The 260,831-nt window shown below is 47.4% G+C and overlaps 2 protein-coding genes and 1 long non-coding RNA gene across 11 annotated transcripts; 2 read left to right on the top strand and 1 right to left on the bottom strand.

Moving 5' to 3' along the window:
* Positions 1 to 87,696: 87,696 nt before the first annotated feature.
* LOC140731917 (uncharacterized) lies at positions 87,697 to 111,871 on the bottom strand. Its single transcript, XR_012099938.1, has 3 exons — positions 111,733 to 111,871; positions 88,607 to 88,781; positions 87,697 to 88,366 (listed from the first exon to the last, which is right to left on the bottom strand). It is a non-coding gene; the product is annotated as an uncharacterized lncRNA (long non-coding RNA).
* Positions 91,946 to 189,178, top strand: LOC140731887 (scavenger receptor cysteine-rich type 1 protein M130-like). 8 transcript variants are annotated; one of them, XM_073053834.1, is made up of 26 exons: positions 91,952 to 92,278; positions 107,217 to 107,537; positions 114,036 to 114,097; positions 116,247 to 116,321; positions 119,718 to 120,029; positions 120,717 to 120,800; positions 121,344 to 121,667; positions 127,090 to 127,107; positions 128,023 to 128,145; positions 129,423 to 129,524; positions 131,076 to 131,144; positions 131,879 to 131,902; positions 134,014 to 134,085; positions 134,208 to 134,267; positions 135,264 to 135,323; positions 156,413 to 156,490; positions 174,169 to 174,246; positions 174,660 to 174,758; positions 175,782 to 175,883; positions 176,242 to 176,340; positions 177,143 to 177,244; positions 177,603 to 177,701; positions 178,405 to 178,506; positions 178,950 to 179,027; positions 181,253 to 181,357; positions 188,425 to 189,178. In XM_073053834.1, the coding sequence occupies exons 2-26, from the start codon at positions 107,461 to 107,463 to the stop codon at positions 188,442 to 188,444; spliced, it is 2,424 nt and encodes an 807-aa protein (XP_072909935.1). In that variant the 5' UTR covers positions 91,952 to 92,278; positions 107,217 to 107,460; the 3' UTR covers positions 188,445 to 189,178. The 8 variants fall into 8 exon arrangements, with proteins under 8 accessions (XP_072909994.1, XP_072909985.1, XP_072909954.1 ...); XM_073053853.1 differs by lacking the exon at positions 174,660 to 174,758 and having other exon boundaries at positions 91,951 to 92,278; XM_073053843.1 differs by lacking the exon at positions 131,879 to 131,902 and having other exon boundaries at positions 91,954 to 92,278.
* Positions 189,179 to 198,566: 9,388 nt separating this feature from the next.
* On the top strand, positions 198,567 to 241,299 carry LOC140731875 (von Willebrand factor A domain-containing protein 7-like). Of its 2 annotated transcripts, XM_073053813.1 has the most exons (18): positions 198,625 to 198,656; positions 199,410 to 199,485; positions 206,327 to 206,540; positions 207,403 to 207,678; positions 209,267 to 209,360; positions 212,535 to 212,666; positions 213,393 to 213,573; positions 214,495 to 214,664; positions 215,299 to 215,411; positions 220,011 to 220,127; positions 220,608 to 220,784; positions 224,909 to 225,044; positions 225,377 to 225,529; positions 226,239 to 226,331; positions 231,196 to 231,464; positions 232,974 to 233,107; positions 236,170 to 236,323; positions 239,340 to 241,299. In XM_073053813.1, the coding sequence occupies exons 2-18, from the start codon at positions 199,433 to 199,435 to the stop codon at positions 239,730 to 239,732; spliced, it is 2,859 nt and encodes a 952-aa protein (XP_072909914.1). In that variant the 5' UTR covers positions 198,625 to 198,656; positions 199,410 to 199,432; the 3' UTR covers positions 239,733 to 241,299. The 2 variants fall into 2 exon arrangements, with proteins under 2 accessions (XP_072909923.1, XP_072909914.1); XM_073053822.1 differs by lacking the exon at positions 199,410 to 199,485 and having other exon boundaries at positions 198,567 to 198,656.
* Positions 241,300 to 260,831: the final 19,532 nt, after the last annotated feature.

Below are 260,831 nucleotides of genomic sequence, written 5' to 3'. Positions count from 1 at the left end.
ATGGAGACTGCAATTTGTGAAACCTACCGGTGCAATCTGAACACAAGAAATTCTGCAGATGCTGGAAATCCAAAGCAACACACACACAATTCTGAAGGAACTCTGCAGGTCAGGCAACATCTGGAAGTGAACGAACAGTCAACATTTCGGGCCGAGACCCTTGTTCAGGACTGAGAAGGAAGGGGAAGATGACAGACTTAAAAGATGCCGGGGGGTGGGTGGTGGAGAAGGAGGATTGCTGGAGAACGCTACGATTTCTGATTGCCACAATTTGAAAACTACTGGCACCATTTCTGAAAGTTACAATTAATGAAAGATTGATGTATGATTTCTGGAGTCTACACATTGGGGAAGGTACACGTATAATCACAGACTGTGACAATTTATGAAGGCTGCCTGTTATAACCTCTTGATATAACTGTCACTCACTAGGTGTAGTTTTGCTTTTCACACATTTCTCTCTAAACTCCAGAGACTTCTGCATGAAAATCCAGGATACCAGCAGTTTGAGATACTCAAACCACCCTGTCTGGCACCAACAATAGACTAGATTCAGTTAGATCACATTCCCTCCCTATTCTGACGTTTGGTCTGAACAACTGAACGTCTTTCTTCTTCTGACTTTTAACTGCAAAGTCAAAGGTGCATTAACACCACCGACAGAACTGAAGTGTGGTGTAGAGAGTTACAACTTTGCAAGGAAAAATTTCTTCCATCCATTGTAAGTCCAAAATGATGGCAACCAGTTCTGCTGTACATACTGATAAATGGTTAGTAAGACATTTCTTTATGGCTACCTGTAATTCAAGCACAAAAAATAACCACGCAAACAGTCCCAGCTTAATTAGATTTTTATCCATCAGTAAAAGTAATTAACATATCACAATAATTTCCCTTAATATACTGATTAACCAACAGACTCTCAGACATACAAGGATCCTTGGACTTCATTAAAACAAGCAACCTAATATCAACTGAAGTGATTGGGGAAAAAACCAGACAAAGAAAACCAAAACCAAAGAAGCGACAGTGGGACATATTGCAAAATCCAGCAAACCCATATTCCTAGTGAGATGAGATCCCAGCCACCCAAAAGTGAAAACACTCTTCTTGTGATGTTCCCAACAGTCTTCCAACACACTTTTAACTGGGTGATCATTCCTCTGCCCCCCCAAGTTAACCCAGTATGATAACACTAACTGCAACCTCCACAACTGTAAGGGTTATGGTCCCATTTCAACCAGTGAAGCTGAAACAGGAGATGACCTCACTGCACCACAACACAGTCTTAAAGCCTGAGCTTGTAGCACACCAAACATTTTAAATTGCGTGCTGGTCTATTCATCCTCTTAGTAAAACATACAATTTGTGGTTTATCTACAGAAAGCTTAAAACCCTATCTTCTCTCTCTCCCTCTCCCTCTCTCTCTCTCTCTCTCTATCTCTCTCTCTCTCTCTCTCTCTCTCTCTCTCTCTCTCTCTCTCTCTCTCTCTCTCTCTCTCTCTCCTCTCTCTCTCTCTCTCTCCCTCTTTCTCTCTCTCTCTCTCTCTCTCTCTCTCTCTCTCTCTCTGAGGGAAATGAGGGAAGTGCAAGACAGGTATAGTCCAAATAAGAAGAAATTTTTGAATGGAAGAAGGACACTACCGTTGCTGACAAGTGAAGTCAGAGCCAAAGTAGAAGCAAAAGAGAGGGCATTCAAGGAAGCCAGAGCTAGTGGGAAGATAGAGGACTGGAGAGCTTTTAAAAACTTGCAGAAAGAAACTAAGAAGGTCATTTGGAAGGAAAATATGAATTATGAGAAGAAGCTGGCCATGATTATTCATTTCCATAATCAGGAAGCTTAATGGTCTGAGGGTGGGTAAATCTCCTAGACCTGATGGAGTGCACCCTCTGGTCATGAAGGAATTAGCTGGAGACTGTGGAGGTGTTAACAATGATCTTTCAAGAATTGATAGATTCTGGCCTTGTGCCGGATGACTGGAAAATTCCAGATGTTACTCTGCTTTTTAAGAAGGGTGGGAAGCAGCAGAAAGGAAACTATAGACCCTTTAGCCTGTCATCAGTGGTTGGGAAATTATTGGAAACGATTGTTAGGCTTGAGATGATGGCACATGACAAGATAGGCCAAAGCCAGCATGGTTTTTTTTGGAAGAAAGATCCTGCTTGATAAACCTACTGAAATTACAAGCAGGATAGACAAAGGAGATGCAGTAGACGTGGTGTGCTTGGATCTTCAGAAGGCCTTTGTCAAGGTGCCACACATGCAGCTGCTTAACAAGATAAGAGCCCATGGAATTACAGGGAAGTTACTAGCAGGGGTGGAGCATTGGTTGGTCGGCCAAAAACAGAGAGTGGGAATAAAGGGATCCTATTCTGGCCGGCTGCCGGTTACCAGTGCTACAGGGGTCAGTGTTGGGACCACTGCTTTTTACAATGTACGTCAAAGATTTAGACTATGGTATTAATGGATTTGTGGCTAAATTTGCCGATGATAGAAAGATAGGTGGAGGAGTGATAATGTTGAGGAAACAGAAAGCTTGCAGAGAGACTTGGATAGTTGAGGGGAATGGGCAAAGACGTGGCAAATGAAATACAATGTTGGAAAGTGTACGGTCATGCACTTTGATGGAAGAAATAAACGGGCAGACTATTAATTAGATGAGGAGAGAATTCAAAATGCAGAGATGAAAAGAGATTTGGAAGTCCCTGTGCAAGATACCCTAAAGATTAACCTGCAAGTTGAGTTGGTTGTGAAGAAGGCGAATGCCATTCATTTCTAGAGGTATGGAATATAAGAGCTGGGATGTGATGTTGAGGTTCTATAAGGCACTCGTGAGACCACACGGAGTATTGTGTGCAGTTTTGGGCTCCTTATTTTAGAAAAGATATACTGACATTGGAGAGTGTTCAGAGAAGATTCACGAGAATGATTTCAGGAATGAAAGGGTTACTGCATGAGGAACGTCTGGCAGGTCTTGGGCTGTATTCCCTGGAGTTCATGAGGATGAGGGGGGATCTTATAGAAATATTCCAAATGTTAAAAGGCCTGAACAAATTAGATATCGGGAAGTTATTTCCCTTGGTAGGGTATTCTAGGCCAAGAGGGCACGACTTCAGGATTGAAGGACGTCCTTTTAGAACTGAGATGTGGAGAGATTACTTTAGTCAGAGGGTGGTAAATCTGTCGAATTTGTTTGCCACGAGCGGCTGTGGAGGCCATGTCATTGGGTGTATTCAAGGCAGAGCTGGATAGGTTCTCGATTAGCCAGGGCATCAATGGAGAAGGGCTGAAAGCAGGGGAGTGGAGATGACAGGATGAAGTGGATCAGCCCATGATTAAATGGTGGAGCAGACTCGATGGGCTGAATAGCCTACTTCTGCTCCTATATCTATGGTCTTATGGTCTAACACAGTTTTAAAGCCCGAGCTGGTATCACATCCAATCATTTTTAATTTGAAGATGAAGCTGAGCCATAAGTCACACAGCCATAATCAAGTACCAATTTAAACAGATATAAATGATCCACAGAGATTTTTGTGTAGCACCCCAAGAGTTACCACATAGACCCAAGGATATTTAATGCCCCTTTACAGTTATCAGTTATTTTACTGATATGGTGCTTCCATGTTAGGCTATTCTCCAGCCACATTCCAAATAATCTGATCACTGACACATCCAGAGTTTGACAAATTTCAAACCAAGTGCAGGTCCCAATATTGATCCTCTGTAAAACACATAACTTGTGTTTTAGCTACCAAAACCTTCACAGCCCATCTATTTGCACACTGTTCGACCTTATTAATCACTAACTGCATTCCATATACTGTTACATTTAAACTTCTACCTCTAATCCACATAGCTCCATCATCTGCAAAAAGTGATTTAGCCACCCCTGTACCCATCTCAGAGAAAATATCATTCATCATGTTATGAAACAGTAAAGGGCCACACTAGAGAGGATATAGCTGCACTATGTTCCCCTCTGCAATTATAACAATTAACATTACACGTTCACAATCTTCATATTTATCTTCCCCGCCACACTTACTACATCTTAGTTTCCCATGACGTACTGCCGCAACATTCCCAAGCCTGTGACATTTGCAACATTTAAGAGGAGGTGGGACACGCTCGTACATTATAACTAACATACCCCAAACTAACTTTATCAGGGAGCTTCACCTCATCAAAATAAATCAGTACAGATAAACTACCCATCCTTTCCCCATTTCGGACAACTTGCAATCTCTTTGCCTCCCGAGAAATGAGATTTAACCTCTTCTGTCGAAATCTCCACCAGAACTCCTGGATAACACTCCTAATGTCTCTATTTTCATTATGCAACCTTTTGCAAGTAATGTCTTCAAACGGAATGCCTTCTCACTACAAATGATTAACACATCACTTCCTCCTAAAGCACAAGCATAATCTATATTCTCTATGGGCGATTTTAACTCGGTAGTTGATTGAAGAAGGCCATTCCGGGTCAAGTTTTAAACAATATTTTGAAGCTTTCTTCCCGTATTTTTTCAAAATACCCTGCCTTTGCTCTCAATCGCTTCAAATTTATTCAAATATTATGTTTCTTTTTTCATTTTCCAGATTAGATTCAACTTCATTCCAACCTCCTTCAACCAACCCACGTTCACTTGAATCCTCATTTGCAGTTCCTGTCCAGATCCTCGCCTCGACCTGAACCCACACTATCTCCCAGCACCACCAGCCGCCACACCTCCCAGCCAACCAGCCGCCACACCTCCCAGCCAAGCCTCGAACCCCCAACTGAACCTCTTCCTCTTCTTCCGATTTTAATGGCGGTTGGCAGCCCAACCTAAAGGTGCATTACCACCACCAACTGGACTGGAGTGTGTTGTAGAGAGTTGGGAAATAAATACCTGCTCATTTTATCAGATGAAGACTAAATTACCCCCAAAAGCCCTGTAGATGGTAAGAAATGTAAGACAACATTGTGAATGAAATTAAAGCCACTTCCATAATTTGGTAAAGTTTTTAAATGAAAACCATCACCTCCCAAAGCTAGTAGTGCAGCCTGCATTTGCTTTCTTTCAACCTTACATGGCTTACGTTGTAAAAGAATGCGTTCAAATGTTTCATCATGATGACAACAGAGTGATGTTTTTAAGAAGGTATAAGGAATAATTAAGCATAGTATGCCCATTCTGAGTCAATATAATTCCTTCACATCTTCCCCCCTTCCCCCATCAATCCAACAGTTTTATGTCTTCTGTGAAGCAGTCTCCCTTACGGTCACTATCCCTCAAGTCTTACCATAATCCTACATCCCACCACCCCTTCAGCTTCTGATTTGCAAAGAGGAGGGTCTGTACTCAAAGATGAACTTTTAGCAGCTATTTTGGCCAGACAAGCAACCCGGGCATTCCCCTCAACACCTCTGTGTGCAGGGACCCATAAGAAGTAGACATTATAGAGCAATACTTTGAATATGAAGTGAAGTTTGAGGAGCTTCCTGCAATAAATCTGACCTACTGCTAGAATGACCTTTTTTAAGACTAGTCAAAGCCGAAAAATAATCTGAACAAATTACAACTTTACAAGGACAAATTTCTTTCACCAATTAGACTTGGCTGAATGGGAGAAGCCAGAGGGTTATAGTGGAGGATTGATTCTCTGAGTGGAGGCCTGTGACTAGTGGTGTGCAAAAGGGATCAGTGCTGGGTCCATTGTTATTTGTCATCTATATCAATGATCTGGATGACAATGTGGCAAATTGGATCAGTAAATTTGCTGATGATACAAAGATTGGAGGTGTAGTGGACAGTGAGGAAGGTTTTCAAAGCTTGCAGAGGGATCTGGACCAGTTGAAGGAATGGGCTGAAAAATGGCAGATGGAGTTTAATGTGGACAAGTGTGAGGTATTGCACTTCGGAAGGTCAAACCAAGGTAGAACATACAAGGTAAATGGTAGGGCACTGAGGAGTGCAGTAGAACAGAGGGATCTGGGAATACAGATACAAAATTCCCTAACAGTGGCGTCACAGGTGGATAGGGTCGGAAAGAGAGCTTTTGGTACATTGGCCTTTATAAATCAAGGTATTGAGTATAAGAGTTGGAATGTTATGGTGAGGTTGTATAAGGCATTGGTGAGGCCGAATTTGTAGTATTGTGTGCAGTTTTGGTCACCGAATTACAGGAAGGATATTAATAAGGTTGAAAGAGTGCAGAGAAGGTTTACAAGGATGTTGCCAGGACTTGAGGAACTGAGTTACAGAGAAAGGTTGAATAGGTTAGGACTTTATTCCCTGGAGTGTAGAAGAATGAGGGGAGATTTGATAGAGGTATATAAAATTATGATGGCATAGATAGAGTGAATGCAAGCAGATTTTTCCATTGAGACTAGGGGAGAAAAAAAAACCAGAGGACATGGGTTAAGGGTGAAGGGGGTTAAGTTAAAGGGAACATTGGGGGGGCTTCTTCACACAGAGAGTGGTGGGAGTGTGGAATGAGCTGCCAGATTAAGTGGTAAATGCAGGCTCACTTTTAACATTTAAGAAAGACTTGGACAGGTACATGGATGAAAGGGATTTGGAGGGATATGGTCCAGGTGCAGGTCAGTGGGGCTAGGCAAATAAAAAGGTTCAGCACAGCCAAGAAGGGCCAAAAGGCCTGTTTCTGTACTGTAATGTTCTATGGTTCTATGGTTCTAACTGTAAACCCAAAATGATGGCAACTAATTCTGCTGTATACACTGATAAATGATCAGTGAGATGTTTGTGTATTGTTCCTGTAATCCAGACATTCCAGTTAATCTATTTTTGGACCCATCAGTACAAATGGTTAACATATCACAATAATTTTCCTTAACATTTTGATGAACCAAATGTCTTTTGGGCATATCAGGATCCTTGGACCATTAAATCTTGCAACCGAAAATCAACTATAGGCCATTGGGAAAAAACATGGTGGGGTTACCAAAAAGTTACTGCATAGATAGATAGATAGATAGATAGATAGATAGATACTTTATTCATCCCCATGGGGAAATTCAACATTTTTTCCAATGTCCCATACACTTGTTTTAGCAAAACTAATTACATATACCAGCATGATGAGAATCCAGACGCTCAAAACTAAAAATACTCTTCATGTTCCCAACAGTCTTCCAACACAATTTTAACAAGATTATTATTTCTCTGCCCTCTCAATTTAACCCAGTGTGATAACAATAACTTCAAACTCCGCAACTGTAAGGGTAATTGTCCCATTTCAACCAGTGAAGCTGAAACAGGAGATGACCTCACTGCACCACAACACAGTCTTAAAGCCTGAGCTTGTAGCACACCAAACATTTTAAATTGCGTGCTGGTCTATTCATCTTCTTAGTAAAACATACAATTTGTGGTTTATCTACAGAAAGCTTAAAACCCTATCTTCTCTCTCTCTCTCTCCCTCTCCCTCTCCCTCTCCCTCTCCCTCCCTCCCTCCCCCCCTCTCTCTCTCTCTCTCTCTCTCTCTCTCTCTCTCTCTCTCTCTCTCTCTCTCTCTCTCTCTCTCTCTCTCTCCTCTCTCTCTCTCTCTCTCTCTCTCTCTCTCTCTCTCTCTCTCTCTCTCTCTCTCTCTCTCTCTCTCTCTCCCTCCCTCCCTCCCTCCCTCCCTCCCTCCCTCCCTCCCTCCCGCAAGAGTGGGTGATACTGTAACAGGTTTTCTGAAACCTAGCAACTGAAAGAGAATCAGCAGCCAGAACGGAAACTGAGGAAACCCGGAAAACCTGGAATAAGGAACCTGGACCGGACCGTGAACCTGAATGCGGATTTCACGGACCGGACCATGACAGTAACCCCCGCTCTATGGGAGCCTCCTGGCGAACCAAAAGGCTTCCCCAATCTCCCCTCATTGTCCTCTGCAGCAGAGAACGAAGCCCTAAACTGTTCAGCCTTTCCCTATAACTCAGCTCGTCCAACGCTGGCAACATATACACTGTATACATTGTATACACTGGAATTTAGAAGGATGAGAGGGGATCTGATTGAAACATATAAGATTATTAAGGGATTGAACACGCTGGAGGCAGGAAGCATGTTCCCGCTGATGGGTGAGTCCAGAACTAGAGACCACAGTTTAAGAATAAGGGGTAGGCCATTTAGAACAGGAGATGCGGAAAAACTTTTTCACCCAGAGAGTGGTGGATATGTGGAATGCTCTGCCCCAGAAGGCAGTGGAGGCCAAGTCTCTGGATGCATTCAAGAGAGAGTTAGATAGAGCTGTTATAGATAGCGGGGTCAAAGGGTATGGGGAGAGGGCAGGAACAGGGTACTGATTGTGTATGATCAGCCATGATCACAGTGAATGGCGCTGCTGGCTAGAAGGGCCGAATGGCCTGCTCCTGCACGTACTGCAGGAGCACCTACTCTATTATCAAACTGAGTGCAGGTCTTTGATGCTCTTTGTAAAACATATAACTTGTGTTTTAGCTACTGAAAGCTTCAAAGCCCATCTGTTTGCCCACTGTTCAACCTTATTATTTGCTAATTTCAACCTATATACAGTTAAATTGACTTTTCCCCTCTGATCCATAAAGCTCCATCACCTGCAAAAAGTGATTTCCTCACCCTGCTGCCCATCTCAGAGAAACTCATAATATTAAACAATAAAGGGCAGCAAATACTGTGTTGTGGGGTCCCATTCTCTATCTCGTAGAAGCCCGAATATACCAACTGAACCTCTTGACCATTCTTACACGCTTTTATGCATTAATTTGCTGTCGCATGATTGGCTCATTAGATATTTCCATTAACAAGGTGTACAGGTGTATCCAAAAAAATGTTCTTTGTATTAATGCGTACCGTAGGTTACTCATAAAGAAACATATTCTGGAAGAATGTAACTAGAACTTCTCGATCATTCTGGATCTTTCTCTCATTTCTGCTGATGGTCAGAGCTCTGTCCAATCATGTTCTGACACGTGTATCACCATATCTTCCTTTCCTTAAAAAGAACAACAATTAGCAACATTAATCAGAACAAATGCATAATTTAACATGTCTCTATCAGTCTCTCTGGGGGTTTACGAACACGAGTAGACCTAAGTGGTTCACACAGTTCTTGTGTTTCGTTGTTATTTCCATGTTTCATCCGGTCTGCATCAGTTAACTGAAACTCTGAAGTTGGCTCTTTCTTGAGGTCTTTGTGATTTCTTTTCAACGCCGCTCCTTCTTCTGTTTGGACTCTGTATGATCCGGGTTGTACTTCTTCAGTACGGTAGCTCTCTTAATTCCTTCCACTTCCATTCGTAATGAAAGACCAATCTTCTTTCCTTCATCTAATCCTTTCATTAACTTTGGAATCTCTTTTATACATCGTGAAATCTAGAATTTGTAAACATTCGAAGAATAATTTGTGATGCTTACAGCTTTTGAAAGCTAATGTATAATGTCTGAACACTACAGTTTGCAAAAACTACATATATAATTTGTGAAAAGCAATGTTTAACTTATAAACACCGTAATTTGTAAAATTTATTTGTATAATTTGTAGAAATTAGAAATTGTGAACCCTGTGTGTATAATTCGCGAACTTTACAATCTCTGAAATCGACGTGTAATATTTTTGAACGGTACATTTTGAAAGCTACAGGTATAATTTGCGAACGTTACTGTTTATGAAAGTTACCTGTACTCTTTGTGAAGGCTACGAACGCTGAAGGGCACACGTGTGCCACAATTGGTGAAATCTTCCTTTCTAAGCCATTCATTGTACAATTTGTAGATAATACACGTGTCATTTCTGAACGCTACAAATTGTGAAAGGCACAAGTATCATTTGACCGATGAGCACGTTGCAAGTTTAATTTGCGAACCCCACTATTTTCACAAGCGACATGTGTATAACGTGAATGCCACAACTGGTACAAGATACCTGTAGAATTTGTGGCCGGTACAATTTTGTGTGCGCAATCGGTATAATTTGTAAATATTTAAACATTGACTGGCTGTGAGCGTGCTGAAGGCAGACAATGCGGGCAATAGGAATTCATGAAATTCCGAATAATCTAGCTGTGTGCGCGTCCCAGGTCTGGCCGCCTGCCCGTGAAGGCAGGGCTAACGGACGAAGGCTCTTCCGTTGCTTCAGTCCAATTGTAGCCGAAGGATTTATGTGTGTTGACGGGGCGCAAACACAGCAGGTCCCGCTCCGAACCACGTTTCCCGTTGTCTCCGTTGGACTCATGATGTGAGGCCGAGCACTAAATCGTCCCAGCATGGTGTGAACTCAGGTACGGGTCCCGGGACTTACGATGCCCCGCCGCTGAGAGGGAGGGGAACCGATAACCGAACGGTTCAGTGGTTGGCGGGATTTGGAGGTTGTCGAGGCCGGTGCTATGAGGCGTGTTGGCGAGAGAGGAGGTGCACGATGAGGAGGGGGCAGTGGGAGGGACCAGAGGGCACAGCCACAGAATAGAACAGAGATGAGGAATCTGTGGGATTAATTTCTTTCACAACGTCTGGCAGATCTTGAGCTGTATTCGCTGGAGGGGGGAATCTCATAGAAGCAGTCCGAATGTTAAAAGGGCTGAAAAGATTAGATATGGCAAAGTTACTTCTTATGGTGGGGGAATTATAGGACAAGAGGGCACGACTTCAGGATTGAAGGCGGTTCATTTACAACAGAGGTGCAGAGAAATTGCTTTAGTCAGAGGGTGGCAAACATAGTAGATTAATTTGAGATTGTAATCGGTTCTGTGACTAGGCCAGGGCTAAGTAGGCACATTCCCAGGCGGCGCTACTCCTGAGCAAGAAGGGCGTTTAAAAAATTGTGTCTGCGTCTCCACAAATCCTTGGCAACGAATAACTCGCACCCATCACACTCTGCGTAAGATTCGTACCTCTGTTAAATTCCCCGCCCAAACATCTGTTTGTACAGTTTGTAGAAGCGACGTATATATTTTGTGAGCAATTTGTGAAAACAACGTTTTGTGGAAGTCTCAGGTATATCGTTTGAAGGCTACAGTTTTTGAAAGCTGCGTGTATAGTTCGAGGAATCTGTAAAAATTACGAAACTATTTTGTGAAATGTAGCATTTTTGAAAACTACAGGAATGATTTGTGGATGTCAGAATGTAAGGATTCTACACGTATAATTCGTGAACATTAGGATCACTGAAAGCTGTCTGTATAAGTTGCCAATGCGATAGGTTTTGAAATCCAGATGTAGATTTTGCGAGAGCCTCAATTTATAAAAGTAAAATGTGAGCAAACTTCATCTATAAACTCCTCAATACGACAATTTATGAACGCCGGTGAATTTGTGAGGGCTACAGTTTGTGAAGGAAATATTAGTTGAACGCTACAATTTCTGAACGCAACAGGGATAATTTGTAAGAGTTAGAACTGATGAAATTTACCTGCTTAATTTGTTAACGCTACCCTCTGTGAAAGCCTCATATAGAAATTGTGAAGGTTACCCTTTGTGAAAACTGCATGGAGCATTTGTGAGCGCTGCAATTTCTGAATGTTACTATTTATGAAATTCACACCAATAGTTCACATTGTGGAAGATACAGGTATTATTTGCGAGTGCTACACTTTCTGAAGCCTGCGTGCATAATTTGTTAATACGACAATTTGTGAAAGGTAGATGTATAAAATTTAGAAGTTACCATTTGTGAAATCTGTGTGTATAATTTCTGAACGCTACTTAAATAATTTCTAAAGACTATAGTTTTTGAAGCTATATCTATAATTTATGAAACGTTTAATTTTGATCACCATTTTTCTAAGCTACTGGTATCATTTGTGAAAGTTTCCGTTAATGAAAGTTGCATGTACAATTAGTGAATATTACAATTTGTGTAAGATAATAATATGTTAATATTGAAGTTTAAGATTTGTTAAAGCTACACGTATCGTTTCTAAATATTACCATTTTTGAATGCTACATGTACAATTCACGAACATTATAATTTGTTAAATTTAGATGTATAATTTATCAGTGACAATAATTTGTGGTTTACATGTACAATTTATAAATGCTACAATTTCTGATCATAATTTTTGAAAACTACTGGTATCATTTGTGAAGTTAATTTATGAAAATTAAATGTATAGGTACTAAATATTACAATTTCTGAATGGTTTATATATGTATATAAATTTTGAATGATAGAATTTTTACGTGTTAAGTTTGTGAAAACTACTGGTATAATTTGTGAACTGTAGAATTTGTGAAAACTTCACGCATAATTTGTGAATGCTACAATATCTCATTATCAGATTTTATGAAGGTTACAATTTATGCAAATTACACATGTAATTTAAAATGTGTGGAGACTGCAATACGTGATCAGTACATGCATACGTTGCAGAAACTAAAATTGGTAAAAGCTAATATATAATTTGTGAGTGTTACATTTTTGAAAGGTTCATGTAAAACTTTGAAAGCTACAATTTTTGAAGGATATAGTTGGTAAAAATTACATATATAATTGACCTGTACGGTTTTTCAAAGCTATGGGTATAACTTGTGAATGATACAATATGGGAACACAACAGATTTGAAAACTAAAGGTATGCTCAAGCCTGTATGCATTTATGTTCGAGCCTGTTAGAATTGATGAAACTAAACTATATAATTTGTGAACGCTGTAATATGTGACGGCTCGTTATATGATTTACAAATACTGCTATTTTTAAGTGTAACATTATAAATTGTGAAGGTTACAATCTATGTAAATAACATATAAATTTTAAATGCTAACATTTAGGCGCAGTGCAGTTTGTGAAAGGTACATGTATACTTTGTTAATTCTACAATTTGTGAAACATGATGTATAACTGAACGATCAGATTTTGAAAGCTACAGTATAATTATGAAAGTTACATGTTTAATCCGTGAATGACACATTTTCTGTTCTCTACTCGTTGTGAAATGTAGATGTGTACTTGGTGAATGCTGAAATGTGGGAAACTACATGTACAATTTGTGATGGCTACGTTTTTAAATGTACACATATAAATTGTGAAGGTTACAATTTGTGAAAAGTACGTATAAGATTGTAAAAGTTACCATTTATCGAACCTACGTGTACAATTTGTGAACGCTACAATTAGAGAAGGCTACAATTTATGAAAATTACATATATATTCCATGTGTTAAAATCATGAACACTACAACTACTTATCGCAATTTTTGACAGGTGTATTTGTGAACGTTAACAGTTTATGAAAAACATCATATATATGTAGTGAATATTACAATTTTTCAATCGTTTGTATATATATATATAAATTTTGAATGTTAGAATTTGCAAAAGCTTCGTTATCCTTTCTAAACATTATAGTTTGTGAAAGCTACAGGTAGAATTTGTGAACTGTAGAATCTGTGAAAAGTTCACGTATGATTAGTGAATACTACAACTTCTCATCGTCACAATTTGTGAAAGCTACAATTTATAGAATTACATATATAACTTCTAAATTCTAAAGTGTGCATACTGCAATATGCGAAAAGTACATGTATACTTTGTGAATGCTTTTATTGGTGAAATCTAATATGCAATTTGTCAGTGCTATATTTTTTTGAAAGCTTCATGTTTAACTTCTAAATGCTACAATTTTTGAAACCTACACATATAATTTCTGAAGTTTGTAAAAATTAAACAGTAAATTACATATATAATTTGTAAACTGCATAATTTTTGAAAGCAGCATGAATAAATTATGTATGTTACAATTTCTGAACGTAACAGGTTTTGAAAACTACAGTATAATTTACGAATTTTCGAATATTCGTATTTATGTTCTCTACAGTTTGTGAAATGTAGATGTGCACTTGGTGATCTGCCATTTTGCAGTTCATGGAGTAAGTCTCAATTTACAGCGGCTCCACTTTTCTTTTTACTTTATATCCCACTGACAGATTCCTTTTACGTTTGATGATTTATTACTTCTACTGAAGGGTTTACGATTTAATTACGGTGGCCGAAAGAAGTCGATCTGGTATTGAACTGGGAAGCGGCAAGACTTTTCCTGAAACGGAGCAAACTGAATAAATAAAGAAAGCGGAGGAACCTGTTACTTTAGCAGGAATATTTTCTTCAATACAAGACATGATGTCAGAATTCGGATCGCTTAACACTGATTGATAAGCTGACGGACACCAACGGGAAGCTTGAAAAATCTATCTTTAGTGTGCCAGATTCTCTGAAGAATTTGGACTTTCAACTTCAGACGCTTAAGCAGACTACAAATCGAATCTAGAACGAACATGATCAATTCAGGCAAACTATTAAAGAACAAGGAGTGAAGATGTCTTCGATGGAAAAGAAAATCAATGAAATTACCTCGGAACTATCTAAAACGACGAAAAGAATGGTTGATTTAGATAGTAGAGGGCGTCGGAGGAATCTGCGTATTCTGGGACTGCCTGAAAATACTGAAGCTGGTGATTTGTTAAAATTCTTCTCAGATATGTTGAACACACTTTTTAGTGAGACCCTGGAAGCTAGCCCTTTAATTAACAGAGTCCATAGAATTCTATTTTCTCGGTGTTTACATCCTCGAACAATTGTACTTAGTCTGCATTATTATACAACCAAAAAAGCCATACTTTGAGAAGCCAGAAAAAAGTGAAAGATAATCTTTAAATTGACAGAAATTCGTATAGTCAAAGATTATCCCCCTGAGATCTTTGCTGAAAGAAGGAAATACCGAGAAGTCATGAGTGAAATGTATAAATTAAATTTACACCCCTCTCTTCGGTACCCAGCACGGCTGATAGTTTTTCCTGCAGGGTCTCAGTCACTGAGAATCTACTCTCACCAGGAGGGATGGGAGTACATAAATGTCAGAAACGTCCTGCCCCTGAATAATGGCAAAGGACAAATTCAAGGAAACAAAGTTTATTAGAACAGGTCTGCAGAGCTGGGTGCCTTTAAAAAAGGACCCCGAGCCTTACACAGTTCCAACTTTTATATGTCTCTCTCAACTCCTCCCCTACCAGCTCAGAAGAGCCAGGAAGTGCACATTCTTGAGCTTAGTACTTTTCCATTCCATATTTGGAGTTGTCTTTCTTTTACAACCTACAGTCCACCTATACATCCTCCATGTTATTATCAGTAGCTTATTTCACAGTCTCCATGGTTACACATTTGCAGCTTTAGCGACTACCCCCCTCCCCTCTTAGTCATCCTTGCGTTAGCAGTTTAGCAGAAGCTCAATATTTAACTCCTTCGGGTCACTGCACATCTTAATAACGTAATTACCTCTCACAATAAAAAATCTTAAAGTTAAGCCGATTACTGAATAGGTAATTCTGATGTATGAGATCTTTATAGATATCCTGAGTTAAGTTAATTCTATGCTTTTTAAGTCTTTGGTATGGGACGTGGCTGATTAAACTTTTTTTTGCCTATTAATAATTAGTAGATACATAACGGAACCCTTATAGTATTATACTCTAATGGTCCGCACAGGACCTGCTGTGTATTAATCTTTTTATTTCTTTTGTTTGTCGCAATACTAATATAGTTTTAGGTTTGTTTTTTATATATACTCATTTTTTTTTCTTTCTTTTCTTGAGAGAAAGTACTCTATTTGCTTGGATTTATTTTTCTTTGAATATGTGATTAATATACTTTAGACGAATTTACGGTGACAGTCGCTAATTATGTTTTTACTATTGTTGGACATAACATTGTAATATTTGAAATCTGTTCCTTTTATTATGGCTATTTTGGGTGGGATTAATATTTTAAATTTAATATACGTAGCTGCAAAATGGAGGATAGGGTCAAGGGTTATTAGTTTAACATGTGGCCAGTCTATTGGTTGCTGTCTTTCTTACTTTGCGGGGGCTATTAGAACAGGTTTTTTTCTCGATTGGGCGGTTCTTTTGATGGATTCTTTTCCGCAAATACGTCACTCTTTCTAGTTTTCTCTCTCTTTTAATCTTTTTATTAGTATTAAAAATATTATGAACAAAATACAATTAAAATATTAATAATGGATTACAAACATATAAACTCCCATTACACATGAAGGAATACATAAGGAATGAATACAGTATAAGTAAGCTTTCCCAAAACATAAACCATATAGTGTATATATGAACAAGGTAAGTCTAGATATTCCATAATATATAATATAAAAAAGAGGAAAAAATAGTAAATCTATATATGAAAGTTAACTAATCTACTAATCTAATATCTAAGAAAAAAAAGGAAGAAAAAACTAAAAATAACTAAAAAAAAGAGAAGAATAAAAAGGGCTGTTGATAGTATCTCACAAGCATACATAAACATCAATGTCGTCAACTCTGATCCTCTCAACATACATACGATTAAAGCTGAAAAAACCAATAAGCCTGGCACAGGGCCATTACATCATATGAAAATATTGAATAAATGGTCTCCATATCTTTTCAAATTTAATAGAAGTATCAAATACAGCACTTCTAATTTTTTCTAAATTTAGACATAACATAGTTTGAGAAAGCCAATGAAATACCGTGGGAGGATTAATTTCCTTCCAATTCAACAAAATAGATCGTCTAGCCATCAAAGTGAGAAAAGCAATCATTCGACAGGTGGAAGGAGATAAGTGAAGTGAGCCCATCATCGGTAAACCAAAAATTGCGGTAATAGGATGGGGTTGTAAATCAATGTTCAGTACCGCTGAAATAATATCAAAAATATCTTTCCAATATTTTTCCAAAATCGGACATGACCAAAACATATGAGTTAAAGACGCGATTTCTGATTGACATCTGTCACAAATAGGGTTTATATGAGAATAAAAATGAGCTAATTTATCCTTGGACATATGGGACAGTTGTCCAAAAATAAGTCAGAAAATCTTAATAATCCCTTAGTTTTCCAAGCCAAAAAAGCTTGATCTATAATTGAGGGGTGGAAAAAACAATTAGATACAATAGGACTATTTAACACGAATTGAGTCAACCCGAAAAATTTCCAAAATTGAAACCATATACATAAGGTATATTTAACTATCGGGTTGTCGATTCGATTCGGCAATTTAGAAAGAGCAAAAGGGAGAGATGTCCCTAAAATAGAACCCAGAGCATAAGCAGATACCGATTTAGTTTCCAAACTCACCCAATGAGGGCCAAAAGGACCATCCCATTCTTTCAACCAACATATCAAACATCTAATATTAACTGCCCAATAGTAAAATCTGAAATTGGGTAATGCCAACCCACCATCCTTCCTTGTCTTCTGTAAGTATATTTTACCTAACCTGGGATTTTTATTCTGCCATATATATGAGGAAATTTTTGAATCAACATTAGTAAAAAAGGATTTCGGAATAAAAATTGGTACCGCTTGAAAAATATATAAAAATTTAGGTAAAATAACCATCTTAATAGCATTAATCCTACCTATTAGAGACAAAGATAATGGTGACCACTTAGTAAACAAGCCTTTAATCTGATCAATTAAGGGTAGAAAATTAAACCTAAATAATTCTTTATGGTTTTTTGTAATTTTAATCCCTAAGTAAGTAAAAGAGTCTTTAACTAATTTAAACGGTAAAATACCATAGTTTGGGACCTGTCTATTCAAAGGAAACAATTCACTCTTATTAATATTTAACTTATACCCAGAAAACTCACTAAATTGAGCCAACAATGATAAGACTGCTGGAATAGATTTCTCAGGGTTAGAGATGAATAATAATAAATCATCTGCGTATAAAGATACCTTATGAATATCTGTTCCACGATTAATACCCAAAATATCCTGTGATTCTCTGATGGCAATTGCCAAAGGTTCTAAAGTGATGTTAAATAGTAATGGACTAAGAGGACAACCTTGTCTAGTGCCCCGAAATAAACGAAAAAATGGAGATCTTTGATTATTAGTAAACACTGAGGGTACTGGAGTTTGATATATCAGTTTAATCCAAGAAATAAAGGTCGGACTGAAATTAAACTTCTCCAGCACATAAAATAAGTAAGGCCATTCAACTCTATCAAATGCTTTCTCCGCATCTAATGAAATAACACATTCTGAAGTATTGTGTGAAGGAGTATAAACAATATTCAATAAACTCCTAACATTGAAAAAAGAATAGCGATTTTTAATAAAACCGGTTTGGTCTTCCGAAATAATTTGGGGTAGTACCTTCTCCAGCCTGGAAGCCAGTAACTTGGAAAAAATCTTAGAATCCACATTCAATAAAGATATTGGTCTATAAGATGCACAATCAGTAGGGTCTTTATCTTTCTTCAGTATTAAGGAAATGGAAGCTCTATAAAAAGATTGAGGCAAATTCCCCAATCTAATTGCTTCTTCAAAAACCTTGCATAGCCAAGGAGATAGAGTAGCAGAAAAACATTTAAAAAATTCTACTGTGTACCCATCTGGACCTGGTGCTTTCCCAGAATTCATTGAGGAAATGACCCCTTTAATTTCCGCATCCGTAAACGGAGTATCTATTACTGAAAGATCATCAGATGATAGTTTTGGAAAATTCAATTTCCCAAGAAAATCACACATGGTATTATGATCCTGAGGGAATTCAGATTGATACAGGGAGGTATAAAAGTCTTGAAAAGACTTATTTATCTCATCATGGTTAACTGTCAAATCCCCATTCTGCTGACGAACCATAGTGATTTGACGTTTAACTGAAACATTCTTCAGCTGACTAGCTAACAGTTTTCCCGATTTATCACTATGTATATAAAAATCAGATCTGGTTTTCATTAATTGATTTTCAATCAGAGATGTGAGTAATAAACTATGTTCCATTTGAAGTTCAACCCTTTGTTTGTAAAGCTCCTTGCTAGGAGTAGTCGAATATTTCTTGTCAATCTCTTTAATTTTATCAACCAATAAAAGAGTTTCCTTCTTAATGTGTTTTCTCAGACCAGCAGAATAAGAGATAATCTGTCCACGTATATACGCTTTAAAAGTGTCCCAAAGTATTCCGCAAGAGATATCCTCCGTGGAATTAGTTGAAAAGAAGAAATCGATCTGTTCCTTCATAAATTTAATAAAGTCCGGCTCTTGCAATAAGGTAGAGTCAAATCGCCATTGTCTAGCACTTAAAGCTGTATCCGTAAAATTAATAGAAAGTTTTAATGGAACATGGTCGGAAATAGCTATAATATCATAATTACAACCAATTACCGATGGAATAAAACAAGAGTCAATAAAAAAATAATCAATTCTCGAATAGGAGTGATAAACATGTGAGAAAAAAGAAAACTCTTTGTCATTAGGATGACGAAATCTCCAAATATCAAAAACTCCATTATCAGTCAAAAAGGAGTTAATACAAGTGGCCGACTTATTGGGTAGAGTCTGAATAGGTGTAGATTTGTCCATCAAAGGAATTAGACAACAATTAAAGTCACCACCCATTATTAACTTATATTCATTTAAATTAGGTAAAGAAGTAAATAAGGACTTAAAGAAATCAGGACAATCCACATTCGGGGCATAAACATTAACCATAGCAACCTTTTTATTACCGAGTAAACCCGTAATTAACAAAAATCTACCATTCGGATCCGAAAGGATATCATGTTGAACAAATGCAATAGAGGAGTCAATAAAAATTGAAACTCCCTTAACTTTGGCATTCGAATTTGAATGATACTGTTGACCCCGCCAAGACCTAAAAAAGCGATATTTGTCCTCCTTCCTCACATGAGTTTCTTGTACAAAAATAATATGAGCATTAAGTCTTTGGAATACTTTGAAAATCTTCTTTCGTTTAATCGGATGGTTTAATCCATTAGTATTCCAAGACACAAAGTTAATGGTTTGAGCCATGTTTCTAAAGTCATCCCTTTGGTATATAAAGGGTTAACCATGTTATAAACTCATGCACCCGGAAGAGGAACAAAAATAAAGAGCGGACCCGGAAGTGACGACATCGTAGACATATTTGTAGTTCAAGAACAGCCCAAGTAAAAAAACTAAAACAAATTGATAAGAGAAAAATTAAAAAGGAAAACAGACCAACCCCCACCCCCACATGAAAAAGAAAAAAAGCCAAAATATGGCTAGTAAAAAGAAAAAATGAGACTAACTCTACCCCCATATCAGCGGCAGACCACTCCGTGTTTAAAGGATATATAAAAAAAACCACCCGAACTTTAAGAATTATGATCGCAGTACTAAAAACTACGCTTCTTAATATGCTGAGTTGTAAAGAAAAAGGGAGTATAATCACTAAAAGTTTATAAATCGGGTTATAACCCAAACAAATCAAGAAGTATTTAAACTATGATAAGCGATGCATTATAGGAAGAAGACGAAAAAAAGAAACAATAACGCCATCTTAAACAAAACCAATACTTTGCAAAAAACCATTATCTTGATATTAAACAAAAATTTCACTTTGAAAGGTTAAAAATATACCTTCAAGGGAACAGAAATAATAGACAAAAATATAGTATAGTAGTTAAAGTGTATAAGACAAAGCGATTAGTATAACGAAAACACACTTTAACTTAAATATGAAGTATAGGATAAACCTACACCAATAACCAGAGACTAACCCTGGTTTAAGGAATCGAAAACCATCTTTCACGATCAGAATCACTCATTTAATGGAGAGTAGTAACTGTATCAGTAGGGAAGTTCTCCTCCAAATACCTTTTCGCTTCGAAGGTAGACATAAATACTTTACGCGGAGCATTCGGGGGGGAGATCCTGAGCTTCGCCGGGTATAAGAGCGCAGGTTTTAGATTTTTCTCATAACATTCAGACATCAGAGGTTTAAAAAGCAGCCTTTTCTTCATAACTTCTGGGCTAAAATCTTCCACCAAACGAAAACAATAATCATGAAATTTAATCATCCCAGCCCTTCGAGCTTCACGAATGAGTTGTTCTTTGTCGTGTACGTAATGAAATCGGACGATTACCACCGGGGACTTATCTGAAACCGTCGGTGATCGACTCCAAATTCTATGTGCTCGGTCAAGTAGCGGAGGGTTTACTGGAAAAACCGACGGAAACGCATCTTTTAGAAATTGAGCAAAGTACTTCGAAGGATCGCCTTTTTCTATGCCGTCTGGGAGACCAAGTATGCGTAGGTTCTGTCTTCTGGACCGATTCTCCAAATCGACACTCTTGGCTTTAAGTGTCTCCACCAGTTTAATGGTCGAAATTAAATCCTGTTGCAATTTTTCAATTGTCAGATCTCGTTTCCGCGCTTCATGTTGCAGAGACGCGATAAGCGCTTGCTGCTGGTTAATTACTGAATCCGTCTTAACCATATAATCTTGAAAAGCCTTTATATCTCGTTGAAAAGCCTGATGTTGTTCCTCAAATTTTTTATCCAAAACCTCCATAAGCAGTTCATAAGTTAACTCAGTGCGTTGCGGTTGAGCTTGCTTCTTTCCATTACCGTTCGGGTTTCGCCCCGGTTCTCGTCCTTTGGATCTAAGAGCCATTTCTGTTTGCATATCTTCCAAAATTCACAATAAAATCTTAACGATAAGCCCGAGAAATAGCAAAAATCTTTTGTTGTAGGTAACAATAAGTTGATCAAAGGTTAGAAAAAGTAAAGGTTATGGAGCGGATCTGAAACAGTACTCACTCCATGAGCGTCTCCCGCTGACTCCCTCTTTCTAGTTTTACCCGTGCTTTTTGGATCAATCTGTGCTTGTGTAGTAGTTTCTTTTATAAATCTGAACGGAGTGAACCATCCTATTAAGCGTAAAAATATTTTTAAGAAATTAAAAACACTTAACGTAGATACTAATTTTGCGCAGGAAAATCATATACGGAAACAGGATGAGGACAGGTTTTTCAAATTTTGGGAAAAACCTTTATTTCATTCGTTGTCGACTAATAAAAGTAGAGGTGTATCTATCTTTGCTAACTCCAAAATCCCTTTTGTACACTTTAATACTACTACTGATTCGATCGGAAGATATTTAATTGTTACTGGTTTATGATGGTAGTTCTGGTGTGTGTATACGCACCTAAGGTAGATAATTCCGATTTTTTTAAGATGCTTTTTTTCTGAGCTGCCGACGTTGAATGAATATAAATTGATCATGGGCGGTGACTTTAATTGTTGTTTGAACCCGGCGATTGACAGGTCATTAACCAATCCGTCGCTTCCTAATAAAGAGGCGGCGTGTATTTATTCTTTTTTACTAGAATATGGCCTGGTCGATATCTGGAGATATAAACACCCTAACGACAAAGATTTTTTTCTTTTTATAAGTATTCTAGAATTGATTCTAGAATTGGGATTTATTTCCTGGATTAAATTGATTTATCATGCCCCGGTGGCTGCGGTTATAACTAATAATCGAAAATCTCCTTATTTTAGATTATAGAGAGGAACCCGTCAGGGTTGTTCTTTTAGTCCTGTATTATTTAATTTGGTTTTGGAACCACTTGCTTTCGCTCTTAAGGATTCTAATTCTGTGCAGGGTATTAAAAGAGGGGATAAATTACATAAGGTTTCGTTATTTGTGGATGATTTATTAGTTTACATTTCAGACCCTAGGAAATCTATTCCTTCTATGTTGTCTATGTTTACGGAATTTAGTATTTTCTCTGGATATAAACTTAAGTTACATAAATGTGAACTACTTCCTATTAATAACTATTCTGATTATTATGATCAAATACCTTTTAATGCTAAAAACTATTTCACTTATCTTGGTATTAAAATCACTAAAAATTTTAAAGACCTATATAAGTATAATTTTCCCCCTCTAATTGAATATATTCAGCAAGCGCTTTCTAAATGGTCGCCTATGTCGATGTCATTGATTGGTCGAATAAATGCTATAAAAATGGTTATTTTACCGAAATTTTTATATACATTTCAAGCAATTTCTTCCTTTGTTCCGAAAATAATTTTTGATAAAATAGATTCTATGATTTTGTCTTACATTTGGAATAATAAAAGCTTTCGAGTGAATGAACTTTTATTGTAAAAATCGAAAAAAGATGGCGGACTGGTCTTACTAAACTTTAGATTTTATTATTGGGCAATTAATATTCGTTATATTATTTTTTGGATTTATGATATAGATAACCAGGATCGCCCTCCATGGTTACATTTGGAGGAAAATTCAGTAACGGGGTTTTCTTTAGCTTCTTTATTAGGAGCTCCCCTTCCTTTTTCATTCTCCATTATAGGTAGACAAGGTTTCAATCCTATCGTTACAACGTACTTTAAAAGTCTGGTTTCAGTTTCGTAGATTTTTTGAATCAAATAATTTTCTACTCTAATAATTTATTCTCTAGTAATATCTATTCTAATTTTTTTAAACCATCAACTCTGGATAAGGCTTTTTTAACATGGAAAACTAAGGGAATAAAAACTTTTTTAGATTTTTTTGTACAGGATTGTTTAATGTCTTTTTCGCAGTTAATGGATAAATATGATACACATTTTTAAGATATTTACAAATTAGGAATTTTTAACGTGATTTTTTAAAATCATATTACCCCTTGGCTTAGCCATTAAATTTGGTTTATGCTATTTTTCAGCTCAAACCCATTTCAAAAACGATTAATTGCTATCATTTATAAACCGTTATTGAATGCTCGCATGTCGCTTAATGATAAGGTTAAACGCACCTGGGAAATAGAACTTCAACATTCACTTTCAGATGATCAATGGAGTAAAATTTATTATCTAGTTAATGTTACGTACCCGTGACACGTGACAGTGGTACCCTTGTCCCGTGACTGGGGTTGAAGCTATACTAGACTTGAGGTAATGGTCTTGTGATGGTGGAGTGACGTCATTTTCCCGCCAGTAGAGATCATGTGACAGTTGTTTTTACAGGGTATAAAAGGAGGACTCCTCCCTGTGAGGAGGGGCAGTTCGTGGCTGGATTTGCCATGTTGACCATGCCACTGCGTGATTTAATGTGATGACACAGTTTAGTTGAAAGATGAAGTTTTATCTAATGCCTAAAGTTTAAAAGGTCATTGCCAGCAGTTTCTTTACAATACTGCTAGTTGAGAATCAGTGGAGAGTGAAGATCGGAGTTCGAGAGTTAAAGATCGAGGAGAATCGTTTTCGACGGTGAAACGGGTTCGACCTTGTTTGATCCTTATTTGGAAGGGTTTCGTTGACTATTCTCGTGTTAACCCCTGGGATGACCAGAAAGGATTTAGAATGGTGATAAAGGAAAGGTCAGTGCCTTTAAGCCCTTACGTTTCATAAAATTCTTCGTGGGAAGAGTTCGACTTTGGAAACTGAAGAAAAACAACGTGAAAGAGAATTTAAATCGTCTTAAAAAGTCTCTCCTTTTAAATGGACTGTGAGCATTTTGAACTTTTGGCAATACCACTTTAAAGAACTGTTTTTTGCAACATCGCTTTAAGAACTGTTCAAGCTGCCGCACAGCAGCCGAGTTCCGGTTACGTTAGTGTTTGTTTACTTTTGGGAGGTTTGTTTTCAGTGTTTAATAAATGTATTATTTGTTATGAAAACCCTTGCCTAACTCACATATATTTATTGTTGCCTGAATCCGTAACATTAATAATTCATCTATTGGTGCACGTCATTCTTTAATTCAGATTAAGATAGTATACAGGGCCCATATGTCAAAAGATAAATTGGCGCATATTTTTTCTAATATAAGCCCTATTTGTGACAGATGCAACGCTGACGTGGCTACTCTAACTCATATGTTTTGGTCCGGTATAAACTTAAATAATTTTTGGAGGAATGTGTTTAGAATATTATCAAAAGTTTTAGGTTTGGATTTACAACCCAATTCACTTACGACAATCTTTGGGATTATTCCAGAGGAAACAGGTAGAGTTCCTGCTTCCGGTCATCATGTGATAGCCTTTTCAACTTTACTGGCTAGGAGAGCTATCTCCTTACACTGGAAAGATTCTAATCCACCTGCTGTTTTTAACTGGCTCTCCTCTATTATGTCATGTTTAAGTTTGGAGAAAATTACAAGCCGGACGTTTGATACATCTTTTAATTTTGAGCAAGTCTGACGACCCTTTATTCAATATTTTCATATGATTTATCTATTTATTTATTTATTTGTTTGTTTGTTTATTATAAGGAAAAAAAATTCCATATCCGCGAAGATTCGGAGGTGAATGGAAGGATGTTTTCTTCTAATTTTATCCTAAAATCTTTCTTTTTTTTTGTTTTAGTTTAGTTTAGCTTTTTTTTTTTCTTCTTATACAATAAAATTTCCAATCTTTTTTTTTACGATTTGTCAAGAGAACAATATATACGTTTTTTTTGCTGTTTCTACGTCTTTTGTATTATCTGTTTGTTAAAACTTCTCTGATTTGTAATTTTTTCTTCACTGGGAAATCAACAAAAAAAGATTGAAAATGAAAATGAGATGTGCACCTGGTGAATGCTAAAATATGCGAAACTACGTGTACAATTTGTGATGGCTACAATTTGTAAAGTCTATGTATATATTTTGTGAATAGTACAAATTTTAAATGTATCCATATAAATTGTGAAGGTAACAGTTTGTGAAAGCCTCATGCTTAATTTGTGAAACCGACAGTTTGTGAAAGCCACACATATATTTCGTGAACTTTACAATTTGGAAAAGATACATGTAGAATTTTGAACTCTACAATTTGTGAAAACAACATTTTGCGGAAGTTTCTTCTGTATCTTTTGAAGGCTTCGGTTTTCGAAAGTGACCTATTCATTTGGGATGGCTACAGTTTGAATAAGTTACAGTTGTATTTTCTGAAATGTAAATGTGAAACGCTGCGATTTCTAATCACAAGTGGTACTACTGGTATCATTTGTGAAGTTGCAGTTTACGAAAATTACGTGTGTAAGTACTCAATCGTACAATTTCTGAATGGTTTAATTGTAAACATATTGAAGATTGAATTTGTGAAAGTTTCATTATAATTTCTACATGAACTGTAGAATTTGTGAACGCTGCGATTTCTTATCATCACAATTAATGAAAGTTTCAATTTATGTAAATTACATGGATAGCTTTAAAATTCTAAAAATTATGCATAATGCAATATGTGAAAACTGCAGGTTTTCTTTGTGACGGGTATATTTTGTGAAATCTAATATATAGTTTTGAACGCAACAGTATGTGGAGGCTGCATGTGTAATTTGTGAATACTACTTTCTTAACATGTACACATAAATTCTGAAGGTTAACATTTGTGAAAGTTGCATTCATGTAAATTACTTAATTTTAAATGTTAAAATGTGCGATGACCGCCGTTTGTGAAACGTATCTTTATACTTCATGAATGCTAAAATTTGTGAAATATAACGTTTTTACTTCTGATTTCGTAGTTTTTGAAAGCCACGTGTATAATTTGTGAATGCTATGGTTTATAAAGTTACATATATAAATTTTGAAAGCTACGTGTACAACTTAACAATACTACAAATTCGGAGCGCAACGATCTTTGAAAGCTAAAGGTATACTTCGCGAAAGTTGCTGTTTATGAAAGTTACATGAATTCTTTGTGAAGGCCACAAGCGCTGAAAGGTTTAATTGTGAAAGGTACACGGATGCTAATTTGTAAAATCTTCCTTTATATGCTATTAATTGTAATACACGTATATACACGTACAGATAATACGTATTATTTCTGAACGCCACAACTTGTGAAAGGTACAGATATCATTTGACCGATGTACAATGTGAGTATATCGCATGTTTAATTTGCGAACCCCACTATTTTTACAAGCGACATGTGTATAATTTAGAATTTGTGAACGGTACATTTTGTGAGCGCAACATGTATAATTTGTAAATATTTAAACATTGACTGGCTGTGCGCGTGCCTGCCTTTGACTTTGTTCAGAAAAGAAAACGCGGGCAAAAGCAATTCGTGAAATCCCGAATAATCTCAAGTGCGCGTGTCCCGACTTTTGCCGCCCGCCCGTGAACGGTAACAGGCTGCACACTCCCGTTGCTTCTGTCCAATCGGAGCCCAAGGATACACGAAATCACGCCCATAGTGTGTGCGCGGAGGCAGGGCGAAGGAAAACATCACACCCTGTCCAAGGATACAGGAAATCATACCCATAAGCAGCGGTGTGCGCGGAGGCAGGGTGAAGTAAAACACCGTCCGTTGCGCTCCAAGCCCATTGTCTGTTCGATTCAAGATGAGGAACCGAGTTGTTCTAGCCTGGTATGTACTCGGGTGCGGGTCCCGGGACTTACGAAGCCCCGCCGCTGAGAGGGAGGGGAACCGATAACCGAACGGTTCGGTGAAGTTAGCGGGATTTGGAGTTGTAGACGAGGTCGGTGCTATGAATCGTGTTGACGAGGGTGGAGGGGTAGAAAGAAGAGGCGGCAGTGGGGGAGTTTACGGCTAGAGAACACAGCCACCGAATAGAACAGAAACGAGGTATTTCTGTAGACAGGGTAGGGAATCTGTGGAATTCATTGCTACCGCTAACTTTGGAACATTTTGGGGACACATTTAAAGCGGGGGTTCTTGGGTATTTAATTAGTAATCGCGTTAATGGTTACGGGGAGAAAGCGGGTAATGGGAGTTGAGGTGGACAGTAAAGCAGCCATCATGGAATGGCGGACCAGACTCGATTGGGCAAATGGCCCGATTCTGCTCCTATGTCCATCGACTCATGGATGCGATTGTGCCCCGAAAGCGCTCCCGAAGCGGGAGCCAGGTTTGGGGTGTCGAGTCTGCAGGAGCGGAGCGTTGGTCGGGGGTTATAACCCAGAGGGAGATGGTCACCGCTGAACGCAGCGAAACGTGGGGGTGGGGGTGGAACACTAAGGAGACGACAGGTCGGGCCATCGAAAACCGGGAGGTGTTGCGTTGCGGAACGGTAGTAGGTAAAACACAGAACAGCCCGGTACAAGAAGAAGTTTAGCGCGAATGTTGTACCGAACGAATTAAGTGTCAAATTAAATTTCAATCCTTCTGCGTCCATATCCCTCCGCTCGCCGCGCATTGATAGAATATACAACGCGGAACATTACAGACGTTTCGGCCATCAATGATGATTTTAACCCACTCCAAAATCAATCTAACCCCTTCCTTCAATTTCTAACATTCGCGTGCCTTGGTCACGGACCAGGTAGCGTGGCGGTTAGCGCGACGCCATTACAGTTCGAGTCGATCCCGGCGCCGGCTGTAAGTAGTGTGTGCGGCTTAGTTTCTTCCGGAGGCTCCGGTGTCCTCCCACAGTCCAAAGACCTACCGGTTAATAGATTAATTTCTCATTGTAATCAGTTCTGTGATCAGGCTAGGGCTAAGTAGGCACATTCCCAGGCGGCGCTACTCCTGAGCAAGAAGAGCGTTTAAAAAATTGTGACTGCGGCTCCCATTATTCCTTGGCAACGAATAACTCGCACCCACCGCACTCTGATATATTCCCCACCCGAACATTCCTCCAATTATCTTAAAATTGTGCCCGTTTCCACCCAGGGAAAAAGTCTCTATCTATGGTATATCATCTCGTACTCCTCTATCAAGTCACCTGTCAATTCTCATCTCATCCCCCAAAGCGAAAATCCGGAGTTCGCTCATAAGACGCGCTCCGCATTCCAGGTAGCAGCCTGGTAAACCACCTCTGCGCCCACTCTAAAGCTTCCTCATCCTCCAATGAGGACGTCTGCCTAACGCTTGCACACCTCTACCGTATCTGCCTCCATCACGATCCCTGGCAGCACATCGCAGGCACCCAGCACTCTCAGCTAAACTTAACACGGGCTCCACCTCGTGGCGAGCAGAACTAAGTGCAACACAGAGTACTGCAGAGCCCCCAGACTGGCTTGATCAATCTGCAACGTAACTCGCTGACCCTTGAACTCGGTGTTTATGTTTAGGTCAGTATGTTGCAAAAAGAGTTTTGCAACAGCAGTACAGTGCAAGACAAAAATGAGTGTAGGTTATACACAATTAAACAATGCAAATGGACTAATCCATCATTGGTAATAAGCACATGCATGCCCTACACCACCTTTACCATCTTATCAATTTGTGCAGCCACTTTCATGGAGATCTAGACAAGGACCCAAAGATTCACCTGCACAACACTGTTAATGGTCCTGTCTTTAAATGCGGCCTGTCCCTTTAAGCCTGACCTCCTAAAAAGAGCAACACCTCACCCTTGTCCCAATTAACCCTCAGCTGCCATTTCTCTGCCCATCTCTGTAACTGATCTGTATCTCACTGTATCTGTTGTAATCTACACTATCCACGATGCCACCAATCCTTGTGCCTTTGGTGAATGTAATCACCCATCCTTGTTTTCATCCAGAGTATTTACATATTCTTTAGCCAGTGGGTGGTGAATCTGTGGAATTCCTTGCCACAGGCAGCTGTGGAGGCCAAGTCTTTATGTATATTTAAGGCAGAGGTCGATCAGTTCTTGACTGGTCAGGGCATGAAGGGATACGGGGAGAAGGCAGGATTTTGCAGCTGAGAGGAGAATTGGACCAGCCATGGTGAAATGGTGAATCAGACTTGATGGGCCAAATGGCCTTCTTCTATATCTTATGATCTTGTACATGATGGTGAACAGAGGTCACAGTTTGCTCGACACAACGCCAGATTGACTGTTTCTACTGAGGTCATTGTTTTCAAAGTGCCCATAAATCATATCCCATAGAAATATTGAAAAGCAGGTGGAACATTGGGAGAGAACATACAGAAACATTGGGGGAGAATGTACAGCTAGTTGCACAGTTCCAGCTGTCAGATTCTGTCGAGTTAACTCTTCAAATTAACCTTTCTTCCTCCTCAGGTGCATCACAGTCTGTATGTCCATGGTCAGATCTGCTCCTGGTAAGTACATCCGGGGTATAGAGGGAGCTTCACACAATGTCTGATCCTGTGTGTGTGTGATGGCACAGTGTGGAAAATGATTGACTCTGTCTCTGACCCTGGAAGTATGTATTGAGATGTGGAGGGAACCTGACTCATGTCTGTCCCCAGGAGTTGATGATAGAATGGAGTGGAGGGAGCTTCAATCTGTGTCTGACCCCGGGAGTGTGTGATGGGTCGGTGTGGAGGGAGCTTCACTCTGTGTCTGACCCCAGGAGTGTGAGTTGGGACGGTGTGGAGGGAGCTTCACTCTGTGTCTGACCCCGGGAGTGTGTGATGGGACGGTGTGGAGGGAGCTTCACTCTGTGTCTGACCCCGGGAGTGTGTGATGGGACAGTGTGGAGGGAGCTTCACTCTGTGTCTGACCCCGGGAGTGTGTGATGGGACGGTGTGGAGGGAGATTCACTCTGTGTCTGACCCCGGGAGTGTGTGATGGGATGGTGTGGAGGGAGCTTCATTCTGTGTCTGACCCCGGGAGTGTGTGATGGGACGGTGTGGAGGGAGCTTCACTCTGTGTCTGACCCCGGGAGTGTGTGATGGGACGGTGTGGAGGGAGCTTCACTCTGTGTCTGATGCTGGGAACGTGTCTTGGGAAGGTGGGGAAGTGAGGGTGATGACCCCCCCCCCCCCCGATCCCATTAACCAGGAACACGGTTCTCCCTACAGGTCAGCATTACTCCTGCCTTTTCAAAAACAGCTCCTACAGGTGCCCCTGCTCCCTGACTGCTAACCAGTTCGTGCGCTTTCACAACCTTGAGAACTCCCGAGGGTCCTTCAAGGATTGGTGCATCAGGGGCGAGGGAGATGAAGTTTGCTGTGTAAACAACAGCCAGGCCTGGATGGTTGATGGCCACAGCTTCCTGAAGAATTTCTCACATATACCTGGCACTCTGATCTGTGAGATGGTCCCACGTAAGTTCTGGGGAGAGGCATGTACCATGAGGGTTTGATATTCCAGAATCCCACTTTATCCCATGGTTTGCTGTCTGGGCAATATTCCCCCTCACACCTCCCCCTTCCCCTACACACCCTTTGTTAGGGGCACATGGTTTCCTGTGTTCTGATCTAAATATAACATGAACCAGTACAGCACAAGAACAGGCTTTTCGGCCCAATATGCAGTACTAAACTTATTAAATATGTTCATATGTGTAAAGCCCCTTCTCCCTACGTCACATGAACATCCCTCCATTGTCTGAACAGTCATGTTTCTGTCTAAGAGCCTGTCAAATGACTGTTGCACCTGTCTCCACCAGCACCCTGGCAAGTCAGTCCAGCCACTCATGGGTCAATAATCTAATTCATTTGCCGTGTCCTGTTCCATGTATTGGAAATTTGCTCCGGTGCGTTCCTGTAAAGAGAACTGGCTCAGCACACGTCCTTTGAACTTGACCTCTCTCAACTTAAATGCACACCCTTTCTACATTTCAACCCCAGGAACAAAAAGATGCTAGCATTTGTAATTTCATTACAAGTCTCTATGAATTAAACTTCTTGTAGAACCAAATCTCCATAAGATCATAAGATATTGGAGCAGAAATAGGCCATTCAGCCCGTCGAGCCTGCTCCGCCATTCAATCATGGTCTGATCCAATTCTTTCAGTCATCCCCACTCCCCTGCTTTCTCCCCATACCCTTTGATGCCCTGGCTAATCAAGAACCTATCTATCTCTGCCTTAGATACACATAATGACTTGGCCTCCACAGCCTCCCGTGGCAACAAATTCCACAGATTTACCACCCTCTGACTAAAGTAATTTCTCCACATCTCTGTTCTAAAAGGACGTCCTTCAATCCTAATCTATTCAGGCCTTTTAACATTCAGAATGTTTCTATGAAATTCCCCCCCCCCCCCCCCCCAAATTCTCCTGAACTCCAGGGAATTCAGCCCAAGAGCTGCCAGACGTTCCTCACACGGTAACCCTTTCATTCCTGGAATCATTCTCGTGAATCTTCTCTGAACCACGTCCAATGTCAGTTTATCCTTTCTAAAATAAGGAGCCCAAATCTGCACACAATACTCCAAGTGTGGTCTCACGAGTGACTTATAGAGCCTCAACATCACATCCCTACTCCTATATTCTATACCTCTAGAAATGAATGCCAACATTGCAATTGCCTTCTTCACCGCCGACTCAACCTGGAGGTTAACCTTTAGGGTATCCTGTACAAGGACTCCCAGGTCTCTTTGCATCTCTGCATTTTGAATTCTTTCCCCATCTAAATAATAGTCTGCTCATTTATTTCTTCCACCAAAGTGCAGGACCATACACTTTCCAACATTGTCTTTCATTTACCGCTTCTTTGCCCATTCCCCTAAACTATCTAAGTCTTTCTGTAGGCTCACTGTTTCTTCAACACTACCTGCTCCTCCACCTATCTTTCTATCATCGGCAAATTTAGCCACAAATCCATTAATACCATAGTCTAAATCTTTGACGTACATTGTAAAAAGCAGTGGTCCCAACACTGACCCCTGTAGAACTCCACTGGTAATCAGCAGCCAGCCAGAATAGGATCCCTTTATTTCCACTCTCTGTTTTTGGCCGACCAACCAATGCTCCACCCCTGCTAGTAACTTCCCTGTAATTCCATGGGCTCTTATCTTGCTAAGCAGCCTCACGTGCGGCACCTTGTCAAAGGCCTTCTGAAAGTGCAAGTACACCACGTCTACTGCATCTCCTTTGTCTACCCTGCTTGTAATTTCCTCAAAGAATTGCCGTAGGTTTGTCAGGCAGGATTTTCCTTTCAGGAAACCATGCTGGCTTTGGCTTATCTTGTCATGTGGCTCCAGGTATTCCATAATCTCATCCCTAACAATCAATTGGAACAACTTCCCAACCACTGATGTCAAGCTAACAGATCTATAGTTTCCTTTCTGCTGCCTCCCACCCTTCTTAAATAGCCGAGTAACATTTGCAATTTTCCGGTCACCCGGTACAATGCCAGAATCTATCGATTCTGGAAAGATCACTGCAAGAGAGCTTCCGCAATTTCTGCAGCTACTTCCTTCTGAACCCGAGGGTGCATTCCATCAGGTCCAGGAGATTTATCCACCCTCAGACCATTAAGCTTCCTGAGCACCTTCTCAGTTGTAATTTTCACTGCACAAACTTCCAATATGTCTGGTATACTGTAGACCTCTTCCAATGTGAAGACTGATGCAAAATATGCATTCAGTTCCTCTGCCATCTCTGTGTCTCTCATCACAATATCTCCAGAGTCATTTTGTAATGGTGCTATATCGACCCTTGACTCTTTTACTCTTTATATGCTTAAAAAAGCTTTTAAGTCCGTAAGCTTTTTAAAACCTCATTGTAAAGTCTCTGGGAAAAAGATTCCGACTGCATTTCTGTAAATTGTTTTACTGGAAAATGTTTTCTAGTACTTCGTAACAATCAAGCTAAATAAGAGTTGAGAGTTTAAACTGGAATAACATCCGGAAGTCTGGAAGATTAGTTCATCTTCCAGCTGAGGGGTATGGCAGGTTATTGGATACTTAATGGACAACCCTGTGGTGTAATGATTACTGTAGGGCTGTCATCATTTCAATGGAGAGGAGAGAGTTACAGGAACGAGGTCAGTCATTTCTACTAGAAGATGATACCGTCACTACGCTGCCCCAGAGAATGTGAAGGGTGAGGGAAAGGGATAAATGTCAGGAAGATTGTGTGGAGGGGGTTTGGAGTAAGGATTGAGACCGATGGGCAATTGGGGCATGAGCCTTGCACAAAGCATTGGACTATTGTGTTCAGTTTTGATCACCTTGCTGTAGGAAACATGTCATCAAGATGGAAAAACATGAAGTGCCCCAGACATAACACACAAGTGACGACTCTGGAGCCAGTGCCTGCCTGGACAAATGGATCGGACGGAGGAGATGCATCAGGTACAACTAAGAGTGTGGCTGGGTGGACTGTAGGTGAGGTTTCTCATCCTGAAACTGGGACTTGAAATGAGTGGCTGGAGGGTGTCTGGTTCAGAAGGGGTTAAATGCACCCAACAGTAAGTGGCCTCTCCCCTCCTCCCTCACTGGATTGCAGCCCCTCTTCCACTCTATTCCCCTATTGCTCTCTTGTGGGGGCAGTTTTAAACCAGAAGACACATCTCTGCCTTCAGTACGCTTTCCCAGTAAATATGTCCAGAGGCAATGAATTCCACAGTTCTGAGCCCCTCATAATCTTCTTCACCTCCAGAAGGTCATTCCTCAGCCTCCTACACTCCAGAGAATAAAGACCCAACCTCACTCCGTAACTTAGTCCCTCGAGCCTCGGCAACATCTCAGATCCAACCTGCACTCTTTCCAAATTCATGGGAACTTTCCCCATATGAAGTTGACCAAAGCTGAGCACAATATTCCAAGTTTGGGCTCACTAACAACCCGTACAACTGCAACATGACTGCCCAAGTCCTGGCCTCAGTACCCCGAATGACGAAGCCTCATGTGCCAAACACCTTCACCATCCTGTCCACCTGTATCACCACTCTCAGGGAACAATTTATTGGGATTTAAGAAGGGGATGGATAGACTTGTTAATACAAAAGACTGGTGATGGAGAGTGAGTGGGACTGTAGTATTGATGAAGGTATATCTGGGATGGGTGTGGATGGTGGAGCAGGCACCTGGGGTAACGGACATCCCACGTCTATGTTGTACGTTTCTGGTTGACTCACTCTAATTATATCATTTCTCTTCAGGAGTGACTGAGGTAGTCGTTGTTCTTGTTGCTGTGGTATTGTCTTTCTCATTTGTTGGTAAGTGACCTCATTCCTTCCTGGGGAACTCAACTTTCAATTGTCCCAGAACCTCAACTGTGGCTTCCCCTACACCCCTCCCATCTGAGTTCTTCTGATCCCTACACCCCATCAACACATCTCTGTGACCCCCCCCCCCCACCTCTGGCCCCTAGATTCCTCCCATTTCTGTAACCCCCTCCAGCCCCTAGACCCATCTCTGTGATCCAATATCTCCCCGAACCCTTCCCTGTCTCTGACTCTCCCCTCCATTCCCTACACCCTCTCTTTGACCACCTCCAACCCCTTGCCACTCCCTGCCTCTGTGACCTTCCTTTCTGCTTTACTTCCTGAAGTGACATCACAGTGAGAGACTGGTGAGAATGTTGTCCTGGATTGATCCCCAGGGAATGTCTACACACAGTTAGAACTGACTAACAGCATGGACCATCTGAAAGGAGTTAGAATAGCAGTCCACTGGAATATACTTTCATATTTGATCAAATAAAATAACTGGAGGTGGAGCTAAGTGGAAGATGGCACCCAACGGCGACTCCTTTGCTTGCATCTTTGGAAACAGTCCTATTTCCATCTTTAATATCTCTGTTTTTCCCTTTCAGGCTTTGTCTAAAGAACCGAACTACAGGGAATGGGACCTGCTCTCGGGGTGCCATGATCTGGGCTTACTTTCGGGGTTCTAACATTTAACTGCCATTCATTCTTTGGGGCACTGCTCTGTTTTCATGGATGGTTGCAAAGAAACAGTATTTCAGGATGTATATTATTTACATTTTTCTGACATTAAATTCTACTTTTGAATATTTGTGGTAATGTTATTTTGTGTTATGTGTGTACACCCTGGTCTGGAGGAATGTTGTTTCATTTGGTGGTATACATCGGTACAGTTGAATGCCATTAAACCTTAACTTGAATTTTAACTCGCCTCCCACCCATCGGGCAGATGTTAACTTCTCACCAGCTGACACGAGTCTGATTTAGAGTGAAGATCAGACAAACTGGCTGTGGTCTTGCACCTTGTTGTCCACCTGCACTGCACTTTCTAACTAACGCTTTATTCCGATTTGTATCCTTGTTTTATCTCGAAGCTACCTCACCATACTGACGTGTGCAACGATCTGTATTGATGAAACATAAAGCAAAGCTTTTCACTGTATCTCGGTACGTCTGTGAAAGTAGTAAACCGGGACTGGGCAGCAGACCACAGGTACCTATCAAACGGCTCTGTGTGTGGGGGCGTCTCTGATGGGGAAAAAGCACTGTGCCCATGTGGGGTAGGTGCAGACGGTATGTTGACTAGAGAACATATGTCACAAGCACCCCACATGCTCAGAGCCCCACGCACCAACAAGCTCCCACAACGCTGTTAAATTCAGAAGACTACTTTTCATTTCAGCATACAGAAACTGCTGAAAGAAGGTGTAGTTGGTCGGTCGGACGCCTTCAAAAGTGAACGTCTGAGAGTCCAATCACAAACAAGAGAAAACCTGCAGATGCTGGAAATCCAAGCAACACACAAAGTGCTGGAGGAACTCAGCAGGCCTTTTCCCCTCTCACCTTATCTCCTTGCCCACCCATCACCTCCCCTGTTGCTCCCCCCCCCTTTTCTTTCTACCATGGCATTCTGTTCTCTTCTGTCAGACTCCCACCTTCCCCAGCCCTGTGTCTCTTTCACCAATCAAATTCCCAGCTCTTAACTTCATCCCTCCCCCTTCAGGTTTCACCTCTCACCTTGTGTTTCTCGCTCCCCTCCGCCCACCTTTCAAACCTAGTCCTCAGTTCTTTTTTTCTCCCGTCCTGCTGAAGGGTCTCGGCCTGACATGTTGATTGTACCTTTTTTCCATAGAGGCTGCCTGGCCTGCTGAGTTCCTCCAGCATTTTGTGTGTGTTGTTTGAGAGTACAAAGCTTGATGTGCCCGTCAGAATAAAAGGCAAAGATGATAGGTTTAGGACACCCTGTCTTTCAAGAGAGGTTGAGGGTTGGTTAAGAAAAAAGAGGTGTCTAGCAGGTATGGGCAGGTAGGAACAGATGGGGTACTTGAGGAGTAGATGAAATTCACCTGGAGAAATCAGGAGGGCTAAAAGAAGGCATGAGGCTTCTCTAGCAGACAAGGTGATGGAGACCCCTAAGAGCTTCAACGGATACGTTAAGAGCAAAATGATGAAATTGGTCCTCTGGAAGGTCAGATTGGAAATCCTCTGCCTGGAGTTAAGTGTTGGGGGAGATCCTAAATGACATTTTTTCATCTGTATTTACTCAGGAGATGTCACGAGGTCTACAGAATTGAGGCAAAGTGGCAGTGAGGTCATCAACCCTACACAGGTGACAGGGGAGGAGGTGTTTGCAGTTTTGGGACAAATCCGCAGGGCCTGACAAAGTGTTCCCTCAGACCCCATGGAAAGGACAGTGGCATAGGGTTGGCACAATGCTTCACAGCACCAGTGATCCAGGTTCAATTTCTGCTGCTGTCTGTAAGAAATTTGTACTTTTCCCCCGGGACCACGTGGGTTTCGTCCGGGTGCTCAAATTTCCTCCCACAGTTCGAAGGTGTATCAGTAGGTTAATGGTCACCGTAAATTTTCCTGTGATTAGGCTAGGATTAAATCGGGGGTTACCGGTCAGAGTGGCAGGAAAGGCCGAAGGGCCGATCCCAATAAATAATGAAATAGTAGGGTCCTTAGCGGACGGGTGAGATACCTGGAGGATAGCTAATGATGTTCTGCTGTTTCAGAAAGGCTCTACGAATAAACCAGGAAATTATAGGCTGATGAGCGTCAGTGATGGAAAAGTTATTGGAAGGTATCCTAAGAGACTGGATTAATGTGTATTTGGATTGATTAGGAGTAGTCAGCATGGCTTTGTGCACAGCAGGTTACATCCAACTCATCTGAAAGAGGGTTTCAGGAAGTTACCATGAAAGTTGATGACGGCAAGGCAGTGGCTGTTGTCCAGATGGACAAAGCATTTGACAAGGTTCCACATGGAAGATTGGTCAAGCAGGTTCAGTTGCTTGGCCCTCAAGGTGAGGTAGTAAGTTAAATTAGGAACTGACTTTGTGGGAGAAGCCAAAGGATTGTAGCAGTCGTTTGCCTCTCTGACTGGAGGCCTGTGACTACTGGAGTGCCACCAGGGTCAGTGCTGGGTCCGCTGTTGTTCTTCATCGATATCAACGATCTGGATGATAATGTGCTTAACTAGTTCAGCAAATTTGCAGATGATACCAAGATTGGGGGCGTGCTGGACAGTGAGGATGACTACCAAATCTTGCAGTGGGGTCTGGACCAACTGGAAAGATGGCAGATGCAATTTAATGCAGAAAAGTGCTGCATTGCTCTTTGGGAGGACAAACCAGTGAACAAAGGGATGTTGGAATACAGGTCCATCATTCATTGAAAGTGGTGGCACGGGGAGATAGTGTCATTAAGAAAACTTTTGGCACATTGGTCTTCAAAGACCAAAGTACTGAGCACAGGAGTCGTGATGTTATGTTGAAGTCGTACAAGGGGTTGGCCAGGATTGATTTGGAGTATTTTGTGCACTTTTGGTCACCTAGCTGCAGTAAAGATGTAAATAAGAATGAAAATTTACAAGGATTTGCTGGGACTGGACTACCTGAGTTATAAGGAATAGGTTTGAAGTTTATTCCCTGGAACATAATAGATTGAAGGGAGATCTGAAAGAATTTAAATTATGAGGGGTACAGTTAGGGTAAATGCAAGCAGGCTTTTTCCACTGAGGTTGGGTGGGACGGCAACCAGAGGTCATGGGTTAAGGATGAAAGGTGAAATATTTAAGGGGAACATGAGGAGAAACTCCTTCACCTGGAGGGTGGTGGGAGTGGGTACGAGCCGCCAGCACAAGTGGTGCAAGTGATTTTGGTTTTAATTTGAAAGGAATTTGGACAGGATTACGGCTGGGAGGGGTATGGAGAGCGATGGTTGGGTGCAGGTTGATCAGAGTCGGCATGGAGTGGATGGCCGAAGGGTCTGTTCCTATGCTGTAGTTTTATCTGACTCTAACTCAGCAGGTCAGGCAGCGCCCATGGAAATGAACAGACAGTCGACATTTTGGGCCGAGACCCTTTTACTGGATTGCAAAAGAAGGAGGGAGACACCAGAATAAAAAGTTGGGGCAGGGGAAGGGAGATAGGCGGACGGTGTTAGGTGAACCCTGGTGGGTGGGAAATGTAAAGGGCTGGAGATGGAGGAATCTGATAGGAGTGGAGGGTGGGCCATTGCAGAAAGAGGAGGAGGAATACAAGGGAGGTGATAGGCAGGTGGGAAGAGGTAAGAGGCTTGAATGGGGAACAGAAGATGAGGGGAGGCGGAATCTCGCGAGACTGGTGTGCAGTGTGTGTGTAATGTGTCAGTTTCAGCAGCAGTGCTCCCCCGAGCAAACAATTGTTATTTACCTGTCTTCACTGGGAAGCGGAGAAACGCAATCCAGGTGTGGCAGAGAACAAAATGGAGGTAATAACACAAAGTAATTTCCTCCGCTTACGTTCAGGTAAAACGCGGATACTACAGAAACTAACTGTTAGACCAGGTGCCATGTATGGTGCATATGTAAATCTGGCTTAGACAGAAGGAACGAGACAAAATCTGCAGATGCTGGAAATACAAGTTACACACACACATAAAATGCGGAGGAACTCAGCAGGCCAGGCAGATTCTGATGAAGGGTCTCGGCCCGAAACGTCGACTAGACTCTCTTCCAGAGATGCTGCCTGGCCTGCTGAGCTCCTCCAGCATTTCGTGTCACTTACATAGGAAGGAGCGTTTTCGCTCTGTCTGCCGCAACAGTCAGCATCTCCCGCCGGCCACCCATTCCAATTGCTCTCCCTATTCTCTCGCTGATTTCTCTGTCTACGGCCCCTCCAATGCCTCAATATGAGCACAAATTATGTCCAGTCTGACGGCATTAACACTGAATTATCTAACTTCTGGTAGCCAATCCCCTTAGTTCCCCTCTCCCACATTTGGCTTTCCCCTCATTCTATCCACCCTCTCACCTTTGGATTCCTCTCCCCACCCCCTCCATCTTGTTCCCTTCCTCCTTCCTTTTCTTCCATGGCTCACTACCGTCCCCTTTGGTATTCCTTATTCTTCAGATCTTTACCTGTTACAGATTTCACTCATTATTCCCACCACTCCACCTGCTACCTCTGTTCCCCTCCTCACCGGGTCTCACCTGTCCGCTGCGAGCGGTACTACCCTCCCCCCCCCCGCCCCCACTGTCTTATTCTGGGTTCCTCCCCTTCCTTTCGAGTCCTAATACAGGGTTTTGGTCCAATACGCCGACAGACTCTGCCTGATTTTTGTCTCCTGTCCTGTATTCCACTATCTCTGCGATGTCTCGGTGGGTGACCTGCAGGGGTGGTTGCGGGGCGGCGGGTCCGTCCCCCGCGGAGAGAGGAGGGTCACTTGAGGAAGTAACACACACACACACACAATGCTGGAGGAACTCAGCAGGCCAGGCAACACCTATGGGTAAAAAACACTTGAGGAAGTGTCTGAGACCACCTCCGTCGCAGGGTGGAGTGAAGGAGACCTTAAAGGCGGGGGCATCCTTGAAGGTGAAGCAATTACGGGCAAAGGCTTGCCCGAACAACACAATCAAAAATCAAATGTATTACTTACCTGTTTTCACTGGAGAGGCCGAGAGGAAAACAGTTCCTGCGTGGCGAGGAATGCGGTAGTAACACAGAGTTCCTGTTCATTACTTTCGAAATAAAATACCTTGTAAACTACCAGCTGACAATCTCACTGCGAACCGTGTCTTATCCACGGGACGTGTAACAATAAATGGAAACGCCCAAACACAAGGAAATTAAATGGATTATCTCTTGTGATTAATTCAAACTCTCGAGAGTCTCCACAAAGTTTTCCACAAACAGGGCTGACAAGTAAACAGCGAGTCGCGGCCGCTGTCAGCGAGCAGATGTCAGTCAGGTGCCCCGGGCGCAGTGGGAGTGCAGGTTCGCGGCCAAGGATGCGCTCCAGGTCGGAATCAGGATTATTATCACCGGCGTGTGTCGTGAAATTTCTTAACTTAGCAGCAGTAGTAAATGCAATCAATGACAATATAGAATTCTTTTAAAAAGTAAGTCAATGACAGTATGTGTATGTATATTGAATGGATTAAAGATAGTGCAAGATCATATATATTTAAAAACGGAGGTAGTGTTCCTCGGTTAAATGTCCATTTATGAATTGTATAGCAGATGGGGAGAATCTGTTCCTGAATCGCTGAGTGTCTGCCTTCAGGCTTCTGTACCTCCTTCCTGATGGAACAGGGCATTTCCTGGGTGAGGGGGGCATTAAGATAGATGCCACCTTTCTGAGCCACCGCTCCTTGAAGATGTCTTGCAAACTGCGGAGGCCAGTACCCAAAGTGGAGCTGACTAATCTTATTGCAGCTTCTTTCGGTCCCTTACTGAAGAGTGATACAGCCTGTCAGAATGCTCTCCACCGTACATCTGTAGAAGTTTTCCAGTGTTTTAATTGTCAAAGCTCTTCAAACTCCGAATGAAATATAGCTGCTGTCTTGCCTTCTTAATAGCTGCATCAACATGTTGGGCCCAGGTTAGATCCTCAGGGATCTTGACGCCCATATGCTTGAAACTGCTCACTCTGCCCACTTCTGATCCCTCTGTGAGGATTGGTTCGTGACCCCTTGTCTACCCTTCCGAAGTCCACAATCAGCTCTTCCATGTCACTGACATTGAGTGCAAGGCTGTTGCTGCAGAACCACTCCACTGGCTGGTATATCGCACTCCTGTACACCCTCTCATCTCAATCTGAGATTCTACCAACAATGCTTGGGTTATCAGCAAATTCATAGATGGTCTATGAGCTGTGCCTAGCCACACAGTCATGGGTATAGAGAGAGTAGAGCAGTGGGCTGAGCACACACCCCTGAGATGACCATGTGGCCTGTCATGTTTCTGACAATTAAAAAGTATGTCTGGCTCTTCACCCATCTGGTACAAAATACAAAACATGACACATTATACTTTTGGTTAATGAACTTCTATTTTCCATAATAAAAACTCACCAGTAGGTTGAAACCTCCTAGTTTCAAGGATGTTCTGACAACTTATCTCAGTGTGTTGTGGGCGGGAAGGAGACAGGCTCTGGCATTTTTGTGGGAATTGATAAGACACACAGGGCTGACTTTGCTTAACTTTGTTGTAATTGACTTTGTGTGATTGTACAGTATAAAAAAGGCTGTGACTATATTTTTTGGAAGACTTGACGAGCCATTCTTCCCTGATTCATAAATAAAGGTATTCTCTAGTCACTTCGAAATCTGTGTCCAATTTAGTGGCTAGCAACTTCAATTGAATTTACTTAGCAAATTCACTTCCCTAACAATTTGGCGATGAGGATGGGATCCCTTTTATACTGGGTTCAACAAACCATTAAACTGCGAGTTACGCTTGGGAAGCATTCGTGGGGACCGTTTGACCATGAGCCGCTGTGAGTCTCCGGGGCAGAAAAGACCAGTAGGGCAAGACTGGTGCAGATGAAGGGCTCGCCCGGCCAGTGACCATCCCTGAGTTCCCGGAGAGGAGCAAGACAGTAGATGAAAAACAGGGTCCGAGACCCACGGGGTCACTGAATAAACAAATTAAAGGACAACAGGGACTTTAAAGATTGAGAAAAATTCTGTCCAGAAAAGGGTAGGGGAGTTGTACTGTGACAGACAACTAACTAAATGTGATTACAGGTTGACTGAAAACTAACAGGAAATGGATAGTAATGAGAGCAAATTCACCAAAGCCAACGGGTTTATTATAAATCAGGTTTATTATAAATAATTATAAATATATATATATATATACATTATGGAATTTGTCATTTTGAAGCAGCAGTACAGAAGTCTGATGGTGGAATGGAAGAAGTCAATCCGAAAATGTTGAGTGTGCATCCTCAGGCTCCTGTATCTTCTCCATGATGGCAGGAACGAGAAGAGGATGCGATGAGCAAGAGGACTTGCTGGCGGTTTTACCTCAAGTGCACCTAAAGGAGACACATTTGCAAACTGGTTGTTAATAGTGATTGCGTTATAATGTAATGAAACAGAAGCTAATAGAAAAAAGTTGTGGTCGAGCAGACCGGCTGTTCGGAAGTGGCCATTGTAGGAGTGGGGAGCTGAAGTTTCGGGTCTGGAGGCTTTGCCGTGAAGAAGCTGAGTAAGTGGCCCAGCTGTGGGGAGTGAGAGCAGTGAGAAGGTGCGGGTATGAACAGTTTTATGTTTTATTTTATTGATGAGCGTTAGATGATGTTTCAGTACAGGCACATGGTAGTGCTGGGTCAGAGTGAAACATTGTTCTTTTTCCTGTAGTTTGACGTTCCTGCACTTGCTTATAATGTTTACTGCATATAATTACCTGTATGAGTAATTGTTCATTGAATTTTCAGCAACTGTAGTACAGCTGTTTCTATACTTTGCTAAAATTTTTGTTATGGACATCTAATCAACTGCTACAGTCACGAGAAGGTCCAGAGGTTCACGAAAATGATCCTGGAAATAAAAGTTAAGGTGTGAGGAGCGTTTGATGGCTCTGAAACTGTACTCACTGGAGTTTAAAATGAAGGAGGAATCTGATTGAATATTGAAAGGTTTGCATAGAGTGGGTGTGGAGAGGATGTTTCCAATAGTGGGACAGTAACAAGTTATGTTTAAAAGCAAAGGTTGACAGGTTTTTGATTAGTCAATGGTTACGGGGATAAGGCAGGAAAGCGGAGTTGAGTGGGATAATAAATCAGCCTTGATGGAATGGTAGGGAAGACTCGATGGGCTGAGTGGTCCAATTCTGCTCTCATGTTCACTGGCCTTGTGGCCTCATTCTTGACATTTGAAGAGCCTCTGGGTCACAATATGACTGGATCCAACCAGAATGCAGACCGTCCTGTGAGATGTAGAAAGTCAGGGAACCTCACGGCCAGGTGTAGCTCTTGATGGTCGGGGCAAGGAACCAGTTTCCTCCCACATTCCAGAGCCCAATGAGCTGGTGTCCGTGAGGAGTCGGCAGGCTGTGTTGGTGCCAGAAGCACGGTGGCAGTTACGGGCTGTCCTCAGCACGTCCTTGGGCTATGTTGGTCGTTTTATGCAAACGAAGCATTTCACTGCTTGTTTGGATGTACCCAAGACAAATAAAGGTAATCTTTAACCTTTATGTTAATCTGAAGGGCAAAGTGAGACAGGGATAGGAGACCCAATAGTTACTGGGGACGGACGGGAGATTCTGTGGCTGAGAAAGGGACAGTGGGATGGTGTTGCCGCCCAGGTGCCAGGGTCGAGGATGTCTCAGAGTGGCTGCAGAATATTCCCGAGGAGCAGGGGAAACTGCACAATGATCTCGGGAGAAAGAGGGAAAGAGGATCCGCACAGTGAGCTTAGGGAGTTTGGAAAGAGGCTGAAAACCAGGACCTGGAAGGTAGCGATCTCTGTATTACTGCACGCCAGGCCAGGAACAGAAATATAGAACAGATGAATGTAACTCCAGCATGGACGATCCCTAACCCAGGTACAAAAGAGACAGACGGACATACTTTATTGATCTCGAGGGAAATTGGGTTTCGTTACAGATGCACCAACCAAGAATAGTGTAGAAATATAGCAATATAAAACCATAAATAATTAAATAATGCCAAGTGGAAATAAGTCCAGGACCAGCCTATTGGCTCAGGGTGTCTGACACTCCGAGGGAGGAGTTGTAAAGTTTGATGGCCACAGGCAGGAATGACTTCCTATGACACTCAATGTTGCATCTTGGTGGAATGAGTCTCTGGCTGAATGTACTCCTGTGCCTAACCAGTACATTATGGAGTGGATGGGAGTCATTGTCCAAGATGGCATGCAACTTGGACAGCATCCTCTTTTCAGACACCACCGTCAGAGAGTCCAGTTCCACCCCCACAACATCACTGGCCTTAAGAATGAGTTTGTTGATTTTGTTGGTGTCTGCTACACCCCCATGGAGGGGAGGGTTGGATATGGGGTTAGCAACCTATGTGCTTGTTAGTCTAACCAATAAAGTTAATTGTGAGGAAATCCATGTTTCTCTGTACCCAACTCGTCATCATTATTATTATTATTAATTAGGGTTAATTCTTATAACAGAGCATTTCCTATCACACCCTCCCCCTAATTTGCCTGAGATTTTATGAGGTGCAGGAACTAGGATAAGAAGGCCACGAAGTCTGTGACTTGTGGTTAACCACAGGATACTTCATGCATGATGTAATAATAATTGATGTGATGTGTGAGGTGAATGTGGGAGGAATGATTGTGACTAACCCAAGTAGGTGTTTACCAACTTGTGTTAAGGCAGGGGTTCTCAACTTTATTTTATGCAGTGGACCAATACCATTAACCAAGGGTCCGTGGACCCAAGGGGAGATTCACCAGGACTTTGTCTGGGTGGGGTGTTAGTCCTGGGGAGAGATTGCACAGACTGGGGTGGATTCCTCTGGAGTCTTGGGGGTGCTGCCAGAGCAGGCAGTAACACTGCTGATAGTGGGATCTGACTGTGCATCTCCATCCAGGCCAATATTTGAGTTTTCTAACGTCCAAACCACAAGCACCTGGGAAGAATGGAGGGGAAGGGCACTCATAGTCTGAGCACTGTGGGGAGACAGGGAGGGGTGTATGGTCTGGAAGGGGTCACGGAGAGGGGGAAGACGTATAGGGTCACATAAATGGGAAGTGGTGCAGAGACTATACAAGTTTACAGAGATGGAGAATGTCACGAAGATGGGGAGGGGTGTGGACAAGCCACTGTTGAGAAGCTGGGAGAGCAGACACTAGGCATCCCCAGGAAGAGACGAGGTCACTTACCACAGAAAAAAGACCAGAACGATAGGAACACCAACTGCCACCATTACTGGAGAACGGAAATGTCATAATTAGAGACATTCAGTACAATATAGCCTGTGTGTTAATCATCCCTCCCCCTGCTGCCTGATCCACCGTCCACAGCTGGACAGGATGGTGAAGGTGGTTGACACTGGCCTTTATCGACTGGGTCACTGAGATAGAAACTGGGCCATTGCATTGTATTTGTAAAAAGGCACTGGTGAGGCTGCATTTGGAGTTTGGCAGTGCGTGACTCCAGGATTTTGCGTGTGCTTGCTATACTGTGTGAGTTTTGGTCAGTGTGTTTCTAGTTCCTTCGTAAGGAAGGGTGCCATTAGGGAGGATGGAGTTCAGGAGGATGGTGGAAAGTGGTTGGATCTCATTGAAACCTGCTGGATAGTGCCTGGGTAGAGTGGGAATGTCTCCAGCCTCTCCTGCAGGAGTCCAGGAGCTGACAGCACACCCTCAGGGTAAAGGGAACTCACTATGGAACTGAGACAAGTAGGAAGTTCTTCAGCCAGGGTGTGGCAAAGCTGAATTTATTGCCTGAGGAGGCCAAGACATTTAAATATTTAAGCAGAGATTGACAGGGGTTTGTGAGGATGTTAAGGATTACTGGAGGAAGGCGGGAGAATGGGGTTGAGGGAAAAGCAGCCATGACTGAATAGAGCAGCAGATCTGATGGGCTAATCAGTGACCCAGTCGATAAAACTGCCCCCTACAGTACAGCTATAGGAGAATGGGGTGGGAGAAGGGCTGAGATCCAGGGGTGGAAGATGTGAGACTGCTGAGGGCCATTCAACCCCTCCCCACCAACTCTGAAATGGACTCCAGCAACTCAACTTCAATCCCCTTGCACAGAAAGTGAAGCCTCACCTTGAGTTACTGTCTGCCCAGCCGCATTCGTGGAGTTCAGCATCTTCCTTCCATCCCATCCCTCCATTCTGGTGGATACTGGCTTCCTAGAATTCACCAGTGGCGAGTTCGACATCTGGGTTACCATGGTCCCCTGCCCAGAACACACTACATCTGTAAAACAAAGTTCAAAGTAAATTTATTATCAGAGTACATACAAGTGGAACCGTCGGGTGTGGCAGACGGCGTTATTCTAGGGGAAGACTCTCTCCGGCCCACCAAACTTGTGAAATCTCGTTTGTGTGGATGCTGCATGATGTTACAAATCAGTACCATGAAATTACAAACAGTGCACCATATGCAATTAGAGCTTTATAATTCGTGATTTGACTTTAGGGTCAGTAAAGAGAACAAAAAGGAAAAGGGTCCATTTTAATGAAATATTCTAATGCGCACGTTGGAGCTCATGATTTTCCCGTCCATTTTCCATCGATTTCCCCTGGACATCGTCAACTCCCGATCCCATTTCAAAGGCCCCGTTATCTCTCATCATAACTGAAACACTGCTGTTACAGAGAAACCATTTCACCGGACTCAGCATGAGCAACGTTGGGAGTCTCTTCCTCAATCAGTGGGGAGTTAGCAAAAGGCAGCATATAGCACACCCCCAGTCCCTCATCCTCTGAATCAGTATCCCACTCAGGGGTGGGGGCTTGCCTAATCTCTCCTGCAGTCGGTCCTGTAGTCACTCCGCGTTGCCTCAGAGTCCTCTTACTAGCTGTAGGCTCCAGGTTGGGCTCTGGGTCAACCTGAACCTCTTGTCCCCCAGGTGGTTCTGATGGAGAATGTTGACAGGCCTATTCCCATCCTCTGGTTTCACCCAGAAAACTGGTACGCTTGGCATCTGTCTCTCCACCCCACAGGGCGTCGCTGTCCAGTGGTTGGCCAACTTATGCTTTCCAGGTAGCTCCAAATTCCTTACAAGGACTCGGTCTCCTGGCATGAGTTTGGAGAACCTCACCTTTTGATCATACCTCCTCTTATTTTTTGATTCTGCTTGGCAGCAGTGACATCAGCTCCCTTCTCATATCAGACACATACTTCAGATAAGTCTTTGGTGGTAGGTCACCTTTGTCAGTCACAAAACAAAGGTCAATGGGCAACCTCGCAACCAAACATCAGATAATATGGTGAGTACCCGGTAGCTTCATTTTGGGTACAGTTGTAGCAGTGGACCAGATCAAGTCAAGTCACTTTTATTGTCATTTCGACCATAACTGCTGGTACAGTACAAAGTAAAAATAAGACGCTTTTCAGGACCATGGTGTTACATGACAGTACAAAAACTAGACTGAACTACGTAAAAAACACAGAAAGCTACACTAGACTACAGACCTACACAGGACTACATAACTTGCACAAAAACAGTGCAGGCATTGCAATAAATAATAAACAGGACAGTAGGGCAAGGTGTCAGTCCAGGCTCTGGGTATTGAGGAGTCTGATAGCTTGGGGGAAGAAACTGTTACATAGTCTGGCCGTAAGAGCCCGAATGCTTCAGAGCCTTTTCCCAGTCGGCAGGAGGGAGAAGAGTTTGTATGAGGGGTGCGTGGGGTCCTTCATAATGCTGTTTGCTTTGCGGATGCAGCGTGTAGTGTAAATGTCCGTGATGGCGGGAAGAGAGACCGTGATGATCTTCTCAGCTGACCTCACTATCCGCTGCAGGGTCTCGCGAACCGAGATGGTGCACTTTCCGAACCAGGCAGTGATGCAGCTGCTCAGGATGCTCTCAATACAACCCCTGTAGAATGTGATGAGGATGGGGGGTGGGAGATGGACTTTCCTCAGCCTTCACAGAAAGTAGAGATGCTGATGGGCTTTCTTTGCTGTGGAGCTGGTGTTGAGGGACCAGGTGAACACCAAGAAATTTGGTGCTCTTTACGATCTCTACTGAGGAGCCGTTGATGTTCAGCGGGGAGTGGTCGCTCTGTGCCTTCCTGAAGTTAACTACCATCTCTTTTGATGTCCAAAATGTTGACTCCACTTGTGCTTCCTGCTGATCTCCAAAGTTCCGAGCATGTCTAACAGGGTCTCACTGAACCGCTTGGGTTGGGGATCACCTGGTATAGTCCTCAACCTCTCAACTCCAAGCATGGCTAGTAACTCATGTATGAGCCCACTTTTGAAATCTCGTCCCTGATCACTATGTATTCGCCAGGGGACTATAGTAACTGAAATACTTCTCCCATAACACTTTGGCCACCGTGGATAACCTCTGCTCCTTGGTCGGGAAAGCTTTCGCATATCTAGTGCAGTTATCCCTGATGACTAAGACTTTTGCCACATTGCTGACATCTGACTCTATTGGCAGGAAATCCATACACACCAGGTCCAGGGGCCCCACACTCTGCAAGTGGGACAAGGGGGCTGCCCGTGTAGGCCGCGTCTTCCTCCGTATGCATCGAATGCACGACTTGCCGAATTCTTCGACGTCCAACTTCATTCGGGGCCAGCAGAACTGGTCTCTGAACAATCCATTGGTCTTTTCAACCCCCAAATGTCCAGAATCATCATGAAGTGAGTGTAATACAACCCTCCCATACTTCTCAGGCAGAACCAGTGCTGGGAATGCTGAGGTTGGTCTGGAGGTGACGTGACCCAGGATACTGAGTGATCTGGTTCCTCAACTCCAACCAAGGCCATTCTCTCAGTAATGGAGGAACCACAGAATGTTTCCTCTTCTCTGCTTGAGCCATGTTTCCCTCTTCAACTGCTTGCCAAATGGCACTGACACCCAGGACATCTTGCTGAGCAGCAGCCGCTTCCCCAGAAATCAATTCTGGCAGATGATTTTTCTTCAGAGCAGTCAGGTCACAGTAAACCTGGGGAATGGCGTCATCAGAAGCTCCCAGTGGATGCACCGCTCGATCCTGCCCTTGCTTTTCATCCGCATTCACTGCGATAGCAAACTGGCACATGGCTTTCACTCCCGGGGCAGGAACACTCTCCCACTCTCCGTCCCTGCCCAGCCTTTCTTGTGCGCAACGGGTCAAAGCGTCAGCATCAATGTTCGGGCTTCCCGGTCGGTACTTCAGACAGACAATGCCGCCAACCACCGACGGCCTACGGCATCCAGTTTCGCCGAGGTCAGGATACAAGTTAGGGGATTGATGTCCGTCCTCACCTCAAACTTGTTACCGTTGAGGTAGTCACTCAGCTTATCCGCCACCGCCCACTTCAACGCCAGAAACTCCAACTTATTCATGGAATAGTTTTTCTCAGAGGGCGACAGACTCCAACTGGCAAATGCAACAGGTCTCAACCAGGTGCCCTGGTCCTGATACAGGACACCCCCTCAGCCCTCTTGGCTAACATCCATTGTAGTACATACCGCAATCAGGGGTCTGTAAAAGCCAGAACAGGGGCCTGGATCGGCATCTCCTTCAAAGACTGAAAGGCCTCCTCACATTTCACATCCCACCTCAGTCCAAAAGGCTCTGATGGGCCAAGATACACTTTACACTCTTCTCCTTGTGTCCTCCCCCCTTTCTTCCCCAAAGGAGGGTAACCACACAGAAGCTAATTCAACAGGTGATTCACTTTCATGTAGCCCTTCACAAACCACAGAACCCGAGGAACGAGTGCAGAGCGCTCGCGGTCCGGTGCCACGGCCAGGTGGTCACCACCTCTACCTTAGCCAGATCTGTAGCTACTCCATCCCATGACAGCACATGTTCAACATAGCTAACATGCATCTTTCAGAACTGGCACTTGTCCAGGGTAAGTTTTAACTCTTCAGCTTTCAGATGGCCCAGCACCCTCAGTACTCAGTCCAGATCGGATGCTTTTCTTGGATGCACTCTCTCGATGGTAGCCTGTACGTCATCTTCAGATACTGAGAGCAAAGGGTCATCGGGAGACATGGGGGTGCACAATGGTTCCTCCTTGCTCTCGTGGAGAAAGCGAATATAGAAGGCATTGAGCTCATCTGGAAGCGAAGCTCTGCGGTCCTGTATGTTGCAAGATTTAACTTTGTAGGAGGTTACAGTATTCAAACCTTGCCACACCTGTTAAGCGTCCTTCGTTGATTCCAGTCTACTCTGGAATCTCCATTTCGCCTAAGAGATGGCTTTCCGGAGATGACACCTGCACTTGTAGTAGCATCCTTGATCTCCGGACATGAATACACCTGACCTGTCTCTCAGCAGGTTCCCGATTTCTGTCCCAGTGCTGAGCTGCTCTCTGCTGTGCTGTCCAGCTGTTTATTCCTCACTGCTGGGAAGACAACTGAGGACATTTAGTCTATCTATGTCCCTCACAATTTGAAACACTTGCAAAGCAAAACCAAGCAACATGTGTGACATGGTTTCATGAGATCAATGGCTCTAATGGTCACTTTGACTGAAGAAAGACATGGAAGTTCCCAATGTCCTCATTAATTTGTAAAGACCAGTGTGTGTAAAAATCATATGCTGTACAATCTTTTTTGCCCAGTGACAACAATTTGTGGATACTGAATAATTTCTTCAATAAAAACAGTATAAATAAGGCAGCTGTAAAATCTGCAGGCAAATCACTGCAAACTCCACACTGTCAACACTGTCCGCTTCAGAAACCAGAAAAGGAAATATGATTGTGGACAATGGTGAAACATACTTAACATGCTAATGTGGTAGAGGGTGACAACCTTTTGTGCACAGTTTAAATTCCTGTGCGCTAGTAGCAAATGATGCGTGCGCGTGCACACCTCAGAGGGAACATCGGAGGCACTTTCACATACCCCCAAAACACCGACCACCCTGTGATTTCAGTGGAGGCCGACTCCCGAGGATTTCACCGTCCACTGCAAGGACAGGACAATGGAGTCTCCAAAAGGAAGAGGAGTCAGATTGTGTTATTTCCTGATTAAATCATTGTGCTGCACAGACATGACAGTTCTGTCTCAGTCCTGCTCACACAAGCTGGAACATGAAACAGTCAAGTGACGTCCATTTTATCTGCTTACAGAGTTTTCCACCATCATCCTGGTGATGAACATTTCACTGCTGGCCATTGTCAGGCGGGCATTGAAAGAACTGTGTACTGTGATCAGAAGACATGAAAGAGTGCCCCCTAATGCCTTCTTGCCATAGTTTGTTATCTACTTGATCTGCCTTATGAGAAACTTGTACGAAGATCACGGCAGTTAGAACTGAACACGGAACAACAGACTGTTTCAAGACAGGGAAAGGATACGACAAGGCTGCATACTGTCACCCCACTTATTTAATCTACCTGCGGAACACATCACGAGGAATGCTGGTCTGAACTCACGTCTGCATATCTCGATTCTGTTTTATCCCCCTTGGTTCAGTCTCTTCCTACCTACATCTGTAACGCTTCACACAGTTTCCATCTTTACAATGACTTTAAGATCTCTCGTCCTGATCGTCTCATTTCCTCTGTGGATATCTGGTCCCTAAACACTTCTGTCCTCCCAATCAGAAGGGCCTTAAAGCTCTCCATTTCTTCTTGGACACCAGACCCAAGCAGATCCCCACCACCACCACTCCTCAATCAGGCGGAACTGGTCCTCACCCTCAACTTCTCCTTCGGCTCCTTCCTTCAAACCCACAGTGTAGCCGGGGCACTCACACGGGTCCCAGCCATAACTGACTTTTTGTCGGCTATGTGGTACAATTCATGTTCCGTGCAGACATCACTCCCCAACTCTTCTTACTGCACTGACAACGGCATCGGTACGGCTTCCTGCACCCACGCTGAGTTCATCAATTTGACCAACTTTGTCTCCAACTTCCACTCTGCCCTCAATTTTACTTGGTTCATTTCTGACACCTCCCTCCCTGTTCCCGATCGCTGGAGACAGTGTATCTACTGCTATCTTTTATAAACCCACTGACTCTCACGCTATTGGAACTATACTTCTTCCCAACCTGTCACTTGAAAAAAATGCCTTCCACTTTTCCCAGTTTCTCTGACTCCGCCATATCTGCTCTCAGGATGAGGCTTTTTCATTCCAAAACAGTGAGATGTCCTCCTCCTTCAAAGAAAGGGTCTTCCATTCATAACATCAACACTGCCCTCCCCAAAATCTCTTCCACATTGCACACATCTGCCCTCCCTCCACCACACCAGGGTTAGGGTTTCTCGTCCCCATCAACCACAAGGGTCTGTATCCAGCACAGACTCCAATATCCGCCATCTCCAACAGGATAGCACCACCAAGCGCATTTTCCCTCCAGTGAAATGTGACTCCCTTGTCCACTTGTCTTCTGAATAATTTCAATAAAAACAGTACAAATAAGCCAGCTCTTAAAATCTGCAGTAAAATCATCGTAAACTCCACGTCATCAACGCCGTCCGCAACAGAAACCAGAAAAGGAAATGTAATTGTGTAGATCTGTGAGAAACCAGAAAAGGAAATGTAATTGTGTAGATCTGTGAAACATAATTAACTTGCCAGTGAGGTTGAGAGTGACAACCTCTTGTGTGCAGTTTAGATTCCTTTGTGCACTAGTGGCATAAATGTGTGCACCCACACATGGGTAAACATTAGAGGGAACGTTCCCTGCGAGTCTATCCAGTGCTCCTGGTGTGGCCTTCTGTACACCGGGAGAAATGTCCACTGTTCATGCTTTTCCATAGACGCTGCCTGGCCAGCTGAGTTCCTTCGGCATTTTGTGCAAATTGCCCAGTATTATTTACTCATCGTATTTCTTTCCTACTTGCAGTTTGTCTTTTGTATATTGGTTGTTTTATCAGTATCTGTGTATAGTTTCTCAGTGATTCTACTGTATTTTTGTTAATGCCTGCAAGAAAATAAGTTCAAAGTGGTATCTGGTGGTACACGTGTACCTTGGTAATAAATTCCCACTGAACTTTGCAAGGTCAAGCCTGAGCGCCCTACACACCAAGGAAACGAGTCTCAACCTGCTGGGGGGGGGGGGGGGGGGGCGTGGGGGAGGAAGAATGGATAAACTTGGATTGTTTTCTCTGGAACAACTGAGATGGAGGACACTGATGAGTTTATGAGGATCAGAGGTGAATTGTCTCTTCCACCGTATCTAAATGTCCAACACTTGTATGCACACGTTTATCCAAGACTGGCAAGTGCTGTGTGCCTGCAATGAGCTGCCAGGGTTGTGGTGGAGATGGACATGATAGAACCAATTGAGAAGTTCTTAGGTAGACACATTAACGTACTGAGAAAGGACTGATATGGACATTGTGCAGACAGAAAGGATTGGGTGGTTGGGTGTTTAGATAGATAGATAGATACTTTATTCATCCCCATGGGGAAATTCAACTTTTTTTCCAATGTCCCATACACTTGTTGTAGCAAAACTAATTACATACAATACTTAACTCAGTAAAAAAAATATGATATGCATCTAAATCACTATCTCAAACAGCATTAATAATAGATTTTAAAAAGTTCTTAAGTTCTGGCGGTAGAATTGTAAAGCCTAATGGCATTGGGGAGTATTGACCTCTTCATCCTGTCTGAGGAGCATTGCATCGATAGTAACCTGTCGCTGAAACTGCTTCTCTGTCTCTGGATGGTGCTATGTAGAGGATGTTCAGAGTTTTCCATAATTGACCGTAGCCTACTCAGCGCCCTTCGCTCAGCTACTGATGTTAAACTCTCCAGTACTTTGCCCACGACAGAGCCCGCCTTCCTTACCAGCTTATTAAGACGTGAGGCGTCCCTCTTCTTAATGCTTCCTCCCCAACACGCCACCACAAAGAAGAGGGCGCTCTCCACAACTGACCTATAGAACATCTTCAGCATCTCACTACAGACATTGAATGACGCCAACCTTCTAAGGAAGTACAGTCGACTCTGTACTTCCAACGAACAGTTCCAAATCAGAGTGCAGCACGGGAAACTACAGGCTCTCGTGATGTGGTGGGAGGCAAAAGAAACATTTCCAGATGAAAAATCCTCAGAATAGTGGGATCCTAGAGTACTGGGTTCTCACTGTACACAACTCACCTCTCCCTGCCACTTACCTGACAAGCCGAAGCCGATCTCACAGTAGACAGGGTGGTGGATAATCCAGCTGTAGATCAGTTTAACACGGCCGGCATCTACCCAGGCCTGGCTGCTGTTCCGACAGCACAGTCTGTCTCCGTTGCCCTTGATGCAGATGTCCCAGACAGGTCCTCGGAGGCTGCGAAGGTGCAGGCTTTGCCCAGTATTCGGGAGGCAGGAGCAGCTGAGAGAGCTGGTAACCCGAGTGAAACGGCAGATGCCACGCTGACCTGTCGGTAGAAGAGCGTCCCTGGTTACTGGGGTTGGGGGGAGTCATCCTCACTTCCCCACCTTCACCTCCGTACCATCCCCTCACACACCCCCAGGCTCAGACACAGAGTGAATCTCCATCGACACTGTTCCATCGCACACTCCCACGGTTAGACATAGTTCCCTCTACAGCATCCCATCATGTACCCCTGGGGTTAGACAGAGTGAAGCTCCCCCCACACACTCCCAGGGTCAGACACAAGAGTGAATCTCCCTCTGCAGTGTCCCATCACACACTCCCAGGGTTAGATACAGTGTGACGCTCCCTCCACACACCCCCGGGGTCAGACACAGAGTGAATCTCCCTCCACACCGTCCCATCACACACTCCCGGGGTCAGACACAGAGTGAATCTCCCTCCACACCGTCCCATCACACACTCCCACGGTTAGACATAGAGTGAAGTTCCCTCTACAGCATCCCATCCTGTACCCCTGGGGTTAGATACAGAGTGAAGCTCCCTCTACCCTGGGAGTGTGTGATGGGACAGTGAACGGACACATAGTAAAGTTCTCTCCACCCTGGACAAAAGGAGAATCTCCCTCTACACAGTGTGACCCTACCCTACTTACCAGCAGCAATTCCGACCATGACCAACCACACACAGACTGCGATGGACCTGAGGTGGAAGAAAGGTTGAGGTGAGGAGTGAACTTTGATAATCTGATCCCACCTCAAGACAGGAACTGTCAACAGCACCCAGAGTTTGAGTTCGGAACCAGTCTAACCAGTTTTCTATTCCCTCCCAATGCTCACACTGATCTGAAATGTTTCTGTGTAACCGTGGCCCAATTAGGGACAGTCAGCCTGGTACTGTGTCGGGGAAATTGAGTCTCACTGAGGTTACTGCATTTTTGAAGGAGGCGATAAAGATGATTGACAAAGTTGGAGCGTGTAAGATCTCTACCTGGATTTCAGTAAGCCATTTGGCAAACCCCTCGTGGGAGGGTCATCCAGAAGATTAGGATGCAAGAATTTACCATTTGGATTCAGAATGGTGTTGCCCCACAGAAGAGAGCAGGAGTGGTTGATTGAATGTATTGTCACCGGAGGTCTTCTGCAGGGATTAATACTGGGACCTCTAAATGACCTGGATTACAAGGTGGATGGGTGGATCAGTGTTTTAGATAGTGTGGGGGGAGAGCCCTGTCAGCAGCCGATGGAGTAACACCACTCTAGATTGCTCCTAGTACTTTATTGTCTCCTGCCAGTTTTTTTTTGAAAACTTATAATACTTTAATACTGCTCTACTATGGTTGGGAAAAGAACAAAAGCCTTTGCAAAAGAATGAGAAACAGAAGATGAATCTCCAGTTATTTTGGATTCAATCAGTGACTTCCTTAAACAGCAAAAATCGGAATTTTCTGAGGAGTTTCAACGACTTAATTGGAAATTGGACACAATCCAACAAACTTTAACTGAGAATGAGAACCGAATTCAGGAAAATACTGCAAAGCTGGTGACACTTGAAGAGGATGTTGAAGATACAATTAAACTCTACAAAGAGTTATCCTTATCCAATGAAAAAATGATGAAAAGGATTATTAATCTAGAAAATAGAAACAGGAGAAATAATTCATGAATTCTGGGTCTTGAAGAATCAATGGAAGGTGCTGACCCTACAAAGTTCTTCGCAAACTTTCTGAAACAGGTGTTCTCTGTTTTATTCACTTCTGAGCCGAAGCTCGGTCGAGCATATCGCTCGCCGACTTCGAAGCCATTGTCGTCTGTAGCGAGACCCAGGTCAGTCATTCTAAGCTTTCATGAATTTCATATTAAGCACCTTTTAATTCGTCATACCCGTCGACTAGGAATGATCGATTTCCATGGTTACAAGGTCAGATTTGAGGAAGACTATTTGTCTGAAAATATGGCTGGTTGTATGAAATTTAAAGATGTCGGAACCTTACAATAAAGGATTTAAACCATCCCTTTGGTTTCCCGCCTGTCTGAGTATTGTTTTGAAGAATGGATTGCAAAGAAGAATAAAGTCGGTTGAAGATGCAAGAGAGTTTCTGAAGGCTGAAATCTAAAACTTATATTTCATACTTGATCAATTTTTTCTTCTGTTAATATGAATTTGAATTAAGGTTTCAATAAGCTTTAGTTTTGGCTGTTCATATATTGTCTTTTATTTTGTTTTGATATCATGGAGAATTCAATGGATTCTCTGGAGAGTTTTATAAGGCTTCTTCCTCCTTACTTATGTTCTACCGTTACAGATTCCTTCAAGGTAGGAAGATTACCAGTCTTTTTACAAAGCTTCCATTTCGCTTATTCTCAAAAAGAATAAGAATCCTACTGAATGCTCTTCATATAGACCTATCTCTTTACTCAATTTTGATATTAAAATTTTAAAGTTTTGGCTCACAGACTTGAAAATATTATATCTTCTATAGTTTCAGATGATCAGATAGGATTTATTAAAAATCAATATTCCCATTTTAATATACAGTTTGTTAAATGTTATGCATTCTCCATCTAAGGAAATATCGGAATGTGTGATTATCTTTGGATGCAGAGAAGGCCTTTGACATAGTTGAATGGAATTATCTTTTTACATCCTTAGAAAAATTTAATATTGGACCTAATTTTACTCATTGGATTAAATTACTTTATTTATTTCCCTCCGCTCGGGTTCTTACTAATCTTCAGAATTCTAAACCCTTTAAACTCCAATGTGGAACTAGACAAGGCTGTCCTTTGAGCCCTCTGCTTTTTGATTTAGCATTAGAACCCTTAGCAATTGCTTTTCCAGAGTCTAAAGAGATTATTGGGATTTTAAGGACAGTTACTATCCATAAAGTGTCGCTCTATGCTGATGACTTATTGCTTTTTGTATCTAATGTTACAACCTCTTTACCATCTTAGCTTCATCCCACCCCCTCCGGTCCTCTCCTATCACTTCGCATTTCCCCCTCCCCCCCACTACTTTCAAATCTCTTACTATCTTTCCTTTCGGTTAGTCCTGACGAAGGGTCTCGGCCCGAAACGTCGACAGCGCTTCTCCCTATAGATGCTGCCTGGCCTGCTGTGTTCCACCAGCATTTTGTGTGTGTTGTTAAAGATTTGATTATAGTTTAGAAACATTTTGGTTTATTGAGATACTCCCTCTTGAGTCCCACCTTTTCTAATTGTTTTTTTAAACCATCTTTAATTGACCTACCTCTTAAAGAATGGGATAGATTGGGTATTAAACAATTTCAGGATTTGTTTGATGGAGGGAATCTCCTCTTTTGTGCAACTTTCAATGAAATTTAACCTTTCCAATACTCACTTTTTTTCAATACTTACGGATGAGAGATTTTTTAAGATCCCAACTACCGTAGATTCCGGACTACAGAGCGCACCTGATTTTAAGCCGCTGGCACTAATTTTAGAAATAAAATCATTTTTTTAAATGTAAAGGCCGCACCGGATTTTAGGCCGCACCGGATTTTCGGCCGCAGGTGTCCCACGTTGTAATATGAGATATTTACACAGAAAGATATTACACGTGAGGATTTTTTTAACTTTTAATTAAATCCATATGGTAACAAAAACAAATACATATTGCAAATGCTTTTTTTCGAACCGTGCCCGTACGCGGCTACTTTTAAATATACGTTGCGTATACTTCTTTACTGAACAACATTCCAATATCTCCTAACGACTGGTAAAAAATATATATACTGCAGCCTACCAGGAAAAGTTATTGATACCTTTAACTTAAAAGCAGATTTCGCTCGGATCCAAAGCCGCTCGCGTAATCCGCTCCCCCCCTCCTTTCCGTTTCATCGCAAACGGCATTTTCCCACAAGACGCCGCGAAACCGGGTGTGACGTCATAGCATCCCGCGATGTAGTACAGAAAACAAATATAGTTTAAACTAAGTAGGGTAGGTAGCACAATGCTTCGAGTGTTTTCCATGTTGATGAGGGTGAGTACAAATGACTGATTTACAATAATTTAATTGTGAAAGTGCGCTTGATTTATCGTACAATTTCATTGGACCTCTGTGAACTACTCATCAATTTTATTGGTCTACTGTTACGAGGCAAAATGTTTACGAGGCGGCATGAAAAAAATAATGTATTAGCCGCTCTGGATTATTGGCCGCAAAGTTCAAAGCTGTTCAAAATGTGGGAAAAAAGTAGCGGCTTAAAATCCGGAATCTACGGTACATACATTTCCTACAAGTCCAGATAAGAATAGATACAATTTTTAATCTGAAACCCTTTGACAACAGTTCAATATCTCACATTTGTGGTCTGCTGTTGGGACTGAAAAAGGCCTCTAGATAAAATTAAAGGAGACTGGGAAAAGGATTTACAGATTTTCATATCTGAAGAGAGCTGGAAGATTATTTTAAAATTGATTAATTCTTCATTACGTGCTCGTCATTCTTTATTACAATTCAAAGTGGTACATAGAGTTCATACGTCTAAAGACAAGCTCTCTCGTTTCTATGCAGATATCTCCCCCTACTGTGATAGATGTACTAATGCATCTAATAAATTAATAATACAATTAATAAATCAGAAAAGGTCAAATTACATTCGATGAAAGTATTGAATAAATGGCCTCCAAGTTTCTTCAAATTTAACCGAGGGATCAAAGGTACCACTTCTAATTTTTTCTAAGTTTAAACAGGTTATGGTTTGGGAAAACCATTGAGATGTAGTTGGGGGATTTATCTCTTTCCAATCCAATAAAATAGATCTCCTAGCCATTAAAGTATCAAATGCAATCGTCCGCTGAGCTGAAGAGGGCAGATCAATCATTGGTAAACCAAAAATTGCAGTGATAGGGTGAGGTTGTAAATCAATGTGCAAAACTCTTTCCTATACTTTTCCAAAAGAGGGCAAGACCAAATCATATGAGTCAGAGAGGCTACCTCAGAATGACATCTATCACAGATCGGATTTATATGAGTGAAAACGAGCTAATTGATCTTTGGACACATGAGCCCAACGCACCACTTTAAATTGAACCAACGTATGTTTCGCACAAATAGAAGTTAACCAATTGAAAAATTTTCTCCCATTTCTCTATAGGTAAAGAAAGTTTAACTTCCTTCTCCCATTCATTTTTAATTTTATCGGCTATATCTGACTATTTTATTATCATATCATAAATGATTGCTATTAAACCCTTTTGATAAGGGTTTAAGCATAAAACTTTTTCTGTGATATCTGTTGGATATGAAATCGGAGAAGTAGGTAACATTATATTCAAAAAATCTCTGATCTGTAAGTATCTTAAAAAATGGGATCTCAGCGAATCATATTTATTAGACAACTGTTCAAAAGATATGAAACAGTTACCCAAAAATAAATCATGAAAACATATTATACCCTTCATTTTCCATACCAAAAAGGCTTGATCCATGACAGAGGGTTGAAAGAAAAAATTAGATATAATAGATGATAAAATAAATTTAATCAAGCCAAAAAATTTACAAAACTGAGACCATATTCATATATATGTTTAATAATTGGATTAACCATTTGCTGGCCAGGGCAGGAGGGGAAGCCGTGGGCCGCCCGGTCTGGGCTGGGCTGCGGGGGGAAGCCGTGGGCCGCCCGGTCTGGGCTGGGAGGGGAAGCCGTGGGTTGGCCGCGGTGGAAGGGAAGGTGCCGGGGTGAAAGTGACTGGTTATCGCCGCCACCAACACATGCCGGTCCCAGACCCCACATACCTTCCCTTGGCAGTGACGGACTCCATCTGATCGGAAACTCTGCGTGAGCACTTTCAGCGAAGGGCTGATGCTGTGGACTCGCTTCCACCCGGACCGGAGCCACTACCGCTGCAAACCCGCCCGGCCGGCCTGAGCTGCCTCAGCGTTGTGGGTGGATCAGGGGATGTCCCCGCCCCTCCTCTTCTCCCTCCGAACACCACTCACAGCCGCCATTGCCACCTGGCTCGGACTGCTCTGCCTGAAGGCCGCAGCCTCCGCCGTCGGCCTGATTTTCAGCCCGGCGTCTCTCCGCAGCCACCGCTCGTCGGCGGCGGGGTTTCTCTGGCGCCGCGCTCAGTTTCTCCGTGAGAGACATGGACGCGGAGATGCAAAAAACACCGTCCGCACGTACATCCAGCTGCTCGGTTCCTCGGTCTGATGCGACCGGAAATGCGAAGCTGCCAGGCGGACCAATCACAGCAGCAGCGTTCTGTCACGTTGACTCTGGTTGACCAATCACAGCAGCAGCGTTCTGTCACGTTGACAGAGCACCAGAGGGAGATAGAGAACAGGGAAGGAGTGATGGGAGAAAGAGGAAAGAAAAGGAAGGGAAGGAAAATAAATAAATCAGGGATGGGGTAAGGAGGGGCATTAACGGAAGTTAGAGAAATCAATGTTCATGCCATCAGGTTGCAGGCTACCCAGACGGAATATAAGGTGTAGTTCCTCCAACCTGAGTGTGGCCACAACTCTGAGGGGCCGAAAGGGTGCAAAGTAGCCCCCTCCTTTTTGAGAATCGCAAGATCGCTATTAATTCGGGTCTGGGACCCAGGAAATGAGAGAGAGAGACGTCCCGAATACACAGTTTTTGGAATGTGACCTGGCCTCCGAAAGTCGGAACCATTGATAACGGCTATTGTCTCTTGGAGATGGAATTGTGTATTGAGTACTGTACTATTCATTGAAGCCCTCAGGGAATGACCAGAGTGGGCTGGTTGAGGGATGGCATCATCCCAACCTGATTGACATCTGAGACCCCGTGAGTAAGGATAAAAGAGGGTCTGGGGAACAACCCCTTTAGACGCACCAGGAGAGACGCTAGAAATCCCGTGACAGTGTTTAATAGCGACAGCCGGTGGGGGGCTCGCGTGCGTCCTTTCCCTTTGCCGGGATTGGGGCCTTACCACGGAAGAACGGCTTTAGCTAAAAGGAGAAACCAACACCAACAGAACTCTGGAAGGATCGACATCATAAAAAGGAAAAGCTGGCAAGTTTCAAAAAAACTCTCTCTTGACTCCAACCAAAGGTTGCAGCCTGCATGAACTGAGTGACTTTTATATTTCCATCGGACAATACATTATCCCCTAGACAACGATAGAGCTATTGCTTATTGATTATTATTATACCCGCACTTTTAGATTTAGTATTGACAACGTATATTATCTGTATGTTTGTATTGATATTATTTTTGTGTATTTTTACCAATAAATACTGTTAAAGATAGTACCATCAGACTTCAACGGACCTCTATCTTTGCTGGTAAGTGACCCAGTTATGGGGTTCGCAACAACTGATAGTATCTCCTTTTCCACAGTGGAATAATTTTTCTGGTGTACATTAAATTTCTTGGAGAAGTAAGCCACTGGGTGTGCAATGTCATCAGCACCCTTTTGCAGTAATACTGCCCCGGCAGCCTCGTCACTAGCGTCAGTGGCTATCGAGAATGGTTCTGAAAAATAGGTGCTTTGAGCACAGGGTTGTAGCACAATATAGTTTTCAGTCGTTCAAACGCCTCCTGGCAAAGGTCAGTCCATACAAATGTCTCACTCTTCCCCAGGAGTTTTGTAAGGGGAGAGCGATAATACCCCACCATTCCTAAAGACCTTCAAAACAGCTTTCTTGCCAGTCAGAACGGGAACCTCAGCAATAGCCTGTACCTTGGCTTGTACAGGAGCCAGTTGCCCCTGACCTACCACATACCCAAAATACATGACAATAGCATGGCCAAATTCACTTTTAGCAAGGTTCATTGTGAGATTGGCCTCGGACAGCCGTTTGAACAATTTTTCCACAGCCACAATGTGCTCTTTCCACATGTCACTCCAGACCACTAAATCATCGATATAAGCCCCTGTGTTTTCCAAATCTCTAATCACCGAGTTGATCATCATTTGAAATGTCCCAGGAGCATTTTACATCCCGAAAGGTAAAACATTATATTCGTACAGCCCTGAAGGGGTGACAAGCACTGAGATTTCTCTAGCCCTTTCAGTCAAAGGAACACACCAATATCCTTTCAGCAAGTTATTTTTTGTGAGGTACTTAGCCTTTCCCACTTCATCAATACAATCACCTACTCTCGGGATAGGATAAGCATCCCATAGGAAGCGACACACACACACACACAGAGGTGTGTGAAATACGGGAGACGCGATGGATAGTGTTGATAGTGGAATCTCTGCCCTCACCCCATCCCCCCGCCAGCCCACCGGGGATAGAGTCCCCTTGGTCCTCACTTATCACCCTACCAGCCTACAGATCTTTCTTTCTCTTTTATTTCCCATAATTCTCCACCTTCCCCCAGCCCATTTCCCTTCAGCCTATCACTTCCCAGCTCTCTACTTCATCCCTCCCCCCACTTCTTAAACCCCCTCGACCATCCCATGTTACTTCACTCCTGATGAAGGGTTTCGGCCCGAAACCTCGTCACTACCTCCTCCAATGGATGCTGTCTGGCCTGCTGCTCAGTTCTGCCAGCATTTGTGTTTTTATTTATTTCCAGCATCTGCAGATTCACTCGTGTTGCCCTTGAAATACCTATCGACTTCTGTTTCCTCAAATGGAGGTACCAACTTAATTTCCTGTCTAACATTGAATTGGGTCTACTACTTGTCCCCCTTCCTGCAGTGTCTTTATCTTTTCCAGCTCAAACCGCCTCTGTCTTTCTGCTTCCTCAGCCTCCAGCTGTTTTACTCGTAACTCAAACTCATGCTGCTGCTCCCTTCACTTCTCCTCAGCCTCGAGCCTTAATCTTTCCACCTGAACCGGGGTCTCAAACTCGCTAGGTTTACTTTCAGGAAACAACTCCAACTCCTCTACTTGAAACACCCCCTCAGATACAAAATACTCGGCTATGACCCTCTGCATCTGTGACCTCCTCGCAGTCGATTTCACCTTCGTAAGTTTCAACTTTTTTGCAACACTCAAACTTTCTGGCGTCTCTAATGCCTCAGAGGTTGGCGCATCCAAAAATTTATCAACATCCATTTCTGCTGTTTTTCCACACAACCAAATTAAAATAAGGAATTTTCCCCAATCAATTCAAACAAGCCCCGTTCAGATCCCGGACGTAGGCCCCAATTTTGTCAGGGACCAGGGACGGGTTAAAGAACCAGCAGAAATGGAAAACACATTGGAGTCTGGTATTGCTATAAACTAATAGTGTTTATTAGTAACTACGCAATACAGTACTCTAAATGCAAATATAATAAACAGGTTAGAAATGAGATATACACATAAGTGTGGAAATAGGAACAAAACTAGGCTCTTTCAAACCCAGGGGTGAATGGATACAGTCTTACAATGATGAAGAGAGTTCAGTTCGAGGTAGATGTTTGAGTAATGTTGGAGAGAGTGAGAGGTGAGCTGATGCCGTCGATCTTCCCGTTGTCTTCCGAAATCCTGTTGTAGTCACCGACTATGACCATAACACATGCGATCGTTCTTCAGTGGTGGGATTATCACCCAGGTGAGGGTGGACACACAAATAATTCCCCGCCGGTCACACCTTTCCACACCGCGAGTGCCACTGATCAATTTCCCCGAAACGATCCTCCAAAACCCCACCTTCCTGTGGGTGCAACAAAGCTCGTTCAGTGTCCGAAACTGTGTCTGTGTAACAGCAGACCTGGTTTTTATCTTCACATGTTGGACACCAGCTGTCCATCAACCTGCTCCACCCTCCTCTCTCTGTTAATAGCAGCACAGTTCATAGGGTCAATTCTGGACCCCATCACAAACTAGGGTCACCTGTAACAATAGTAGTTTCAATGAACTATGCATTTGTATTCCCAGATCACTCTGTTCTACAGCACTCCTTGTTCACTGTGTAGATCCCACACTAGTTTGTCCACCCAGAGGACAACATCTCGCACTTACCCGCATCAAATTCCATCCACCATTCTTCAGCCCATTTTCCCAGCTGGTCCACATCCCATTGCAATCTTTGCTAGCCTTCTCCACTGTCTACTATGTACCAATCCTGGTGCCATCTGCAAATTTACCGATCCAGTTAGCAACACTGGCGTCCAGATTGTTGATGAGGACCTCGCACCAATCCCTGCGGCACAGACCTCCCTTCAGAGAGGCTACTACCACTCTCTGGCTTCTCCCACGAAGCCATTGTCGAATCCAATTTATGACCTCATTCTGAACACCAGTCGACTGAACCTTCTCGATCAACCTTCCATTGTCAAAGACCTTGCTAAAGTCTATGTAGACAAAATCCACTGCCTTGCCTTCGTCAACTTTCCTGGAAACTTCCTCAAAAAACTCTAAGATCAGCTAGACATGCCACACTATCCCTAATCAGTCCCTGTCTATCCAAGTACATGTATCTGCTCCTTTAGAATACCTTCCAATAACTTTCCCACTACTGATGTCAGACTCACTGGCCTGTAATTTCCATGTATGCCCAAATGTTTCTTTAGCCTTGTAATTGTACTCAACTCTATAACTCATCCCATATACTGTACCTACCACTCAGTGAGGAAATCATGCCCCTCTCCCCTCAAACCGGTGCCCTCTAGTCTTGGAGTCTGCTACCCTGGGGACAAGACTGTGACCATCCACATTATCCACACCCCTCATGGTTTTACAAACCCCTATAAGGTCACCCCTCAGCCTCCTTCACTGCAGGGAAAACAGTCCCAGTCTCTCCTTATACCTCAAGCCCTCCAGACAGGGTAGCATCCTCGCGAATGTCTCCTACACCCTCTCCGGCTTAATGACATCCTTCCTATAGTCGGGTGATCAGAACTGCACCCAGTACTCTAAATACGGTCTCACCAATGTCTTGTCCAGGTGTAACATGACACCCCAAGACCAAACATCAGAATGGGGGAAGGAATGTGCTACAAGTGACTTTGAATGTGGAATGACTGTTGGTGCCAGATGGGGTGCTTTGAGTATCTCAGAAACTGCTGATCTCCTGGGATTTTCCACGCACAATGGTCTCTGGAGTTTACAGAGAATGGTGCGAAAAGCAAACACAAAGCATCGAGTGGGCGGGAGTTCTGCGGGTGAAAATGAGAGAGGTCAGAGGGGAATGGCCAGACTGGTTCAAGCTGACAGGAAGGTGACCATAACTCAAATAAGCATGCGCTACTACAGTGAAGTACAGAGCAGCAGCCATGAATGCACAACACATCAGACTTGAAGTGGACGGGGGCACAGCAGCAGAAGATCACAAAACATAGACTGAGTGGCCATTTATTAGGTATAGAATGTACCTACTAAAGTGGCCATTGAATGTGTTTGTCATCACTTTCAGAGCATTATATACTTTTACTGCTGGGTGTCACTGTTCCACAACAACCACACCCAGGCCTTGCCCTGGTTTAACTTTCCACAGTACAGCACCTCACATTTATCCGTGTTAAACTCATGGCTCAGATCCCCAATTGAGCCAAATCCTGCTGTATTCTTGGACAGCCTTCTGCAGTGTCCATTGCACTGCCAATTCTGGTGTCATCTGCAAACTTACTATGTTAACATCGGTCTCATCCAAATTGTTAACCCTCAGTGGACTCAGCACCGATCCCGGCAGTCTGGACCTTCCTGGCTGATCCACCAAGACAATGTGATATCCAATGGGCTGGTCCTCTCAGGTTCTTATGTGGATCTCACTGAGTGGACCAGTTCACCATTGGAGTTGGAGGCAATATTGTCCTTAAGGTTCAGGACAGGAATAAGGTGCAAATCTTGTGGTTGCAGCCATTTTATTAGATGTTTATAATAGAAGAAATCAATGAGCTAGGAGACAAAATTTCCAAGATGGTGGCGCGACGCAGCTTGCAGCGGCCACTCTGGAGCTGATTATCTGTTATTTGTGAAGCGGGGTGCCGTGCGCAATCATAATCGATTGAAAACAGACATAGGAGCACGGAGGGACATCGGGAAATCTCCAGGGAGACCTTCTTCGTTGCTGCTGCTGCTGTGAGGTCCGGGACTCTGCTGGGAAGAACAGGCCCCCAGTCCTCGGGGTCGCGTTGCCGATGGCCATTGGCGGGGGCGTCTTAATACGCTTGGCAGAGGATGGTTCTCGGAGAAGCTGTGCCAGAGAGGATGGTTGGAGGCTCGGAGGTTTGACGGACTGGGAGTCTACTGCAGTCAGGTCACTTTCGGTGTGTGCTGCGTTTGCAAGGCTGAGTCGGGTGGCGCCATGTTAGTCCATAGCGGGGGTATTCCCTTCTGCCGCCGGCGTGGGATGGCGAGTCTGTCGGGACCCTGGGGACTTGTGGAAACTGTGGTGATTTCTTTTGAACTTACAGTCCTTTAACAACTTTGGACTACTTTTACTGTGCCCATGGTCTGTTTTTTTTAATCAATTATGCTATTGTTTGCACTGTTGTAAATATATGTTGTAACTATGTGGTTTTGTTCAGGTCTTGTAGCTTTAGCTTTTGGTCTTGTTTGTCTGGTGGATTTGGAGCTCCTTTCCGGGGAATGCGCTATGATGGTAGCACGATATTAATGCGCAGCAGCCTCTCCAGACTCTGGATTGGGGATTGCCAAACGTTATGTGGATTTTCTAGTGTAGTCTGTTTTGTCATATGCTTTTGTGATAGCATTCTGGAAGAACGTTGTCTCATTTTTTAACTGCATTGCATTTGTGGTTTCTAAATGACAATAATCTGAATCTGAGTCTGACAAGGTATGCAAGAATGAGTTAGCTATAGAAGACATTGGTGGGGGTACTTTCACAATCAGAAACGGTGTAGTGTTTGGCTCAAGTTTGTAACACCAATTATCAACCCACCCCAGTGTGCATGGTATCTTGAAGAGGCCAGTTCCAATTAATGGTGACCTGTCCCGTGATGAATGTGGCCCTAACCTATGACCACCACTTGATTGACTGTGAATAATGAAATCTGCTGTTGAAGATCGTCATGTGTTGCTACGTTACATATAAGCCCAATTATAATTGTAAGGGGTTTCTTCTTTCATGTTACTTGCTAAGGCTAATAAAATGGCTTCTCTGTAGTTTTAACTGCTGAGGCAGTGGTTCTCTATAGCAGCATGTTTGGGTTATAATTAGTGATAACGGGTCTTGTATTAATTTGCTAACCAATTGGGACAGATGTTATTCTTTCTGTCTGTGTGAAAGCTGTTAGTTTGCGCAGGCTTGGGGGAGAAGGCGTGAGGAGGATGAAGAGAGAAGACGTGGCTTGAAGAGACAGTTCCTGGACCCACTGGGCCTGGGCTCGAGGCGGGAGCCCAGGGATCGACGACGAGCGGAGGAGGATCAGCGATAGGGAATCCGTGAGCTCCAACGTTTGTGCACTGGACATGTTTATGAGATTATTATAGCCTTTTATTTGTTTTCCTTTTCCTTTGTTTCTGTGCCAACCCCATACTTAAATACAAAATCTTAATTGTTTAACCACACATTGTGGACTGAATGTTATTTCGGGGTACTGACGTTACACAGGGGACACAACACACAGCATTCACCCAAACAAGAGTGCTATAGTTTGGCCGGGGAGGGGGCACCACCAGATCATGCCACTAGAGGCAACGAGTCTTACATAATTATTTATCTTGATATAAAAATACACCGATTGAAAGAGTAATGTTGCAAAATGTTGGAGAAATACACCAGGGCTGGCAGCATCTATGGAAAGGAATAAACAGTAAGGCCAAGGTCCTTCTTCAAGACTAAGGAAGGGAGAAGATGCCGGAATAGAACGCTGGGGTGAGGGGAAGGAGGATAGCTAGAAGATAACAGGTATAGCCAGGTGGATAGGAAAGGTAAAGGGCTGGAGAAGAAGAAATCTGATGGGAGAGGAGGGAGAAGAATGGGAGAAAGGGACGAGGTAGGGGCACTGGGGAGAGGTGAAAGGCAGGCAAGGAGAAGAGGTAAGAGGCCAGAGGAAAAGGGAAGGAAAAATTTACCAGAAGGAGAAATCGATGTTTGTTCCATCAGCTCGGAGGCTACCCAGACAGAGAATAAGGCCCTCCACCCTGAAAGAGGCCTCATCGTGGCAACATTATTTCCCATCTAGACAGGCAGAAGCAAATTCATTGTTCAAAAATTATTTTGAAGAACACTGAATTTCAAAAATTTTACTTTTGTCACTTAGAGAAAGGACATGAAATCATTAGAGTGGTCATATCACCAGAGTTCAAGTTTAACAATAAAGTTCTAATTAAAATCTGTTTCCAAACTTGGCTGTTGGAAGACAAATAATGAAAAGGAACAGTCATGCCTAAACAATCCGGAATTAGAAAGCGCAACAGTAGCATAGCAGTTAGCGTGATGCTATTACAGTTCTGGAGTTTGGAGTTCAATTCTGCCGCAAACTACGAGGAGTTCGTCTCATGAACCACGTGGGTTTCCTACTGTGCTCCAGTTTCCTCCCACAGTCCAAAGGTGGATTCTGATGTTTCAATACAAAGTTCTTTCACAAGTCAGGAAAGGGGCACAAAACTTATTGCTTCAGGATCATTTTATTAAGACTATAAGACATAGGAGCAGAATTAAGCCATCTGACCCATTGAGTCTGCTCTGCCGTTCAATCATGGCTGATCCTTGTTTCTGTCTCCTCCTCAACCCCAGTTCCCAGCCTCCTCCTTTAATGCCATGTCCAATCGAGAACCTATCAATACACCCAACGACCTGGCCTCCACAGCTGCATGTGGCAACAAATTCCACAAATTCACCACTTTTTGGCTAAAAAAAATTCTCTGCTTCTCTGTTTTGAAAGGGTGCCCCTCTATCCTGAGATTGTGCCTTCTTGACCTAGACTCTCCCACCATGGGAAAAATCCTTTCCAAATCTACTCTGTCTTGGCTTTATAACATTCGAAAGGTTTCAATGAGATTGCACCTCATCCTGCTGAATTCCAGTGAGTACAGACTCAGAGCTATTAAATGTTCCTCGTATGATAACCCTTTCAATCCTGGAAGCATTGTTGTGAACCTCCTCTGGACCCTCTCCAGTGCCAGCACATCTTTGCTAAGATGAGGGGCCCAAAACTGTTCACAATACTCAAGGTGAGGTATCACCAGGGCTTTATAAAGCCTCAGCATCACATCCTTGCTCTTGTATTCTAGACCTTTTGAAATTTTCGGGGTGCCTAGGCGCGACTGAAGTAGCAGCAGTACTCTCAATGGATACGATTTCAGCCCATTACAGCTAAAAAGCAGAACTGCCTCCAAGGTCAGTACAGTCAACAAAGATGTATTAATGCATTTAAACGAACTATCGCTGCTTAAAACCGATGGAAACAACAGACTGTGGTCGGAAGGGTCCTCGGAGGAAGTGTGGGCAGAGATCCAGATTGCAAGTGTGTTTAAGGAAACTGGGTTTTAAACTCCCTATACCGACGATCTTGCTGGCAAGCGTGCAGTCTCTGGTGAATAAAGTTGATGATCTCAGAGCCAGGGTGCTGTATCAGAGGGACTTTAGGACCATGTGTGTCCTTTGTTTCACAGAATCCTGGTTAACCCCCTCCGTACCACATGCAGCGATTCAGATCGATGGGTTTACTATACACCATCAGGACAGATCGATACAGAGTCTTTCAAAAACAGAGGTGGAGGAGTATGCCTCATGATCAACTCTTCTTGGTGCACAAATATATCAGTGCTGTCCCAATTCTGCTCACCAGACCTGGAATATCTAGCAGTAAAGTGTTGTCCTTTTCACTTACCACGGGAATTCTCTGGGGTCAAGCAGGCTTTAGATGATCTGAGCAATGGGATCAATATGCATGAAACAGCGCACACTAATGCCTTTACCATCGTTTTAGGAGATTTTAACAAAGCTAGTCTGAAAAAGTCACTAAGCAACTACCATCAACCGATCACTTGCAATACCAGAGGAAACACCACACTGGACCATTGCTACACCACCATCAAGAACGCCTACCGTGCTATTCCACATCCTCACTTCGGGAAGTCTGATCACCTGGCTGTACTTCTACTCCCTGAGTACAGGCAGAAACTGCAGACTGCAGCACCAGCAGTGAGGACCAAGGAGGTTTGGACAAGGGAAGCACAGGAGCACCTACAGGACTGCTTTGAATCGGTGGAATGGACTGTATTCAGGGATTCATCTTTGAATCTGGATGAGTTTACTGCAGTTGTTACTGACTTCATTAAAACCTGTGTGGATGAGTGTGTGCCTACAAAGACTTACTGTGCATTCCCAAACCAAAAGCCATGGATGAACCAGGACGTACATCGTGTGCTGAAGGCTAGATCTGTAGCATTCAAGTCTGGTGACCCAGGCCGGTCCAGAAAACCAGGTATGATTTGCAGAGGGCTATTTCAAGGGCAAAGGGACAATTTCGAATGAGGTTGGAGGCGATATCAGATGCACGGCAATTCTGGCAGGGACTGCAAGACATTACTTCCTACAAAGTGAAATCCAATAGTATGAATGGCAGTGATGCTTCACTACCAGATGAACTCAATGCCTTCTATACAACACGCACAAAATGCTGGTGGAACGCAGCAGGCCAGGCAGCATCTATAGGGAGAAGCGCTGTCGATGTTTCGGGCTGAGACACTTCGTCGGGACTAACTGAAAGGAAAGATAGTAAGAGATTTGAAAGTAGGAGGGGAAAGGGGAAATGCGAAATGATAGGAGAAGACCGGAGGGGGTGGGGTGAAGCTGAGAGCCGGAAAGGTGATTGGCAAAAGGGATACAGAGCTGGAGAAGGGAAAGGATCATGGGACAGGAGGCCTAGGGAGAAAGAAAGGGGGAGGGGAGCACCAGAGGGAGATGGAAAACAGGCAGAGTGATGGGCAGACAGAGAATAAAAAAACTAAATATATCAGGGATGGGGTAAGAAGGGGAGGAGGGGCATTAATGGAAGTTAGAAAAATCAATGTTCATGCCATCAGGTTGGAGGCTACCCAGCTGGTATATAAGGTGTTGCTCCAACCTGATGTGTGGCTTCATCCTGACAGTAGAGGAGGCCATGGATAGACATATCAGAATGGGAATGGGACGTGGAATTAAAATGTGTGACCACTGGGAGATCCTGCTTTCTCTGGTGGACAGAGTGTAGGTGTTCAGCGAAACGGTCTCCCAGTCTGTGTCGGGTCTCACCAATATATAAAAGGCCACACCGGGAGCACCGGACGCATTATACCACACCAGCCGACTCACAGGTGAAGTGTCGCCTCACCTGGAAGGACTGTCTGGGGCCCTGAATGGTGGTGAGGGAGGAAGTGTAAGGGCAGGTATAGCACTTGTTCCACTTACAAGGATAAGTGCCAGGAGGGTGATCGGTGGGAAGGGATGGGGTGAATGGATAAGGGAGTCACGTAAGGAGCGATCCCTGTGGAAAGCAGAAAGGGGGGGGGGGAGTTCTGACAATATTCCACATTCTTTAATGTGGACAACTTCTGTGTTTGACTTGAACAACTCTTTGTCGGTACTGCTAACATGTAGCTGCAACAACTTTTAATGCTGACAAATTTCACGTGAATCTTCAACAACCTTTTTACTATTGACAAAGTCTAACTTTACCCTCAGTAACTTGTAATTCTATATGAATCTTTACCGCCATTTATGTTGACAAATTCTTTAATGTTGCCTAGTTCCCCATGCAGCTTTAACAACTTCCACTGTTGACAAGTAATACAAGTACTTTCAGTTCTTCTTTATCGGAACGAGTGTAGTTCAGAGTCAGAATTGGGTTTAATCGGGTTGGAAAATCTGTTGTTTTGTGGCTGCACTAAACTGCAATTTGTAAGAATGAAATGCTATAAATTATAATAAGAAAATATATAAAAAATATAAATTGAATTGGTGCAAGAAGAGAGCAAAACATTAGTGAGGCAGCGCTCATCGTCTGTTTAGAAATCTGATGGTGGGGGGAGCTGTTCCTGAAATGTTGAGTGTGTGTCCTCAGGTTTCTGAATTTCCTCCGTGAGCGTGGCAATGAAGGAGGTTGGTGTTGCTTATCCAGCTGATCTACCTCGCTCCTGAATGCCTCCGCATCACTATCTGAAATTCTGCCAGTGATAGTTGTGTCGTTGGCAAGATTATGGATGGAATTTGAAATGTGCCGAGCCACACGGTCATGGGTGTAGAGAGAGAGTAGAGCAGGGCTAAGCACACACCCCTGAGGTGTACCAGTGTGGACTGCAGTGAGGTGGAGATGTTATTTTTGATCTGCACTGACTGCCGCCTCCAGGTGAGGAAGGACAGAATCCAGAGGGAGGTACAGAGGACAGTTTTTGAGGTTAATGATTCGAACTGATTATAAGTGTAGGTTGAACAGCTTTCAATGTCAATGTGAAATCTCCTCGTAGCTTTAACAGTGTTTACAGTTGACAACTCTACTTGTAGCTTTTAATGTTTGAGGAGTTTGTTCATTTATTGATATCCAGTGAAGAAGAGGCTCGTTTGGCATTTCGAACCGTGCTGCCCAGCAATCTCATCCTAGCCTAATCATGGGCAATTACCCTACCAGCCAGGATGTGTTTTATTTGTGGGAGGAAACCGGAACACCCAGATGCAACGCACATGGTCACAGGTAGAATGTACAGGCAGTGGTGGGAATTGGACCTGGGTCGCTGGTACTGTAATGTGTTATGTTAACCACACCACTACCGTGTCACCCCAAGCTTACATGTGCCTTTAACACCTTTTATAGAATCAGTCATAGAATACTACAGCGCACACACACATGTTCTGCCCATCTAGTCATGTCAAACCTTCTGTCAAGTCAAATCGACCTGCACCTGGACTATAGCCCAGGTGTTCAGGGAAACGGGGTTTTAAACTCCCTGTACCATCGATCTTGCTGGCAAGCGTGCAGTCTCTGGTGAATAATGTTGATGATCTCAGAGCCAGGGTGCTGTATCAGAGGGACTTTAGGACCACGTGTGTCCTTTGTTTCACAGAATCCTGGTTAACCCCTCCGTACCGGATGCAGCAATTCAGATCGATGGGTTTACTATACACCATCAGGACAGATCGATACAGAGTCTTTCAAAAACAGAGGTGGAGGAGTAAGCCTCATGATCAACTCTTCTTGGTGCACGAATATATCAGTGCTATTTCAATTCTGCTCACCAGACCTGGAATATCTAGCAGTAAAGTGTTGTCCTTTTCACTTACCACGGGAGTTCTCCGGGGTCATTCTGGTAGCAGTTTACATTCCACCTCAGGTCAACGTCAAGCAGGCTTTAGATGATCTGAGCAATGGGATCAACATGCACGAAACAGCGCACCCTAACACCTTCACCATCGTTTGGGAGATTTTAACAAAGCTAGTCTGAAAAAGTCACTAAGCAACTACCATCAACAGATCACTTGCAATACCAGAGGAAACACCACACTGGATCATTGCTACACCACCATCAAGAACGCCTACCGTGCTACTCCACGTCCTCACTTCGGGAAGTCCGATCACCTGGCTGTACTTCTACTCCCTGATATAGGCAGAAACTGCAGACTGCAGCACCAGCAGTGAGGACCAAGGAGGTTTGGACAAGGGAAGCACAGGAGCGCCTACAGGACTGCTTTGAATCGGTGGAATGGACTGTATTCAAGGATCCATCTTTGAATCTGGATGAGTTTACTGCAGTTGTTACTGACTTCATTAAAACCTGTGTGGATGAGTGTGTGCCCACAAAGACTTACTGTATATTCCCAAACCAAAAGCCGTGGATGAACCAGGACGTACATCGTGTGCTGAAGGCTAGATCTGTAGCATTCAAGTCTGGTGACCCAGGCCGGTCCAGAAAACCAGCCATGATTTTTGGAGGGCTATTTCAAGGGAGAATGGACAATTTCAAACGAGGTTGCAGGCGATGTCAGATGCACAGCAACTCTGGCAGGGACAAAGTGAAACCCAATAGCATGAATGGCAGTGATGCTTCACTACCAGATGAACTCAATGCCCTCTATGCACGCTTTGAAAGGCAGAACACATCTACAGCTGTGAAGATCCCTGCTGCACCTGATGACCCTGTGATCTCTGTCTCAGAGGCCGATGTTAGACCTTCTTTAAAGAGAGTGAACCCTCGCAAGGCAGAAGGTCACGATGGAGTACCTGGTATGGTTTTGAAAACCTGTGCCAGCCAACTAGTGGGAGTAGTCAAGGACATTTTCAACCTCTCACTGCTACGGGCAGAAGTTCCTTCCCACTTTCTTTAAAAAGGCAACAATTAAGAATAAATAATAAACAAAGAAGAATAATGTGGGCTGCCTTATTGACTATCACCTGGTAGCACTCACATCTACAGTGATGAAATACTTTAGACCACCTAGACAACACAAACACCTACGTCAGGATGCTGTTCATCAACTATAGCTCAGCATTTAATATCATCATTCCCACAATCCTGATTGAGAAGTTGCAGAACTTGGGTCTCTGTACCTCCCTCTGCAATTGGATCCTCGACTTTCTAACCATAAGACCACAATCTGTGCAGATTGGTGATAACATATCCTCCTCGCTGACGATCAACACTGGCGCACCGCAGGGGTGTCTGCTTAGCCCACTGCTCTACTCTCTATATACACGACTGTGTGTCTAGGCTTAGCTCAAATGCCATCTACAAATTTGCTGATGATACAACCATTGTTGGTAGAATCTCAGGTGGTGATGAGAGGGCGTACAGGAGTGAGATATGCCAACTAGTGGAATGGTGTCACAGCAACAACCTGGCACTCAACATCAGTAAGATGAAAGAGCTGATTGTGGACTTCAGAAAGGGTAAGATGAAGGAACACATACCAATCCTCACTGAAGGATCGGAAGCAGAGAGAGTGAGCAGCTTCAAATTCCTGGGTGTCAAGATCTGTGAGGATCTAAACTGGTCCCAACATATTGATGTAGTCATAAAGAAGGCAAGACAGTGATTATACTTTATTAGGAGTTTGAAGTGACTTGGCATGTCAACAAATACACTCAAAAACATCTATAGTTGTACCATGGAGAGCATTCTGACAGGTTGCATCACTGTCTGGTATGGAGGGGCTACTGCACAGGACTGAAAGAAGCTACAGAAGGTTGTAAATCTAGTCAGCTGCATCTTGGGTACTAGCCTACAAAGCACCCAGGACATCTTCAGGGAGCGGTGTCTCAGAAAGGCAGCGCCCATTATTAAGGACCCCCAGCACCCAGGGCATGCCCTTTTCTCACTGTTACAGTCAGGAAGGAGATACAGAAGCCTGAAGGCACACACTCAACGATTCAGGAACAGCTTCTTCCCCTCTGCCATCCGATTCCTAAATGGACTTTGAATCTTTGGACACTACCTCACTTTTTTAATATACAGTATTTCTGTTTTTGCACATTTTTAAATAATCTATTCAATATAGGTAATTGATTTACTTGTTTATTTATTATGTTTTATTTTCATTATTATAATTCTTTTTCTCTCTCTCTCTCTGCTTGATTATGTATTGCATTGAACTGCTGCTGCTAAGTTAACAAATTTCACGTCACATGCTGGTGATAATACACCTGATTCTGATTCTGAATGCTAAAATGGCATTTGCCTTCCTCACCACCAACTCAACCTGCAGGTTAACCTTCAGGGTGTTCTGTACAAGGACTCCCAAGTCTCTCTGCATCTCAGATTCCTGGATTTTCTCCCCACTTAGAAAACAGTCCACACATTTATTTCTTCTACCAAAGTGTATGATCATGCATTTTCCAACATTGTATTTCATTTGCCACTTTCTTGCCCATTCTCCTAATCTGTCTAAGTCCTTTTGCATCCTACCTGTTTCCTCAACACTACCTGATCCTCCACCAATCTTCATAATATCTGCAAACTTGGCCAAAAAAAGCCATCTATTCCATCATCTAAATCATTTATATGCATAAAAAGATAAAAAATAAAAAGAAGCGGTCCCAACACGGACCCCTGTGGAACACCACTAGTCACTGGCAGCCAACCAACAAAGGATCCTTTGATTCCCACTCGCTGCCTCCTACCAATCAGCCAATACCCTAACCATGTTAGTAACTTCCCTGTAATACCATGGGCTCTTAAGCAGCCTCATATGTGGCACCTTGTGTGCCTTCTGAAAGTCTAAATATACAATATCCACTGCATCCTCTTTATCTATTCTACTTGTAATCTCCTCAAAGAATTCAACGGGTTTGTCAGGCAGGATTTTCCCTTAAAGAAACCATGCTGACTTTGTCCTATCGTGTCCTGTGCCACCAAGTACTCCATTACCTCATTCTTAACAATTGACTCTAACATCTTCCCAACCACTGAGGTCAGGCTAACTGGTCTTTATTTTCCTTACTGCTGCCTTCCTGCTTTCTTAAAGAGTGAAGAGACATTTCCAATTTTCCAGTCCTCTGGCACCGTGCTGAAGTCCAATGGTTTTTGAAAGGTCATTTTTAATGCCGTCACAATCTCTAATGCTACCTCTTTCAGAACCCTAGGGTGCAATTCCTCTGGTCTGGGTGACTTATGTACCTTTGGGTCTTTCAGCTTTTTGAGCACCTTCCCTCTTGTGACAGTAACTGTGCCCACTTCTCTTCCTTCACACACTACAACATCAGGCACACTGCTAGTGTCTTACACAGTGAAAAATGATGCAAAATACTCATTTAGTTCATCTGCCATCTCCTTGTCCCCCATTATTATTTCTCCAACCTCATTTTCTAGTGGTCCTATATCCACTCTCATTTCTCTTTTATTTTTAACATACTTGAAAAAACTTTTACTATCCTCTTTGATAATATTTGCTAGCTTGCTTTCATCTTTCCGTGTCTAATGATTTTTTTTAGTTGCTCTCCGTAGGTTTTTAAAAACTTCCCAATCCTGTATCTTCCCACTAATTTTTGCTCTGTTGTATGCCCTTTATTTTGCCTTTACAATAGCTTTGACTTCTCTTGTCAGCCACGGTTGCACTATTTTGCCATTTGAATATTCCTTCAGTTTTGGAATACACATGTCCTGCATCTTCCTCATGCTTCCCAGAAACGCATGCCATTACTGCTCTGCTGACATCCCTGCCAACAGCTCCTTCCAATTTACTTTGGCCAACTCCTCTTTCTTACCACTGTAATATTAAGCTGTAATAGAACAAATAGAAATTAAAACAGACAGTAATAGAGGTATATTAGGCAAAGAGAGAGACAAAAGATATAAGATCTGAGATTAAGATATTCAAATGATGTAGCACAAAAAAGCTTCCAAAACTTCCTAGAATTATACTTTGTATAACCACTAGGGGGACACACTGATCTGCCATATACTGTGACCACCAGAAGCATACTAGGCAGTTACTTCCATATAGAACTACCTAAAATAAAGAAGATAATTAACTGTTAAATGGCAGAGAAAATAATAATTAAACAGTCTAATCTAAGAATTAGACAGTCGGATACAACATATCGGTTGGTAGGTGAATTGGTCATTGTAAATCTCCCTGTGATTAGGCTATGGTTAAATAGGCATGTTGCTGGATGGACAGGAGGGCCTGTTCCGCACTGTACTCTAAATAAACAAACAGTAACAAGTAACACAGGAGTGGGTACCAAACTCTAACTGTAACCAACTCACTCAAACAGAGAACCTGTAGTGTTTCTTTATACAGAAAACTGGGCAGATAAAGAAACCTCCTTGATAAAGAACAGCCTGTGGACAACAGGGATAGTCTTGATTTATGCTGTCATGGAGGCCCTCTACTGGTCAGGGTTGACCAGGGATGTTGTGTCCGAGCTGTCTATATGATATGCCAGCCGTGGGCAGTACGATATGGAGAGCAAGCTGTTGCCCATGCTCTCCGCACAGCTGACGAACCAAGGGAACGGCAGAGACAGATACAGGAGTTGCCAGTCAGCATTGAACTCAATGTAGGACTCCCTTAGGGACTCCAGCTCCAGATCTTTCCTTGAGGGTTTACTCTGAAGCCTTCCCCGTGAGTGGGTATAGCCGCAAGGCAGCGGAGGTTCGAGAATAGAGTTTTCCTTCTCCTAGTTGAGCTGCCAGCCACGGCTGGTGAGCCCCTTCTGCCCGGAGCGACTGGTTTTAAGGTTCCAGTAGCCCACCTTCTTCTGTCAGTAGAAATGGTTGCATGAGGCTTTGTAGCCAAGCCACACGTGAAGGCCAGGAGCTGGACTTGGTTGTCAGAGGCTATATGAGGCACACGCCATTGGAAGCATTTAATAGGTAGTAGGGGCATATCCCCAGTACTTCTCCACCCCCCCACACAACTATAATAACGCTAAGGAACCATGCTGCTATCACACAGGCTTATATTCGCTCAGCTCCCATTGGGCAGGAGGTACAGGAGCCTGAAGTCCCACACCACCAGGTTCAGGAACAGCTACTTCCCTTCAACCATGCGGTTGAACATAAGAAATGGGAGCAGGAGTAGGCCATCTGATGTCGAGTCTGTTGTGCCATTCAGTAAGATCACGGCTGATCTGGCATGGACCCAGCTCCACCAGCCTTCCTTTTCCCCAGAGCCTTTCATTCCCCTGCTATGCAAAGGATTCAAGATAAAACATTTATTTACCTCTTGTACATTGAAACATAGAGTGAAATGTGTTGTTTGGGTTGGCATCCAGCTCACCCTTTGGTGTGCCGATGGCAGTGGTCAAGTGCCACCACACATTCCGGCGCCCACAATGCTCAGCGGAGCAACACAGAACACCACAGGTAACAAACGAGCGAGAACAAGCCCTGTTCCTCCCTCCCACCCATTCTCGTATACAGCGGTTTAACCGCAGGACAGGCCTCCCGTGGACACAGACACGGACCTGCACGTGGGCTCATAGATATTTGCAGACTCCACTCTCGCAAAGCGGTCTCCACTTCCGGACTGCCAAGTTGACCATCAGGGCTTTGATCCTCCCAGGACACACCGATCGCACCAAGCGGGCCCTGGACTCTGGGCACATCTCCCTTCTGCCGATGGCGGGACCCCAAAACACTAGGCCTTGAACTCTTCACAATCCCATGGACCTCGTTCCTCCCGCCGACAGCTCGTTGACCTGGGTGTCCCTTGTCCACTCTGCAGGTTTGACATCTGACCACACGTGCCCCACCTCCAAGTCACTGCCCTTTGAAGGAGTGGAGGCTTGAGTCCAGCCTCACTTCTGATTCCTCCACATTTCTGTCCTTAAACCCTAACCTAACTCCTGATTCTCCTCTCTGTCCCCAAAACCATCCTTATGAACCTAAAAAAATTAAAAATTAGACACATCAACAATTAAAAAACAACTAAATGTGAGCGGTGACTCAATGGCTGTTATAGCTCAGCACCATCTCCAAATTTGAGGAAGGACATTCTTGCTATTGAGGGAGTGCAGCGTAGGTTCACAAGGTTAATTCCCGGGATGGCGGGACTGTCATATGTTGAAATATTGGAGCAACTAGGCTTGTATACACTGGAATTTAGAAGGATGAGAGGGGATCTGATTGAAACATATAAGATTATTAAGAGATTGGACATGTTAGAGGCAGGAAACATGTTCCCAGTGTTGGGGGAGTCCAGAACCAAAGGCCACAGTTTAAGAATAAGTGGTAGGCCATTTAGAACGGAGTTGAGGAAAAACTTTTTCACCCAGAGAGTTGTGGATCTATGGAATGCTCTGCCTCAGAAGGCAGTGGAGGCCAATTCTCTGGATGCTTTCAAGAAAGAGTTAGATGGAGCTCTTAAAGATGGCGGAGTCAAGGGATAGGGGGAGAAGGCAGGAACGGGGTACTGATTGTGGATGATCAGCCATGATCACAGTGAATGGCGGCGCTGGCTCAAAGGGCCGAATAGCCTACTCCTGCGCCTATCGTCTGTTGAAAAATGCTAAATTCTGGAATGTGTCAGCTACGGAAAATCCCCTCAGATTTATGAAGGACACAGCCATTCCTACACCGGCAAGAAGGATGGACTTTTGGTGCCATTAATCAGGCCTTTTGCTCCTTCACCCAATTCATAAACAATTGTCACTGGGTATTGCAGCCTTCTGCCTCTCCCCAGTCCACACCTGATACCAACCTCCTCGGCCAAGACCCTTAACTCCATACCATCTAACTGGGCCTTAAAAATATTTAATGAAGTAGCCTCCACTGCTTCCCTGGGCAGACAATTCCACAGATTCACTACTCTCTGGGAAAAGTAGTTTCACCTCATCTCCATCCTAAATCCATTTCCCTGAATCTTGAGGCTCTGTCCCCTAGTTCCAGTCTCACCTAGCCGTCACAACCACGGATTCGGCAGCGCAGCAGATACGCCGATTGCGCTCGTGAATATGTACGTGTCAGCTAATTATTATTTCATTGTGATAGTACTTAACTCCATTTATTCCGTCGCAGTGCTTGTCGAGACTTGAACACAGCAATGCTTCACTGCCTGCTTGCATTCGGCCTTGCCTGAGAAATTGGACTGTCAAGTCAACTGACTCTGAAGAGTTTCTACAATGTCCCTGTTCATTCTTCTGAATTCCGGTGAGTATAGTCCCAAGTGACTCAGTCTCTCAATCACCCTTCATCTTCAGAATCAACTTGGTGAATGTTCTCTGCACATCTAAAGCCAGTATATCCTTTCTCAAGTAAGGAGACCAGAACTGCACACAGTACTCCAGGTGTGGCCTCACCAGCATCCTGTACAATTGCAGCATAACCTTCCCGCTCTTAATTTCAGCCTCTCCAGCAATGGTCCAATGTTCCATTTGCTTTCTTGATAACCCATTACACGTGTAAACTGATATTTTGCGACACACGCACAGGCACTCCCAAATCCCTCTGAACAACAGCATGCTGCAATCTTTTACCATTTAGGTAATAATCTGATCTTCTATCTTTCCTTCCAAAGTTTGATGCCCTCACATTTACGAGTGTACTCCATCACTCAGACCCTTGCCCACTCACTTAACCTATCTATATCTCTCTGCAGACTCTGCGCATCCTCTGCACAATTGACATTTCCACTCAATTCAGTGCCATCAGCAAACTTAAGTATGCTACACTTGGTCCCCTCAAATTGTTAATGTACATGGTGAACAGTGTGGGCCCAACACTGACCCCTGTGGCACTCTGCTCACCCCTGACCACCAAGTACAGAAATGTTGACATCTCTTGAATCAAGCCGCACAACCCTCAGTATAGCTACTCCAGGACCACTTTGTACCACAATGGGTTTTTCCGAATCAGAATCAGGTTTATTATCACCACGTGTGACGTCAAATTTGTTAACTTAGCAGCAGTTCAATGCAATATGTAATGTCAAGTCGGAGTTCTTGTTCTTTTTTTTTGAACATGTGCAGCTTCCCCACTTGAAAGCGATCGAATACGCCTACCCGAAGGTTTTTAACCGGATTCCACTCAATGACCAAACAACTTTTCCATTTCTTTCCCCTTTTATTTTCACAAGTGCGGCAATTTGATAATTCTTAGCCCTTAGTCATAAGGTTAAATATAAGGTTAAGGTTAAGGTATAAGCATTAGGTGAAGGTGAAAATCTGGCTGCCTCTCGGACTTTGTAGACGAATTCGGACCTGCTCCTCTGTTTCTCTAATGGACCACTTTGGCCTCCGACCGTTATGTTTTCAAACTGGGTGAACTCTCTCGAAGGTTCGCAAGCTCTTCTTAAGCCTCGCGCCCTTTCCAAGAAGTGCCTGTACGCGATGATCCCGGTGGCGGAGTTAACCCAAACACAGTGACAGCAGTGCTCTTTTCCATGAAACAGTCTCAAGTTATTTAAAATTCGGCATCTTACCGCGGATTGTGATGCTGGGGGTCCATCCAAATGTTCCGGGCAGAAGCAGTCTCCAGGCAGTAGGTTCCATCCGGTCCATCAGTAAATTCTTGCTCTTACTTTTAAATTTTCTTTTCTTTTGCCTCTAGGTCCCAATACTTTCCAGAAACTCAAGTTTGACTTGACACCTCCCACTTGATCTTCCCATGGAAACACTGGGGAGATCGCCAGCTTCAAAGGCAAACTTGGTGGTCCCAGTTCGGCGTTCTTACAATATATTGTTGACTTGACGTTCCACCTGTTCCTCAACAGGTAACAAGACAACCAGCCGCCTGACATCTCTGTGAAGGATGGTGGCTTGGACCCTGTCTTTTTCCCCATCAGAGATTGGATGCCTTGTTGTTACTCTCAGAGCTTTTGTCACAGGAACACTTTAGCTTGGGAAGATCCTGACATTGACGTCCCTCATGATGCCTTTGCTGTCTGGACTAGTCTTGACGACTCTGCCAAGCTTGAAATGTCCTCTCAGTGCATTTTGGTCACATAACCAGACGATGTCCCCAACAGTGACGTTCCTCTGTGCGGTATGCCACTTGCTCCTGACAAACAAATTAGGACCAGCGAGTTGGCTCCAGCCCCTCCAGAACCTGGTCACCTCTGACCGCATTGCTCGGAGTCTTTTGTAGGGGTAGAAAAGTGGAAAAGTCAAAGGTTTTGAAATCCCCGCTTTGAGAAGAGTAGAAGAGTGTTAGGTGTGACACACTGAATACAGTCTTCACGACTCTGTACCCTGGCGTCAGTTGGGCGTTCATTGGCAAGGTTGGCTGCTATGTGAAGAGTTGTCTGGAACTCGCTGTAACTGAGCCCACACTCCTACCCAAGACTCTGGAGCACTCTATTCACAATGCATACAGCGGCTTCTGCAGCACCATTCCTGTGCGGAGAATCCAGCGGATGCATGTTCCACATCCACATCCATTCCATTTTTTGCCGCGGTCTCCTGCAGGGCTGCTTCATTCAGGCTGTCCAAGAATCTGTACAGCTCCTCCAAGACTGGTTTTGCTCCAGTGAAATTGGTGCTTGGATCTGGCCAGATCTTTCTTGGATGTCCCGTGATTGCTGTGAACCTTTGATAGGCCGTCAGGAATCCTTCGGTTGATAGGGTGTTTACCAACTCTGTGTGGATGGCTCTGCTGGCCATGCAGCAAAAGACCACTCCCCAGACTTTCAGTGTTACTCTTCTCCTGACGTCATCTTTTACTTGGTAGGGTCCGACGAAGTCTACCGTTGTGAACTGGAACGGTGCAGCAGGTTCAGTTCTTTCTGGCGGCAAGTCACCCATTACTTGTTGACAACATCACCTTTGTGATCCAAGGGAGTTAATTTGGCTTTAGACTCCACCAGCCTGACGATTGGGCCCTGGTCTGAGTTCCACATTAGGTACATCACTGCTCCATAGCCGTGCTCGCTTCTATCAGAGGGCGTGATTGCCCAGGATTCCTCAGTGAAGCTTGGGGGAGTCAGTGCCCTGGTGAACTCTACCTTGCCAAGTTGAATGTACTCCTCGAAGAGCTTAATTGCATCCTCCCTGAGGCCATCTGAGAGTGATATGTCCCATGTGTCTTTGACTGGACACCTTTCGCCCTTTGCCTCTTGGAACGCCCTTCATACCAGAATAGCTCCCTTCTGCTTAGCAGGAGTTACCAGGCCAACTGGGTCATACAGCCCTGATACTTGGCTGAGCAGTTCTCTTCATGTCGGGGGTTTGGCGTCTGGTCTCTGATCTGCTCTTGTAGAAGATCTTGGCCAAGTCTCATTTTTTTCTTTCTCTTCGAGAAATTGATTGCAATCATGACATGGAGCTTGTCCTCTTCTACTGTGTAGCCCAGTCCAAGTGCCTTGTTGTCATCATCGCACACTTGGTTTGGCAAGACCATGGTTCCTGCCTTGGACTTCTTCAGCTTGTCATTGCACTCTTTCCTCCCACTTTGCCCAGAAAAGACTCAAGGCTTAAGCTCGAAACCTCCGGCCTTCAGGATCTGCTCCACATTTGCTGTGATGGATTTCAGCTGGTCAAGGTTGTTTTGGGATGTGAGAATGTCATCAACGTAGCTGTCGTGTTTGGAGCACCTGCCGCTCCTCTTTGAGGTGGGTGAAAGGATGGAGGTTAGCAGCTTCGCGCATTGCTAGCTACACAATGCACCCTGATGGTTTATCTCCGATGGTCACTCTTGTGATTGCATATTCCCCAAGTCCTCGTCCTCGGAGTCTCGCCAGAGGAATCTGTGCAGGTGCACTTCTCGGTCTTCCAACCAAACCGAATTGTACATCTTTTTTATGTCACCCAGAGCAGCGTACACTCCACCCCTGAATCCGAGCAGGACAGATCAAATCTGGTTGAGGACATCTGGACCTTTCATTAGCAGGTCGTTTAAGCTCACGCCGCTGAACTTTTGGCTGCTGTTCCACACGAGTCTCACTGGGGTTGTGACAGAGTGCGGGTTCGGAGCAATAAAGTGACTCACGTATCAGACTGGCCCGTTTCAGCTGATGACCGTGTCTTTGGACAATTTCATCGCAGCCCTTCGATCGACCATATCATGCACTTGAGCAGTGTAGGCAGCTTTCCACTTGGGTTCTTTGGCTAGTTGCTTTTCCATCCTGAGAAATGTAGCCTTGACTGTTCTTTTATTGTTTGGCAAGGAAGCTGGACCTTCTAACCAAGGATATCTGGCGTGCCATGTGGTTCCTTGCTGCGGCGGTCACCTGTGACATAGGTGAGGCCACTTTTTACAACTTCAAGTTCCCTCTCTTCAGCAGGAGTCATTCATTGGCCACCCGGCTGGCAGTTTCCGCAGTGACAACCCCCGCATTTTGGCTCGCGTGCTGCGCCAGTACTATCCCACTTCCACCACTCTAGGATGTCCTGGTTGGTGGTTGAAGTACCTGACTCCTGGAGCTTGATGCCATCCTGTCTGTTTGGTGGAAGTTGCTCTGGGACTCTGCTGGTGAGCTCCTCGTACTTTACAGCAGCCGCTCTCATTGACCTCGAAAAATGTGTCTTGGACACGTGGGCCGACACAGACAGCTCCTCAAAGAGATCAGGATGTGCTCCTCCAACCATCTTCCCCAGTGGTCTGTCCCACAGCATGAGGTTTCCAACAGCTCTGATTCTCTGAGGCGCTAGCTGACCTTCTCTATGACTTATGAGTAAATTTATTTCTCTGGGTCTCACAAGTTCATCAAGCGGTATGTCTGGGAAGAATTTCTGCAGTTGCTTCGGTGTCACATATTTGTGGACATTTGCAATGCTGTCTAGTCCATGACAAACCAATTGGTGTGATTTGAGAGTGCCTCGGGAGTGTTTACTCTGATTTTTTGAAGGTACCGCTTTGTCTCCACCTGAACCTTCATCCCCCCAACTCCAGGGATGACGAGAGTGATTTCCTCACTTCTGAGGTTCAGTCTGCTTCAGCCTTGTGGGTTATATAATTGGTGTCTGAAGCCAAGTCAATTAACATCCCGATTTTTTGTCCAGCATTAGCTGTGACCTCGAGAAACATCATAATCACTGGCAGCTCTTGCAATCCACTTTCCACCAGAAGGCCCAGTTTATCTTTCACAGTGCTGAGGGCTCTGGACGCAGTGTTTGAAAATACATCGCAACAATTTTTGGCCAATTCCGGTGAAAGTTTGCTGAAGAACTCCTCTTGATCCTCTGTATATTTCTTGCTGCCTTTATCTTCCTCTGGACCGAATCTGCTCTTTTTCTGACCTGCGCTGCTTGTCTTTATTTCAGCATTGGGGCACAGATAGTAATGATGCTCAGGAGTATGCTCATCCCTGCAGTCTTGGTTTTTACACAGACAGGCGGGTTTGCAGTATGAACAGTCATCATGAACCTCGAGACACCTCTTGCATGTCCCCAGCTTTCTTACTGCAGCTTTGTCTCTGGTAGCTTTAGTGCTCGAAACTGTTTGCAAAAGTAGAACTTCCTTTTGTGCTTTCCATCACCGCAGACTACACATCCTGCATGGTCGTCGCCCGACTTGGTAGACTTTGTTCTAGCATGTCTTGGCACACCCCTGGTTTCTCTTCTACTCGGCTCTTCATTCCTCAGTTGCTTGAGCTGCTCATATATGGTCTTTTGCTCTTTGAGGAATTCCAAGAGACTGTCAAACCGATTATCTGGTGCCACAGCATTTCCCCTGTCAGCGACATAGACCAGCCATTCTTTTTTGAGAGTTTCTGGAAGTTTACTTTCAATTGATCTTGTCACCAGTGGATTTTTGATAGCACCCGTGTCTCCAAGGTCACCCAAGTCTTGAAGTGCCTTCTCCACAGTTTGAATTAATTCCACTATTTTTCGTGGCTGATGATTTCTGACAGCTGGCATTTTTTGTAACTCTTCCACTATTTCAATAGCAATGCACGTTCAATTTCCATAGCGGTTTTCTAGAACACGGAAGATGTTATCTACAGTGTTATAAGTAGTGAGGCGAAGGTCTCTTCTGATTTCGTCATCAAGACTGTCCAGTAGTTGAACCTTTTTCACCTCTCTTGAACCAGTCGGCTCTTCCTGCCTCTGGAGTGCTTCCTAGTCCTTTCTCCACCTGTGAAAATCACGTTTGCTGCCAGTAAACTTGGGAAGGGCCGTTGGTTTCCATCATTTCCACTGCCCATGCACCTCCTTTGCTGTCTTTACCAGTCCTTGCAGGTGGTTAAGCATGAAGTCATACGCCTCCTGGTGGCCATCAGGTTGTACAGCAGCGATGTCTTCACATTCATCCTCTGCTGCCTGTAGTGCTGTGAGCAACTCAACATTTCCAAAGTTGGTGCAAAGAGTCTCCTGGATCAGCCTTCTGACCTCCTTTAGTTTCAACTCACACTCATTTGCCGTCTTTGCCAGCTCGACTTTTTGCTGTTCAGTTAACACAGCTACTTTCTCTGCGTTCAGCTCCGCCTCCCGTTCTGCAGTGAGTCCGGCCTCCGCATCATCATTGGCTTCCATGACTTTCTCAGCTTCCATTGTGAGTTTATTGAAACTGACTCTGAGCTCCTCTTCAGACATGTCTTCATAGGTCCTGGGAATACTGTTGGCCAGACGAGAAAATAATCTTTTTGCCGTTGTCCGCTTTACCTTGAGTTGCTCAACTGATTTCCCACTAGCTTGATCAGCCATGTTTGATTCCCTCTGCAGGCCGTTCACAGGTGAAGGGGTAAGTACAACTTTTTAATGATGCTCTGATGTTGTTTTATCTAAACTTGGTTCTCTTCCTTTTTCAGGATTCCAGGTTATTGCTCCTGCTGTTCCAGCTCAAAGCTCCCACATTTCTCTTTCCTGGTCCTCCAGTTTCCCGGTCAAACAGTTTCTTTTTCTCACTGTCAACCAGTTTCTCACTGTCAAGTCGGAGTTCTTGTTTTTTTTTGAACACGTGCAGCTTCCCCACTTGAAAGGGATCGAATACGCCTACCCGAAGGTTTTTTTTTGTAATTTATTTTTTTATTGAAGTTCATCAAACAAACATTTCCATAAGATGTATTTCAGACATTGTACATATATATCATATAATCATATATATCACAAATCTCCACCAAGTATTTATCTGGGGTATACACTCTACCCGAAGGTTTTTAACCAGATTCCACTCAATGACCAAACAACTTTTCCTTTTTTTCCCCTTTTCATATAATCATATCACATATAACAATTACAGCACGGAAACAGGCCATCTCGGCCCTCCTAGTCCGTGCCGAACTCTTAATCTCACCTAGTCCCACCTACCCGCACTCAGCCCATAACCCTCCACTCCTTTCCTGTCCATATACCTATCCAATTTTACCTTAAATGACACAACTGAACTGGCTTCTACTACTTCTACAGGAAGCTCATTCCACACAGCTATCACTCTCTGAGTAAAGAAATACCCCCTTGTGTTTCCCTTAAACTTTTGCCCCCTAACTCTCAAATCATGTCCTCTCGTTTGAATCTCCCCTACTCTCAATGGAAACAGCCTATTCACGTCAACTCTATCTATCCCTCTCAAAAATTTTAAATACCTCGATCAAATCAGCTTTTTATTTTGCTTTAGTTGTTTTCTTCTTGTAAAATTGTTCATGTTTTATGTTTAATTTATGCTTTTCTTGTCGAAGTTGTGTCCCGGATGCTGTGTGCCTGTGATGATTCTACAAGGGCGATTGTCATCCAAAGGTTCATTATCAAAGTATACAGTTCTGAAATTATTCTTCACCGGGTAGCCATGAAACCAAGAAAGAAAAGAAAGGCAGCACAATCATTAATCTACAAATTCCCCTCTCGGCATAAAAAACGAGAAAGATAGGGCAAAAAACAGATTTTTTTTTAAAACTTTAAGAATGAAAAAGAAGTCTGTAGTCCGAGTCTGGGTAACTTCCTCCAGACTCTTATGCTCTCTCCCGCAGCAAAGCGACCCCTAGCGGTCAAAAGGCAGACAGCCAGCGCTCACCTTCCGCATTCGCCTCGATGATTCAATCTCCCGCTTCGCTTTAATCGAGCGGTGGCCGGTGGCCGGTGCCCTGTCCCGCAACGTGTGGTTCGCACACGCCCTTGTCTCCCGGAATCCTCTCGGAGACTGCAGAGTGCTGGAACGCCCAGACGATCTCCAAACAGCAAATCACAGGCTACAGCAGTTCCAGAATCCCATCGATGGCAAAAAAAAATCAACAAACGTAGGCAACATAAAAGAAGTGAAATATATGGTTTCATGTTCTATCCGTTGCTGTGGACCGAAGGAGCGTTGTACGCAGGCGCCATCTCGACCAGAAGACTGCACCCATGCCTACCTGCACTTCTGACAATAATCTCGACTGCACATTTGACATTGATGGCTGCATTGTTTTAGAAATGCAACCTCCATCTCTTACACCCCCTCCGAGTCCCTCCATCTCGAGGTACAAACAGCCACCAAGGTCCGTTAGGAGCCCACAGATTCTCAAGTTTATCCCGACGAGGCTTCCTGTAAGCGCCCCTTTCCCTCTCCTAGTTCCTCCGTCTCCATCACTATTAGTCTGATGATGAGACTTTCCATGCAGGGGCCCCTGACATGCCTTCCTCTTCTTGGATTCCACTCCCCTCTATCCCTCAACTGCATTGCATTCACTTCCCGTACCCCTGCTCCATCCACGCCCCCCCCCCCCACACACACACACAGAGTCATACAGTCACACACAGCATAGAAAAACGGTTCCTGCTGACCAAGATCCCTATCTGAGCCAATGCTATTTATCTGCATTGGGCCCGTGTCCCTCTAAATGTTTCCAGGCCACGTACCTGTCCAAGAGTCTTTTAAACATTGTAGTTGTACCACATACCACTCTCCCTGCAGTTTGTGTTGTAAACTGAAACACCCTTTGGGTGAAAGGTTGCTCGTCAGATCCCTTTTTCAAACTTTCCCCTCTAGCTTTTGATTCAATTTTTCACCCTTCTATGATATTACACACCTCTATAAGTTCATCCCTCATTCTCCTACACTCCCAGCCTGCCCAACCTCTCTCCCTATGACCTCTTTCTACAGGGGCACAATTGAGAGCATCCTGACTGGCTGCACCACTGCCCGGTATGGGAGCTGTACTTCCCTCAATCGCTGGACTCTGCAGAGAGTGGTGTGGACAGCCCAGCGCATCTGTAGATGTTAACTTCACACTATTACAGTGACAGGTGTGTAAAAAAGGGGCCTAAGGATCTTTGTGGACCCGAGTCACCCCAACCACAAACTGTTCCAGCTGCTACCGTCTGGGAAACGGTACCACAGCATAAAAGCCAGGACCAACGGGCTCCGGGACCTGTTTCTTCCACCAGGCCATCAGACTGATTAATTCATGCTGACGCAATTGTATTTCTATGTTATATTGACTGTCCTGTTGTACATACAATTTATTAGAAACTACTATAAATGCACATTGCACATTTAGACAGAAATGTAATGTAAAGATTTTTATCCCTCACGTATGTGAAGGATGTAAGAAATAAAGTCAATTCAATTCAGTCTCTCGAGTCCTGGCAACATCCTCAAAAATCTCCTCTGCACTCTCTCACCCTTCCTGTAGCACAGCGTCCAAAACTGAACATGATCCTTCAAATATGGTCTCACCAATGTCCTGTACAACCCACCAATAACCTCCCAGCGCCACCCTCAGGGTGGAACACCGTATCTTCATCTGGGTGGCCTCCAACCTGATGGCATGAATATCGATTTCTCCTTCCAATAACAAAAATTCCCTCCCCACTCCCCTCTTCTTCTATTTCCCACTCTGGCCTCTTACCTCATCTCACCTTCCTATCAGCTCTCCTGGGGTCTCCTCTTCCTTCCCTTTCTCCTCTGGTCCACTCTCCTCTCCTATCAGATTCCTTCCTCTCCAACCCTTTGCCTTTCCCATCCACCTGGCTTCACCTATCACCTTCTAGCTATCCTCTGTCTCCTCCCCCCATCTTCTTACTCTGGCATCTTCTCCCAGCGGGCTCTCGGCCAGAAACATTGACTGTTTATCAATTTCCGTGGATGCTACCTGACCTGTTGAGTTCCTCCAGCATTTTGTGTGTGAAGCTTTGGATTTCCAGCATCTGCACAACTTCTCGTTTATGATCTTCTGATTGATGAAGGCCAAGGTGCTAAATGCCTTCTTCAGCATCAGCACCGTGTCCACCTGTGTCATAATTTTCAGGGAATCATACTCCTCTGTGAGCCTGTGTTGTACAACACTCCCCAGGGCCCTGTTGTTCACTGCAGAAGTCCTACCCTCATTTCTCTTCCCACAACACCACACCCCACACTTGTCCAGATTAAACTCCCTTTGACATTCCTCGCCAAAGTTCAAAGTAAATTTATTACCAAAGGACGTTTATGTCACCACACACTAACCTGAGATCCACCCTCTTGCAGGCATTCACGGTAGAACGAGGGAATACAATACAATTCATGGAAAATTGCACACAAAGACTGTTAAACAATGTGCAAAAAAAAGGACAAAATGTGCATCCATTAAAAATCAAATCATAAATAAAGAAATAAACAAATGTTTGAACAATACCAAAAACGTGAGTTGTTGAGTCCTTGAAAGTGAGCCTGTAGGTTCTGGAATCAGTTCGGTGTGGAGATGAGTGTGCAGTGGTTCAGCAGCCTGATTACTGAGGGGTAATAACTATTATTGAACTTGGTAGTGAAGGGCCTAAGGCTCTGTGTCCCACTTATCCAGTTGATCAGGGTGCCTCTGTAATCTTTGATAACCATCTTCACTGCCAACGTCAACACCTATTTTAGTGCCATCTGCCTTGTACGTTCTCATTCCGATTTTGAAAACCATCTTTCAAGTATGAGCTTGCACTTCACAGCTTAAAGATAGTGTGGAATGAGTAATGTTTTCAATCAGCGAAAACATACATCGGTTCTTCTTGCAGTTGCACAAATATTTAGTCATGCTGAAATTGTTTCGTGGGTGGTCTGATGTCTTTTGAGGCTAATTGTGGAGCAGCTATCAGTAAAGATGCAAGCTGAAAACAAAATACCATAGGTCCTAAAGAGATGAAATTGAAAATGAAAACTGAGCAACGTACTTGCTGATTTTAGTTACAATACTTGCTTCAGCCAAAACAGTGCAAAGTTGAAAAATCCTTCCTAATCTCTCAACAGTTTTAATGCAGAAAATACTTTGCTGAACAGGCTGAAGGTGAGTTTGGATGCAAAATGGAGCTGAGAGCAGAGAGAAGCAAAGCAGCCTACCAGTAAAAATAGCCTGGAATTATTGTATAGCACAGGACCAAAAGCTTGTTTAAAATCTCAGCTGCAGATTATCATTACCATTTGACGTTCACTGTGAAGGGTTGTGTGTGTGTGCCTCTCGAAGAAGAGTGTGAGACAGAAACAGCTTAAGGCTGAATAACCAGTGACATCAAAGCTATGAACGCATCGCTGTACCACAACAGCTGCAGAATAAGCTTTGCGGGGAATTAGATGTTTTCTGTAACTGAATATTATTAAATACGTTGGAGAAAGGAGACTGCAGAGGTTGGAATCTAGACCAAAAATACAAACTGCTACAGGAAATCAGCGATCGAGCAGCCGTGTCGACTTTGAACCGAAACATCAACAATTCTTTTCCTTTCTCAGACGCTGCTTGACCCCGTAAGTTTTTCCAGCATTTCATTTTGTTGTTTTTTTTCTGTTTCTCAAGCTGATTAAGGGTAGATCTATGTTGCTTTTTGTATTCAATGAGGTAATAAATTTCCTGGATGAAAATAACACTGCATTTAAAAAAAAAAATTATTTCTTCGAGGCCCTGTCAATTAGCCTGAACAGGACTAGTAGGGTTAATATTTCCACATTTGCTGTCAATATGTCTGAATTTGCCTCTGATATAGTTCACATTCAGTAATTGTTGATGTTGGATTTTGTCACCAACCAGACTCAAGCAGTCTTGATAAGCAGATCAGATATACTAAGATGTAAAATCTGCACCTTTACACGACGGGTGATTGGTAAGTTTGTGGCCTAAGGTAGAAGGAGTCAATTTTAGAAAACCTAGCGCATTTATTTTTCAACACAGTCCCCTTCTACATTTACACGCTTAGTCCAGCGGTCGTGGAGCATACGGATCCTGGACCTCCAGAAAGTGTCCACAGCGGGGGTGATTGATAAGTTTGTAGCCCAAGGTAGAAGGAGATGAGTTATACAGCTCTCGTTACATGCACATGCAGTTCAACTCTTTGAGTGATTGTGCAGAAAGTTTGAAGTTAAGGATATCAATTTCCTTTGATATAAAGGGTAAATCCCAAGCCTATTCCCACAGTAACATTAAAGAAAATGGATAACAAGTCAGAAGTAATTAACTGAGTAATTTCAAATTTCAAGAGGGAGAGAGAAACTTTATGTTGAATCATAGAGCATGTGGAACACTTGGATATGAATTTTGAATTAAAAAATATTTGCTTTAGAAAGAAAACTAAAATATGCATTGTTCAAGAGGAAAAGGAAGCAAGTGATTGATAAATGGAGAATATTTTATATTTAAATCACAGAACATGATGTATTATCTTAGTAACAAAATAACTGCAGGATTCTCCTGTTATTGAAATGTCCCATCGTGCAAGTGAAACTATATTTCATATTCCTTTCACGAATGGCAGTCAATCCCCTTGTTTAAAAAAAGTCTCCAAAGAGAGAGAAAGATGACATTTTACTGTTTGATATAGTGTCATTGATGAATGCCAATTTGATTTAATATTGCCACACATGAACAAGGCAAGACAGCGGCTATACTTCATTAGGAGTTTGAAGAGATTTAGTATGTCAACAGATACGCTCAAAAGCTCCTATAGATGTACCGTGGAGAGCATTCTGACAGGCTGCATCACTGTCTGGTATGTGGGAGGGAGAAGAATAGCACAGGACTGAAAGAAGCTGCAGAGGGTCGTAAATTTAGCTGGCTCCATCTTGGGTACTAGCCTACAAAGCACACAAGGAGCGATGTCTCAGGAAGGTGGCGTCCATTATTAAGGACCTCCAGCTCCCTTTTCTCACTGTTACCATCAGGTAGGAGGTACAGAAGCCTGAAGGCACACACTCAGCGATTCAGGAACAGCTTCTTCCCTTCTGCCATCCGATTCCTTGGACAATACAAGGAATACAATGAACCCTTGGACAATACCTCACTTTTTAAAATATATAGTATTTTTGTTTTTAGCACAATTTTTAATCTATTCAGTATATGTACGTATATTGTAATTGATTTAGTTATTTATTTATTAGTATTATTATTTTGATTTTTTCTTTTATATTATGTATTGTGTTGTACTGCTACTGCTGCCAAGTTAACAAATTTCAGGCACATGCTGGTGATAATAAACCTGATTCTGATCTACCATCTGTTCATTATAACAGATCAATTCATTGTCACAGTGCATTGAGGCAATATCAGGGAATGTAATGAGACCAGAAAAAATGTGTTGCAGTTAGAGAGAAGCTGCAGTACAGGTAGATGATAAAACATAAGGTCATAACGAGGTAGATTGTGAGGTCGAGTGTCCATTTGATTGTACTAGGGAACTCTTCAGTAATGTTGTAACAGAGGGATATAAGTTATCCCTCAGCCCAATGGTATGTGCTTCTAGGCTTTTGTATATTCTGCCTGATTGAACGGTGGAGAACTGAGAATGTTTGGATTGGAATTGTTACCCGATGCGGACATGGCCCAAATGTGGAGTGAGAGACACTGAGGCAGGTCGATAGTTCACAGACTTCAATGTGAAGTGTTAAAGGGAAAATAAAACAATAAACGCCAGGCCAAACAGGACCGTTAACTAAAATTCTCAAATGGAAACCAAAGCCTACATTGCGGCTGAACATCCAAACATTAAATGAATACCGCCCGTCTTCAGAGTCAGTTGACTCGACAGTCCAATTTCTCAGACAAGGCCGAATGCAAGCAGGCAGCGAAACATTGCTGGGCTCTGTCCAAGTCTCAACAAGCCCTATGACGAAAAGTATGGAGTTAAATATTATCACGATTAAATAATAATTAGCTGACACGTTCACATTCACAAGTTCAATTGCCATTATCTACTGCGTTGCCGAATCCGTGGTTGTGACAGGGCTCCATCTCTAGGCACAGCCCCTGAGGCACCACAGCTCAGTGTCTGCTGGTAGTCCAAGATCAGCGACTTGTCCAGGATGTTCTTCACCAGGATCCAAGTACGCTCTTCTGGGCCATACCCTTCCCAGTCCACAAGGTACTGGACCTTACCATGTACCCAGTGAGATACCAAGAGACGTCACACAGTATAGACAAGGGAACCATCTACCAGGCGGGGAGGTGGGGTGACTGGGGCCAGGGGAGAGGTAGTAAAACATGGAATACTGGGTGGATCTTCAGTGATGCTGGTAGACACAATCTATAGGACACCTTGTTGACAGCCTTTTCCACTACAAATGGTCCCACATAGCACTGTGCCAATTTCCGATTCTTGACGTTCAGGGGAAGATCCCTTGATGCCAACCAGACCTCCTCCCCTGGCTTGAATGGCCTTACCGGTCAACGGAGCCGATCAGCCTGCCAGGAACGCTGTTTCTGGGTGCACAGCAGAGAAGCCCTGGCTCGTCTTCAGGTGCACTTGTAGCGTTGGATCAGCTGTTCAGCAGCAGGAGCTCCTACGTCGATCTCCTGGTCAGGGAAGAGCAGGGGCTGGAATCCCTTCTGACATTCAAAGGGAGACATACCGGTGGAGGACGACTGGAGCTTATTTTGGGCGATCTCTGCCCAAACCAATTGGGAGCTCCAGGACGTGGGGTTGGAAGAGGCAAGGCTGCGCAGGGTTGTCTCCAACTCCTGGTTCACTCTCTCAGTCTGGCCATTGGATTGGGGATGGAAGCCAGGCTGGCCATGGCTCCTTTAAGAGAGCAGAAAGCCTTCCAAAAGCGGGAAGTGAACTGTGGTTCACGATCAGACACTATGTCCTGAGGAAAGCCATGGAGCCTGAACACATGTTGAACCATGAGTGTGGCAGTCTCACGAGCTGATGGGAGCTGGTGGAGGGCAATGAAGTGGACAGCCTTGGAAAATAGATCCACAACCAACAAAATGGTGGTGTTTCCATTAGACAGGAGCAGTCCAGTGATGAAATCTACTGAGAGGTGGGACCAGGGGTGGTTGGGCACAGGCAGTGGACATAACATACCCGCGGGACGCTGGCATGGTCTTGTTCCAAGCGCAGATGGGACAGGCAGATGCAAAGTCGCGGACATCCTGGGACATAGATGATGACAAAAATTGTCTCTTTAAAAACTCCTGAGTCTGTTGAATTCCTGGATGTCCAGCCAGAACGGAGAGTGACCCCATTCCGACACTTTGGAATGCACCACAGCAGGGGCAGCCCTCACCTCTGCCTCTATTCCCCAGATCACCGATACAGGAGCGAGGAAGAATGGCCTGTGGATCGGCATTGTCCTCAGATCCCTGGAACTGCCGGGAGAGAGCGTCGGCCTTTGTATTCTTGCTACCGGGATGATAGGTGAGGATGAAATTGAACCGTGTGAAGGACAGAGTTCACCGGGCTTGACGAGAGTTGAGTCTCTGAGCATCCTGAATATCGGAGAGGTTCTTGTGATCTGTCCAGACCAAGAATGGATGCTCTGCCCCCTCCAGCCAGTGTCGCCATTCCTCCAGCATCTCCCTGACAACCAGAAGCTCCCGGTTCCCAACATCGTAATTCCTCTCGGCCATAGTCAAGTGACGGGAAAGAAAGGCACAGGGGTGCAGCCGGCTATCCGCAGACGAGCGCTGAGAGAGGACAGATCCAGTGCCGACATCGGACGCACCCACCTCGACAATGAATGGCTGAGACGGGTCTGGGTGTTGCAGCAGCGGGGCGGTGGTGAAATGTGGCTTTAGCTCGGAAAATGCTCGGTCGGCATCGTCCGTCCAGTGAAATCCTGCCGCATTAACTGGAGCCGCGATAGAGCCGAAATTCCCGATGAAGCGGCGATAGAAGTTTGCAAACCCCATGCTCAATGCCTCCTTAATGTATTCCTCCATGGCCACCGTTTCAGGACGAGAGAGGGAAAGGAGCCGGCCCTGGGAAGGACTAGTGCCAGGTAGGAGGTCTATGGCACAGTGGTATGGCCGGTGTGGGGGCAGGGCGGTGGCCATTCTTTTACTGAAAACCTCAAGGGGATCCGGATATTCAGCCAGAATCCCAGACAGGTCCACATCCTGAGCTGGAACAGGAGGGGGTTCATGGAATGGAGCTTGAGCTGGACCCAGACAGGTCCACATCCTGAGCTGGAACAGGAGGGGGTTCATGGAACGGAGCTTGAGCTGGACCCAGACAGGTCCACATCCTGAGCTGGAACAGGAGGGGATTCATGGAATGGAGCTTGAGCTGGACCCAGACAGGTCCACATCCTGAGCTGACACAGGAAGGGATTCATGGGATGGAGCTTGAGCTGGACCCAGACAGGTCCACATCCTGAGCTGGAACAGGAGGGGGTTCATGGAACGGAGCTTGAGCTGGACCCAGACAGGTAGGCAGGCATGCCAGTCCCCACTCTTGGAGCACCTTCAGAGACCAATCGATCCGTGGATTATGTCGGGATAACCAGGGAGGACCAAGTACCAGTAGCAGTTCAGGTGAATCCACCAGACAGAAAAATATTTCTTCATGATGGTTGCCTTCGAGCACCAGTTGGAGGGGTTGGGTGGAAAGGTGGATCTGGCCAGTTCCCAGTTCCCAACGCCTTGACATTGATCTTTTCTCTTAATTCCTGAGTTGGAACTCCCCACCTTTGAGTGAGAGACGTCCATGAGATTCCCAGCTGCACCAGAGTCAATAAATGCCTTAAGTGCATGGGTCTGAGACCTCCACGACAAGGAAGCTTCGAGCGTTACAGAATTGGGGGAAGCTGACTGAAGAGAGAACTGACCCGTCAGGATTCCCCTCCCTGCTGACGGGTATTCTCTTTTGTTGGACGCTTGGAACATGCTGCCTGGAAGTGTCCTGGATTATCTCAGTAGAGGCAGGAACCTGTTCTCCAGCACTGCTCTCGTTCCTCCTGAGACAGGAGCATGCACCCCACTTGCATGGACTCCTCAGTGGGTTGGGTGCAGGGTGGTGAGGGAAGGGGAGAGGGCAAGGAATGACGGTGATCTGGCGGTACGTAGGAGGTTCGAAACGTTCTCTCCTTGCGCCACTCAGTCAGCCAGTCGTCAACTCGAATAGCCAGATTAATCAGGTCATCCAGACTATCCTGCTCATCCCGGACAGCGATCTCATGCCGGACCCCTGTGTTCAGTCCACGCTGGAAGGCAGTGATGAGGGATCATACCATCCCATCTCTACTGCAAGGGTATGGAATTTCACTGCACAGGCTCTCACCGTTCCTCTGCCTTGGCACAGGTCCAAGAGTCAGTGGGCAGCTTCCTGACCCCATACTGGAAGATCAAACACCCTCCTTAACTCCGTCATGAAACGTCGGAACGACTGGGCTGCGGGGTATCCTTGCCCCCGTAAAGCGTTGAACAGGCTGAGTGGAGATCCATCAAGAAGATTGACCATGTACGACAATTTTGGCGCATTATCGCCAAAACAACCAGGCTGGACTTGGAATGTCATCTTGCACTGGGTAATAAAATTCCTGCGACCATTAGGAATATCTGCCTGGTGGTGGAATACTCGGTTCCCATACGGACGTGGGAGTCGGCTCTGGTCCGGGTACGGGAGTGAGAGCATTAGTAGCAGAGTTTGTCGGGGCAGCAGAAAAGGAGGATCTGTGAGATGCCGGGAGTGGGACTGAGGTGGCCTGAGGCTGCTGAATTGAGCTGGCGAGAATGTTAATGGCTGTCAACTGATGCTGGATGTTCACAGTAAGTTCGTGGACGGCAGCCGTGATTGCAGAAATCGCAGACACCCGAGTCCGATTGTCTGTGGTGAACTGTTGAACAGCTGCGGCTAGGGATGACATCTGTTTCTCCAAGTGAGACTGGGCTTGTTGACACTAGGTTATCTGCCTCATTGCCTCCGTAACTTCACTGAGAATGGATTCCATTGCCTGCAGCTTGTCTCCTACCTGGCCGATGAATCTCACGGCCAAGGTCAGCTGCTCTCTCTCTGCTGGGTCCATCTTTGTGTGTGGTCGAGACTTGCTGTCACCAGGTGCGGATATGGCCAAAGCGCGGAGTGAGAGACACTGAAGAAGGTCGATAGTTCACAGACTTTAATGCAAACAGTGTTAAAGGAAAAAGAAAACAATAAACGCCAGACCAAACAGGGCCGTTAACTAAAACTCTCAAATGGAAAATGAAGCCTACACTGCAGCTGAAAAGAGCAACTATGAATAAAAAAAGAATACCGCTAGTCTTCAGAGCCAGTCGAAACAGGCTCTGAAACGGAAACAGGCAGCGAAACGTTGTTGTGCTCTGTCCAAGTCTCAACAAGCATGACGACGACAAGTATAGAGTTAAATACTATCAAGATTAAATAATAATTAGCTGACACGTGCACAGTCACATGTGGTTGTGGTAGGAAGAGTCTATAGTGTGAGGCTGGTTTCTGTGATTTAGTGAGCTATGTCCACTCTGTTGTTGCCTGCAGTCTCAGACAGTACAATTGCCATACCAAGCCAGGATGCTTCCAGACAGGATGTCTCCATGGTGCATCACTTAAAAACTTAGCGAGGTTCAAGGGGACATGCCAAATTTCTATCATCTCCTGAGGAAGTAGAGGCACTGCTGAGTTTTTTTGACCAAGGTGTCAATGTGGTTGGACCAGGGTGGGCAATTGGTGATTTTCCTCCTAGGAACTTGAAGCTCTCAACTCTCTCGATCTCAGCATCATTGATATGAAGGGTACGTGCATCACCCCTTTCTGAAGTCAGTGATGACCTGTTTTGTTTTGTTGACATTGAAAGAGTGTTTGTTATGACACCATATCACTAGATTCTCTATCTCCATCCCGTACTCTGACTCTCCATTATTTCAGATACAGCCTACTAAAATGGAATCATCTGCAAACTTGTAAAGAGACTCTGGCCGCAGTGCACAGTGAATAGAGTGAGGACACAGTGTTGTGGAGCACCAGTGATGAGGATAATTATGACAACTGTGTTGCTACCTATCCTTACTGATGGCAATCTGTTAGTCAGGAATTCGAGTTGGTCAGGAAGTCAAGAATCCCGTTGTGAATGGAGGTGTTGAGTCCCTGGTCTAGGAGTTTGGAAATGAATCTGCTTGGAACTGTAGACAGAACTGAACTGAATAGGAACTGAAGGCAAAGTTGTAATCAGTAACTAACATTTAACCAACCTGTCTTTACAGTGCAGAAGCTCCAGAAGAGTTGTGAACTGCTGTGGATCAAGGTTGGCTAGGAGGCTGGAGTCAATGTGTTTCATGACCAGCCCATTATAGATGTCAGAGCCCCCAGACTGTATTCTTTAAGGCATGTTACGTTGTTTTTCATAGGGACTAGGATGGGGTGATAGTGGTCTTCCTAAAGCAGGTACGAACCTCAGGCTAAAGTAGGGAGCGGATAAAAAAATGTCTTCAAATACTCCTGCCAGCCGTTCTGTGCAGGATCTAAGGACACAGTCAGGGACATCATCCAGGCCAGATGCTTTCTAGGGATTTGCTCCTCAGAAGACTGCTCTTACATCAACAATGGTGACTGTGGGTTCAGGTCCATAGGAAGCTCTCAGGGTGGGCAGTGACACTCCAAACCCCATCTGTTCAAAACATACATAGAATCTATTAAACAGATCAAGAAGGGATGTGCGGTTAACAGAGATGCTGCTGCCTTTTGCTTTAGTTCATCACAGCATGTAAGCCCTGCCACAACTGACAGCTCATCTGGGACTCCATGTAGGGCTGATACTGCCTCTTGGCAACGCTGTGGCTTTATAAGTTCAATTATCATTCAACCTGACATAAATACAGCCAAATGAAACAGTGCTCCATTGTTGATGCAGCAGATAAACCCCCACGGTCCCAGTGGTGTGCCCTGGGGAACATCACTAGTCACAGGCCACAAGACACAGGAGCAGAATTAGGCCATTCGGCCCATCGAGCCTGTTCCGCCATTCCACCACGGCTGATTTATTATCCCTCTCCTGCCTTTTCCCATAACCTTTGACACCCTGACTAATCAAGAACCTATCAACTTCTGCTTTAAATACACCCATTCACTTGGCCTTCACAGCCACCCGTGGTAATGAATTCCACAGATTCACCACCCTCTGGCTAAAGAAATTGCTCGTCATCTCTGCTCTGAAGGGACATCCTTGTTTTCTGAGGCTGTGACTCCCTGTATTCTGACTCCCCCTCTATTGAAAACATCCTCTCTACATCCGTTCTAACTGGGCATTTCAATATTTGATAGGTTTCAGAGAGTCCGCCCGTCCCCCCCCATTCTTCTCCGCGAGACAACCTTCTGACATCACCCTCGGCTCTCCACCAATGAGTCAATTTGGAATCCCGTCACCTGATAGTGGCTCGGACTACTGGACTATGAGTTGGACTCTCGACCATCCTGTCGGAATGCTCCGCAGCTTGGTATGACAACTGTAGAGGAACTGCAGAGAGATGCTCTGGTGTGAGATAGCTCAACACACCACGGAGACCAGCCTCCCCTCCATGCACTCTGCCTCGGTAAAGCAGCAAGCACAATCTGTGGACTTCCGGTATGGCACAGATACAGCCAGCAGTATGATCAGTAAGGGCTCCCGGATGGTCTTATTTCCCCCTAAATAAGGAACAGTTATTTAAATAGAAAATGGAGGCTGTTCATGCTAACATCATGGCCGAAATACAAACGCTTCGTTCGGACATGAAAAAAGGACTGAGTGATACCTTGGGTTTTCTAAAGAAGGCACTGGTGGATTTCAGAGAAGAAATTAACCAGAAGCTAAATGCTGTTCTCGGTGATTTAAAAGAAATAACGAGCAGAGTTGAGGATATGGAGCAAAGGGTGGCAGAAGTGCAGGAATGGAAGGCCGAAGCCAGGGAGGTTCGTTCCCACACACTGGAACTTCAGGCGATCATTCAAGCTCAACTAACGGACCTGGAGGCACGTTCACTCAGGAAGAACATACGTATCCATGGAATTTCCGAGGGGGCGGAAGGATTCGACATACAGGAACTTCTGGAAAAATTTACTAAAACAGTGTTGTCCCTTCCCAGTGCCGCCCTCGGCATACAACACTGCCATCGATCTCTTGGATCCAAACCACCACAAGGTTCCAACCCAAGGTCGTGGTCATCTACTTTCTGGAGTATAAAATTAAAGGGTTGGTGCTTCGCTCTACTTGGAAACAACGAGAGATTTATTACGACGGGAAAAGAGTATTTTTTGATCAAGACCACCCGACCGAAATACTTATGAAAAGAAAGGCTTACTGCACCGTCAGAAAAAAGCTTAAAGAAAAAGGGGCTCTGGTTCCAGCATCCTTACCCAGCCAAACTTCGAGTGTCTTTTGACACTGGACAAGTCATCTACAATAACGCATCAGAGGCGACGGAAGACCTTGAAGAACAGGGGATTTTTACCAGACTGTCCCGGAATCGTGCCCCCCCCCCCCCCGCGGAAGGCACGGCCACAGCGAAACTGGGACAACTTTCCTGGGAGACAGCTGGGGCAAAATCCTGCCGGGACGGAGAAACACGTCTGAAACACATCCAAGACAAGCTAAAGGAATTTCGATGCAACAAGGACACTGCATGAGAGCTCTCAAAAGTATAGTGATAAAATATCCTTCAGCCAGGTCGGTACAATCACATGTACCCTAACAACAAACTATAATTGACTTTGTATTAAGAACTGAAAAATAGAACATAAACGATTTTTCCTCTGTAAGCTCTTATTACTACCACTGACCACAAACCTAGGAGCTGATGTTTGATTTTGTCTTTTTTGTACACGGTCCTGATTTCAATCATTCAGAGGCATCAACCTGCACTAGGAGGGGCCCCTTTGGGTTTAAGGGCTCCCCTCTTCCCCGACTTAGAAGTTTAGTTTAAACTTCAAAGATGTAGGTCACAGATGTTACATGTGTTGTTTATATGTTAAATGTTAGCTTGTTGTACAGACAGAAGTTCATTTGTTTAGGTCATCTAGGGATATTTAACTATTTATATAAACCCTTTTTTACTGGCGTGGAATGCTGTAACAAGAATACAGAGTAATCACCGTTAATGTGAATGGGTTACAGAACCCAATCAAAAGGAGTAAGGCTAGTTAAAATGAAGCCAGAAAAGCAAGATATAATTTTTTGGCAAGAAACTCACTTTTCAACGATTGAACATGAGAAGTTACGCAAAATGGGATTTAAAAATTGTTATTACTCTTGAGAGGGGAAACACAAGGGGAATTGCAATATTAATCTCAAATAAAGCAAATCTCCGGTTTTCCTCACAGATTACAGACAAAGGAGGGCATTATTTACTGTTGAAGGGTTTTATTGACCATAAAGAAGTTACACTTCTGAATGTTCACCAGGAAATGATAAACAGCTGATTAAGAAGGTTTTTAATATGATATCTATGGAAACATCTGGTGTGGTAATATGTGGGGTGGGGGGGCTGGAATATTCAATTACATCCTTCCCTGGACTCCTCAAATAGAACAAAAAAGATAAACCCGGAAACAATATATGTCAAGAAACTGCTCAAAGAAATAGGCATGATAGATATATGGAGAGACTTACACCCACTTGATAAACAGTTCACCTTTTTTTCTCACCCCACTCCTTGTACTCGAGAATAGATTTTTAATTTTATGTTTAATTCAGAGAGGCACAGGATTATAAAATGCGATATAGGGGTAAAAGACATCTCTGACCACACTTAACATTAGACAACAAACCCAAAGATACCTTGCGGAGACTTAATACCAGTCTTTTGAATGATCCCCTATGTTTAAAATACCTAAAGAAAGAGTTTGAAGATTATATGATATATAATGGTAATGGAATGGTGTCCCCCAGCACTATGTGGGATGCTGCAAAAGCTGTTATTAGGGGTAAACTCATAAAGTGGTCATAAAAAGAGAAACAAATCAAGGATCTTATTGAAAAATTACAATTTTTGGAGAGTAAGCATATGGAGTATAATGACAGTGATGTCTTGAATCAAATTTTGGATATAAAACGAATTCTAAATAATATCTATGAAAGTGAAGTTGAGAAGAGAGCTAAGTTTGTTAAACAAATTTTCTATGAGAATGGTCCCAAATCTAAGAAATTACTTGCATGGAGAATACGTAAACAACAGACTGAGAGATCTATACATAGGATGAAAGACCCCCAGACTAACAAGATGCTTCACAAATCGGAAGACATTCAAAAATCTTTGGAAATGTACTACACAATGTTATAGGCTCAACCCAAAGCTGCAGAGTTAGCAGACATATCTAGTTTCTTAATGCCCTTAGATTTACCATTGGTAGGAATGGAGCAAAATAAACTAATAACCCAGGAGATAACAGAAGAAGAAATAGGTAAGGCTATGTCAGCATTAAAAACAAATAAAACCTTAGGTGCTGATGGCTGTCCAGCAGAATGGTACAAAACGTTCAGAGAGATAATAATACCAATACTTAAGAAATGTTTTAATTATGTTCTTGAAAGAGGGGAGACTCCGTTGTCCTGGAATCAAGCAATAATTTCAGTAAATCCTAAAAGTGGTAAGGATCGGACCGAATGCCATTCCTATAGCACCATATCTGTTCTAAACGTAGATTATAGATTATTTGCATCAATATTAGTAAAAAGATTGGAAAATATAATTCCAGATCTAATTGACACAGATCAAACAGGTTTTGCAAAAAGTGAGCAAATCCAGGACAATGTGAGAAGGGCCCTTCATCTCATTGACCATATGAGCATAAATAACCTGGAATCTGTAGTTATTAGCCTTGATGCTGAAAAGGCCTTTGACTCAGTACAATGGAAATATCTCTACTTGGTACTTAAGTGGTTTGGCTTTAATAATCAGGTAGTTGGATGTCTGAAATCTTTATATTCTTCCCCTACAGCCAGAATGAAAATAAATGGGAATTTATCTAAAACAATATTTCTTGAAAGGGGATGTCAACAAGGGTGCCCCCAAGCCCCACACTTTTCGCTCTTTTTATTGATCCATTGGCCCAGGCAATCAGAGAAGAAAAGATTATAACAGGTGCACTGATCAGAGATACAGAATATAAGATTCGTCTATATGCGGATGACATTCTCGTGACTCTTACCAGTCCCAATGCAGGTTTGCCTAAATTATTATACCTGCTGAAAGAATTCAGTTCCTACTCTGTATAAATTTAATTTACATAAAACCCAACTTTAAATTTTAGTTACGAACCACAAGAAAACATTTACAGAATGAGTAAATTCAAATGGAAAGGTATTATTATTAAATACTTAGGAGTGCTAATACCTGAAGACTTGTCTACTATCTAAGAACATAATTATATTCCCATCGCAGCTGATATTAAGGCAGACTTAAATAGATGGTCATTGCTGCCAATGAATATGTATAATCGAATAGAAGCCATAAAGATGGATGTATTACCTAGATCTCTCTTTCTTTTTCAATCGTTGCCTGTTGAAGTACCTTTTAAGCAATTTAATGAATGGAAAAGAATGATTTCAACATTTATTTGGGGAAAACAGACACCAAGAATTAGATTTCAGATATTACAGCTGCCTAAGGATAAAGGAGGATTTGCTGTGCCTTGCTTTGAAGACTGTTATAGAGCAGTACAGCTGCGCAGTCTGGTCTGTGGGTGTGACCCTAATTGTGAGGCAAAGTGGAAGGATTTAGAACAAAGTCTAATAAATATCCCTCTCCAATCTTTACTGGGGGATAAAACACTCCCAAAGAAGCATTTAAATAAACTGACTAGGTGGACAACAGTCCCTCTAAACATCTGGTATAAAGAATTTAAAGACCCAAAATTTGAAAGAAATGTAGGAATACATGTTAGGTGGCACATGACACAGAATTCCTTCCAGCACAATCGGATTGCAGATTTACACATTGGACAAGTAAGGGAATCACCTCATACTGTACAATGTCCTCCATTAAGGGTCTGGAGTCCTTCCAACAACTCACAGAAACGTATCACTTAGAGAAATGAGACTTCTTTAGATATCTTCAACTAAGACAATATTTTAATAATAATATTAAAACTATTGGAGAGAAAGGGTTAAGTCTGATTAATATATTCACTGATGTGTATAAAGGTAATATTAAAAAGAAACTGATAACCAGGATTTACTCGATTTTACAATCGAACAGGGGTCTCTCCAGAATGTAAGTTAAATCAAAATGGGAGGAAGAAGCCAACATAAAATTGACAGAAGATGATCGGTTCAACATATACAGAACACATTTAACTACTTCAAGCTCAGGTCTGGGGAGGGAATTCACCTGGAAGAATACCTTAAGATTTTTTATAATGCCAAAAACACAGAAGTTACAAAGTAACAGACCTGAACAAGGTCAATGTTGGAGAATGTGTGATAATACGTTGGCCGATCATTTTCATATTTTCTGGGAGTCTCCGAAGATTTTGTCTTATTGGTTAGATGTAGTAACAGAGATAAGGTCAATAATCAGCCCAGAGATTAATTTTGACTTTAACGTTATTTATTTGGGTAATGTACCAAATGGGCTCAAAAAGCATGAGAGATATTTGTTACAAAAACTACTAGCAGCCAGTAAGAAAGCGATTACCAGGAAATGGCTAAGCAAAGAGTCTCCTACAGTCCTGGAATGGATAGAAATAGTTCAAGAAATTTATGTTATGGAACGGTTTACTTTCTCTCTGAGACATGCCACTAAAAATATGAAAGATACTGGGAAAATTAGACATTTTATTTGAACCTGAAATGACTGCACGTTTATTTGGGTTGAAGAACTTTGTTTTATTTCTTCCTGTGAGGGAAGGTGCAGAATGGACTTTAAAGTCATGGATCTTAAGGTGCCCTGAGACTTTGAAGGACAATAATGGATATAAGAGTTTGGTTAACCTTGATACAGCAATGTAACCCCATTTCTCTATTCATTTCTCTAAGATATGGATTTTACTTCACCTATGATGACCCTGTCTGTCTGCTTGTTTTTATCCTGTTTGTTCTGTTACTGGCAAAACAATAAAAAAAAAGTTTAAAAAAAAGACCCCAACTGACCCAGATGTTCTTCTCCTCCTCATCCCATCGGGTAGAAGATACACAAGCCCGAAAGCACACATCTACCCTGCTGCTGTAAGACTACGGGATGAGCCTCTCAAAGAGAGATCTTGACCTCACAGTCTACCTCGTGCGACCCTTCCAGCTTATTACCTAGCCGTACTGCACCCTCTCTGTAGCTGTGACACTTTGGCCGTGTGGCGAAGAGGGAGCACCGTGCTGTGGGGTGGGAGTGAGAGGGAGTGCTGAGCCGTTGGGGGGGATGGGTTGTGCTGAGCTGTAGGAGGGGCTGTGAGGAGGGAACACTGCGCTGTAAGAGGGGCGGTGACGAACGCACCGTAGGACGGGTAGTGAGGAGGGCGGCACCAAGCCTGTGACGCATGTCTTCCTATATCAGGCATCTACGTAGCAGGAAGCTACTGCTCCACCTGCCGAGATTGTTATCCGCTCCCTTTTCTCTGGCGTCGCCCCCCACCTCTGCGCTTCTTGATCAGGAGGTCGTCGGTGAGCCCTACACCCCAAGACTGAGAACCCGTCTCACCAAATCTCCCCAGCCAACAACACCCCCCCCCCACCCCTGCACCCTCTTCCACCACCTTTGAAAATCGATCACGCACAAACCTCCTCTGAAGTGGAACAAGATGGCGACAAAGAAGAAGCGAAAATTTCTGGCGGAGTCAGAGACACTCGTGAGGAAGAAGACTTCTAGATTGCTGAGGTAAGGCCTTATCGGGCTGGTTCCTCGGGGGTAGCGGCAGGGCCCAGCAATGACTTCCGAAGCCGTGCTCCCTTCCTGGTGTACGTGCCCTTGAACAGACACAGCTATAGTGCTGGTAATGGCGGACGTCACCCGCCGGGAGCGGGCCACAGGCAGAGACAGAGGCTGTGGTGCGGTGTGTAGGAAAGCTGTCTCGTGGCCCTAGATACTCAGGTTACTTAGTGTCAGTGTGTAAAGCCCGTCGTGTGTGTGTGTGTATGAGAGCGAGAGAGAGAGCGAGCGAGAGAAAGAGAGAAAGAGGGGCAGAGAGAGAGAGAGAGCGAGAGAGAGAGAGAGAGGGGGAGGGGGGAAGAGAGAACAAGAGAGAGAGCGCAAGAGTGCAAGAGAGAAAGTGGGGGGGAGAGAGAGAAATGATGAATTTGAAATTTTATGTTGAATTTGCATGTTCTCCCTGCGATCCCATGAGTTCCCACTGAAGCTCCAGCTTCCATCCGCATCTCCCAATAAATAATCGGGGTTAATCGGGTGTGAGTTGCCCCACAGCGCGTGATGCTGAAGGGTGACGCAAACATAGGAAAGAATAAAGTGGGAGGGGTGTAAGTGGATCACTGCTTCCATGACAACAAGGTTCGTGGGGGGATTGGTGAGTGGGATGGTGAGGGGGGTGGGTAGAGGAGGGAATCAGGGAACTGTGCTGATTCAGGACCCACTGAAGGGCAGGTAATATATGTTTAGTATAGGAGCTTCCCAGAGGCGGGGGGGAAGGGGTGATATAAAAAAGGACGGCTAATGTGGAGAATCAGGAGGCCAGGAGGGGGTCAGGATCTACTGCACATCCTCAGGTTTGACAGGTCATGGGTAAGGGGTGCGGATCCCAGTCTGTGTGGGAGTGAGACCCGCTCCCCCAGTGAGGGCCAGTGTATGTGTGTGAGAGAGAGAGAGTGCTATACCCCAGTGACCTTTGCACCTTTGTCCCCTCTTGATGGCGGAAAATAACCCCATCACCCTCATTGTCGACTGCATAGGCCTCTGTCTGTTCCGATATCTTTTTCACCCCCAGTGCTGCTGAGATACTTTTCGAGTCTACCCCCCCCCCCCCACTGGGGGTGAAATTTGTTTCTCTGAGCTACATCTTGAGTCCACCCCCCCCCACTGGGGTGAAGTTTGTCTCTCTGAGCTACATCTCGAGTCCACCCCCCCCCGGGGGTTGAAGTTTGTCTCTCTGAGATACATCTCGAGAGCACCCCCACCCCAGGGTGAAGTTTGTTTCTCTGAGCTACATCTCGAGTCTACCCCCCCCCCCACTGGGGTTGAAGTTTGTTTCTCTGAGATACATCTTGAGTCCACCCCCCCCCCCCCCCCCCGGGGTTGAAGTTTGTTTCTCTGAGATACATCTCGAGTCCACCCCCCCCACTGGGGTGAAGTTTGTTTCTCTGAGATACATCTCGAGTCCACCCCCCCACTGAGGTGAAGTTTGTTTCTCTGAGATACATCTCGAGTCCACCCCCCCCACTGGGGTGAAGTTTGTTTCTCTGAGATACATCTCGAGTCCACCCCCGCCCCCCACGGTGAAGTTTGTTTCTCTGAGCTACATCTCGAGTCCACCCCCCCACTGGGGTGAAGTTTGTCTCTCTGAGCTACATCTCGAGTCCACCCCCCCCACTGGGGTGAAGTTTGTCTCTCTGAGATACATCTCGAGTCCACCCCCCCACTGAGGTGAAGTTTGTTTCTCTGAGATACATCTCGAGTCCACCCCCCCACTGGGGTGAAGTTTGTTTCTCTGAGCTACATCTCGAGTCCACCCCCGCCCCCCACGGTGAAGTTTGTTTCTCTGAGCTACATCTCGAGTCCACCCCCCCCACTGGGGTGAAGTTTGTTTCACTGAGCTACATCTCGAGTCCACCCCCCCCACTGGGGTGAAGTTTGTTTCTCTGAGATACATCTCGAGTCCACCCCCCCACTGGGGTGAAGTTTGTCTCTCTGAGCTACATCTCGAGTCCACCCCCCCACTGGGGTGAAGTTTGTCTCTCTGAGATACATCTCGAGAGCACCCCCACCCCAGGGTGAAGTTTGTTTCTCTGAGATACATCTCGAGTCCACCCCCCGCCCCCACCCGGGGGTTGAAGTTTGTTTCTCTGAGATACATCTCGAGTCCACCCCCCCACTGGGGTGAAGTTTGTTTCTCTGAGCTACATCTCGAGTCCACCCCCCCACTGGGGTTGAAGTTTGTTTCTCTGAGATACATCTCGAGTCCACCCCCCCACTGGGGTTGAAGTTTGTTTCTCTGAGCTACATCTCGAGTCCACCCCCCCACTGGGGTTGAAGTTTGTTTCTCTGAGATACATCTCGAGTCCACCCCCCCACTGGGGTGAAGTTTGTCTCTCTGAGATACATCTCGAGTCCACCCCCCCACTGGGGTGAAGTTTGTCTCTCTGAGATACATCTCGAGTTCACCCCCCCCCCCCCCGGGTTGAAGTTTGTTTCTCTGAGCTACATCTCGAGTCCACCCCCCCACTGGGGTGAAGTTTGTTTCTCTGAGCTACATCTCGAGTCCACCCCCCCACTGGGGTGAAGTTTGTTTCTCTGAGATACATCTCGAGTCCACCCCCCCACTGGGGTGAAGTTTGTTTCTCTGAGATACATCTTCGGTCCACCCCCCCCACTGGGGTGAAGTTTGTCTCTCTGAGATACATCTCGAGTCCACCCCCCCACTGGGGTGAAGTTTGTTTCTTTGAGCTACATCTCGAGTCCACCCCCCCACTGGGGTGAAGTTTGTCTCTCTGAGATACATCTCGAGTTCACCCCCCCCCCCCCCGGGTTGAAGTTTGTTTCTCTGAGCTACATCTCGAGTCCACCCCCCCACTGGGGTGAAGTTTGTCTCTCTGAGATACATCTCGAGTCCACCCCCCCCCACTGGGGTGAAGTTTGTCTCTCTGAGCTACATCTCGAGTCCACCCCCCCACTGGGGTGAAGTTTGTCTCTCTGAGCTACATCTCGAGTCCACCCCCCCACTGGGGTGAAGTTTGTCTCTCTGAAATACATCTCGAGAGCACCCCCCCACTGGGGTGAAGTTTGTTTCTCTGAGCTACATCTCGAGTCCACCCCCCCACTGGGGTGAAGTTTGTCTCTCTGAGATACATCTCGAGTCCACCACCCCCACTGGGGTGAAGTTTGTCTCTCTGAGCTACATCTCGAGTCCACCCCCCCCCCCCCACTGGGGTGAAGTTTGTCTCTCTGAGCTACATCTCGAGTTCACACCTCCCCCCTCCCCGTGAAGTTTGTTTCTTTGCTGCAGAAAGTTACTGATCTTAATCTCAGCCCCAGAACATCTGCTGACCTGCACCTGTCACCCTCAGCAACCCCGTGTTCGTGTCTGTGTCCCAGCTTCTGTGTGTTGTGTGTGTGTGTGGGGGGGTGGTGTGCGGTGTGTGTGTGTGTCGTGTGCGTGTGTGTTTGTGTGGTGTGCGGTGTTTGTGTGTGTGTGGGTGGGGTGGTGTGTGAGTGTGTTGTGTATGTGTGGGAAGAGTTTGTGAATTGGTACATTATTTGTACAAGTGTGTCTGTATATATTTCTGTGTGCACATTTGTAAGTCTTTGTGATAAATATCTTTCTCCATCGCTCCACCCCTCTCACCTCCTCACTCTCTCCCCATTTCTGCTCTCCCCTTTTCCATACCCCTCTTTTCCCATCCTTCCACCCCCTTGATTCTCCCCACCCCTTCCCCTACTCTCTCTTGCTTCCTCTTCACCCTTACCCACTTTCTCAACCCACCCCGTCTCGCCTCATCTCTCCTTCCCCCTTCTCTCACCCTTTCTCCTTACCCCACGCCTCTTCGTTCTCCTCACACCTTCTCTCCCTTTTTCTTTCAACCCCTTTCTCCTTCTCTTCCTGTCTTCTCTTCCCTCTCTCTTTTCCTCACTCACTACTATCCCTTCTCTTCCTTCCTCCTGCTTCCTTCTCAATCACTCCCACTACTCTCTCTCACCCTCCCATCTCCCTCCAAACACTCTGCCCTCTCTGCCCCTTCCCTTCTTCCCTCAACAACACTCCCCCTCCCAATCTCACCTCTTCCCGCTACTACCCCCCCTCCACCCACTTCCCACCCCTCTCAAGCCTCACTCTCCCTCCCCCTCCCTGCTGACTCGCCTTATCTGCCGATCGGAGTGTGTGAGGCAGCAGAGCTGCGAGCCCTACCTGAGGCCCGGGGAACGGAAGGAGCGCGCTTCCTCTGCAGGGCCGCAGAGCCGCTCTGAAACGCTCGCCTCGCCTCGTCCTCCTGCACAGCGACACCGCGGCTTCCGGCCCCCGCGGCTCGGCTCGGCTCGGCTCGGCTCGGTTCACAGCGCCGAGCCGGGGAGGGGCGGTGAGGAGGGAGCGCCGAGCCGGGGGAGGGGCGGTGAGGAGGGAGCGCCGAGCCGGGGGAGGGGCGGTGAGGAGGGAGCGCCGAGCCGGGGAGGGGCGGTGAGGAGGGAGCGCCGAGCCGGGGGAGGGGCGGTGAGGAGGGAGCGCCGAGCCGGGGGAGGGGTGGTGAGGAGGGAGCGCCGAGCCGGGGGAGGGGCGGTGAGGAGGGAGCGCCGAGCCGGGGGAGGGGCGGTGAGGAGGGAGCGCCGAGCCGGGGGAGGGGCGGTGAGGAGGGAGCGCCGAGCCGGGGGAGGGGCGGTGAGGAGGGAGCGCCACACTGTGGGGGGGGGGGGGGGGCGGTGAGGAGGGAGCGCCGAGCCGGGGGAGGGGCGGTGAGGAGGGAGCGCCGAGCCGGGGGAGGGGCGGTGAGGAGGGAGCGCCGAGCCGGGGAGGGGCGGTGAGGAGGGAGCGCTACACTGTGGAGGGGCGGTGAGGAGGGAGCGCCGAGCCGGGGGAGGGGCGGTGAGGAGGGAGCACTGAGCTGGGGGAGGGGCGGAGAGGAGGGAGCGCCGAGCCGGGGAGGGGCGGTGAGGAGGGAGCGCCGAGCCGGGGGAGGGGCGGTGAGGAGGGAGCGCCGAGCCGGGGAGGGGCGGTGAGGAGGGAGCGCCGAGCCGGGGGAGGGGCGGTGAGGAGGGAGCGCCGAGCCGGGGGAGGGGCGGTGAGGAGGGAGCGCCGAGCCGGGGAGGGGCGGTGAGGAGGGAGCGCTACACTGTGGAGGGGCGGTGAGGAGGGAGCGCCGAGCCGGGGGAGGGGCGGTGAGGAGGGAGCGCCACACTGTGGGGGGGGGGGCGGTGAGGAGGGAGCACTGAGCTGGGGGAGGGGCGGTGAGAAGGGAGCGCTACACTGTGAGGGGGCGGTGAGGAGGGAGCACTGAGCTGGGGGGGGCAGTGAGGAGGGAGCACTGAGCTGGGGGAGGGGCAGTGAGGAGGGAGCACTGAGCTGGGGGAGGGGTGGTGAGGAGGGAGCGCCACACTGTGGGGGGGCGGTGAGGAGGGAGCACTGAGCTGGGGGGGGGCAGTGAGGAGGGAGCACTGAGCTGGGGGAGGGGTGGTGAGGAGGGAGCGCCACACTGTGGGGGGGGCAGTGAGGAGGGAGCACTGAGCTGGGGGGGGGCAGTGAGGAGGGAGCGCCACACTGTGGGGGTGTGGAAGCACTGAGCTGTGGGAGGGGTAGTGATGAGGGAGCACTGTGCCGTGGGAGGGAGCACCACGCTGTGAGGGGCGGTGAGGAGGGAGCACCGAGCCGTGGGAGCCCGGGCAATCTCTCCCCGATATCGGTAGTGTCTGCAGGAGGTACTGCCTCAAGACGGCGACACCCGCCAACAAAGATCCCCACCATCCGGGCCACGCCATCTTCTCACAGCTCCCATCGGGCAGGACGTATCGAAGCCTGAAGTCCCAAACCACCAGGTTCAGGAACAGCTACTTCCATTCACCCATTCGGTTCCTGAACCAACTGCAACAACCACAATCAGTATAGCAACACTAGAACTAATCTGCTCTACAGTGGACTTTGTGTTGTTTCTTGCAAAAAAAAATGTATAATTTGTATTTCCATTGTGAATGTTATCTCTGTGATGCTGCTGAAAGTAAGCTTTTCATTATAACTGTACACACATGGAATTGTGCGTCTTACAATAAACCACTTTGACTTTGACATTAACAAACGTTGAGGGGTTGAGGAGGGAATGCTGTGGGAGGGGGTCGAGGAGGGAATGCCGTGGGAGGGGTGGTAAGGAGGGAGAGCGGTGGGAGGGTGGTGAGAAGGGAATGCTGTGGTGGGGGGCTGAGTAGGGACTGCTGTGGGAGGGGTGGTGAGAAGAGAATGCTGTGGGAGGGGTGGTGAGAAGGGAGCGCTGTGGGAGGACAGTGATGAGGGAGTACCGTGGGAGGGGCAAAGGTGCGGTGAGGAGGAATGCATTGGAACGCAAGTTGCTTTGATTCAGGGTATTTCATAATCCTTGACCCTGATGTACATTGACCCTAAGTTTTTGACTCATAAACCCTTGAAGCCACTGAAGCCTAATCTCCCCTTAACCCTTGGGTTTTACCCCCTAACCCAGCCCAACTGATTGTCGCAATGTTCTTGTTCCACAGGCCTGAGCAGTGTTGCAGAACGATCCGCCTGCTCTTCTCAATCGCAATCCTGAGCACTCTCGGTAGGTTTACAAGCTGGAAGGGATGAGAGGTGTGTGGGGCAGCCCAATCCCTCGACAACTGCCTGACGAGAACAGCAAGCAACTTCCACCGACTACTTCTTCCAGAGAATGCAGTCAGTGGAGAAATATCTTACACAGGGACAAACACACACACACTCACTAAGGATTCCCTTAAAACAATTTGTCCTTGATTGTAGGTAGTAACGTGGTGATTTCTGATAGGACAATTTTGCAGGAAATACACTGTCCCCCTGACATAAATTCCGAATGTATTTAGAACTTTATAAAGATAAATACGTACACACAGAAGTTATACATTTTGCCAATTCATAAATTTGGTGTGTTTTTTCTTTTATCCATTGATCTCCTGCGCACTTTAACAAAATGGGAAGGGGTGTGGGGTATGTCACCCCGCCCAAGCATTACTGGAGTTGGGGAAGTTGGAGGAATTAGTGGGTTAAACTGACACGTTGAATCGGGCTCTCACTGGGAACACGGTTGCCATATTAATTTAAGCTCAGATCCGGGACAACCTACAGAGGAAATCTCTCATAAAACAACAATCATAAAACGGACCACACAAAACTTGAAATAATAGTTAACGGGAACAGGTCTTTGGCCTACCATGTTTAATTAAACAAATTAACTAAACTGTTAAATTAGAATGCCTAACTCAGCTAATTCCTTCTGACTGCATATTTGTCCCTATCCCTCCACTCTTTGTGCACGCCTATCTGAGAGCTTCTTATACACCTCTATTGTATCTGCCTCCACCACCAGCCCGGCAGCACCTCCCAGGCTCCCACTACCCAAAACTTGCCCCACTCAGTTTGCACTCTGCTATGAGACATTTCAACCTGGGAACAAGATGCCATCAGTCTCATCTCTCTATGTCTCTCACAATGTTATAAACCTCAGTCAGGTCTCCCTGAAACCTCTGCCGCTCCAGAGGAAACAGCCCAATCTCTCTTCATAGCTCATACCCTCTAACCTAGACGGCATCCTGGCGAACCTCTTCCGCCCCCTCTCCAAAGCCCACACCCTTCCTGTAATGGGGTGAGCAGAACTGAATGCAATGCTTTAGATGCAGCCTCACCAGATTTTTATAAAGCTGCAACATAACTTCCCGACTCTCGAAATCAGTGCCTCGACTAATAACGGCAAGTGAGCTATATGTGTTTTCTTTACTGCCCCATCAACTTGTGTGAAATTATTTGTGCACTTCACAAGTGATTTATAAGGCATTGCTCAGACCACACTAGGTATTGTGAGCAGTTTCCAACCCAAGGGATGTTCTGGCATTGGAGAATGTCCAGAGGAGATTAATGAGAATGATAGGCTTTACGTATGAAGAGCGTTTGATGGCTCTGGGCCAGTACTTACCGGAGTTCAGAAGAATGAGGCGGGGGATCTCACTGAAATCTTTTAAATATCGAAAATAGAGTGGATGTGGAGAGGATGTTTCCAATCACAGCCACGAAATAGAAGGATGTCCCTTTAGGACAGCAATGAAGAATGTAGCCAGATGTGAATGTGGGGAATTTATTAGCTGTGGAGGCCAAGTCATTGGGTGTATTTAAGGAAGGGTTCTTGGTCAGTAAGGGGGGGGGGGGGTTGGTTTAAGATTACAGGGAAAAGGTGAGAGAGTGGGTTTGAGACAGCAGACAGAACTGAATGGGGAGCAGGCTTGATGGGCTGAATGGCAAATACCTTATACCACTCCTATATCCTGGTCTTAACTCACAGGGCATCCTGCATGTTGACTGTCCAGGTATTCCCCCTTCCAGAAATGGGGAGGGGGGAAGGTGAGGCATTGGGATGGAGTTACATGGGGAAGGAGGGGAGGATGGTTGAGGGGGAGGGAAGGAGTTGCAGGAGGGTTGGGAGTTGAGGAGAAAGGAGGGCATCACAAAATGGCAATAGGGAGGGAGAGGGTTACATGGCGAAGGAGAGGGGAGTTAGAGGAGGACAATGGGCAAGGAGGTGTTAATGTGGGGTTGAGAGGGTGGGAGGGAGTTGTGGGGAAGGAAGAGGTAGGGAGTTATAGGAGGGCAATGGGAAGGGAGGTAGGTTACGTGGGGGGGGGGGGTTGGGGAGGTTTTTGCCATTTGCTCCCTCTCACGAGTGACTCCCACTCATCTCACTGCAGGCACGCCTGGGATTCTGACTGATGGTAAAATCACCCTGATCATGACTATAGAGCAACATGAGAACTCCAGTGAAGGTGAGAATCTGGGGTGGGTGGGTGGTGCAAGTGGAAGTGAAAACAGGGAGGGATTGTCTCTCACTATTGCAGTGTAGATGATGGGGAAGGGTATGTAAAGGGTTGATGGGAAAGGAAGGAGTCATGGGGTAGGAGGAAAGGGTTATCACGGGGTTAATGTGGGGGGTGGGATGCAGGGATGATGATGGACAGGCTATGAAGGGTTAATGGGGAGGGGCTTTCATGGGGATGCAGTAGTCAGTTGGGGTTAATGATAGGTTAAATGGGGTTAACAGGGAGTGAGTAACATGGGGTTTATGCAGGAGGGAGGGGTGGGAGTAGATGGAGGGGTTACATGGGGTTAACAACGAGGGGCCATGAGGGATTAATTGAGAGATGGGGGTCAAAGGGCTTAATAGGAGATGGTGTTACGAGGGAATAACAGAGATGGGTTATGTGAGTTTAGCAGAGAGGCATCACAAATAGTTAACAGGGAAGGGTTAACAGAGAGGAGTTGTGTGGGGTTAACAGGAAAGATTTACAAGGAGTTAATGAGGGAAGGGTTTGTGGCATTTTAACAGAGAACTACAGAGTTTAAGATTGTGAGGTCACAAGGGGTTAATAGAGAGAGGTTATGTGGTGTTAACTGGGAGAGGTCAACAGGGAGGACTACATGGGGTTAATGCGGGTGAGGTGTTGCATTCTGTGAAGATCGATGATGATAGGACTGTCATCGGGCCCTGGGACAGAGCGACATTGAGTACAGCTGCATGGTTCGCTGAGCATGCCAAGCAGAGTGGGGAAAGGGTTTGGCATTCTGTCTGTCTGTCGGTCATTGGGCAGGGCACCGGGTCTCGAAGCTGGGATCATTATGACTGTCAGGTTCACCGAGGTAGCTGTGTGCGGAACTGCATGGTACTGTTACGGGTAGTGCAGCAGCCCACAGCGCCAGCGGTGGATGTTCAGTTCCCACCACTGACGGTAAGGAGCTGGTGCATTCTGCCCATGGCTGCATGGATTTCCCTCAGGTGCTCTAGCGTTCTCCCATGTACAAAGTACATTTCAAAGATGTACGGTCACTGAACTGCTCTGTTGGGATAGGAAGCTTGACGACACTGGCCGGCTGCCCCAGCATATTTTGGACTGCGTTGGTCACTGGTGCAAAACGAGACCAATGTACGTGTGAAAAATAAACCTCATTTCTATCTCTGCAAAACAAAGACAGTGTGGAAAGGTTGTCTTGCATACATTACACAAGGTGTAATCATTACCTTGATTCATTACACAAGGTAAAACATCGCAGAATAACAGCTACAGAGAAAGCGCAGTGCAAGGTAGACCGTAAGGTGCAAAGGCCACACAAGGTAGATTGTGTGGAAAGAGTCCAAATGATTCTACTAGAGAACCGCCCACTAGTCTGACGACACCGGAGGACAGTTGTCCTTGAGCCTGATGGTACGTGGTTTCAGGTTTCTGTATCTTCTGCCCAGTGGGAGGGGGAGAAGAGGGAATGTCCGGGGTGGGTGGGGTCATTGATTATGCTGGCTGCTCTACTGAGTTAGAGGGAAGTATAGATAGAGTCCATGGAGGGGAGGCTGGTTTCCGTGATGTGCTGAAATACGTCCACAGCTCTGCAGTTTCTTGTGGTCCACGTTGTAATTGTACAATATTGTGTCCAGTTTTGCTCACCCTGAAACAGGGAAGATGCCATTATGCTGGACAGAACACAGAGAGACAGTCTACGTGAGTGGATGGTGCCGGGACGGGACTCGAGCGACTGAGTTATGGAGAGAGGTTGAGCAGACTGGGACTTTATACAGTGGGATGTAGGTCTTGGATGTGTGACCTTACAGAGGTATTTAAAATCATGAAGGGCAGAGACAGGGTGAATTCACATAGTTGTTTACCTCAGGATTTGGAAACCAAGTACTAGAGAGAGATTGAAGATGAGGAGAGATATATCCAGTATCTGAGGGGTACCTCACCCAGAGGCTGGTCAGGATGTGCAGTGAGTTGACAGAAAAAGTCATGGAGTCATAGAGCATCACAGCTGAGAAACAGGCCCTTCAGCCCATCTAGTCTTATGCCAGCCCAGTCTTCTGCCTAGTTCCATCTACCAGCACCTGGACCATATCCCTCCATACCTCCCTCGTCCATGTACCTGTCCAAACTTCTCTCAAATTTTACAATTGGACTCTCGTCCACCACATCTGCGCTCGTTCCACGCTCACGCCATCCTCTGAATGAAGAAGCTCCCCCTCAGGTTCCCATTAAATATTTCCTCTTTCACCTTAAACCTGTGACGAGACCTGGCTTCATACAATCTGATTGGATACAGCCTGCAGTTTCCCTGCCGACAGCCTCTCATAATTTTGTACACCTCTGCTAAATCTCCTCTCATTGTCCTCTGCAGCAGAGAACGAAGCCCTAAACTGTTCAGCCTTTCCCTATAACTCAGCTCGTCCAACGCTGGCAACATATACACTGTATACACTGGAATTTAGAAGGATGAGAGGGGATCTGATTGAAACATATAAGATTATTAAGGGATTGGACACTCTAGAGGCAGGAAACATGTTCCTGATGTTGGGGGAGTCCAGAACCAGAGGCCACAGTTTAAGAATAAGGGGTAGGCCATTTAGAACGGAGTTCAGGAAAAACTTTTTCACCCAGAGAGTTGTGGATCTGTGGAATGCTCTGCCTCAGAAGGCAGTGGAGGCCAATTCTCTGGATGCTTTCAAGAAAGAGTTAGATGGAGCTCTTAAAGATAGCGGGGTCAAGAGATATGGGGAGAAGTCAGGAACAGGGTACTGATTGTGAATGATCAGCCATGATCACATTGAATGGCGGTGTTGGCTCGAAGGGCCGAATGGCCTACTCCTGCACCTATTGTCTATTAACATCCTAGTAAATATTCTCTGTTCCCTCTCGACCTTAGTGACCCCTTTCCTGTAGGTAGCTGACCAAAAATGCACACAAAACTCCATTTTCCACCCCGCCAGCATCTTGCACAATCTCAACGTTTTCATGATTGGCTTTATTCGTCTTCAGTGCAGCGAAGCATGCAGCGGCAGGCCCCGTTTGCATCAATGACCAACACAGTCCACGGGGATTGTACTGGGGGTGGGCGCCCACAAGTGTTGTCACGCTGACGTAGCAGGCTGACGGCTCACTGACCCTTAGCGGTGTGCCTTTGGAATGTGGGAGGAAACCCTCACGGTCGTGGGGAGGGCTCCTTACAGGCAGCGCAGGTCACCGGGCTGCAGGGATTATGCTGACAGGTTCAAGGAGAGGGAAGTTTGGAGGGCTTGGGCGTCTGAGATGCTCGGCATAGACCGGTTGGGCCGAGGAGCTACATTCCCTGCTGGTGTGACGTTCCGTTTGCCCGCTTCCCCCCCCCCCCCCCTTTCCTGACAGGATTCCTGAGGCTGTTAGCGCCTGAAAACTGGACGTGCGCGGGAGCAGTGCAGATCTACCACAACGGTCGCTGGGGAAATGTCTGTGACGACCTGTGGGACATGAAGGATGCCGAAGTAGTGTGCCAGCAGTTGAAATGTGGCTCGGCGAAGGAGGCGGTGAACTCTTCCGCCTTTGGCATCGGCTCCGGGGAAATCTGGCTGACGAACCTGGAGTGCAGTGGAAAGGAGAAGAACCTGTCAGAGTGTTCCCCCGGAATATGGGGCAAGGGGAACTGTACTCACAAGGAGGATGCTGGGGTTATCTGTACTGGTACGTAGTCATGAGGGGCAGTGAGGAGCGAGGGTTGCTGGGGGTGGGGGTGATATGAGGGAATGGTTCTGAGGCTGGAGGGTTGAGGAAGGAGGGACAGTGAAGGGGGAGCGCTGTTGAAGTAGGGGAGTGGCTGTGAGGTGAGGGAAGGGCTGGGATGTGTGAGGGGCAGGAAGGAGGGATTGGCGTTAGGGAAAGGTGGAGAGGAGGGAGGGGCATTGAGATGTGGGGGGGTGATGAGGTGAACGAGGGACAGGGTAGGAGGGAGCTGAGTGATGAGGAGGGCTGATGAGGTGAGTGAGTGGCTGGGAGGAGGAAGCAGGGGAGAGAGGCACAGAGAAGGACGGAAGGTATGGGAGGACAGGAATAGTGAGGTAGAGGGAGGGATGGCGAAGGAGGGGAGGTGATAAGCGAGTACTGAGCTGATGGAGAGGTGGTGATGATGGGCAGTGAGTGAGAGGCGGTGTAGGAGGGCGGTGAGGAGGGAATGCTGTGGGAGGGACAGTGAGGAGGGAATGCTATGGGAGGGTTGAGGAGGGAACGCTGTGGGAGGGGGTGAGGAGAGAACGCTGTGGGAGTGACAGTGAGGAGGAAATGCTGTGGGACTGGGTGAGGAAGGCAGACATGAAGAGTGGCCTTAGACCAAACAACACCATGGATGGCCAATGCTCAATAATTTCTTTACAGGGGCACCTGTATCTCAAGTGGAAAAAGCGTTCAACAAGTGTACCTGGAAATATTACTGGGAGAAAGGAGATGACTATTGTATACGTACGTATGACCCCAGGAATGCCTTGGGATGGTGTGGAGGGAGCTTCACTCTGTGTCTGACCCCGGGAGTGTGTGATGGGACGGTGTGGAGGGAGATTCACTCTGTGTCTGACCCCGGTAGTGTGTAATGGGACAGTGTGGAGGGAGCTTCACTCTGTGTCTGACCCCGGGAGTGTGTGATGGGACGGTGTGGGGGGAGCTTCTCTCTGTGTCTGACCCCAGGAGTGTGTGATGGGAAGGTGTGGGGGGAGCTTCACTCTGTGTCTGACCCCGGGAATGTGTGATGGGACAGTGTGGAGGGAGCTTCACTCTGTGTCTGACCCCAGGAGTGTGTGATGGGACGGTGTGGAGGGAGCTTCACTCTGTATCTGACCCCGGGAGTGTGTGATGGGACGGTGTGGAGGGAGCTTCACTCTGTGTCCGACCCTGGGAGTGTGTGATGGGACAATGTAGAGGGAGCTTCACTCTGTGTCTAATCCTGGTGATTAATTGGACCACTCGGACACTGACTGATCCTGTTTTTCTCTTCCTGTCCTCCACCAGACCCTGAAGGTCTCCGTTTGGCAGACGGGGACGGCACATGTGAGGGCCGTGTGGAGATCAAGTACAATGGCTCCTGGGGCACAGTGTGCGACGATGGTTGGGACATCGAGGACGCCAGGGTTGTGTGCAACCAGCTGAAATGTAGGGCCCCTATCGAGACCAGCGGCGAGGACGGAAACCACACAAAAGGAAGTGATACCTCCGCCATCCTGCTCAGTAACGTCGAGTGTCGGGGTGATGAGATTGCGCTCTGGGGTTGTCGGTCGCCTGACTGGTTGGAGCATGACTGCCACCACAAAGAGGACGTCTGGGTCAAATGTGGGCGTATGTATCCGGGGAAGGGTTGTGCTGCTGTGTTTGGGGGTCAAGAGTCTCTTTATAGCTCCTGAAGTCAAGTAAAGTCAAATCACTTTTATTGTCATTTCCACTATAACTGCTGGTACAGTACACAGTAAAAATGAGACAATGTTTTTCAGGACCATGGTGTTACATGACACAGTACAAAAACTACACTGAACCACGTAAAAAACAACACAGAAAAAAAAACTACACTAGACTACAGACCTACCCAGGACTGCATAAAGTGCACAAAACAGCGCAGGCATTACAATAAATAATAAACAGGACAATAGGGCAGTAAGGTATCAGTCCAGGCTCCGGGTATTGAGGAGTCTGATAGCTTGGGGGAAGAAACTGTTACATAGTCTGGTTGTGAGAGCCCGAATGCTTCGGAGCCTTTTCCCAGACGGCAGGAGGGAGAAGAGATTGTATGAGGGGTGCGTGGGGTCCTTCATAATGCTGTTTGCTTTGCGGATGCAGCGTGTAGTGTAAATGTCCGTAATGGCGGGAAGACAGACCCCGATGATCTTCTCAGCTGACCTCGCTATCCGCTGCAGGGTCTTGCGATCCGAGATGGTGCAGTTTCCGAACCAGGCAGTGATGCAGCTGCTCAGGATGCTCTCAATACAACCCCTGTAGAATGTGATGAGGATGGGGGGTGGGAGACGGACTTTCCTCAGCCATCGCAAAAAGTAGAGATGCTGCTGGGCTTTCTTTGCTATGGAGCTGATGTTGAGGGACCAGGTGAGATTCTCCGTCAGGTGAACACCAAGAAATTTGGTGCTCTTAACGATCTCTACTGAGGAGCTGTCAATGTTCAGCAGGGAGTGGTTGCTCCGTGCCCTCCTGAAGTCAACAACCATCTCTTTTGTTTTGTTCACATTCAGAGACAGGTTGTTGGCTCTGCACCAGTCCGTTAGTCGCTGCACCTCCTCTCTGTAAGCTGACTCGTCGTTCTTGCTGATGAGACCCACCATAGTCGTGTCATCGGCGAACTTGATGATATGGTTCGAGCTGTGTGTTGCAGCACAGTCGTGGGTCAGCAGAGTGAACAGCAGTGGACTGAGCACACAACCCTGGGGAGCCCCCGTGCTCAGTGTGATGGTGTTGGAGATGCTGCTCCCGATCCGGACTGAGGTCTCCCAGTCAGGAAGTCTAGGATCCAGTTGCAGAGGGAGGTGTTCAGGCCCAGTAGGAGGGATCTAACAGTGTCCCACTCCCCGTGGGGATATCACACGTGTGTCTCTGATCCTGGGAGTGTGTGATGGGATATTCACTCTGTGTCTGACCCCAGGAGTGTGTGATGAGACTATGTAGGGGGAGATTCACTCTGTGTCAGACCCCAGGAGTGTGTGATGAGACTGTGTAGGGGGAGATTCACACTGTGTCTGACCCTGGGGGTGTGTGATGAGACAGTGTAGAAGGAGATTCACACTGTGTCAGACCCTGGGAGTGTGTGATGATTCAGAGAAGAGGGAGATTCACTCTGTCTGACTCCTGGAGTGTGTGATGAGACACTGTAGACCCTGTGTCCAACCTCAAGAGTGAATCTCCCCTTACACACACTCCCAAGGTCTGACACAATGGAGCTTCACTCCATCGTGAAACCACTCTACCAGCTGATCTGTCTTGTTCCTGTACACCTCCTTTTCACATTCCAACGTTCTACCAATGACAGTGATGTTACTCCACAAATAGACTGCACAGCACAAGATCAGGCACTTCAGCCCACAATGCTGTGCCAAATTAATTAAACTTTTAATTACATGCCTAATTAAACCATTCCCTTCTGCCTACACAACGTCCATGTCCTACATTTCTCTGCACAGTGATGTGCCTAAGAGCCACTTAAGCACTTCATCTGCGCCTTGCTCCACCACAATCCTTGGCAGGACACTCCAGGCAGTCACCACTCTGTATAAACAAAATTTCCCTGGCACATCTTTAAAATTTACCCCCTAACCTTAAATGCATGCACGCTTGCATAGACATTTCAACTATGGGAAAAGGTACCGGCTATCTACTCTGTTGAAGCTATAATTTTATAAACAGTCAGGCTTTCAGGCGGAGACCCTTCATTAGGACTGGAAAGGCAAAGGGCGTCATCCAAAATTGGCTCCTCTCCTCGGCCTCGGCCACTCCAGAGAAAACAAGCTCGTCTGACCTCTCCTTATAGCTCATGTCCTCCCAGTGCAAAGTTCAAAGCGAATTTACCGTCAAAGTACATAGATGTCATACCCTGAGATTCATTTTCTAGCAGGCATTCACAGGAAAACAAAGAAATACAGTAGAAAATGTTACAGCAGTGCTAGTCAGGGAAAATATTACAGCAGTTCTTCCGCAGGACAAATTAGAGGGCTTGTCTACCGAGGCCATATGGGTGGAGCTCAGAAACAGGGAAGGTATGACCACATTAATGGAGTTGTATTATAGACCACCCAATAGTCAGCGAGAATTGGAGGAGCAAATCTGCAGAGAGATAGCAGACAACTGCAGGAAACATGAAGTTGTGATAGTAGGGGATTTTAATTTTCCACATATTGATTGGGACTCCCATACTGTTAAAGGTCTAGATGGATTAGAGTTTGTAAAATGTGTTTAGGAAAGTCTTCTAAATCAATATATAGAGGTACCGACTAGACAGGATGCAATATTAGATCTCCTATTAGGAAATGAGTTAGGGCAGGTGATGGAAATGTATGTAGGGGAACACTTTGGTTCCAGTGATCATAGATTAGTTTCAACTTGATTGTGGATAAAGATAGATCTGGTCCTTGGGTTGAGGTTCTGAACTGGAAAAAGGCCAAATTTGAAGAAATGAGAAAGGATCTAAAAAACGTGGATTGAGACAAGTTGTTCTCTGGCAAGGATGTCGTTGGTAAGTGGGAGGCCTTCAAAGGAGAAATTTTGAGAGTGCAGAGTTTGTATGTTCCGGTCAGGACTAAAGGCAAAGTGAATAAGAATAAGGAACCTTGGTTCTCTAGGGATATTAGAACTCTGATAAAGAAGAAGAGAGAGATGTACAATATGTATAGGAAACAGGGAGAAAATAAGGTTCTTGAGAAGTATAAAAAGTGCAAAAAAAACTTAAGAAAGAAATCAGGAGGGCTAAAAGAAGACATGAGGTAGCTTTGGCAGTCAAGGTGAAGGATAATCCAAAGATCTTCTACAGATATGTTAAGAGCTAAAGGATAGTAAGGGATAAAATTGGTCCTCTTGAAGATCAGAGTGGTCGGCTATGTATGGAACCAAAAGAAATGGGGGAGATCTTAAATGGGTTTTTTGCATCTGTGTTTACTAAGGAAACTGGCATGGAGTCAATGGAAAGGCAAACAAGTGAAGTCATGGAACTTATACAGATTGAAGAGGAGGAGGTGCTTGCTATCTTGAGACAAATCAGAGTAGATAAATCTCCATGATCTGACAGGGTATTCCCTTGGACCTTGAAGGAGACCAGTGTTGAAATTGCAGGGGCCCTGGCAGATACATTTAAAATGTTGGTATCTATGGGTGAGGTGCCGGAGGATTGGAGGATAGCTCATCTTGTTCCATTGTTTAAAAAAGGCTCTAAAAGTAATCCGGGAAGTTATAGGCCCATAAGTTTGACATCAGTAGTAGATAAATTATTGGAAGGAGTACTAAGAGATAGGATCTACAAGTATTTAGATAGACAGGGACTTATTAGGGAGAGTCAACACGGTTTTGTGCGTGGTAGGTCATGTTTAACAAATCTATTAGAGTTTTTCGAGGAAGTTACCAGGAAAGTGGATAAAGGGAAGGCAGTAGATGTTGTCTACATGGACTTTAGTAAGGCCTTTGACAAGGTCCCAAATGGGAGGTTAGTTAGGAAGATTCAGTCGCTAGGTATACATGGTGAGGTAGTAATTTGGATTAGACATTGGCTCAGTGGAAGAAGTCAGAGACTGGTAGTGGAGGATTGCTTCTCTGAGTGGAGGCCTGTGACTAGTGGTGTGCCACACAGATCAGTGCTGGGTCCATTGCTATTTGTCATTTATATCAATGATCTGGATGATAATGTGGTAAACTGGATCAGCAAATTTGCTGATGATACAAAGATTGGAGGTGTAGAGGAAAGTGAGGAAGGTTTTCAAAGCTTGCAGAGGGATTTGGACCATCTGGAAAAATGGAGTTTAATACCGACAAGTGTGAGGTATTTCACTTTGGAAGGAAAAACCAAGGTAGAACATACAAAGTAAGTGGTAGGGCACTGAGGAGTGCAGTAGAACAGAGGGATCTGGGAATACAGATACATAATTCCCTAAAGGTGGCGTCACAGGCAGATAGGTTAGTAAAGAGAGCTTTTGGTACATTGGCCTTTATAAATCAAAGTAGTGAGTATAGGAGTTGGAATGTAATGGTGAGGTTGTATAAGACATTGGTGAGGCCGAATTTGGAGTATTGTGTACAGTTTTGGTCACCTAATCACAGTAAGGATATTAATAAGGTTGAAAGAGTGCAGAGAAGGTTTACAAAGATGTTGCTGGGACTTGAAGAACTGAGTTACAGAGAAAGGTTGAATAGGTTAGGACTTTATTTCCTGGAGTGTAGTAGAATGAGGGGAGATTTGATAGAGGTATATACAATTATAATGGGTTTAGATAGAATGAATGCAAGCAGACTTTTTCCACTGAGGCTAGGGGAGAAAAAAAACCAGAGGACATGGGTTAAGGGTAAAGGGGGAAAAGTTTAAAGGGAACATGGGGGGGGGGGCTTCTTCACACAGAGGGTGGTGGAAGTGTGGAATTAGCTGCCAGGTGAAGTGGTAAATGCAGGCTCACTTTTAACATTTAAAAAAGACTTCGACAGGTACATGGATGAGAGATGTATGGAGGGATATGGTCCAGGTGCAGGTCAGTGGGACTAGGCAGAAAAATGGTTCGGCAAGCCAAGAAGGGCCAAAAGGCCTGTTTCTGTGTTGTAATGTTCTATGGTTCTAATCAACGAGAAATTAAAGAGAACCGAAGATTGACAAACAACCAATGTTCAAAAGACAGACTTTGCAAAAATAAATAAACAAACAAGTAGATAAATAACTTGATAAATTAATAAATAATACAAAGACCATGAGTTGTAAAGTCCTTGAAAGTGAGTCCATAGGTTGTAGCATCAGTTCAGAGTTGAAGTGAGTGAAGTTATCCACCCTGGTTCAGGAGGTCCACACAACATCCTGGGCTGAATGGCCTGGACTTTTCCATGTTCTACATTCAGTATACCTCTAACTGAACACAACATATTGTAATTAGCCAGAAGGTTTTAAGGTGAATTCCACACAGATTTGATGTCACTGTTACAAAATTTTACTGTTTCACAGTCGTTTTTTTAAACTCTTGGTAGCACCTAAGTTCGATTGAGATGGGGTGTCTAACACTGTTATTTTGTTTTACAGCTCTTATTGTTTTGCCAGGTGAGTTCAATTACTAACCTGAGGGGCTTCTCTCTGCACTGTGGGACGGGCCAAGGAGGGGGCAGTGAGGAGGGTGCAGCTGCTGTGGGAGGAGGTGAGGAGGGAATGTTATGGGAGGGTCGGTGAGGAGGGAGTGCTGTGGGAGGAGGTGAGGAGGGAACGCTGTGAGAGGGGGTGAGGAGGGAGCACATTGGGAAAGGTGGTGAAGAAATATAGCTTTTTCCAGGTATTCTGGGACCGGCACTGACCACTCGATGAACATAAATCACTGACTCCCGGATGCTGTGGCAACGTGTTGAGCTCAGACGGCCACCAGTGTGCCCCACCCTCACTGGGAAGGGAGTGGGGATCTGCCTGCTGTCTCCCACCCCTCTATTTCTTCCCCAACTCTCCCTTTTTCTTTCCACCATCTTCTCTTTCCATGTCCTCTCTCACCCCACTTTCCATCTCTCTGTATCTCGCCCATCTCCTTTCCCTCTCCACCTAACTTGCCGTCTCTCTCTCTAGCTCTCTTTCTTCCTCTCAAACATCTCCCCTTCCTTCTCTACCCCTTCCCCCTCCCCATCCCTCTCCTTTACTCCCTCCATTCCCCCCTCCATCACTCCCATCCTCCCCCTTACTCCCCACCCATCCCAGCTCTTCCTTTCTCCTTTAATCTCTCTTCCTCTCTCTCCCTTCTCCCCTCCTTCTCTTTCTCACCTTCCCCTCTAACTCTTCCCCCTTATTTCTCTCCCTCTTATTCTCTTCCCTCCCCACTCTCTATTTCTTTCACCCCCTCAATCTCTCCCCTCCCCTTTCACTCTTACTCCTCACTATCTCTCTTCCCCCCTCACCGTCCCTCTCCTTCCCTCCCTCCCTCCCTCCCTCCATTTCTCCCCTTCTTACTGGCTTGAATTTGCCGCCTCTCACTTTCAGGATACGACCCAATACGCGATGATTTTGTGGCGGTGGTTATCAGCATCGCCCTGACCGTCCTCCTGATCATCGTCACCACTCTCCTCGTCTACCAGATCCGTAGGAAAGACGAGATCCCGCTGGGTAAGGTAGCCGCGGATTTCGAGTCAGCCAACACACCCCCCCCCGAGCCCCTCTGTACGTGCTGGGAGGGGCAGTTCTCTTCCAGGGGCTCTGATTTATGCACCCTGCCCCCTCAACCCCCCCCACCCCACACTGATGGGCTAACCTCTGTCAATGGGATCTTGCTTTGTACACATCTCTGCACACGCGCAGTTCCCATGATTGGTTGCGTTGCTGTGATTTTGTGTGTGTCGGGGGGTGGACGGGGGAAGAGTTGTTGTGTTTCCGGGGGAACAGTAAAGTGGGTAAGCTGGGATGGAGGGGTTGAGGTTCAGGGGGGCAATGTCAGGGTTTCTCAGTCCCACTCCTTTTCCTCTGCTACATACTCACCACTCTCGCCTCCTCCTCTTCTCCCTCACCTCTCTCCTCATCTGTCTCCAACTCTCTCTCTGTCATTCTCTCGCTCCCCCTCCTCTTCACATCCATACCCACCCCTCTGTCTATCCCCCCTCAACTCCCTTCACCCTCTTCCTCTGTCTCTCTCCCTCTCCACACATTCGCCCCTCCTCTTCTTCCTCCTCTCCGCATATCCTCCCCCTCTCCCTCTGTCCCTACCCATCGCCTCTCTCCCTGACCCTTCCCCCTCCCCACTTTCACTCTCTCTCCTCCTTATCTGCCCTTTCTCCTTCCTCTCTCTCTCCATCTCCCTTCCCTTCTCCCTCAAATCTCACTCCTCTCACCCTTTGCTCGCACTCTCTCCCCCAATATTTAATTACTCCCCCACCCTCACTCTTCCCTTCCCCCACACTCTCACCCTCAACTCCCCCTGCCCTCCCCCTCCCACTCCTCCTCTCTCATCTCACTTCTGATCTGGCCCCTTTCCCAACCACAATTTTCTCCCCTCCCTCGCCCTCTCCCTCTCTACCTCTCTCATAACCACACTCACCCTCCTCTTTCCCTCTTCTCTCCCCTTAACCATCCCCCCTCCAATCCACTTCACTCTCTCTCTCTCTCCACCCTCTACACCTCCTTTCCCACCCTCCAGTCATCCTCCCCATCCTCTCTTCCCCCTGCACCCTTCCCCATCCTTTGCCCCTCTCCCCAACCCTCCCAACAGAGCACAGGAGGCGCCCTGTTCCCCACAATACCCTGATTCTGCCCCCCCCACTCCTCCTCCCACCTCCTCTTACCCAGGATTTGGGGGGCAGTGGGTGACATTTGTCAGGGGGAGAGGAGGGTGCCTGGGGAGAAGAAGGTGGAGAAGGTCTGCTCCCACCCATGGTCTCCTGTCTCTGCAGAATATTATGGCCAGCACAGGCTGGGCTACGGGGACTATGGCATTTACGAGGACATCGATTACGCTGGAGTGAAGCGCCTCTCGCAGATTTCCCACGTATCAGGTACAGGGTCTTCCACCTCTCCGGGAGCAGGGCGTGAGGAGGGAGCACTGTGGGAGACTCAGAGTTGAGGAGTGCTGTGGGAGGGTCAGTGTTGAGGGAACACTGTGGGAGGGGGTGAGGAGGGAGTACTGTTGGAGGGCCTGAGGGGGAAGCACTGTGAGGGGGTGAGGAGGGAGCACTGTGAAAGGGGATGAGGAGGGAGTACCATTGGAGGGCCTGAGGGGGAAGCACTATGGGGGGGGTGAGGAGGGAGCACTGTGGAAGGGGATGAGGAGGGAGTACTGTTGGAGGACCTGAGGGGGAAGCACTATGGGGGGGGTGAGGAGGGAGCACTGTGGGAGGGGGAAGCACTATGGGGGGGGGGGTGAGGAGGGAGCACTGTGGGAGGGGGTGAGGAGGGAGCACTGTGGAAGGGGATGAGGAGGGAGTACCATTGGAGGGCCTGAGGGGGAAGCACTATGGGGGGGGTGAGGAGGGAGCACTGTGGGAGGGGGTGAGGAGGGAGCACTGTGGAAGGGGATGAGGAGGGAGTACTGTTGGAGGGCCTGAGGGGGAAGCACTATGGGGGAGGTTGAGGAGGGAGCACTGTGGGAGGGGGTGAGGAGGGAGCACTGTGGAAGGGGATGAGGAGGGAGTACTGTTGGAGGGCCTGAGGGGGAAGCACTATGGGGGGGGGGGTGAGGAGGGAGCACTGTGGAAGGGGATGAGGAGGGAGTACCATTGGAGGGCCTGAGGGGGAAGCACTATGGGGGGGGGGGTGAGGAGGGAGCACTGTGGAAGGGGATGAGGAGGGAGTACCATTGGAGGGCCTGAGGGGGAAGCACTATGGGGGGGGGTGAGGAGGGAGCACTGTGGAAGGGGATGAGGAGGGAGTACCATTGGAGGGCCTGAGGGGGAAGCACTATGGGGGGGGTGAGGAGGGAGCACTGTGGGAGGGGGTGAGGAGGGAGCACTATGGAAGGGGATGAGGAGGGAGTACCATTGGAGGGCCTGAGGGGGAAGCACTATGGGGGGGGTGAGGAGGGAGCACTGTGGGAGGGGGTGAGGAGGGAGCACTGTGGAAGGGGATGAGGGAGTACTGTTGGAGGGTCTGAGGGGGAAGCACTGTGGGGGGGAGGGAGCACTGTGGGAGGGGGTGAGGAGGGAGTACTGTTGGAGGGTCTGAGGGGGAAGCACTGTGGGGGGAGGGATCACTATGGGGGGTTGAGGAGGGAGCACTGTGGGAGGGGGTGAGGAGGGAGAACTGTGGAAGGGGATGAGGAGGGAGTACTGTTGGAGGGTCTGAGGGGGAAGCACTGTGGGGGGGAGGAAGCACTGTGGGAGGGGAGGGAGCACTGTGGGGGCGGTGAGGATGTTCTCCTCAGGATCGAGAAGTACCCCTCACCCAACGCCAAACAGAGGGAGCATCCATTGCTCACTCCTCGCTGGGATGAGCTGGTGTTTGTAAATCTCCAATTGAGATTCCTCCCGATGGCACCCTGCAATGCTCCCTTGTGATGCCCCCCCCCCCCATTCCCGTGTCTAACACATTTCCTCTTGTCTCCTGTCTAGAGGCCGAAAGTTCGCTCGGGCCGGGAGAATACTATGCAGATATAGATGGAGAGAAAGGGAGCCTGAAGGGTAGGTGGCACGGCAATCTTCACCTACGACACTACGCACGCTGGTACACTCGCCTGGGCTACTTCAACAGTCCCTCCCTTACCACCCTCTCGACCATCCCTCCCTACCTCTGTGACGCCTTCTTGTCCGTACACTCCTTCCCATCTCTGTGCAGTCATAAGGTCTGTACAACACTCCCCATCTCCGTAACCCTCTGCAGCCCCGACACCCCTCCCCATCTCTGTAACACCTTCTGGCCTGTGCAACCCCTCCCTGTCCCTGTAACACCTTCTGGCCGGTACACCCCTCCCCATATCTGTGCAGTCTTATGGTCTGTACAGCCCTCCCCATCTCCATAACCCTCTGCAACCCTGATACCCCTCCCCATCTCTGTAACACCTTCTGGCCTGTACAACCCCTCCCCATCTCTGTACCCTTTCCAGCAAGTACACCCCTCCCCGTCTCTGTAACACCTTCTGGCCTGTGCAACCCCTCCCCATCTCTGTAACACCTTCTGGCCTGTACAACCCCTCCCCATCTCTGTACCCTTTCCAGCAAGTACACCCCTCCCCGTCTCTGTACCCTCTCCAGCCCCGACAACCATCCCCATCTCTGTAACACCTTCTGGCCCATACACCCCTCCCCATCTCTGTGACTCCCTCCCACCCCTGTGTCACCTCTGTGTGATACCTCTCTCCGTTTCTGTTCTCCTGGGCAATGAGTGGCTACTGACCACTCTGTCTCTCATTCTGCAGATGGTTACAATGATGTGGATACTGGTGAGTGTGCAGTTACCTCCGAGGACCACAGGCGCATGTGGGCATGGGGAGAGTGGTACACGAGGGTCAACGGCAAGGGAGGGAGATTATCAGAGATTATTAGTCCCACAGGACTGCTGCAAGAGCAGAAGGAAATGTTGAGGGTGGAAGATTATGGTACCAAGTGACACATGGATTATTGGAATGGTGGACCGTGTAGGGTACTGTCAAAGGATACAGCTTCCCGTAGCATGGCACTTTTTCCTCGCTACTGCCCTCCCCCCGCAGTGCCCACGCCACCCCTCCCACAGTGCAGACTCCCTCCCCACCACCCCTCTGGCAGTGCTCCCTCCTCACCGCCACCCATCGCGGGTGCTCCCTCCTTGCTACGCCACCCCACCTGCAGTGTTCCCCCCCCCCCAGCCACCCATTTTGAAGTTCTCTCTCCTCAACGGCCCTCCCACAGGGCTCCCTCCTCACCACCTCGCCCACAACATTCCCTCCTTTCCGCCCCCTTCCCACAGCCCTCCCTGTACTGCCACCCCACCACAGTGCTCCTTCCCCGCTCCCTTTGTTGCTTGCCCATCTTTTACTGTTTATGTACAGCTTTTCTTTCCTCCTGTAAATGTCTATAAGAAAGTGTACGATACAGTACGGAGTACTTACTTTGAACTTTGAACCTGGTGGGACTTCAGGATCCTGTACCTCCTTTCCGATGGTAGCTGTAGGAAGATGGCACAGCCCAGATGGCGGGGATCTTGGATGTTGGCAGCTGGCCTGTAGTTGCTATTGATGGTGGGGAGGGATGCTCTGGGCTGAGCCCATTACTCTCTGCAGCTTCTCACGCTGCTGTACACCTCAGCTGCTGTACCAGCCCATGATGCAACCAGTCAGAAGTCTGGGTCTCGGCCCGAAATGTCGACTGTACTCTCCTCCATGGATGCTGCCTGGCCTGCTGAGTTCCTCCAGCATCTTGTGCACGTTGCTCCGAAGTTTGTAGAAGTTTGTTAGAGCATTTGGTGACAGGTTTAACCTCCCGAGAAAGTAAAGATGCAGGGGCGCCTTCCTTGTGCGTGCTGGGTCAGGTCACAGGTGTGGCAGGTCACCCGGGATGCGAACGCCCAGGTACCGATGTAGATCAGTTACAGACATCGGTGGAGAAGTAGCAGATGGAGTTGAATCTGGGCAAGTGTGAGATGTTGCACTTCAGAAGGTCAAATATAAGGAGAAAGCAAGAGTTAGTGACAGGACCATGCCAACAGTGATGTGCAGAGGGATCTTGGGGTCCAAGTTCACAGTTCCCTGAAAGTGGACATGCAAGTATGCAAAGTGGTATTCGGCTTGCTTGTCTTCATCTGTTGGGGTGTTGAGGACCAGAATCAGGAAGTCACATTACAGCTGGACAAAACTTCAGTCACGTCACACTTGAGCATTGTAGGCAGTTCTGGTCAGCCGATTTAGAGTTGGGGATGGTGTTATATGGAGGGGAACAGATGGGGAAGCAGTTAAATGGAGGGGAATGGATAAAGGGGGAAAATATGGGGATGAGATTGGGTAGAGGAGAGAAGGAACAAATGAGTTGGGAGTGACGGATGGAAATTTCCTGGGGAGAGAGTTACATGGAGAGAATGGATGGGAGGGAGGGAATGTTTTGGGAAGGAGGTTATACAGATGGATTGCATAGCAGAAGGGAGGGAATTGATCGAGGAAGGTGCTAGGTGGAGGGGATGAATGAGGAGGGTGTCACATAGATGGGCATGGATTGGGAAAAGATTTACATGATGGGAATGGGATGGAGAAGGACTTACGTGGGTGGGAATGGGATGGGGCAGGAGTTACGTGGGTGGGAATAGGATGGGGAAGGAATTCATAAATGGAAATGGGATGGAGACGGAGTTACATTGATGAAAATGGGATGGGGAAAGAGTTAAGTAGTTGGGAATAGGATGGGAAAGAGTTAAGTAGTTGGGAATAGGATGGGAAAGGAGTTACATAGACAGGGATGGGATCAGGGAGGGGAAACATGGAGGACCCACAGCTGGAGGGGGAAGGGATTAACTCCAGGCTGATGCTGGGTGAGTGATGGAGTTGGCTGCAGATCCAATACTCTGATATCCCTGCATTCCCAACAGGAAGCCTGGGCTTTCGGAAGGAGTACTACGATGACGTGGAGGGCAATGACGTGGAAATGCAAGAAATAAACGGTGAGCATTGACCACCCACGGGAGGGGAAGGGGGGTGTGTGCAGGGGAGTCACTGGGACAAAGGTGAGGAGGGTTCAACTCAGGAATTAGACTAACCCCTGCATCATCTCATCTACCTGCAGGGGGCGGTAAGGAGGGCTATGATGATATTGGATCTCCCACTGAACCCAAATGGAAATCAGGTAATGTTCTAACTGTCTGTAATGGGATGGTGTGGAGGGAGGTTGACCCTGTGTCTGACCCAGGAATATGTGATAGGACCGTGTAGAGGGAGATATGTCCTGTGTTGTATATTAGAAGAGGGTTATTTATTGCTGGTATATGTCCTGAAATGTATTTTTTGGCTTCAGCAGTACAGTGGAAGGCATAAGAATTATTATAAATTACAAAAAATAAATGAAGTGAGACCAGGGGGAATAGCAAGGTAGTGAGTGTTTGTGAGTCCTTTCCCTCAGATGGCGGAGAGGAAGAAGCCTTTCCTGAATTGAGTCTGTCAGTGTGTTTGGACATGGTCCAAGAGCAGAGCGAGAGACACTGAGGCGGGTTGATAGTTCACAGACTTTAATTGGAACAGAGTTAGAGGGAAAAGAAAACAATAAACGCCAGGCCAAACTGGGCCGTTGACCAAAACTCTCAAATGGAAAACGAAGCCAACACTGCAAGGCCGAATGCAAGCAGGCAGCGAAACGTTGTTGTGCTGTGTCCAAGTCCCGACGAGCACTACGACGAAAAGGATGGAGCTAAATACCATCACAGTGAAATAATAATTAGCTGACACACGCATATTCACGCTGCCAAATCCGTGGTTGTGACAGAGTGTGAGTCTTTAGGCTCCATTACTTCCTGCTGATGGTAGGAACAAGAGGAGGGGATGTGCCAGATGGTGAGGATCCTTAATGATGGTTGCTGTCTCCTGAAGATGGTTCTCAGTGGTGGGGAGTTTTGTGCCCGTGATGTCACCGACTGAGTTCACGATCCTCCGTAACCTCTTGTGATCCTGTGCATTGGAGCCTCCGTAGCAGACAGAGAGGGAACCTGTCAGAGTGCTCTCCATTGTACTTCTGTGCAAATTTGCTAAAGCCTGTGAGATGGCAACGCCACCATGCAATACACACGTACGGTGGAGTGCTGATGAGACACAGGAAGTCATATGCCTGACATGTCATTTATCCTTCCAGCTCAGAAGCCCGGGACTGAATATTACGATGACGTTGATGACCCTGATTCATTGAAGCAAGGTTAGTGAGAGCGACCAATCATTCCATGGACCCCTGCACAGGAAACTGTAACCAGATCCTAGACACATCCCCACTACATATTTCCAGATCAGACCCACACCAGGAGCACCGTGCACAGATCCAGTCTCCGTACCCCTGGGTCAGACCCACACCGGGAGCACCATGCACAGTTCCAGTCCCCGTATCCCTGGGTCAGACCCACGCCGGGAGCACCGTGCACAGTTCCAGTCTCCGTGTCCCTGGGTCAGACCCACACCGGGAGCACCGTGCACAGTTCCAGTCTCCGTGTCCCTGGGTCAGACCCACACCGGGAGCACCGTGCACAGTTCCAGTCTCCGTATCCCTGGGTCAGACCCACATCAGGAGCACCGTGCACAGTTCCAGTCTCCGTGTCCCTGGGTCAGACCCACACCGGGAGCACCGTGCACAGTTCCGGTCTCCGTGTCCCTGGGTCAGACCCACACCGGGAGCACCGTGCACAGTTCCGGTCTCCGTGTCCCTGGGTCAGACCCACACCGGGAGCACCGTGCACAGTTCCTGTCTCCGTGTCCCTGGGTCAGACCCACACCGGGAGCACCGTGCACAGTTCCGGTCTCCGTATCCCTGGGTCAGACCCACACCGGGAGCACCGTGCACAGTTCCGGTCTCCGTATCCCTGGGTCAGACCCACACCGGGAGCACCGTGCACAGTTCCGGTCTCCGTGTCCCTGGGTCAGACCCACACCGGGAGCACCGTCCACAGTTCCAGTCTCCGTGTCCCTGGGTCAGACCCACACCGGGAGCACCGTGCACAGTTCCAGTCTCCGTGTCCCTGGGTCAGACCCACACCGGGAGCACCGTGCACAGTTCCAGTCTCCGTATCCCTGGGTCAGACCCACACCGGGAGCACCGTGCACAGTTCCAGTCTCCGTGTCCCTGGGTCAGACCCACACCGGGAGCACCGTGCACAGTTCCAGTCTCCGTATCCCTGGGTCAGACCCACACCGGGAGCACCGTGCACAGTTCCTGACCCTGAGTCAGACCCACACTGGGAGCACCGTACACAGTTCCAGTCACCGTATCCCTGGGTCAGACCCACACCGGGAGCACCGTGCACAGTTCCAGTCTCTGTGTCCCTGGGTCAGACCCACACCGGGAGCACCGTGCACGGTTCCAGTCTCCGTGTCCCTGGGTCAGACCCACACCGGGAGCACCGTGCACAGTTCCTGACCCTGAGTCAGACCCACACTGGGAGCACCGTACACAGTTCCAGTCACCGTATCCCTGGGTCAGACCCACACCGGGAGCACCGTGCACAGTTCCCGTCGCCGTATCCCTGGGTCAGACCCACACCGGGAGCATCGTGCACAGTTCCAGTCTCTGTATCCCTGGGTCAGACCCACACCGGGAGCACCGTGCACAGTTCCAGTCTCCATATCCCTGGGTCAGACCCACACCGGGAGCACCGTCCACAGTTCCAGTCTCCGTATTCCTGGGTCAGACCCACACCGGGAGCACCGTGCACAGTGTCAGTCTCCGTATCCCTGGGTCAGACCCACACCGGGAGCACCGTGCACAGTTCCAGTCTCCATATCCCTGGGTCAGACCCACACCGGGAGCACCGTGCACAGTGTCAGTCTCCATGTCCCTGGGTCAGACCCACATCGGGAGCACCGTGCGCAGTTCCAGTTTCCGTATCCTTGCATCAGACCACACCGGGAGCACCGTGCACGGTTCCAGTCTCCATATCCCTGGGTCAGACCCACACCGGGAGCACCGTGCACAGTGTCAGTCTCCATGTCCCTGGGTCAGACCCACATCGGGAGCACCGTGCGCAGTTCCAGTTTCCGTATCCTTGCATCAGACCACACCGGGAGCACCGTGCACGGTTCCAGTCTCCATATCCCTGGGTCTGACCCACATCGGGAGCACCGTGCACAGTTCCAGTCTCCGTATCCCTGGGTCAGACCCACACCGGGAGCACCATGCACAGTTCCAGTCACTGTGTCCCTGGGTCAGACCCACACCGGGAGCACCGTGCACAGTTCCAGTCTCCGTGTCCCTGGGTCAGACCCACACCGAGAGCACCGTGCACAGTTCCCGTCTCCGTATCCCTGGGACAGACCCACACCAGGAGCACCATGCACAGTTCCAGTCTCCGTGTCCCTGGGTCAGACCCACACCGGGAGCACCGTGCACAGTTCCGGTCTCCGTATTCCTGGGTCAGACCCACACCGGGAGCACCGTGCACAGTGTCAGTCTCCGTATCCCTGGGTCAGACCCACACCAGGTGCACCGTGCACAGTGTCAGTCTCCATGTCCCTGGGTCAGACCCACATCGGGAGCACCGTGCGCAGTTCCAGTTTCCGTATCCCTGGGTCAGACCACACCGGGAGCACCGTGCACAGTTCCAGTCTCCGTATCCCTGGGTCAGACCCACACCGGGAGCACCATGCACAGTTCCAGTCACTGTGTCCCTGGGTCAGACCCACACCGGGAGCACCGTGCACAGTTCCAGTCTCCGTGTCCCTGGGTCAGACCCACACCGAGAGCACCGTGCACAGTTCCCGTCTCCGTATCCCTGGGACAGACCCACACCAGGAGCACCATGCACAGTTCCAGTCTCCGTGTCCCTGGGTCAGACCCACACCGGGAGCACCGTCCACAGTTCCAGTCTCCGTATTCCTGGGTCAGACCCACACCGGGAGCACCGTGCACAGTGTCAGTCTCCGTATCCCTGGGTCAGACCCACACCAGGTGCACCGTGCACAGTGTCAGTCTCCATGTCCCTGGGTCAAACCCACATCGGGAGCACCGTGCGCAGTTCCAGTTTCCGTATCCTTGCATCAGACCACACCGGGAGCACCGTGCACAGTTCCAGTCTCCGTATCCCTGGGTCAGACCCACACCGGGAGCACCATGCACAGTTCCAGTCACTGTGTCCCTGGGTCAGACCCACACCGGGAGCACCGTGCACAGTTCCAGTCTCCGTGTCCCTTGGTCAGACCCACACCGAGAGCACCGTGCACAGTTCCCGTCTCCGTATCCCTGGGACAGACCCACACCAGGAGCACCATGCACAGTTCCAGTCTCCGTGTCCCTGGGTCAGACCCACACCGGGAGCACCGTGCACAGTTCCGGTCTCCGTATCCCTGGGTCAGACCCACACCGGGAGCACCGTGCACAGTTCCCGTCTCCGTATCCCTGGGACAGACCCACACGAGGAGCACCATGCACAGTTCCAGTCTCCGTGTCCCTGGGTCAGACCCACACCGGGAGCACCGTGCACAGTTCCAGTCTCCGTGTCCCTGGGTCAGACCCACACCGGGAGCACCGTGCACAGTTCCAGTCTGCGTGTCCCTGGGTCAGATCCACACCGGGAGCACCGTGCACAGTTCCAGTCTCCGTGTCCCTGGGTCAGACCCACACCGGGAGCACCGTGCACAGTTCCAGTCTGCGTGTCCCTGGGTCAGACCCACACCGGGAGCACCGTGCACAGTTTCAGTCTCCGTGTCCCTGGGACAGACCCACACCAGGAGCACCATACACAGTTCCAGTCTCCGTGTCCCTGGCTCAGACCCACACCGGGAGCACCGTGCACAGATCCAGTCTCCGTATCCCTGGGTCAGACCCACACTGGGAGCACCGTGCACAGTTCCAGTCTCCGTGTCCCTGGGTCAGACCCACACCGGGAGCACCGTGCACAGTTCCGGTCTCCGTGTCCCTGGGTCAGACCCACACCGGGAGCACCGTGCACGGTTCCAGTCTCCGTGTCCCTGGGTCAGACCCACACCGGGAGCACCGTGCACGGATCCAGTCTCTGTATCCCTGGGTCAGACCCACACCGGGAGCACCGTGCACAGTTCCCGTCTCCGTATCCCTGGGTCAGACCTACACCGGGAGCATTGTGCACAGTTCCAGTCTCTGTATCCCTGGGTCAGACCCACACCGGGAGCACCGTGCACAGTTCCAGTCTCCATATCCCTGGGTCAGACCCACACCGGGAGCACCGTCCACAGTTCCAGTCTCCGTATCCCTGGGTCAGACCCACACCGGGAGCACCGTGCACAGTGTCAGTCTCCATGTCCCTGGGTCAGACCCACATCGGGAGCACCGTGCGCAGTTCCAGTTTCCGTATCCTTGCATCAGACCACACCGGGAACACCGTGCACAGTTCCAGTCTCCGTATCCCTGGGTCAGACACACACCAGGAGCACCATGCACAGTTCCAGTCTCTGTGTCCCTGGGTTAGACCCACACCGGGAGCACCGTGCACAGTTCCAGTCTCCGTGTCCCTGGGTCAGACCCACACTGGGAGCACCGTGCACAGTTTCAGTCTCCGTGTCCCTGGGTCAGACCCACACCGGGAGCACCGTGCACAGTTCCAGTCCCCGTATCCCTGGGTCAGACCCACACCGAGAGCACCGTGCACAGTTCCCGTCTCCGTATCCCTGGGACAGACCCACACCAGGAGCACTATGCACAGTTCCAGTCTCCGTGTCCCTGGGTCAGACCCACACCGGGAGCACCGTGCACAGTTCCGGTCTCCGTATCCCTGGGTCAGACCCACACCGGGAGCACCGTGCACAGTTCCGGTCTCCGTATCCCTGGGACAGACCCACACCAGGAGCACCATGCACAGTTCCAGTCTCCGTGTCCCTGGGTCAGACCCACACCGGGAGCACCGTGCACAGTTCCAGTCTCCGTGTCCCTGGGTCAGACCCACACCGGGAGCACCGTGCACAGTTCCAGTCTGCGTGTCCCTGGGTCAGACCCACACCGGGAGCACCGTGCACAGTTCCAGTCTCCTTGTCCCTGGGTCAGACCCACACCGGGAGCACCATGCACAGTTCCAGTCTGCGTGTCCCTGGGTCAGACCCACACCGGGAGCACCGTGCACAGTTTCAGTCTCCGTGTCCCTGGGACAGACCCACACCAGGAGCACCATGCACAGTTCCAGTCTCCGTGTCCCTGGGTCAGACCCACACCGGGAGCACCGTGCACAGATCCAGTCTCCGTATCCCTGGGTCAGACCCACACCGGGAGCACCGTGCACAGTTCCATTCTCCGTATCCCTGGGTCAGACCCACCCCGGGAGCACCGTGCACAGTTCCAGTCTCCGTGTCCCTGGGTCAGACCCACACCGGGAGTACCGTGCACGGTTCCAGTCTCCGTATCCCTGGGTCAGACCCACACCGGGAACACCGTGCACGGTTCCAGTCTCCGTATCCCTGGGTCAGACCCACACCGGGAGCACCGTGCACGGTTCCAGTCTCCGTATCCCTGGGTCAGACCCACACCGGGAGCACCGTGCACAGTTCCTGACCTGACCCTGAGTTAGACCCAGGCCGGGAGCACCGTGCACAGTTCCAGTTTCCATATCCTTGGGTTAGTCCACAGCACTTTAACAATTCAATGATTAATGATTCAAAGTACAATTATTATCAAAAGAATGCATAAATCCTTGAGATTTGTTTATTTACATGTAGTCACAAAGCAAGAAACCTGAAACAATCAATGATAAAAAAATACAAGACACACACAGGCACATGTGTACCTGCGAGTGTTTGATGGGATGGTGTGTAGAGGGATATTCACTTTGTGTCTGAACCCAGGACTGTGTGATGGGATAGTGTGTAGAGGGAGAGTAACCTTGTGTCTGATGCCAGGATACTGTGTGAAGGGATGGTATGCAGAGGGAAATTTACCTTGTGACTGACTCCAGGATTATGTGATCGGGTGGTGTTGAGAGGGAGAGTCTTCTTGTGTTGATCGCAGTATTGTGTGAGGGGATAGTGTGCAGAGGGAAATTCACCTTCTGCCTCACCTATAGATTGTGTGATACAATGGTCTGCGGAGGGTGAATTAGCTTGTGTCTGGCCCCAGTACTGTGTAGAGGGAGATTCATTTTGTGTCTGACCACAGGATTGTGTGATGGGCTGGTGTGTAGATGATGATCCAAATTGTGTCTGGCAGCCGGACTGTGTGATAAGACAGTATGAAGAATGAGATTGACCAAGGATTGTGTGATGGGATGTGTGCAGAGGAAGATTCAACTTGTGTCAGGCTATCAGGCAGGAACTTGGAAGCATAAATTGGGAACAGATGTTCTCAGGGAAATGTACGGAAGAAATGTGGCAAATGTTCAGCAGATATTTGCGTGGAGTACTGCATAGGTATCTTCCAATGAGACAGGGAAAGGATGGTAGGGAACTGTGGTGTACAAAGGTTGTTGTAAATCTTGTCAAGGAGAAAAGCTTATGAAAGGTTCAAAAAACTGGGTAATGATAGAGATCTAGAAGATTATAATGCTAACAGGAAGGAGTTTAAGAATGAAATTAGGAGAGCCAGAAGGGACCATGAGAAGGCCTTGGTAAACAGGATTAAGGAAAACCCCAAGGCATTCTACAAGTATGGGAAAAGCACGAGGGTAAGACATGAGAGAATAGGACCAATCAAGTGTGACAGAAGAAAAGAGTGTATGGAACTGGAGGAGATAGCAGAGGTACTTAATGAATACTTTGCTTCAGTATTCACTACAGAATAGAATCTTGGCGATTGTAGGGATGATTTACAGCAGACTGAAAAGCTTGAGCATGTAGATATTAAGAAAGAGGATGTGCTGGAGCTTTTGGAAAGCATTAAGTTGGATAAGTCACCGGGACTGGACGAAATGTACTCCAGGCTACTGTGGGAGGTGAGGGAGGAAATTGCTGAGCCTCTGGCGATGATCTTTGCATCATCAATGAGGACAGGAGAGGTTCCAGAGGATTGGAGGGCTGTGGATGTTGTTCCCTTATTCAAGAAAAGGAGTAGAGATAGCCCAGGAAATTATAGACCACTGAGTCTTACTTCAGTGGTTGGTAAGTTGATGGAGAAGATCCTGAGAAGCAGGATTTATGAACATTTGGAGAGGTATAATATGATTAGGAATAGTCAGCATGGCTTTGTCAAGGGCAGGTCGTGCCTTACGAGCCTGATTGAACTTTCTGAGGATGTGACTAAACACATTGATGAAGGAAGAGCAGTAGATGTAGTGTATATGGATTTCAGCAAGGCATTTGATAAGGTACCCCATGCAAGGCTTATTGAGAAAGTAAGGAGGCATGGGATCGAAGGGGGCATTGCTTTTTGGATCCAGAATTGGCTTGCCCACATAAGGCAAAGAGTGGTTGTAGACTGGTCATATTCTGCATGGAGGTCGGTGACCAGCAGTGTACCTCAGGGATCTGTTCTGGGACCCCTACTCTTCATGATTTTTATAAATGACCTGGATGAGGAAGTGGAGGGATGGGTTAGTAAAATCGCTGAAGACACGAAGGTTGAGGGCGTTTTGGATAGTGTGGAGGGCTGTCAGAGGTTACAGTGGGACATTGATAGGATGCAAAACTGGGCTGAGAAATGGCAGATGGAGTTCAACCCAGATAAGTGTGAGGTTGTTTATTTTGGTAGGTCAAATATGATGGCAGAATATAGTATTAATGGTAAGACTCTTGGCAGTGTGAAGGATCAGAGGATATTGGGGTCCGAATCATAGGGCACTCAAAGCTGCTGCACAGGTTTACTATGTGGTTCAGAAGGCATGTGGTGCACTGGCCTTCATCAATCATAAGATTGACTTTAAGAGCCGAGAGGTAATGTTGCAGCTATATTGGACCCTGGTCAGACCCCACTTGGAATACTGTGCTCAGTAGTAAAGCCTCACTACAGGAAGGATGTGGAAACCATAGAAAGGGTGCAGAGGAGATTTACAAGGATGTTGCCTGGATTGGGAGGCATGCTAACTTATCAGAATAGGTTGAGTGAACTCGGCCTTTTCTCCTTGGAACGACAGAAGATGAGAGGTGACCTGTTAGAGGTGTACAAGATGATGCGAGGCATTGATCGTGTGGATAGTCAGAGGCTTTTTTTCCCCAGAGCTGTAATGGCTAGCACGAGAGGGCACAGTTTTAAAGTGCTTGGAAGCAGGTGCAGAGGAGACGTCAGGGATAAGTTTTTACACAGAGATTGGTGAGTGCGTGGAATGGGCTGCCGGTGACGGTGGTGGAGGCAGATATGATCGGGTCTTTTAAGAGACTCCTGAATAGGTACATGGAGCTTAGAACAATAGAGGGCTATGTGCAGCCTTAGGTAATTTCTAAGTTAGGGACGTGTTTGGTACAGCTTTGTGGGCCGAAGGGTCTGTTTTGTGCTGTAGGTTTTCTATGTTCGTGTCTGTCTGCATGTTTGTGTGTGGAGTATGGAGTGTAGTGTTGAGGGAAATTCACCTTGTTTCTGTGCCCAGGCATTTGTGATGGAATCTCGTGTATTGGGAGATTCACCTTGTGTCTGACCCCAGGATTGTGAGATGGGATGATGCATAGAGACAGATTCACCTTGTGTCTGCTCCAATGATTGAGTGATGGGATGGTGTTCAGAGGGAGATTCATCTTGTGTCTGAACCCTGGACTCTGTGATCAGATGGGATGCAGAGGGAGATTTATCTTCTGTCGGATCCTCAGGGATTGTATAGATTGGATGTTGTGTAGAGGGAGATTCAAGTTTTGTCTGACTCCAGGATTGTGTGATGGTATGGTGTGCAGAGGGATGGTCACCTGTGTTTGACACCAAGATGGTGAGATGGATGGTGTGCAGTGAAAGATTCAACTTGTTTCTGTCTGCATGTTTGTGTGATGGGATGGATTGTAGAGTGAGGTCTCGTGTGCAGAGGGAGATTTACCTTGTATCTGATCCAAGGATTGTGTGATGGGATGGATTGTAGAGTGAGGTCTCGTGTGCAGAGGGAGATTTACCTTGTATCTGATCCAAGGATTGTGTGATGGGATGGATTGTAGAGTGAGGTCTCGTGTGCAGAGGGAGATTTACCTTGTATCTGATCCAAGGATTGTGTGATGGGATGGTGTGCAGAGGGACATTCTCATTGTGTCTGACCCTAGTATTGTGTGATGGGATGGATTGTAGAGTGAGGTCTCATGTCTGACCCTAGTATTGTGTGATTGGATGGTGTGCAGAGGGAGATTTAATTTGTGTCTAACCTTATGATCCTGTGCTGGAATGCAGAGCAGAGGGAGTTCCACCTTGTGTCTGACCCAAGGTATGGGTGATGGGCTGGTACGTTGAGGGAGATTCACCTTGTGTCTGACCACTGGATTGTGTGATGGAATGATGTGTGGAAGGAGATTCACCTCTTGTCTGAACCCAGGGTTATGTGATAGGATGGTGTGCTGAGATAGATTGACTCTGTGTCTGACTGCAGGATTGTGTGTAGAGGGAATTTACCTTGTGTCTCACCCCTACATTGTGTTATCGGATTCACCTTGTCTCTCACCCCAGGATTCTGTCATGTGTGGTGTGTTTCACCTTGTCTCGACCCTATGATTGTGCAATAGGAAGGTGCCAAGAGGGAAGTTCACCTTGTGTCTGACACCAGACTGTGTGATTGAATGGTATTTAGAGGGAGATTCACCTTGTGTCTGTCTCCAGGGTTGTGTGATGGGATGGTGTACGGAGAGAGTTTCACCTTGCGTTTCACCCTAGGATTGTGCGGTTAGTAGTTTGCAAAGGGAGATTTCCCTTGAGTCTGACCCCAAGACTGTATGATGCGATGGTATGTAGAGGGAGATTCACCTTCTGTCTGACTACAGGAGCTTGTGTTGTGATGGTGTATAGAGGGCCTTGTGTCTGACCCCAGGATTGTGTGATGGGATTGTGTGCGGAGAGAGTTCCACCTTGTGTCTGACTCTGGGATTGTGTAATGGATAGTGTGTGGAGGGAATAATCACCTTGTGTCTGACCCTCATGACTGTGGTGATGGGATGTCTGCTGAGGAAGATTCACCTTGTGTCCTACCCCAGGACAGTGTGATGGGTGATGTATTATGGAATGGGTGGAGTAAATGTGAAGAGTCTTTTTCCTAGCTTTGGGTTCTGAAGAACCGGAGGGTATTGGTGTAAACTGAGAAGTGAGGGATTTAGATAGATAGATAGATAGATAGATAGATAGATACTTTATTCATCCCCATGGGGAAATTCAACATTTTTTCCAATGTCCCATACACTTGTTGTAGCAAAAACTCATTACATACAATACTTAACTCAGTAATAATATGATATGCATCTAAATCACTAACTCAAAAAGCATTAATAATAGCTTTAAAAAAAAGTTCTTAAGTCCTGGCAGTTGAATTGTAAAGCCTAATGGCATTGGGGAGTATTGACCTCTTCATCCTGTCTGAGGAGCATTGCATCGACAGTAACCTGTCGCTGAAACTGCTTCTCTGTCTCTGGATGGTGCTATGTAGAGGATGTTCAGGGTTTTCCATAATTGACCGTAGCCTACTCAGCGCCCTTCGCTCAGCTACCGATGTTAAACTCTCCAGTACTTTGCCCACGACAGAGCCCGCCTTCCTTATCAGCTTATTAAGACGTGAGGCGTCCTTCTTCTTAATGCTTCCTCCCCAACACGCCACCACAAAGAAGAGGGCGCTCTCAACAACTGACCTATAGAACATCTTCAGCATCTCACTGCAGACATTGAATGACGCCAACCTTCTAAGGAAGTACAGTCGACTCTGTGCCTTCCTGCACAAGGCATCTGTGTTGGCAGTCCAGTCTAGCTTCTCGTCCAACTGTACTCCCAGATACTTGTAGGTCTTAACCTGCTCCACACATTCTCCATTAATTATCACTGGCTCCATATGAGGCCTAGATCTCCTAAAGTCCACCACCATCTCCTTGGTCTTGGTGACATTGAGACGCAGGTAGTTTGAGTTGCACCATATCACAAAGTCCTGTATCAGTTTCCTATACTCCTCCTCCTGTCCATTCCTGACACACCCCACTATGGCCGTGTCATCAGAGAACTTCTGCACATGGCAGGACTCCGAGTTATATTGGAAGTCAGATGTGTACAGGGTGAACAGGACCGGAGAGAGTACGGTCTTTCTCCCTCAGAGGGTGGTGAGTCTATTAAAAAAGCTGCCAGACGAAGTGCTTGAGTCAGGAGCATGTGTACACAAACATTGTATTTCACCTATCCTGTGAATTTGACTGACCTTAAACAACAGGCAAACCTCACCGTTGAAGGCAAGGTTCTTCCTATCCATTGAGTTTTAAGTTCAAAGTAAATTTATTATCAAAGTCCATATATGTCAGTATATACAACCCTGAGATTCATTTTCATATGGGCATACTCAATGAAGAACTGTAACAGCAGGGCAGACAACCAGAGTGCAACAGGAAACAAACAAACTGCAAATAGAAAAAGAAATAATAATAATAATAATAATAATAATAATAATAATAAAGCAATACATATTGAGAACATGAGATGAAGAGTCCTTGAAAGTGAGCCCAAAGGCTATGGGAACAGTTCAATAATGGGGCAAGTAAAGTTGAGTGAAGCCATCCAGTCTGGTTCAAGAGTCTGATGGTTGAGGGTTAATAACTGTTCCTGTGCCTGGTGGTGTGAGTCCTGAAGCTCCTGTACCTCCTTCTTGATGATGACACCAAGAAGAGAGCATGGCCTGGGTGGTGGGGTCCCTGACGATGGATGCTGCTTTCCTCGGATAGTACTCCATGTAGATGTGCCCAATGATGGGAAGGACTGGGCCAAATCCACTACATTTTGTAGGATTTTCTATTCGAGGACATTCGCATTTCTGGACCAGACCGTGATGCAGCCAGTCAATATATTCTCCACCACACATCTCTAGAAGTTTGTCAAAGTTTTAGATGCCAGGTCGAATCTTTGCAAAGTTATAAGGAAGTAGAGGTACTGCCGTACTTTCTTCATAGTTGCACCTGTGTGCTGGGCCAAAGACCGGTCCTCAGAAATGATAACAGCCAAGGCTCGTAGACCTCTGGCTCCCTCCTGCTGAAGACAATAATCAGCTCCTTGGTATTGCTGATGTTGAGTGAGAGGTTGTTGTTGTGGCACCACTCAGCCAGATTTTCAATCTCCCTAATTCATCGCAACCTTTGATTCGGTTTACAGCAGTGGTGTCATCAGCAAGTTTAAATATGGTATTGGAGCTGTGCTTAGTCTCACAGTCGTAAGTATAAAGAGAATAGAGCAGGGGACAAAGCACGCCACATGGAGGTGCACCTGTGCTGATGAGATCTCACACGCACAGATCAGAGAGATTCTTAAGGGTAAAACATGACCTTCTCCAGAACGTAATTGGCAGATCCCAGTTACTTAAAGGCTTCAGAGGAAAAGATCCCAGTCATGGAAAATTTTTAAAATTCACAAATTTCTGGGAGATTTCCAAAAGTTGGGAATCTGTCTGTGTGAATTCTTGGTTCATAAAAGAAAAGAGAGAATCTGAAGAATCATTGTGCAGTTAGTTTAAGATCAATCATTGGCAGCTGTCAATAATCAAAAGCAGAATAACTAATTATTTCGGAAAGATTAATAGAATCAAACCTCATTAACATAGGTTTAATGATAGGTAAATTCTACTTGACAAAGTTGTTCAAATTCTTTCATGGTATCTTTCTCAGGCAGGGCAGTAACTAGAGAAATCAGGACTTTATGTGGCACTTGTATGAGATGTTGGTGAGGCTACATTTGGAATACTGTGCAAACACGAGGAAATCTGCAGATGCTGGAAATTCAAACAACACACACAAAATGCTGGTGGAACACAGCAGGCCAGGCAGCACCTATAAGGAGAAGCGCTGTCAATGTTTCGGGCCGAGACCCTTTGTCAGAATATTGTGCCCAGTTTTAACTGCCCTTCTATAGCAAAGATGCTATTAAGTTGGAAAGAGTGTAAATGAAATATATGAGGACATTGCCAGGACTTGAGGGACTGAGTTATGGAGAGAGGTCAGGCAGGTTGGGACTTTATTCACTGAAGTATAGGAGTCTGAGAGGTGACCTTACAGAGGTGTATTAAATCATAAGGGGAATACTTGGGGTGAATGTGTACAGTTTTATTTCTCAGGTTTGGGGTATCAGTACTAGAGGGCATAGATTTAAGGTGGGAGGGCAGAGATTTAATAGTGGTCTGAGGAGCAATTTCTTCACTTAGAAAGTGGTCTATATATGGACGAGCTACCAGAGGATGAGGTAGGTCCATGGGATAGAAGATAATTTGGGTAAATGGCACTGGCATGTAGCTCAATGACTATATGTCTGGTGGGTGGGGGGGGGGGGGGGGGGTTGGAGTTGTTTATAGAATCTGTCAATATGATCTATTTAGATTTCCATAAGACCTGCCACAACATAAATTAAAAGCCCAGTATATGAGTTGAAGTTTGTTGAAAGCTTTGCTGTCACGCAAAAATCATAGAGTTAGAACATTTTTCAGACTGACAGTATTGAACTAGTGACGCAGTTCTCGAAGGTGCACAGGATCTTGGAGGACCTCAGCAGGTCAGGCAGCATCTGTGGAGGGAAAACACAGTTGGCATTTCAGGCTGAGACCCTTCAGCAGGAATTCATGGCTCTCAGTGGCTTGTTCAGGAGCAGTTACTACCTCTCAACCATTAGGCTCTCGAACAAAAGGGTATAACTACACTCATTTACGGACTCTTTTTTACTCGTTATTTCATGCTTGTTATTTATTGCTATTAATTTATTTATCCGCATTTGCACAGTTTGCTTACAATTTCCAGTTCCTGATATTTACAGTTTACAGATCCTGGTTACAGTTACTATTCTATAGATTTGCAAAGTATGCACACAGAAAAAGGATCTCAGGGTTGTATGTGGTGACATGTATGTACTCTGATAATATATTTTATTTGAACTTTTTTTCTTTACATTAATGACCAGAAGGAAATAAAATGTTCCGTCTACAGGGTATGTGGAGGGGCAGCAGTGTTGAAGAGGTAGGGAGGGAGGCGAAAAGTCAGAAAAGTATAGGCCAGTTAGCCTGACTTCAGGGGTTGGGAAGATGTTGGAGTCCACTATTAAGGATGAGGTTTCAATGTACTTGGAGACACATGATAAAATAGGCCAAAGTCAACATAGTTTCCTTAAGGGAAAATCTTGCTTGCAAATCCGTTGGAATTCTTTGAGGAAATAACAGACGGGACAGACAAAGGAGAGAGTGGATGTTGTTTACTTGGATTTTCAGAAAGCCTTTGACAAAGTGCAATTCAAGAAGCTGCTTAGCAAGATAAGAGCCCAAGGTATTACAGGAAAGTTACTAGCACGGATAGAAGATTGGCTGTCAAGTAGGAGGCAAACAGTGGGAATAAAGCGAGCCTTTTTTGGTTGGTTGCTGGTGAATAGTGGTGCTCATTCTGTAGGGGTTGGTGTAGGGACCACTCCTTTTCATGTTGTTGGTCAATGATCTAGATCATATATGTCAAACTCAAGGCCCGCGGGCCAAATCCGGCCCGTGGTGGAATTATCTTTGGCCCGCGAGATAATATCTAATTACTATTAAAGCTGGCCCCAGTAATCGAAGCGCCTATGGCGTATGATATGGCTAATGCTGAGTTTATTCAGGTACCAGGTTTTCAGGGTTTTTAGTGTTTATTCGGCAGTCTTCTTCATAAGAAACGGAATTTGTAAAGTGAAACACTTTGTAGTTATAGCAGAGACTGAGACACATGAGAGCAGGCTGAAAAAACGGAGGCAACGAAAGCTGCGTTTGCACGCGTCCGACTGATCTGGCCCGCATGAAGCTGCATTTTGCTCAATCCGGCCTGTGACCTAAAATGAGTTTGACACCCCTGATCTAGATGAAGGAATTGATGTCTCTTTAGCCAGATGGTGCCAAAGATACCTGGAGGGGCAGGTAATGTTTAGGAAGCTGGGAGTCTGCAGAAGGTCTTGGACAGATTAGGAGAATGGGCAAAGAATTGGTAGATGTAATACAGAGTCAGGAAGTGGACGATACTGCACTTTTGTAGAAGGAATAAAGGTGTCAATTATTTTCAACGGGGAGAAAATTTAGCAATCAGGGGTACAACGGGACTTGGGAATCCTCATGCAGGATTCCCTAAAGGATAACTTGCAGGTTGAGTCGGTGGGAAAGAAGATAAATGCAATGTTAGCATTCATTTCGAGCAGATTAGAATATAGTTACAGGGTTGTAATATTTATAAGGCATTGGTCAGGACACATTTAGAGTATTGTGGACAGTTTTGGGCACCATATCTATGGAAGAATGTGAATGGTTTGAAGAGGGTCCCTCACAATAAAAGGATGCCCCGATAGAACAGAGCTAAGGAGGAACACAGACACAAAATGCTGGAGGACCTCATTGGGTCAGGCAGCATCAATGGAAAGGAAAACAGGGCTGACGTTTCAGGCCAAGATTCTTCATAAACTCTTTATTCCTTTCCATAAATGCTGCCGAGTCCCTCCAGCATTTTGTATCTGTTTCACAGGTTTTTACAACATTTGCTGAATCTCTTGTGTTTATGAGAAAAGGAGGAAGCTCTTTAGCGGTGAATCTGTGCTACTGTGGAGGCCAAGTCATTGGTTATATCTAAGGATAGGTTCTTGATCGGTGAGGAGCTAAGGGTTACAAAGAGAAGGCAGGAGAATGGGGTTAAGATACATCAGCCTCGGTTGAGTGGCAAGATGCTCGATGGGCTATATGATCGTAGCTATATCTGCTATGTGTTACTGTATGTGATATGTGCTGTGCGCTGTTGGTGATGTGTTTTGCACCTTAGCCCCGGAGGAATGCTGTTTTGTTTGACTATATTGATGTATAGTTGAATGATAATTAGACCCGAAGTTGAACTGTGTAGTATGTTATGGTGTTATGGATGTGAAACCTTGTAGATGGGTATGCTGCGATGAGGCAAAGAGACAGGTGTTTAGTGTGGTGCAGGGTGAAGTCATGCACTTTGCAAAAGGAGGTGTGCCACTCTCAGGTCTCAGGTTAATTCAGCACACGAACATCGGAACACACAGTGAAATGCATCGTTTGCGGTTACACCCGAGGATGTGCTAGTGGCGACCCACAAGTGTCGGCACGCATTCTGGCAGCTACATAACATGCCCATCAAGCCGGGCAGAACCACACAGAACACAAGGAAGCAGAACACAGCAGGTGACAAAACAAGCCCCATTCCTCCCTACCAGCCACCCATGTACATACACAGTTCTCTAACCCCAGGGCAGAACCTCTTCGGCCCCCAGCCTCCAGCAGACTCATGGATTCACAGACATTGGGCACAAAGAGATTCGCTGACGTGGGGTTCCGACCACTGGACTTTGATGTCTGGATTTATAGTCAACCTTCAGCCTACGATCTTCCGTATTGACCCCAGATCTCACCAATGACAGTGAGGGAGGACTTAAACACTAGGCCTCAAACTCCAGTCTTGCTGACTTAAGCACCTAGTCTATTGGCCCAACACCCGATTCCTGACCTGCCCTCCAATTTTCCCCACATCCCTGTCCATAAACCCTATTCTGACCCCTATCTCCCCTCTGTCCCTAAAACCATACATATGAATCCCCACCCCCAACCTCGACAGAGACAGCCATCTTGAAAAAATGGAGATGGAATGCAAATGATGACTTTGGATAGGCACATGAATGTGTGGAGAATGGAGAAAAGCATTGAGGTATCTGATATCAGGGAGCACAAAGGTTCACAACAGCTCTAGGAAGGAAAATGGCAGCTTGGTCTTTTGTTGTACAGGGGCTGGACTTCAAGAATCGAGAAGTTGTTCCACTTGTACAGGATACACCTGGAATACTATAAACCCGCTCTTTACCTACACTTAAATCCAGTGGAAGTGCAGTGTTGTACTCTGGGAGGTCAAATGTAAAGGGACAGTACACAGTTAATGGCCGGGCCATTCACAGTGTTGATGTACAAAGTGATACTGGGGTACAAGTCCATCACACCCTGAAAGTGGCTGCACAGAATAGGGTGATACGATGATAAAGAAGGCTTCCGGCATGCTTGCCTTCTTTAGTTGAGACCAGGAGTCAGGAAGCTATGTTGCAGCTTTATAAAGCTCTGGTTAGACGACATCTGGAGCATTGTAATCAGCTCTAGTTATCCCATTACAGCAAGGACATGGAGACTTTGCAGAGAGTGCAGAGGAGGTTTACCAGGATCCTGCCTGGACTAAAAGGCACAAGCTATAAGGAGAGAACCATAGAACATTACAGCACAGAAACAGGACTTTTGGCCCTCCTTGGCTGTGCCGAACCATTTTTCTACCTAGTCCACCTGCACCTGACCCATATCCCTCCATACACCTCTCATTCATGTACCTGTCCCAGTTTTTTCTTAAATGTTAAAAGTGAGCCCGCATTTACAATTTCATCTGGCAGCTCATTCCACACTTCCCCATGCTCTGTGTGAAGAAGCCCCCCCCAGGTTCCCTTTAAACTTTCCCCCCTTCACCCGTATCCTCTATTTTTTTTCTCCCCTAGCCTCAGTGGAAAAAGCCTGCTTGCATTCACTCTATACCCATCATAATTTTATATACCTCTATCAAATCTCCCCTCATTCTTCTACACTCCGGAGAACAAAATCCTAAGAGGTTGGACAAACCTGTGTTGCTTTTTTGGGAGGCCTGTTAGAAGTTTACAAATTTATCAGAGGCACAGACAGAGTAGACAGCTAGTATCTCTTTCCCCCAGGGTTGAAACGTCTAATACCACAGAGAGTGCATTTAAGGTGAGAGGACTATTTCAAAGGAGCCGTGCAGGGCAAGATTTTTTTTTTTTAAACACAGTGAGTGGTGAGTGTTTGGAATGTGCAGCCAGGGTGGTGGTGCAGGCAGAGAGGGTAGAGTGTCTCAGATGGGCACAGGAATGTGTAGCCAGGGTGGTGGTGCAGGCAGAGAGGGTAGAGTGTCTCAGATGGGCACAGGAATGTGAAGCCAGGGTGGTGGTGCAGGAAGAGAGGGTAGAGTGTCTCAGATGGGCACAGGAATGTGAAGCCAGGGTGGTGGTGCAGGAAGAGAGGGTAGAGTGTCTCAGATGGGCACAGGAATGTGCAGCCAGGGTGGTGGTGCAGGCAGAGAGGGTAGAGTGTCTCAGATGGGCACAGGAATGTGCAGCCAGGGTGGTGGTGCAGGAAGAGAGGGTAGAGTGTCTCAGATGGGCACAGGAATGTGAAGCCAGGGTGGTGGTGCAGGAAGAGAGGGTAGAGTGTCTCAGATGGGCACAGGAATGTGAAGCCAGGGTGGTGGTGCAGGAAGAGAGGGTAGAGTGTCTCAGATGGGCACAGGAATGTGAAGCCAGGGTGGTGGTGCAGGAAGAGAGGGTAGAGTGTCTCAGATGGGCACAGGAATGTGAAGCCAGGGTGGTGGTGCAGGCAGAGAGGGTAGAGTGTCTCAGATGGGCACAGGAATGTGCAGCCAGGGTGGTGGTGCAGGAAGAGAGGGTAGAGTGTCTCAGATGGGCACAGGAATGTGAAGCCAGGGTGGTGGTGCAGGAAGAGAGGGTAGAGTGTCTCAGATGGGCACAGGAATGTGAAGCCAGGGTGGTGGTGCAGGAAGAGAGGGTAGAGTGTCTCAGATGGGCACAGGAATGTGAAGCCAGGGTGGTGGTGCAGGAAGAGAGGGTAGAGTGTCTCAGATGGGCACAGGAATGTGAAGCCAGGGTGGTGGTGCAGGAAGAGAGGGTAGAGTGTCTCAGATGGGCACAGGAATGTGAAGCCAGGTTGGTGGTGCAGGAAGAGAGGGTAGAGTGTCTCAGATGGGCACAGGAATGTGAAGCCAGGGTGGTGGTGCAGGAAGAGAGGGTAGAGTGTCTCAGATGGGCACAGGAATGTGTAGCCAGGGTGGTGGTGCAGGCAGAGAGGGTAGAGTGTCTCAGATGGGCACAGGAATGTGAAGCCAGGGTGGTGGTGCAGGCAGAGAGGGTAGAGTGTCTCAGATGGGCACAGGAATGTGAAGCCAGGGTGGTGGTGCAGACAGAGAGGGTAGAGTGTCTCAGATGGGCACAGGAATGTGAAGCCAGGGTGGTGGTGCAGGAAGAGAGGGTAGAGTGTCTCAGATGGGCACAGGAATGTGTAGCCAGGGTGGTGGTGCAGGCAGAGAGGGTAGAGTGTCTCAGATGGGCACAGGAATGTGAAGCCAGGGTGGTGGTGCAGGCAGAGAGGGTAGAGTGTCTCAGATGGGCACAGGAATGTGAAGCCAGGGTGGTGGTGCAGACAGAGAGGGTAGAGTGTCTCAGATGGGCACAGGAATGTGAAGCCAGGGTGGTGGTGCAGGAAGAGAGGGTAGAGTGTCTCAGATGGGCACAGGAATGTGTAGCCAGGGTGGTGGTGCAGGAAGAGAGGGTAGAGTGTCTCAGATGGGCACAGGAATGTGAAGCCAGGGTGGTGGTGCAGGAAGAGAGGGTAGAGTGTCTCAGATGGGCACAGGAATGTGCAGCCAGGGTGGTGGTGCAGGAAGAGAGGGTAGAGTGTCTCAGATGGGCACAGGAATGTGTAGCCAGGGTGGTGGTGCAGGCAGAGAGGGTAGAGTGTCTCAGATGGGCACAGGAATGTGAAGCCAGGGTGGTGGTGCAGACAGATAGGGTAGAGTGTCTCAGATGGGCACAGGAATGTGAAGCCAGGGTGGTGGTGCAGGAAGAGAGGGTAGAGTGTCTCAGATGGGCACAGGAATGTGAAGCCAGGGTGGTGGTGCAGGCAGAGAGGGTAGAGTGTCTCAGATGGGCACAGGAATGTGAAGCCAGGGTGGTGGTGCAGGCAGAGAGGGTAGAGTGTCTCAGATGGGCACAGGAATGTGAAGCCAGGGTGGTGGTGCAGGCAGAGAGGGTAGAATGTCTCAGATGGGCACAGGAATGTGCAGCCAGGGTGGTGGTGCAGGCAGAGAGGGTAGAGTGTCTCAGATGGGCACAGGAATGTGAAGCCAGGGTGGTGGTGCAGGAAGAGAGGGTAGAGTGTCTCAGATGGGCACAGGAATGTGAAGCCAGGGTGGTGGTGCAGGAAGAGAGGGTAGAGTGTCTCAGATGGGCACAGGAATGTGTAGCCAGGGTGGTGGTGCAGGCAGAGAGGGTAGAGTGTCTCAGATGGGCACAGGAATGTGAAGCCAGGGTGGTGGTGCAGACAGAGAGGGTAGAGTGTCTCAGATGGGCACAGGAATGTGCAGAGAATGAATGGGTATAGACATTGTGTACGCAGGTGGTATTAGTATAATTAGGCATAATTTACTTAATTTGTTCAGTAGTACATTGTGAGTCAATTAATATGTTCATATGCTGTCTGTGTTCCATGTTCTGTGTCCCGTGTTCCATATTTTGAACACGGTTCGTGTAACATTGAGGGAACCCAGTGCAGATTCATCAGGCTAATTCCTGCAATAAGAAAGAGGACTGGTCCACAAAGTGAGGCCAGACGTTTCGAATTTCAAAGTGAATGTATCATCAAAGTGTTTATTACCCAATACCACCCTGAGACTGTTATCTTACGGTAGAACAGGGTAATATAGAACCAATAACAAAACTGCATACCAAGACTGACAAACAGCTAATGTGCAAAAGACAGATTGTACAAATGCTAAACAGCAAATAGATAGACAAGTAATACTGAAAACGTGACTTGTAGAGTCCCGTGTTCAATGATCGTTTCAGTGCTGAGGTGAGCGAAGATGTCCACGCTGGTTCAGGAGCCTGATGGTTGAAGGGTAATAACTATTCCTGAACCTGATGATGTGGTACCTCCTTCCCAATGATAGCTGTATCCCATGAGGGCTTCGAAGGAGGAGGAGTGACCTTACTGAGACACCTCACACCCTGAGGGGCCAGGACAGAGGAGAGGTGGAGATGTTTGCCCCATGGGAGAGTCTCAATCAAGGGGACAGAGATACAGAATCAGGGTGGGGGTGGGGGAGTCGTTTAGCACTGTGATGGGGGGGAGCTGCAGGGGAACCTCTGGCAGAGGGTAAGGAATGTCAGGACTGTTCTGCCCCAGAAGGAGGGCGAGGGCGTATCACCGCAAAAAAAATAATTAAAAAGGGAGTGGAAGTAATGGCTGAAGGTTCGGGCTGGAGAAGACTGAGAACAATGTCTGAACACTGGCCAGGAGAGAAGATGAGGGCTGATTAGCCATGGTGGGATAGGATAGAGGGGCCAAATGGCCTCCTGCTACTTCCTTTCCTGTGTTAAACTGTATAGATGAAACATAGAATGTCACATCCCTGACATGTGATTTATCATTCCAGGAATCGCCAGAAAACCGGCTGAGAGACCCAGTAATGAATATTATGATGACGTTGATGATCCTGACACACTGAAGGAAGGTTAGTGAGAGGAACCAATCATTCCATGAACCCCTGCCCCACATGACAATTGTACATGGATTTTACACACTTTACCAGTCTGTATCCCTGAGAACACCGTGCACGGTCGCAGCCTCCGTATCCCTGGGTCAGACCCACACCCGGAGCACTGTGCACAGTCCCAGTCTCCGTATCCCTGGGTCAGACCCACACCGGGAGCACCGTGCACAGTTCCAGTCTCCGTGTCCCTGGGTCAGACCCACACCGGGAGCACCGTGCACAGTTCCAGTCTCCGTGTCCCTGGGTCTGACCCACACCGGGAGCACCGTGCACAGTTCCAGTCTCCGTGTCCCTGGGTCAGACCCACACCGGGAGCACCGAGCACAGTTCCAGTCTCCGTATCCCTGGGTCAGACCCACACCGGGATCACCGTGCACAGTTCCAGTCTCCATGTCCCTGGGTCAGACCCACACCGGGAGCACCGAGCACAGTTCCAGTCTGTATCCCTGGGTCAGACCCACACCGGGAGCACCGTGCACAGTCCCAGTCTCCGTGTCCCTGGGTCAGACCCACACCGGGAGCACCGAGCACAGTCCCAGTCTCCGTATCCCTGGGTCAGACCCACACCGGGAGCACCGTGCACAGTTCCAGTCTCGTGTCCCTGGGTCAGACCCACACCGGGAGCACCGTGCACAGTTCCAGACTCCGTATCCCTGGGTCAGACCCACACCGGGAGCACCGTGCACAGTTCTAGTTTCCATATCTCTAGGATATGGAACATCCACACTGGGATCTGAATTGTATCACCTGTGATTCTTTACTCTAGGCATTCTATGGTACACCATATAGTGTCTTTTGTGTCTGACTCCGGGAGAGTGGAATGGGACAGTATGGAGGGAGCTTCACTCTGTGTCTGACCCCGGGAGTGTGTGATGGGACGGTGTGGAGGGAGATTCACTCTGTGTCTGACCCCGGGAGTGTGTGATGGGATGGTGTGGAGGGAGCTTCACTCTGTGCCTGACCCCGGGAGTGTGTGATGGGACGGTGTGGAGGGAGTTTCACTCTGTGTCTGACCCCGGGAGTGTGTGATGGGACGGTGTGGAGGGAGTTTCACTCTGTGTCTGACCCCGGGAGTGTGTGATGGGACGGTGTGGAGGGAGTTTCACTCTGTGTCTGACCACGGGAGTGTGTGATGGGACGGTGTGGAGGGAGCTTCACTCTGTGTCTGACCCCGGGAGTGTGTGATGGGACGGTGTGGAGGGAGTTTCACTCTGTGTCTGACCCCGGGAGTGTGTGATGGGACGGTGTGGAGGGAGATTCACTCTGTGTCTGACCCCGGGAGTGTGTGATGGGACGGTGTGGAGGGAGCCTCACTCTGTGTCTGACCCCGGGAGTGTGTGATGGGACGGTGTGGAGGGAGTTTCACTCTGTGTCTGACCCCGGGAGTGTGTGATGGGACGTGTGGAGGGAGCTTCACTCTGTGTCTGACCCCGGGAGTGTGTGATGGGACGGTGTGGAGGGAGCTTCACTCTGTGTCTGACCCCGGGAGTGTGTGATGGGACGGTGTGGAGGGAGCTTCACTCTGTGTCTGACCCCGGGAGTGTGTGATGGGACGGTGTGGAGGGAGCTTCACTCTGTGTCTGACCCCGGGAGTGTGTGATGGGGGGGAGTAAATGGAGCTTCACTGTGACTGACCCCTTTTCACCTATATACTACTAAAACTCTCATGTTCCGTTTGTCTGTTTGTGATCTCCAATTAGCGCAAACGGTGCATTACAGCGGCACTATTTTTGGCCAAATCGACTTAAAATGCGCTAACTCACAGAATGCAGGTAAAGTCCAGGGTTATATCTTCGTATAAAATTGCTCACTCGCCAAAATTAACAGCCCCGCTTTCAACCGAGAGCCGATGTCAGCCATGATGGAAACCGCGACGCGACCCCACGACGCATGCGCACGGTAGCGGTCACATGTCACCATCAGTGTGTGCTGGATCGGGACAGATCGAACTGCCACCCCTCAATAAGACATTATTAAATCTTATTGCAATGACCTACTTCGAGACACCCATCACTCAAAGGGCAGCGGTAACTGTATCACGTCCATTTAGGAGAGCGCCAACCACATCATCAAGAATAATCAGCATCCTGGTGTTACTGCTTCGTATCTTCTATCCAGAATTAGGGTTAAAAAAAATATGGTCAGCCTAATTATACCGCGTGGAAAGAGAAGGGGGACATTGTGGTCAATAGATGACGCCAAACGTCGTCGGGAAGCGGCGAGGAGAGGAAGTGAACAAGAATCGGACGAGGCCAGGGACGCACGATTCCAGGATCAAAGAGTCAGGACAGAAGGGATGAGAGAAGAAGAGACAGAGGAGGAGAGGCACGCACGTCTCCAGAATGACAACAACTGGCACAGGAGGAGGAGAGGGGAAGAGACAAAGGAGCTGAGAAATGAACGTGTCCTTCGTTAAACGAGGAGGAGCCATGTTTGCCTTGCTACACATCGTTCTTTAATAAACTGGGGGTTTCTTCTTCAATTTCCAAAGCAAGGCGATACCAACAGCATTCAGGGAAATGTAATGTTCATTCTGGTCACATCAGACTGCACTACCCTTCTCTCAAAGGGTGCCCCAACGGGTCACCCCGATGTCTAGTTCTTTCATAAAAGTATCTTTGTTACATGTTCAGTGCTACAATATATACAAACCAATGACTATCACAATTACTACGCTACAAGTACACAATACACACTAAACCAGTCTTTCCATCTCTGCCAGTGATGGCAATTCCGCAGAGCCCAACAGTGCCGGAACGCCTCCGTGGTCGCCGTGGACTGCTCAAATTCCTTCTCAATATTTACCCAGGAGCAAGTTGACAAGGACATCCTCATCCCTCCATGCCCCCTTCCTTACTGGATGACCATATATAAACAGGGTGGGGCTAAAATGCAGCCAGAAGGCGAGAAGCAGCCCACGCAAATACGCAAAAAGGGGCTGCAGCCTCACACACTCCATGTACATGTGGTACACGGTCTCCTCCAGCCCGCAGAAGTGACATGTGGGTGGGAGATCCGTGTACAAACTAAAGAACTTATTACAGGACACCGCTCTATGCAGCAGCCTCCACCCCAGATCCCCCAGGTGCATGGGAAGAGTTCCTTCATAAAGGGACTTCCATTGGGGACCAGCCTCAACTCCAGGTGGAAAGACAGCCCGCCATGGCGTGTCAGGATGGTGGACAAGGGCTGGGAAGTGGAGGGTGTGGAGCAGCAACTCATACAGGTACCTCCTACTTGCATCCCTGAGTCCACTTGCCACCGACCCACTAAGAGTCCGGAACATTTCGCCCAGTTGACTCCAGCGGAGGACGCTGCCGAGAAACTTCTTGGCACTCGCGCATCCTCTGCAGGTCACTGGGATCTGTCATCATGAGGAGTACATCATCGGCGTAGGCCGACAGGACGACCCCCATGTCCGGTTCACGGAGAACCAGACCTGTCAGCCTTCGCCGTAGGAGGCTCAGGAATGGCTCGACACAGATCGTGTACAATTGACCGGACATGGGGCATCCCTGACGTACTCCTCTCCTGAAGGGAATGGGCGCTGCCAGTGATCCATTGACCTTAACAAGGCACTCCGCGACAGAGTATAGGAGCCGAACTCGGGCCACAAAATGTGGTCCGAGCCCAAAGGCCTGCAGAGTGCCCACCAGGAAACTGTGGTCTACCCAGTCAAACGCCTTCTCCTGGTCAAGAGAAAGAAACGCTGCCCGGGACCCAGTCTCCTGCTGCAGGTGGATCAGGTCCCGTACTAGGTGGACATTGTCCTGGATGGAGCGGCCCGGGACCGTGTATTAGTCAGGGTGAATCACCTGTCTCAGTACTGGACCAAGACGGTTGGCCATTGCCCGGGCGAAGATCTTGTAGTCCGCGCACAAGAGGGAGACCGGGCGCCCGTTCTTTAGCAGGCGAAGGTCTCCCTTCTTGGGCAGTAGGACCACGACAGCTCTCCGCCATGAGAGGGGTATTTTCCCCGTGGGGAGGCTCTCCCCTGGGACAAGGCTGTAGTCATTCCCTAGGACATCCCAGAAACCCTGATAAACAATACACTTAGTCCATCTAAGCCAGGGGATTTTCCACTCCGGAGTTGCTTCAGGGCAGTAGACAGCTTTTCCCGATACAGGAGAGCGTGGAGCCGCACTCCGTCCTCAGGGCTGACCTTAGGCAAATCTTTCCAGAGCTCATTGCACGAATCTGCATTTGACTGGTCCAGTGAGAATAAGGACCGATAGAATGAACGGACTTCTATATTGATTTCTTCAGGGTCCGTAACGAAGGAACCATCAGCAGCCAGTAACTCCACTAATTGCATTTGGACTCCCCGCCACCTCTCCAACGCGTAGAAGAAGGGTGAGCCACGGTCTAAATCCTGCAGCATTTGGATCCCTGACCTTACGTACGCACCTCGGGACTGCTGGAGCTGCAGATTCCTCAGTACGTCCTTCTTCTCCTGGTATTTATGTCATAGGTGTTGGTCTCCAGCGGTCGGACCAAGACGGAGCTCGAGGTCAAGCAAAGCTCTCTCAAGCCGCTCAGTGTCAGAGCCCCGCCTCTTTGTCGAAACCCTAGTGTACTCCCGACATAAAAACCGGATGCGGGCTTTGCCCATTTCCTACCATTGCAGAAATCACCCGTCTCTCTCTTCAGGTGACCCAGAACGCTCGGAAAGAATCCCGGAATCGGCTCTCCTCCAGCAGTCGGTTGTTAAAGTGCCAATACCCGGATCCCACCCGAGGGTGCATCCACACAAGGTGATCATCCGAGCACGACACCGGCCCCATGGAGGGCGCCGACACGCGGGAGATGTACGCCCGGGAGATATACAGGCGGCCGATGCGGGAACCTCCCCCTCCAGACCTTCTCGAGAAGACGCTAGAATCGGGGTGAATATTCCGTCAGGTGACCACCAAATCAAAGCAGCCGACTGACTCCTTTAACTTCTTTCCCGATACTGGGTCGTGCTGGAGTCCAGAGCGGTCCTCCACCTCGAGGGTACAGTTGAAGTCTCCCCCGAGGATGGTGCAGTCCCCAGGATCGATGGAACTCAGCAGAGTGGACAGCTGATAGATTAGGCGCGTCAGCATCACCCCGCCCCTCGGGGCATTCACATTGATAAAATGCAGAATTACACCACCCAGGCGCACGGCCAGGTGGAGCAGACGGCCGGGCACGACATCTTAGACTCACGATTTTCGGCTAGAAGGTTGGGGCCAGCAGGATCGCCACCCCACTAGAGCTGTTGCTGAGGTGGCTCATGTAGACCCCGCCCTGCCACTCCAGGAACCAAGCGGACTGGACCCCGGGGTGGTATGGGTTTCCTGCAGGAAACTCACCGCATATCTCCCATCCCCGAGAACTGAGAGATTGTTATATCTGCGAAGAGAACGCCTGTTACCATTTACATTTCGAGCAGCTACCGTGAGCTTCAGGTCGGGAGTACGCTAGGTGGCGCCCTTCACCACATTTGCTCTTTGCCTTCCGGGCCAACTCCATCCTGTAACCCACCATCTCCCGAACGAGTAAAGCTGCTCACCACTCTGATGTCCCTCACCAGGTCATCCAGGAAGGATTTCAGTGTCGCCTGGCATTCCTCTTCCCTTTCCCCTTCCGTCTTAACCAGTCTCGGCATGCTAGACCAGCGAAGCGAGGCTACATTAGGCCAAACACGAGGAAATCTGCAGATGCTGGAAATTCAAACAACAACACACACAAAATGCTGGTGGAACACAGCAGGCCAGGCAGCATCTATAGGGAGAAGCGCTGTCGACGTTTCGGGCCGAGACCCTTCGTCAGGACTAACCGAAAGGAAAGATAGTAAGAGATTTGAAAGTAGTGGGGGGAGGGGGAAATACGAAATGATAGGAGAAGACCGGAAAGGAAGGGGGATGAAACTAAGAGCTGGAAAGGTGATTGGCGAAAGTGATACAGAGCTGGAGAAGGGAAAGGATCATGGGACGGGAGGCCTCAGGAGAAAGAAAGGAGGGGGGAGCACCAGAGGGAGATGGAGAACAGGCAAACAACTGAATATGTCAGGGATGGGGTAAGAAGGGGAGGAGGGGCATTAACGGAAGTTAGGGAAGTCAATGTTCATGCCATCAGGTTGGAGGCTACCCAGCCGGTATATAAGGTGTTGTTCCTCCAATCTGAGTTTGGATTCATTTTGACAATAGAGGAGGCCATGGATAGACATATCAGAATGGGAATGGGATTAGGCCGATGCTTTGCAACCTCAGAGGTGAGAATGAACTCTCTGATCTCCTCCACGGGTATCAACGGGGATTTCTCAGGAGGGATGAGGATGTCCATTGTCCTGCTATCAAAGGAGTCTCCCTCCAACCCCTCACTACAAATAGATCCCCCATCTCCCTCCCCGTGTGTTCTAATAGGTGGCTGTACTTGTAACCCACACTGCGCAGTGGGTACCCCACTCATACCTGCCCGCTCCACCATCACATCAACCTTATCCACAATTGCGACAATGGAGGGATAATCCCCAGGAACTCCCTGCAAGCCATTAGTTGCAGGGGTCGGCATGTGGAGAGTACATCACCCTCCCCAGGAGACAGTTACAAGGTGGACCCTAGCACTCCGGTTCTAGGGGTCCACCGGCAGCCTGATGCTGAGAGTGACAGAGGCTGGGCTCCGCTCCGCTGACATTATTGCCTCCAGGGAGACGCTAACTAGTAAGTCCTGGGTGGAGGGCTCTCGGGCTGTCTCAGTTGCATAAACAGGGCTAAAACCACCTTTCTGCACAATCACTCCACCTACCACAAGACTGGAGGCCACATCTGGGGATTCAGGTTTAGAACCAACCTCCACCCGGATTCCCACCCCTCCCGGGGATTCCCCCGCGTCTACATTCCATGCCCCCTTGGGGGAAGATCCCCTTCTCCTTTTCAAGCCAGAGGAACACACAGCTGCAGGATTCACCGAGGCGGCGGCACTCTCCCCGTCCACCTGTACACTTCCCCAAGTGGGCGTCAGCTCTGCGTTCCCGGGGGCCGACTTCTTAGGGTGCTTGTATTTCTTCTTTGCTTTCTTGCCCCGAGCAGGCTCCACCCTGTCCCCTGCCGGAACCTCCCTGCACATAGCCTCAAGATCTCCCACCCGAACCACAGGGGCAGGGGCAGGGCTGAAAGAGACACAGGAATAGGGTCAGGTGTAGGGACAGGAATAAGAACCGGAGCAGGGGCAGGGACAGGCGCAGGAATAGGGGCAGGTGTAGGGGCAGGCGCTCGCGCAGGAATAGGAACCGGGATAGAGGCAGCTGGGGCATTGGTGCTCTCCCTAGGGTTTCGGGTGTGGGAACAGTCCCTCCAAAAGCGCCCCACCTTCCCGCACGCATGGCATCGTGGGCGCTCAGAGCTCCAATACACCTGATGGTCTACCCTCTTGTGTCGGACAGTAAACCGGCCCTCAACGTCGTCTTGCTGTATCAGCTGCGTGAACACCTGGCGCTGGAAAGAGATTAAGTTGCTGAGGTTGTGTCTCTTAAATGCCACCTTCCCCAATCAAGTCCTGCATGGCCTCTGCACATTGTTCCAGAGTTATTCCAGGACGCAAAATACAGGACGCGCTCATCTTCCACCTACCGAAACGGGGCATTGTCCGAGGGTGGAGAGGCAGCCGTCATTGCAGAACTCCCCGAAGGCCTGCAGCTCCCTGGAGACCGGTCCGGCATGCTGGCACTATGTCCGAATTGGAAAATATACGGCGGTGCGGGTGATAAAGTCCTGGAGTGAGTAGAGTAACAGATGGTTTAGATTCCCTTAAACAGCTGGAATGGAAGATTCTTCTGTCGCTGGGGCAGTAGGAAAGCACCCAGTGATCGACAGTACCTTACTGGCTCGGCGCCAGAAATTCCAACGGCAGGAAAAGCTCCGTTGGTCCTGAAGAATTCCCGGGCCGTGAGAGGTCGAGACGTCTCAACAGATGCTCCGGCTCCTACACCGAACGAAGATCACTACGACGAAGGAGGAGGGATGTTGTCTCGATGTTAGTGGGGGAACAAAAGCGTTTGTCTCCGTGTTTTTGGAGCGAAACGGCACCCTGGCGAGTTGCCAGCTACCACAACTGCGAGCTATGGGGCTAATAGCCCCCCAACAAACCCAGTCCAATCTGGCAGGAAAGACTCGGAATGAAGCCTCCACACTAAACAGCCACTCACTAAGATGTCCAAGAACGACTTCGAATCCCCTCCAAAGCACCTCACAAACTTTATGCAGCAGATTTTCCTCCATTTCTCCCAGATCATTCGGTACAGCACCACGCTGTGTCTGACCCCAGGAGTGTGTGATGGGTCGGTATGGAGGGAGCTTCACTCTGTGTCTGACCCCGGGAGTGTGTGATGGGACGGTGTGGAGGGAGATTCACTCTGTGTCTGACCCCGGGAGTGTGTGATGGGACGGAGGGGAGGGAGTTTCACTCTGTGTCTGACCCCGGGAGTGTGTGATGGGACGGTGTGGAGGGAGCTTCACTCTGTGTCTGACCCCGGGAGTGTGTGATGGGACGGTGTGGAGGGAGCTTCACGCTGTGTCTGACCCCGGGAGTGTGTGATGGGACGGTGTGGAGGGAGTTTCACTCTGTATCTGACCCCGGGAGTGTGTGATGGGACAGTGTGGAGGGAGTTTCACTCTGTGTCTGACCCCGAGAGTGTGTGATGGGACGGTGTGGAGGGAGTTTCACTCTGTGTCTGACCCCGGGAGTGTGTGATGGGACGGTGTGGAGGGAGTTTCACTCTGTGTCTGACCCCGGGAGTGTGTGATGGGACGGTGTGGAGGGAGTTTCACTCTGTGTCTGACCCCGGGAGTGTGTGATGGGACGGTGTGGAGGGAGCTTCACTCTGTGTCTGACCCCGGGAGTGTGTGATGGGACGGTGTGGAGGGAGTTTCACTCTGTGTCTGACCCCGGGAGTGTGTGATGGGACGGTGTGGAGGGAGCTTCACTCTGTGTCTGACCCCGGGAGTGTGTGAGGGGACGGTGTGGAGGGAGCTTCACTCTGTGTCTGACACCGGGAGTGTGTGATGGGACAGTGTGGAGGGAGATTCACTCTGTGTCTGACCCCGTGAGTGTGTGATGGGACGGTGTAGAGGGAGCTTCACTCTGTGTCTGACCCCGGGAGTGTGTGATGGGACGGTGTGGAGGGAGATTCACTCTGTGTCTGACCCTTTTTTTTTAAATTACGAAATCCTTTATTACAAATATCGGTGCTATACAATATATACAAATCAGTGGCAAATACAATTACTTCACTACAACTAGACAATAGACATTACACCAAAATGTTGCCATCTCTATCCACGATGGCACTTACACCCCGCGGAGCCCAACGGTCTCGAAACTCCTCTATGGTCGCCATGGACTGCGCGTGTTCTTTTTCAATATTTACGCGGGCACGAACATACCCTCTAAACATTGCCAGGCAGTCTGCCCGGGGAGATCCTCCCGCCACCCGTTTCCAAGACCCTCGGATGGCGGATTTCGCCAGCCCCAGGAGCAAGTTGACTAGGACATCCTCATCCCTCCATGCCCCCTTCCTTACTGGATGACCATATATAAATAGGGTGGGGCTAAAATGCAGCCAGAAGGCGAGAAGCAGCCCACGCAAATACGCAAAAAGAGGCTGCAGCCTCGCACACTCCATGTACATGTGGTACACGGTCTCCTCCAGCCCGCAGAAGTGGCATGCGGGTGGGAGATCCATGTACAAACTAAAAAACTTATTGCAGGGCACCGCTCTATGCAGCACCCTCCAGCCGAGATCCCCCAGGTGCATGGGAAGAACCCCCTCATAAAGGGACTTCCAGTGGGGACCCGCCTCACCTCCGGGTGGAAAGACCGACCGCCATGGCGTGTCGGGACGGTGGACAAGGGCAAGGAAGTGGAGGGTGTGGAGCAGCAGCCCATACAAATACCTCTTACTTGCATCCCTGAATGGGACTGTGGGTATCGATGAGAGACGGCTCAAGTTGTGTGGACACGGCTCCCGGAGAAGATTGCGGGGTCTGGGCCCGACAAGCAGCTCGGCCTGAGTCGGTCCACACAACTGAGCCGCACTGACATCCACTGAGGTAGGGCAAGGGTCAGACAGGACCCCACCCTCCGCCTGAGGAGGGGATTCCCGGCCTGAGGCGACCATGTTCCAGACTCTCAGTAGGTCCTGATAGAAGCCGGGCAGACTCCGCAAAGCAGTACGGCTGACGCCCGCCGGTGGTAGCCGCATGTCTTCGTGAAGACAGCAGCCCCTCCGGAGGAAGAAAGTCGCCAACACATGCCACCTGGGAGGGTGCTCGGCGTCCAGGAATCTCTGCAGAGTCCTGAGGCGGAGAGCTGCCAGTCGCGTTCGAACGCACACCAGCGACTGTCCGCCCTCTCCCACTGGGAGACTCAAGACCGCTGCAGAGACCCAGTGTTTCCTGTTGCCCCAGAAGAAGTCCACTAACTTCCTCTGCATTCTCGCAACAAACGGGGCAGGAGGGGCCAAGGTGACCATCCGATACCACAACATGGAGGCCACCAGCTGGTTTATGACCACCACTCTGCCTCGATAGGAAAGTACCCTGAGAAGGCCTGACCAGTGCCCCAGCCGGGCCATGACTTTCGTCTCCAGGTCCTGCCAGTTCGCCAGCCAGGTCTCCCCAGAAGGACTCAGGTAGACTCCCAGATAGAGGAGACGTCTAGTGCTCCACTCAAAAGCTCTCATCTCCTCCGGCAGGGAGTCCACCTGCCACTGACCCACTAAGAGTCCGGAACATTTCGCCCAGTTGATCCGAGCAGAGGATGCTGCCGAGAAAACTTCTTGGCACTCGCGCATCCTCCGCAGGTCACTGGGATCTGTCATCATGAGGAGTACATCATCGGCGTAGGCCGACAGGACGACCCCCATGTCCGGTTCACGCAGAACCAAACCTGTCAGCCTTCGCCGTAGGAGGCTCAGGAATGGCTCGACACAGATCACGTACAATTGACCGGACATGGGGCATCCCTGACGTACTCCTCTCCTGAAGGGAATGGGCGCTGGCAGTGATCCATTGACCTTAACAAGACACTCCGCGACAGAGTATAGGAGCCGAACTCGGGCCACAAAATGTGGTCCGAGTCCAAAGGCCTGCAGAGTGCCCACCAGGAAACTGTGGTCTACCCGGTCAAATGCCTTCTCCTGGTCAAGAGAGAGAAACGCTGCCCGGGACCCAGTCTCCTGCTGCAGGTGGATCAGGTCCCGTACTAGGTGGACGTTGTCCTGGATGGAGCGGCCCGGCACCGTGTAAGATTGGTCAGGGTGAATCACCTGTCTCAGTACTGAACCAAGATGGTTGGCCATTGCCCGGGCGAAGATCTTATAGTACGCGCACTAGAGGGAGACCGGGCGCCAGTTCTTTAGCAGGCGAAGGTCTCCCTTCTTGGGCAGCAGGACCACAACAGCTCTCCGCCATGAGAGGGGCATTTCCCCGGTGGCTAGGCTCTCCCCTAGAACAAGGCTGTAATCGACCCCCAGGACATCCCAAAAAGCCTGATAGAACTCTACACTCAGACCATCTAAGCCAGGGGACTTACCCCTCCGGAGTTTCCGAAGGGCAGTAGACAGCTCCTCCCGAGTCAGGGGAGCGTCCAGACGCGCTGCGTCTTCTGGGCTGACCTTTGCTAAATCTTCCCAGACCTCACTGCACGCCCCCGCATTTGACAGATCTGGTGAGAATAAGGACCGATAGAAAGTGCGGACTTCTTTGATAATTTCGTCAGGATCCGTGACGGAGGAGCCATCAGCAGCCAGTAGCTCCACCAGCTGCTTTTGAACTCCCCGCCACTTCTCCAACGAGTAGAAGAAGGGTGAGCCGCGGTCCAAATCTTGCAGCATTTGGATCTGCGACCTCACATATGCACCTCGGGACTGCTGAAGCTGCAGATGCCTGAGTGCGTCCTTCTTCTCCTGGTATTCCTGCCACATTTGATGGTCTCCACCGGTCGGACCAAGACGGGCCTCTAGGTCAAGCAACGCTCTCTCAAGCCGTTCAATCTCAGAGCCCCGCCTCTTTGTCGACCCCCTAGTGTACTCCCGACATAAAAACCGGATGTGGGCCTTGCCCACATCCCACCACAGCCGTAGGGAGCAGAACTCTCTCCGTCTCTCTCTCCAGGTGGCCCAGAACGCTCGGAATGAATCCCGGAATTGGCTTTCCTCCAGCAGCCGGTTGTTAAAGTGCCAATACCCGGATCCCACCCGAGGGTGCAGAGGAGTAAATTCCATCCACACAAGGTGATGATCCGAGCACGACACCGGCCGCATGGAGGACGCCGACATGCGGGAGACATAAGCCCGAGAGATATACAGGCGGTCTATCCGGGAACCCCCCTCTCTAGATCTTCTGGAGAAGGTGCTAGAGTCGGGGTGAAGATTCCGCCAGCTGTCCACCAAGTCAAAGGAGCCGACTAGCTCCTTTAACTTTTTCGCCGATGCTGGGTCGCATTGGAGGCCCGAGCGGTCCTCCACCTCGAGGGTACAGTTGAAGTCTCCCCCGAGGATGATGCAGTCCCCAGGATCGATGGAACTCAGCAAGGTGGACAGCTGACAGAATAGGCGCGTCTGCATCACCCCGCGCCTCGGAGCATACACGTTGACAAAATGCAGTGGTACTCCATCGAGGCGCACAGCCAGGTGGAGCAGACGGCCAGGCACAACATCTTGGACTCCTACGATTTCTGGCCGGGCACAACATCTTGGACTCCTACGATTTCTGGCCGGGCACAACATCTTGGACTCCTACGATTTCTGGCCGGAAGGCTGGGGCCAACAGGGTCGCCACCCCGCTTGAGTTGGAGCTAAGGTGACTCATGTAGACCCCGCCCTGCCACTCCAGGAGCCAAGCGGACTCGTCCCCTGGGGTGGTATGGGTTTCCTGCAGGAAACTCACCGCGTATCTCCCATCCCTGAGGACTGAGAGATTGTTATATCTGCGGAGAGAGCCCCTGCTACCGTTTACATTTAAACTAGCTATGGTAAGTTTCATGTCGGGAGCTCACTAGGCCTCAGCACCAGTCCCCTTCCCACTGAGAGCGGTGGCGCCCTCAGCCGCACAATCCCGAAGAAAACCAAGAGCATTCTTTGCCTTCCGGCCCCGACTGCTACCATCACTACCCTGTGACCCACCATCTCCCGAGGGAGCGAGGCTGCTTTCCACCCTGATGTCCCTCACCAGGTCATCCAGGAAGGATTTCAGCTGCCGTCTGTCATTCCCTGACACAGCATTCTTCCTCCCCTTCCCCTTCCGTCTGAGGATGACTCGCAGGGACTTCACCAGCCTCGGCACGCTAGGCCAGCGAAGCGAGGCTAGTTTAGGCCGATGCTTTGCACCCACAGAGGAGTGAATGAACTCTCTGATCTCCTCCACAGGTATCAATGGGGACTTTTCAGGAGGGGTGAGGATGTCCATTGCCTCGCTATCAAAAGAATCTCCCTCCAACCCCTCACTGCAGACAGATTCCCCATCTTCCTCCTCATGTGGTGTATAAGGTGGCTGCCCCTGTAACCCACACTGCACAGCGGGTACCTCCCTCATACCTTTCCGCTCCACCGTCGCATCAGTCTTATCCACAGTTGCGACGATGGAGGGAAAATCCCAAGGGACCCGCAGGCCATTAGTTGATGGGGTCGGCATGCAGGGTATATCACCCTCCCCAGGAGACAGGTATGAAGGGGACCCCAGCAGCTCTGGTCCAATGGATTCACCGGCAGCCTGATGCTGACTGTGAGAGAGCCTGGTCTCCTCTCCACTTGTACTGCTTAATACATTTCCCTCCAGGGAGGCGCTTACTGCTAAGTCCTGGGTGGAGGGCTCCAGGTCTGTTTTAGTTGTGCAAACAGGCCCAGCACTAGCTTCCTGCACAACCACACCACCCACCACGGGACTGGTGGCTACATCCGGGGATTCAGAGTTAGACACAACTTCCACCCGGATCCCCACCCCTTTCTGGGACTCCCCCTCATCTACATCTCTGCCCTCTTGGGGGAACAATCCCATCTCCTCTTCAAGCCGGAGGAACACACAGGTGCGGAATTCACCGATGGAGCGGTACTCTCCGCTTCTATCGCCCCGTCCAACCGTACGCTTCCCCGAGCCTCCCTCTCCACCTCAGGGCAAATGGGCGTGAGCTCTGCGGTCTCGGGGGCCGACTTCTTCATGTGTTTCGACTTCTTCCTCGCCTTCTTGCCCCGCACAGACTCCACCCCGCCCCTCAGCTGAACCTTCCCGCACGTAGCCCCAGGATCACCCGCTTGAACCACAGGGGCAGGAGCAGTGACTGGAACAGACGTAGGAACAGGGACAGGGTTAGAGACAGGGTCAGGGGCAGGAGCAGGGGCCGGCACAGGTGTAGGAGCAGGAATGGGATCAGGGGCAGAGGTAGCTGGGGCACTAGTTCCTGAAGTGGACTCCCTGAGTTTTCGGGTGTTCGGACAATCCCTCCGAAAGTGCCCCACCTCCCCGCACGCATGGCACCGTGGGCACTCAGAGCTCCAATACACCTGATAATCTACCCCCTCGTGCCGGACAGTAAACCGGCCCTCAACTTCGTCCTCCCTTTCCAGTTTCATGAATACCTGTCGCCGGAAAGAGATTACGGTCCGGAGAGTGCGTCTCCTGAATTTGTGCCTGATGGCAGTTATTTCTGACCGTACTTGCCCCAAACGGGCTGGTGCGGGAAGCAGGTCCTCGTTGGGGATGAAAGGCTGTATGTGACCGAGGACGATGCGTTGTGTGGGAGCCGTCACTAGCTCCATCTGTAAAAAGATGTTCTCTACCGTGATCCCTCTACTGAGGGCCCGGTGCACCAACTCATCATTCCTCAGGTAAAACACAGCCTTCCCGAACTCTTTCTCAGCGGCTAAAACACCATCTCTCCCCAACAAGTCCTCCATAGCCTCCGCGCACTTTTCCAGGGTAGTTCCAGTTCGCAAAATACATTGCACCCGGCGTTCAACTTTCACCGACCGAAACAGGGCTTTGTCCGAGGCTGGAGAGGCAGCCTCCTTGGCATAACTCCCCGCAGGCCTGCGACTCCCTGTAGACTGGTCCGGCATGTTACTTATGTGTCTGAATCGAGAATGATACGGTGGTGCTGGTTATAAAGTCTTGGAGCGAGTTGAGTAACTGGCGGGAAAAGTTTGTACTCGACAGTACCTTGCTGGCTCCGTGCCAGAAATTCCAACGCCGGGAAAGGCTCCGTTAGTCCTGCAGAACTTCCAGGCCGTGAGAGGTCGAGACGGCTCAAACGATGTTCTGGCTCCTACACCGAACGAGCATCCCGACGATAGAGATGGAAGGAGGTTGTCCCGATGTCAGTGGGGAGAAACAACGTCGTTTGACTCCGGTTTTTGGAGCGACCCGGCTTCCCGGCGAGTTGCCGGCGGCCACAGCAGGGTGCTACGCAGTTCGAAGCTGTCAACAAACCCCGTCGAAACTGGCAGAAAAACTCCAAACGAAGCTTCCACTCTAAACCGGCAGCTCACTTAGATGTTCAAGAGACGTTACAAACCAATTTCCAAGTAATTCAAGACCTTGACAAAGCAGTTTTTCCCCGATTTCTCCCAGCGCAATCAGAACAGCTCCACTCTGTGTCTGACCCCGGGAGTGTGTGATGGGATGGTGTGGAGGGAGCTTCACTCTGTGTCTGACCCCTGGAGTGTGTGATGGGACGGTGTGGAGGGAGTTTCACTCTGTGTCTGACCTCGGGAGTGTGTGATGGGACGGTGTGGAGGGAGCTTCACTCTGTGTCTGACCCTGGGAGTGTGTGATGGGACGGTGTGGAGGGAGCTTCACTCTGTGTCTGACCCCGGGAGTGTGTGATGGGACGGTGTGGAGGGAGCTTCACTCTGTGTCTGACCCAGGGAGTGTGTGAGGGGACGGTGTGGAGGGAGTTTCACTCTGTGTCTGACCCTGGGAGTGTGTGATGGGACGGTGTGGAGGGAGCTTCACTCTGTGTCTGACCCAGGGAGTGTGTGAGGGGACGGTGCGGAAGGAGCTTCACTCTGTGTCTGACCCTGGGAGTGTGTGATGGGACGGTGTGGAGGGAGTTTCACTCTGTGTCTGACCCTGGGAGTGTGTGATGGGACGGTGTGGAGGGAGTTTCACTCTGTGTCTGACCCCGGGAGTGTGTGATGGGATGGTGTGGAGGGAGTTTCACTCTGTGTCTGACCCCGGGAGTGTGTGATGGGACGGTGTGGAGGGAGTTTCACTCTGTGTCTGACCCAGGGAGTGTGTGAGGGGACGGTGTGGAGGGAGCTTCACTCTGTGTCTGACCCTGGGAGTGTGTGATGGGACGGTGTGGAGGGAGTTTCACTCTGTGTCTGACCCCGGGAGTGTGTGATGGGACGGTGTGGAGGGAGCTTCACTCTGTGTCTGACCCTGGGAGTGTGTGATGGGACGGTGTGGAGGGAGCTTCACTCTGTGTCTGACCCAGGGAGTGTGTGAGGGGACGGTGTGGAGGGAGTTTCACTCTGTGTCTGACCCTGGGAGTGTGTGATGGGACGGTGTGGAGGGAGCTTCACTCTGTGTCTGACCCAGGGAGTGTGTGAGGGGACGGTGCGGAAGGAGCTTCACTCTGTGTCTGACCCTGGGAGTGTGTGATGGGACGGTGTGGAGGGAGTTTCACTCTGTGTCTGACCCTGGGAGTGTGTGATGGGACGGTGTGGAGGGAGTTTCACTCTGTGTCTGACCCCGGGAGTGTGTGATGGGATGGTGTGGAGGGAGTTTCACTCTGTGTCTGACCCCGGGAGTGTGTGATGGGACGGTGTGGAGGGAGTTTCACTCTGTGTCTGACCCAGGGAGTGTGTGAGGGGACGGTGTGGAGGGAGCTTCACTCTGTGTCTGACCCTGGGAGTGTGTGATGGGACGGTGTGGAGGGAGTTTCACTCTGTGTCTGACCCTGGGAGTGTGTGATGGGACGGTGTGGAGGGAGTTTCACTCTGTGTCTGACCCCGGGAGTGTGTGATGGGACGGTGTGGAGGGAGCTTCACTCTGTGTCTGACCCCGGGAGTGTGTGAATGGACAATGTGGAGGGAGCTTCACTCTGTCTGACCCTGGGAGTGTGTGATGGGACTGTGTGGAGGGAGGTTTACTCTTGTGCCTGTCCCTGGGAGTGTGGAGGATACAAACTCCAGCCAGCTCCATGACGGACACTTGCCTCCCAAATGTCAAGGACATCTTCAAAAGTTGGCATCCATCATTCAGGCCTCCCAACACCCAGGACCTGTCCTCTTCTCAATCCTTCCATCAAGGAGCCAGTAGAGGAACCTGAAGATACGAATAAAGTATTATAATAGTCCTTTATTATGTATTGCAATGTACTTCTGCTGGAAAGAACAAATTTCATGCCAGTGACATTAATTCTGATTCTGAAACTGGTGCTGCTATTTTCCTACATCTGCATCTTTTATTCCAGAATCACACTTTGCTCACTTGCTAACTTTATTTTTACATATAACTATTTTGTAGAAAGAATTGTTGAAAGCTGTGTTTTGTCGCACACCACGCCAACACACCGTAGAAACTTCCTGATTTATGTAAATATATACTGGGAGTAATGTTGATCCTTCACTCTTGATCTCTGATGTCACATGCCTGACAAGTGATTTATTATTTCAGGAATCACCGGTGAACAGGCTCAGAAACCCGAGAAAGAATATTATGATGATGTTGATGACCTTGACTCAGTGAAGGAAGGTTAGTGAGAGTGAACGATCGTTCTGTGGGACGATCCATGATTCCTACAAACTTTGCACACTTCGTATCCCTGGGTCAGACCACACTCAGAGCACCGTGCACAGTTCCAGTCTCCGTATCCCTGGGTCAGACCCACACCGGGAGCACCGTGCACAGTTCCAGTCTCCGTATCCCTGGGTCAGACCCACACCGGGAGCACCGTGCACAGTCCCAGTCTCCGTGTCCCTGGGTCAGACCCACACCGGGAGCACCGTCCACAGTTCCAGTCTCCGTGTCCCTGGGTCAGACCCACACCGGGAGCACCGTGCACAGTTGCAAAGTCAGATACAAGATTGGGGAGAAATGTTTCTCAGAGTTTCTCGAAATGAGTTTGTGGTTGTGTAGGTGTTTACACATTCTGAATGTTTCTGAAGGAAAGCTCCAGGCTGGAGAGGTCAAGGATGCAAGTGGAAGAGATTATGAGAACGTTCCAGAACATTCCTCAGCTCTGGCTGGGAGAGGACATCCCACTGGTGAGGACCTGGATTGAACCTTTGTTGCAATGTAGGGTATCCAGGATGTGTCTGATGGGACAGTTTGTATGACCCTGGGAGTGTCGGGGGGGTGGTGGGGTTGGTGTCCAGGGAGCTTCACTCTGTAATGGCTTCGGGAGAATGTGTTGGGATGATGTGGAGTGAGCTTCTTTCTGTGTCTGAACCCAGGACGATGTGGAGGGAGCTTCCATCTGAATCTGACCCAAGGATTGTGTGATGGAATGGTGTGCTGTGCAGTGCACAGCAAGTAAGACCATTCAATACACGTATAGTATACTGAGGAGTAAAGCTGAAATGGAGCATCACTTCAGTCTCTGAACTGTAAACACTTTAAACCTCTGTGTATAATGCCGTTTACATTCATTCCTGGATGCCAACATGTCTGAACATGAATCCTGGGTCCTACATATTAATGCAATTCCAATGAAGGCACAACACGGGCTAAACTTCATTAGAAGCTTGAAGCTTGAAGAAATCATGTACATCACCAAAGACTCAAAAGTTTCTATAGATGTACATTCTCTACTCCGTATCCCTCTGTCAGACCCACACCAGGAGCACCGTGTACTGTTCCAGTCTCCGTATCCCTGGGTCAGACCCACACCGGGAGCACCGTGCACGGTTCCAGTCTCTGTATCCCTGGGTCAGACCCACACCGGGAGCACCGTGCACGGTTCCAGTCTCCGTGTCCCTGGGTCAGACCCACACCGGGAGCACCGTACACAGTTCCAGTCTCCGTGTCCCTGGGTCAGACCCACACCGGGAGCACCGTGCGCAGTTCCAGTCTCCGTGTCCCTGGGTCAGACCCACACCGGGAGCACCGTGCACAGTTCCAGTCTCCGTATCCCTGGGTCAGACCCACACCAGGAGCACCGTACACAGTTGCAAAGATGGATACAAGAATGGGGAGAAATGTTTCCCAGAGTTGCTCGAAGTGAGTTTGTGGTTGTGGAGGTGTTGAAATGGGATGGAGCTGTTTACGTATTCTGAATGTTTCCGAAGGAAAGCCCCAGGCTGGAGGGGCCAAGAAGTCAGGTGGAGGAGATTATGAGAACGTTCCGGAACATTCCTCAGCTCTGAGTGGGAGAAGAGGACTTTCCACTGGTGAGGACCAAGATTGAACTGTTGATGCAATGTAATGTACAGCTCATTGGAACATTCCTCCCCATCTCTGTTGAAGGAGCTTCATTCTGTGTCTGACTCTGGGAGTGTGTGACAGGACAGTGTGCAGGGAGCTTCAGTCAGTGGTTGGGTCACTGTGTTAGGCCACACCAGATGCTCTGTGCAGACTTCCAGTCTCTGTATCCCAGGGTCAGACCCACACCAGGAGCACCGTGCACAGTTGCAAAGTCGGATACAGGAATGGGGAGAAATGTTTCCCAGTGTTAGTCCAAGTGAGTTTGTGGTTGTGGAGGTGTTGAAATCGGACAGAGCTGTTTATATATTCTGAATGTTTCTGAAGGGACGCTCCAAGCTGGAGAGGTCAAGGATGCAAGTGGAAGAGATTATGAGAACGTTCCGGAACATTCCTCAGCTCTGGCTGGGAGCGGACATCCCACTGGTGAGGACCTAGATTTAACCTTTGTTGCAATGTAGGGTATCCAGGATGTGTCTGATGGGACAGTTTGTATGACCCTGGGAGTGTCTGGGAGGCGGGGAGCTTCACTCTGTAATGGCTTCGGGAGAATGTGTTGGAATGATGTGGAGTGAGCTTCTTTCTGTGTCTGAACCCAGGACGATGTGGAGGGAGCTTCCATTTGTATCTGACCCAAGGATTGTGTGATGGAATGGTGTGCTGTGCAGTGCACAGCAAGTAAGACAGCCTCATCACCATTCAATACACGTATAGTATACTGAGGAGTAAAGCTGAAATGGAGCATCACTTCAGTCTCTGAACTGTAAACACTTTAAACCTCTGTGTATAATGCCATTTACATTCATTCCTGGATGCCAACATGTCTGAACATGAATCCTTGGTCCTACATATTAATGCAATTCCAATCCAGGCACAACACGGGCTAAACTTCATTAGAAGCTTGCAGAAATCATGTACATCACCAAAGACTCAAAAGTTCCTATAGATGTACAATCTCTACTCCGTAACCTTGGGTCAGACCCACACTGGGTGCCACATGCACTGTTCCAGTATCATTATCATTGGGTCAATCCACACCGGGAGCACCGTGCACAGTTCCAGTCTCCGTATCCCTGGGTCAGACCCACACCAGGAGCACCGTACACAGTTGCAAAGATGGATACAAGAATGGGGAGAAATGTTTCCCAGAGTTGCTCGAAGTGAGTTTGTGGTTGTGGAGGTGTTGAAATGGGATGGAGCTGTTTACGTATTCTGAATGTTTCCGAAGGAAAGCCCCAGGCTGGAGGGGCCAAGAAGTCAGGTGGAGGAGATTATGAGAACGTTCCGGAACATTCCTCAGCTCTGAGTGGGAGAAGAGGACTTTCCACTGGTGAGGACCAAGATTGAACTGTTGATGCAATGTAATGTACAGCTCATTGGAACATTCCTCCCCATCTCTGTTGAAGGAGCTTCATTCTGTGTCTGACTCTGGGAGTGTGTGACAGGACAGTGTGCAGGGAGCTTCAGTCAGTGGTTGGGTCACTGTGTTAGGCCACACCAGATGCTCTGTGCAGACTTCCAGTCTCTGTATCCCAGGGTCAGACCCACACCATGAGCACCGTGCACAGTTGCAAAGTCGGATACAGGAATGGGGAGAAATGTTTCTCAGAGTTGGTCCAAGTGAGTTTGTGGTTGTGGAGGTGTTGAAATGGGATTGAGCTGTTTATATATTCTGAATGTTTCTGAAGGGACGCTCCAAGCTGGAGAGGTCAAGGATGCAAGTGGAAGAGATTATGAGAACGTTCCGGGACATTCCTCAGCTCTGGCTGGGAGCGGACATCCCACTGGTGAGGACCTGGATTTAACCTTTGTTGCAATGTAGGGTATCCAGGATGTGTCTGATGGGACAGTTTGTATGACCCTGGGAATGTCTGGGAGGGGGGGAGCTTCACTCTGTAATGGCTTCGGGAGAATGTGTTGGGATGATGTGCAGTGAGCTCCTTTCTGTGTCTGAACCCAGGACGATGTGGAGGGAGCTTCCATCTGAATCTGACCCAAGGATTGTGTGATGGAATGGTGTGCTGTGCAGTGCACAGCAAGTAAGACAGCCTCATCACCATTCAATACACGTATAGTATACTGAGGAGTAAAGCTGAAATGGAGCATCACTTCAGTCTCTGAACTGTAAACACTTTAAACCTCTGTGTATAATACCGTTTACATTCATTCCTGGATGCCAATGAAGGCACAACACGGGCTAAACTTCATTAGAAGCTTGAAGAAATCATGTACGTCACCAAAGACTCAAAAGTTTCTATAGATGTACATTCTCTACTCCGTATCCCTGGGTCAGACCCACACTGGGTGCCACATGCACTGTTCCAGTATCATTATCATTGGGTCAATCCACACTGGAAGCACCGTCCACAGTTGTAAAGATGGATACAAGAATGGGGAGAAATGTTTCCCAGAGTTGCTCGAAGTGAGTTTGTGGTTGTGGAGGTGTTGAAATGGGATGGAGCTGTTTACATATTCTGAATGTTTCCGAAGGAAAGCCCCAGGCTGGAGGGGCCAAGAAGTCAGTTGGAGGAGATTATGAGAACGTTCCGGAACATTCCTCAGCTCTGAGTGGGAGAAGAGGACTTTCCACTGGTGAGGACCAAGATTGAACTGTGATGCAATGTAGGGTACAGCTCATCGAATTGTCTCCCCATCTCTGTGGAGGGAACTTCACTCTGTGTCTGACCCCGGGAGTGTGTGATGGGACGGTGTGGAGGGAGATTCACTCTGTGTCTGACCCCGGGAGTGTGTGATGGGACGGCGTGGAGGGAGTTTCACTCTGTGTCTGACCCCGGGAGTGTGTGATGGGACGGTGTGGAGGGAACTTCACTCTGCATCTGACCCTGGGAGTACGTGGTGGGATGGTGGGGAGGGACCCTCACTCTGCGTCTGACCCCAGAAGTGAGTGATGGGGATGGGATGGAGGGAGTTTGATGGAGACTACAAGTGAAGAGGACAAATCACTGTGCCATACACATGTTCTCTGGAGTATTGATGAGATTGTCACGTCTCTGATGTGTGATTTATCATTCCAGGAACCTCCTGTGATCCGGCTCTGAATCCCAAGAATGAATATTATGATGACGTTGATGACCCTGACTCACTGAAGGAAGGTTAGTGAGAGTGACTCATTACTGTGTGGGCCTCTGCCCCACAGATCCTACACACTTCCCCACTCCGTATCCCAGTGTAAGGGGACACTGGGAGCACCGTGCACAGCCTCCAGTCACTGCGCGATATTGAGGCTGATATTGTTGGGTGTATCGGCGGTTACAGATTGGGGGAAGGGAGGGTGGTGTAGGGGCCAGACAGGGATACAGGAACTGGCAGAATTGTCTCCCAGGGTTGGTTCAAGTGAGTGTGGGATGTTTGTTGTTGAAATAGGACGGAGTGTTGACACGTTCTGAATATTTCGGAAGGGTTGTCTCCAGGCGAGACTGAGGAGGCAGGCAGAATGGATAATGCAAACGTTCCAGAACATTCCTCAGCTCCACTTGGGAGAAAAGGACATCCAGCTGCTGAGGATCAGGATTGAACTGTTGAAGCAAGAAGGGAACACCACATTCCTGCATATCCCTATGGCTTCTTCCAGCCCTGCACTCCTCTCTGTGTCTGTTACCCCCCAGAATGCTCACACCTCTCAACAGCTTTAAAACCTCCCCAGTTCCTCTGTAATCTGTAGTTCTGACCAGTCTGCTCTGGAATCCAAACCTCTGCGACAGAGCACACCAGCAGAACCATGCACAGTTCCAAACCGTTTTCCTAGTTAGACCTCACCGGGAGCTTAATTGTACCCTGTGTGTTTCCTGTCTGTAGGCGTTCTGCTGTGTGTCTGACCCCGGGAGTGTGTGATGGGACAGAATGGAGGGCGTTTCACTCTGTGTCTGACCCCGGGAGTGTGTGATGGGACAGAATGGAGGGAGCTTCACTCTGTGTCTGACCCCGGGAGTGTGTGATGGGATGGTGTGGGGGGAGCTTCACTCTGTGTCTGACCCCGGGAGTGTGTGATGGGACGGTGTGGAGGGAGCTTCACTCTGTGTCTGACCCCTGGGAGTGTGTGATGGGACGGTGTGGAGGGAGCTTCACTCTGTGTCTGACCCCGGGACTGTGTGATGGGACGGTGTGGAGGGAGTTTCACTCTGTGTCTGACCCTGGGAGTGTGTGATGGGACGGTGTGGGGGGAGCTTCACTCTGTGTCTGACCCCGGGAGTGTGTGATGGGACGGTGTGGAGGGAGCTTCACTCTGTGTCTGACCCTGGGAGTGTGTGATGGGACGGTGTGGAGGGAGCTTCACTCTGTGTCTGACCCTGGGAGTGTGTGATGGACAGTGTGGAAGGAAATTGATGGGTGCCTGTGTTGTGTATAGCCAGTGAGATGGACCATTGCACAAGTATTGTAGTGTAGTGAAGAAACGGAGGTTGTCACATCCCTGACCTGTGATTTATCATTTCTGGAGTCACCGGCAAAACAGCTCAGAAGCCGAGGGTCAGACATTATGGTGACATTGATGAGACTGAGTCAGTTAGTGTCCCGTGGCCTCCTACCCCATGGGTCAACCCTACATGGATCCTACGCACTTCCCCAAATGGTATCCATGTGTTAATCCACACTGGGAGCACTGTGCACGGTTCCAGTCTCCGTATCCCTGGGTCAGACCCACACCGGGAGCACCGTGCACGGTTCCAGTCTCCGTGTCCCTGGGTCAGACCCAGACCTGGAGCACCGTGCACGGTTCCAGTCTCCGTGTCTCTGGGTCAGACCCACACCGGGAGCACCGTGCACGGTTCCAGTCTCCGTGTCCCTGGGTCAGACCCGCACCGGGAGCACCGTGCACGGTTCCAGTCTCCGTGTCCCTGGGTCAGACCCACACCGGGAGCACCGTGCACGGTTCCAGTCTCAGTGTCCCTGGGTCAGACCCACACCGGGAGCACCGTGCACAGTTCCAGTCTCCGTGTCCCTGGGTCAGACCCACACCGGGAGCACCGTGCACAGTTCCAGTCTCCGTGTCCCTGGGTCAGACCCACACCGGGAGCACCGTGCACAGTTCCAGTCTCCGTGTCCCTGGGTCAGACCCACACCGGGAGCACCGTGCACAGTACCAGTCTCCATATCCTTGGGTCAGACCCCCACCGGGAGCACTGTGCACAGTTCCAGACTCCTTACAACACTTAGGTGAATATTGCCAGATGTGGAATGGGTTACAGAGGGGGAGAGGTTTTGGTGCCAGAGGGAGATACAGGGATGTGGGGAAATGTTTCCCAGCTTGGCTCCAAGTGAGTCTGGGATGCTGGATGTGTTGAACTGGGAAGGAGCTGTTTACATATTTTGCATGTTTCAGATGAGGCGCTCCAGGCTGGAGAGGTGGACGAAGCAAGTAGAAGAGATTACGAGAATGTTCCAGAATCTTCCGCTGCTCTGTTGGGGAGAAGTGGACTTCCCAGTGGTGAGGACCATGATTGACCTGTTGATGCAAGTCTTGGGACAACTGAATGAAGCATTTCTCCCAATCTTTGTAAACTCCTGCAGCCAGATGACCTGAAGACATAGGAGTGGAATTTGGCTACTTGGCCCATTGAATGTGCTCTGCCATATAATCATGGCTGATTCAGTGTCCCTCCTGACCCCATCCTTCTGACTTCATGCCATAACTTTTGAAGCACTAACTAATCAAGAAACTATTTACCTCCGCTTTAAATTTTGCCAATGACTTGGCCTCCACAGCTGTCTGTGGCAATTAATTCCACAGATTCGCCACACTCTGGCTAAAGAAATTCCTCCATGGCACTATTCTAAAGGGTCATCCTGTAATATTGAGACTGTGCCCTCTGGTCCTAGACTCTCCCATTATCTGAAATGTCCTCTCCATGTCTACTCTATCTAGGCTTGTCAATGTTCAATATCCTCTCTGTCTCCTTCACTCATCTGGTCCCTACAGCCCACCTCGTCTCTATGAAACCCTCTCTGGCTCCTGCATCACTCCCTGTTTCTGTGACACTTTCCGGAATCAGAACACCTTCCTGCCTCTATTACCCACCTCTAGCCCCTGCATCCCTCCCTGACTCTGTACCCCTTCCAGCCCCTGCACCCCTCCATGTCTCTGTGACCCCTTCAGCTCTTGCACCCTCCCTGTCTCTGTAAGCCCAGATGACTTGAAAGGGGTTTCAAGGATCATTTCAGAGATGTCGCTGGTCTGTCTGTGTGACCTTGATGGTTCACTTCAGTGTGGAGCATGTTTAGGGGAGTTTGAATCAAGCCATTTGTAATGTGGTAAATAAGCTGGGAGTTGTTGGGCAGACATCTCCCAAAAGAGGGAGAGATATGGGTTGGTTGATGAGGGGATGAATGTAGGGCCAGTAGATTACTGGATGGGCTGAATGCCCACCAACCTTTCAATGAGATTGCAATGAAATAATGCACTGGGCCCCTCATCTGTTCTGAGTACATGGTTCAGTGAAAGCGGAGACATGGGTAGACAGGACAGTGAAGAAGGCATTTGGCAAGCTGATCATTATCAGACAGGACACTGAGTACTGTCGTTGGGACATTATGTTGCAGTTGAACAAGACACTGCTGTTTTCTGTACTTGGACTATCATGTTCAGATTTGATTACTTTGCTGTAGAGTGGCAGCGGAGCAAAGGAGATTTCGGAGGATGTTGCCAGGACTCGTGGGACTGAGTTACAGAGAGGGGTTGAGCAGATTGGGACTTAATTCGCTGGAAAGTAGGAGAATGAGGGGTGACCTTACAGAGGTGTATAAAATCATGCGGAGAGGGTGAATATACAGTCTTTTCCCCAGGGCTGGGGAATCAAGTAGAGGGACATGCTTAAGGTGAGAGGAGAGATTTCATTGGAACCTGAGGGGTAACTTCTTCACACCCAATCGGTGGCAATAATATGAAATGAACTGCCAGGAAGTTGTTTCGATGGGTACTCCACACTGACGATGTTTAAGAAACATGGATAGGAAAGTTCAGAAGGATATGGGCTGAACACAGGCAGATGGGATCTTGGTTGGATATGGATCAATTGAGCCAATGGGCCTGTTTCCGTGATGAACGACTCAAGGTCTCTATGGTAAGATCATTCGGCTCTGTTGTCCAGTGAGCTGTTGAACACTGCTGGTGTGGCAACGACAAACTCTGCTGTCTTTTGCCTGTGCGTGAAGGTGTATCTGATCAGAGCGAAACCAACACCAACAAAAGGGAGTTAAGAGAATGTTTCCAGTTGGAATTGAGGAGGTGAGGGCTCAGGATGTCCCCAGTTAAGTGAGAACCATCTTGTTATAGGTACATACTGCATCATCCCATCACACACCCCCAGGGTCAGACACAGAGTGAAGCTCCCTCCACACCGTCCCATTGCACACTCCCAGGGTCAGAGACAGAGTGAATCTCCCTCCACACCGTCCTATCACACACTCCCGGGGTCAGACACAGAGTGAAACTCCCTCCACACCGTCCCATCACACACTCCCAGGGTCAGACACAGAGTGAAGCTCCCTCCACACTGTCCCATCACACACACCCACGGTCAGACACAGAGTGAAGCTCCCTCCACACCGTCCCATCACACACTCCCAGGATCAGACACAGAGTGAAGCTCCCTCCACACCGTCCCATCACACACTCCCGGGATCAGACACAGAGTGAAGCTCCCTCCACACCGTCCCATCACACAGCCCCGGGGTCAGACACAGAGTGAAGCTCCCTCCACACTGTCCCATCACACACTCCCGGGGTCAGACACAGAGTGAAGCTCCCTCCACACCGTCCCATCACACACTCCCGGGGTCAGACACAGAGTGAAGCTCCCTCCACACCGTCCCATCACACACTCCCGGGGTCAGACACAGAGTGAAACTCCCTCCACACCGTCCCATCATACACTCCCGGGGTCAGACACAGAGTGAAGCTCCCTCCACACTGTCCCATCACACACACCCACGGTCAGACACAGAGTGAAGCTCCCTCCACACCGTCCCATCACACACTCCCGGGATCAGACACAGAGTGAAGCTCCCTCCACACCGTCCCATCACACACTCCCGGGATCAGACACAGAGTGAAGCTCCCTCCACACCGCCCCATCACACACTCCCGGGGTCAGACACAGAGTGAAGCTCCCTCCACACTGTCCCATCACACACTCCCGGGGTCAGACACAGAGTGAAGCTCGCTCCACACCGTCCCATCACACACTCCCGGGGTCAGACACAGAGTGAAGCTCCCTCCACACCGTCCCATCACACACTCTCGGGGTCAGACACAGAGTGAAGTTCCCTCCGTACTGTGTCTGACCCTGGGAACGTGTGATAGGAGAGAACGGAGGAACTACAGAAGCAGGCCATTTGACCCATCATGACCATGATAGTCTTTCTCACCATCTGTACAATTCCTTTTCTTCATTAACAACTCATCGTTCTAATGCCTTGCTGTGCAAGTGTCTGTCTAAATGTGCTTGTCTAGATGGTGTGATTCTAATGTGGCAGAGGAGCAAACATAAGTGGCAGATGTGTCAAGTTAATCAAAATTGGCTGGATGTGGTTTGGAAAGATCCCACACTTTATAAATAAAAGAGAATAAGATAGACAGAGACACAGCATTGAACATTACTTCACAGTACAGGCCCTCAGCCCTCAACGTTGTGCCAACTTTTAAAACTTACTTTAAGATCAGAACCTTCCCTCTTACAAATCCTTCCATTTTTCTATCATCCATATGCCTATCTAAGAGTCTATTAAATGTCTCTAATGAACCTGCATCTACCACCACCCCTGCTAATGCATTCCACACATCCACCCCTCTCTGTGTTAAAAAAAAAACCCTCTTCTTCTAACAATCCTCTTCTAACAATCCCTTTATTTTCCTCCCATCAGTTTAAATTATTCCCCTCATATAGCTATTTCTGCCCTGGGGAAAAAATCTCTGGCTCACCACTCGATCTATCACTCTAATCATTTTGTACACCTCTATCAAGTGATCTTTCTTCCAGCTTCTCTTCAGTGAGAAGACCCTGAGGTTCACTCAACCTTTCTTCAGAAAGTATGCTGTCTAATCCAGTCAACATCCTGGTAAATCCCCTAAGCACTCTTTCTAATTCTTCCTCTTTCTTCTTATAATGATCAGCCAGAACTGAGCAAAATACTCCATGTGCGGTCTAACCAGGGTTTTACAGAGGTGTAACATTACTTTGCAGCTCTGGAACTCAATATCCCCACTTATAAAGGCAAATGCACCACATACCGCCTTAATCCAATCAATCTGCTTGGCAACTTTGAGGGATCTATAGACAGGGACCATGGAGATCGTTCTGTCCGTCCACACTGCTAAGAATCCTGCCATTAATCCTGTGTTCTGCCGTCAAATTCAACCTTCCAAAGTGAATCACTTCACAGTTTCTGTGTTGAACTCCATCTGCCACATCTCAGCCCAGCCCTGCATCTTCTCATTGTAACCTACGGCAACCACAGCTCCATCAACCTTCATGTCATCTGCAATTATACTGACCCACCCTTCCACTTCCTCATCCAGATCCAGATCACAAAGAGCTGGGGTCCCAGATCAGATCCCTGTGGAACTCCACTGGTCACCGGCCTCCAAGCAGAGTATGCTCCATCTATAACCATCCTCTGCCTTCAGTCAACACAGAACGCCATGCCTCCTGAATGAGCCTACTACAGGGAACCTTATCAAACACCTCTCTAAAATCTATATACACCACATCCACAGTGCTACCTTCATCAATCTCCATTATCACATCATCAAAATATCAATCCTGCTCGTGAGGCATAACCTGCTCCTCACAATCCGTAATCAGACTGTGGTTCTGCAAATGCTCATAAATCCTGTCTCTGATAACCCTCTTGCCTACCACTGAAGTAAGACTCACTGGTTTGCAATTCCCAGGGAGTCGAGGTATTGGATACAGTGCAGAGAGGATTTACTGGAGTTAATCCAAGGATAAATCATGAGCTTCCCATAACAGAAAGAGGCCCTCTGGCCTGCTTATGCCTCCTGGCCCGCCTCAGTTTGTTGACCATAGTCTTGGGAGGGCACCCAGGGTTCATCCTCCCATGCTTGACGAGGCTGGCAGGTAGCTCAGGGTGGCATAGACGTGCCCCGCTAGTTGCAGTCTTCTTGCCTCGATTTTAGTAGTCAGCATCGGTAGTCCAAGTTTCTTTTTAACGTGATAGTTGTACCCTCCGCTACACTTCCTCTGGCAGCTCGTTCCATACATCCACCACTCTCCATGTGGAAAAACCTCCCCTCAGGTCCCATTTTAAACCTGCACCCTCTGACACTTCCCTATCCTGGGGAAAAGACAGTGACCATCCATCTTATCAACATCCCTCATGGCTTTATAAACCTCTATAAGGGCCCTCGGCCTCCATCACTCCAGGGAGCTTCCGGCAATGCCCCCACCATCCCTCGCCTTCACCATTCCCCATCCCGTTCCCTCTCTCACCTCAACTCCTTGCCCACCCATCGCCTCCCTCTGGTGCTTCACCCCCTTTCTCTTTCTTCCATGGCCTTCTGTCTCTTTCAGCAATCAACTTCCCAGCTCTTTGCTTCATCCCTCCCCCTCCAGGTCTCACCTATCACCTGGTGTTTCTCTCTCCACTCCCCCACCTTTTCAATCTACTCCCCAGTGCTGCTGAAAGGTCTTGGCCTGAAACATGAACTGTACTCTTCTCCATCGATGCTGCCTGGCCTGCTGAGTACCTCCAGCATTTTGTGTGTGTGTTGCTCGGATTTCCAGCATCTGGAGATTTCATCTTGTCTGTGATTACTCTAATTGGCTGGAGTTGTGTGTGGTTGCTCTGATTGGTTAGAATTAGGTTGAGAGTGAGTATGTTTGCTCTGACTGATTGGAGTTGCTTTGAGAGTTGGTACAGTTGCTCTGATTGGCTAGAATTGCATTGAAAGTGAATATGATTTGCTGGAGTAATATTGAATGTGAGTACAAAGCTAAAGAGTTCATGGTGACTTTGATATCTCAGTGCATATACAGTAGCTCTGATTGGCTGGAGTTATATTCACAGCGAGTGTAGTTGCTCTGATTGGCTGGAGTAGTATTGAGAGTGAGTATTGGTTGAGTTTGGCACTAAAACTGAGTACTCTCACTCTGATTGGCAGACCCTCCATTTGAGGAGGAGTACAGCCCTTCAGATTGCCTGCAGTTGACCCTGAGGGCACACCTTGCCCACGACAGATTGGAGTTAAACAACATTCACAAAATACTGGAGGAACTCAGCAGGTCAGGCAGCATCTATGAGGGGAATAAACAGTTGACATTTGGGTTGAGACCCTTTATTAGGGAAAGATTGAATAGCCAGGACTTTATTCCCTGGAGCACAGGAGAGTAAGGGGATATTTGATAGAGGTAAACAGAATTATGAGGGGTATACACAGGGTAAATGCATGCAGACTTTGCCCCTAAGCCTGAGTGAGATTAGGTTAAAGGAGAAATATTTAAGAGAGAACTAAAGGGGAGCTTCTTCACTCAGAGGGAGGTGAGAGAGTGGAAAGAGCTGCCAGTGGAAGAGGTGGATGTGAATTTTGACTTCAACATTTAAGAGGTTTTTGCTGGAGCAAGTGGGGAGAGGGTTGATCATTTGCTGTGGGGGGGAGAGGGGGCTTTGGGGTTCTAACCTTTTCTGTCATTCATTCTTTGGGTTGTGTTGTGTTTTGTTTTGTGGATGTCTGTGAAGAGTAAGGATTTCAGGTTGTATACACTCTGACATTAAATTGAACCACTGATGTTTGGGCAGGTACATGGATGGGAGGGATATGGAGGGTTATGGTCCGGGTGCAGGTGGTTGGGAATAGGCAGAGTAAGAGTTCAGCATGGACTAGATGGGCCAAAGGGCCTGTTTCTGCTCTGTACATTTCTATGACTATCAGGACTGGAAAGCAAGCGGGAAGAAGGTTGGGGGGAGAGGTACACGCTGACAGGTTGAGGAGGAAGGTGGGTGCGTGTGGGAGGGGGGATGATGTAAGAAGCTGGGAGGCGATAGGTGAAGAGTTGAAGAAGAAGGAACCTGATAGGAGTGGATTGTGGACTATGGAAGGAAGGGAAGGATGAGGGACACCAGAGGGCAGTGATGTGCAGTTTCTGAGGGCAGGGAAAGGGAAGAGAAGAGTGTGAGGGGTAAACAGAATCTGGGAATCTGGGAGGGGTGTTGTCATCCAGTTGGAGGTTACCCAGGTGGAATCCGATGTCTTGCTCCTCCAACCTGTATCTGGCTTCATCATGGTTGCAGAGGAGGTAGTGTGGAAATGGGAAGCGGGAGTGAAATGCGTAACCACTGCAAGATCCTATCGGTTACGATGGCTGGAGTGAACGTGCTCAATGAATTGCTCCTCCCCACCCCCCCACCCACCACACACAATCTGCAATGGGTCTCAGTGGATTGAATTGACTTTGGGACACTAGTTTTTCCAGAGCCATGCCATGATCTTCAAACAGCCGCCGCCTGTTGATCCTCTAACTCTCTCTCTGTCCGCAGCTCCTGGACGGGAGAAGTAGCCCTGAGGGATCCATTGCCGGGACCGGCCTCCAGAATCCACATTCCCCACCACCGCATCTGTGGGGAAAGGGCTGAGAGAGTCTGTCTCTTCTATTTGTGTGATTGTTCCTGCTTTCTGATCAAAGGGTGGACCACAGAGAGCCTACGTCAGATCTCGGCATCTTCTTACCCCCACCGCTAACTTGGGTGGCAACGGGCCATCAGACCTTTCCTCGAAAATCTGCGGAATTACCGCTCAATAGTGACAAGCTTGTGATTCTCATTTCTCTTGCATTTTGTAGATTATCTGATGCTTGGAAATTATTGCAACATAAAGGTTGTAGTTCCACTTAATGAGGCGTTGACAAAAAGAATGCATTACAACGCCAACAATGCTGTTGAAGTTGAAAGTTGTGTGTTGATTGTCAAGTGTGCTCAGGTGCAATGAAAAACTTGCGGGAGCATCCCAGGCACAAAGCATCAGAGACACAACGTTCTCAAGGAAAACATAAATTATATGTACAGCTGCAGCTCAGTAATATCTTGCTTAATGTAATGTTATTATAGTGCCAGCGACCGGTTTAGTTCCACCTCTGTCTGTAAGGAGTTGGTGCATTCTCCCAGTGACTGCGTGGCTTTCCTATATGTGCTCTGGTTTCCTCCCTATTTCATATGAGTTATTTGGTTAATTGGGTCACGTGTTGGCATGGGCTTGTTATCACACTGTACCTCTAAATTTTAAATAAACGATAATATGCACAATTCTTTTCAAGAAAGATCACATCAAGGAGGAGGTACGGGAGCCTGAAGACAAACACTCAACATCTCAGTAACAGCTTCTTCCTTTCCACCATCAGATTTCTGAATGGACAATGAGCCTATGAACACTACCTCAGTGACACACACACACAATGCTGGAGGAACTCAGCAAGCTAGGCAGCATCTATGGAAAGGAGTAAATAGTTGATGTTTTGGGCCTGGTGAGAGTCTTGGTCTGAAAAGTTGACTGTTTGCTCTATTGCTTAGGTGCTGCCCAGCCTGCTAATTTTCACCAGCATTTTGTGTGTGAGGCTTGGATTTCCAGCATTTGCAAATTTTCTCAACTTTGAACACTACCTCAGTATTCTTTTTGCTCTCTTTCTGAACCATTTAATTAATTTAATTTTTTATATATTATTTTAATTTGTAGTTTTTATCACTATCTATTGCACCGTACTGCTGCTGCGGAACATCAGATTTCATGACATATGTCAATGATATGAAACTGGTTCTGATCATTAGAACTAAACAAACACCATTGTAGTGAGTGAAGTTGCTATACTGAGGTAGTGATTAGGGCTATGCGAGTTGTTTGGAGGGTAATGACTGTTCCTGAACCTGGTGGTGTAGGATTTCAGGCTTCTGTACCTCCTGACTGATGGGAAGTGCAGTATCTACAGCTACTTCCCGAATAAAGACCTGCCCCACCACACCCACACCCCCGAGACATTTGATTTCTCAAAACCAAGGGTTTGAGAGATGGCACGGAAGCTTTGAGAGATTTAGGTTTGCAAGCAATCTCACTCAGGCTTCATACAAGCATCAAGTAAGCACACTGATATACTGCATGGGTGACAAGGCAGATGACATCATGCACTGATTAGGACCGAGATGCTCAGAAAAAGAGTACAAAATAGTGTAGGATAATTTCAAAGAATATTTCACAGGAGAGAGAAATGTGAAATATGAGAGGACAGAGGGCAAAGTTCAACTCCAGAAAGCAGGAGTCAGATGAAAGTGTAAATGACTTCAACACGGCATTGTTTGCTGTCAGACAACTGTGCATAGGGAAAGCTGAGAGTTGATCACCTTAGAGACAGGTTTGTTGTCAAGCTAGACACCCAAATGGCCAGAGAGACTTCAGTTGCAGGCAAATCTCACATTAGAGAAAGCAGTTACTATGGTCATGCAGAGTGAGAATGCTTGTCAGCTGTAGGCAGAACTCAGGCACGAAAATGATGCTGAGGTAAAGTAGAAGTTGTACAAAAAGCAGGGCACGACAAGGTGCAGTCAGAAAGATTACAAATAGAGGAGACAGTACAGCTCAGTTCAAACAACAAACAAGCTAAATAAAGAGCAGGTAAAATGTCCAACTGCAGTAGATGCGGCAATTTTCCATTTCACATCAAAAGAAGTGAAATGCCACCAATGCAATAGAGTTGGCCATCATAAAAGCCAATGTCACTCAAAAACAGTTCTTCAGGAGGCCAAAGAAGACCATGATTCAGACAAAGAGAGAGCTTTCGTTGGGTGTCCAGATTCAAGTAGATAAGGCTGCTGTTCAATTGCAAAATGGACACTGGGGCACATGGTTCAGCTGTCCCCAAATTTCTGTTCACAAAACTGGTGTAAATAAAACACAGACTTTACATTAACCCCAACAAAGAAAGTGCTCATGGGGCCAGGATAAAAATCTGTAAAAATGTAAAAAAATTTCCATCTGTAAAAATGAGAAACAGTTAAAGGAGGTTGTTGATGCTGGTCAGAGCCTCTTCTCACCACTACTGGGACAACAGGCCACCAAGAGGCTAAACCTCATTACAAGGTTGGATTTGAAATGTTTAGTGGCAGAAGTATCCAGAGTTGTTCAGGGGTCTGGGGGTACTGAAAGAAGAGACCTTATCCAAATGAGGCCAGAGTGATCTCCTACTCTCTGACAACAGTGAGATGAGTACCAGTCCCAGTGATGTATAAAGTCAATTCTGAACTTGAGAAAATGGAGACATTTGACATTATAACTAGACTGGTGTGCAGGCATTGTTCCTGTTCCCAAGGCAAATGGCACAGTGAGGATCTATGGTGTTCTAACAAAATTGAATAATGCAGTGAGGTGTGAGAGGGGTATTCTTCCCTCTGTTGAGCACTCATTGGGTATGCTGGGTGGAAGAACGTTCTTCACCAAACTAGATGCAAACTCAGGGTTCTGGCAGATCCATTTAGCTCAGAAAATTTATCACACTATATGGACACTATGCCTTCAAGACCAAACAAGAGAAAATCTGCAGATGTTGGAAATCCAAACAACACTCACAAAATGCTGGAGGAACTCATCAGGCCAGACAGCACCTATGGAAGATAGCACATTGATGTTTCAGGCTGAAGCCCTTCGAGAGACTCCCCATTGGCATCTCATCTTCCCCTGCACTCTTTCAAATTTTGGAGGGACTGGAAAGTGTAGTCTGCCACATGGACTCATCTTCAGAGGCTCAAGTGAAGAACGTGACAAACGAGTGGAAGCTGCCTTGGAGAAACTGAATCAAGCTGGAATCACTCTGAACAAAAAGCAATGTGAGGTGAAGGTTTTAGGCCACCAACTCTCCACAGATTCAGACAAACTTGCAGGCGTTCAGAATATGGAACAGCCTACAATCCACAGTTTCCTTGGCATGGTAAACCAGCTGGGGAAGTCCATTCCAGAGTTGGCAGAGAAATCAAAGCCATCACATAATCTCTCTCAGAGAAATGTCTGGACCTGGGATGCAACACAAAAGACATTCTCATCACTTAAAGCGGATCTTACCTCTCCACTAACACTGGTGTTCTTTGATCCAAACAAATCAATGAAGGTCTAAGCAAATGCTTTTTCCTTTAGCTTGGAGAGAGTGCTCATGCAAGACTATAGCAGTGTATGGAAACTAGTGGCATATACATCACGAGCACTGACTCCTCCTGAACAGCATTGCACCCAAATCAAACGGAGATGCTGGCTCTCTTGTGGGCTTGTGAATGCTTCAGCTGCTCCTGGACAGGCACTAAGTTCAAAACAGATTACTTGCCTCCATGTCTGCAAAGCTCCAGAACGAGGCTTATGTGACACTGTTATGACATTGAACATGTCCCCGGAAAATCTTTCACAGCACCAGACGCTCTGTTGAGAATGTTTTGCACCTCAGGTTTCTCTAGACTAACGCTGCCAGCCGAACTTTCAGCACTCTGAAAATTAAAATAGATTATGCCCACAAAGCAGGACAAGGCTATAAGAAGATAGCAAAGTGTTTTCAGGTAGCCGTTTCCTCCATTCATAATGTAATTAAGAAATGGCAGTTAACAGGAATGGTGGAGGTCAAGTTGTGGTCTGGAAGACCAAGAAAACCTTCCAAGAGAACTGCTCATAGGATTGCTAGAAAGGTAAATCAAAACCCCAGTTTGACTGCAAAAGACCTTCAGGAAGATTTAGCAGACTCTGGAGTAGTGATGCGCTGTTCTACTGTGCAGTGACACCTGCACAAATATGACCTTCATGGAAGAGTCGTCTGAAGAAAACCTTTCCTGCGTCCTCACCACAAAATTCAGCGTCAGAAGTTTGCAAAGGAACATCTAAAGAAGCCTGATGCATATTGGAAACAAGGCCTGTGGACTGATGAAGTTAAAATAGAACTTTTTGACCGCAATGAGCAAAGTTACGTTATGTGAAGAACAAAAGGATGACAGGAGTGAAGGTAGGACTGATTAGAGATAAGGGTGGGAAAATGTGCCTGGAGGCTGTGGAAGTGAGCGAGGTCCTCAATGAATACTTCTCTTCGGTATTCACCACTGAGAGGGAACTTGATGACGATGAGGACAATATGAGTGAGGTTGATGTTCTGGAGCATGTTGTAATTAAGGGAGAGGAAGTGTTGGAGTTATTAAAATACATTAGGATGGATAAGTCCCTGGGGCCTGACGGAATATTCCCCAGGCTGCTCCACGAGGCGAGGGAAGAGATTGCTGAGCCTCTGGCTAGGATCTATATGTCCTTGTTGTCCGGAATGGTACCGGAGGATTGGAAGGAGGCGAATGTTGTCCCCTTGTTCAAAAACGGTAGTAGGGATAGTCCGGGTAATTATAGACCAATGAGCCTTACGTCTGTGGTGGAAAAGATTCTTAGAGATAGAATCAATGGGCATTTAGAGAATCATGGTCTGATCAGGGACAGTCAGCATAGCTTTGTGAAGGGCAGATCATGTCTAACAAGCCTGATAGAGTTCTTTGAGGAGGTGACCAGGCATATAGATGAGGGTATTGTAGTGTATGTGATCTACATGGATTTTAGTAAGGCATTCAACAAGGTACCACACAGTAGGCTTATTCAGAAAGTCAGAAGGCATGGGATCCAGGGATGTTTGGCCAGGTGGATTCAGAATTGGCTTGCCTGCAGAAAGCAGAGGGTCATGGTGGAGGGAGTACATTCAGATTGGAGGGTTGTGACTAGTTGTGTCCCACAAGGATTGGTTCTAGGACCTCTACTTTTCGTGATTTTTATTAACGACCTGGATGTTGGGGTAGAAGGATGGGTTGGCAAGTTTGCAGATGACACAAAGGTTGGTGGTGTTGTGGATAGAGTTGAGGATTGTCGAAGATTGTAGAGAGACATTGATAGAATGCAGAAGTGGGCTGAGAAGTGGCAGATGGAGTTCAACCCAGAGAAGTGTGAGGTGGTACATTTTGGAAGGACAAACTCCAAGGCAGAGTACAAAGTAATTGGCAGGATACGTGGGAGTGTGGAGGAGCAGAGGGATCTGGGGGTACATGTCCACAGATCCCTGAAAGTTGCCTCACAGGTAGATAGGGTAGTTAAGAAAGCTTATGGAGTGTTAGCTTTCATAAGTCAAGGGATAGAGTTTAAGAGATGTGAGGTAATGATGCAGCTCTATAAAATTCTGGTTAGGCCACACTTGGAGTACTGTGTCCAGTTCTGGTTGCCTCACTATAGGAAGGATGTGGAAGCATTGGAAAGGGTACAGAGGAGATTTACCAGGATGCTGCTGGTTTAGAGAGTATGGACTATGATCAGAGATCAAGGGAGCTAGGACTTTACTCTCTGGAGAGAAGGAGGATGAGAGGAGACACGATAGAGGTGTACAAGATGTTAAGAGGAATAGACAGAGTGGACAGCCAGTGCCTCTTCCCCAGGGCACCAGGGCTTAGTACAAGAGGACATGGCTTTAAGGTAAGGGGAGGGAAATTCAAGGGGATATTTTAGAGGAAGGTTTTTCACTCAGAGAGTGGTTGGTGCGTGGAATGCACTGCCTGAGTCAGTGGTAGAGGCAGATACACTAGTGAAGTTTAAGAGACTGCGAGACAGATATATGGAGGAATTTATGGAAGAGGGTTATATGGGAGGCAGGGTTTAAGGGTCAGCACAACATTGTGGGCCGAATGGCCTGTACTGTGCTGTTTTGTTCTTTGTGGTTCTTTTCCTGCATCCTCACCACAAAATTCAGCGTCAGAAGTTTGCAAAGGAACATCTGAACAAGCCTGATACATTTTGGAAACAAGTCCTGTGGACTGATGAAGTTAAAATAGAACTTTTTGGCTGAAATGAGCAAAGGTATGTTTGGAGAAAAGAGGGTGCAGAATTTCATGAAAAGAACACCTCTCCAACTGTTAAGCATGGGAGTGGATCGATCATGCTTTGGGCTTGTGTTGCAGACAGTGGCACGGGGAACATTTCACTGGTAGAGGGAAGAATGAATTCAATTAAATACCAGAAAATTCTAGAAGAAAATATCACACCGTCTGTAAAAAAGCTGAAGATGATAAGAGGATGGCTTCTACAACAGGATAATGATCCTAAACACACCTCAAAATCCACAATGGACTACCTTAAGCTGAAGGTTTTGCCTTGGCCCTCGCAGTCCCCCAATCTAAACATCATCGAAAATTTGTGGATGGACCTCAAAAGAGCAGTGCACGCAAGATGGCCCAAGAATCTCACAGAAGTAGAAGCCTTTTGCAAGGGAGAATGGGTGAAAATCCTCCAAACGAGAATCGAAAGACTCTTAGCTGGCTACAAAAAGTGTTTACGAGCTGTGATACTTGCCAAAGGGGGTGTTACTAAGTACTGATCATGATTTCCACAGATTTTCAATTATGTTTAGGTCGGGGGTCTGTCAGGGCCATGGCAAACTCTTCAGCTTGTGCCTGTTGAGGTAGTCCATTGTGGATTTTGAGGTGTGTTTGGATCATTATTATGTTGTAGAAGCCATCCTCTTTTCATCTTCAGCTTTTTTACAGTGTGATGTCTGCTTCCAGAATTTGCTGGTATTTAATTGAATTCATTCTTCCTTCTACCAGTGAAATGTTCCCTGTGCCACTGGCTGCAATACAAGCCCAAAGCATGATCGATCCAACCCCGTGCTTAACAGTTGGAGAGGTGTTCTTTTCATGAAATTTTGCACCGTTTTATCTCCAAACATACCTTTGCCCATTGCAGCCAAAATTCAGCATCAGAAGTTTGCAAAAGAACATCAAAACAAGCTTGTTACATGTTAGAAACAAGTCCTGTGGACTGATGAAGTTAAAATAGAACCTTTTGGCCACAATGAGCAAAGGTATGTTTGGAGAGAAAACCCCTCCAAACCCTCCAACCCCTCCATCTCCTCCACCCCTCCACCCACTCTAACCAACAACCCCTACACCCCCTCCACACCCTCCACCCTTTCCACACCCTCCAGCCCCTCCAACCCCTCTAATCTTTGCGCACTCCACCCCATCCTTCCACTCTCTCCACTCTCTACACCCCCTCCACCCCTCCACACCCTCCAACCCTCTACCCATCCACCCCCTCTTGCCTTCCACTCTGTCACAAATAACCGTGGGTCAACTGCCTAAGAAGAATAACTAGATGGCTTGAGTCACAAAAATAGATTGAGGTGCTTTTATTTACCAAAATAGTGGAAAAACTAAAACCTGGACGTCCACATCAAAACACGGAAAAGAATGGAAAAAAATACAATATATATACAGCTTGCAATTGTTGCCTGTCTGGCTAACCGCCATCCTCAGACTAAACAGAAAAAAAGATTTTAAAAAACCCCCAAAGCCTTGGTAACCCGAGGCTTATAACTCTAAGCCCCTCCCCCTGGACCAACCAAAAGCTAATTAACTCAATTATCTTCCATTTCACACAATCTGAAACTCTACTGCCAGTTCTCACAATAAACACATATACCTCATTATAGGAGTCACCATTTCCCAGTTAAATAACTTAAATAAACCCCAAAACTTTACCACAAGATGAGTAATTAGGTAACATAACCCTTGACCCAGTTAAAGATGGCATCCTCCACCATCAGCACACCTGTCAGGTTGCTGCTGCCTCTATATTAGACAGCTCTATGCAGCAGCTCTGTTTCAGACCCAGTGACTGTGGAGGAGAGAAACGTCAGATTATCATGACACTTCAGTAAAACACTTACTGGAAAGATGAATGTGAATAAATTGACCTGAGATAATTAAACCATGACATAGTGTGTTTCTTTTTTTCATACCTATTACTGCTGGGGATGAGTGTAAAATTGTGACTGGTGATTTATTGTGATGTGTGCGCTCACCACAATGACAGAGGGGAATAATGTCTGTGGATGACCCTTTGAGTGTTTTACTGAATGTGCCATGTGCCGTCTGTAATCAGTGACAGGCCTTCCTCACACACTCCCTCCACTCTCTTCACCCCCCTCCACCCCCTCAACCCCTCCACCTCTCCAGCCCTCCACACCCTCCAACCACTCCAACCCCTCTACCCCCTCCACCACACTAAGATCAGCACTGTAAACTGAGCCTCCATCATTCCCGTTTCCCACTGGTTGTCACCGGTTCTACTTCCTCCCTCTCCAACTGTGTCACTCCTTGAGATCCCGCAGCCCACAGCCCACACAGACCCTCTCAAGTTTTCTCCGGGTGTTTTGGTTTCCAACGATGTACTGGGTAGATTACTGGGTCATTGTAATTTGTCCCGTGATTAGGTTTGTGTTAATCGGGGTTGTGGAGTTGCTGGGTCAGAGTTTCTCGAAGGGCCAATGCTGTATCTCTAAATAAATAACTACATTTGCAGGTGACACCAGAATTGTCAGTGTGGTGGACAGAGAACACCGTTGTCTAAGACCCAGCTCAACAGGGAAAGTGAACAAGGGATGGCAGGTGAAATTTAACTCAGCCGCGTGTGAGCTATTCTACTTTGGTCAGTTAAACCAGGGTAGGACTTACAGAGTAAACGGCCGGGACCGGGGAAGTGATGCAGAACACAGGTACAGGTACATAATGACCTGAAAGCAGCTTTGCAGGTGGACAGGGAGGGAAAGGAAGTATTTGGTACACCGGCCTTCATCAACCCGAGCTCTGGGTACAGGAATTATAAATGTGATCGCTTTTGTAACAGTTCGTTTTTGACGGACTGTAGACCATGGTCTCTGTTTGGGGGATTTGCTTTTGCTTGCATGGTGGGTGGTGGGAATGCTGGAATAATTTGGGGGAGAGGGAGGGGGAGTGGGGTTGATGCTGCTTGTGCATGGAGTGGGGCAGGGGGCTTTGGGGTTTTTATCTTTTTTTCTGTTATTCATTCTTTGGGGGTTTTCTGTTTCAAGGCTGTCAGGTTGTATATTGTCTGCATTCTCTGATATTGACTGGAATCATTGAACTATTGATTATTATTGTCGCATAGGACAAGGAAAAGGGAAAATCTTGTCCTTGCACACGGTTCCTACAGATCGTGTCATTACACAGTGGTTTGAAGTAGAACAAGGTAAATGAAGGCAGAATGCAGAGTAAAGTGCAGCAGTTACCTGAGACAGTGCAGTGCAGGGAAACGTGGTCATAGCGTAGTCAAATGTGAGGTCAGGTCTCCAGTTTATCGTACTAGGGGAACATTTAATTGTTACAGTGGGGTAGAAGCTGACCTTGACCCAGGTGGTATATGCTTCTGGGCGTTTGTACCTTGCCCAATGGAAGGAGGAGAAGAGAGAATGTTCAGGCAGAGTGGGTGGGGTCTTTGATTATGCTGGTGGATTTACTGAGACAGTGAGAGATGTAGACAGTGTCCTTGGAGGGGAGGCTGGTTTCTGTGATCTTCATTCTCACATCCCCATAGATGTTGTGACCAGTGCTGAGCTTGGAACACTGGCGTTCTTCAGTCAGGGCACTGAGTATGTCACATTATAGCTGTATGAGACACTCGTGAGATCTCACATGGAGTATTTGTGCAGTTCTTGTTGCCCAGTGTAGGAAAGATGTGGTTAAACCTCACCCAGGGACTGTGCCTTTAACGGCCCAGCCCAGTCTGGAGAAGCAAGAAGGTGTATAGGCGAATAGGAAGTGAGGAGGGATTGTCACCGCACAGATGGGGCGTTGGCTGTATTTCCAGTAAAAAGACACGTTGTGGGTAAAACACAGTCACAAAATTGAATTGGAGGGAGCACTCTGCTGTGACAGAGACGGTAAGGAAGGAGAGGCTGTGAGGCAGGTGTGCCGCACTCTGGAAGGAGTAGTAAAGAGGGAGCGCTGTGGTAGGGGCAGTGAGGAGGGAGCACCTCATAGTGGAGGGGTGGTGAGGAGGGAGTGCTGCACTGCATGAGGGGCTGCGAGGTGGGACCGCGGCACTCGGGAGGAATGGTGATGAGGGAGGGGAGTGGAGGTGCGGAGGAAGCACAGCGCTATGGATGGGGTTGCGAGGAGGGAATGCCACAATGTGGGAGGGGATGAAAGGAAGGAGAGTCGCAATTTGGGAGAGTTGGTGAGGAGAGTGCACTGCAGGAGGGGCGGAAAAGGGGCAACATCAACCCAAGCCCCACTCTACTCGACATGAAAGACCTCAGGGCCTCAGTTGGGCAGGGTGAAGAGTGGGGTCTGAGTCTTTACCCCTCGCTCGATCGGGAACTGAAGCCTGGTCATATCGCTGTGTGGCACCTTGCTTTGAGAGAAATGACACAGAAGTTGCAAATAGACTCTACTCTGCTGGGGTGATGAGTTAGTTGCGGGGAGGGTTTGCGTGATGATCTATTTCTGTAAATAATGGATAGTCCTTCAAAATAGTTAATTCTGTAGTGATTGAAGAAGTAAATTTTCTTGCAATTTCAGCCGCAGAGAGGATTTGAACAGTGCCTTTCTCTGGAGATGTGTATGTGTTAATGTCAAAGCAGGTTTCTAGTTGTGTTTACAGTTGACCAGAAATTTAAGACAAGTCTCTGCAGGTACAACAAACTGAGGCTCTGCCATGGAGTGTGGAATTCAGGATCTCAGATGTGGAATCGGGAAGAGGCAGCGACAGTACGTCATCGGATCAGTGAATGTGATTCTGGCACTGAAGGGGTTCACAGAGACAGGGAGGGGTGTAGGGGCCGGAGGGGGGAGGAGGGTCACAGAGACAGGGAGGGGTGTAGGGGCCTGAGGGGGGGAGGAGGGTCACAGAGACAGGGAGGGGTGTAGGGGCCAGAGGGGGGAGGAGGATCACAGAGACAGGGAGGGGTGTAGGGGCCTGAGAGGGGGAGGAGGGTCACAGAGACAGGGAGGGGTGTAGGGGCCTGAGGGAAGACACAGAGACGGGGAGGAGGGTCAGAGACAGAAGGGGGTTTAGGGGTTGGATTGATTCACAGAGAGGGAGGGGTGTACTGGCTAGAGAGGGAGGTCACAGAGATGGGGAGAGGTGTAGAAGTCACAGAGACAGTCAGGGGTGTAGGGGCCTAAGGTGGCCACAGAGACAGGTGGCTGTAGGGGTCTGAGGCAGTCACAGGGACAGGGAGGGGTGTAGGGACCAGAGGGGGGGGGTCACAGGGACAGGGAGGGGTATAGAGGCCTGCGGGGGTCACAGAGACAGGGAGGGGTGTAGGGACCAGAGGGGGGGTCACAGGGACAGGGAGGGGTATAGAGGCCTGCGGGGGTCACAGAGACAGGGAGGTGTGTAGGGACCGGGGGGGGGGGGGTCACAGAGACAGGGAGGGGTGTAGGGACCAGAGGGGGGGGGGGGTCACAGAGATGGGGAGGGGTGTAGGGACCAAAGGGGGGGGTCACAGAGACAGGGAGGGTTGTAGGGACCAAAGGGGGGGGGTCACAGAGACAGGGAGGGGTGTAGGGACCAGAGGGGGGGGGGTCACAGAGACAGGGAGGGGTGAAGGGGCCTGAGGGGTCACAGAGACAGGGAGGGGTGTGGGGGCCAGAGGGGGGAGGAGGGTCACAGAGACAGGGAGGGGTGTAGGGACCGGGGGGGGGGGGGTCACAGAGACAGGGAGGGGTGTAGGGACCAGAGGGGGGGTCACAGAGATGGGGAGGGGTGTAGGGACCGGGGGGGGGGGGGTCACAGAGACAGGGAGGGGTGAAGGGACCAAAGGGGGGGTCACAGAGATGGGGAGGGGTATAGGGGCCTGAGGGGTCACAGAGACAGGGAGGGGTGTAGGGACCGGGGGGGGGGGGGTCACAGAGACAGGGAGGGGTGTAGGGACCAAAGGGGGGGTCACAGAGATGGGGAGGGGTGTAGGGGCCTGAGGGGTCACAGAGACAGGGAGGGGTGTAGGGACCGGGGGGGGGGGTCACAGAGACAGGGAGGGGTGTAGGGACCAAAGGGGGGGTCACAGAGATGGGGAGGGGTGTAGGGGCCTGAGGGGTCACAGAGACAGGGAGGGGTGTAGGGACCGGGGGGGGGTCACAGAGACGGGGAGGGGTGTAGGGACCGGGGGGGGGGGTCACAGAGACGGGGAGGGGTGTAGGGACCGGGGGGGGGGGGTCACAGAGATGGGGAGGGGTGTAGGGGCCTGAGGGGTCACAGAGACAGGGAGGGGTGTAGGGACCGGGGGGGGGTCACAGAGACGGGGAGGGGTGTAGGGACCGGGGGGGGGGGGTCACAGAGATGGGGAGGGGTGTAGGGGCCTGAGGGGTCACAGAGACAGGGAGGGGTGTAGGGACCGGGGGGGGGTCACAGAGACGGGGAGGGGTGTAGGGACCGGGGGGGGGGGGTCACAGAGATGGGGAGGGGTGTAGGGGCCTGAGGGGTCACAGAGACAGGGAGGGGTGTAGGGACCGGGGGGGGGTCACAGAGACGGGGAGGGGTGTAGGGACCGGGGGGGGGGGGGTCACAGAGACAGGGAGGGGTGTAGGGGCCTGAGGGGTCACAGAGACAGGGAGGGGTGTAGGGGCCTGAGGGGTCACAGAGACAGGGAGGGGTGTAGGGACCGGGGTGGGGGGGGTCACAGAGACAGGGAGGGGTGTAGGGACCGGGGTGGGGGGGGTCACAGAGACAGGGAGGGGTGTAGGGGCCTGAGGGGTCACAGAGACGGGGAGGGGTGTAGGGACCGGGGTGGGGGGGTGTCACAGAGACAGGGAGGGGTGTAGGGACCGGGGTGGGGGGGGTCACAGAGACAGGGAGGGGTGTAGGGGCCAAAGGAGGGGTCACAGAGACAGGGAGGGGTGTAGGGGCCTGAGGGGTCACAGAGACAGGGAGGGGTGTAGGGCCCACATACGTACAGGTGCAATGAAACCCTTGCAGCAGCACCACAGGCACAGAGTGTCAGAGACACAACATTCACAAATATTCTCACAATTTTTTACTGGGCAGAACACAACTAGTGCAAAACAAAGTCCAGTGTAGTGCAACGTGGTCCTAGTGTTTTATACAGGGATAGTGATCAGAATTGTGTCGGTTGGTTCGAGAACCGAATGATTGAAGGGGAGGAAGTAGAAACGATAAAGAAAGACAGTGGAATATATGAAATTCTGAACAAAAGCAGGCAAAGACTGACAAACAACTAATGTATAAATACAAATAATACTAAGATTGTGAGTTATCGAGTCCTTGTAAGTGAGTGTGTGGGTCGGGGAACCAGTTCAGTGTGGGAGTGAGTTATCGAGTCCAATTCAGTGTGGGAGTGAGTTATCGAGTCCAGTTCAGTGTGGGAGTGAGTGAAGTTACTCGCACTGATGGTTGAAGGGAAGTAGCTGTCCTGAACCTGGTGGTGTGGGACCTCAGGCTCCTGCACCTCCTTCCTGATGGTAGGAGCGAGAAGAGAGCCTGTCATGAACGGTGGGGGTCTTTGACGAAGGTTGCTGCTTTCTTGAGACAGCAGACAATGTAAGTGACTCAATGGTGGGGGTGGCTTTGCCAGTGGGGGACTGGGCTGGCTTCTCCACTTTCTGCCGTTCTGATTCCTCTCCGAGGGCCAGACTCCCACCCATCCTTCCCAACTCTCTCTGCTCAAACCAGATATCCCCGGGATCATGAGGCCACCCTAGAGAGCAGGAGGAGACTTTCATTTGGAAGCTGCCCTCGGTGAGGGGCAGGTTCTGGAAGGTGTGGCCTTACCCACGTCTTGTAGAAATGCAGCACAGCCAGCCTCTGAAGGCTTATTCACAGGGTAGAAGTGTTGCCATTGTTCAAAGCTGGGTAAGGGCCGTGCTTGGCGTATCGCGTACCTGTTTGGTCACATATGTGTAGGAAAGACATCACCACTGGAAAAAGATGTGAAGAAGATCTGCAAGAATGTTGCCCCGTACTTGGGGGATTAAGTTAATAGGGCGAGGCCAGGCATCTCTCACTCAGAGTACTGCGTTCTGTTTTGGTCACTCAGCGATAGGAATGAGGCTAATAAACTGGAAAGACTCGTGATGATTTTGCCAGACTCGAGGGATTGGTTGGACAGACCAGGCCTCAGATGGAGTATTATGCTCAGCTTTGGTCGCCCTTCTACAGGAATCATGTCTTTAAACTGGAAAGATTCACCAGGACTCGAGTTACTGAGTAAAAAGGGGAGCTGGGATAGACTAGGACATTTTTCCTCGGAGTGTAGGAGACTGAGGGATGCATGAAATATCGAGGAACAGCCACGGAGTCAGTTCAGCCCTGAGCCGATGGTTACAGCCACAGCTACAGTCAGTTCAGCCCTGAGCCGATGGTTACAGGCCACAGCTACAGTCAGTTCAGCCCTGAGCCGATGGTTACAGCCACAGCTACAGTCAGTTCAGCCCTGAGCCAATGGTTACAGGCCACAGCTACAGTCAGTTCAGCCCTGAGCCGATGGTTACAGCCACAGCCACGGAGTCAGTTCAGCCCTGAGCCGATGGTTACAGACACAGCCACGGAGTCAGTTCAGCCCTGAGCCGATGGTTACAGCCACAGCTACAGTCAGTTCAGCCCTGAGCCGATGGTTACAGGCCACAGCTACAGTCAGTTCAGCCCTGAGCCGATGGTTACAGCCACAGCTACAGTCAGTTCAGCCCTGAGCCAATGGTTACAGGCCACAGCTACAGTCAGTTCAGCCCTGAGCCGATGGTTACAGCCACAGCTACAGTCAGTTCAGCCCTGAGCCGATGGTTACAGGCCACAGCTACAGTCAGTTCAGCCCTGTGCTGATGGTTACAGGCCACAGCTACAGGCAGTTCAGCCCTGAGCTGATGGTTACAGACACAGCCACGGAGTCAGTTCAGCCCTGAGCCGATGGTTACAGCCACAGCTACAGTCAGTTCAGCCCTGAGCCGATGGTTACAGACACAGCTACAGTCAGTTCAGCCCTGAGCTGATGGTTACAGCCACAGCTACAGTCAGTTCAGCCCTGAGCCGATGGTTACAGACACAGCTACAGTCAGTTCAGCCCTGAGCTGATGGTTACAGCCACAGCTACAGTCAGTTCAGCCCTGAGCCGATGGTTACAGCCACAGCTACAGTCAGTTGAGCCCTGAGCCGATGGTTATAGCCACAAAGTCAGTTCAGCGCTGAAGCAACTTGATTAAATTGCATTAATAGTAAAAACAAAGTAAACAAAAAGCCTTTGAACACAAACTGCAGAGTCCCCGAATGTGAGCCCTGCACGGAGAGGTGAGGTGACTGAACCTTGCCCAGGAGCTCGGTAGCTTCGGGGTTTGCTCCCGAAACCCAAGGCTCCTGCACCTCCCAGCAGACAGCAGCAGAGAGAAGACAGAGAGACCAGTCAAACAGACAGGCAGCGCTGAACACTTGATCATTTTCTGCTCTCAACCGCAACAGTTTAATTGGAGTGTCATAGTTGAGCCGACGATGAGTTCGTGTTCCACCATCAGGAAACAGAGTCCCTCCAGCATTTTGTGTGTTACTCTGGATCTCCAGCACCTGCAGAATTTCGTTTGTTTGTATTAGACGACGTCTGGACTTGTCAGCACTGAGAAAGCCGAGGATCATCCAGGGAAGCATTTCAGCCCAAAGTACTGTGTCGAAATCGTTATTGATCAGCAGTTCTAGTCACCCAATTACAGGAAGGGTGTGGAGGCTTTGGAGAGGGTGTGGAAGAGGTGACCAGGATTAGAGAGTTTGAGCTGCAAAGCACGTTTGGACACACTTGGGCTGTTTCCTCTGGAGTCTGAGCATAGACTTGGAGGCTGATATTAGATAGACTGTGGCATTCCAGATCTAGAGAATAGGTACACGGAGGGAAATGAACTTAATATGGGACTAGTTGGGTGGACATGGTCGGGTTTTGCTGAAGGGTCTGTATCTGTGCTGCATTGCCCTATGACACAGCAGAGGTTCACGTCCCAATTCGGGATAGCTCAGGAACTCAGACTCCCTCCTCACCCTCTTCCCGCAATGCTTCTTCCTTCCTCCTCGCCACTCCTCCCGCGGTTATAAAACTCTGGTTATGCCACATCTGGAGAATTGCATTCAGTTGTGGTCACCCCATTACTGAAAGAGAAATGAACCACTTCACACTTATCTGGCTTGAACTCCTTCTGCCACTTGTACCAAGATACAGTGAAAAGTTTATTTTGCATATAGGACAAGGTAAAACAATAAGAGAATGCAGAATAAAGCATATCAGCTCCAGAGAAAGTGCAGTGCAGGCAAGAAAAACAGTTGTTCATTCATTCATTATGTGCCGTGTAGTATGATATAGGCAATGATGGTCTTGTGGTAGAAATGGTTACAGCTAGTGTATGATGGGATACTTGACCATTCTGGAGCAGCTGGGCTTAAGACAGCTGATGCGTGTCGAGAATAACCTTGGATGATAAGTGCAGCACCTGGAAATCCAAAATATAAGACACTAGACCCCTGGAACCAGGAGGGAGGATGCGCCTGGGGGTAAATTATGAGTCCTGATAACAGGAAGCAGGAAGAACTGTTAGACACGCTGAGAGATAATTGACATGTCTTTTAAGCAATTGATCATGTACTAACCTTGGGATGCCAAACAAAGTTATGTGAAGTTGTTTGTTTTGCTGTATAAATATGAGCTCGGTTTTACCTAAAATCAGTTTTGGTGGTGGTGGAGACTGCTGCAGACTCTCCATGATGTCATGTTAATAAACACTTAAAATGAAACTCGAATTCACTCTGGGGGTTCTCAGTTAGTGTTTCCATGACAATGACCATGGTTGTTCTTGGCAAACTTTTCTCCAGGAAGTGGTTTGCCATCGCCTGCTTCTGGGCAGTGTCTTCACAAGACTGGAGAGCTCAGCCATCATTAATACTCATCAGAGAATGTGCCCAGTGTCAGTGGTCACAGAACCAGAACTTGTGATATGCCTCAGATGCTCTTATGATCATCTACCATCTCCTCTCATGGTCTCAAGTGACCCTGATCAGGGAAACCTGAGTTTGAAGGGGAGATTGGACAAGTGTATTGGTTTGGAATTTCTGAACAGACATTAAACCCACGTACATAACTTCACTATTATTCTCCTCTCAGGGCAGCATATGGTGACATAAACATTCTTTGATGATAAATTTCCTTTGAACTTTGAATGTCAGCTACTTGAGGACAGATTGAGGTGAGAGGAATGAAAGTTTAAAGGAGAAGTATAGAGCATTATTTTTTACACAAAAAGTGCTGGGTGCCTGCAATGTGCTGCCAAAGATGGTGATGGAGGCAGAAGCAACAGATGTGATTGAGAGGCTCTGAAATAGGTACTTGAATGTGCAGATATTGTCCATGTGCAGGTAGAAGGGATTTAGTTTAATTCAGCATGGTGAGCAGCACAGACATTGTGGGCTGAATGTCGATTTCCTATGATGTTCTAAATAGAATTATCTGTTTTAAAGTGAGCAGGAAACGGGCTGGAAGATGGAGATTGTCAGTTGAGAGTTGTGATGAAGCAGTGGGGTAGCACCGATGGGCTGAGTAGCCTTGTCACCATTTGTTCTGTGTTACAGGGGAGAGCTCAAGATGGTGAGATTCCTTCCGCAGGTCTTCCTGCTTCTAGTGGCTGCCGGGCTCATCCGATGCTTCATGCCAAACTTCGGAAGAGGTAGCCGAACACATTACAATATTACCAAGACGGCAGCCCTCCAAGCCATCCTCACGGTCTTCCAGCAAGTTCCCAGTCCACGAGGAAACATTATGCCCCAGGGTACCTTCCAGGCTGACGTAAGTGAGGGTGCATTAATCTGTGCTCAGTTCTTCGACTGGAAGGTGGGTGGGGAGGCTGTGTAGGGGAGTGAGAGTGGATTACACAAAAGGATTCTGTATTTGCAGTCTGTTTCCCAGAATACATGTGACATGGACATTGTTGGGAATGTCATCAATGATGGATCCATCCAAAGTGGGGATATGAGACTATTAAATCAGATGTGGTCTGACCCAGGGACACGGAGACTGGGACCGTGCACGGTGCTCCCGGTGGGGGTCTGACCCAGGGACACGGAGACTGGGACCGTGCACGGTGCTCCCGGTGGGGGTCTGACCCAGGGACACGGAGACTGGGACCGTGCACGGTGCTCCCGGTGGGGGTCTGACCCAGGGACACGGAGACTGGGACCGTGCACGGTGCTCCCGGTGGGGGTCTGACCCAGGGACACGGAGACTGGGACCGTGCACGGTGCTCCCGGTGGGGGTCTGACCCAGGGACACGGAGACTGGGACCGTGCACGGTGCTCCCGGTGGGGGTCTGACCCAGGGACACGGAGACTGGGACCGTGCACGGTGCTCCCGGTGGGGGTCTGACCCAGGGACACGGAGACTGGGACCGTGCACGGTGCTCCCGGTGGGGGTCTGACCCAGGGACACGGAGACTGGGACCGTGCACGGTGCTCCCGGTGGGGGTCTGACCCAGGGACACGGAGACTGGGACCGTGCACGGTGCTCCCGGTGGGGGTCTGACCCAGGGACACGGAGACTGGGACCGTGCACGGTGCTCCCGGTGTGGGTCTGACCCAGGGACACGGAGACTGGAACTGTGCAGTGGTCTGCCCCAAGTGCAGAACATTAATACAAGGCTTTTCCTCCGCAGGGCCGTGACCTGACAGCAGAGAGACTCTTTGCCATATACTATGGAGAGCCGGTATCTGTCCGACGGTTCAGTCAGTGCATGACGGTGATGGAGGAGGCCAACACCTTGGTGGACGTGCTGTTTGCACTGTCCAGTGAGAGGCATTTTGATTCGGAGACAATCCTGGAGGGCAAGAAGCTGCTACTGAGGGGCAAGGCCAGTGTGGTTAGGGCTATACTGGAGAACAAACGGTTCTCTGCACTGCAGTCCATGGGCTCCACTCTCCACACACTACAGGTAGGTCCAGCCCTCGGAGCGGTGAGGAGGGAGCACCGTGGGAGGGGCAGTGCGGAGGGAATTCCATGGGAGGGGGGTGAGGAGGGAGCACTGTGTAAAGGGTGGTAAGGTGGGAGCACTGTGGGAGGGGCAGTGTGGGGGAAATGCTGTAGGGGGAGTGAGTTGGGAGCTCTAGTGAGGAGGGAGCACCATGGGAGGGGCGGTGAGGAGCGACTCCATGGGAGGGCTGAGAAGGGAATGCTGTGGAAAGGCTGGTAACGTGGGAGCAGTGGTGACTGAGCACGGTGCCAAGTTCCTCCTGGTAACTGTGGGAGGGGCAGTGAGGGGGAATGCCTGATATGGGCGGTGAGGAGGGAGTGTACAGGAAGGGTTATCAATGAGAGAGTGTTGCCACAGGGATAGAGAGGAGGGAGAATGTCGTGAAGAGGAGGTTGGCAAGGAGTGTGTGTTACAGTATTGTCATCACAATATTGTGTTGTGATATTTAAATGGTATTAAAACTGCCCACATTGACCGGGATAAAATGATTCAATTTTAAGATAATTTAATAAATTATTCCCTGATGGGTCACTGACCTGGTTCCACCAGCACTTTTTCACCCCCGTCCTCAGGATAATAAGAGTCACAGTGCAATACAGAATAGATACAGACCCTTCAGCCCAAACACAACATGCTGACCCAGCTAGTCCCAGTTCCCTGCATTTGGTCCATATCCCTCCAGGCCCAGAACATATGTGTCTTAGGCACATATCTATAGTTAGGGTGCCTAAGATCTTTCCAAAGTAGTGTATTTGTCAGCGTGGAATGGAATGTGAGTTTGTAAACCTGGATGTTGGGAATGGCCGGGGTGGAGTGCCACAGGAGGGAGTGTAGGACAGGTGGCAGAGAAGGAATGCCGGGGGCAGGGGGTGCATGGGTGCAGACATACCCAGCCCTGAGACATCAGGCAAGGTCATTTGATTCTATGGAATTGGTTTATTGATCTCTCTGGTGCTCCATCCCCTCTCCCTTCCCCTTTCCCCAACCATCATTCTCCTTTCCCTGCCCCCTTCCCACTCTCAGTCCACAACAGAGATCCATATCAGAATCAGCTTTATCATCACGTCATGAAATGTGTTCTTTCGTGCAGCATTACAGTGCAATACATAAAATTATTGCAGGGCTGTGCACAACTCTTTAACTCCCTAGCTATATATACATGTGTCTAAGACGTGTATACATACACGTGTCGGCTGCTTCACACTTTCCATAGATGCTGCCTGACCTGCTGAGTTCCTCCAGCATTTTGTGTGTGTTGCTATGGATTTCCAGCATCTGCATAATCTGTCATGTTTACCTTTAGTTCTAGTCACACCCAACCCCAGTGCAAAAAGCCTGCTTGTATCGACCCTATCTAAATCCCTCGTAATTTTGTATAACTTTATCAAATCTCCTTTCAATATCCTGTGGTGAAGTCCTAATCTATTCAACCTCCTCCTGGAACTCAGGCCTCCGAGTCCCGGTAACGTCCTTGTAAATCCTGCTCTTTCTAGTTTAACCTTGTCCTTTTTAAACTGTCCACATCACTCCAAGTGCCATTTTCCTTCAGGATTTCTACAGCCACAGCAACTGGGTGGAGCTGGGCTTTAAAAGTCCGAACAGGAACCTCATCGATCCCAGTGGGACGATCGGGAATTTAGCAGGTGAGGGGGCCGCAGCCTTTCGGATTAACGCTTGCCGACGTCAGTGAATGGTTTCTCACAACTAGCGCAGCAGTTTGGGACGTCCAGAGTGTTGAGTTCAATTCCAGTGCCAGATGTACGTTCTCCCCGTGACCGTGTGGGATTCCTCCCGGTATTCCGGGTTCTTCCCACAGTCCAATGACACAGGTTAGTTGGTTAACTGGTCATTGTAAATTGTCCTGTGATTCGGCTAGGGTTAAATTGGTGAGTAACGAGTTAGTGTGTTTCGGTGGGCTGTTCCGTGCTGCATCTCTAAATGAACAGTAAAGTTAGAATGAGCAAGAGTAAATCCGTGAATGAATCAGGTTTATCATCACTGATTTATGCCGTGAAATGGGTCGTTTTGCAGGAGCAGTACAGAGCAATAAATGAAGAATCATGATAGATTACAATAAGAAATGCAAAAATAAATAAATAGGATCATATTTTTCATTGTATAATCTTTTTATTAATACATAATCTTCTACGACTACAGAATAATACAAAACTTCAACAAATTAATGTATACAATTAATAGAGCTGAAGAAAAAAAGCTAATCGTAATATATAAAAATGAAAAAAAAATTATATATAGAAAAAAGAAGGAAACAAAAGAACCCCATCTAACTAAGAAACCCCCCCCCATTAACTACATAAAAAAAACCCCATTAGGAATCAGCCCCCGGAAGCAATACGTTTAACCGTCATCTAGATATATAGAAAAAAGTCATCAACCGCCAATTCACATTTTTTAAAAATGATAATAAAATTGGAAGGAAACCATATAGAATAATTCAAATTAAATGGTAATATTTGGCAAAACAGCCCCATCTTCTCTCAAAATCAAATCCAGGTTCATACTAAGTTCTATTAATTTTTTCCAAGCTGAGACATAACATCACTTGAGAAAACCTTTCAATTAATGTAGGGGAAGAGATATCTTTCCATTTTAATAAAATAGCCCTTCTTGCCAGCAATGTAACAAATGCAATTACACGTTGATCTGAAGATGAAATACCCTGAATATGATGCGGAGCTATTCCAAATAGAGCAGTTAATCTATTAGGTTGTAAATTAATTTTCAGAGCTTTAGAGATTGTAGAAAATACAGATTTCCAAAACGGTTTTAATGAAGAACATGACCAGAACATATGTGACAAAGTAGCTACTTCAGTTTTACATCTATCACACTAATTATATGCACTAGGAAATATTTTAGATAGTCTCTCCTTTGTTAAATAATAACGATGGACAATTTTAAATTGAATTAAACAGTGATTGGCAGATATAGAAGAAGAATTTACATTTTTCAAAATTTGAACCCAATCTTCATTCACAAAGATCATATTAAGTTCTCTCTCCCAATCTTGTTTAATCTTTAGTGATAGCTTTTGTTTTTGTAACAAGAGTAAATTATAAATTCTACCAATGGAACCTTTCACTAAGGGATTCAATTTCAAAATGGTATCCAACAAATCAGTATGGAAATTTAGGTAAATATTGTTGTAAAAAATGTCTAACCTGAAAATATTGCAAAAAATGTGTATGACCGAGAGAGTATTTGTTAATTAACTCTTCAAAAGTCATCAATCGACCATTACAAAATAAATCTGTAAAAAATTAGATCCCTTTATTTTTCCATAGGAGAAAAATGGGGTCGGTTATTGAAGGTTTAAATGAAAAGTTTCGATATAAAAAAACTAGACAACTTAAATTGTTTAAAATTTTAAAAATTATGGAACTGAATCCAAATCTGTAAAGATTGTTTAATAACCGAGTAAGAATTTAAATTTGGAATTTTAGAGAGCTGTAAACGTAATGGAGCTCCTATAAATGGGATAATAAAGGGAGCAAAGTAGAAACTGCTGTTTATGGGTTCATGAACCGTTCAGAAATCTGATGGCAGAGGTGAAGAAGCTGCTCCTGAAAAGTCGAGGTTGTGACCTTCTCCCTGATGGTGGCAATGGGAAGGGGGCACAGTGGGGCTCCATGGTGATAGACACCACCCTCTGAGGAATTGCCTTTTGGAGTTGTTTTTTCTCACTGGGGAGGAGGATTGTTCCCGTGATGGAGATCGCTGAGACTCTAACCCTCTGCAGTTCCCTCCGATCCTCTGCACTGGCGCCTCCAGACGGTGTTCAGTTTGTCACCTTAGTACAGGAAGCAAAGGGAAGCTTTAGACATTCAGATAGGAGGAGCTTTACAAGGACAATACTTGGATTAGACAGCGTGTCTTATGTGAAAGGGTTGAGCGAGCTCGGGCTCTTCCCTCTGGAGTGAAGAAGGATGACAGGTGACTTGACTGAGGTGTACAAGATGGTAAGAGGCAGAGATAGAGAGGATAGTCAGAGACGTTTTCCCAGGGTGGAAATAGTCGATACGAGGGGGCATTCTCGTACTGGAGGAATGTACGGGGGGGGGGGGCAGGAATGAATCTACCAGAGGTATGATTTTTACACAGGGAGTGGTGGGTGTGTGGAATGAGCTGCCAGGGAGGGTGGGAGAGGCCAATATATATTTTTACCATTTTATTTAGAGATGTAGCATGGATCAGACCATCCCAGCCCATGAGATGCACCACCTCAGCAAATCAACTCATTTGAAGTTCTGGTCTCATTCTCGGGAGGATGTGGAAGCTTTGGAGAGGGTGCAGAGATTTTGCCAGCACAATGCCTGGATTAGAGAATACGGAACTGTTGAGCGAACTAGGACTTTTTTTTGGAGCAAAGGAGGATGAGAGGTGATAAGATAATGGCTAACAGCAGAGGACATCCCTTCAAAGTGAGTCGAGGAAAGTGTAGGAGGGATGTCAGAAGTACACCGAGAGTGGTGGGTGCTCAGAATGCACGGCCAGGGTGGTGGTAGAGAGGGAAACATTAGGGGTGTTCAGAAACACGTGGATTAAAGAAAAATGGAGGGTTATGTGGAAGATAAGGGTTAGATTGAACAAATTAGGGTCAGTACAAGTTTGTAGGCCAAATGGCCTGTGCTGTAGTGTTCTTTGTTCTAGAGAACATTGGTGAGGTCACACTTGGAACGTTGTGGTCACTTAGGGTCTGAGCATGGGGATGAGGGGGACTTGAGGAGGATGGTGAGAAGGGGGGAAATTGGCACATTGAGAGGGCAATGGACCCAGTGTTCCTGTTCCTGCTGCAGGGAGAGGTGACAAGACCTGCCAGAAATGTTCCAGCCCAGAAAGCTGCCAGGAAAATATCCAGTCCAACATCATCAGTCGCAAACTCATCACCACCGGCTACTTCAGTCTCATACTCTCCAGCAAGCCCGAAGGTAACAGTGGAGGCAGACAGCAAAACCCCAGAGGTGGAACAATGTGGCAGGGGACAGCCGGTCATAGAAATGGGGAGATGTGTCGGGCCTAGACAGGGTCATAGAGACAGGGAGGGATGTAGGGGCTGGGGGGCGTCAAAAAGATGCAGATGGGTGTAGGGGTCAGGGGTGTCACAGAGAAAGAGGGGTGTAGGAGCCAGAGGGAGTCAGAAAGACTGTGAGGGGTGTAGGAGCCAGGTGGGGGGGGTTTATAGAGATGGAGAGGTGTGTAGGAACCAGAGGGGGTCAGAGAGACTGAGAGGGGCATAGTAGCTGGAGGGGGGGGGGTCACAGAGACGGGGAGGGGTATAGGAGCTGGTGGGGGAGTGGTTACAGAGACAGGCAGAGGTATAGGAGTCGAATGGGGTCACAGAGATGGAGAGGGTTGTAGGAGCTGCAGGGGGAGAGTCACAGTGATGGAGAGGGTTGTAGGAGCTGCAGGGGGAGAGTCACAGTGATGGAGAGGGTTGTAGGAGCTGCAGGGGGAGAGTCACAGTGATGGAGGGGGGTGTAGGAGCTGGAGGGGGGTATCACAGTGATGGAGAGGGTTGTAGGAGCAAGAGGGGGTTACAGAGACAGAGAGGTGAAGGAGCCAAAGGAGGTCACAGACACAGGGAGAGCTGTGGGTGTCAGATATCCCCCAGCAGCCAAGAATGTGGTGAATTCCCAGGATTTTCCTCTTTCCAGGCAAGTGCAGTCACGGTGGGACATTGGATCTGACTGAGTTTGGGATCGGTGGGATTAACAAGGATACACTCTCGTCTCCTCATGGACACGAACACCTTCGGGCAGCGGCAATCGCTACACAGGCCTCCCTTGAACTCTTCCTGGATATTCGAGATGCAGTCGGTGACCTGAAATTCCTGCAGTACGGATCATTGCCTCTTGGGAATGTCGGAGCAAATCGGAATGTAGGGGCCAGAGTGGTCACAGAGACAGGTTGGGGTACAGGGGTCAGAAGGAGTCATGGGGAGGGCTGTAGGGATGAGAGAGATGGGGAGGATGTAAGGCTAAAGGGGCTACAGAGAAATCAGGAGCAGTTTAGGGGCTAGAGGGGGTCACTGGGAGGGGTGAAGGGGCGGAAGGCTCACAAGATGGGGAGGGTGTAAGGCTGGGGCGGTCACAGAGATGAATGGGTGCAGGGGATAGAGAGGGATTACAGAGATGGAGATGGGTGTAGGGGCTGGAGAGAGTAATGGGTGCACGGGACAGAGAGGGGTCACAGAGATGGGGAGGGGTGTAGGGGCTGGAGGGAGGGCGGTCACACAAACAGGAACTGGTGCAGGGGACAGGGAGGGGTCACAGAGATGGGGAGTGGTGTAGGGGCTGGAGGGAGGGTGGTCACAGACACAGGAACGGGTGCAGGGGACAGAGAGGGATTACAGAGATGGAGATGGGTAGGGGCTGGAGAGAGTAACGGGTGCATGGGACAGAGAGGAGTCACAGAGATGGGGAGGGGTGTAGGGTTGGAGGGTGGTCACAGAGACAGGAACTGGTGCAGGGGACAGAGAGGGGTCAGAGATGGGGAGGGGTGTAGGGGCTGGAGGGAGGGCAGTCACAGACACAGGAACGGGTGCAGGGGACAGAGAGGGATAACAGAGATGGAGATGGGTAGGGGCTGGAGAGAGTAACGGGTGCACGGGACAGAGAGGGGTCACAGAGATGGATGTAGGGTTGGAGGGCGGTCACAGAGACAGGAATGGGTGCACGGGACAGAGAGGGGTCACAGAGATGGGGAATGGTGTAGGGCTGGCTATGGACCTGGGTGAATCTCCCCTGTTCTCTGCAGGTTCCTCTGTGTGGACCCTCCCTCCGGCATCTCTTTCGTCATTGACACCACAGGCAGTATGCGGAACAGCATCGAGGCAGCCAAGCAGAGGACAATCAAAATCGTGCAGAGGACCCGGAATTCCCGATTCCAGCCCTCCTCCTACATCCTGGTACCGTTCAACGATCCAGGTGAGTCCAGTGCAGTTCCACCTCTCCCTGCTCACTGAGTGTGTTACGATGACCTTCTTGCCCCATAATGCCATAAGAATGGTAGAATTAGGCCATTTGGCCCATTTAGTCTTCTCTGTCATGGCTGATTTATTTTCTCTCTCAATCCCACTCTCCTCTTCTCCCCACAATTCTTGACCAATCAAGAACCTACCAACCTCTGCTTTAAATCTACTCAATGACGTGATTGAAGGGAGGGATGAGCAATGTGCGCGAGGAAGAGAGAGGGAGAGGTAAGAGCGGTAGTGAGGGTGAAGAGGTCAGATGATGTGCTGAGGGTCAATGAGGGAAGGTGATGGGGAGGAGGGAATAGTAGCGAGGGGAGGAGGTAGTGAGGGAGGAGAGGAAAAAAGTGGAGGGTTGATAAGAAGGTGGTGAGGGGAAAGGGGGAAGAAGAAGCAATGTGGAGGGTGTGGGGAGGAGGGGGTGAGGAAGGAGTGAGGAGGAGGGGGTAAGTAGGAGGGAGGTGGGAATGAGGAGGAGGGGTGAGGGGGACTGGATGAAGAGGGAATGGGGACAACCCCCACACTCCCATCCTCATCCCCCCACTACCCCAGTCACTCTGTTCCTGTCACTGATGCTCTCTGTTCCCCAGAGTTCGGGCCAGTATTTGAGACACGCGACCCCGATCAGTTCATTGTCCGTCTGCAGCAGTTAACGGCCGAGGGAGGGGGAGACGTACCGGAAATGTCCCTGTCCGCACTGCAGGTGTGTCCGTGTGTGTGTGTCTGTGAGTGACTGTGTGTGACTATGATTGTCTGTGTGTGACTGTGAGTGATTGTGAGTGATTGTGAATATCTGTGAGTGTCGTGCCAAAGGTTTAAAAAAAAGGAGAGGAAATTTTCAACGGTCTTTTAAATCGAAGCAAGAGGTGGAGAGGGAAGAAGCAAAGGCATCTCAGAGAGAAGCCGTTTTTAAAAAACTGATTGGGAAAAGAGGCTAGACTGCGCAGGCGCGTGACGTAGCGTGCCAAAGGTTTTTAAAAAAGACCACCCTATACAGCGGCTATCGTCGGAGTGGACTGAGGCAGAGTGGGACGGCTTTGGCTCAACAGGATTCGGCGAGAACAGGCAAAGGCGAGGTTTGAACGGGGCACGACTGCGCAAGCGCGTGAAAGTCGGCCTCTGAGATCAGCGGGGGAATTTAAAAAGCGAGCAGAGGCTGAGCACGAGCTTCACTCCAGGTGAGGTAAGGCCGGGTAAGCTCCTTTAATTAATCTAATTAGATTAGGAGTAGGTAATGGAGGCAGCAGTTAGGGCAGTTGAGTGCTCCGTTTGCAGTATGTGGGAAGTCAGGGCGAGCACAGTTGTCCCTGATGACTACACCTGCAAAAGGTGCATCCAGCTGCAGCTCCTGACAAACCATGTTAGGGAACTGGAGCTGGAGCTGGATGAACTTCGGATTATTCGGGAGGCAGAGGCAGAAATAGACAGGAGTTTCAGGGAGATAGTCACCCCTAGGAGTCAGGAGACAGGTAGTTGGGTGACTGTCAGGAGAGGGAAGGGGAATAGACAGAATGAGCGGAGCACCCCTGTGGCCGTTCCCATCAACAATAATTATACCATTTTGAATACTGTTGGTGGGGACGATTTACCAGGGACAAGTTGCAGTGGCTGCGTCTCTGGCACTGAGACTGGACCCTCAGCTCAGAAGGGAAGGAGGGAAAAGAGGAGAGCAGCAGTGATGGAGGATTCAGTAGTTAGGGGGACAGATAAGAGGTTCTGTGGAAGAGATCAAGAATCCCGGATGGTCTGTTGCCTCCCTGGTGCCAGGATCCACGATATCTCGGATCAAGTTCTCAGTATTCTCAATAGGGAGGGTGAGCAGCCTGATGTCGTGGTCCATGTAGGGACCAATGATGTGGGTAGGAAAAGTGAGGAGGTCCTGAAAGGTGAGGTTAGGGAGCTAGGTGCCAAGTTAAAGGACGGGACCTCCAGGATAGCAATCTCAGGATTGCTACCAGTGCCACATGCAGGTGGGTTTAGAAATAGTAAGATAGTGCAGATCAACACGTGGCTGAAGACGGTGCAGGAGAGAGGGCTTCAGATTTATAGATAATTGGGCAGTTTTCCAGGGAAGGTGGAACCTGTTCCGGCGGGACCGTTTACATTTGAACTGGAGGGGGACAAATATTCTTGCAGGTAGGTTTGCTAGAGAGGCTCCAGTGGATTTAAACTAGATATGAGGGGGGAGGGGAACCAGAGTGTGGGAACAGATGTATGGGAGCAGGAAGAAAAAGAAGGCAGTAAAGTTCTTTGTACTGTTAGAGATAAACAGAGAGGAAGAGGTGGAGAATTTCTTAAATGTATCTATTTTAATGCTAGGGGCATTGTAAGAAAGGTGGATGAGCTTAGAGCATGGATTGATACCTGGAAATATAATGTTGTAGCTATTAGTGAAACATGGTTGCAGGAGGGTGTGATTGGCAACTAAATATTCCTGGATTTCGTTGCTTCAGGTGTGATAGAATCGGAGGGACAAGAGGGGGAGTTGTTGCATTGCTTGTCAGAGAAAATATTACAGCGGTGCTCTGGCGGGATAGATTAGAGGGCTCGTCTAAGGAAACTATTTGGGTGGAATCGAGGAATGGAAAGGTGTAGTAACACTTATAGGGGTGTATTATAGACCACTGAATGGGGAGCGAGAATTGGAGGAGCAAATTTGTAAGGAGATAGCAGATATTTGTAGTAAACACAGGGTTGTGATTGTGGGAGATTTTAATTTTCCACACATAGACTGGGAAGCCCATTCTGTAAAAGGGCTGGATGGTTTGGAGTTTGTAAAATGTGTGCAGGATAGTATTTTGTACATAGAGGTACCAACTAGAGAAGGGGCAGTGTTGGATCTCCTGTTAGGGAATGAAATAGGTCAGGTGACGGAGGTATGTGTTGAGGAGCACTTCGGGTCCAGTGATCACAATGCCATTAGTTTCAATATAATTATGGAGAAGGATAGGACTGGACCCAGGGTTGAGATTTTTGATTGGAGAAAGGCTAACTTTGAGGAGATGCAAAAGGATTTAGAAGGAGTGGATTGGGACAACTTGTTTTATGGGAAGGATGTAATAGAGAAATGGAGATCATTTAAAGGTGAAATTTTGAGGGTACAGAATCTTTATGTTCCTGTTAGGTTGAAAGGAAAGGTTAAGAGTTTGAGAGAGCCATGGTTTTCAAGGAATATTGGAAACTTGGTTCAGAAAAAGAGAGAAATCTACAATAAATATAGGCAGCATGGAGTAAATGAGAATGTAAAAAGAATCTTAAGAAAGAAATTAGAAAAGCTAAAAGAAGATATGAGGTTGCTTTGACAAGTAAGGTGAAAATAAATCCAAAGGGTTTCTACAGTTATATTAATAGCAAAAGGATAGTGAAGGATAAAATTGGTTCCTTAGAGAATCAGAGTGGACAGCTATGTGTGGAGCTGAAAGAGATGGGGGAGATTTTGATCAATTTCTTTTCTTCAGTATTCACTAAGGAGAAGGATATTGAATTGTGTAAGGTAAGGGAAACAAGTAGGGAAGTTATGGAAACTATGACGATTAAAGAGGAGGAAGTGCTGGCACTTTTAAGGAATATAAAAGTGGATAAATCTCCAGGTCCTGACAGGATATTCCCTAGCACCTTGAGGGATGTTGGTGTAGAAATAGCAGGGACTCTGACAGAAATATTTCAAATGTCATTACAAACGGGGATGGTGCCGGAGGATTGGCGTATTGCTCATGTTGTTCCATTGTTTAAAAAGGGTTCTAAGAGTAAACCTAGCAATTATAGGCCTGTAAGTTTGACGTCAGTGGTGGGTAAATTACTGGAAAGTATTCTTAGAGATGGTATATATAATTATCTGGATAGACAGGGTATGATTAGGAACAGTCAACATGGATTTGTGCGTGGAAGGTCATGTTTGACAAATCTTAATGAATTTTTGGAAGAGGTTACTAGGAAAGTTGACCAGGGTAAAGCAGTGGATGTTGTCTATATGGACTTCAGTATGGCCTTTCACAAGGTTCTGCATGGAACGTTAGTTAGGAAGGTTCAGTCTTTAGGTATTAATATTGAATTAGTAAAATGGATTCAACAGTGGCTGGATGGGAGATGCCAGAGAGTAGTGGTGGATAACTGTTTGTCAGGTTGGAGGCCGGTGACTAGTGGTGTGCCTCAGGAATCTGTACTGGGCCCAATGCCGTTTATCATATACATTAATGATCTAGATGATGGGGTGGTAAATCGGATTAGTAAGTACACAGATGATACTAAGCTAGGTGGCATTGTGGATAATGAAGTAGGTTTTCAAAGCTTGCAGAGAGATTTAGGCCAGTTAGAAGACTGGGCTGAAAGATGGCAGATGGAGTTTAATGCTGATAAGTGTGAGTTGCTACATTTTGGTAGGACTAATCAAAATAGGACATACAGGGTAAATGGTAGGGCATTCAAGAATGCAGTAGAACAGAGTGATCTAGGAATAATGGTGCATAGTTCTCTGAAGGTGGAATCTCATGTGGATAGGGTGATGAAGAAAGCTTTTGGTATGCTGGCCTTTATAAGTCAGAGCAGTGAGTATAGGAGTTGGGATGTAATGTTAAAACTGTACAGGGCATTGGTGAGGCCAAATTTGGAGTATTGTGTACAGTTCTGGTCACTGAATTATAGGAAAGATGTCAACAAAATAGAGAGAGTACAGAGGAGATTTACTAGAATGTTACCTGGGTTTCAGCACCTAAGTTACCGAGAAAGGTTGAACAAGTTAGGTCTTTATTCTTTGGAGCGTAGAAGGTTGAGGGGGCTTGATAGAGGTATTTAAAATAATGAGGGTGATAGATAGAGTTGATGTGGATAGGCTTTTTCCAATGGGAGTAGGGGAGATTCAAACAAGAGGACATGAGTTGAGAGTTAGGGGACAAAGGTTTAGGGGTAACACGAGGGTGAATTTCTTTACTGAGAGAGTGGTAGCTGTGTGGAATGAGCTTCCAGTAGAAGTGGTAGAGGCAGGTTCGATATTGTCATTTCAAGTAAAATTGGATAGGTATATGGACAGGAAAGGAATGGAGGGTTATGGGCTGAGTGCCGGTCGGTGGGACTAGGTGAGAGTAAGTGTTTGGCACAGACTAGAAGGGCCGAGATGGCCTGTTTCCGTGCTGTAATTGGTTATAGTGACTGTGACTGTTTGTGAGTGTCTGTGAGTGTCTGATCCGGGGATCCGTACATTTGGGATATGTGAGTTCAGTGTGTGTGATCATCGGGTCTCTCTATGTGTGGGATCCCTTCCTGTTGTCCATGCCCTCTAAACCTTGACTTCTGCCCTCTCTTGCAGCTGGCCCTCACCCACTCGCTGCCTCTCTCCTACATCTACGTCTTCACCGACGCTCCAGCCAAAGATTTTCATCTGGCTCCCACCGTCCAGGCGCTGATTGAGCGCACCCAGTGTAAGGTAACCTCTCTGCCCGAGAATGCTGTCCTGTCCTCCCAGCCAACTGCATATCAGCACTGGTCATGTGGGCCAGGCCCTGGGGTGGGGTGAAGCTTCACCCGCCGTGCTCAACATGAGGAGATGGGGCCAGGGTGGGTCGGGTGTGGATTGATGAGTTACCAAGTGCCTTTGATATGTAGTATCGTGTCCACTCTACAATATGACACTGTAGGTCAATGCCATGATGTCATACCGTGTTTCAATTGCCTGACGTGGTATCATGTGCTGTGATCCTTTTGTATGTCTATGTATGGACATGAAGTTACATATTGTATCAAGATTGAAGTTTATGTGTCAGCTGTACGTAGACGGAAATGTATTCTCCGTGATGTCGTGTGCAGGATGCATGATATGGAAACGTGACCAATGTTCCTGTGATGATGCCACATGCGTGTTGTGTGTTCTGACCTTCTGAGACTCACCCCTCACTTCTCCCCCCAGGTTTCCTTCCTCCTGACCAACGTCCTGTCCCGCAGACGGCGCGGCACTGAGCCCAATCCCGGGATCGCACTGTACCAGGGTCTGGCCCGGGACTCGGGGGGGTTGGCGGTTCAGGTGAGCAGGAACCAGATTATGGACCTGACCGCCATCGTCGAGGGATCCATCACGGGAGAGCTGGTAACATCAAGTCCCCTCTCAGTGACTCCCTACCTCAACCTCTCCTCATTCCTACATCCCTCCTCCCCCTCCTCAACCCCTACTCACCCTCTTCCTCACTCTCCTCCCTCATCCTCAGTCCTCCTCCTCACCTGCATGTTGGTCTGATGGAGAAATACCTTGAATATATTGAGGAATTAAACCAAACAAAACTGTCAACTTATTAAGTTGTAAATTAATTTTTAAAACTATAGAAATTGTAGAGAATATAGATTTCCAAAAATGTTTCAATACAGAACATGACCAAAATATATGTGTCAATGTAGCTGTCTCGGTTTTACATCTGTCACACTGACTATCAACATTAGGAAACATTTTAGACAGTCTCTCTTTTGTCAAATAGTAACAATGTACAATTTTAAATAGAATTAAAGAGTGACTGGCACAGATTGAAGAGGAGTTAACCAACTTCAAAATCCACAACCAATCCACTGTTATCAAGTTCATGTTAAGCTCTCTCTCCCAATCTTGCTTAATCTTAAGTGAAGGGTAATTTTGCTGTTGCAACAATAAATTATAAATTTTCCCAATAAAACCCTTCACTAAAGGATTCATTTTAAAAATAATATCTAACAGGTCAGGATCCTGTATATATGGAAAATTACTTCTTGTAAGAAGTGTCTGACCTGAAGATATTGCAGGAAATGTGAATACGTGAGAAAATACTTAGTCATCAATTTCTCAAAAAAATCAATCGGCCATCTTGGAACAGATCCATGATGGAATAAACTCCTTTATTTCTCCAAAGAAGAAAATTAGGATCACTTAATGAAGTTTAAATAAATAATTTCCATAAATTAAACTAAAAAGTCTAAATTTTTTGAGATTAAAAAAATTATGAAACTGGAACCAAGTTCGTAGTGACTGCTTAATCACAGGGTATAAATTTAAATTAGTAATTTTGGCTAATTGTACAGGTAGAGAAGCACTTAATAACGAGGTTAAATGAGACTTTTTCACAGCATTCAATTCCAAATCAGCCCAAGGTGGTCGTTCATTTCTATCAGCCCAATATAACCAAAAACACATATAACATATATTAACAGCCCAATAATATATTTTTAAATTAGGCAGAGCAAGACCTCCATCCTTTTTTAATTTTTGTAAGTGCTATTTACCAATTCTTGGTCTTTTATTATTCCAAACAAAAGATTAAATAATAGAGTCAACCTGATCAAAAAACTTCTTAGTTAAAAAAAAGGGATATTTTGAAATACATATAAAAATTTTGGTAAAATCATCATTTTAACTGCATGAATTTGGCCGGCTAGTGGAAGTGTAAGTGGATTCCATCTACAAAATAATTGCTTCATAAAATCCACTAAAGGAACCAAATTAGCTTTATAAAAGATTTTTAGTAATAATGACACCTAAATATTTAAATGAGTCCATAACTCTAAAACGAATGTCATCATATATAGAAGCAGAATCATTTAGGGGAAATAATTCACTTTTATGAAGGTTTAGTTTATATCCTGAAAACTTTCCAAAATCATTTAATAGTTTCAATAAACTAGGAATGGATTCTTCGGGATTTGAAATATAAAATGATGAGATCATCAGCATAAAGGGAGATCTTATGAATAGTCCCATTTATGAAAATTCCATGGATATCTTTCACTTCACAAAGTGCAATAGCCAAGGGTTCCAGCACCAAATTAAATAACAAGGGACTTAACGAACTTCCTTGTATCGTACCCCACGAAAGCCGAAAAAAGGAGATCTGCAATTATTAGTAACAACAGTAGAAATAGGCTTTTATATATCATTCTGATCCACTTATTAAAATTAATACCAAAGCCAAATTTCACTAAAACATTAAATAAGTATTTCCATTCAACTCTGTCAAATGCCTTTTCAGCATCGACAGAAACAACACGTTGGGGAGTCTTAGAAAAAGATGAATATATAACATTGAACAGTCTCCGAACATTAGAGAAGGAATAATGTCCCTTTACAAACCTGTTTGGTCTTGAGAGATAATTTTAGCTATAAAATTCTCCAGCACATTAGCCATTATTTTTGAAAGAATTTTAGCATCCACATTTAATAATGAAATAGGTCTATATGAAGCACAGTCTTCATATATAGACTTAGGGTCTTTATCTTTCTTAAGAATTAGAGAAATATAAGCTTTATAAAATGTGGGAGGTAACTCTCCTATCAAAAATGAACCTTTAAACATTTTCAACAAGCAATTTTTCAAATTTTTTATAAAATCCTACAGAATAACCATCCAGTCCAGGAGCTTTACCTGATTGCATTGAAAAATAGCTTTCTGAATTTCATTTTCAGTAATAGGAGCGTCAAGAGTTTGTTGATCTTCAACAGAAATTCGAGGAAAAACGATCTTTTGTAAAAAAAAATACATTCATTTTAGGAGAATCAACTGGAAACTGAGATTTATAAAGTTCAATGTAAAAGTCTTGAAAAATTTTATTAATGTCTTCATAATTACATGCTAAACTACCATCTCCCTTATGAATTTTTAAAATTTGTCTTTTAGCTCTAGCTGCTTTTAATTGAGATGCTAATAGCTTATTATTTTTATCTCCAAACACATAAAATTGACTTTTCAATTTAAGCAAATTTCTTTCAATAGGATAAGTTAATAATAAATTATATTGTGATTGGAGTTCAATTCTTTGTTTGAATAAATCAATGTTAGGAGAGATTGCATAAAGATTATCCAAGTCTTTAATCTGTTTTGAAATCTTATCTAACTCTGTTTTTGTCTGTATCTTAAGCTTAGCTGAATAGGAGATTATCTGACCGCGCAATTATGCTTTAAATGTATCCCATATAATAAATTTCAACACATCCCCTGTATAATTAAAAATAAAAAAACTTTTATTTGAGTCACAATAAATTTGACAAAGTCCGAACCTTGTAATAAATTTTCTGGAAAACGTCAAGGGAAATTTGCAATAACCACATCATTCAATTCAACAGCTAAACCTAAAGGCGCATGATCCGAGAAAATGATTTCTGGAGTTTGGACAGAAATTGGGGATCAGCTATAAAATAATTGATCCTCAAATATTTTTGTGAAAATGTGAAAAAAAGAATAATCTCTATCATTAGGATGTAAATGTCTCCAAATTTCAACCAGCTATTAGCATCTCAATTAAAAGCAGCTAGAGCTAAAAGACAAATTTTAAAAATTCATAAGGGAGATGATAGTTTAGCATGTAATTATGAAGACATTAATAAAATTTTTCAAGACTTTTACATTGAACTTTATAAATCTCAGTTTCCAGTTGATTCTTCTTCAGCTCAGTTACCCTCTTCCCTCCTTTAATCACAAGCCCCTCCTATGCCGCTTAGCTCACCTCTAGCTCCCCAACCCTTCAGCCTCATTCTTTCTTCCCTTCCCTCTCCTCCCACTCTCTTTCCCTCCCTGTCTTATTCCCCCTCCCCCTCCTCTCTATCCCCTCCCTATCCCACTCTGCCCCCCTCACAGAATGGAGGAGAGTGAAGCTGTTGTTGATAATCATGGGGCAACAGGGAGAGATTGTTCCAGGGCACTATGAGCAGCCCTGGAGATGAGACACAGCTGTCTCATCGAGAGTCTCGGGATCAGGGTCTCACCCTGATCCTCACTGATTTCCCAGGAATTGGGAAAATGGGAAATGCCCCCATCAGGAAATCAAGCAGAATTGTCGGGTGTGGGAATATGCGGCTGGACGACACAGAGAGGCCAGAACCAAAATTGGCAAAGTCCTGGTATAAGGAGTTGGAAATCCCAGAACAGAATTTTGTTACTTAGCCGTGAAATTGGGAAGGGAGGCAGGGTAGCTTTGGGATTCCCTCTTGTGACACTCATTCCAGGGTGAATGGGTGGCAGTGTTGGTAATTAATGGGTATAGCAACTTGAGGGATTTCTAGCATCAACTGAAGGCAGAGTGGCCTGGTCCTGATGGGATTGTTTCCCTGAAATGGGGTCACAGCAAAACTCTTCTTTACATTGCTCCCTACCTGAACAGATTAGATTGGTCAGTTTGAGGTGGAGTGGAGGAGAGAGGGGTGGTTGAGAGGGACTGGGTCACAGGGCAAAGGTCAGGGATCATGGTATCCTGTTTCAGGTCACCATCCTTCAGCGAGATGGAAACACGGATCACCTCACAAACGTCTTCCCCTTCCATGTGGATGGAGCGCTGAGGAACGTCACCATCTTCCTGTCTGGTAGTCCGGCCAACTTCCACATCTCCAGTCCAAGAGGTGAGGAGAGACTCCAGTTCCTACACCCCTCCACTCCCCATCTCTGTGACCACCTTTTGCCTCTACACCCCTCTCTCTCTCTGGGTCTCCCTTCTTCAGCTCCTGCACCTTACCATCTCTGTGACCCCCTCCAGCCCCTACACCCCTTCCATTCACGATGACCCCCCCCCCCCACCGGCCTCCATACCCCCCTACATCCCTAGAACATCTCTATGACTCCTTCTGGCCCTTAAACCCTCTCCATCTCTGACCCCACCCAGGAATCATCCTGTTCCAGTTATGAGTGACCTGTCCTGCTGATGACTGACCGGCCTCTCCCTCCCTCTCTGCAGGTATTCAGCAGCCTCACTCTAGCTCCTCGGGGACACTGGCAACTATTGAGCGCCTGGGAGACCTCTTCATCGTGACGCTGAACGTAGAGCCCGAGCTCGGCGAATGGAGCCTCACTGTACAGTCGGGGACCCCATACACGGTGAAAGTGACAGGTGTCTGCACTCCACCTTGTCTGATCCGGTCTGTCTCTCTTCTGAACTTCAGTGTCCTGAATTAACTCCATTTCCAGCCTCTCTCTCTCCTTCCCCTCACTCTCCCTGACCCTCTCTCTCACCTTTCTCCTTTCTGCCTCTCCTTCTCTCTTGTTTCTCTGCTTTTCCACATTCTGTCTGATGCATCACCCTTTTCGTGTCCTCTCTTCCACCCCTCTCTTTCCCATTCACTCTCACCCTCCCTCTTTCTCACTTTCACTTCTCTTTCTGTGCTCTGCTGCTCTTTATCCTGATCCTCTTTCTCCCCCTCCAGCAGGGAGTGTCGGAGGGAGTACAGTGTGCAAAGGAAAGTGTAATGGGTGTATAATGGACTGCCATATGACTGTAATGGGAGTGTAATGGGGAATGGGGAGTGTAATGAGGAATGTAATGTGGGTGTATAGAGGGACTCTAATGGGGAAATAACAGGTCCCATAACAGGGATATAATGGGGGCAGTATGGGAGTGTATAAAGGGGTTATAATGTATCTGTTTCAGAACCATAATGGGTAGTTACTGGGACAATAATAAGAGTTTAATACGTCCTGTAATTGGGATGTAAATAGGACAGTAATAGGAGTGAAACAGGGACTGTTATGAGATTACAATACCTATTCTGACCGCCTGCTCTGAAAAAAAAATTAAATATTATACTATATTATACCCCCAGGACAGAGTGTCGTGGATTTCCTGTACGAGTTTGTGGAGGCTTTTGAGGGTCCCCACCCCGGGTTGGTCACCGTGACTGGCCGACCCTTGGCAGGTAACCAACAGCGCCATGCCGAGATCCCCCGCTGCTACTCCACCCCACCCACACACGCACTCCTCCCCTCCCTCACACATTCTATCGCCACACACACGTTCACTCCTGACAACCCGGGATGAGAGCCGTCGTCATCTGTTCCCAGAGCAACTTCCCACCCTTCATCGTCTCCTGAGAGGGGGAGAGAAGAAAGGGAAAGAAAGAGGAGGAGAGGCAGGAGAGGGAGGGAGAGGGATGGAGAAGGAGAGGGAGAGAGTGGTGAGTAAGTCAGAGAAAGAATGGGACTGGGAGGGTGAAAGAGAGAGAAAGGGATTGGATGGGTGGAGAGAGAGAGAGAGATGGAAGAAGAGGGGTGGGGAGAGGAAGAGAGACAGGGATGATGGAGACTCCCTGTTCTTTTAAACCAGGGGATCTTAACCTTTTTTTTATGTCATGGGGCCATTTGCCAGTCTGCTGAAGACTATGGACCCCTTCTCAGAATTATGTATTTCAGTATATAATGTAAAATACACAAGATTACAAAGAAAACAATTCTATTGAAATACAGTCATCAAAATATATAAAACTCTAATCTGTGATCATTTTTGTGTCTCTATTAATACATTAAATACATAGAAACATAGAAAATAGGTGCAGGAGTAGGCCATTCGGCCCTTCGAGCCTGCACCGCCATTCAGTATGATCATGGCTGATCATCCAACTCAGAACCCTGTACATGCTTTCTCTCCATACCCCCTGATCCCTTTAACCACAAGGGCCATATCTAACCTCCTCTTAAATATAGCCAATGAACCGGCCTCAACAGTTTCCTGTGGCAGAGAATTCCACAGATTCACCACTCTCTGTGTGAAGAAGTTTCTCCTCATCTTGGTCCTAAAAGGCTTCCCCTTTATCCTTAAACTGTGACCCCTTGTTCTGGACTTCCCCAACATCGGAAACAATCTTCCTGCATCTAGCCTGTCCAATCCCTTTAGAATTTTATACGTTTCAATAAAATCCCCCCTCAATCTTCTAAATTCTAGTGAGTATAAGCCTAGTCGATCCAGTCTTCTTCATATGAAAGTCCTGCCATCCCAGGAAACAATCTGGTGAACCTTCTTTGTACTCCCTCTATGGCAAGAATGTCTTTCCTCGGATTAGGGGACCAAAACTGCACACAATACTCTAGGTGCGGTCTCACCAAGGCCTTGTACAACTGCAGTAGAACCTCCCTGCTCCTGTACTCAAATCTTTTTGCTATGAATGCCAACATACCATTTGCCTTTTTCACCGCCTGCTGTACCTGCATGCCCACCTTCAATGATTGGTGTACAATGACACCCAGGTCTCGTTGTACCTCCCCTTTTCCTAATCGGCCACCATTCAGATAATAATCTGTTTTCCTGTTCTTGCAACCAAAGTGGATAACCTCACATTTATCCACATTAAATTGCATCTGCCATGAATTTGCCCACTCACCTAACCTATCCAAGTCACCCTGCATCCTCTTAGCATCTTCCTCACAGCTAACACCGCCGCCCAGCTTCGTGTCATCCGCAAACTTGGAGATGCTGCATTTAATTCCCTCGTCTAAATCATTAATATATACTGTAGACAACTGGGGTCCCAGCACTGAGCCTTGCAGTACCCCATTAGTCATTGCCTGCCTTTCTGAAAAGGTCCCATTTACTCCCACTCTTTGCTTCCTGTCCGCCAACCAGTTCTCTGTCCACATCAATACCATACCCCCAATACCGTGTGCTTTAAGTTTGCACACTAATCTCCTGAGTGGGACCTTGTCAAAAGCCTTTTGAAAATCCAAATATACCATATCCACTGGTTCTCCCCTATCCACTCTACTAGTTACATCTTCAAAAAATTCTATAAGATTCGTCAGACATGATTTTCCTTTCACAAATCCATGCTGACTTTGTCCGATGATTTCACCTCTTTCCAAATGTGCTGTTATCACATCTTTGATAACCGACTCTAGCATTTTCCCCACCACCAATGTCAGACTCACCGGTCTATAATTCCCCGGATTTTCTCCCCTTCCTTTTTTAAAAAGTGGGGTTACATTAGCCACCCTCCAATCCTCAGGAACTAATCCAGAATCTAAGGAGTTTTGAAAAATTATCACTAATGTATCCACTATTTCTTGGGCTACTTCCTTAAGCACTCTGGGATGCAGACCATCTGGCCCTGGGGATTTATCTGCCTTTAATCCCTTCAATTTACCTAACACCACTTCCCTACTAACATGTATTTCCCTCAGTTCCTCCATCTCACTAGACCCTCGGTCCCTTACTATTTCTGGAAGATATATTTATGTCCTCCTTAGTGAAGAAAGAACCAAAGTAGTTATTCAATTGGTCTGCCATATCTTTGTTTCCTATGGTCAATTCACCTGTTTCTGATTGTAAGGGACCTACATTTGTCTTGACCAATCTTTTTCTTTTCACATATCTATAAAAGCTTTTAGAGTTAGATTTATGTTCCCTGTCAGCTTTCGCTCATAATCTTTTTTCCCTTTCCTAATTAAGCCCTTGTGTCTCTGAATTTCTCCCAGTCCTCAGGTGTGCCACTTTTTTTTGCTAATTTATATGTTTCTTCTTTGGACTTGATACTATCCCTAATTTCCCTTGTCAGCCACGGGTGCACTACCTTCCCTGGTTTATTCTTTTGCGATCTTTAAATGCTTGCCATTGCATATCCACCGTCATATTATGGTCACTCTTACCCAAGGGGCCTCGCACGACAAGATTGCTAACTAACCCTTCCTCATTGCTCAATACCCAGTCTAGAATGGCCTGCTCTCTAGTTGGTTCCTCGACATGTTGGTTCAGAAAACCATCCCGCATACATTCCAAGAAATCCTCTTCCTCAGCACCCTTACCAATTTGGTTCACCCAATCTATGTGTAGATTGAAGTCACCCATTATAACTGCTGTTTCTTTATTGCACGCATTTCTAATTTCCTGTTTAATGCCATCCCCAACCTCACTACTACTGTTAGGTGGCCTGTACACAACTCCCACCAGTGTTTTCTGCCCCTTAGTGTTATGCAGCTCTACCCATATCGATTCCACATCCTCCAGGCTAATGTCCTTCCTTTCTATTGTGTTAATCTCCTCTATAACCACCAATGCTACCCCACCTCCTTTTCTTTCCTGTCTATCCCTCCTGAATATTGAATATCCCTGGATGTTGAGCTCCCATCCTTGGTCATGCTGGAGCCATGTCTCTGTGATCCCAACTGTATCATATTCATTTATAACTTTCTGCACAATCAATTCATCCACCTTATTACGAATGCTCCTCGCATTGACACACAAAGCCTTCAGGCTTGTTTTTACAACACTCTTAGCCCTTACACAATTATGTTGAAAAGTGGCCCTTTTTGCTTTTTGTCCTGGATTTGCCTGCCTGCCACTTTTACTTTTCACCTTACTACTTTTTGCTTCTACCCTCATTTTACACCCCTCTATCTCTCTGCACTTGTTCCCATCCCCCTGCCACATTAGTTTAAATCCTCCTGAACAGCAGTAGCAAACGCTCCTCCTGGGACATTGGTTCCAGTCCAGCCCAGGTGCAGACCGTCCTGTTTATACCGGTCCCACCTCCCCCAGAACTGGTTCCAATCCCCAGAAATTTGAATCCCTCCCCCTTGCACCATTTTTCAAGCCACGTATTCATCTGAACTATCCTATTTCTACTCTGACTAGCACGTGGCACTGGTAGTAATCCAGAGATTATTACCTTTGTGGTCCTACTTTTTAGTTTATCTCTTAACTCCCTAAATTCACCTTGTAGGACCTCATCCTGTTTTTTACCTATATCGTTGGTACCTATGTGTACCACGACCACTGGCTGTTCACCCTCCCATTCCAGAATGTCCTGCAGCCGCTCAGAGACATCCTTGACCCTTGCACCAGGGAGGCAACATACCATCCCGGAGTCTCGTTTGCGGCCGCAGAAATGCCGATCTATTCCCCTTACAATCGAACCCCCTATCACTATAGCTCTCCCACTCCTTTTCCTTCCCTCCTGTGCCACAGAGCCACCCATGGTGCAATGAACTTGGCTGCTGCTGCCTTCCCCTGATGAGACATCACCCCCAACAGTATCCAAAACAGTATCTCTGTTTAGGAGGGAGATGACTCCTGCACTACCTGCCTACTGCTACGCCGTCTAGTGGCCACCCCTTCCCTTTCTGCCTGTGTAGCCTTTACCTGCGGTGTGGCCAACTTACTGAACGTGCTATTCACGACTTTCTCAGCATCGCGGATGCTCCAGTATGAATCCAATCGCAGCTCCAGACGCTCAATCCGGTCTGCCAGAAGCTGCAGTTGGACACACTTCCTGCACACATAGTCGTCAGGGACACTGGAAGTATCCCTGATTTCCCACATGCTGCAGGATGAACAAACCACGGGGCCGATCTCAGCTGCCATGACCTACCCAATACTTGCCTCAACTTTTGAAACTTTCTCCTTTGAAAGGAACTTAACTGGCCTTGTCCTCAGCCTCTGCTCGTCGAAGCCTCTCGAGACAAAGCCTTCCTACTCTGTCTCCCTCTACTCCGTCGCCCGCTCCGTTTACTGTCCTCTTTAAATTCTCCAGCTACCTCACGGTCCGACTTACACGCGCTTGCGCAGACATCCCCCCGTTAAACTGCCGAAGAAAATGTATACAGGAGTATACATTTAAAAAACCCACTATTTTAAATATTTATGCTCGACAGACAGGAAGACTACGATCATGTTAGATCCACTGTAATTTCAATGAGAAGTTAGTGAATATAATGACATAAATTTTTCCCATCCAAGCCGAAGGGAATCGTTGTCAATCAGTGTTTAATTATCGTCTCTGGTCCTTGGTCCAGGTGAACCAGCCACACTCAGGGTCACAATGACGGGGTTAGAGAACTACCCATCCCACCAGCCCAAGAACATCTCCCTGCTGGACTTCCAGGGGAGGACGCTCAGTAAGGAGGCCCTGACTCCGACCTCAGAGACCGGCACTTTCCTGGCAGAGTTCCTGAGTTTTCCATCGCAAGAGTTCTTGGTGCTGCTCGCAGGGACGGAGGAGGTTGGGAGGATTTTCCGGAGGCAGAGTCCATCTGTCACCTCCATCAGCAGTACCAAACTCACGGTGAGATCAAACACAGGGTGAGGTTCCCTCCTCACCGTCCCATCACACACTCCCAGGGTCAGACACAGAGTGAAACTCCCTCCACACCGTCCCATCACACACTCCCGGGGTCAGACACAGAGTGAGGTTCCCTCCACACCGTCCCATCACACACTCCCAGGGTCAGACACAGAGTGAAACTCCCTCCACACTGTCCCATCACACACTCCCGGGGTCAGACACAGAGTGAACCTCCCATCACAGGCTCCCGGAATGAGACACAGACGGAAGCTCCCTCCACACCATCCTGTCACACACTCCCGGGGTCAGACACAGAGTGAAACTCCCTCCACACCGTCCCATCACACACTCCCGGGGTCAGACACAGAGTGAAGCTCCCTCCACATGTTCCCATCACACACTCCCGGGGTCAGACACAGAGTGAAGCTCCCTCCACACCGTCCCCTCACACACTCCCGGGGTCAGACACAGAGTGAAGCTCCCTCCACACCGTCCCATCACACACTCCCGGGGTCAGACACAGAGTGAAGCTCCCTCCACACCATCCCATCACACACTCCCGGGGTCAGACACAGAGTGAAGCTCCCTCCACACCGTCCCCTCACACACTCCCGGGGTCAGACACAGAGTGAAGCTCCCTCCACACCGTCCCATCACACACTCCCGGGATCAGACACAGAGTGAAGCTCCCTTCACACCATCCCATCACACGCTCCCGGGGTCAGACACAGAGTGAAGCTCCCTCCACACCGTCCCATCACACACTCCCGGGGTCAGACACAGAGTGAAACTCCCTCCACACCGTCCCATCACACACTCCCGGGGTCAGACACAGAGTGAAGCTCCCTCCACATGTTCCCATCACACACTCCCGGGGTCAGACACAGAGTGAAGCTCCCTCCACACCGTCCCATCATACACTCCCGGGGTCAGACACAGAGTGAAACTCCCTCTACACTGTCCCATCACACACTCCCGGGGTCAGACACAGAGTGAAGCTCCCTCCACACCGTCCCATCACACTCCCGGGGTCAGACACAGAGTGAAACTCCCTCTACACTGTCCCATCACACACTCCCGGGGTCAGACACAGAGTGAAGCTCCCTCCACACCGTCCCATCATACACTCCCGGGGTCAGACACAGAGTGAAACTCCCTCCACACCGTCCCATCACACACTCCCGGGGTCAGACACAGAGTGCAACTCCCTCCACACCATCCCATCACACACTCCCGGGGTCAGACACAGAGTGAAGCTCCCTCCACACCGTCCCATCAAACACTCCTGGGGTCAGACACAGAGTGAAACTCCCTCTACACCGTCCCATCACACACTCCCAGGGTGAGAAACAAAGTGAAACTCCCTCCGCACCGTCCAATCACACCCTCAGACACAGGGTGAAGATCCCTCTACAATGAGCTTGCTCTGATTGGTGATAGATTATTGATTTTCAATCAATGTTGGTGATTGGTTATTGATTTATGATGTTTCTTCCTCGGGTGTCTCAGGTCATGTTTGATCCCAGCTTTATCGCAGGTGAAAACATTACCATCCGCTTCAACATTTCCAATGCTGGTCCGGGATCTGTGTACAGTATCTCTTTGGCTGACGATCAAAATGTCACAAGTGGAAACCCTCTGAGGTGGGAACACAAATCACCCCCATTAGCCCCACCTCCCATTTTCGCATCTGATTGAGCGCCACACTGCATGAGGGTGGAAATCAGTGAGTGCCTTTGTTAGGAGGGAGTCCACTCTGTGGGAGGGGCACTGAGAAGGGCACATGCTGCTGTGGGGGGGGGGGGGTGCGCGGCAAGGAGAGATCACGTTGGGTGGTGAGGACGGGGTGCCGAGTGAGTTACAGAGGAAAAGTTAGTGGGAAGGTGGAGGACTGGGAAGCATTTATATATCCACAGAAGGCAATTAAGCAGCAATTTGGGAAATAAGATGGAACGTGAAGGAAAGCTAGCCAATAATATAAAAGATGAGACCAAAAGTTTTTCCAGATATATAAAGAGTAAAAGAGACAAGAGTGAGTATCAGGTCACTGGAGAATGACGTTGGAGAGGCAGTAAAGGGGGACAAAGAAATGGCAGATGAACTGATTAAGTATTTTGTGTCAGTCTTCACTCTGGAAGACACTAGCAGAATGCCGGAAGTTCCCGGGGTTCGGAGGGAGAAGTGAACGTTGTTGTTGTTATTGAGTAGAAGGTGCTTGGGAAACTGAAAGGTCTGAAGGTAGATAAATCACCTGGACCAGATGATGTACACCCCATGATTCTGAAAGAGGTATCTGAAGAGATTGTGGAGTCATTGTAGTGATCTTTTAAGAATCACTTGATTTAGGAATGGTTCCGGAGGACTGGAAAGTTGAAAATGTCATTCCACTCTTTAACAGTGAAGTAGGCAAAAGACAGGAAACTATAGTCTGACCTCAGTTGTTGGGAAGATGTTGCAGTCGATTGCTAAGAATGTGGTTTTGGGGTACTGAGAGTCAGGCCAAAGTCAGCATGGTTTCCTGAAGGGAAAATCTTACCTGTCAAATCTGTTGGAATTCTTTGCAGATGATATGAAAATAGGTGGAGGGTCAGGGAGCATTGAGGAAGCTGGGACTCTGTAGAAGTACTTAGACAGATTAGGAGAATGGACAAAGAGGTGGGAAATGGAATAGATCGTTGGGAAGTGTGTGGTCATGCACTTTGGTAGAAGGAATAAAAGTGTAGACTATTTCCTAAACAGGGAGCAAATTCATGAATCAGAGTTGCAAAGGGACTTGGTAATCTCCGTGCAGGATTCCCTAAAGGTTAAGTCAGTGATGAGAAAGGTGAATGCAATGTTGGCATTCATTTTGAGAGTCCAAATATGAAAACAAGGATGTAATGCTGAGGCTTTATAAGGCATTCCTCAGACTACACTTGGGGTATTGTGAGCTGCTTTGAGCACCTTCTCTAAGGAAAGATGTGCTGGCATCGGAGAGAGTCCAGATGAAGTTCACAAGATTGATCCAGGGACTGAAAGGGTTAATGTGTGAAGAGCGTTTGATGAACCGACCAGAGTTTATAAGAATGAAGAGGGATCTCACTGAATCCTATCAAATATTGAAAGTCCCAGATAGAGTGCATGTGGAGAGGATGTTTCCTACAGCGGGGGAGTCCAGGGCCTGAGGGCACAGTATCAGAATACAAGGTTGTCCCTTTGGAACAGAGATGAGGAGGAATTTCTTTAGCCAGAAGGTGGTGAATCTGTGGAATTCATTTTCCCACGTGGCTCTGGAGGCAAAGTCTTTGAGTATGTTTAATATGCAGGTTGATAGGTTCTGGATTAGTAAGGGTATCAAAGGGTATGTGGAGAAGGCAGGAGAATGCGGTTGAGAAGGATAATAAATCAGCCAATTATTATCCAGGGATTAGCAGTGAGGAGGGAGACGCTGTGGGATTAGCGGAGAGGAGGGAGACGCTGTGGGATTAGCGGAGAGGAGGGACGCTGTGGGATTAGCAGTGAGGAGGGAGACGCTGTGGGATTAGCAGTGAGGAGGGAGACGCTGTGGGATTAGCGGTGAGGAGGGAGACGCTGTGGGATTAGCAGTGAGGAGGGAGATGCTGTGGGATTAGCAGTGAGGAGGGAGACGCTGTGGGATTAACGGTGAGGAGGGAGATGCTGTGGGATTAGCAGTGAGGAGGGAGACGCTGTGGGATTAGCAGTGAGGAGGGAGACACTGTGGGATTAGCAGTGAGGAGGGAGACGCTGTGGGATTAGCAGTGAGGAGGGAGATGCTGTGGGATTAGCGGTGAGGAGGGAGCGCTGTGGGATTAGCAGTGAGGAGGGAGCGCTGTGGGATTAGCAGTGAGGAGGGAGACGCTGTGGGATTAGCAGTGAGGGGGGAGCGCTGTGGGACTAGCGGAGAGGGGGGAGCGCTGTGGGATTAGCAGTGAGGGGGGAGTGCTGTGGGACTAGCGGAGAGGGGGGAGCGCTGTGGGATTAACGGTGAGGAGGGAGACGCTGTGGGATTAGCAGTGAGGGGGGAGTGCTGTGGGACTAGCGGAGAGGGGGGAGTGCTGTGGGATTAGCGGAGAGGAGGGAGCGCTGTGGGATTAGCGGAGAGGAGGGAGCGCTGTGGGATTAGCAGTGAGGAGGGAGACGCTGTGGGATTAGCGGTGAGGAGGGAGTGCTGTGGGATTAGCGGTGAGGAGGGAGACGCTGTGGGATTAGCGGAGAGGAGGGAGACGCTGTGGGATTAACTGTGAGGAGGGAGACGCTGTGGTATTTGCAGTGAGGAGGGAGACGCTGTGGGATTAGCGGAGAGGAGAGAGATGCTGTGGGATTAGCGGAGAGGAGGGAGATGCTGTGGTATTTGCAGTGAGGAGGGAGACGCTGTGGGATTAGCGGAGAGGAGGGAGATGCTGTGGTATTTGCAGTGAGGAGGGAGCGCTGTGGGATTAGCGGTGAGGAGGGAGCGCTGTGGAATTAGCGGAGAGGAGGGAGCACTGTGGGATTAGCGGAGAGGAGGGAGTGCTTGGGAGGGCCGGTGAGGAAGGAGCACTGTGCTGTGAGGGGGCAGTGAGGTGGGGCACAATGCTGTGTGTGGGGTGCACGTGACTGTCCTATGAAATCTCATCCCCATGGGCTTGGGAACTGTTCTGTCCGCGGTTGCTTGGATCAGGAATTGTGGAGTACATTGAGGTGATGGAACTTCATTCCCTTGTAGACTGTACGTCGGAAAGAACCAGTCTGCGGAGGGTAACCTGACTACCCCCACCCCCACCAACGTGGAAGCTGGAACCCTGGTCACAGTGACGCTCGAGGCTCAGTCCAACATCGACTTCACCTACGCCGTCCTCCAGCTGACAGTCACAGAGCGGGTACGTCCCAGGGTGAAGGGATTTCCACAACATCAGCACCCTCGTCCCACCAGTGGGGGGAATTGAGGGATGTAAATGAAGGTGCTGACACCAAACACACCAGGGGTCTGAGCACAGGAGGAATGTCCTCCTGACACAGGGAGCTTCCCCAGACATGGGGAGATCCCCGAGACGCAGGGACATTCCCCAGACATGGGAAAATCCCCCAGACGCAGGGTGGTTCTCCAGACATGGGAAAATCCCCCAGACACAGGGCCATCCCCCAGACATGGGAAGATCCCCCAGACACAGGGCCATCCCCCAGATGCAGGGCGGTTCTCCAGACATGGGAAGATCCCCCAGACACAGGGCCATCCCCCAGATGCAGGGCCATCCCCCAGACATGGGAAGATCCCCCAGACGCAGGGCCATCCCCCAGACATGGGAAGATCCCCCAGACACAGGGCCATCCCCCAGACATGGGAAGATCCCCCAGACACAGGGCCATCCCCCAGACGCAGGGCGGTTCTCCAGACATGGGAAGATCCCCCAGACACAGGGCCATCCCCCAGACATGGGAAGATCCCCCAGACACAGGGCCATCCCCCAGACGCAGGGTGGTTCTCCAGACATGGGGAGATCCCCCAGACGCAGGGACATCCTCCAGACATGGGGAGATCCCCCTGACGCAGGGCCATCCACCAGACGCAGGGCCATTCACCAGACATGGGAAAATCCCCCAGACGCAGGGTGGTTCTCCAGACATGGGAAAATCCCCCAGACGCAGGGCCATCCACCAGACGCAGGGCCACCCCCCAGACGCAGGGTGGTTCTCCAGACATGGGAAGATCCCCCAGACACAGGGCCATCCCACAGGTGCAGGGCCATCCACCAGACGCAGGGCCATTCACCAGACATGGGAAAATCCCCCAGACGCAGGGTGGTTCTCCAGACATGGGAAAATCCCCCAGATGCAGGGCCATCCCCCAGACATGGGAAAATCCCCCAGACGCAGGGCCATCCCCCAGACGCAGGGTGGTTCTCCAGACATGGGGAGATCCCCCAGATGCAGGGCCATCCACCAGACGCAGGGCCATTCACCAGACATGGGAAAATCCCCCAGACGCAGGGCTATCCCCCAGATGCAGGGCCATCCCCCAGACATGGGGAGATCCCCCAGACACAGGGCTGTTCACCAGACGCAGGGTGGTTCTCCAGACATGGGAAGATCCCCCAGATGCAGGGTGGTTCTCCAGACATGGGAAAATCCCCCAGACGCAGGGACATCCTCCAGACATGGGGAGATCCCCCAGATGCAGGGCCATCCACCAGACATGGGAAAATCCCCCAGTCGCAGGACATCCTCCAGACACAGGGAGGTCCTTCAGCTGGGGGTACGGTCCCAAGACAACACCCAAAGCATCTGGGGGGTTGGAAAAGATTTGAATCAATGAATTCTCCCCGACACCCTCCCCCATCTCTGTCTCCCATTCATACTCCCCCTCATAGACATACTCTCCCACTTTCCCTCTATTCTCCCTGTGACTCCTTCTCCCACTCTCTATCTCTCTCCCTCTCTCGACTCTCTCCCATTCTTTGTACCCTTCTTCCTCTCACCCTCCCTTGTCTCTCGCTCTTCATCTCTACCTCCTCTCTCTCCCTCTCCCCATCCCTCTCTTTCTCTGTTGCTCTCCCATGCGCTTGGTACTCCCCTCTCCCTCATTCTCTCTCTGTTCCTCTCTCTCACCCACTCACTGTACCCCTCTTTATCATTCCCTCCCTCCCTCTGACACTCTCCCACTCTCCCTCTATTCTCCCTGTGACTCCTTCTCCCACTCTCTATCTCTCTCTTGCCCCTGTCCCACCCTCTTTGTACCCCTCTTCCTCTCACCCTCCTTCCTTTCTCACTGTCACTCTCCCACTTTCTATACCCCTCTTTATCACCCTCCCTCTCTCTGTCACTCTCCCACTCTCTTTGACCCCTCTTCATCCTCGCTCCCTCTCCCCATCTCTCTCTCTGTTGCTCTACTGTGCGCTTGGTACTCCCATCTCCCTCATTCCCTCTCTGTCCCTCTTTCTCTCACCCACTCACTGTACCCCTCTTTATCATTCCCTCCTTCCCTCTGATGCTCTCCCACTCTATTTTTCACCCCTTCCTCTCTCTACCTCCCTCTCTGTCCCTCACACTCTTTGTCTCCCTCTTCCTCTCCTTTTCATTGTCTCCGATTCTTGATATCCTCTTTTCCCATTTTTACATTTCCTCTTTCCACCCATTCCCTCTCTCCCTCTTTCTCTTCCTCTCCCCTTCCTCATCCTCTCCCATTCTCTCCCTCTGCACCCTTCCTCTCTCCAACTCTTTTATCTCTCCCTCTCTCTCTGTGTTCTTGTTACATTCTCCCCATCGCCTGCTCTCATTCCTTCTCTCACTATCATTCCATCTCTCTGTCCATGTCAACCTTTCGACAGGGATGGTCGGCAAGGCAGGAGCTCTGCTCTCCGTGAGTGGCGTTGGGGAAGAATGTTTTGGGAGTGGTGTTGTGGAGGAACGTTTTGGGAGTGGTGTTGTGGAGGAACGTTTTGGGAGTGGTGTTGGGGAGGAACATTTTGGGAGTGGTGTTGTGGAGGAATGTTTTGGGAGTGGTGTTGGGGAGGAATGTTTTGGGAGTGGTGTTGTGGAGGAACGTTTTGGGAGTGGCGTTGGGGAGGAATGTTTTGGGAGTGATGGTGAGGAGGAACGTTTTGGGAGTGGTGCTGGGTGGGAACATTTTGGGAGTGACAGTGTGGAGGAATGTTTTGGGAGTGGTGTTGGGGAGGAACGTTTTGGGAGTGGTGTTGGGTGGGAACATTTTGGGAGTGATGGTGAGGAGGAACATTTTGGGAGTGGCGTTGGGGAGGAACGTTTTGGGAGTGGTGTTGGGTGGGAACATTTTGGGAGTGATGGTGAGGAGGGCGCACTATGGGAAGGGCAGTGACACGTGCCATGTGCCCACTGAACGCACCCCACGTTTCCTTACTAATCCTGACTCTACACCCACAGAATGTGGACACGGACCCTCCTACCTGCCGGACCACCGCACTGACCGGCCACTGCCCTGCGAAGAAGGAGCACGAGGTGGACTGCGCCGAGCAGACCTGGGGCCTCCATGCTGAGTTCTCCGAGCGAGGCGCTGACTGGGCCAGTGTCCGGGCTCGCCATGACAAAGGGAACCTGACCACCGAGCAGCAGCAGAAAGGGGAGTTCCGTCTGACGCTGGTGGAGTACAACTCCACCTGCTGTCACCCCTCCATCACCCTGCTCGGGGTGGACGCCTCTGGCAATGTGGGCAGCTGCTTCATCGAGGCCCGGAGTCGGGCCGGGCCCTCCACCGCTTCCGGTGGGGCCGCTGCTCTCCTCAGCCTCTCTATCATTGCCACTTCTCTGCTGCTCTGAATGTAGGATCTGCCCAACCTGCTCCCTGGGCACTCTGTCTGGACACCCCTCCCCCTCCAGACGCATCCCTCAATCAAAAACTCAGGGAGAAATTCCCTCTCCCACACCTTCCAGAGGTCACAGTTGTTGAGCTGGGGAAGGCAGAGGGACTCAATGGGCTGAATGGCCTAATACTGCTCCCGATTCTTAAGGAAACAGATGCCACGCATTTGGTCCCGTATCCCTCTACACTTCCGATCTTGCATCTGTCCAATTTCATAGAGCCCTACACAACAGAAACAGGCCCTTTGGCCCATCTGGTCCATGCTGACCAAGATTCTGATCTGTCTAGTCCCATTTGCCCATGTTTGGCTCTTATCTCTCTAAATCTCTCCTATCCGTGTACCGGTCCAAGTGCCACAGAGTCACAAAGACTGGAAACAGACATGTTGGCCCATCTGATCCATGCTGACCGAGATTTGCATCTAAGCCAGCCCCATCCCTCCAGACCTTTCCTTTCCACGTACCTGTCCAAGCTTCTTCTAAATATTGTTAATGCTCCTGTCTCAACCCCTAGGTCTGGGAGCTTGTTCAATGCATCCACATTCTCTGCATGGAAATATTTGCACATCAGGTCCCCATTAAATTGTTCCCCTCACCTTAAATCTGTGCTCTCTAGTTTTAGACTTTCTTACCTTGGGAAAAAGCTGTGACCATCTACTTTGTTTCTGCTCCTCATGGTCTTATAAAACTCTATAAGATCACCTCTCGGCCTCCTTCGCTCCAGGGAAAACAGTCCCAGTCTGTTCACCCTCTCCTTATAACTCAGGTCTCCTGTCCCAGTGACACCCTCAGGAATCTGTCCTGCGCCCTCTCCAGCTTAATGACATCCTTCCTACAGCTGGGTGGCCAGAACTGCACACAATACTCCGAGTGTGGTCTCACCCATGTCCTGTACAGCTGATAAACAGAAGAAATTCTGCAGATGCCGGAAGTCCAAAGCAAACACACAAAATGCTGGACCCTTCTCCAGGACCAGCAGGGAAGGGGGAAGTTGCCAGAGTGAAAAGGAGGGGGGAGGGAAAGGAGGATAACTAGAAGCTGATAAAGTGAAGAGCTGGAGAGGAGGGAATCTGACAGGAGAAGAGAGTGGACCACAGGTGAAAGGGGAGGGAAAGGGCCCAAGGGAAAGTGACAGGCAGGTGAGAAGAGGTAAGATGCCCGAGTGCGGACTAGGTTGGAAGCTATCCAGATGGAATCGAAGGTCTTACTCCTCCACCCTGAGGGTGGCCTCATTGTGGCACAAGAGGCGGCCGTGGGTCAACATGCTTAGAATGAGAATGGAAATTGGAATTAAAATGTTTGGCAGTTGGTCTGGAGGTGCTCGATGAAACAGCCCCCCAATTTACAGCAGGTCTCACCAGCGAAGAGAAAGCTGAATCGTGAGCACTGGGTCCGATCGATGACCCCAGTAGATATGCAGGTGAAGTGTTGTAGCATACCAATTCCTGTACTCCGAGCCCTGACTGATGAATGTCTGTGTGTCAAATGCCTCCTACACCACCCCGTCTACCCTTACAGTCAAGCATATATCTATACCCCAGGTCCCGCTACTCGACACCATTCTCTGTTAACCATGTAGGTTCAGTGCTAATTTAACTTCCCAAATTGAGGCACCTCGCACTTGTCCATGTTAAGTGGTTGAATCACACCCTTACTCCCCACAAGTCTCTGCGTTTGCGTATGATTGAAGATTAACTGTCACCAAAGGTCTAACACCCTCTCCAGCTCTGAAACTAGAGCACGGATTTGAACTCCTGGCTGACTGTGGTTGAAAATGATTGACAAACTTATTTCTGTGCATTAATTTTATTTTTGTGTTCTGAATTCTCAGTACATGGTTTGTTATTGAAGTCAAAAGTCCAAAACAAAACTCCTATTTTCCACAATTCCCTGAAGGTGCTGTGTGTAGCTTTTATTCTAAGCAGGAGGTCTCCAAGAGCATTGGCAGTCAATTGGGCAACATTTGCCACGTTTTGCCTGCAACCCCCTAACCTTTTCTCATCCATGTACCTGGCCAGGAATCTGCTAGTTTCATTAATTTAAAAAACTCTTTGTTCAATTCTTTCAATATGTTTCTTCTCAGTGGATTGTTTCATCTTATCTGGCAAGGATTCTGTCTAACCACCTCTCCGGCGCTGAAAATACAGTGTCACGTCACTGATAATTATTGATCATGGGAAATGAGACGGAGTCATCTAGTTCGAGTCACAGAGATACAAAGCAAAAAAAAAAATAGGCCTTTCACTAGTTCCATTAGTGAGACAGTATCCTTCTTAAAAGTCCAATTGGACTTTATTGTCAGATTCAAGTCCATTTGTGCAAAGGTGCAATGAAAAACTTCCTTGTACCATCACAGGCACACTGAATCAGAGACACAACATTCACAATTAGAAAAATTAAAATCTATTGTAAATTATCTAAAATTATACAAGGAGGAACACAATTAGGACAAAAACACAAATTTGACTGATGGAAGCTGAGACAATGGCATGGCTCGGATGGTGGTGTCTTTGATTATGGACATTGCCGTCCTCAGGCAGTGCTTGCTGTGGACAGTACCGATGGTGGGAGTGATGTGACCATGATGAATATACTGGGCTGAGTCCACTACTCTCTGCAGCTTCTTACTGACCTGAGCATTCGAATTGCCGTACCAGACCGTGATGTCACCAGTCAGAACACTTTCAAGAGTACATCAGTAGAGGTTTGTTAGTGTTTGGTGACTAGTTTGTAACCTCGTAGGGAGATGCCAGGAGATGTCATGGCCCAGATGGCGGGGATCTTTGATTTTCTTTCACTATGCTGTACACTGTCTGATGTCGAACACAAAACTCCAAATTAAAATTCCTGTTTTCCAAATCAAATCCTTGAATTTGCTGTTTGATTTTCCTGGATGATTATTCCAATCTGGGAAATTTTCCACTAATTTTGTTCTTTTTTTTGTCATGCTCATCTTTGACTTTGACTTTGTTAAGCTAGTTAAAGGCACGTGATGTGGGTGAAGTCAACAATACAATGATACAGCAATACATATATCTCCTAATCCTTCACAAAATGGTGGGGGAGCTCAGCAGGCCAGGCAGCATTCTTGGAAGAAAGTACAGTCGACGTTTTGGGCCGAGTCCCATTGGCAGGACTGGAGAAAAAAGATGAGGAGTAGACTTAAAAGGTGGGGGGAGGGGAGAGAGAAATGCCAGGCGACAGGTGAAACCTGGAGGGGGAGGGCTGAAGTAAAGAGCTGAGAAGTTGATTGGTGAAACAGATACCGGGCTGGAGAAGGGGGCGCCTGATTGGAGAGGACAGAAAGCCACGAAGAAAAAATAGTGGTGGGGGGAGCACCAGAGGGAGGCGATGGGCAGGCAAGGAGATGAGGTGATAGAGGGAAGAGGGAAAGGGGAATGGTGAAGGAGTAGGATTATTACCGGGTTAGAGAAATCGGTGTTCATGCCATCAGGTTGGAGGCTACCCAGATGGAATATAAGGTGGTGTTCCTCCAACCTGAGTGTGGCCTCATCACAACAGCAGAGGAGGCCAGGGATTGAAATATCGGGATGGGAATGGGAGGTGGAATTAAAATTGGTGGCCACTGGAAAATCCTGCTTTTTCTGGTGGACGGAGCATAGATGCTCGGTGGAGTGGTCTCCCAACCTACATTGGGTGTCACCGATCTACAGGAGGCCACACCGGGAGCACCGGACACGGTACATGATCCCAGCCGACTCACAGGTGAAGTGTCGCCTCACCCGGAAGGACTGTTTGGGGCCCTGAATGGTAGGGAGGAGCAGCAGTGACAGGTGTAGCACTTGTTCTGCTGGCAAGGATAAGTGCCAGGAGGGAGATCGGTAGGGAGCGATGAATGGACAAGGGTGTCATATAGGGTGCCATCCTTGCAGAAAGCAAAGTGGGGGGAGGGGAGTAGGGAAAAATGTGCTTGGTGGTGGGATCCCGTTGGAGACAGCAGAAGTTGCAGACAATTAGGTGTTGGATGTGGTAGGTGAGGACAAGAGGAACCATATCCCTGCTCAGGTGGTGGGAGGATGGGGTAGGAGAAGACGTGCATGAAATGGAAGAGATGAGGTTGAGGGCGGTGTTGATGTTGGAGGAAGGGAAGCCCCTTTCTTTGAATAAAGAAAGATGCTTCCGGTGTAGCCTCCTGCAAATCGGTGAGACCTGACGTAGATTGCAACACCGTTTCACCAAGCACCTACACTTCATCCATCAAAAGAATGGGATTTCCCATTGGCCACCCATTTTAATTCCACTTCCCATTCCCATTACGATATGTCAGTCCATGGCCTTCTCTTGTGTCACAATGAGGCCACACTCAGGTTGGAGGAACAATATGTTAACCTGATGGCATAAACATCAATTTCTCAAATTTACAATAATGGCCCCCCTTCTCCATTCCTCATCCCCTCTGTCACCTTATCTCTGCTTGCCCATCGCCTCTCTCTCCCTTTGCTTTCTTCCACGGCCTTCTGTATCAGACTCCCCGTCTCCTGCCCTGTATCTCTTTCACCAATCAACTTCTCAGCTCTCTACTTCATCCCCACCCCTCCCCGTTTCACTTCTCACCCTGTGTTTCTCTTTCCCCCCCCCACCTTTAAAATCTACTCCTTATTTTCTCCCCATGTCCCACCAAAGGGTCTCAGCCTGAAACGTCATCTGTACTTTTTTCCATAGATGCTGCCTGGCCTGCTGTGTTCTTCCAGCATTTTGTGTGTGTTCCTTGGATTTCCAGCATCTGCAGATTTTATCTTGTTTCTAATCAATTCATCTTATTTTGATTCCCACAAATTCATATTATATATACAACAACTACAACACAGTACAGGTCCTTCGGCCCATAAATTTGTGCCGAACATGTCCCTACCTGAGAAATTACTAGGCTTACCCATAGCCCTCTATTTTTCTAAGCTCCATGCGCCTATCCAAAAGTCTCTTAAAACACCCTATCATATCCACCTCCACCACCATTGCCAGCAGCCCATTGCAAGCACTCACCACTCTCTGAGTAAAAAACTTACCCCTGACATCTCCTCTGTACCTACTCCCCAAAACCTTAAACCTGTGTCCTCTTGTGGCCCTGGCAAAAAGCCTTTGACTATCCACACGATCAATGCCTCTCATCATCTCATAGACCTCTATCAGGTCACCTCTCATCCTCCGTCGCTCCAAGTAGAAAAGGCCGAGTTCACTCAACATATTCTCATAAGGCATGCTCCCCAATCCAGGCAACATCCTTGTAAATCTCCTCTGCACCCTTTCTATGGTTTCCACATCCTTCCTGTAGTGAGGTGACCAGAACTGAGCACAGTACTCCGAGTGGGGTCTGACCAGGGTCCTATATAGCTGCAACATTACCTCTCAGCTCCTAAGCTCAATTCCACAATTGATGAAGGCCAACACACCGTATGCCTTCTTAACCACGGAGTCAACCTGCACAGCTGCTTTGAATGTCCTATGGACTTGGACCAAAGATCCCTCTGATCCTCCACACTGCCTAGAGTCTGACCATCAATACTATATTCTGCAATCATACTTGACCTACCAAAATGAACCACTTCACACTTATCTGGGTTAAACTCCATCAGCCCAGTTTTGCATCCTATCAATGTCCCATTGTAACCTCTGACAGCCCTCCACACTATCCACAACACCTCCAACCTTTGTGTCATCAGCAAACTTACTCACCCATCCCTCCACTTCCTCATCCAAGTCATTTATGAAACTCATGAAGAGTAAGGGTCCCAGAACAGATCCCTGAGGCACACCACTGGTGACTGACCTCCATGCAGAATATAACCCGTCTACAACCACTCTTTGCCTTCTGTGGGCAAGCCAGTTCTGGATCCACAAAGCGATGCCCCCTTGGATCCGATGCCTCCTTACTTTCTCAATAAGCCTTGCATGGGGTACTTTATCAAATGTCTTGCTGAAATCCATACACACTACATCTGCTGCTCTTCCTTCATCAATGTGTTTAGTCACATCCTCAAAAAATTCAATAAGGCTCATAAGGCATGACCTGTCCTTGACAAAGCCATGCTGACTACTCCTAATCATATTATACCTTTCCAAATGTTCATAAATCCTACTTCTCAGGATCTTCTCCATCAACTAACCAACCACTGAAGTAAGATTCCCTGGTCTATAATTTCCTGGGCTATCTCTACTCCCTTTCTTGAATAAAGGAACAACATCCACAACCCTCCAATCCTCCGGAACTCTCCTATCCTCACTGATGATGCAAGATCATCACCAGAGGCTCAGCAATCTCCTCTCTCGCCTCCCACAGTAGCCTGGGGTACATCTCATCCGGTCACGGTGACTTATCCAACTTGATGCTTTCCAAAAGCTCCAGCACATCCTCTTTCTTAATATCTACATACTCAAGCTTTTCAGTCATCACTACTATCACCAAGATAATTTTCCATAGTGAATACTGAAGTGAAGTATTCATTAAGTACCTCTGCTATTTTCTCCGGTTCCATACATACTTTCCCACTGTTGCACTTGATAGGTCCTATTCTTTCACGTCTTATCCTCTTGCTCTTCACATACTTGTAGAATGCCTTGGGGTTTTCCTTAATCCTGCCTGTCAAGGCCTTCTCATGGCCCCTTTGGGCTCTCCTAATTTCCTTCTTAAGCTCCTTCCTGTTAGCCTTATAATCTTCTAGATCTCTAACATTATCTAGCTCTCTGAACCTTTTGTAAGCTTTTCTTTTCTTCTGCCTGTAATTTACATTATGTTTATCTTTCCAATGTTTTCATTAGTTTCTACATAGAGGAATACAGAGTACAAGAAAGTGTATACAAGAGGTCAGAAAAAGATTTTTAAAACCACCAGTTACATTATCTCTGTTCATAATAACAATTACATTACCCCGTATTCATATAAGTTAATCAATAGTTATATTAAACTATACTAATTTATTACAAAAGAAAAACAAATCTAACCCATACCAAGACTGAAGCTGTTCATTAAGGAGAAAAGAAGGTGAATACCTTCTTATATAATAAAAATTAATAATAGCCAACATCTGAGTTTAAACAACAAATTGAAGGTTTTGAAAATAATTCAGAAAAAGTCCCCACAACGTTTGAAAGTCCTTACGAGATTCAGAAATCTCTAAATCTGAACATGAGATAACGTCACATAACCATTGAGCATGAGTAGGAGGAAGAACATATTTCCATTTAAACAAAAGCATCCTCCTAGCTCTAAGAGAACTAAAGGCCAAAATACGTAAATCAGATGCCTTCAGCTTAATATCTTGTCCTGCAACAATACCAAAAAGGGCCGTCAGAGGGTTTGGCTTTAAATTGACTTTAAAAAGTAAGGAAAGAATTTGAAAAACTTCCTTCCAATATTTTGCAAGATTAGGACAGGACCAAAACATATTAATTAATAAAGCTTCTCCATTATTACATCTGTCACAGTAGGGAGATATATCTGAATAAAAACGAGATAGCTTATCCTTAGTCATATGAGCTCTATGTACCACATTAAATTGTATGAGGGAATGACGAGCACATTAGCGATGAACTATTAACCAGTTTAAAAATTTCATTCCAGGTTTCCTCAGATATCGATGTCTGTAAATCGTGTTCCCAAAGATTCTTAATTTTGTCTAAAGGAACATTCCTCATCTCCAGTAACATACCACCAGTCTTAGATATTGAACCATTATGAAAAGGCGTCAAACTAAAAATTACGTCTAGTAAGTTCTTATCTGAGCTTATAGGAAATTGAGATCTTAAAAAGTCTCTAATTTGTAAATATCTAAAAAAGTGAGTTTTAGGTAAACTATATTTAGCCGACAATGTTTCAAATGAACAAAGGTTTCCTCTAACAAACAGATCCCAAAACCAATTAATACCCAACCTGTCCCATTCCTTAAAAACTAAATCAATCATAGAGGGTTTTAAAAAATTAGAATAAATGGGGCTTGAAAGGGAGAACGTCAATAAACCAAAGTGTTTTCTAAATTGTACCCAGATCCTCAGAGTATGTTTGCCTATTAAATTATCAGTTAGTTTACTTACAGATAAAGGAAGTGAGGATTCAAGAAGAGAAATAATAGAAAATTTATTAACAGAGTTCGCTTCTAAAGAGACCTATACTGGACAGTCTACACGATTAATATAATACAGCCAAAACGTAAGATATTGTATATTAACTGCCCAGAAATAAAACCTAAAGTTAAGTAAGGCTAAACCTCTAGACTTTTTTGAAAATGAATTTTATTTAAACGAGGATGTTTATTTTTCCAAACATAAGAGGATAAAATAGAATTGAGAGTCAAAAAAAGATTTAGGAATAAAAACAGGTAAAGCCTGAAAAAGATATATAAATTTAGGTAGAATATTCATTTTAATAGAATTAATTCATCCAATCAGCGATATTGAAAGAGGTGACCAAATTAATGATATCTTTTTTACATGATTCAATAAAGTAAGAAAGTTTTCTTTAAACAGGTGTTTGTAATTCTTAGTAATTGTTACACCCAAGTAAGTAAATTGATTTCTGACAACTTTAAAAGGGTGATTAGTATTAATTGATACTAAATTATTTAAAGGAAATAATTCACTCTTACGTAGGTTCAATTTATATCATGAAAACTGGCTAAATAAGAGAGTAAAGAAAGTATGCTAGGTAATGAGGTCTCAACATTAGAGATAAACAGCAATATAGCATCTGCGTAAAGTGACATTTTGTGAGTAATACCTCTCCTTAAAATACCACAAATATCATTAGATTCTCGAAAAGCAATAGCGAGAGGTTCTAAAGCTAGATCAAAGAGCAAAGGGCTCAACAGACAGCCTTGTCTAGTTCTGCGATGAAGTTTAAATGGTTTGGAATTTTGAAAATTAGTAACAACCCAGGCAGAAGGAGATAAATAAAGTAATTTAATCCAATGAATAAAATCTGGTCCAAAATTAAATTTTTCTAAGGTTTTAAATAAATAATTCCATTCAACCCAATCAAAGGCCTTCTCAGCATCTAAGGATATCACACATTCCGATATCTCCTGGGATGGAGAATAAATAACATTTAATACACGGTGTATATTAAAATGGGAATGTCAGGTTTTTAATAAAACCAGTCTGGTCATCAGAAATAATAAAAGGTAGAATATTTTCAATCCTATGAGCCAGGATTTTAGAGAGGATTTTAGTATCAACATTGAGTAATGAAATTGGCCTATATGAAGAGCATTCACTTGGGTCCTTGTTCTTCTTTAGGATAAGCGAAATAGAGGCTTCAAAGAAAGGATGAGGCAAGCTACCCAATTTGACAGAATCCAAAAAGAATAAGTGTAACTGTGGTATAATTAATGAAGAAAAAGCCTTATAAAATTCTCCAGAAAACCCATCTGGGCCCGGCGCCTTCCCCAAGTGTAATGAACGTATAGCCTCGGTAATTTTCTCATAAGAAATGGGTTGATCCATCTGTTTACAGTTATCTGCAGAAAGTGCAAGGATATTTATCTGATCTAGAAAATTGTTCATTACAGTATTATCTTTAGGGGAATCAGAACTATAAAGTTTAGAATAGTATTCTCTAAAGGTATCATTTATTTCAGAGTGAACAGTTGTCCTATCACCATTAGTTTTGTAAATTTCTTTAATTTGTCGTTTAACTACAGAAGTTTTTAATTGGTTGGCTAATACTTTACCTGATTTATCTCCGTGAATGTAAAATTGAGATTTATCTTTAAGAAGTTATATTAAAACACCAAATTCTGTTTGTTTAAGGAAAACCAGGAAGATTTAAAAAATAGAAATACAGGAGCATGATCTGAAACAGCAATCTCTTTATATTCACAGGAATGAACTGTTGAGTTTCAATTGGGTATGTTAACAGAAGATTGTATTTAGTTTAACCTTCAACACGTCTTTTATATAAAACAGGATCTGGAGCTATAGCATATTTTTGATCTAATTGTTTCAGTTGATTGGCTAATTCAATTCTTTCTTTATTAGCTTTATTCTTGATACACACACAGTATAAGAGATAATTTGTCCTCTAATATGGGCCTTGAAAGAGTCCCATACAATAAAATTAGAAGTCTCTTCCTTTCTACAAAAAATAAAATAATATACCTCTCTAGAAATCTTTAAAATTCCTTATCAGATAACAGAGTTGTATTAAAACACCAAAACCTGTTTATTTGAGAAAAACCAAGAAGATTTAAAGATAGAAATACAGGAGCATGATCTGAAACAGCAGTCTCTTTATACTCACAGGAATGAACTGATGAAATCATTTGACTATCGATAAAAAAAAATCAGTCCTGGAATATGTATGATGAACATGTGAAAAAAAACGAGTACTCCCTATCTAAAGGATGTAAGAAACGCCAAATATCAACAATACCACATTGCAATAAAAAAGATAGAATAAACAAAGCTGATTTATTAAGAGACGCTGGTTTAGAAGATGATTGGTCTAAGACTGGGTCCAACCAGCAGTTAAAATCTCCTCCCATCACCAAAGAATAAAGACTCAGATCTGGTAGAAACAAAAAAAACGCTCAAAGAATCCTGGATCATCTACATTGGGGGCATACACATTGGAAAATACTATTAATTTATTATCTAGTTTTCCTGAAACTATAACAAAATGTCTATTAGTATCAGAGACTACTTTATGTCGGACAAAGGAAAGTGTATTATTTATAAGAACCTAAACTCCTCTAGATTTGGCCTGAAAAGACAAATGAAAGCAAAGTCCATCCCAATGGCTAAGAAAATGTAGATTATCACATTTGCGTTGTGAGTTTCCTGCAAAAAAAATAATAGGGACCTTAAATTTCCTGATATAAGCAAAAATCTTATTATGTTTGACAGAATGATTTAACCATTTCACATTAAAACTGAGCAGATTAATAGTTTGGTCCAATTTTAGAATCATTTAGAGAAAGGATCAAAATGTAAGTTAAAACTAATCCATAAGCCTTGAGAAATGGTAACCAAGCAACAAGTTGGCTAAAAAAATTTGAAAACAGCTTCTGAGAGGAAAAACCATCCCACCGCCCACCTCCCAAAGAAAGAAAGTCGACCAATAGAAAGTCAGCATCTACAACTACAGACAACCCCCGAAAAAACCTGGTGATCGCTCCAAATAGTTTCAGTTTGTTTATATTTAAACCGAGCCTAAACAATTTCCAGACAAGAGAATCAATTCTCGTATTTCAAAAATACAGTATTAAAAAAATATAAAAGGAATTTGGTTACAAAGGTTTGCCAAAAGTAAAAATTGCCGTTATTCATACTGAAAGTCATTAAACATTTAATCTTATATCTTCATGAAAAAAACAAGATAAGCAGTTAGCTTTCAAATTGAAAAAAATAATCGTTAAGCTTCAGCATTCCAATGAAACCGTCCGAAGGGTCCATCTTTAATGAGACTCTCAAACAAATAAGGTAGCCAAGGGACAGGTTAACCCTTAATAAAAAAAATTCCAACAAAGCTTGTTTAAACTTAGCACAATCCTGCATAACCTCAAGCAAATATTCTTCGAGAATCTTAATATTCCACTTTATAACGAATCATGCCCTTTCGACAGGAATTGCAAATTAAAAGTTTCCCATTTAATCTTGTGTTTTCATGTAAGGACAGACTAAGCAGCTAGCCTTCTGATTTTAAAAACCTCTGTGCTTCAGCAGTCGACTGAAACCATTCGAAAGAACCATTTTGAAGTGTGATTCTGAGATGGGCTGGGTAGCGAAGGGAGGGTTTAAAACCCTTATTAAAAAATTCAGCCATAACTTCTTTGAACTTAGCACGTTCCTGCATAACCTCCGCCGGATAGTCTTCCATGATTCTAATCTTGCCACCATAATAGGGAATCATGCCTCTTCGATGAGATTCACGTATTAACAGATCCTTTGTTTTAAATTCATGAATTCAATAATTACGGATCTTGGTCTATCTCTGTTAGGAGAACGGAATACGGGAGGACCTGTGAACTCGGTCAATCATAGGCAAAGATGCCAAACTTTCCGGAAATAATTCTTGCAGAAAATTTTCAAAGAATTCCATAGGATGATTACCTTCGATTAATTCTTCGAGACCCAGAACCCGTAGGTTGTCCCTTCTACTTCTATCTTCTATGTTGATAATCTTCTGTCTTAACTTTTCTCTGGACTTCAATTGCTTTTCACAAAGCTTTTGCAGTTCATCCACTTCTGTTTCCAGAGACAACAACATTGTTTCATTATTTTTTATACGTTTATCATGTACAGAGTCCAATTTACCCTCCATTTGTTTAAACTCAGAGCTGAATTGTTGAAACTTCTCAGAGTCTTCTCGCGTATAACTTTGCAGCAAATCCACAATAGAATCCGAAGAAGCAGGGGATCATCCTTTTCAGTATCTCTGCCACCCCTTGATGTAGCCATAATGGAAAAATTATCACAATTAAAGAGGAGGTTTCAAGACAGGTTGGAAATAGTGGGATCATTAGAGTTGGAGCAACAGAAGATTGCTGCTACTGCATCAGCAATCTCTACATTCTGTCAATATGTTTCAGAATCAAAGTCTGGTTTATTATCACTGACTAATGTAAAGTTTGTTTTGCAGCAGCAGTACTGTGCAAAGACAAAATTTGTACAAATTACAAATTAGACAATGCAAAAAAGGAATACTGAGATAATGCTCATGGACAGTTCAGAAATCTGATGGCGGAGAGGAAGCTGTTCCTACATTGTTGAGCGTGGGTCTTCAGGCTCCTGTACCTCCTCCCTGATGGTAGTAATGAGAAGGTGGTGTTGGTTGTCCGTCCTATCTGATGAAGCCTGGGCAGGAGAGGTTTTCAAGAGGAAAAGCCATTGCACTGGGGCAGTTCCATTTTAACACTGGAAACCAGGGTCCAGTGAGACAAGCAGTGATCACAGACTGGGGTCTTCCTACTTGCAATGGATGACCATGACCCCTTCTGCACCTTGTCATGCCCTTTGCTCTCTCTGAAACACTGCAGAACTGCCATCCTCGCTGTCAGATCTCACCGTTGATCTCATCGGCCCAGTCCACCAGAGCTGACTTCACCTGCAAGGACAGGTATACACCAGGGTGTATCAGCTGCACAGGGAGGGGCTTGTTGAGTCCATTCTGGGGCAGTTCCCTCACCTTTGGCCCCCACCAGGCACTCAGCTCTCAGCTGTGGCTGAGTAGCTGTTTGCATGTGATAGCAGCCACACCCGGTGCACCCCTACGACAGGCAGGCTAAACCAGGTGAGGGTCGCTGGCAGGCTTCATAACCTGGTGAGGTTACGCACACTTCACGTGTAAATACACACTTACACATTCACACTTGCAGCACAGTATGTCTCACACACAACCAGTGCATTTCCACACACACACAAACATGTGCAGGGCTCCAGGACTACTCACAAACCAATACAAACACACAACTGTAAGTTAGCACGACACTATTACAGACCGGGGCGCCAGGGTTTTCCGCCTTGAATAACCTCAGCATACCAGCCGTCGGACCGTTTAAGCCCTCTACAGTCTGTTTTTTTTCATACTATCTGAGCACTGCAATTCACCCAGTAACTGAGATGTCTACCCAGCCCAAGCCTCATTCTTCTTCCCCATCAGGTGCCAGCCTCACTCCAGAGAACATTCGCAAGCCTACGATAACTTCGGCTCTCCAGTTATATTTCTACATTTATCAACCAATGTAGTAATAGCCAAAACCAGCTCAGAATTTACATCAACCCTTTAAACCTTCCACATCAACTTTTCCCTCACTTTGCAGAAACGAGAACAACTTGCTAAAAAGCGATTCCTAGAGCATAGCAGTAGAAATCTTCACCAGGGCATTTCAGGTGGCTCTCTGTAGAAGCTCAAATGTAGATGACATCAGTGGGAGAAGATAATGATTTTTAATGGTAATTTTAAAGAGATTTCAATAGTTAATATAGGGATGAAGGCCAATGTCTATCTTGGAAATAAGGAAGAAACCAGCACTGGCTGGTGAGGTGGAAGGGTGAATGAAGCTAATCTTCGAGCTTTCGTTTATGGGGTAGAGAGAGAACAGAACTGACCTCTAGAGGAAACGGTCACAGGGAGAAGTTCAAAGGCACTGAGTGTAAACTCAGTAGCTCATTCTTCACCAAATACCTCTCTCCGATCATGATATTCAGGGGTCACACACTCAAGGTCCAATGAGTAGTCAACATTGGTTGAGGGTCTCACCCCATCAACTGCTGCAGCAGTTTCTTGGTGCCTCACAGACACTGGGGACATAGGAGAGGTGCAGGACTCCAACGAGAAAGAGATCCAGTGTGAACTGTGGGTCACAAAGCCACAGCCAGGGATAGCCAATGATCAGAGGGTCTTGGGAGGACTCGAGGAGATACAGAGAAATTGTTTCATGGTGGTTTGCCCTTTGGTCAAACAAAGTGGCTTTGTTGGATATTTGATTACTCCAGAGCCGATGATCTTCCCATTTAACGATTGAACCTTTCAGGGCAGGGGACAGGCCTCAAAGGGAATGCACAGCTCCTGAGCCGATTCGATGTCGAGAAAGTTATCAGCTGCACCAGAGTGCAAACTGCGCTGAGCACAATCGTCTTCTCGTTGGGTTTGTTCCAAATGAGGGTGGCTGGTAGTAGCAAGCTTTGACTTTTATTGCTAGCTCTGGGCAGGAGACACAAGTGGCCAATAGCTACACAGTAAAGGCAAAGCTCCTGTCTCATGTGTCTCTCCCTCTCCTCGGGTATCAGTTAAGTGCATTGGGTGATTTTCTGGCTTTTGAGTAGAATGGGCAAGCTCAGGAGCTGGTGATCTCAGTGACTGACTTGGAGTGGCATAAGGAATACAGCATTCCCTCCTCCTTGCACAAGCAGTTGTCAATCCAGTTAGCCATGGTAATGAGCTCCTCCAGGCTGCACCCCCTCTCCCTACTGGCAAGTTCATCCTTCACTTCTTTAGAGAAGCCACAGTGAAAGGTTATGAGGAATGCTTCTGAATCCCAGTTGCTTTCAGAGGGCAGAGCCCAGAACTCTATTGCAAAGGTTACAATAGATCGGACCCTCCCCTGGCCGCCCAGTCACTGACTGGGTGGTCAGAAACCTGTTCAAGGGTGGCCGCGAACATCTTTAGATCACAGCAAATTGGAGATTGCTGGAACCATAGGGCAGTTGCCCAGTCTAGTGCACAATCTGACGACACAGGATCGATGGAACTCAGCAGAGTGGACAGCTGACAGATTAGGCGCGTCTGCATCACCCCGCCCCTCGGGGCATTCACGTTGATAAAATGCAGAGGTAACACCACCCAGGCGCACGGCCAGGTGGAGCAGACGGCCGGGCACGACATCTTAGGCTCACGATTTTCGGCTGGAAGGTTGGGGCCAGCAGGATCGCCACCCCACTAGAGCTGTTGCTGAGGTGGCTCATGTAGACCTCCCACTGCCAGTCCAGGAGCCAAGCGGACTCATCCCGCGGGATGGTATGGGTTTCCTGCAGGAAACTCACCGTATATGTCCCGTCCCGGAGAAATGAGAATGTATTAAATCTGCGCAGAGAACGCCTGTTACCATTTATATTCAGACTCGCTGCGGTGAGCTTCATGTCGGTGTACACTAGGTGGCGCCCTTCACCACACTACCCCGAAAACAGCAAGAATTCTCTTTGCTTTCCGGGCCCGAGTGGTGCCAACCCAACCAACCCAACATCTCCCGAAGGAGTAAAGCTACTTACCACCACTCCGATGTCCCTCACCAGGTCATCCAGGAGGGATTTCAGCTGTCGCCTGTCGTTCCCAGACGCAGAATTCCTCTTCCCCTTTCCCCATCCGTCTGAGAATGACACGCAAGGATTTAACCGGTGTCGGCATGTTAGACCAGCGAAGGGATGCTAATTTCGGCCGATGCTTTGCACCCTCAGAGGTGAGAATGAACTCTCTGATTTCCTCCACAGGTATCAACGGTGATTTCTCAGGAGTGGGTGTCTCGCTATCAAAGGAAACTCCCTCCACCGCTCACTACCAATAGATCCCTCATCTCTTCCCCGTGTGTACCAATTGACGGTGTGGAGGGAGCTTCACTCTGTGTCTGACCCCGGGAGTGTGTGATGGGACGGTGTGGAGGGAGTTTCACTCTGTGTCTGACCCAGGGAGTGTGTGAGGGGATGGTGTGGAGGGAGCTTCACTCTGTCTCTGATCCCGGGAGTGCGTGATGGGACGGTGTGGAGAGAGATTCACTCTGTGTCTGTGCCCAGGAGTGTGTGATGGGACGGTGTGGAGGGAGTTTCACTCTGTGTCTGACTCCGGGAGTGTGTGATGGGACGGTGTGGAGGGAGCTTCACTCTGTGTCTGACCCCGGGAGTGTGTGATAGGACGGTGTGGAGGGAGATTCACTCTGTCTCTGACCCTGGGAGTGTGCAATGGGACGGTGTGGAGGGAGATTCACTCTGTGCCTGACCCCGGGAGTGTGTGATGGGACGGTGTGGAGGGAGATTCACTCTGTGCCTGACCCCGGGAGTGTGTGATGGGACGGTGTGGAGGGAGATTCACTCTGTGTCTGACCCCGGGAGTGTGTGATGGGACAGTGTGGAGGGAGCTTCACTTTGTGTCTGACCCTGGGAGTGTGTGATGGGACGGTGTGGAGGGAGTTTCACTCTGTGCTGACCCCGGGAGTGTGTGATGGGACAGTGTGGAAGGAAATTGATGGATGCCTGTGTTGTGTATAGCCAGTGAGATGGACCATTGCACATGTACTGTAGTGTAGTGAAGAAACGGAGGTTGTCACATCCCTGACCTGTGATTTATCATTTCTGGAGTCACCAGTAAAACAGCTCAGAAGCCTAAGGATGAAAATTATGCTGATGTTGCTGAGACTGAGTCAGTTAGTCTCTCGTGGCCTCCTACCCCATGGGGCAATCATACATGGATCCTACGCACTTCCCCAAATGGTATCCATGCGTTAATCCACACCGGGAGCACCGTGCACTGTTCCGGTCTCTGTGTCCCTGGGTCAGACCCACACCGGGAGCACCGTGCACAGTTCCAGTCTCCGTGTCCCTGACCGTGCACAGTTCCAGTCTCCGTGTCCCTGGGTCAGACCCACACCGGGAGCACCGTGCACAGTTCCAGTCTCCGAATTCCTGGGTCAGACCCACACCGAGAGCACCGTGCACAGTTCCAGTCTCCGTGTCCCTGACCGTGCACAGTTCCAGTCTCCGTATCCCTGGGTCAGACCCACACCGGGAGCACCGTGCACAGTTCCAGTCTCCGTATCCCTGGGTCAGACCCACACCGGGAGCACCGTGCACAGTTCCAGTCTCCGAATCCCTGGGTCAGACCCACACCGAGAGCACCGTGCACGGTTCCAGTCTCCGTATCCCTGGGTCAGACCCACACCGGGAGCACCGTGCACAGTTCCAGTCTCCGTATCCCTGGGTCAGACCCACACCGAGAGCACCGTGCACGGTTCCAGTCTCCGTATCCCTGGGTCAGACCCACACCGGGAGCACCGTGCACGGTTCCAGTCTCCGTATCCCTGGGTCAGACCCACACCGGGAGCACCGTGCACGGTTCCAGTCTCCGTATCCCTGGGTCAGACCCACACCGGGAGCACCGTGCACAGTTCCAGTCTCCGTGTCCCTGGGTCAGACCCGCACCGGGAGCACCGTGCACAGTTCCAGTCTCCGTATCCCTGGGTCAGACCCACACCGGGAGCACCGTGCACAGTTCCAGTCTCCGTGTCCCTGGGTCAGACCCACTCCGGGAGCACCGTGCACAGTTCCAGTCTCCGTATCCCTGGTCAGACCCACACCGGGAGCACCGTGTACAGTTCCAGTCTCCGTATCCCTGGTCAGACCCACACCGGGAGCACCGTGACAAGTTCCAGTCTGGGTCTTTGTCCTGCCATCGTACGTGGAGAATTCTGCGGAGGCAGCTCAAGTGGAAGTGGTTGAGCTGTTTAGCGTTTCTGCTGTAGACAGTCCAGGTCTCACTGGCATAGAGGAGGTCGGTGAGAACCACTGCTCGGTCGGTGAGAACCTCTGTCTACTCTATCTAGGCTTGTCAATGTTCTGTCTCCTTCACTCATCTGGTCCCTACAGCCCACCTCGTCGCTATGAAACCCTCTCTGGCCCCTGCACCCCTCCCTGTTTCTGTGACACTTTCTGGAATCAGAGCACCTTCCTGCCTCTATTACCCACCTCTAGCCCCTGCATCCCTCCCTGACTCCGTGACCCCTTCCAGCCCCTGCACCCCTCCGTGTCTCTGTGACCCCTTCAGCTCTTGCACCCTCCCTGTCTCTGTAAGCCCAGATGACTTGAAAGGGGTTTCAAGGATCATTTCAGAGATGTCGCTGGTCTGTCTGTGTGACCTGGATTGTTCACCTCAGTGTGGAGCATGTTTAGGGGAGTTTGAAACAAGCCATTTGTAATGTGGTAAATAAGCTGGGAGTTGTTGGGCAGACGTCTCCCAAAAGAGGGAGAGATATGGGTTGGTTGATGAGGGGATGAATGTAGGGCCAGTAGATTACTGGATGGGCTGAATGCCCACCAACCTTTCAATGAGAATGCAGTGGAATAATGCACTGGGCCCCTCATCTGTTCTGAGTACATGGTTCAGTGAAAGTGGAGACACAGGTAGACAGGACAGTGAAGAAGGCATTTGGCAAGCTGATCATTATCAGACGGGACACTGAGTACTGTCGTTGGGACATGATGTTACAGATGAACAAGACACTGCTGTTTTCTGCACTTGGACTATCGTGTTCAGATTTGCACAAAATGCTGGTGGAACACAGCAGGCCAGGCAGCATCTATAAGGAGAACATCGACAGTGCTTCTCCTTATAGATGCTTCCTGGCCTGCTGTATTCCACCAGCATTTTGTGTGTGTTGTTGTTTGAATTTCCAGCATCTGCAGATTTCCTTGTGTTCAGATTTGATTAGTTTGCTGTGGGGTGGCAATGGAGCAAAGGAGATTTCGGAAGATGTTGCCAGGACTCGTGGGACTGAGATATGGAGAGGGGTTGAGCAGATTGGGACTTCATTCGCTGGAAAGTAGGAGAATGAGGGGTGACCTTACAGAGGTGTATAAAATCATGCGGAGAGGGTGAATAAACAGTCTTTTCCCCAGGGCTGGGGAATAAAGTAGAGGGACATGCTTAAGGTGAGAGGAGAGATTTCATTGGAACCTGAGGGGAAACTTATTCACACCCAATTGGTGGCAGGAATATGAAATGAACTGCCAAGATGTTATTTCGACGGCTACTCCACACTGACGATGTTTAAGAGACATGGATAGGAAAGTTCAGAAGGATATGGGCTGAACACAGGCAGATGGGATCTTGGTTGGATATGGATCAGTTGGGCCAATGGGCCTGATTCCGTGATGAACAACTCAAGGTCTCTATGGTAAGATCATTCGGCTCTGTTGTCCAGTGAGCTGTTGAACACTGCTGGTGTGGCAACGACGAACTCTGCTGTCTTTTGCCAGTGTGTGAAGGTGTATCTGATCAGAGCGAAACCAACACCAACAACAGTGGGTTAAGAGAATGTTTCCCGCCGGAATTGAGGAGGTGAGGGCTCAGGATGTCCCCAGTTAGGTGAGAAACATCTTGTTATATGCTCCTACTGCATCATCCCATCACACAGCCCCAGGGTCAGACACAGAGTGAGGCTCCCTCCACACCATCTCATCACACACTCCCGGGGTCAGACACAGAGTGAAACTCCCTCCACACCGTCCCATCACACACTCCCGGGGTCAGACACAGAGTGAAACTCCCTCCACACCGTCCCATCACACACCCCCGGGGTCAGACACAGAGTTAAACTCCCTCCACACCGTCTCATCACACACTCCCGGGGTCAGACACAGAGTGAAACCCCCTCCACACCGTCCCATCACACACTCCCGGGGTCAGACACAGAGTGAAACTCCCTCCACACCGTCCCATCACACACTCCCAGGGTCAGACACAGAGTGAAGCTCCTTCCGCACCGTCCCATCTCACACTCCCGGGGTCAGACACTGAGTGAATCTCCCTCCACACCATCCCATCACACACTCCCGGGGTCAGACACAGAGTGAGGCTCCCTCCACACCGTCCCATCACACACTCCCGGGGTCAGACACAGAGTGAAGCTCCCTCCACACCATCCCATCACACACTCCCAGGGTCAGACACAGAGTGAATCTCCCTCCACACCATCCCATCACACACTCCCGGGGTCAGACACAGAGTGAGGCTCCCTCCACACCGTCCCATCACACACTCCCGGGGTCAGACACAGAGTGAAGCTCCCTCCACACCATCCCATCACACACTCCCGGGGTCAGACACAGAGTGAAGCTCCCTCCACACCGTCCCATCACACACTCCCGGGGTCAGACACAGAGTGAAGCTCCCTCCACACCATCCCATCACACACTCCCAGGGTCAGACACAGAGTGAATCTCCCTCCACACCGTCCGATCACACACTCCTGGGGTCAGACACAGAGTGAAGCTCCCTCCACACCGTCCCATCACACACTCCCGGGGTCAGACACAGAGTGAGGCTCCCTCCCACTGTCCCATCACACACTCCCGGGGTCAGACACAGAGTGAAGCTCCCTCCACACCGTCCCATCACATACTCCCGGGGTCAGACACAGAGTGAAGCTCCCTCTACACCGTCCCATCACACTCTCCCGGGGTCAGACACAGAGTGAAGCTCCCCCCGCACCGTCCCATCACACACTCCCAGGGTCAGACACAGAGTGAAGCTCCCTCCACACTGTCCCATCACACACTCCCGGGGTCAGACACAGAGTGAGGCTCCCTCCACACTGTCCCGTCACACACTCCCAGGGTCAGACACAGAGTGAATCTCCCTCCACACTGTCCCATCACACACTCCCGGGGTCAGACACAGAGTGAGGCTCCCTCCACACTGTCCCGTCACACACTCCCAGGGTCAGACACAGAGTGAATCTCCCTCCACACCGTCCCATCACACACTCCCAGGGTCAGACACTGAGAGGAGCTGTTCTGATTGCGCTGGGAGAAATCGGGGAAAAACTGCTTTATGAAGGT

Source organism: Hemitrygon akajei, chromosome 1 (assembly GCF_048418815.1).
Source record: "Hemitrygon akajei chromosome 1, sHemAka1.3, whole genome shotgun sequence".
In the NCBI taxonomy this organism is placed as follows: Eukaryota; Metazoa; Chordata; class Chondrichthyes; order Myliobatiformes; family Dasyatidae; genus Hemitrygon; species Hemitrygon akajei.
This window is presented reverse-complemented; position numbering and strand designations above follow the sequence as displayed.

Bases quoted from the DNA above. Each gene is read 5' to 3' on its own strand.
- LOC140731875 (XM_073053813.1), top strand. From the start codon at position 199,433: ATGGAGTGTGGAATTCAGGATCTCAGATGTGGAATCGGGAAGAGGCAG. The intron at 199,486-206,326 runs GTACGTCATCGG...TCTGTGTTACAG, and splicing joins ATCGGGAAGAGGCAGCGACA to GGGAGAGCTCAAGATGGTGA. The intron at 206,541-207,402 runs GTAAGTGAGGGT...TTTCCTCCGCAG, and splicing joins AGGGTACCTTCCAGGCTGAC to GGCCGTGACCTGACAGCAGA.
- LOC140731887 (XM_073053834.1), top strand. From the start codon at position 107,461: ATGGCGACAAAGAAGAAGCGAAAATTTCTGGCGGAGTCAGAGACACTC. The intron at 116,322-119,717 runs GTGAGAATCTGG...CTTTCCTGACAG, and splicing joins ACATGAGAACTCCAGTGAAG to GATTCCTGAGGCTGTTAGCG. The intron at 131,903-134,013 runs GTGAGTGTGCAG...CATTCCCAACAG, and splicing joins TTACAATGATGTGGATACTG to GAAGCCTGGGCTTTCGGAAG.